The 247419-nt window shown below is 37.4% G+C and overlaps 2 protein-coding genes across 8 annotated transcripts; both read left to right on the forward strand.

Moving 5' to 3' along the window:
• Positions 1-19893: 19893 nt before the first annotated feature.
• Positions 19894-41595, forward strand: LOC145979327 (uncharacterized). Its single transcript, XM_083112176.1, has 4 exons — positions 19894-20032; positions 28160-28297; positions 32315-32788; positions 40006-41595. The coding sequence occupies exons 2-4, from the start codon at positions 28182-28184 to the stop codon at positions 41189-41191; spliced, it is 1776 nt and encodes a 591-aa protein (XP_082968302.1). The 5' UTR covers positions 19894-20032; positions 28160-28181; the 3' UTR covers positions 41192-41595.
• Positions 41596-77767: 36172 nt separating this feature from the next.
• msn (serine/threonine-protein kinase msn) lies at positions 77768-234060 on the forward strand. 7 transcript variants are annotated; one of them, XM_083112407.1, is made up of 24 exons: positions 77768-78093; positions 89804-89869; positions 94120-94176; positions 102617-102661; positions 103284-103364; positions 105937-105985; positions 108519-108671; positions 115971-116411; positions 123034-123161; positions 124412-124529; positions 136783-136925; positions 139884-140074; positions 145598-145668; positions 160021-160115; positions 164885-165571; positions 177838-177930; positions 185311-185367; positions 195996-196218; positions 199826-200046; positions 206802-206969; positions 215457-215606; positions 216729-216839; positions 218629-218817; positions 232382-234060. In XM_083112407.1, the coding sequence occupies exons 1-24, from the start codon at positions 78028-78030 to the stop codon at positions 232463-232465; spliced, it is 3687 nt and encodes a 1228-aa protein (XP_082968533.1). In that variant the 5' UTR covers positions 77768-78027; the 3' UTR covers positions 232466-234060. The 7 variants fall into 7 exon arrangements, with proteins under 7 accessions (XP_082968533.1, XP_082968534.1, XP_082968536.1 ...); XM_083112408.1 differs by having other exon boundaries at positions 216735-216839; XM_083112410.1 differs by having other exon boundaries at positions 199826-200037.
• Positions 234061-247419: the final 13359 nt, after the last annotated feature.

The raw sequence follows: 247419 nt of genomic DNA on the forward strand, positions 1-247419 counted from the left end.
AAAATATCTTAAGTGTTACTGTTAAAGGACCATTTTATTGTAAGTATGTATATATTTAATACCTACATAATAATTCAATTCAATTCAAATTTTCTTTATTAAAATAACAGCAATATTTAATATTTTAGCTTAAATTCCTATATGATTTTGCAAAATACTTATTATGTTATACATTAGTAACTTCAAACAACTTTTGTATAATTAGGGGGGACGCCCCTTTTTGACGACCCCGACTTTCCCGAGTCGCCAGACCTTTAATCCGCCCCTGTGAAGCTTCTTGCGTCTGTCGTCTGTCAAATTATTTGTAGAATACACTGGTTAAAATTCGGAAAATAGGTTTTAGGGGGTACTGTACTCCTTCCCAAAAATTATACGGGGATATAATGTACTCCTGTACCCCTTCCCCGTTCATGCGACACTGTATGACAAAACATTATGTGTAATATCTAGGTCCGTTTTGGGGCATATTGAGACAGTGCGTATTATCAGCTAAAAATCTGTATTTTCACCAAAAAATTGTTAATGCAATGGTAATGCAATTTTCTTTCAGAAAGAAGTTAAAGGATAATACTTTCGGTTTTAATTGGCATGAAAAGTTGAAATAAAAATAAGTGAAGATATTTTTTTTAAAAAAAATTATAGCGTGTAGTGCCGGTCTTCCAGTTGAACACTAGTCGTTACAAAGTTAGTCAGCTGCTCCCTGTGTCGGGAACATGAGAATCTTTGCAGGGCTTGATTGGTAGAAAGAAACACAATATGGTTTTCAAAGTTAACCGCAGTTTTATAATCCCTTGTATTTCATAATCACATAGATTATCTATCGTACGTGGACTTATAAACAATGTACAGATTTACTTACGTTTCTTTGCTTTTCTGAAGAGACGCAAAGAACTATTCTATAGCATATCATTTGATGCCTGAAGATGCGAAAATAAACAATTCTTACAGCATTTCAAATCACAATCACTAACACACGTTTGACAAAACAAACCAAAATACACGAGGGTTTCTGCACGTAATCATTATTTCAGCGTATCGCCTAAAGAAACACAATTAATGAAAACCAATAACACTATCTGGTATTCCATTTTTCCGTTACCACATGCTTATTGATTCCTCCCCCTTCACCTTTTTACCCAACTCAACTCAACTAAGATTTATTGAACTTACAGCTTTACAGGTGGCTGTTTATGCCCAGCATACATTATAAGTACATAAGATACATTTTAATGTAAATTTTACACACAAAGTTCATAAACGCTCTGAAATACAATTTTATATAACTACATTAAATCATTCAGTAACAAAAATATATTATATATATTATATTATATATTAATTTAATATAAGCTTTTCTCAAAAACGCAAGTATAACACATCCAATTCTAACATTTGGAGCATACAACATTGAAGTCATATTAATGGGAAAAGGAACATTAATTTTTGACAAAGTTTTGTATAAGGTCTTCCTTTTCTCTGAGTAAATTGGACATTCCAAAATAATATGATGATTGATGAGCATCACCCCTTAAATCACCACAGTCACAATTCGGAGATTTTAAAATGTGTATTTTAAATAAATGATGATATGTTCTCGCGTGACCACTTCTTAGTCTATTTATTAAAACAATTCCATTTCTTGAACCTTTACAATTATAAAATCAAGGTTTTCTCCTAGTGTAATCAACATAAGGACGATAACTTTCACCAACACTTTGTAATGAATTATTACACCATAAGTTCCATTCTTCAAAAATTTTCTTCTTAACCCTCGGAAAAAGATCTGTGTAATGCAATGGTAACTGGATTCTTTCACTCAATTGAGCAGCTTGTTTGGATATCTGTCTGCTTGTTCATTTCCGTAAATATTAATGTATGATTTTACCCACACATAATGAACTACTTTTCCATTGCTTATTAAGCTATTAGTTGCACGAATACAATTGATGACATATGGTGATATTTTTTATAACTAGATTGTATTGCTTGTAAAAGACTTTGCGAATCAACTAGTATTAGAAATTTCTGTTCAGGAACTGTACCAATATAAATCAAAGCTTGATATACCGCATATATTTCTGCTGTAAATATGGATGCCTCCACTTGTAACCTAAACATTTTTGATATATTTCTTTCAGTATCATAAAGATCTACTCCTACTCCACTTTCAGTTTTAGACCCATCTGTATATATGTGATAAAAGTCTTCCCAAGATTCTCTAAACTCAGTTGTATGATTATATTTCGGGAAATATATTTTTTGAATTGGTTGTGTGAGAAATGCTAACGAGTATACTGGCAATGTTCTTGCTATGAGTACTTGACTACATTCATGATGATATTTACTAAATAGTTGTACCCAAAGCGTAGCTGATTTATCATTGGTTATTCCTGAATCATGCAGCCCTAAAAGATTTAATAAAACATCAACTCAACTCAACTAAGATTTATTGGACTTACAGCTTTACAGGTGGCTGTTTATGCCCAGCATACATTATAAGTACATAAGATACATTTTTAATATAAATTTTACACACAAAGTTCATAAACGCTCTTAAATACAATTTTATATCACTACATTAACTCATTCAGTAACAAAAATATATTATAATTTTATATCAGCTTTTCTCAAAAAAGCAAGTATAACATATCCAATTCTAACATCTGGCGCATACAACATTGAAGTCATATTAATGGGAAAAGGAACATTAATTTTTGACAAAGTTTTATATCAGGTCTTTCTTTTCTCTGAGTGAATTGGACATTCGAAAATAATATGATGAGCATCACCCCTTAAATCACCACAGTCACAATTCGGAGATTTTAAAATGTGTATTTTAAATAAATGATGATATGTTCTCGCGTGACCACTTCTTAGTCTATTTATTAAAACAATTGCATTTCTTGAACCTTTACAATTATAAAACCAAGGTTTTCTCCTAGTGTAATCAACATAAGGACGATAACTTTCACCAACACTTTGTAATGAATTATTACACCATAAGTTCCATTCTTCAAAAATTTTCTTCTTAACCCTCGGAAAAAGATCTGTGTAATGCAATGGTAACTGGATTGTTTCATTCAATTGAGCAGCTTGTTTTGCATATCTGTTTGCTTGTTCATTTCCGTAAATATTAATGTGAGATTTTACCCACACATAATGAATTGTTTCTCCATTGCTTATTAAGCTATTAGTTGCACGAATACAATTGATGACATATGGTGATATTTTAAATAAGTTTTTATAACTAGATTGTATTGCTTGTAAAACACTTTGGGAATCAACTAGTATTAGAAATTTCTGTTCAGGAACTGTACCAATATAAATCAAAGCTTGATATACCGCATATATTTCTGCTGTAAATATGGATGCCTCCACTGGTAACCTAAACATTTTTGATATATTTCTTTCAGTATCATAAAGAGCTGCTCCTACTCCACTTTCAGTTTTAGACCCATCTGTATATATGTGATAAAAGTCTTCCCAAGATTCTCTAAACTCAGCTGTATGATTATATTTCGGGAAATATATTTTTTGAATTGGTTGTGTGGGAAATTCTAACGAGTACACTGGCAATGTTCTTGCTATGAGTACTTGACTACATTCATGATGATATTTACTAAATAGTTGTACCCAAAGCGTAGCTGATTTATCATTGGTTATTCCTGAATCATGCAGCTCTAAAAGATTTAATAAAACATCATTGAAAGGATGCCATGGTGAATGTTGAATTTTAAATAACATTTTTATAGCCATTAACTTTATCCTCACAGAAACCGAACATTCTACTGACTCCATATATACCACTACATTAGGAGTACTGTTCATTAATCCCAAACATCTTTTTAGAATTTTTCGTTGCTGGACTTCTAGTGGAGAAACTTTTGTTACTGGAAGATTACACAAGACCATTAATCCATAATCTAATACTGCTCGATAATAATTCTTATAAAACATAAGCATGCTGGTAGGATGTGCTCCCCATTTGGTATTCGCCATTGCTTTAAATAAATGAAATATTTTATCGGATCTATTTTTCATCATATTTATTTGATACTGCCATGATAATGAAGCATCAAAGTATACACCTAGATATTTTACTTGTGAAACAATTGGAATTTGTAATCTCCTAGGAATAATGTTGAAAATATTTTGAAGACCCTTATGCTTAAATACTACTATTTTGGACTTTTCTAAAGATATTGATAATTTTTTCTGCTTTAACCATTCGTTAAATTCTATTAATTTATATTCAAACATTGAAAAATCTTTTAAGTGATTGTTTGAGTCTAAATATATACATACATCATCAGCATATTGTAGAAACTGAAATGGGGAATCTATTATTGTTTTAATATCTGATAAATAAACATTAAATAATAATGGGCTAAGAGGACTTCTCTGTGGTAGTCCTTGTCCAATATATATTGGACCTACCATTTCTGAACCAAAATGAAAATAAAGTTGTCTTTTAGATAACAATTTCCATGTCATTATGAGTATACAATGTGGCACTTTTAGTAATTGTAGTTGTCTCAATAGAACAGTGATATCTACGTTGTCATATGCACTTTGAATATCAATAAAGGCTGAAAGTACTGATTGGTTTCTTTTAATAACGCTATAAATATGAGAAGATAATGTTACTAATGCATCCTGGGTTCCATAACCTTTACGAAATCCCATTTGTCTGGGAGAAAATACCTTTTGACCTTCCATAAACCACTCTAATCTTTTTAATAAAAGCTTCTCGAAAATTTTTGCCAGTACGGAACTTAGAGCTATTGGGCGATATGACTGACCCAACGAAGGGTTTTTCCCTGGTTTTAGAATTGGTATAATAATTTGAGAGGTCCATGCTACGGGAATTTTACCCGATAGGAATATTTGATTGAAAATTTTACATAACATGCTTAGTGCATTCTGTGGAAGATTTCGTACCATTTCCCTCAATGCCAGGAGCAGAATCTTTAGACCCTTGAAGAATTCCATGAATTTCATTTACAGTGATAGAGGATGTGAACCCCTTTGAGTATTTTGATGTAGATGAGAACGTGTAGAATATATTAGGAGGTTCACAGGCTGATGTAAAGGGTGTAGGAATGACTTTATTAATAAAATCGGTTTTCCATTCAGTGGACAAAGGTAAAGTCCGACTTACATGTGATTTTCTAAGTGATCTGAACTTGCGCCATATGACGTCTAATTTTGTGTTAGGGTTTATTTCTTCGCAATATTTTTGCCATGAAAATCTCTTATCCTTTATATATACTTTTTCTAGATTTTGCAGTAGTTCGTTTCAAATTTATCAAAGTTGCAGGTGAAGGAGCACTTACAAATTGTTTCAATGCTTGTATTCGCTTCCTTTTTGCTTGAAAACATTCTTCATTCCACCAATCTATTTTAGGAAAATTTCGATCATATTGCGGTTTTAGTCGGGGACAGGCATAATCCATTACTTGAGTTATTATATCCACAAATTTTTCATATTGTACAGTATATTGGTTTTGATATTCTTTAGCTGAAAATTTTAAGTCTAAAACTGAATTATATTTCATACAATCTGCCCTCTTTACGCTCCACTTACGAATTGTTTTTTGTTTTATTAATTTTGGAAATTTTTGAGATAATGTTAGCGTGATGAAACATGGAAAATGATCACTAGTTCGTAAATCAAAGTCTATTTCAAACACAAAATCAAAACACTGATTATCAGATATTAAAGTTAGATCAATAGAGGACATATTATTTCCATTTTGTGGAACATGTGTTGGAGATCCATCATTTATAACTGTCAAGTTATTATAATCCATCCAATCTTCAACTGTCTTTCCCAAAGTATCAATTCTATGATCACCCCACAATGTATTATGACAATTAAAATCTCCTGTTATGATAAAGGGATGTTGAAAGCCAGACATAAGAGAATTTAGATGAGAGCTCTGTATTTGTTGCGAAGTATAATGAGATGGAATATACAAGCTAATAATATTATAAAGTAAGTTGTTTAACTGAATTTTTATACCGACCACTTCTACATTATATTTGGAAAATAAATCATGTGTTGAATTAAACTGAATTTGTTGAAATGGTACACTTCCATGAACAAAAATTCCCACACCCTTATTTCGCACATTATAATCATTTAATATACTATGATAGTGAGCAATATGAATATTTTCTGATTTTAAACCCCATACCTCACTAACGCAAATAATTAACGGGTGACACTCATCTATTAATTTAATTAATTTAAGTTTCCTTGCAGAGAAGGATCTTAAATTCCATTGTATTATTAATGGCGAGTATTTTCTTTGCTGGCAACACATTGTTGTTTTATATTAAGGGGTGTCCCCGAAATCTTGTAAGTCTTGAATTAGTTTTAAAATTTGTACAGAAATTTCATTACATTTTAAGATTATTTTCCTAATATATAATAAATCATCACTCACTGAAATTGTTGTGGTAAGTTCAGCTATTAGATGTAGCAGATTTACTAGCGATTCTTTCTGAGAAGGACTCTCTGCTGTTGTCCGGCGTCCAATCGAATCTGATTTTCTATCCTGTTCCTTAGAGGAACACGTTGTGCTCACAGGTTCACTTGTATTAGCCACTGCTGATGATGTTGACGCAATTTGTGGATCCTTGTGTTTATTTTTGTCCTATATCAAAACAGGTTTAATTGTTTTCTTCAATTGTGAAGCAGAATGCAGTCTAAAATTTTCCCCGTGTTGTTTTTTAAAACTTGCATAAGACCGGTCAGATTCTGGTGGCACTTTCTTCCAACAGAGGTTACTCAGATATGTGTCATTTCTTCTATTTTCCCAACCTGTAACAGAATTTAATCTGATCGTAGTAGGACTTTCTGATGTGCAAGGGCTTTCCTTGTTTATTGATTCCTTTCTTATCTCTAGCAATTTAGGAAAGTCTTTAGAAGAGGTCGCATATGTTCGCTGTTCATTTCGTGGATCAATTCCAAAAAGTACTTGTTTCCTTGCATCTTGATAGGAGATGTTGTTATAAGCAATCAGCCTTTGTATTTCTCTCTCTTGCTCCCATCTTACACATGACTTATCGGTAGATAAGTGGTTTCCTTTGCAATTAATAAATTTAGGACTGGCATTGCAGATTCCATGTTCCGCTTGACCGCATCTATAACACACGGGAGAGGATTTACACTGTGTTTGTGTGTGTGAGAAACGGAAACATTTCTTGCATAAAATCACAGATCTTACTTTTGGCTTCACTTCAAATATTTGTCTCCACAACTTCACTTCTTTTGGTAACTGTTGAGATTGAAATGTTACACTAATCAGTTTAGTAGGTTCTTGCCTTACTTCCCCCTCTTCATTGAAAAAAGTTTTCTTCATCCTTATTACATCTATTATTGGAACTTCAGCTCTAATGTCTTCGATTATCTCGTCTACTGGGATGTCGGTAGGTACACCATATATTAATCCTTCTCTCACTAAAAGACCTTTAGGAATTCTGGCTTCTAAATGGTATTTTTCCTTGATGAATTCATTCTTAGCAAATTTATTTGCATCATATGCTGTGCGAAATGTCAATTTTGCCTGCTTCAAACCACTTTGTTTAACGAATTCAACATCAACCTTCTCCTTACTCAAATTATAACCTAATTTTACCGTATTCAAGCTCTGTGATCCAGGTAATGTACTGTCCACCAACACGATATATGGGCCTTGATGTCCCTCATAATATAAAGACATATCATATGCCTTATTTCTATATTTAGCAACACCAACCTTTGTACTTGCACTTACTTTCGGATTTTTTGGGTTTTTCTCCACTTCAGGTTCCGTGCATTCTTCATTAGATCGACCTCTTTTGAAAGAAGTCTTATCACTAACTTCCATTTCCGCTAACTGTTCAGGTACAATCACATTCATATCACTCTGGATTGCTTGCATTAAATTTTCCTCATTAATCTTCACATCCTGAGCCATCTTGGGAAATCACAAGCGTTTTTATTTCGCCTTTCTCTTTCACATATCAAATGTAAAATGTATAGAGAGATTTAATCTTATAACTCTAGAACTATTATTCTCAAATCAAACTTCAATTAATTAGATCTCAAACTAGAAAAACAAACAATTCAACACGCTATTCACACAGAATCAAAACGATACCACCATGAAAATCCACTTCCCCACATTTTAATAAAACATCATTGAAAGGATGCCATGGTGAATCAGTCTGTCGTCAGGTGAAAAACATTCAGGTGGGTTCACTTCAGCGGCGTATACTCTGGATCACCTAGGTAATCGGAGATGACCCGGCTATATTTTTTTAAAAAGTTGTTTTTTTATTTCTTAACAATATTCTTCCGAACCAATCTTTGTCACATATTTCTTTGCTTCCAGCGCGCAAATGTTTTCAACCGTTTGCCGCGGAATGTCCGTGAGGCTTTTTCTCCAGCTGGTGGAATCTGGTGACGTCAGGATGAGATTCCACCGGCTCCCTTTAAATCCCTTGACGGGAGGAGAAGGAAACACTGCTTCTCAGGCGCGGTTATTCCGTGGCAAGGGTAAGCTCCTTCTGGAGAGAGTCCATCGGTCGCACTCTCCACCCCAGAGCCTTTGCCATTCCCTCGGCTGGCAGTGGCACCCTCTTCTGCCATTCTTCCCCGATGGCCTTTGTATCGTAGGAGCTGTGTTGTTTACGACAGGGAAATTTTTCGGGAAAAAACAGAATTCTGGGTTCACAAATTGCGTACTGAAAAAGAAAGTAGAGAAAATACATCTGAAAATGCGCGAGAAACAGGGAAATCTGAACAACATTTGCGAACCAATTTTATGTTAATTCTCATTTTACATTTGCTTCTGTCTTACTGATCTCTGCTATTTCAACAGATATTGTAATAGGAAAAAAAACTTTAATATTGAAAATGAAGGTAATTAAATAAATTAAAATTTGAACTAGAAATTCAAGAAATTACACCGACCTCCGTTGCGGAGTGTTAGCACAGCTCCCTACGACGCCAGAGCTACAGGGTTCGAATACCGGCCTGGGAGTTCTTGGTAAATGTCCCTTCATCAATGTCATATCATCACTCATAGTGATTAGCCAAAAGTGGCAGAAAAGCGACGTCAAATAACAATTTAATCAATCGATTAATGAAATAATTAAACTATATGCTTACTTTTTTTCATTTTTGTATTTTAAGATGCGTGATTACTTTCTTTGTAGCCTTCAAAACCAGTACTTCTTTCACAGAAATGAATAATTTTTAAAAGGGAAAGCTATCATAAATAAATTATATATATATACGTACAGATAAATTAGTTAATTTAAGTTGTTTTTCCCCCGCTTTAGATTAATAATGATCATAAAGATAAAAGATGTATGAATAAAATATATAAACAAAAAAAGCAATGATTCCAACTTATAAAACCTTGCGCATCGCAGGGAATTTAAAGCTGGGAAAGGGAATTTTTCAGCATCCATAGGGAATTTAATTCTGAGTCAAGGAGTAAGGAACGACAATAGAAGATTGGCGCAGGGAATTGAATGCGTGTTGTAGGTGGCTTTGTGCTGTTCTTCCTATTAGCGATTCGAAAATGTAATATTTGTTTAGCTGTTAGTGGTTTAGTATTCGTGCTAGTGCTGTGTTTACTGAAGTTAAAGGCAATGGATATAATACAATATTTGCGTGTGAAAATATTTGGAACGGGATCTTTTCCGGAGAAATTGGAAATAGTTAATGTAGGTAGGCCAGTAACATCTCTTGTACACAGGTCTTGAACTTAAACTTCCATGTATAGAAACAAAAATCGGGAATGCACGAGTAACTGGACACTGGGGTAACTTGAATTTTAGACTTCAATTAATATTGAGGGTTTTTATTTCACTACCGCATTCCTTTCATATTCTTTGTTACAGGTTTTTTCTTATAGATTTATTATATTTTCTTGTTTTATTATTTGAAATTCTAAACGTAGATTAACTGCAAGTGCAATCACAACAATTATTCGACAGTGGTCGCAACAAAAAGGTAACATTTTTATCACATATATTCATAAATCCTGTATGGATGTTGAGGTAAATTTGAAGGGAGACTTCAGGAGTGGGTGGATGAATCAAGTGTCGGAGATTACCCACTAGTTAAAACCAGGATACGCCACTGGTTCACTTCCTCTGCTGAGATCAGAAAGTGACGTCAACACAAACAGATTATGACGTATTTTTAAACATATATACAAGTTCCAATCATAGGCGTAGCTAGAACGTTATATTTGGGTGTGCACAAAGAAAAAAAATGAGGTCTTGTACCTTTTTAATCGCATATTTTGCAAGACAATCACTTGGCTCTTTAACTGCACTGATGTTTGTAAAGGAATATAAATTCACTAAATGACAGTCTTGAAAATTTGTGAATATATGTAGTAGAAAAAAAAATCAAATTGCATAGAAATTACACACACACAAAATGTTCATAAATGTTACAAACAAATACATCAAAATACACGTCATCTATAACAAGAGACGTCTGTCAAAAGGTCCAGTGTTCTTAAACTCATCAATAACTTCATTTACATCTTTAGACGAAGCTTTTTCCTGTTCCACAAATAGCAAGAGCAGGGCTTCCAATCTATTCTGCTTCTGAGTTGCTCTTAATTTAGTTTTAACTTGGGTAAGCTTGGAGAAAGCTCTCTCACACGTGCAGCTTGTGACAGGTATAGAAAAAAGGCGCTGCAGTACAGAGTAGAATGCAGTAAATATCATCTTTCTCCAATGACATCAAAATATCGAAAAATTATAGACACTCGTTTCATCAGCGATAATGCACACATTTGTACCAAGTAATGAGATTTTCAACTTCTTACAAACTGCCGCTTATTTTCTCTCTCTTATTGAAATATCTGTATTTAATTCTCTTTGATAAAGCAGCCCATTAGGGTGTGCCTAGGTACACCCGGCACACCCCGTAGCTACGCCTATGGTTCCAATCACAACTGTATCAATCTAACTATAGTTGTCTGTGACCGCTTGCACATTATTTGAAGTAACAAACATTTCAAAAAGCTTAACTTCTTACAAATATAAAACGTTAAACACTCAGGTTCGTTACAACTCACAAAGAACACCCACACTAGACCCCGGACTCCTGGCGTCATAGAGCGCTGTAGTATCCACTTCGCCATGGGGACGTGTACCTTTGGCGCCCCCGAGGGCGATGGCATCCCTGGCTGTCGCCCGGTGACTTAAGCCACCCCTGATGCTCATGTTAAAAAGTAAATATTCTTTCTGTTTTGAGTAGGATATTTAGGTTATTCCTGAGTAAACAAAAAATAATCGTTCAGGAAATTCGATTATAGATGGCGGGGAAAGAACTTCCGGTTTGGGCTATTTTCTAATGTAAACAAGTGGAATACAGATCGTCACCGAGCTTATTTTCTTATAAAAGATCGGATACAAAATGGATCACTTGAATTTAGTGATATAGAGAAACGATGGTACCTAGAAAAGATTGGCAATTTCCCGGATCCTTTGGATGAAGATTTACGGAAAATTAGTAGTCTTTTCCAAGACAATGTTGATCTTCTAACAACAGTTTCGTGTTAAGACTTCTGCAGGTTGATATAAAGCTTACATAAATTATAAACAATGGAATACTTCAATTTTTCAACAATAAAGGAAATGTACAATTTTTCACATTGTGTAGTCACCACTACTCAAACACAGCCCCATTAATTTTATCATATGGCTTAGAGAGAGCGTCGTCAGAAATTTTTGTAAGGTGTAAAGGCCAGTAATAAAAGTAGAATAGTATAAATAATAATAATAATAATTGCAACTGTTATAAATATTATACAATAAATAATTACTAAACTAATGAAATAAACAAATTTTATTCTAAATTTATAATTATTTATTTATTAATGCTATTCGAGTGCATATCCAGCACAACACTTACAATACTGAAATGCACAGTTATTGTATTTTATTATTAACTTTTGCAAGTGTCGTTCAAGAAAAGACTTTAGAAGTTGGTAAAAAAAAATTGTAATAAAGTTTACATTGATTACATTAAATTATAAGATTATAATTTTTGGAATTCAGAGTGATTATAAACAGTTTGTTCAATTCTTAAATTCAGTCAACACATGTGCTTTAGACAATTATGATTTTCGAAACACGTAAAATATTTTCATTTGAATTACTCCGGTGATATACTGTCGACTATAGAGCCTATTCCCTCTTGTTTGTGTTCAGTCTTTTCGCTTTACTGCCTGATTTTTCCGTATCGGATCTGTCTGAAAACTAGGCATAGATAACCGAGAAAAAATATTTGTTCCCAACCTCGTGTTGTAACCAAAAGCCACACAATGTTTGTCGCCTTCTCTTAAGACACTGCCTTTACACCTTTGAACTTCATGTTATTCTTTTGAAAACTGGAAGTAAAGTTCCCGCCCGCGACAAGGAAGCACAGAAATGTAAACAGAAGTGAATAGCCTCCATACTATTTCTTACCATTTATTCAATTATTCACTCCCCAAGTTTCTTTAGGAAGCTTAGAGAACGTATCTTTTGCCCTTTCCCCACCTGCAAGTTAGCCATTATCCAGCTCGTTCTGTTTAGATCTTCCAATGAAAAACGTACGATATCATGTGTGCAAGTAAACTAGCAAAAATGGAATTCCGATTTCGGAAAGGAATACATAACTGGTTTTGCTCACTCACATAATATTATTTGCCTATTTTATTATGGTATTCGTCATTGTGTAATTATTTAGCATGTCTAGTTTCAAGGTTAGAGCTCTAGCTTAGACAAATTGTTAGTACTCCCACCTGTTGTGCGAGATATTCCTGATTCGATCCCCTCTGGAAGCAAAATTTCACTCATAGGGTGCTACTTGAAAGTAATACTATTAAGCCCCTATCACACGGAATTGGATTTCTAGTAGGAATGCCCTAATTGGAGCTGAACTAACTTTCTAGGTAGCAATTATGGCCGCCTGGCTGGCTGCTTGACTGGTTTGGAGGAATAGGACATATCAGAGCAAAGTTTTGCCATGTGAAGATAATCTGTGAATGTGCAAAGGAGCGCATTTGTCTGTGGTTTCCGAGTGTTACTCCAGCAATGTATAACGTATACAGCATGAAAGACGCGTTGAGCTACACCATCTATGCTGAGTGCACGGTGTTTATATTTGAAACAACTAAAATATTCTTCCATACGTGTACAGTAAAAGTTGTAAAGTATGTATTTAAGCAGCGCCATTGTTTTGTACCTAATAATGTTTTTTACGAAACGTTATTCCTCTCGCTTGAATAGTTATCGGCTTTTAAAAATGTGAAGTGATACATTGTTTACATCTCACGCGGCCGCCATTACGACTTTCTCGTATGGGAACAAAAGTATATCGACAAGTACGCTGACAAGTATCGTGTGAGGTGAAAACTAGCCAATGGGTAGTCAGTCCAGCGCCAACTAGGGCATACCTACTGGAAATCCAGTTCCTTGTGATGCAGGCTTTGAATACTACTTGACATCGGTCTTCAAAGCAAGAACACGGGAGCGATGGGACTCGATGCAGTGGGCAAGCGCCAGTTAGACCTTGGCAGGAACAACAAATCGAAGCAAACGGAATGTTATAGTGTCATATTCTGCATATTCTGTTTCGTGATGTGATAGATACATACGCAGTTCTTTCTTATTTCTTTTACTTAACCTAGATAGCCTTTAGTTGTTTATTTTTAGACTAATTTCGATTGATTGATTGATTGATTTAGTTTATTTTACTTCGCGTTTTGTGCCTCTTGGCTAATTTGCGAAGATGGGGATGAGTGATGAAATTGAGGAATGGACATTCACAAATAACAAGCCATTCGAACCCGGAACCCTTGGCGTCGCAGCGCGATGTGCTAACCACTCGGCCACAGGGTCGGACAGACTAATTTCGAACATGCGTACAAAGGCTGATTAGAATAAAATGATGAAGAGACGCACACAGAGAAAAACCGTGTCCTAGAGCCAGGACTCGAACCCAAAACTTCAGTGGCGAGATCGTGTGTCGATCATTAAACGCGCTCGGTCACTGAGGTAGCAAATGAAACGCCTTAAAACGCTTTTATTATCTCACATTAGAAACAACAATTTTAAAGACACTTCGAACGTTCACCAGTTCTAGACAAGCACTTGTTTCAATTGTGAAAAGTATTTCATATATTGTTGATTGATTGATTTAGTTTATTTTACTTTGCTTTTCTGCCACTTTAAGCGAATCGCGAAGATGAAGATGATGAGTGATGATAAGATAGAATTGATGAGTTGATTGATTGACTTGGTGTTTTAAGCCAACTTTATGCACAGTAATGCTAATCGTGACTGGACCTAGAGTTTAAAGTGGGATCCGAACCACTATGTGCCGGGAATCAAATCTGGGATCCCTTTATTACAAGGCGACGGCGCTACCACTGCGCCATCGGGGATCAAGGTGGAATGCGCCATCGGGGATCAAGGTGGAATTTTTGAAGAGACACTCAAAATAACACCTGTTGCCCACGCCGGGATTCGAACCCAGAATCCCTTACGTTATGGCGCGCTGTGTTAACCACTCCGCTACGGATGCCGACCCCATGACTTGTTAATAACCATTTGACATCCGCAAGAAAAAAAAATACCCATGCTACGGGTTTATATTAGAATGTGTAATTGCTCATAAATGTAGTCTTGGGCCTGGTGAATGGCTAGTGCGAAACCTTCTATACCCTAACCGCGCTTTCCAGATTTCACCAGCGTCCATCAGACTGGTGCACCAAAAATGACGTCAAATTCGGTGAAATTAGGAAAGCTTCATACTGAAACAAATGAAAGTTAGATTCGGAATGCGCACGCATATCCGCGTTTATCAGAAAAAAATCACCATCAGTAACTAAATCACAGAAGATATTTCATGAATATTATATATTTACACTTAGCGACATCTTATTTTGCATGTGCAGTAGGAATTCAAGTGGTATTCTTTTGTAAAGATATGTAATTTTGCAAATTGATGCTTTCCTGCATATTACAGCAGAAGATGGACGCATGTTTTGATGCATCGGCATACTTAGGGTGAGCAGACATACTCTTTTTAAGAGTATTATATTCTTTTAGAGGTTCATATACTCTATAATCTTTTCAATTTGCAAAAATCCCCACATATACTCTTTTCCTTGCTATTTAATTTCATTCATTATTTTTACGCGTAAATATGCATTAAAATCCACGGAACGGAAAGATGTCAACAAACTGAGGTATTTACTCCTTGACTCAAGAATTTCGTATGAATAATTTCAAGAGTCATTTTCATATTCCATCAAGATTCAAAACATATTTCAAATTCATTGGAATTTAATGATAATGATATTTTTGACACTTACTGTGCAATTTCAAAAGCCATTGAAGATTGGGGGGGAAAGAAAAGAAACAATGGTGGGTAAGTGGAGGTTAGTACAGGCTGGGTCAAATTTAAAAGTGATTGTGCCTCTTATAAAATTCTTCTTTACTCTGCCTGGTACAAATTTTGATTGTGAAAGACTCTTCAGTATCATTAAAACTTATTGGGTGAGAGGAAAAAAGTATGCTCCTCGTGTCAACACTCGAACAAGTAATGAAAGTGAAATTCAATGTGGACATTATCTGTGAAGAGTTTGGACTGGCAATGAAGGATGAATTAAACATACTCAAGAAAGCAAAATCATCCCAGAAGTATGAATGATGGTGCCCATTGATGAGTAAGTATTTGTAATTAGCTAATTACATTAGACCCAAAAGTAATTTGAATCTGTAGAGAGTAGGCTTTATATGGGCTATAATAGAAGCAATAACAAATAACCACCCGTATTTTCGTTTTCTTTTTATGTTTTGTGCATGCGCACCTTCAACCTATAAACTATACTATTTTTGGTCAACAAATATCTGGTCACTTGTCGACAGTTTATGCTTGCATCCAGTTTATTCTCCCTCCGTGCAACAAAATCAGCGTGTCATTCCGTACTATTGCCTACAGGACGCATATCACAAATCAAAACAAGCTTCAGTGCAGACGACGCCATTTTGATTCACCAGCCGCACAAGCTCTTGAGGCTGGTGTAAATTGATGACGTCATGGTTTAACCTGGTGAAAGCTTTGGTGCGCCCCGGTGAAATACGGAAAGCCGAAGCGTGCATCAGCGGTGCACCAGCCCTTCCACCGGTGAAATCTGGAAAGCGTGGCATGTTAGCAGTGGCGTCTCGTGTCCTCAAATTTGGCCGGGGCTTATTTTTTAAAGAATTTAAAATATAATGACAATTCACATGAATTACAAAAAATCGGTATTTTTCTTCTTCTAGACTACAAAACTGGACTTTTCTTTTAAAAAAAAGTAAGGTAGGTGTGCGCAATTTCGCCACGTTAAGCTTTGAACGACCGTTACAAATTCCTGATAAGTATGATGATAACGTCTGTACTGGAAATTGATAGTATATATGTTACGGTATGTGTGGAAAAAAAATCACGTTCATGCGCTATTAATCAGGTACTTCAAAAGACAAAAGATAAAAACCTTGCAACTGGCGAAATTGCATGCACCCTGTACACAATTTTGCCACCCACTGTAAACTGAGGGGACAGGACAAACCGCGCTACAAAACAAACATATTTTCACCCCATGAATATAATGAAAAAAGTATAGATAGTAATGACATACATAATATACAGGGTGGACCAAAAGTCCCTTACCACCCCTTGTAAAAATCGTTTTAGTGGAAATTGATGAATAACAACCATGTGTGACCACATTAGGCCTAGGGGGAAGTCATAAGGGGGGGGTGCCCTTGACGGCGGCCATCATGAAAGCCGCCATCTTGGATACAAGTCCAGTTTTGTAAATAGGAAGGTAGGCATGCGATACATGGCGAAATTGCAAGCACTTCCAATGACTACACAAATGGGGTGAAAATATGACTCTCAATGTATACGACACAACACTACACATATCATTGTAGGCAGAAAGCGTTCGTCTTCACAATGCAATACTTGCTACATAGCTTCGAACCCTCCTTCCTGGACAAAAGGACCGCACTTTGTTGCTCTCGATCTTATAACAACGCTACGTCTCGCACACACAATGGCTGCCTGTCTTTTCCGTCTAGCTCCTCCCCATCAAAATGAGACAAAACACGATCAGCGTGCGCTACATACCTATACACTAGCACCATCTGCCGACTTAGGCCGACGTGTTGGGAAATACAGGTATCTGGCAGAATTGAAAACATGGCGAAATTGCGCACACCCATCTTATTTAAAAGGTAATAACAATTCATATGAATTACAAAAAACAAGCCTTTATCTTCATCTAAACTACGTACAAAATTGGACATATATTTTTAAAGAATTTAAAATATAATGACCATTCACATGAATTACAAAAGAAACAGGTATTGCTGTGAAACGTACCTTTCTACGAACCTTGGTTCTCATTTAAACAAGAACTGTGCTCTCCTGTTCTTCTGCTCAGCAAATTTTGTAATTATATTTTCATTGAAGCCCTCTATGTTTGTAATGTATTCTTTCTTTATTGTAAGCACTGCCAAGGCATTGAGTCTGTCTTGTCCCATTGCATTTCTTAAGCAGTTTTTAATAGGCTTCAATGTGCTGAAACATCGTTCAGATTCAGCTGTTGCCACTGGAGTTGTTAAAACTATGTTTGTCATTTTTACTTTTTCTGAAAAGGTATCCTCTAAATCATTTTTAATGAAAAACGAATGCAATATACTGATAGAGTTTATGTTTTTAAACTCTTCACTACAATAAAGAACACGAAGTTCACTCTTTAGTTTTCCCTCTTCTATGAAGGGATAATATTTGGCACAATTCTTACACAAATCATCGAGAAAATCAGACTTCCTCCAGTCATTGAATTTTGCAGGGTCAACTAAATTGAAACACTCCAAATGTTCAGTTGCCCCAAATCTCTCTTCGGCTTGATGAATAATTATATCGCAGCACTCAATAGCGTATGCTGTTTTGTTAACACAACTCATTTTGTATCACGGCTGATGTGTATTTATTTACTTTGGATTCCTCTAAATGTTCATGCAAACTGTTATCTAGCTTAGCAATCTCATTTACTTAATCTAGGAAGATGCCTCTGTTTAAAGATTGTTCTCTTTCGTGATGTCCTCGTAGAGCAAGTTCATGTCGACCACAGAATTTTAAGCAATCGATAATTCTATTTAATATATGCCTATTTGTGTTTTTATATTAATGTAACACTCGGATGGTCAGGACCTAATTGTTTAACAACAAGTTTTTCTTGGTCACTCAATGTCTGAAATGGTGTTGCCAACAAGAAATCCACTTTGTTCATAGCGAATAAAAGCCACCACAACGCTACACTACAACACGCAGGATCGAACGAACGCGACGCCACGGAAGTAGCCCCGAATCAGCATCCAAATCCATTGCACTCCTCCCTTCGCTCTTTCTGCTAGCACGCGACCTTCACTGTAGCGTGTAGCGTACACCACGCCTTCCTCTTCATCCCAATGGAAGTTTTACAATGATATCAACAAGAAAATGTAAGCGGGTCATGTTTTCGGTTTGTATCATCACTCGATTGTTCTCAAGTTACTTTCCTCTGATCGTGCAATTAAACAATGTTGCAATATGCTCTTGCAGTCGTTTAAGGCAAATTTCAAGAAAACAAAATACATGGTATTTCAAACAGTAAATAACAATGACACACGATTTATGGAAAGAAAGAAAAATGGAAGAAATATTTATCAATGTTCACCTCGTTGTACATGCTTCTTCTTTATTATTATGGAAACAGGATTTTATGAATTGATTCTCCCGTTTTGCTGCATACGTTCACTTCCAACACATTTTACAAGCAAATATTTGTTAATACAGCCATGTTACAACAGCTGGACTACGGTCAATGTCTGCTCATCGGAGAAAAATCGCGGATCAACCTTGATCGCAGATCGCAGGGACTTAATCTCAGTTCAATTTTTATACAACACAAAATCAGATTTCAGAGTGACTGCAGATCAAGTTTACTGGCTAATCGAGGATCAACTGTTTTATACAATCGAGCCTGAAATATGTTGTTTTATGTCAAGTAAATTAGCAAATACTTATCCTCCGTGGCCTTTCGGTCTAAGGCGTTGTGCTTTAGGCTCCGACCAGGGCCGCATTTACGCCCAGGCTATGGCTATCTAGGCTGCAGCCATAGGCGTGCGCACACCCTCTGATTAGGAAGAGCAAAAGCCTTGATGAAAGTTCAAGCTGGAAAGAAAAACCTCATTTTATCTCACTGTTTTAGTTTCATTGCATTCGTGTGTGTGTATAATGCAACAACATAGAGGCACCATAACGAATAAATAAATTGTCTCTGAAATGTGCCGCGCTTATTTTCCTCCAAACAATCGTGTTCATGCATTTAAGACAAACTGTTTAGCAGCAAGAGTCTGTAAGAACTTAATGGTTATAACTTCTCTCTCTGGTAATCTACAATGCATCTTTACATTGATGTACGATACATCACAATTTTGTTTCATAACTCCTGTCGCAATAATTAACCATTGATTTGAATAGGAAGAAAACACGTTCTCTCGTTGTGAAGACTCAGTTCAACTCGTCTTCTGCTTGTGACGTCCATCGAAAAGACAACGAACGAATGCTGCGCCACCAAACGTTATATCCCTGAAGCTAGTTTACTGGCTTCCTATTCGTCGAAACTCTAAGATTTAGATATGGCATAGTTGTTTGTAAAAAAAAATATCGCGTCCCTCACACCCCTACTAAAATTAAAAGCCTTTTCAGAACAAAAGTCTGCTTACGTGTTGTGCAATAAGCGTTACCACTTTGGAATATGTTTCCCTTATCGCACAACGGGAGGACACCCTTGCGGTCTGACGTCAGATGAGCAATGGATCGAATACCTCGAAATATAGAAAAATAGTCGATTATAAGATTTCTCTGTCACTAATATATACACCGTTGTCCGGTTTGCAAAATCGGAAAGTCTCATTACAGGTAACTTCTATTTAAAAAGTATTTAATAATAAAAAATACTTAGTATCATTGGTCTCCGTATCAAAATTTTATATTAACAGTTTCATGCATCGGAGACACATTTAAATCCGATATTTTATCTTTCTCGTGGTTTGTACTTACCAATTATGTATTGCGGAACATAGTGGAAGGTGCCAATATGCTTTTTGCACGAAAACAAACACTTTTTCTGCTAAAATAAACCATTTTCCTTAATGCTACGGAAAGCACGTCACGGTGCGATATCGCTTGCTTTGCGAATTGTAACGCTTCTTTTGTTTTCGAATATCAATGTTTCCAACTCTATTGTGCATGAAAGTTGTAAAAAAGCCCCAAAAACCATCCACGGGTAGCCCCACAAACCATTGACGTTAGCCCCAAAAACCATGCACGGGTAGCCCCACAAACCATTGACGTTAGCCCCAAAAACCATCCACGGGTAGCCCCACAAACCATTGACGTTAGCCCCAAAAACCATCCACGGGTAGCCCCACAAACCATTGACGTTAGCCCCAAAAACCATCCACGGGTAGCCCCACGAACCATTCACACGAGGTTAGGTTAGGCCTGTTAGTTTAGGTTCCATTAGCACCCATTTCACCCCTAAATTCATCGAAAAACCATTTTCCTTTCTCGACAAAAAACCGCGCGTTTCTCGAAGAAAAAAAAACTCGCGTTTCTCGAAAAAAATCGCGCGTTTGGAAACCCTGATTCCACTAGCGAGATCGCGTGACTTCCGACGCTAGAGCCATCTGCAGGTACATCTTGGAAACAACGGCATAATGTTGTCGATTTTCACAAAATGCGCAATATTATTACATGAAAAGTGATTATTTATTGTTCTGCTGCATTGTAGGATGAAGTTTTAGGAAGAATATATATCGACGGAGGTTATAAACCTTGGAGAAACTCATTTCCGTAAGTAGTTTCTTGTGTAAAATTGAAGAAATGTGTCTCCGATGCATGAAACTGTTACCAATTTTATTTCAGTTGTACTGTTCTTTTAAAAGAAATAATGTTTATACTATGAAATATTCTCACAAAACATACTGAACCCACAACACGAATAATTTTTGTCATTATAATTTGAGTGTCCACTACATATGACCACAGAGTAAATAATTTACTCTGTGATATGACTTTCCCCTCGAGATTCTGTTTCTTTTCCTTTATGTAAAGATTAACTCTCTTAAGGTGTTGGCGTTTTTGCAGTACATTCATGTACATATGGGCATTCCATTGACGGATTTGGTCCAAGTTCCGATTGTTTAATTCCGAATTAATCATGGTTCACGGGCAATTTTTACATGGTCCGATTTATGTTTGTCTCTCTTAACACATACTTCAGAGTCTTAGTGATTACTTAATATGTTGGTACTACTTTACTATACCGGAGACACCTATCAATGATTTATTTCACATTTTTTTACATTGCTAACGTACTATTCTGCATTGCGGAACATTTCTTTAGGTGAAATAATGAATTTCTAACGAAAATAATGTATATTTCTTACATTAACGTACTTACTGTTGTTCCTTATTTCCCACAAACCATCCACGGGTAGCTCCAAAAACCATTGATATTAGCCCAAAAATTCACGATAGCCTCACGAACCATCACGGGGACGAGGTATGCCTACTAGGTTAGGTTAGGTTCCATTAGCACTCCTTTCGTTCAATTTAGCATATATGGACAACATCGGGGTAAGACTGCAGATTATGGGCTGCTTAGGAGGAACGCGGTTCATAATTTTTTGGTAACGTTTTTTGGTTAGTAATCGGGAAAAGTAAGTTTTAAGGTGCGGAATTTTTTTTCTTAATAAAAAACAGAAAAATGTGTTTAGGTTGGGTGGTATTGAAATCGTAGCAACGAAGGAAAAGGCATATTCCTGCACAAATCTAGTGAAAGCAAAAAATGCCTATCTTGTTAGGTAGCTAGGTTTAGTTCTCTTAGCCTAAATAATAATTAGTCATTGTATTTATGCTAATGAAACCTAACCTAACCTTGTAGGCATTCCTCGAAGAAATAATGAAAGAAACTGTGCGTAAACAATATGGACACGAACGAATGGAGAAATTCATTGCTTTTAGTAGCAAGAAAAACATTTTTCATTGTATTATGCTATTGGAACCCAACCTAACAGGCCTAACCTAACCTTGTAAGCATTCCTCGTCTGAAATAATGAAAGAAACTGTGCGTCTGTGGATGGAATCCAGAGAGTTGAATGGCGCGAAATGAAGGGTCTCACTTATCACACAACACTTGAGCGCGTAAACAATATGGACGCGAACAAATGGAGAAATGCATTGCTTTTAGTAACAGGAAAAACATTTTTACGTGCAATAATAGGTATAATAGTAATCGTAAAAGGAACACTGGAAAATGGAAGTAGAAGGTACGTACTTTAAGGGGATATAAATTTTGTTCGTCTATTTAGCGGAAAAAAGCAACCCATGTTCTGCAGTGAGACCAACATGGGCTTGTAGCACCAGCAATATCGCGTATTGTGCTCTCGTGCAGAAAGCAAATGGCAGCAGCAGCAATAGCACGTCGGAAATAGATTTTCGTAGAAAACCACATGCATTCGCATTAAAATGGATCAAAACTACATTCCCGAACATCAACAACGCTACAGAAAATTATTTGCGTAAGTACTTTCTCCTGTAAATTTGAAGAAATCCGTCTCCGGTATAGTAAAGTGTTACCAATGTATCTTGCAGAACGATTCGCTCAGTCGGAAACGCGTCTGACTACCATGCTAAAGGTCCCGGGCTCGATCCCTGTCCGGTTCAAATCCGGGAACTTTTCTAACGTTGAAAGCGGCCTCGGCACCCACCCAGCGTCGAATGACATGGGTACCTTGGGGGTAAAGGCGGTCAGGGGCGTGATGCTGATCACCCCCACTCACATCCCGATCAAGAAAGTGTTGGCCGTTACCCCACACCCCCTATATGCCTTCATGGCATGGTGCTAAGCACAAGGGACCACTTTACCTTTTTTTTGACAATTTTTTTCTTCCATTCTATCCTATATGAATCTTCCTTTGCGAGCATCATTTGTTTACTGTCGTCTTGGATACATCCATGTCTGAGAGAATTGGAGAGTAGGGATGGCTACTCACTGCAAAGCACCATTGCTTGTGTAAACTACTTTTTAATACATAATTATAAATTATAACTTAGTTTCTCCACCTCGGAACCACTACCATGGATTGTGGGCAGAGAGGGGTACATATTCCCCAAAAATGTATGACTAATGAGGAACAACAAATGAAAAGCAGGCCGATAGCGTCAATAGTACGATAATAATATTAACACAAATCAGTACGAGGGTTACTATTTATATTTTGAGCCTTGGCAACACTGATTGAAGTTAGGCACGATTTGACGTTTGCACGAAATCATCTGGCATTATTGACCATAACGTACTTCAAATGTTTTGTCAATAGCTTGATTTGTGTTGTTTATGTTGCCTTCGAGATTGCGCGACAACAATAAAATGGAATTATCTCATGAACATTTTCGTGTGATGATTTTTTACGATTTTCGACGTGGATTATCAAGACAAGAGTGCATCGATCAACTTACTTCCACATTTGGCGATGAAGCCCCATCCTTTGCCACTGTGAAACGCTGGTATAACGAATTTAATCGTGGCCGCCATTCGCTCACCGACGAGATTCGCGAAGGTCGTCCAAAATCAGTTGTTGTTCAAGAAAACATTGATGCTGTGCAAAACCTAATACTGCAAGATCGTCATGTGACATACTGTGAGATTGAGGCAACCATAGGCATTAGTTCCACCAGCATATATAAAATATTACATGATCATTTAGCTGTGAGAAAGGTATGTTCTCGTTGGATCCCACACAATTTGACAAAAACTCAAAAAGACACTCGCGTCAATTGGTGCAAACAAATGCTCAATAAATACAATTGTGGTGCTTCAAAAGACGTATATAAGATTGTAACAGGTGACGAATCATGGATATATGCATATGAGCCGGAACGTAAACAGCAGTCGACTGTATGGGTGTTTCAAGATGAACCCAATCCAACAAAGTTGTTCGCGCTCGAAGCACATTGAAACAAATGGTTGCCTGTTTTTTTCGGCAAAACTGGTCATGTGGCAACTGTGTCTTTAGAGGAACGTAGAAGGGTCAACTCTGAATGGTACACAACAATTTGTTTGCCAGAGGTCTTCGGTCAAATACGGAAAACAAACAAACGCCGTCGGATCATTCTTCATCAAGACAATGCCAGCTGTCACACATCTCGTCTAACAACCGACTTTATGAACAGTCAAAAAATCGAATTGATGGGTCATCCGCCGTACAGTCCTGATTTGGCACCCAGTGACTTCTTCTTGTTCCCGAATGTCAAGAATAAATTGCGTGGACAACGATTTTCGTCGGCGGAAGACACCGTTGATGCGTTCAAAAACCATATTATGGAGGTGTCTCAAGAAGATTGGAAAACTGCTTTGACAAATGGTTCGAACAAATGCAAAAGTGTATTGACCATAAAGGAGAATACTTCGAAAAAGAATAAAGCAGTTTTCAATGCCAAATTCCTGTTTTTTCATTGTTAGGCTCAAAATATAAATAGTGACCCTCGTATGCAGTGTCGGCGATACAGGTTTTTTCCTGAAGGTGAAAATACATATTGATCCATATTTTGTGGGTATTTTTTATTCTTGCTGAGAAATTTACACATTATGTCGAACCAAGCAATATAGAAAGTGACTACCTTCAGTAGGTTGTGAACCTGGCTTTGTGCTATTTTCACCTGGTGTCGTAATTCATCACTGCCTAGAGATTTTCCTGTAAAATATATGCATTCTCTTATAAGATATTTGTTTCTTTTTATGATGCTTGTTAGCTTCGGGAGTTAGGTTTTAGTTACGTTAACTGCTCTCAGTAATAATATGCATCTTTAGTTTATGTTTTAGGATAAAATAAATTTATGCCTTGGTCAGCATATTGAGTTTTAGGAAAAATAAGTACAGAATTCTGGAGGGGGTGCCGCCATTTAGTAGTTGGTTAGAGCACCAAACTTGTAGTAAAATCACAGGTCTGTCATAGGCTTGATTGATTGAATTGGTGTTTTAAGTCCACTTTATGCACAGTAAGGCTAATCGGGACTAGACCTACAGTTTAAAGTGTGATCTGAACGACTATATGCCACCACCACCGGCAGAAGAAATTTCACCTGAAGATGAGAGAAGAGGTTCTCTCTTGAAATGAAGAGTTAGAATAAGTATAGTTTAAAGCACTAAACAATGGAAAAAGTTCAATTAACATTGTATGCTCTTACCTTTGCCAGAAATAATGTGTCAGGTGTTATTACACAATGAATTGAGGGGGAAGTTGCTTGCTGAATATCATCCATTGCATTTCTTTAAGTACCCACTTGCCTCATTCAGTTGCATTGTTGGTTACTCTCATAATGTCTTTGTTAGGAATTTCAATAAAATAACCAATTCTATCATTTTTATTTTCATTTTATTATTATTAACATCTTACAAAACATTCAAATTAGTGTGAGTTACATTACATCCGAGTCATTCCATGCGAAATCAACACAGCCCCCAACCTGACCATCACAGATTTTCATGAAATTTGGGGTGTTGAAACTATGCATGGAACTTAGTAACTATGGAAATTTTGAGTCTCCTTTGTCTTGTAATTGTTAAATTATTCAAGGACAAAATTTGCATAAATTGCTCTTTTTGAGCCCGCTTAGCTGTACTAAATGTGCTGTAACTCCGACCCTGTTTCGCCTAGGAAGATCAAATAAAGCTTATTGTACAGGGAATTGAACAAGCTTTCCAGTGATATATAACAAGCCTACCTTTGGATAAAAATATAATTTTGTCACGTGACGAGCTTTGACCTTGAATATCTCAAAACATGTCATCACCAAAAATCATGAAAAAAATATATTTGGTCCCTCATGCCATACTCTAAAACATATCAAAATATGACTCTGGGACTGCAAGGGGATCAGAAGATACAAAATAATATGTTTAAGCATGTGACTGATAAAAGCCTCATTACATGAACCATGACGAGTCAAATTTCCCTTAACAACCCCCTACAAAATGTAATGGAGTTATCCGGGTATAATTGGTCATGAAATAAATAGGTTAGGCACAGGGAGATCCCTAGTCACGTGTTTCAAGCGCAGGGCCGGCATATAGTTGACTGCCATATTGAATTCATCGAAAAATTTCAAAGGAAAGGGGGTGATGTGATATATCAGATCAGGCTAGAATTTCATGAGAAATGAAGTGACGAAGATTTTTCCAACATATATTTAACCAGCAAAAAGTTATTACTGCACGCTTGTAACCATTTTCTCCTTTTCGAGGTGTTTAAAACAAAGCATTAAAATGCTCCTAACGTGTTAGGAACTCATCGAGATCACGCTGACATCTCGAGAGAGAAAGAATACCTAGGTACGCACCATTGCATATGATTTTAATCAGCGACATTCTCAAATAGCTGAATAGTGAAGAATATTGGGAAAAGTATCTCAAACAAACACTTCCTATGGAATGAAAAAATCTTCAGTGGTGAGGCTAATTTTTATGTTCACTGTGAAGTTAATAAAAGTAATATGCAATACCTGTGATTTGATAATCTGCAGCGGACAGATTCCAGCCGAATGGTTGTTGCTGGTAAGCTAATGATGTGGTATAATGTATGGAGAACGGGAATGGTTGGTCCTTATTCAACAACGGAACCTTAAATGATGAGGGCTTCTTGGATTTGTTAAGTGAACAGGTTTTTCATCCTTGCTTGCGGGATATGGCACTTTTCCAGAATTTTGAAACAGGACAGAGTGTGGCCACACTATGTGGACATTTTGGCAATTTCTTCATGGTAAATTTCTAGGTAGATTGATGGGCACACGGGGATCTATTAAAAGGCCTGCACATTCCCCAGATCTAACATCTTTGGAGGACTTTTAACTTCGGAAACATTTGAAGAGAATGGTGCATGCACTAGAAGTCTGTGATATTGACCATCTGAGAGAAGGCATAGTTGCTGCTTGCGATGATGTTGCACCTGCTATATTGCCAAATGTTCTATGTGAGTGTGAGAGTCATCAACGAGTGTACTCACAGGAACATTGACAACATTATAATGTGCATATATCACAGTCAAAGATATGCGTATAACTTTTTGCTGGCTAAAGATTCATTGGAAAAACCTTCGTCGCTTCATTTCTCGTGAAATTCTAGCCTGATTTGATATATCACATCACCCCCTTTCCTTTGAATTCAATATGGCGGTCAACAATATGCCGGACTTGCACATGACACACACTGCTAGGGATCTCCCTGTGCCTAACCTATTTATTTCATGACCAATTATACCCAGGATAACTCCATTACATTTTGTAGGGGGTTGTTAAGGGAAATTTGACTCGTCTTGGTTCATGTAATGAGGCTCTTATCAGTCACATGCTTACACATATTATTTTGTATCTTCTAATCCCATTTGCAGTCCCAGAATCATATTTTGATATGTTTTAGAGAATGGCATGAGGGACCAAATATATTTTTTTCATGATTTTTGGTGATGACATGTTTTGAGATATTCAAGGTCAAAGCTCGTCACGTGACAAAATTATATTTTTATCCAAAGGTAGGCTTGTTATATATCACTGGAAAGCTTGTTCAATTCCCTGTACAATAAGCTTTATTTGATCTTCCTAGGCGAAACAGGGTCGGAGTTACAGCACATTTAGTACACCTAAGCAGGCTCAAAAAGAGCAATTTATGCAAATTTTGACCTTGAATAATTTAAGAATTAAAAGACAAACGAGACTCAAAATTTCCATAGTTACTAAGTTCCATGCATAGTTTCAACTCCCCAAATTTCATGAAAATTGGAGATGGTCAGGTTGGAAATTGCACATATCTGTGTTGATTTGGCATGGAATGACTCATCCTTGTCTACTTTTTTTGAATATGCCTCAAGAAAAAAATTTCTACTACACATATGATTCACTTCTAGGAATATCAGGTATAATGCTATTTCTGAATTGAAGAAGTTAATGTTTTACACAGATAACTGTTTCTTATATTTGCATTTACAGTTTCAAGCTCCAATGCAAGAGAATGGATGATATTGAACAAATGTTTGATGAGCTAAATTGTTTGACAAAGGGATTCATCACGGAACTTCCCAATTCCTCCAATGAAAATGAAATGTCTGCTCCTAACATGAATGCAAGGTGAGTGAGTTAGCTCGGTCCAAGGTATTAAAATTTTACCATGGTTATTTTTTCAAATATGCTTAATGAGTACTGACTGTGTTTTCTACATATTAAGTTTCTTCAGTGAAGACAAAGTGCTTTGTTTAAAATGTTTTTGTTTGAATATTTTTCAAGCAATTAACAAATACAGGTTCATCAAAATTGCAAATGTGGTAGGAATTGTCCTTCACAAAATTTTATTGTTATTAACTTAGTTGGATATGATGAAATATTCATATACAATTAATATACTGCATGTTCTAAATAATCATGAAGTGGTATAAATTTGGGTATCAATTACATCTCCGAACAACACCTTTCACTCGTTGATTTCGTCATTTTTTACATTCGTACTTACCGATTGTGCATTGTGGAACATTGTGTAGTGTGTCATTTTGCTTTTCTCATGAAAATAATGTCCATAAGAGTAATTATTGTTCATCCTTTTCTCACTTCTGCAACACACAATATGGCGGGCACAGCATCGTGGATCAGTGGTTGTACAGTGTTTCCAACCTTCTTAACCAAAAAATGCCCCACACACCATTGACAGATAGCCCCAAATACCATTCACGCATAGCCCCACAAACCATTCCTGGTAAGGTTAGGCAAACATAGTAAAAATTTTGGGTCATAGTAATATCAGGAATGTATATTTCGTTTTTTCATCTTCTTGCAAAACAACGGCGTGGTTGGAAACACTGACAGGAGGTTACGTCATCAAACATGCGCATCATCCGGCTCTCGTAGAGGAAGGAAAGAACAGCGTGCGTCGGAGGCATATTTTTCGTGAAAAACACATGAATTCCCGGTCAAACAGATTGAACGATGAAAGAAAATACCTCCACGAACTTTCAAAATGCTAGAGAAACTCATTTCAGTAAGTACGTTCTTGTGTAAATATGAAGAAATCCGTTGTTCGGAGATGTATTTGTCCCAAATTTGTTAACCCTAGAAAGCTAAGGTTTTGTCAAATTGACGACATGTAAATACAAAAAGCTTTCCCCCCACCCCTTCTTACCATGTGATGTGCTTGGAACCCTCAGTACCTTCAATTGACCTTTAGCTGTTGTTGGGGAAGTTTTACAGCCTGTATTGAATTGCTGTCCAGTTGATAAATTATTTGGTATTTTATCTAAGTAATCTTTTTGATGAAGCATTAGTGTTAACATAAGCAAATTTGGCACATTTATGTTTTGTTTCGACATTGAAAAATTCACTTGTGTCATACAAAATGAAACTAAACAATGTGGTTTTACTGCTTTTGACAACTCATGGCACAGCATCTATCAAACTTTCAAAAAACCTTTAATAATTGAGTTTTACAACTCAACTAAGGGCCCAGTGGATGCACTGAATCTTAATGTGTAATATATTGACTAGCAGCAGAAATGACTGCTGTGTGTCTGTTATGGCATGGTAAATATTGCTCTAGTGAACAGTTTTGTGATTTTACACACACAGCAAGGTCATCAATAATGATGAGCCTCTAAATCGGCAGCAGTTTAGAAACAAACTCTACACTGAACTTACGAAGCCATGAATGACGAACCATTTTGCAATGCGCATCATACTGTACCTTCCAAGTTTGTCAATGGTGAAAATATTATATGTGTATGTGCCTACAGATGAAATAGAGGCTAAGGAAAGAAGGAAACACATGACCTACACCTTCTGTCCATGCAAGAAATGTCAAAAATGTTTTGCAGCCATTGTTCCAAAGCAATATCTGGGGAATACCAAACAAATTGCTGTTTTAAATGTAACTATGGATGTTAAATCATATTAAAATGTTTTTATTTGTTACTAATACTACAAGAAATGAAATTATAAGGGCTGAGCCTCAGTATCGGAAAGTATCAGTTGAAATTTATTTACCGATACCAGCCGATACTTTTCCGGAATTTTGGTTTTTCACAGGGTCAGTAAAATTCCACGCAACACTTTCGAGGATTCTAATTATCCTTGAAATTATGGAAAATTCAAACTTTCTTCTTATTTTGCACCAATTTTGCTCAAAAAACTATATTTTGTGATTACATAATATCTATTTTAATATTCTGATGCAAGTCTTGAATATTCTAAGGCAAATTTATTGCTCAATTGATACATACATTTGGAGAAGAATACGTATTTGCACACCAATATTGATCAATATTTTGAACAAATTTTAATTATTGCAATTTTCAAGTATCGGTATCTATTAAAAGTGGTATCGTTTCAGCCCTAAAAATTACGTTATTAGTCAATTTTAATTGCCAATAAAATTCTTCCTGTAAAGCAAAAGAGTTAGGTCATCAAATAACTATGCCTTAGCTTTAGCGTTTCTGATTTTCCACATTAGCTCTCTCGGGTTAATTTTCTGTGCCTCAATTTGAAAACTTTTTAAGTAATACAAATTTAATGTATTTTAAAAGATATGTGTTTCAGTGAAAAATTGAAGGATCTTTTAAAACTGAAATTATTTGTAAATAAAGTATGTGTTGTACACTTATAGGAAAAATACAAGGTGCATTCAATAAATAACCGGAAAAGTAGTATAAAAAAACTAAAATACAACCGTGATTGTTATATGTGTGTTATTTTGTGAAGGCATCTGTAAGCTATTCATAGCTGGCTGGCACGCTTGCCTCACGCATGGGACGATACGATTACACAAGATGGCGGCACCCTAACAGTAGTGCTCCAAGCTGGAGCAGCGTAGTATCGTGAGATTTTTGTTGAGTGAAGGCATGAAACCGATATAAATTCATTGCCTCATGACAGTTCAGTACGGTGACAACTATGCGAGTCGATCACAAGTGTACAAGTGGGCTGAGAAGTTCAAACAGGACATAGCCAGTGTTCAAGATTCTCTGCGTCCAGGTTGCTCCGTCACTGCAGTCATGGAAAGCATCAATCCTCAAGTGGAGGACTTGATATGGGAGAACCGGCGTATTACTGTCAGTGAAATTGCTTCCCAGATTGAAGCATAATGTAAACAGTACCACCTACTCCAATCTCTTGTGCGAAAAACTAGAACCAACCATTCTGCAGAGACGACATGGTCTAGTCTCCACTAGTGTGCTCTTGCTCCATGGCAATGCGAGACACCACACTACCAGTGTCACATTGTCTACCATCGATCACCTAAAGTTTGCATGCTTACTCCACCCTCCATATTTGCCTGATCTCGCACCTTCCAATTTCCACACCTTTGGCCCAGTGAAAGATGGACTAAGTAGATCGAGGTTCCAGAATGATGACAAAGTCCAGTCAGCGATGCATGATTGATTACGCATGCGTCCAAAGATATTTTTCCTGTGGAATCAGTGCCCTTATCAAGCGCTGCCATTGGTGCATTGAACTGGGGGGGACTATGTTGAAACATAGTACTGTAGTTCTTTTTGTGCTTGTAATAAATATTTGCTACAACATATTTCTGGTTATATATTGAATGAGCCTTGTAGCTATATATCCATCACTTGTTCACTGTTCAGCTTTTGAATTTTCTATAGCATCATATTTTCTTAGAATTCACTAACCAAGGCATTAGAAATTGTATTAATATAAATGACAGCATGTTTTCTTGACAAATTCTTACTTAATGCTTCAGAATAAGGCAGATTTCAGACTTAAGCAACAAGTGACATATGACAAGTAACAGCTGGAGTTCACACTGAAGAGACAAGCAACAAGCAGCGTGGGTCCCTTCAGTGTAAAAGCAAGCTTTCACCATACATGCATAAACAACAGATGCAGGCAACACGATACATGTAATTGAGAAAACAGCCTAGTCCGAGCAATATGCAAGTGACATGGGACACGTGCAGCTTGTTGTGCTGCTTCGGTTCGAAAGGTTGGATTTGTTACTGAACATTCGCTTCCAAGCAAAATGTATTACTTGTTGCTTCGGTCTGAACACACTCTACTATTTAGTTTTTAAGAACATTATTGTATTTCATTGAACCAAAAGCATCATTTTAATTAAATGCATTCTTTTTTGTTTTTCATCAGTGAAGAAATTCCCTTTCGTAGCACAGTATCAACATGTGAGATCCAGGTTGATTGGATGTCTAATTTCTCAAAATATTATTCATCCCTACCAGAGGAGATCATAAACTGGGATACATTTTTTTTGTTCAAAAATCAAGTGAAGGAGATTAATGGAAACAAATTTGAAAGCTTTTCTCCTGAGATATCAGATTCAAATGAAGATTTACTTGCTGGAATAAATATGGAGAAGCATCCATTTGATGGCCAACATCAGTCTGTTCAGAGTGAAATCCCTTTTGTAAAAGAGGAAATGGAATTGGATATCAAAGTTGAAAATGAAACTACTGTTGTTCCAATAGTAAATGAAATGGAGGAAGAGCGCATGATGCACTTGGATGAAAATGTTTCAGGTACAAAAGTTGAGGAAAATAACTTTCTAAATGTACCAGATTTTAATTTGGAAACTAAAGCAAATACTGAAGATCAAATTAAGAGGTAAGAGTAATATTATATTTTATTTTCTGGTTTGTTTTGAAAAATGTTCCCTCAATGTTCAAATGTTGCCTCAAATTATAAGCATTGAGTTGAATTGTAGGAGCAAATGTCAGTTTCAATATTGTATGCTATTATAACAAATATTTTTACTTAATAAGAATATACAAGGTGAGGCAAAAGTCGGGCTATGTAGGTGAATGGTTACCATCCCTGCATTTTTTCTTGTGGGTACAGAGACAACATTATTCCCACCACACTTGCAACCGGGAGAATCAAATTGAATTGTGTATTCAAGCAGATGTTATGCATATTAAGTGGATACCTTAACTGTAACCATTACATATCAATCATGTACATGTGTGTGTGCACATATTTGTTTTACTATGTAATCAAACTTTTGCCTCACCCTGTATAATGGGAAGTATTGTATTCAAGAGATTATCAGGTAGCTTTATTAGGAAAAAGGTCCAGTTCGGAATTATTCTGAGACACTAAATATTTTTAAATTTCCCCCAAAAAGACACATGATAATGCTTTTCTGCCAACTGTACGAGATATAGATTTATTATTTGTATGTTCCTAAGTACTATGTGCCTAATCTTTGCTTTGAGCATTCAAAACAGCTTGAAAATTGAAATTCTATACAATTTTTGTATTCCTAAATAATCAGCAGTTATTTATGAATAACATTTTTTTTTTTGTAATGTTATTAATGAGAGAACATTTTTGCCAAGTGGTTCCGGCAAGTTGTGTAACATTCTTGAAAAAAAAAGTCTTAAATTTCTTTAGCTGCTTAACACATTTTCTCATAATTTTACAAGAATACAGCCACACTATTCACAGGATTGCCAGTCAATTAGTTGAAAGCTAGAGAAAAGCTGAACATATATTTCGGAATTTGACTTTCACTCTATGGTCACAAAGCGCTTCTGCTCTTCTCCAAAATTCCTCTCACAATATACTCATTGACACATTGACACATGAAATAATAACCCATGGCACAACAGCCCATGAAAGCACATTCCCTTCAATGTGAAAATTATCGTAGAAACATAAAATATCAGTCTAGGTAGTTTCACCCCATAATCATCTATTTCATTTTCACATATCTTGGTAAGATACACGAAACTGCATTTTAACATGAAGATGATGACTATGTTCACTTATTTTTCAATTTCACTTCGTCTTTTACTTCACGATCCATATTTGAGAGCCCACTACTATAGACAAGTGACGGAAATACGTGTACTAATAGAGTTTGAGTGTATTTCACTCGTTCGGTCGTTTTTCGCTCAAGCGAAAGTACTATCAATTCTGTGTGCCATCTAGCATTGCCGGGGCGAACTATTTGCCGCTCGAGCGAAAAACGCTCATTGCAGTACTCTACTACCTACTATATATTTATATGTGAAATATTTTCATTTTAATCTAATTCTTCAAATTATATTTGAATGGCTTATTGCAGAAAGGGACCTGAGTCACTTTTGCACAATTCTGAGAAAAACAAGAAAAATCGTATAATATTGTTAGTGTAAGAAAGAAATGTGCCGTTGTTGGCTCAAATATTCAGCATAATGGATAGTTAATTTTGCAACCCTCAATGCGCCCCCCTGCAGTAGGCTGCTAGAGACAGTGGAGATAAAAAAGTTGTGATTCCAGTACCTTTCTGCAATAAAAGTGGAAACTGTGAGAAATAAGAAGAGAAATGTCCTACAAACGCCTGTTTGTCGTTGCCATATTCTCCAGGTTAGGTTAGGTTATGTTAGGTTATGTTATATATGCCACAGAAAATTATAGATTCATCCATAAATGACAGTGTACTGCATTTTCTGGACTTTATTGTCAGTGTTTGAAGTACAATAATGTACGAGCTCATACATGCATGTGTTACTCTACATGTGAGTCTGTTTCATTGGTGCGTGGAGTGGCCCACTGAAGAATATATTCATAAAATCCTTTGACGTCATCTGGTACATACGAGAAGGCAGTTCGTATGTCCTTCAATTTAGTAAGCTTGATCGGCATACGTGCAACTGGGAACGTATGTGGCATAGAAATTACAATTCTTGCACCTTTGGACAGATAGAAGGTGTGAGACGTCAAACTTTTGATGAATTTGGAAACTTTGACAGTACTCTTACGTTCAACACAGTATTCAAAGTGATGATACGTGGAAATCTGAAAATACTGCCTATTCTTGTAGGAACATATGGTAGTTTCCACAGATGCCACATTTTTGTGTAGACATGAGGGCACCACGTTGCGAAATCAATAATGTTACTGGTGTCAATAAGTTTGACAGTATTTTTACCGCCCCGAGCTGCATTACAGATTAGCGTACACAGTTCATGCAACGTATAAATACGGCTACAACGTCTGGTGGGACATCGAACCACACTAAACTTCTGGTCACATGTAAGATATGAGTGACCTCTGATAGGAAAATGATGCACAATTTTGTGAAATCTGCCAGTGTCCGTTAATGCTAGTAGAACGCGACACAATGTGTGATTTTCATTTTGTGCAGGACAATTGTCCGAGAAAAGATTCAATTCTGTAACACTAAGAGGCACATAGTCTGCAATATAATCTAACAGGAAAGACGCCATGGCATTTGGTCCTTTGCCTGTTTGTCCTTCATGATACAAGTAAAACTAAGAACGTCCTGTTTTCATGTTAAATACACAAAATGTATTTACAGTCAGCTGACGCAAATAGAACATGTCTTGTACAGGAACTTTTGGTAGGTCCAGATTTTGCATGAAATCGAAACACAGCCCCACTGTATCTTCCCTAGAAGGAGACAAAGTTGCAGATTCCTTCAGTGCTGTGTAGAACTTGTTTGATCATCTTTTATGAACTATTAATTCGGCAGCAGCAACTCCTTTTGCATTGTCATTTAAGAATATACTCTTCATTTTGTTAGTCTGTTCTTCACAAACACCACACGTGTCTACCTGTGGCCTTCCAAAACGAAACTCAAAATTTTCCTTAAAATACTTGTAGTAGAAACTGTATTTTATTCTGGATGTAGGATATTTTTCGTTAAACAGTTCATACATCTTTTGAATTGACAGGTTTTCATGTAGGTATTTGATGTCTGCATAATGTCCACTTTTAGTTGGAAAGATGTGATATGTCCATCCACTGCCTGTATATCCTTAGCCTTAATCATATTCCCACTTCTACTCTGTCCGTGCATATCATGAGGTATTTTGCCCTCTAACAGTAACTTCCGCAAACGCCTTATTCTTTTCTCTGACACATCATAAAGTCTGCAAAATGCCTCACGACAAACTTGTATTTTGCTACTTGTCAGTAGGACGTGGTACTCAAACAACTTTTCGTGTAACGCATCATGCGTGGTCGATGTGTCTTAACATTTTCAACATGGATCATTCTCTGCAAATGTATATTCTGTTCATCTTTACTTTGCATTCCATACAATATGTCAAACACTGCACGTTGTTCGTCTTTGTTGAATTGTTCATAACATTTTTTGGGGCACTTACACAGCGACCGCACTCTTTTCGCAGGTGTTGTAACACCCCTGTAGTTCACATATTCCTGTCCATCCACCCTTGCACTTCTAATCACATTTCTGGTATATGTTTCCAGATGTCGAATTCCTTTCCGACGTTTTCTTGGACTGTCAACGCTCACGTCACTAACACTATTATCGTCCTGCATATCTGTAATACAAGCAACAAAACCTCTCACAACACAACACAAACCACCACTCTGCACTAACATATATCACCCTCTACAAACGAACTTTTTTTTAGGAAATCGCTCGTCACTTGTTTCAGAGTTGCCAAGTTTATTTTGCACATGGTTATTTCTCTTTCTCTGTGAAAAGGGACCAGTGTCCGTTGCTACAGAGTAGGTAGGTTTATTGCAGAAAATAACCCGAGTCAGTTACTCAGGTACCTTTCTGCATTAAAGTACACTTTTCACTGTGCATTTTCTTGGCTATAGTCTCGTGTGACTGACGTCCTTTCTGCACTAAAAGATGTGTTTGTAACTAGGAAAATCAAAAATACCATTAACTCTGATACCTCAAAAATGTGACTCAGGCCCCTTTCTGCAATAAGCCATTCATTTGTAGTTAGTGCTACTTGATTTTCAAAACACCCCTTCTCACAGGCTAATTGTCAGAAATTTGTCCCTTAAATGAGGAGGTGAATGCTAGTCATCTAATCAACAAAAGTAACATTTTGCAGTTAGTACTACTGCTGGATAGGTTTAGCAGATATCCTCTTTTGCCTGGACATGTACTTCGGTGATGTTAGCACCAAATTAAAATCTGAACTGAGCGACACAAACTCAGCGATCGAACCCATTAAGTATGGAAATGTATGGTTTCCAGAAGTTGCAAAGAAAGGCGAGTCAGCTAAGAAAACTTGAAATAATATGTGGATAACAATGATTTTGCAGATGTTATCTGCAAAATCTACATTTTCTAGTCTTATCTTTTCCTACAACCCATCTTGTTCTTCATAACTGCATCAGTACTAGTGGAAATGTTGTCGAAGATAGGATGTAGCCCTCTATCACTCCATGTGTAGTATCAATGTAGTCTGTCAGCTGTCCTTCATGTCTTATTTTACACCTAAAACCTTCATACTTATCTTTTGTTAGGTTTAATATCTTTGTTGGAGTACCATTGTCTGCTAGTCTCTTGGCACATGACTCTTCTATTTCATGAGTCAAAAACCTTTTCAAAATCGATGAATGTAAGATATAAAGTGACTTGCCATCACTATTTTGTTCCAGAAGTATTCTTATAGTATTTATTAAATCGAGGCAACTACGTTGTCTGCGGAAACGAGCTTGTTTCTTCATCAGTCTTGATTCTACCACATCCTTCACTCTATTTAAGATTATTCTCAATAATATCTTGCTTGGTATACTTAGCAAAGTTATTCCCCTCCAGTTTTTACAGTTAGTTGTATCTCCCTTTTTTGACAGTTTTACTATTAAAACTTCTCTCCATTCTAATGGAACTTTTTCTTTATTCCATATTTTCTCTAACAGCGGTTGTAATAGATCAATTGGAAGTTTCCACATTAGCTTTGATTAGTTCCGGATTAATGTTATCCATTCCAGGAGCCGTGCCATTCTTAATTTGCTTTATTGCTAGTCTCACTTCTGCTCTAGTTGGTGGGTGTAGTTTAATTTTGGTATTCTTCTGGTCTCTTCCACTGTTATGTTGTTACAAACTTCTTCTCTTTTCCCATCCTATTCAATATGTCTGAAAAATATTCTCTCCATCTTTACATTTGTTGTTCTTGGGTTAGCAATAGATTACCATTTCTATCTCTCACCGGTTTACTCTTCCAAAATGCTTTTCTGGATAATTTCTTAGTTATGTCATGTAACTGTTTTAAGTCAGCTCTCTTTTCTGCATTTTGTGCTGATACTCTACCCATTTCCTCTTTATCTTTCCTCACATTTCTTCACCTTTTTAGCTATTTCTGAGTACTCTGTTTGCGCTGCTGCTTTCTGTAATCTTGTTTTGCTTTGGTTTATTTTTTGTTTTGCTTGATTCCCAATTTTATAATTTCCCAAGTGTCTTGAAACATCCAATCCTTTTGTAGCTGATTTCTAGTACCAAGTACCTTATCTCCAGTTTCCAAGTAGATGCTGTTTACATTTTCCAAATTTGTTTCAATATCTGATTCATTCAAGCTTTCCGAGAGAGCTTGGAATCTATTATTTATTACTAATTTAAGTTATTTTTGTTTTTCTTTCTCTGTCAATCTTTGAATGTTAATTTTCTTTTTTCTTCCTTCAAACTTCTTGGATGATGACATTATTTTGAGCTTAAAATTGGCTACTATAAATGGTGGTCACTGGCTGCATCCGCTCCTCTTTTATTTCTTACATTCATTAGCAATCTTCTAAACTTCCTGCTTATTGTTATGTGGTCTATTTGGTTTTCTGTCATGCTATCTGGTGAAACCCAAGTTATTTTGTGGCATTTTTTATGAGGGAAGATTGTTCCTCCAATGACCAGTCATGATATGCACATAGGTTTACCAATCTTTCTCCATTGTTGTTTATGTCTCCCATACCAAGGTGTATTGACGTTTGCCGCTTGCCTCAGAAGGTCTGGTCATAAGGCCCCTTTTAGGCAAGTAGAGGTGGTTGTAAAACTGTGATATCAATCAGTTAGTTTTAGCAAGGGAAACATGTTTCTGTGTTATTTCCTTGCTCTTGTATTCATGTATTTCCATTATTTTTTTTATGCGATTCATATTATAGTGTCTGAAAGATGATAATGTCTCACTGTGCTGTAAGCAAATGTCCAAATTATCTCAAGGAAACAAAAAAAAATACTAAAAACTTTTACCATATATTTCCATCTGATAAATTTGCAGAGCAAAGGCTATCAAAAAACAACATTTTAGGTTCCTAATATTTTTACCGGAATGTTAGGAACATGATTTACATCCGAATTACTAGAACGTGCACCAAAGAAGAGGCTGAGAAAGGCACCATTCTTACATTGATAATTGTCATAATTCCAGTTACAAGTGAGGAGGTCAGTAATTGTGTGAAGTTCAGATAGCCAAAACTGATTTTTTTATTACTGAGAATATGATCGTGAAATGAGGGAGACAAAACTTAAAATACAGCACATTAACAGCTAGGTTAATAAATTTTACTTGAAAAATGGAACTACTAGAATGAGATGAAATAATAATGCTAAGATTGACCTGATTGCAATGGATAAGGACATTAAGAGTGAATTTATTTGATCCTCAATAGCGATATATGGAAAAATTATGCTGCTTTCCCAATATACCTTCATGTTCAGTATTGTTTTCTATTTCAAAACGTAATCATGCATTCATATCCACATATTGAATAAAAACTGCTTTCAGTCATGTACAGAAATATTAAGTGTTTAGTACTGAAATTGACAAAACAAATGGAGTATTCCATTTATAACTTCAAGGTCTTTGGTTGAGACACCACATAAATTAGTGATAATAAAATTGGGCTGAAATTTTATATATTTTTATTTTCATGGTAAATGAAACCATTAAAGGGAATCTTTAATATTTCAAAGTGAGAAAATAATAGCTTGCTTGTGTGTGTGTGTGTGTTTATGCTTAATTAACAGTAATATTATGAATGTTCCTTTGTGCATAATGTGTATTATTTATATGTATAATGCCATAATACTTAACACAAATTATATTTTACAGAGAAGAAATTAAAGAAACGATTTTGTCAGATTTAACTGGAAATTGTACAGAAACACACCTTGATGAAGAAGTTATGCTTCAACGCACAAGGTCTAATTATAGAATACGTCGTTTCATTTGCGACGACTGCAAGAAATCCTATCATCAGAAAAAAGATCTTAGGAAGCATCTGAAAATCCATAATGACATTCATTTTTTCACCTGCCTTGAATGCAATAAAACATTCCAGAAAAAGATTTCATTTAATCGACACCAGAGAATCCACAAGGCTATCTGTTCCTTTGAGTGCATTGAGTGCAAGAAGTCATTTAAAACAAGAAGAGACTTGGAAAGACATTCCATGGTTCACGAGAGAATTCACATTCGCAATTTCCATTGTAATCAATGTATGAAAGCATTTTTTCGAAAAGGAGAGTTGGATCAACATTTGCAAACTCACAGGAAAATTCACCCTTTTCAATGCCCAGAATGCATGAAAAAGTGTACTACGCGAGGAAACTTAAATATGCATGTCAAAATTCACAAGGACAATCCTCCTGTAGAATGCCCTGAATGCAAGAAATGTTTTAATGTACCCACAAACTTGAAACGACATATGAAAGTTCACGATAGCACTAGAATTCGACATTTTGAATGCAATGAATGTTTGAAAACGTTTTTTACTAAAGGAGAATTGAAACTACATATGGGAATTCACTATGCTATTACTGACTTTGAATGCCTGGAATGTAATAAGTCATTTAATAGAAAAAGAACCTTGGAAAGGCATTTATTGATTCACGAGAAACTTCCAGTACGCCCATTCAAATGCAACCAGTGTGAGAAAGCATTTTTTACAAAGGAAGAAATGATGAGGCATTTGAAAGTACATGATGAAACTTGTTCTTTCCAGTGCACCGAATGTATGAAACCATTCAAGTACAGATCAAATTTTTATAGACATTTGAAAATTCACTGGAGGGTTCGTCCGTTCGAATGCCCTCTGTGTAAAAAATCATTTCTTGAAGCTAGAGATTTGAAAGTGCATTTGGATATTCACGACGATTTTCGTATTCGTCCATTTGAATGCAACGAATGTAAAAAAACATTTTTTACAAAGAAATCATTAACAAAACATTTGAAAATTCATGAGGGAATTCGCCATTCAAAACAACTTTGTTTTCCAGTTCTAATGCAGTCATTCTAAGAAGATCTTCACTTCAGTTTAATATTTTTGTAATAATTGAGTATCCTGAATTGACAGTTGGAGAAGTTCCAGGTTGATTTTTTTATTTGCTAATAGATCAAACAGTCCTAGAAGTTAATCCATGTGGTTTGCAATTCATAAAATTTAAAACTTTGGACATTTGATCCCATGAGAGATATGTAAATATAATAATATAAATTAATATATTTATTACGGAAAAGTATTTTACTTAAAATTTAGAATCCAAGTCCCTTCTATACAACTAAGCCTAGCAATCTCATTCTGGGTTGAAATCAAACCAGACGAGAATAGTTTGTTAAGTAGCTGCAATGATAATTTCAAGTGTTCTTGTTATAATTACAATTTACAATTAAAAGTGTATTTGTTCCATTTCAACAGCATTTTTCTGTATACATTTATGTTTGGTTGTTTAAACATTGCTTTACAAGTGACCCTACCATCCACAGTGAGTTTACTTGTAAACAGAGCTCTTGAAGCCAGCCCTGAAAGTAATTAAAAGAGAGAAAAGAAAGAGTAAGTATAGGGTGTTTTAATGAAAAGGCAACTGAATCTGTCCATAACAAACCAAAATCATTATCTGCCCATCCTTACATAGCTTACATTCTCCACATGGCATCCATCATGTTCACTACATACTCCATGCTGTCAATGATCCATGCAACCATTGCAGTACACTGATAACTGACACATTTCAAATTTGAACACTGCACCAACATGATAGCATTTTATAGGTTTGTCGCGTGTTACTCACAAATCCAGAATATGAAAAAGGAAAGTCAAAAATTGTTGTACTTACGTATGTGAGTATAGTGCTCTTATTGTAGAACGACGTTTCAGAGATTGACTATCTCTTTCCTCAGGTTCGTATAAAAACTAAGTACTTGGCATAGTACTGCGTCAAAAATGTAATATGAGGATTGTGGTTAAGGGTTGGTTAGGGTACATTTAAAATATTAAGTTTTTGCTATTAGAAGTACGTAAAAACCAAGCCGTTCCCTAATAAAACTTGTACAGTAGACCTATTCACAGGTAAAAAAGTTAAAAAAGTTAAAAATCTAAAAAAACCTGCATAAATCACAATGCAACCTGCAGGTTTGGCCTTTCCTACCCAACTGTGCTTATCCATCCACATGAAGGTCAATTCACAACGAATATTTCCCCTCCCCTTAATTTTCTCGTTTCCCCTTATTACATCACAAATCCAACGTGAATTCACGTTCCTCTCTTGCAGCTTGCATAACTTCCGGAGTGACGTGGAAACCGATATTGGGTTCAATCTTCCAGGCTTTATCCCATTTTTTGAGGAAATTGATCCACCCTTCTTCCAAATTTCCTTCGTCCCTATTAAGATTATTTCCCCCCCCCCTACAAATACTCGCTGTTTCATACACGTTTCTTCCTAATTTCCTCCCCTCTTTTCTGATTATCTCTTTTTTTGCGATTCTATGCCCACTTTCCAAAATGTGTTCTGAGAGACCCGTTTTGGGAACTTTTTCCCTTATGTCCTTTTCATGCTCGCTCCATCTTTTACCCATATTTCGGCCCGTCTGTCCTATGTACTCCTTCCCGCATTGGCATTCTATTCGATAAACCCCCTTCTGTTTTCCGGTATTTCCCTAGTTGTCTTTCCTTTCTTATAATCGGTGAAGTATTTTTCTACATTCTTTGGTGCTTTCATCCCGCAAACGATTCCAAAATCTCTCGTTATTTTTCCGATACGGATTGATGGTAAGGGATGCCAACGTACTTTACCCTCCTATTTTCGATTTTTTCCCCTTCTTTTTGATCCCCTTCTTTCCTAATAATTTTCCGTGCTCTCTCCGCTATCTTATCCATTTCTCTATTTGTGTATCCGTTTTTTAATCCTGTTTTTCTTATCCACCGAATTTCGTTGTCTTTTTCTTTTTCATTATTGCATAGTCTACCGGCCCTAATAAAAAAGTTAAGGAATACATTTTTCTTTGTTATTTCGGGGTGTGCCGATTCCTTGTTAATATATAAGTTCCCCGATAGGGGTTTATGATGTACTCCTGTTCTAATCCTATTCCCTTCTTTCAAGATACTAAGATCCAGGAAATTGATTTTTCCATCGCTTAAGTTTTCCCTAGTGAAGTTTATTCTTTCATCTTGTTTTTCTAATTCTTCAAAAACCTTGTTCAGTGCTACCCCCTTTCCTATAATCAAGATATCATCAACGTATCTCCCATAATATTTAATACCCATTCCTGTTTTTTCCAAAGCTGCCTTCTCAATGAAGTGCATAAAAATGCTCGCTACTATACCCGAAATGGGGTTTCCCATCGCCAAGCCTTCTTTTTGTCTATAAATACTGTCATTGACATAGAAAAAATTATATTCCGTTACAAGGTTATACCATCGTACATATTCCCAAGCAGTTAGGATGTCTATTCCTTTTTCTAACAGCCACCTTAGTAAACAATCTCCCGCCCGCCCCCTCGGTACACTTGGGTATAAGTTAACAACATCAAAACTACTTATTGTATCCTCGTCATCAATTTCCAGATTTTCTATACATTCTTTAACTTCTACGGCATTCCTAACGCTATATTGGGTGTTCTCATTTACCTTCCTTATTCTTTTTACCAGCATTTTTGCTAGCCCATATCCCGGATGTTCGTATGTTGGTATAATAGGCCTAAGTGGTATGCCTTGTTTGTGTGTCTTAGGTATTCCAAAAGCAATTGGTATGTTGCCAACTTTAATTTCCTTAATAAGGATTTTCTTTTCGCTTGTGCCCAATGTAATGCTTGTCTCTACCCCTTTTTTGATCTCTCTTCTAATCTTATTAATAGGGTCTTTCTCTATTTTCTCAAAATCGTTACCTTTAAAGCTATCTTCTAATTTTTGGTGATATTCCTCTCTGTCCATGATAACCATCTTGTTTTCTTTATCAGACCTAATTAGAAATACGTTATTCGCCTTCACCCATTTTCTTACATTTTTTAAATCGCGTCTTAGGTTTTCGTTTACTTTCTCTTTCCGTGTTCTATCTCCCCCTTTCGTGTTCGTTTCTTTTTTAATTTCTTTTTGCAAGTGTTGTTCTACAATATTACGTATCCTTTGTCTAACCTCAGTTTTATCCTCCCTTTAGTCAATAGTTGTTACGATCGTTTCTGCTGCTATTATGAATTCCTCTTTTTCAAGTTTCTCTACCCCTATTGCAAATTTCTGCCCCTTGTTCATAATCCTAATCAACTCTTTAGGTGGTTCGTGGGTGGTTAAATTTAAAATGTTCTCATTATTTCCCCACTCCTCTGTTTTTTGTTTCTTATTCTCTAGATTATCCTTCCTATTCAATTTTAATTTCATCAATTTCCTCTCTATAGTATTACTATCCCTAAATTTGGCTTTTTCCACAGCTCTAAAGTGTCTCTCTTCAATGCGGTTCCACGTCACTTCGTCTAGTTCCCCACTAACTTCCAAATGTAATCTATAGCATTCCTTATTAAGACGTTCGACTTGTCCATGTGCTTCCCTAATACATTTCCCTAGTATTTTAAACTGTATTTCTTGTTTTTGTTCAATCATGCCTACACTCAATGGTTTATACCCCCATTTTAAAAAGTTTGGTAAAACCCCCATTTTCCTGCATTGTTTTAAAAATCTAATCCTGATTAAACCCTTATTCAACTTAATCCTCTTATTTTCTAGTGCACGCACTTTTCTCCCCGTATCGGAGATCAATAGCATTTTATAGGTTTGTCGCGTGTTACTCACAAATCCAGAATATGAAAAAGGAAAGTCAAAAATTTTTGTACTTACGTATGTGAGTATAGTGCTCTTATTGTAGAACGACGTTTCAGAGATTGACTATCTCTTTCCTCAGGTTCGTATAAAAACTAAGTACTTGGCATAGTACTGCATCAAAAATGTAATATGAGGATTGTGGTTAAGGGTTGGTTAGGGTACATTTAAAATATTAAGTTTTTGCTATTAGAAGTACGTAAAAACCAAGCCGTTCCCTAATAAAACTTGTACAGTAGACCTATTCACAGGTAAAAAATTTAAAAAAGTTAAAAATCTAAAAAACTTGCATAAATCACAATGCAACCTGCAGGTTTGGCCTTTCCTACCCAACTGTGCTTATCCATCCACATGAAGGTCAATTCACAACGAATATTTCCCCTCCCCTTAATTTTCTCGTTTCCCCTTATTACATCACAAATCCAACGTGAATTCACGTTCCTCTCTTGCAGCTTGCATAACTTCCGGAGTGACGTGGAAACCGATATTGGGTTCAATCTTCCAGGCTTTATCCCATTTTTTGAGGAAATTGATCCACCCTTCTTCCAAATTTCCTTCGTCCCTATTAAGATTATTCTTCCCCCCCCTACAAATACTCGCTGTTTCATACACCTTTCTTCCTAATTTCCTCCCCTCTTTTCTGATTATCTCTTTTTTTGCGATTCTATGCCCACTTTCCAAAATGTGTTCTGAGAGACCCGTTTTGGGAACTTTTTCCCTTATGCCCTTATGTCCCTTATGTCCTTTTCATGCTCGCTCCATACGTTGGCATCCCTTACCATCAATCCGTATCGGAAAAAATCAGAAAAATGACGAGAGATTTTGGAATCGTTTGCGGGATGAAAGCACCAAAGAATGTAGAAAAATACTTCACCGATTATAAGAAAGGAAAGACAACTAGGGAAATACCGGAAAAACAGAAGGGGGTTTATCGAATAGAATGCCAATGCGGGAAGGAGTACATTGGACAGACGGTCCGAAATATGGGTAAAAGATGGAGCGAGCATGAAAAGGACATAAGGGAAAAAGTTCCCAAAACGGGTCTCTCAGAACACATTTTGGAAAGTGGGCATAGAATCGCAAAAAAAGAGATAATCAGAAAAGAGGGGAGGAAATTAGGAAGAAACGTGTATGAAACAGCGAGTATTTGTAGGGGGGGGGAAAATAATCTTAATAGGGACGAAGGAAATTTGGAAGAAGGGTGGATCAATTTCCTCAAAAAATGGGATAAAGCCTGGAAGATTGAACCCAATATCGGTTTCCACGTCACTCCGGAAGTTATGCAAGCTGCAAGAGAGGAACGTGAATTCACGTTGGATTTGTGATGTAATAAGGGGAAACGAGAAAATTAAGGGGAGGGGAAATATTCGTTGTGAATTGACCTTCATGTGGATGGATAAGCACAGTTGGGTAGGAAAGGCCAAACCTGCAGGTTGCATTGTGATTTATGCAGGTTTTTTAGATTTTTAACTTTTTTAACTTTTTTACCTGTGAATAGGTCTACTGTACAAGTTTTATTAGGGAACGGCTTGGTTTTTACGTACTTCTAATAGCAAAAACTTAATATTTTAAATGTACCCTAACCAACCCTTAACCACAATCCTCATATTACATTTTTGACGCAGTACTATGCCAAGTACTTAGTTTTTATACGAACCTGAGGAAAGAGATAGTCAATCTCTGAAACGTCGTTCTACAATAAGAGCACTATACTCACATACGTAAGTACAAATTTTTGACTTTCCTTTTTTACCAACACGATAGCTTGTCATGGTTAGCAGGAAGGTGAACTGTGGAGAAGAGGATGCCATTTCATATAGTCATTTGCAATGGAGCTTTGCAACAATGTGTTTCCTGTGTTTGTAATTATTACGAAAATAAATCTGTGACAGGAGTGCAGCATGTCTTTAGATGACAGTGTTGTCGATATGGACATGTACCGACTTGGAATACCATATTGGCTTGCATGAAGAAATTTAAAGAAACTATCATGACTATTAAAAACTAAACAAGCCATTGTTGATGGAGTTGAGGTTATTGTTGAGGACCTATGGAAGCACTTGTACAGCAACTTACAGACACACTTGCAACAGCATAATGTAAACTGAGACCATTTGCCTGATGTAGTTAAAAAAAAAAATGCTTGTAATCTGCAAGTAATAAATAGCATACTTTGATGTATTTATAAGCAGTGTGCTTATTTTTGTGTTTCCATATATTATCTATGACCATTTAAAATGTGTCAGTCGGCTCCGTGCGACCCTTTAGTAGTTATCACGGACTCAGTCTTTGCACACACAGGTCTTGAAGTGTATGTGATACTGGGTGAAACACTTGTTCCTTGACCATACTTTACAGAAAAGCATCACACACAGTAAGGTTCAAACTTCTGGTGGAAGAGGGAAAGGATTTCCTCAAGGAATGTCCACTGCTGATGTGTGGATTGGCCCTGTTCTGCTGCAGACTTGTTTATCGAAATCCAAACCATTGATTTCACAAGAGGTCTGTAAATCATCACGGAAGCAGATGACCTGCTCCTGGTACACAGTAGCATTGACAATGATGGTCCCACCATTATCATCTTAAATATGCCATGACTGGACACCACTGCCACATGGTGACCTTTTCATAATGTAGGGGGTTCTGATGGTATTCATCAGGCTTCTCCTACCCAAGGAACCTGATGCATTGCACTCATCTGAGCACCACCAATTGTCAATGATGTGTGGATTCACAGAGTGACAGGTCAGTAAACAGGCACACACAGTACTGCATGTGGTCACACACATCCAGAAATGTTAACTCATGCAGCACATGTGTCTGGTAGGAGAGGGTACCAATTTCCTTAACTATATGCCACACACAGGTGGTTTCCAGATGAAATTCCTTGGACATTTGCCGGAAGCTCTTCTTTGGTGATTCAAGCTCCTTGTCCATCACTGACTGATCTGGCAGCAAGTTTGGTCATGAAGCCTTGTGGATCCTGGTTGTGGCTGTAACGCTTGGTTTAGGTTTATTATTGAACCCACGGATGAATTATACTGGAAGATATGTTGTCGGGGCTTAAAAGTCAATAATATAAAGAAACCCAACCAAACGTACAAATCAAGTTTATTACAATACCCTCCTAATGGATTACACAAATAGCATCCATTGAAAAGTTAAGGTTGACAAAGGTTCACCCTATGTTTCCCCTTTTTATCCACTGTTAATCATGTATGACTAGTTAAGTTTCAGTATCCCACAAACATGTCCAAAAATCACCATGGCATTGCTTAAAGAAACAATCAAAAAACAGTAACGTCTATACTTCAAAAATTATGAACTAAGTTAGTAAACAGCATGCATTTTCTTATATTCAGCAAATCTTTACGTTACAGATTAGTTTTCTTTATCGCTGTTATCCAGCTAGAAAGGCTTTACTATCACAACTTTCTGTTACGGGAAGGGGTTTGTCTTGATGTCAAATGCATAAGTTCAACAAACAACATGACCTTTTTATTCATTTTTCCATTGCGAACACCAATATTCATCTTCATTCTTAAATACTAACAAGGCAAAAGTGCTCAAGGCCAATTAACAAAATTCACAAAAACAATAATTAACTCTCCCAGCCAGAATAAATAAATATGTACTTAGATTTGTACCTGAATTTTACAGCTTTTATTTCACGCACATGAGTACCACCTAACATGACTAGATTGAGCTTTACGTCGAATACCTGATATTACAATAAACGTGTGGTTTAATTATATTTGGTATATATACGTAGTATTGTTCGTATGTTTATTTCAGCGATGAATATCACAATTGCATTTTTACATTACAATTAAATTGATGCTACTGTAATAGGTACTTTAAGTTATGAACCAAAAAGGTTTAGTTAAAGAACGCGAGGGAAAACGTTCACACAACCTTCACGGTTTCCATTTTTGGTGTCAAACGTAGCACGCAAACCCAAGGGTCACACGAAATGCTGAGTTATATTCATTCTCGTAATTATGCATTTGTATTTTTACACAACTTATACGCTTGCCAATTTTTAGTTCAATTTATCGAAGCATAATTCTAAGTTTCTATTTCAATCTGTTGCAAGATAAGTGCAAAGATTCAAATTTTCATAAACACAGTTCATTTCGCACTTGTTGGTAAGGTTTCTGAATTTTAAGAATCAAGTCACAAGATTATCTCGGAACGTTCATCTGAACACGTAGCACAGATATTAGGAATATGTAAAGATATCAATATATATATATATATTGTTCTTATCCCACAGGTGAGATCTACGTACCTTGTACAACACTAATGGGATTACAGACATAATAAGCGGTATGTGCCATGTTCCATAAATCCAAAGTTCTCAAACACATGGTCATTTATGCAGGCAGTAATGGTGCCCTATTGCTTGCATAGCGTGCCCGGTAGATCATCTGAGTTGTACGCGACCTCGCCCTGAGTTTTAACCAAAACTATGTTCTACGTTCCAAACCTGAGTGCGAAGTGATGGGTGATTATGACGAGTGCATCTGTATGTGGTAAAAAAAAAAAAAAAAGTAAAGTGCTCCCCTGTGCATAGCACCATGCCATGAAGGTGTATAGGGGGTGTGGGGGTAACGCCCCACACTTTCTTGATCCGGTCGTGAGGGAGGGTGATGTGATCAGCATCACGCCCCTGACCGCCTTTACCCCCCAGGGTTTCCCCCAGGTACCCATGTCATTCGAAGCTGGGTGGGCGCCAGGGCCGCTTCCAACATTAGAAAAGTTCCCGGATTTGAACCAGCCGGTGATCGAACCTGGGACCTTTAGCATGGTAGTCAGATGCGTTACCGAATGAGCCACCACGGCCATATGTATGTGGATGTAATACAATTTAACGCTACCAGATGGCAGCAGCACTTAAAGGTTGTCAGATGGTACCACCATCTGACGGCGGAAATGAGAACTTGGTTTATCAGCTGAAATGCAAGTTCCTATGAATAATGTGGTGTTGCGAATATTACGAAAATATCGCAACGTCACGTGGCATTGCAGGAAATCGCAAATCACATCCTCACGCTATTGTCTCTGTGCTGCATTCAGAACTTTGGCAACCCATCTGGCAAACACCTTTCTCAGTTTAAGGTGTTTGTGCATGATGCGATGCAGAGTGACTGGTGAGTCCCATGGCTGCCTCCATTTCAGAAAACGTTACACACCTGCTCTCCTGAATAAGTCGCTCCACTCGAGAGATGGTGACTGACATCCTCACTGTAATTTTCCTTCCGGAACTGGTTCCCTTGTCCGTCATTGTACAGCCCTGTTTTCAGCCATACACCCAGTTGCACATGGTTTTTCGTGACGGTGCATGCCCTCCACACACCAATCCCTGTGATTCTCTGCTGTGGTTACCCCCCTTCTTTCACAGAAACCATGTCATCTAGCACTGACCCTGCTGATCGCTCTTCATGCTGTCCACACACTTACTGACAGCTGTTGGTCAAATGCACTGTGGTTCCCAGGTATTACACCTCTCTTTCCTGTGCTGACACCTGGCAGCAGACCTAGGTACTACCTATCAGCAACCGTTATGACAAGCCACGTGGCGGACCGTAGATACTGGAAATTTCAAATGTGCAAGTCAATATAGAACGCTCCTTCTTGGAAAATGAAGAAATAACATGCATGTTCCACAGGAAGATAAATATGTAGTAAAAATGTGAACACTCGAAGGTTACTGTTAAGGAATCCATACAAGAAATAAAAACTTTGTTGTTGATGTGCATCAAGGAAGGGCACAGGAAGTTCTGATGGTGAAACAGCTCTTTCTCCTGCAATGTATGCTTTATTGCTGGACAAGACCAAGCACAGGTATGAACACCTCTTCAAATTGTTAAAAGAATAGGCACCTCCACTTAAGTGGGATTCTGAAGTGATCCAGGTAGAGTTGAAAGTGGGTGCAACCAATGCTTCAAGAGAGAACTTTCATTGACCATATTGGGATTCAATCTCTATTTCCATTTGAAATTTGTGTAAGAACATGAATTGGTAAAGGTCTACCTGAAAAACGATGAAGTTAGAATGATCATTTGCCTCAAGAAGAGGGGTGCCTCCACATCCCAAGTAACCAAAAGTGGTTGGTCCAAAGTTGGCTCAAGCATACTGAAAATAGTTGGCCAAACATAAGAACATACCGGGCAACAGTAATTTTGGCTGTGGTTCCAACGTTGGGTCAACATACTGGAAAGTAAAGTATAGACAGATTTATTGTGAGCCAAATATAAACTATACTACAAATTATTTGAGTAAAAAAAAAAACAGCACTTTCTCATATGGTATCATTATTTTCAAGGTACCTTCAAGTGATTGCACAAAAACTTTCTAGAGTTTACTTAGTTTTCCACCTTTAATGTAATTTAGTCTGCATGTAACATTGTTTAGCCACATTCACATGAATATCTGAAAGAATGTTCTTGTTCTGCTACAGCTAAACAGACAAACAAAGTTCCAAACACACCTTTCATTCATGGTGGTTAACAAAGAACTGGTGAGTGATTACAAGTTAAGAATAAGCTTCTACTTTCATTAAAAATATATTTCAAGTATGTGCTGTGACTGAAATATTCGCAAAGAAACACTGTTACATGTCATTATTTTACACTCTAGAATTTACAGTTTACTCTTGAAAGTTGTCTTAACACGAGAAAGTAGTTTTTAAAACTGATTTTCACTCACTTTTCCATGGTTGGGCAAATGTTGGCCAAACGTAAGACCAACTTGAATTTGCCAACCAACCTTTCCCACATAAAAACTGCAGTTGGCCCAAAGCAATGGTTCTGGTTACTTGGGATAACGATGGCATCCTCTGTAAATCCACAGCTGATTTTGTTATTACTACATCGATCAGTGGATTGATATGTACCGTTTACAATGTGGGCAACGTCTATCCAACAAATAACACTGTTGAAGGCTGGAACAACAAGTTGAATTTCTAACTCTTATTTTAGCTAGCATTTGCTATGTACGCTAATTCCACGACACCTGTCACAGTTGTTACCCCCCTCTCCTCCTCTCTTGCCCTTTTCCTGTACTCAATGTCCATGAAATTTGCTTCAACGCATGTTGCATATTGCATGTACTCAATGTCCCCAACACAGCCTCAGTTATTGTTCACCAACTTTATGTAAGTTTTGTATCATACATGTGATATATACAAGGTGTCCAAAAAGTTACACAACCAATATTTTGTAAATATGCAATATGATTAAAAGACAGCTATGGAGTAGCTTGTAATAAATGTTGCTTTTGGTGTACCGATGGTATCAGTGGGTCTTTATCAAATTGATGAAAGAATGGTAATTTTTTAAGCATTTTGTTCATTACAAAAGACTACATCTTTTATCTTTTTGTATGATACATTTCAAATCTTTTATTTAATCTGGACATTGATTGATTAACATAGTCAGATGTCTTGCACACCTGATAATGCACTCTGACATGACATGTTGCTAGTACACCTCATAATTTAAAAAAAAGACACATTTATGGATATGAAGTAAGACTTGAAGCTTTCCTGGCGATGAATGATGAACAGATTCTCTCGGGCTATCGACCAGGTGAGTTGTGGAAATGATTCCAAGCTTTCGAGAGATAACATCACTCTCATCTTCAGGGTAGAAGTGCAGTTCTGAGCGTCAACCCGGTGTATATACATTTGTGGAGGGGGGATCCCGGTGAAGATGGCGGACCAATCGAGTGGGCATGTCTGCTACGCACACCAGGGAATCCAGACACATTGGGGGATCCAGACACACCAGGGGACACGGACAAAGCTGACCAGAAGATAGCCATCCTTCCTTACACCGGAAATCTCTCCCGAGTTATCAGCCGAATTCTAAAGAAACAACATAAAAACCATTCACAAACCACATCCGAAGATCAGAAGCAACCCCAAGGATGAGTTAGGACTTTGTTACAAACAGTATTTGTTTTTTTGTTTCTTTTTTGTGTTTGTGTATGATTCTGTATGCTTGTTTCTTCCATGGTTCTGTGTAGTTTAAAAGAGCCAATAAGATTTGAACTTTCAGCCCTCCCCCTTGCTACAAGGGAGGAAGTATAAATATGGCCTCTGACATAGGACAGGACAGAGAGCGTTTATGAATGGGATAGCAGAAGGGAGAGTGATCTTCGGTCTCCAGTGGCCTCCCATGAGAAAGGGCATCCCGAGGCAGTTCCGCCAATGCTTAGCTTCCACTTGGCAGTTCTGCCATGGGGCTCAAGTTAGAGGAATGTAAATAATGTAAATTAGATAATTATTGGAAGAATCCAAGCCTTGTTTTGTTGAATTGTAAATAAATGTATAAAGTCCATTTCTACGAGTTTTCGGCAATCACCCTGCGACATTAATTCAGTAAGTTCTTGCCTGTGATTGATTCTTTGGTTCCGAGCGCTCTGGTGAGGAACGGGATGGAATCCAGGACTAACGAGCCTATTTAGTTGTTTATTTGGAGTTTTCCTGCCAGAAGCGGCCCGGTAAGGGTGGAATTTTGCGGAACAACTCAAAACACTGGAAGTCTATCGTATTACCTGCAAATGCGGGAAAGCATACATTGGGCAAACAGGTAGGACAATAGAACTGTGAAGAACATCAAAGCTCCATCAAGTACTTCCACCCTGAAATGTCGGGACTAGCAGAACATTCAATCAACGAGGGACATAGACCATATTTCAGCAACACAGAAATCATAGCCAAAACTTCAAACTACTGGGACCGTATTATCAAGGAAGCAATAGCCATTTATGAAGAAAAATACAATCTTAATCGCGACACGGAGCTCAAACTGGACCCAGCCTGGTTAGCGTTACTTAACCAGAAACGTGCACGTAGCAGACACACCACTCAATTGGTCCCCCATCTTTAACCGGGATTCCCCCTCCACGAACGTATATACAGCGGGTTGACGCTCAGAACTGCATTTCTACCCTGAAGATGAGAGTGATGTTAGCTCTTGAAATCTTGGAATCATTTCCACAACTCGCCTGGTCGATAGCCCCAGAGAATCTGTTCATTTATGGATATGTCATAATTAACTTCTTAAATCGTCCTGTAATGAACAAAATGCGTAAAAAGGTTGTTGTTCTTTCATCAATTTGATAAATACCCATGAAGACCATCGATACACATCGAAAATTATTCGAAACTACTCTATATAGCTGCATTTTATTCATCTTAAAAAAAACTTTTTTACACCTTAGTAACTTTCCACCATACTGAACGTTCATATAGAGAATAATTTTCTTGTTTGATGTTTAAAGAAAATACACATAGACAAAGTAAATACCCAGTGCAAGGTTCATGTACATTTTTGTACACTTTTGTACAAAAGTTGCATTTTACCCCTTTAAAACCTAATGGACATTTCCAATAACTACACCATAGAAAAATGACTGCTCCAAGATCTCACGTTTCTCTGCCTTCAATTTAAGGCAGAAACATAACTTCCAAAGTTGTGAGGCTAGTAGCTATACGCTCAAAACATGATCCATCATATACAGTACGTAACGTTCTTATTCATACACACGGATTTTCAAAGAGAAATGCTTTAATATCTGAAAGGAAATACTCTCTTTTGAAATTGTTTCTTTACAGTTCAATAACTAATTTCATTAGGAACATAAAATCTTACCCAAATTCTGTATAACCAATGACAATAATAAATTAATTGAAACTGGAAGAGAAACATGCCATTTTTGTACAACTTTTCTATTTGTAAACTTAATAATATAAAAGGAAAAAGTATATTCAGAACAAAGTGACTGAGAGTTCTAATACTTTGATGCCTATCCTTTGGCTTTAATTACTGCTTGACACCTGTTCTGACATATTTCAGAGCTTATTTTATTCCACTTGGCTTGCACAACAGTTTTCAACTCTTGTTTGGACTTTACGCCTGCTTTATGGATTCGCCTCTTCAAAATTGCCCATAAATGCTCAATGGGATTTAAGTCTGGACTTTGAGATGGTGTTTGTTTGGGCACATTCCATATTAACCAATTCATGTTAACTCGCGCCTTATGCTTACTGTCATTGTCTTGTTGGAATCTGTAGATAGGCGGCATGTCCATTTTTTGGGCACTTTGCTTTACATTGTTCAGATATGTCCAAATAGACATATGCATCCATGATACCATCAATAAACTGGATGGTACCAACACCTTTGGACGACATACAGCCCCAAAATATTAATGACCCACCACCGTGTTTAACTGTTGGAACTGTGTTAATGTGATCATTGTCTTTATTTGATTTTCTCCAAACCCTATTTATCCCATCTGACCCGTATATATTAATCTTGGACTCATTTCACCATATGACACTATCCCAAAATTCCTGGTCCATGTGGATGTGCTCTTTCGCGAATGAAAGTCTATTCCTGCTATTCACCTTATTTGCATACATTCTGCCATAATATCCATGCTTCCACAAGGCTCGTCGGACAGTTTGATCGGACATCATCTTGCCAGCAACATTTTCTACTAACGGTCGTAACTGAGGAACACTTAGTTGGGGGTTTTCTCGCACTCTTTTTAAAATAAAGCATTCATCACGTTTATTCAACCCCCTCTCTTTTGGTTTTCTCGGCACATTCTATGTTGAACCTTCCTCTCTAAATTTATTTACTATGTATTAAACTGTGGAGTGTGATTTATTGACTGTTTGTCCAATTTTTCTTAACGAATAACCTCTAAGGGCCAAATTTATAATAACATCCTTCAGATCGGAACTAAGTTCCTTCACCTTGCCCATTTTGTACACGCTGATAGATAGACAATAGGCCTACAACAATACCTACGCCAGCATTCCGCTTGACGGGGAGCGCACCTGCATGTTCAAACTTGTTACGAAGTTGCAAACTGCACGAAATTTCCCGAATAGCGGTGGCGGTGTATGCGAGGAAGATTGAAACTCTTGCCTGTACGAATAACAATGTTGCATGAAACAGCATGTTTTTTCTCTTTTCACACAAATTATATTATGCTCTGTTTATACACTTTGAACATACATTTTTATTGACATTTGTTGGTGAAACCTTCATTAACATTAATTTCCAGGTACATATGAAAATGATTATATTTACTAGTAGATATGACATTTTTTCTCGGAAATTCTATTTGTACGAATTCGCAGCTTACTTGTGGTCTGCTCATTGAGCGTTCATTCTACTGTGTAGCGTACGGAGGGACAACCTCTGCTGCAGTTTAACGATCTGTACAGATTAAAATAATAGAGAGGAAAGCTATGTTTTGTAATTTCCATTCTTCTGTTAAATAATCCTGCTGTCCACGTGCAAGATAAATGAAAGACGTCTGTCGCATGCATGCAGAAAATATTGCTTCTGAAATTTGTTACTAACCAAATTTTGAAAAAGTAATTATAATCTATATTTATCGAAATTTACCATAACCTGTAGCGCAAAATAAGAATGAGATAAAAGTATGGTATTCAATTTTTCACATTCTTTGCTTTATATATAAAGCCATTTTTACTTTCTTTTCCATAAGGCAATTTCAGTTTGTATTTTCTCTCCGTGATTATACATTATGATCAAATATTTTTGTGCAGATTGATTGATTGAATGAATTAGGTAAGCTATTTTACGTCGCTTTTCTTCTATGTTTTGCTAATCGCAAAGGTGAGGATGAGTGACAATATGATGAAATTGATGAAGGTAGGCCGTACCCAGGATTTTTTTGAGGGGGGGCAAGCCCATAATTGTGAAGATATATATATATATATATATATATATATATATATATATATATATATATATATATATATATATATATATATATAGCCATGAAATATATGTCAATTATTAAATAATTAATTAATATCATTAAACATGTATAAATAAATTAATTTGGTACATTTATAAACTAACAAATTATGTCCTTCAACAACTGTTTCAAAATGTCAAGAAATTACACAATAGGTGGAACGTTTCTAATAAGTGTTAGATTTTATTTAATTATTGCTTTCTATTAATATAATGATCAATAAAATTTCATACTTTTATTGTATTATGTTTCTATAATGGGGTAAATATGTTAATGGTCTCTCGAAAGGAAATATTCCCTCATCAGATCTGGAATAGATTTACGCAGCCCCTGCACTGAATTTGCACCCTCGTGCCTAGATGTAGCTTGCATACTTAGACATTGAAGAAATTTTATGTACCTACTTTTTTCCACTGAATCCGACGAAAATAAAACTTAGCATTCAAGAAATGAGGCTAATAGAAGGACAGTCGGTTGTGCCTCCCACCTCATCTTCATTTAAGCAGTGTGTGGTATTGTTTATATCTGCAAATTCAATTGCAAATTAAAGATCTGATGTACATAACTAGGTGGAGAGGTAAAAAATAAGAGATTCCAAGAACACATTAGCTTCCAATTAAATTAACATATAAGTGCTAAGGTGAGAAATGGAGGAGAAATAGCAGGTCGGTCTAATTTCTGTGTTCCATGGGCCTAGGGTGACTATAATGACAACCCCTTTTGCAGGTACGGCTCCTTTCCTCCCTAGTCCATTCTGATATAATTATAAAATCTTATCAATGACTGTAGAAGTATGTTTTAACAGCATGCTGTTACCAGCTCTAAAGAAAGAGAGAGCAAGAGATGTAGGCAACATTCACACACAGACAGACATTATTTTTTGTTCTTTCTTCTTTGTATGCGTTTCTGATATTATTCTTAGTAAGGTATATGTATGAAGTCAAAACTAATTGCTTATTTTTATTGCTATAACACAAACTCTTCCCCTCGGAAAATTTTAATGGGGAAAAAATTTTAATAGAACAAGATTGTTGGTGGGCAGGTGGGAGATTCCCCTTCCGCCATGGGAATTAGTACCATGAATGTGACCACCAACGCTATGGAATGATCATTATAATGAAGAACATGTCTGAATGTGAATTAACCGCAAAAAGAGGACATTTTCTCATCAAGACTGTAGTTCGAAAAAAGTCAAAACCGGGAGTAAATATGGTGAACTGTCCCGACCAAATTGGAACATTTAGTAGCTTCTCATAAATGGTTATAAAACTAAAATTACTAAATATAGTAGACTGCAGACTTCTGGAGTCTGCCTCTCTCCAGAAACAACACATTCATTTATACAAGAAGAAAATCTAAATTCTTTCAAAATCTTAAAAATTATCCATGTTGTTTTTGTAGGTTTGCATCAAAATATTTCATGGCTCGAGGGAGGAGCCATGGCCTCCTTGGCCCACCCCTGGGTACAGGCCTGCATACGCACAATGGCTTAGGGCCCCCTAAAGTATTACTTGTGTGCAGCACCCCCAAATCATATCATTCGCATCCTCAAACCATATCGTCGTCAAACATGCGTGTCTACCGAAAGTAACTTTTTCGTTATCTTTACTGTACGCTATACTTGATCTGACCCTCCTCCTTAAACAGGGAGCCCATTACTCAAGACCACTCCTAAAATGGTTGATCATAATCGAGAATATCGCTTGTCTTGTAATACAGGCATAGTATAAAAACTTAACATTCACCTCATTAAAGTGCCAGATACACATCCTAGCAACATCACATTGCGAGCAAACGAGCAAGAACATTTTTACATCCATTTCTTTGCAAGCTTTCAAAAATATTAATTTAATAGGATGTCAATACTTTCTTAGTCTTTTCCAGTTTCTCCTGTGACACATTCGGGGTTGAAAATGTAAGGATCCCATATCGCTAAATACAGTGTAAAAAAATTAATGTTCGGACTCTCTCTCCACTACAGAAATCCCTCGACAATCTAAGATTTAACACTTTATCAAGAGTTTTCTATTTCCCTCTTTAAATTTAAGAATCAATCAATTTTAGATTTACTGTTGATATTGAAGAGTGAATATTACCTCCTCTAAAAAAATTAATACTCAGTCTCCACACCAGAATTTTTACAACAGTGTAAGACAATAGCAATACACAAGAATTGCATACTCCCTCAATTTAATGCTCAATCCCCCTCTAACTAAAATACCCGCCATAATCTAAGACCTAGAGTTGGATACTTTCCCGCCAAAAATTTAATTTAGAATCCCCCAGAACCCACATGTCAATTAAGGACTAATATGTAAAAGTTGGATATCTCCCCCCCCCCCCCACCTTCGATAATACCCTTAAACACTTTCTTTTCTTCATCTAATGGATTAAATATGGTACATTTAAGGTGTAAAATCTTTACATATATTTTGGAAATATATATGAATGTTGAATTTTATATTATTTGAGGGGAAAAATCCCCCCCAAAATCTCGATGGTGCAACCTGCGCCATAATCCCCCCCTGTGGGCACCCCTGATCGAGTGGTCTTTCGAGTTTAAGCGCGAGTGAAAAAAATCGATGGGGGAGGCAGCAACTCGGTCGAGTCGCTGTCCTCCAGCTACTCGACTGTCCTGACTACTGGAGCGAGTACTGGCTCCAGTACTCTCCCCAGTTGTTTACACGAGGAGAGTAGCTCGCTTTACCGTACTCGCTCTAGCTACTCTCCCCATCTACTCGACCAATGTAAACCAGACTTAAGAAAAGCAGACGTTGCGAGCTAAGCGAGCAAGAAATTTTACGAAATGTATTTTTATATGTATACCAGGCGCGTATATTCTAGGGCAGACATGTCAAACTCAAAATCTGAACTGGGCCAAATAGTCAGTAGTGTTAGATAGGGCGGGCCGCAAGGAAAAAAATAAATTATCTTTAATACTTTATTTTAAAGAATGACTAACATAACATTTAATAAAGTATATTGAACATTCACTGAAACTTGACCATTGCTTCTTGCCTGACAGCTGGCATCTTTTTTCTGCCACCAACTTATCAATATCAGGAGACATCTTATTTAAAGCAGCTACTTTCAGAACACAGCTAAGATGAACGTCTGATAATCTGGATCTCGTTGGTGACTTGTTTCCTTTCACGAGTGAGAAACGTTTTTCACACTGGTAAGTGCTACCGAACTGGAAATTATTCCACACGCAAATTTGCGGCTTTCTGGAAAACGTGCAGGTAAGTACTTGTAAAAGTCAGGGATACCCACTTCGCTGTACTTTTGTTTCAAAGTTGAGTCTCACTGAATTTCAATTAATTCTATCTGCAAATGTGCTGCCACTTTTTCTACGTCAGTCGTAAACAGGGCTGAAAACAAGGAGATCTTGCAGTTTCAAATTTAAATCTGACAAGTGTTTCGTTATATCAACAAGAAAGGAAAGATCTTGTAACAACGTTGGTTGCGAAAAAAGGCTGGTGTCTTGTTCTTTCATTTCCAAAAATTGGCATATTTCATCTTTCAAGTTCCAGAATCTTTCAAGAACCATAGAACACGATAGCCAGCGCACTTCTGTGTAGTAGCGCACTCCAGAATATTTGCTTTCTAAACTGCTAAGAAAGCAGAAATTGTCGATGGTTTAAGCCACGGGATCTTATGAAGTTGATAGCTTTTTTCACAGGCTTCATCACACTTTCCATGTTGATTACTTTTGAACACAAGACCTCTTGGTGAATGATGCAATGCACATGATAAAACATGTGTTTATCGCAGGTTTCACGAAATTCGTTTCGCAGTTTTGTCACAAAACCATTGTTTTTTCCCGTCATTGAACGGGCACCATCCGTAGCTACACAGGATAACTTTGACAGAGGTAAATCATACTTCCGCAAAAGTTCACGAACAGCAATAAATATATCCTCACCGGAAGTAGTGTCATGCAACGGTACAATGTCCAATAGCTCTTCGAAAATGTTGAACTCCTCATCACAAGCACGAAGAAACACAGCTAAGTGAGCTACACCACCGATGTCTGTACTCTCATCACAAGCGATGGAATAAGCAACCGTGTTGCGGGATAGTGAAATGCCTTGAAAAGCTTTTACACTTGCGGGATTAAATATATCAGCAGCTTTTACCAATCACCGTTTGATAAACTCGCCTTCGGCAAAAGGTTTTGAGTGTTTAGCTATCAACTCCGACTACACTACATTCGTCAACCACCCCAATAAGGGGTGTAAGGGGTGCTCCTTCCACGTAGTGCACCCAATAGTCAACCTCACTTTCACGTAGTACACCGTGGACTGCAGATTAACGAGGCTCTGTCGACTGGCTTCATGGCCAGTATAATTTTGTTTGTGTTGTCCTGTGTTTTGTCCTTATTTGTGCTGAGTGCTCCTTTACAGCCTCAGCTTTTAACGAAAGTCGGAAGATTTTTTAATATTTTATGATTTTAGTTATGCAACGTTAGAGTTGTTATGTGTAACGTATAATGTGACGGGTGCAAAATAACAGTGCTGACGCACACAAAGTATTTAAATTCCAATTCCAATTCCACCCCAATAATGCAACACGACCACCTTTTTTCACCTACCGACGGGTATATCCTGTCCAAGAGGAAAACGTGTAAAATTTCACATCGTGTTATATAATAACACAGATATTTTAGCAACTACTACATCTGAAAGCTCTACTACTTAAAAACAGGTAATAGCAAAGGGGCCGCACAAAAATATATGGAGGGCCGCATGCGGCCCGCGGGCCGCGTGTTTGACATGCCTGTTCTAGGGTATTTCAGAAGCCCAGATTAAATACAGGAAATAATCGACTAGAAAATGTGACTGATGCTTCACTCTCAAATAACGACCGCAGGGGAAAACTACAGTCGAGTAGCTGACTACCAGTCGACCGGCAAGTCGCGAGAGGTAGCCAGCGGTGCTCTGCGATATTATACGGATTTTATTATGCATAGTGACGAAACATTTTATTATTACCCCTCTGTATTTTCAACTGTTTTATCAGGAAAAGAGCTTTGTTGTAACAGTTAATTTCTTTCTTTGTTGAATCACATAAGAATTAACCATAAAAAATGTAAATATTCTTTGCCTTCTCCGTTCGGAGTAACCAACAATTTGTTATTGAACGACTGCACAATGGGCAATCGAAAGCTTTCTTCTTCCACAGTCCACACTACATTGTTGTTAGCAACAAGGCCGGTTTCATTACATTGTTAGACGCAACATTGTTTGCACAAAATACTGGGCTGGTAGGCAGTTATTCGCAACCCTGTGACACGGAGGCTGTGACGTTTGTCGAAAGTTCGCGATCGTAGTTCTAAGACTGTAAACTCGCTGTGAGGCTGCTGTCGGCAGTTTATTAGTCGTGCTACAGTCACGAACACTTCTGGGTTATAACAATTCCATTAACTTTCAATGGAATCGTTAAAACCCAGAAGTGTCCATGACTGTACAAGCCGCCAAGTCATGAGTGAACCAGGTAAGAAGAAACAAAATATTTACCATACATACATACACAATATTTATCATAGTGAATGTGAGCAACAGTTCTATTTATTATGGTGAAAGATAAGTGTGTGTGTCTTCTTTGTAAAAGATGCTAATGATGAACTGGGGAGATAGGCCTAAAAACAGGTGCCAGGCCCACAGTACTGAAGCCAAAACTTATTTAATAAATAAATAAATTCATAAAATAAAATAATCTATGTCAATTTTATGGCATTGGCCCCTTGCTTCCTTTCTTAGGCTCTCGTTGTTAGGTCTAATAAGATAAGTAGACCGCCAGTGATTCTTGAAATGTAAATTAGCCCTCAAACCAAAAAAGGTTGACCACCCTTGCTTTAGACTATCACCACGCTCCGTGCCACCACCAAGCTTCAGAAGATTTTTTTCCAAGCCTGAGGCGGCTTGGCTTACGTTCGCTGAAGTTCATTGACGTCCGCAGGATTTTTTTCCAGGGAAGTGCAAGGAAGGATTTGTTTTCCAGATGGGGGCAAAAGAGGCATATTTTTTCTCCATAATAGTGATGGCCCCTCAAAAAACACTATTTCAGTTTGAAATGATCATGTTTCTTCAATAAATTTATAATATTTAACGTAAATTATCTACTGTAACTGGAATGAAATTGTGTGTGAGATATATAATTTTTAAATGGACATTCATTTTCTAGGGGGAGGCCGTGCCCCCCCCCCCCTCCCTGACATCCATGCTGAAGACTCGTGTCTTCAGTCTTCCCAGCGGTAGAGCTTCACAGCGTACAACACTCGCTAACCAGCATGGGATTTTTCCCAGGAAAGGGAAATTTTGAAACGAAACTACTATTACAAGAATGGAAAAAAGAGTGGCTGGCATGTGATAGCGAATTTGTCCTCTATAAAAAGAGTGTCTCAACCTTAAAAGTCAGTATGGGTTAAATGGAGCGCGGCGTTGCCAGATCAACAAACGGAGGCGCATCGAGTCGCTGATTGCGACTAATTTACTTCCTTAATATGATATAGGAAGTATTCAAAATCTATGTATTTGATGCATTTAGGGAAAAAACTATAGTTTTCGCCTTTATTTTTGCCGGTGTTCTGAGAGGACCTTCGGTTTCTTCCTTTCGTATTCTTATATAAGACGTTCAGAACACTCGGTAACATCAGCCGTTGTCTATTGACTTTAAAAAGTGATTTAACACGCGCATAACTATTATGTGTTCTTTACCTGGAAGTTTACCAATACTGCGTCTTTCTTCCAGCTTCTCTATCCATTATTAAACGAAATATGTAACATGCAATCCACAATTATCACACAACAGACAGCACACTGTACTTCCTACGAACCGGGGTACCATCTTTGGCGCGCAATGAATTTGATACGCGAGACACCCCGCGTAAACAAATAGGATTTCGCAATAAAGAGTGGTGCTGTAGGGGTAACAATGCATTCTAAAAAGAACTTCAAACAATGGGCAACACGTTTGTCGCTTGGTCTGCAGGTGTATCGCGACAAACCGAAAAGTTTCTCGCTAACCAGCTTTTTCATGTTACGGTCTGATGATTTATACAAAATATCCAAGGTATATACAGGGTGTCATTTTAATGGCGCCCACGGACCACAGATTCGTATAGAGGACATCAAAACAAACAAGTTTTCTCAGTAACATTTTTCTCTTTGGTTCGTCGATTCGACGGTACAGCCGTTCAAAAACGACCGTTTTGCCGCCTGAATGCTGGCAACCACACACAACATCGTATCTGTGACGTCATTTCCTGCGGCGAAACAGCGCACGGCAGGGTTGCCAGGAAGACACAAATTTTGTGAAAAATGACAAACTACCAACCACATAATTAGCTGTAAAACGAAGCGAGAAAGGCGCCCAGTAGACCGAACATCGTAGCCTACCAGCCAGAAGATCAGCAGTCATCTCAGTAGAAGAGGGAGGTGAACCAACCACAGAACCAACCATATGAGAAATGGTAAAAAACGTATTCAAAATGAAGCGTCAATATCGGATTTTGTCTCAGCCTACATGTCAAATATCAACAACAATAAATTTTATTGGACTTGCAGCTTACATGTGGCTGTTTACGCCCAGCTACATGTCAATTATATTTGCAAATCTCGTTGCAAGGTTGATATCTACAGGTTTGTGTCCAGATGCCTTGTGGTACTTTTGTGCTGATAACGGAAGTATTCGAAGTTCATGTTGTTACATTACGGCTAAAACACGTACAACCACAGTAACAATCTAATGATGAATCAGTAGCGAACAGGGACGGCGACAGGGGTGGGCACGGGTGGGCAAGCACCCACCCAAAAAATCCTGTGCCCACCCGATTGCCCACCCAATAAAATTCACTAAGTACATACACTTGGGGATATGTGAATGTTTCAATAAATAAGTATATTCTCGTATTCATTACTTGTATATTTTACTCATGAAGATTATGTATACTAGAAATGTTCACCCATAAAAAGCTGTCTTAACTTTGTCATTAGAATGCAAAAAGAGAATTACTAGAGAACTTGAAACAAAATAAACTGTCATCAATTGAATACTTCTATAATTAGAAGCAGCTAGTAGACTTAGGAGGTGCAAAATTATGCAGGGTATGGTCAAGATGAGATCAGGATTTAGGGTGATCTTGAGGGCTGCAGCTCTGGGCCTTCACTGGGGAAAACTGCTTTGAAAAGTACAGCATAAATAAAAAAAATGAGGTACTTCGGATGTGATGAAAAAATGTAGAAATACGTATAACTAACCACGTCATGTAGCTTAGCGAAAATTTATAACTGAAACTGTGGAGGGGATTAGAGAGGAGTCTTCGTGTTGTAAGCTCCGGGCCTTCACATATATAAATCCTGGCCTGCGCATGATTAAAATAATCTCTAACAAATAAAAAACCCATCTTAGCGTTGCTTCCTCTAGCAACACAATAAATTATTTCGACTTTTTAATTAGGTCTACATTGAAATTCCAGAAGTGTCTCTTTCTTTATTTCATTACAATTTATACATACATGTCATCTTCAAATGTCTACGTGATATACAAACAACAACTTTGTATTCGTTCTGCTAATAAATACTAATAAGAAGTAATCACAATAATCACTACAATACCGAGGTGTATAAATTGTGATGTAACAGTTATGTGGGTTTGGAAAAAGCTACAGAATTATTGAATTGATAATAGCCTATCAGTTACGTAATGATGCCATTTATCTTGTGATTAACTTACATAGAATTAAAAGAAGAAAAGGGTTGGTAGGAAAGCTTTGTTTTGAGGGCATCAGAGAACTAATCAATCACTATGAGAATGGTTTAAACTTTAGAAGCATCAGAGGTTCAGCCAAAAAGGTCGACAGAATCTGTAGATGCAGATGAAGTAAAGAAGAAAGGTGTCACGAAGTATCAATTCGGAAATTTTGTTTGTTTGTATTTAAATCCACTTTTATGCTCAGGTAGGCTAATCGGGAAGTGGCAGTAGAAGCCAGAACCTCTTCATTATAAGGAGGCAACGTTATGCCATTGGGGAAAAAAATATTCAGAAAGAACTTACAGGAAACGTGTCATTTTATCACCACATTTAAGAGGGTGTATTGCCAGAGACAAATATTTGAGACTTTCGGAAAACAACGTTATTGTTCACTGAGTTAGCTGCCTTGATCCAAGAATGAAACAATATGAAATTGAAACTACCACCTCAACTTTCGAAGGATATGAACTAATGAAACTCCACTTTTGAAAGAGTAAGTTGTTGCTGATTCGACTGATTTGTTCTATGTGAAGTCACTTTTCTGCTAATTTGGCTAATGGCGACGATGAGGTTCAATGGTGATTAGGTAAAAGTGACGAAGGACGAAAACAAATCACACAGACACTGAAAATACAACCCACAACAAATCATTATTTTGACTGTGGTTCCAGGCGCCAGAGATTCGTTCACCTGCAAGATTTCCAGGGTATGCTTGGCAGGATAGAGGTTGACATTTGAGCCCTTTCGAAAAGGTCGCGCAATACAACCCAAATTATCTGTGAAAAAGAGATGAATTACCGGTTATAGTGATCAATTTCGATGAATTCCTTGTGTCCAAAATCACATTCTACAAAATGTAAACTATTTGTTACCTCAGTGCATGTGTTTGTCTAACCACACGTGCATCACTTCTCCAGCATGAGTAACGAAGACTAACTTCGGAAAACGAATAGCAACTTAGCAAGGAAATAATCTCTTCAATTCTTAACAGATTTTTCATTGTTACTTGATTATTACTTTTGGGCGATGTCTTATCAAAATAGCCTTTCATAAGCCTTGGGATACTTTATGCAGAATGAAGAAAGATATTTTTTTTCGAGTGTGTGTGCACATTCCCAATATGACATTAATTATAATCCAAATATCAAGTGGCGGCAATTAAGAGGAACAAGGCGGGAAAGCCCCCCCCCCCCGCCACATTATGCCACTCGTTGCATCCACACTATGGCTTCTTAATGCTAAGACTTTTCTACCAAAAAAAGTAAACTGTCCTTGCCCCCAAGTTTTGGCACACGATCGCCGTTACTGCAAACATACATTCAGACATTTGTCAGTTGCAATAACTTTGTAAGCCAAGAAAAGTTATCATTAACCATCAAGTTTCAGTCAAAAACTAATATGATGAAAATTAAATGATCAGGAACATGCATTTAAATTACGAGAAAGTAATTTAATTCTTCACCATTCTCTACAATCACACTTTCCATCACTGTGGCCGGATAACTATATAAAATTGAGTATGTGCCATGTATTTTTTACACTTGAAGGACAAAATATAATGCAACCGATTCACATTTATTTCACTACATTGACGTGAATGAAAGAATGTGATTAGAACGTATGGCTGCGCACACACAAACACTTCCATGAAATAATTGTATCCATCGGAGATAAAGAAGTGGTACAAGATGCGAGAATATATTAGAAAAGAAAGATGAAAGACACCAAACACACATACGCCTGTGTGTGTGCCAGTTAAGAGAAACATTTGAAGAATGGAGAAACAGAGAAAGAGTTAACAAGCTGAGAAAGATATAACAAGGCATTAAAGAGTAAGAAAGAAAAGGGAAATCGGGAGTGTAAGAGGGGAGGGGATACATATACATGTATGTCATACATATACGTATATGACCTTACATTTATACCTGCCCACCCTAATCTATAAATATACAGCTTCTGCCCACCCGGTGAAAAATTCCTGGCGCCGCCCCTGGTAGCGAATATACTGCCCTGCTCACAGTTTCAAACTGTTACATGTGTATCTGATGCATAGATAAACATAGTCGTCGGAGAGTTTGTTTTACTACTACTACTTATATCCCAGTTTTCTTGTTGTTTTTTTTTTCCACTTGCCTCATAATGCCCTGAATATACTAATTATGTGTTGCTTACCTTTGGAATTTTGAGTACTTTCATTTCTATTTTGTCATCTGTTCAGTGTGTCACCGACAACTGGTATCAGAAAGACGAAGTTGATAGACTCTATGGCAACTTGGTAACTAGATTTGCAAGCTGAGACAAAATTCGATATGACCACTTCCACTTGAATTCTATTTTCTTTCTACCATTTTTCGTATCGTTTGTTTACTTCCTGTTAGGTTACAGAACGTGTTTTCTTGATTTGTTTTACAGTACATAATGTGGCTGATTGTAGCTATTCATTTTTCACAGAATATGTGTGTTCCTGGCAACCCTGGAACGCATAGCTTCACCACGGGATATGACGTCACAAATGCAATCAAATGTTGTGTGTGGTTGCCAGCATTCAGGCGGCAAAACGGGCTTTTTTGAACGACTTTAGCGCCGAAACGAAGCACCAACGAGAAAAATGTTACTGAGAAAAGTTGTTTGTTTTTTATGTCCTCTATACCTTTCCGTGGTCCGTGGGCGCCATTAAAATGACACCCTGTATATATAACTCTTACCGTAAGCAAATTAATTCACTCACGGGAAGAATATTATATCTACAAATACCATAGATCCCACAGAAAAAAACTGGCGAAGTTGTTAAAGCGATTTGATATTTATGGCTTTTGAAGTATTTACTACAAAAATATTAAGCGTTTTGCAAAATTGCATAATTATGGAAATTTCAGATCACATGAATTTATGGCAGGTTACATAGGCGCCGACTCCATGGGGCTTGGGGGGCTCGAGCCATCTCCAATATTAACGATGTGGGGGCAGAACCCCCAAAATACTTTTGCTTAAGAGGATCTAATGTATTACTTTGCTTCTCTTGTAAAGTTTACTCTCAATTGTGTCACATGAACTTAACTTTAAATACACATTTGAAATGTTCTAGACCATCAACGTTGGGGGGCTATGACCAGAGACAGCAAAACACATGACTTATTACTATATACTAAGTATGTAATTATGAGTATTGTTAAGTTTTTTTACTAAAAAGAGTTACAAAAGACGATGTGCATGAACTAGGGTAGTGGTGGTTTTTTAAAGCATTTCTCATCAGACGATATAAGTCCCGACCAAGTCGGGAAATTTTCGAGACGGGAAATATTTGAAATTTTCCGAAGCTCTGAAAATCTCGAATTCTACACGTAATTTTCAGTTTAAGTGATTTCTGGATTAAAAACTAACAATTTACTATAAGTTCCAGATATTGACAATGTAGAAAACGTCCAGAAATAACGACATTTTAAAATGAGCATTCAGTATTTCCCGACTGCTCGAGATCCCGTAAATTTGGGAAATCATTTCCCGAAGTCTGGATCAGGACGGGAATTTTTTTCCCGATCCCGGTCCCGACTTTTCGGGATCCCGCACACCCCTAGCTTTTATGAGATTCCGAACACTGAGGCCAAAACTTAAAAAAGGGAGAGAGTGAGTCATTCATTAATTTATTACGGTGATCAGAGGCCCCCCCAATAATTTTGACAAGTCGGCGCCCCTGGCAGGTTATATAATGCCGTCAGTAAATAGAGCATAAAAAACTCTACAGGATAATTATTTCACTGTTTAGAAATTTATGACTTTTACATTTTGTAAATTTTGGAACATCTGGCAACGCAGCGGTGGTAGAGGACAGAGCTATTGGGAAAACGTATGTATTAGAGTGAGAGGAAAGTACTCCATTTACTTCCATACTGACTTTTAAGCTTGAGACGCTCTATAGGCCAAAACAACACCGTCCCATTGAACACATGCTAAAACCGAGAAGGCGCTGACCTTCAACCTTAGAGCCTTCACTTCAACCGTGCCGTTAAAGTTCTCGTTTGTACCGTTGCCTTTTTACAGTAATTTGTGTTCAAAGATGGCGGACACCAAATCACGGAATCTAATTTAATCTATGATTTCCCTGTTTCTGTAATGGTACAAACAGTTTAATCCCTTCTCTTCGTAGCACATGGTTTGTACCTGTTTGTACCGTAAACCTTTTCCACTAAATTGTGTTCAAAGATGGCGGACATCAAATCATGGAATCTAACTTAATTCATGATTTCTCCGTTTCCGTAATGGTACAAACTGTTTAATCCCTTCTCTTCGTAGCACATCGTTTGTACCTGTTTGTACCGTAAACATTTACCACTAATTTGTGTTCAAAGATGTCGGACATCAAATCACGTATTCTTACTTTATCTATGATTTCTCCGTTTCCGTAATGGTACAAACAGCATAATCCCTTCGCATCATAATACATCGTGTGTACCTGTTTGTACCGCTTGAAATTTGATTTGTTACCGTTTTCCAGTAATTGCTGTTGAAATAGTGGCGTGGTACAAATAGGTACAAACGATCTGCTACGAAGAGAAGGAGTTACACGGTTTGTACCATTGCGGAAACGGAGAAATCATAGATTAAGTTAGATTCCTTGATCTGATGTCCGCCATCTTTGAACACAAATTACTGGAATACGGCAACGGTACAAACGAAAATTTTAACGGCACAAACGAAATTCTGCACAGCGAATTGCTTGAATTTTCGTTCTGTCATGGTGGGGGGAGGGGGAACAACTTGACAGGAAGCTTTTAGTAGCTTCAAACCCTTCATTTTTTAATATTAATTACTGGAAAACCGAAATGGCACAAACGAAAATTTGAACGGCACAAACGAAATACAATCTATTTCATATGTTTTTTGTCATCCAGCTTTAAGAGGGAGGTGGAGTTTGTCGAAGGTCGCCGTGGAAAGTGCTTAAATTTAACATGGGCTTTTTTGCATTTTGTTGAATATAACGTTTTAGGACAAAAATTTGCCGGAAAACACGCAGTAGATGTGAACTTACTTTATGAAACTTTGAGTACATGACACATTTATGCAATTTCAGTTCGATAAATGTGCACAAATTCCATTATTTTTTTTCAATTTCCCATAAGGAAATACGTAAATAAGCACAGAATGGTTACAGGATTTGTGGGTAGCACCAATGAAAATGGCCATTATGATGCATACTAACGTAATGCTCAATCCTTTTATGACTAAGCTAGGGAGGGCTTTTCTTTGAAAAGTCACTTGCACAGCCCAAAATGATTGTTTAAAAATGTCATGTATTATTGACGGCGAAAGATACGGCCGCTTCAGCCGAATTTCAGCCATCATAGTTCGCCACTTGGCCACTAGATGTCTCTGTTCGAATTGCCTCAGGCTGACGGGGAGGGCTAGTTCGCGCGGGTGTTTGAATCCTCTGCACAGCTGGGTTCCGTCCCCTCGTCAGAAGGTCCCGTAGCTGTCACAGCTTGATTTATTGCCTCTTTCCCAGGCAAGAAACCAAGAAAGCAGGAAGGCCATGAGTTTGTGTATGTTTGAGTGTAGAGAAGCAGAGCATATTTACCGTGAATTGGAACCAGTGACACAGTAACTTTATCTCGATCCCTACCGCGAAGAACGTATTCAGGGGGGTCGAGGAGTCCCAACCTAACCCCGAAAGACTCACCAAGTACAAAAATTAAATAATGAGATCATAAAATAACTTCAATTAAGTAATGAAAATAAGGTTGTTGTTTAATCGCAAATTGTTTATTTCCGCAAAAATATTGGAAAGCAATACGACTTTGAATGACAGTACCAAAGAAGATTTATGCAAGAATTATTACTACTTATAATAACATGCAAAATATTACCAGGAATTTTACTTTCGTCAACTGGATCTAACATCATTTTTTCATACTCAATAAATATTATATTCTTTATCTATTTGACATTAATTTCCTTGCCAGGGCAGTTTCTATTTTTTACAAATTTTGCCGACCTTAAGTACACGTAAGCTAGATAATGAATACGTGATGTTATACTGTATCACTGTTGTTATACCGCCTTCTTACCTATTCATGTAATAAAAATATATTAATTAATTTAATATAATTATACTTATTTTAATTTAACATTATTAATATTATTATTTTGAGACATTGCGTTAGGACGCCCCTCCGAAATATATATATCTAGATACGTGCCTCGTGTTCGATTTGAATAAAATGTAGAAAAGGCGGGGAGGGTGGTAGCGCTTCCTCTTTTTACATTTCGATAGTTTCATCTCACATGTAGTACTTTGTGAGTCAACGGTGCAGATAGGAAATACGTGTACACACACACACATAATTGATGATTCGCAAAGAAACTTAGTTAAATTCCCATGCTTGTTCCGCTCACAAATCACATCCTCTCCAAATTACAATAGCCTACTATTGTTGTTGCTTACATACATATGTGTGTGTGTGTGTGTGTGTGGTTCCTAGAACTTCACTACTTCCAATCATAAACTTGATGTGACTCTTACAAAACATTTGTTTTTGGAGTGGAAACATCATGAAAAGGTCTACTGTTTCTTTGCAAATCTTCAATTAATGTAAAATTTAGTATGAAAACATAATTTTGGCTGACTTGCTAACTTGAGATTTAAAGATATTATTAATTTGAATTCTTCATTAACAATAACAAAAGCGACATAAAATGTAGAAGGACAAGATTCTTGGCTTGGTTGAGAATTACATTAGAGATGTACAGGTTAGGAAAGGTGAGGTAGAATTCCCTGTCTTCTTCCTCTTCAGCGCGAACCCTGCCTCCTACATTCTACATGTCCATTCAAAATGTCTTCTTAGTTTCGGATATATTTTGCCTCCCCTATAGCGTAATGGTAAAGATGACCCTCATAATGTCAAAAGGTCCCGAGTTTGGTACCTGGTGGACGCCCAATAGTTCAATCCCACTATAAATGTAGGTCCAGTCCCGATTAGCGTATCTATACATAAAGTAGACTTACAGAAAAATAAACTCAAGATAATCAAACGACCGGCATAGGGTTGACGGCGCTTGGTGCTGTGAGAGGGCCCCCTTTGCCAAATCAAAATTAGGAAACAAAACTCAACTTCAGGTGTTCCCCACTTTTTCGCCATTAGATGCTGTTCTGCATCGTGACCGTACGGTCTAAGGCTTCATGCTTTGGGCTCCAGCTACGGGACGCGCGCAGGTTCGAGTCTCGTGGATGAAGCGTAACAAATTTTCTCCTGATATTTCGGCCAGTCAAAGTCGCGGCCCGCGGGCCGCATGTGGGCCCCAGCATCCGTTAATGCGGCCCGCCTTGGCCCCACTTAACACTTCATGCTTGAAATTATCTATACATTTGTAGTTATCCCGTTTTCTCTTTTCTCTTGATACAAGACCAGACTCATCCAAACTTCAACACATTGACCAATTTTCCCTACACAGGTATACATTCCATTATAGACTAGGTGTTGTGTCAACTAAGCAAGCTGATTGACAGGTTACTTCTGAAGTACGAAAATATCTTGCCAGCTGGGGGAGGGCAGCGTTCATACTTTCTGTCACCTATGAGTCTGTTTCTTGATTTTCAAGGATTTACCTGGAAGAAAAGCCAGCTTCTGTAAAAGTTTCAGAGAACCCTATCGCTGTTATAGCGGTGAAAAAGCGGTATATAAAATTACATTTTGGTTTTAAAAATGTGAATATAATCCCAAATTTGATTTAAAAACTGCACTATTACACAAAATAAACATATCCCTTCTAATAACACATTAAATCATTACCAGAATATTAAGTTTATTCCTGTATAGAGGAGTCCATTTTTGCTTTTCAAATATTTACAGCAAAATTAATCAATTTTCCGTTAATTGCATAACACACAGGATACTTCAGACTTCAGAAAGTGTCGCGTCGGTATATAAACGGTAAATTTCGTGTTTAAGAGTCTATTTCGCATTTTGCAGTTCATTTCGCATCATTTCGTGACAAAACAGGGTAGGAAAATGCACCTCACACCTTTCAGAAACCTTAAAAATTAACATTGCAATGTGTTATTTCAAATTTCGTTTTCTTTTTGTCAAAAACGAAATATGCATGCCTCTACCGATGATGCTACAGCCCCTACCAAAATTTTGAGAAAATCAGAATTTTCAAATAAAAATCCGTTAAGAACTTTAAAAAATCAAAATGTGTAAATACGAAACCTCTTTTAAAGCGAGTCCCGATTACCATTTTTGTCTTTGAATACAATTTTAATAGACTGAAAAGCTCCAAAAATGCGAAATATTTTATTATGCATCCTGCCCTCCAAAACGAAGCCATGTGTTATCCACATTTACTATTCCGGCCCCTCCCCCCAAAAAAAACTGCGTACGCCAGAGTATTGAACATTGTTGCAACTGAAATACAAAACATTTTATTTCTCTTTTAAATCATAGTTACCCTCATATTTCACTTTCAAGAACTTGTGCTTATTTTCAAGGCATCACTCTGAAAGACGCTTGTGCTTGGAATGCTGTGCTTTTCTCCATGCTACATGGAAATAATAATTCAAATTATTATTATTATTAGTGGTAGTAGTAGTAGTAGTAGATGTAGTAATAGTAATAGTATTGTCCCAGATCTTTGACTGTGGTAAATTGGCCATTTTTTTTCCACAGCATTTTTCATAATATTTCACAAGCTCAAGGGGGGGGGGGTTAAACCCCGTAAACCCCCCCTTGCGTACGCCACTGCGCTCCATGCAAGAGTCGGCCAGCAAGCAGTGAAATGCGAATTGCTTTGCCAGTGGAGAAATTTAGCCTCCGAAACCAGAATGAAAAGAAACAGGTGGGTGTCCTTTTCCTGGAAACCTCACTGCGGGAGTCACGCGGAGGGGAGGGGGTGGTGAAGGGAGGAAGGTTCTCTTTCTACTCATCTGATATGTCGCTAGGTGTCTCTGTATCGCATCGGGCCAGGAAACTACTTTCATGCCAACCTCCAGGCCACTCTTAAGTGGCGGCCAGCCCCCAAAATTTGAATTTGATTTTCTCGAAAACCATTACGGTAAAAACGAAAAAAATGTGGCACAAAACTGCACAAACGTGAAATATTCCAGTGTCATTATGTTTGTGACGGTACAAAACTGGGGGGGGGGGGGGCTGCCGCAAGTTGGCCCCCAAATTCAATTTGCGATTACTCGAGAACCGTAATAGTACAAACGAAAGTAAAAGCGGCACAATCCGACACAAACGAAGAAGAATCCTATGACATATTTCAATCGTTTGTACCATGTGGTGGTGGGGGGGGGAGGCAACTTGTCAGGGCTCTGGGACTGACAATAAGTTTTTCCGTCGCATTATATGTTGATGCCTGCTCGAATTTGTATTCAGTTTCTCAAAAAGATCCAGGTTGTTTGCTGCTTAGTGCTTTATGTGTTAAGGTTAGTAACTGATATTTAGCGAAATTCTTGTTGATAATCCAATTTCAAATTATGTAAGTATTTTGAAATATGGTCCCTTTTTTTGAGCTTGTATATGGATCTCATGCATGCATTCTGTAGTTTATGTAGCTTATGAGATGTGGAGCTGCTTGCATAGAAAGCAACTATGACTCCATAGATTAACCGTGATAATGTATTAGGCTTTCGCACAATTTTTACTTAACCTCAGTGCCTGCAATATTCTGTGGTACAAAGCTCAAAGAGATTTGTTGGCTTTCTTTATCTGCGTTGAGAAATGATGTGACCATTCTATGTGGGAATCCATGACAAAGCCTAGGTTATTAACGGTCTTTTCTAAAGTTAATGTGTAGTTATCCAATTTAGGGAGTATCGTGTGATCTGTGCTTTCGCTTAGCATTTTCAAAATAAATTTGGATCCTATTATGAGAGTATGCTTATTGGGCGCAAATCATTCACGTTTTTAACAGGCTCTCATTTTGCGAGTGGTAAAACGATTGCCTTTTTTCATGCTTCTAAGAAGACACCCTGTGCTAAGAAATTATTTATTATGTTCGTTATGGTGTTTAGGCAGAAAGGAAGTAACAATTTTAACATGGTTAGGTTTGTTTATACCATCGTCTCCACTTGCTTTAGTCCGCATCCTGTTGAATGTCTTCTTTGTATCTTGAGGGGAGACTCTAGTAAATGGAAATGAGTTTAGGGGTTTGATGGCCAAAAAAGTTTTGCAATTTTTTTCCAGCACGTTGTGGTGAGCATCAGTCTACGAAGATTGTATAAAGTAGTCGTTCATGATATTTGGATTTAATATGTCTTGAGGAATATCTTGAGTGGCAGTTTTGCTTCTTACAAGACCATGTTTACGTAGGGTCGCCCACATGCTTTCCGCATGTTTTATATTCTTAGGCTATCAATTGCAGAGTTAAACTAATAGTGAAACTTGCTGTTTTGCACTATTTTTTTAGCTCTGTTTTTGAAGTATTTATAACTAAGGAGGCTGTCGTTATCGCCAGTATTTATATATCTCAAATGATAGTAGTCACTAAGTTTCCAAAATTCGAGGACAATGTTGTTAATGCATGGTGCAGGAGGCTTTGTCAGTCTCCGCATTTTAACGGGGATGTGTTTATTCGCCAGCATGACTATTGCATTATTTATCATTTCGACTTGGTATGTACCTATGTTTTGAATGATCTGTGCTGCGTCGTGTTGTGATCGAAAATGTATGCAGGCCTCTTGCATCCCAAACAACAGAAGAATGGGTTTCATTTTTTATTTAGCGTTGCTTTTCTGCCACTTTAGCTAATTGCGACGATGAGGATGAGTGGCGATACGATGAAATTGATGAAGGGACATTCACAAAGAATACCCATGTCCATGCCTTGCTTTGAACCCGGGACCCCTGGCGTCATAGTACGCTGTGCTAATAACCATTTTATCACAGAGGTCGGCAAGAGAAGATAGGAGTTCCTGTTCAAATTAAATATTCAAGGTAAGAAGTTTATTGATGAATAGATTCTCTCGGGCTATCGACCAGGTGAGTTGTGGAAAATATTCCAAGCTTTCGAGAGCTAACATCACTGAAGATGAGAGTGACGTTAGCTCTCGAAAGCTTGGAATATTTTCCACAACTCACCTGGTCGATAGCCCGAGAGAATCTATTCATTATTCGTCGCCAGGAAAGCTTCAAGTCTTACTTCAAGAAGTTTATTTTATATTTCATTCTTGCACGTAGGCCTACATAAATATTTCACAATATGGGCCTCTATATTTTATAAATAGCCATGAAATATTTGAAATACTTTGACATTTTTATAATTATTTGTAAATTGTAATGTATGTATTTTTAATCACAATGTCACATCACTTCAAAATGTAAGAAATTGAACGAAAAACAGCCTCCCATTTGAGCAATATGATATGAAGAGATAGTCCAGGTTTTGAAACCAGCATACGCCAGTGATGTATATAATTTGAAATCGGGGAGGTCAATAGACCCTTTGTGTCCCCCCCCCCCCCCCGGGCAGGATTACTTGGCCGTCTGGAAGAAAAATGCAAGAAGTATTTGAAAACTAATTCCATCTTGAGTATCCGTCTGTCCTGCTACTCTTAGATTCCACTAGTCTGGTTTATTTTTACTTCAATGTTTGCCCCACCCCGTCTTGAATTGACTTTCGTCCAAGGTTGGGGGCCATGTCCCCCCGTGGTTGCGCCACTGATAGTAGCGCATTAGATCTCGAGGACATTAATGAGGGGATATATGTGATAGATTATTTAGCCCTGATCGCATTTTACATCCTACTACCACGCACCCTTTGCTTTCGTTTCTTCCCTACATAACACATATATTTCTTGTCTTGTGGTGGGCCTACGAACCGGAAGTTGTTGTCCTAAAAGTATGGCGTCTGCCCGAACACACTTCTTTTTCGGTGGACGGCCCGGCACGCCACTGCTTTCCACGACTTTTTTCTTTTTTTGCAAGCATTTTCTGTATTATATCTCACTTAAAGTAGTTTCCAGAAGAATTAATTCTACTTTTGTAGTTGTAGGATACATGTACCGCTTATTCAATAAAATTTCAAGCGGAAGAAATTCTTCGCTAGTTTGCGTCCAAGAATCTTCCATTTTCTGGAGTAGCATTTAATTGAATATAAACAAGGGTGTGACTTATATATTCTATATTTCCAATAAGAAGGTTCAAAAGTTAAGAAACATCTGGTTTGCGTTTGCAGCTGACAATGTGACTAACTTGACGTCTGACGTCACAGGTCGCTGCTCGGTTGTTTACGTTGAGATCAGTCATAAAAAGGTGTGGAGCTGAATTCCCAGTAAAAGCGTAAATGTCCTCTAATCTGTGTGTTAGGAGGTGTTCGGGTTTGTACCCTCAAAGAAAAGAATGGTGTGTAATATGACAAGATAGCGGAAGAGTATTCCTCTCTCCGCTAAAATACTTTCTATGTTCAAAGATTTTTAAATGCGTGTGATCACATTGAACCTAGTGCATTGAATTGTGTTTGTACACAAGAACCCAAGAACTATCAAGATGGCGCAGCATTTGGCCCCTAGTGTGAATTGTTCTTTAGATGACATTGATTTAAATGCCTTAAAGGTAAGGAAATTATTTTTTCCCATTGAATTCATCAAAACACTTGAATGAGTTAAACATCCTGATTAAGTTTAAGTTAATAAAGAAGAAAATACGTGTCAACCCTTTGTGATTGAGGAGAATATCTTTGTAAGAACACCAATTTTGTACGATTTAATATACCCGATGTATAGGTCTATGCTGTATTTTAAATGTATACATCAAACGTGATTGATCTAGCCCACAGAGAACAGAGAACTAACTGGTTCGAATACTTTCTTCAGGGAGATCTAAGTCGAGTAGGAAAGACTACGAACTTTCGTATTATATCAGGACGTTTGTTCATTCCGATTGGGATCGGGTGCAATTTTCACTGTATGAGGAAAGTTGTCGTACAGAATATATTTTTAAGGACATTGTAAAGTTATCTGTAAAATTATTTGATGCTATGTCTGCCCATGCTCTTGCAGTACAAAAACAGAGGCCCCATTTAATCTCCTTCAACCACAAATATTATAATTTGTATCCTTTTCCAAGATTTCTTATTGTATGAAAATGGGAATTAGCGCAAGTGTTATTCAATGTACTCATGTGCACAAGAAACCTATAATAATAGAAATCTGGATACATAAACATATACACATGTAAAAGTCAGAATATTTTCAGTGCTTGCGTAGCTTACTAGCCTATGGTTTGAATTTTGATTCACAGATAGACCAATGTGGACTGGACCTACCGTTTAAAGTGCAATCAAAACCATTGTGTGCCCCCACCACGTATCAAACTTTTGCTCCATCATTACAAGATGACAAGAGTTACTACTATGCCATTGGGGAGGCCAGAGCTTACCATGGTGTACATAAAATAAGTACATACAACACACAACAAATATAAAATAAAGAAGTTTGTTTGCTTTAAGTACAATTTATACATGGATAGGCTAATTGGTACTGGACCTACAGCTTAAAGTGGGATGCGAAGCACTATGTCATCAAGGAGGTTTTGAAATGAAAGATGATAATATCACAAGTTTTCGTTAGTTTAATAATTACACATGCATAGGCCTACATATGTACTACATATTTCCACATACATTGCTATGTACTCTTGGACTGATGAAAAACAGTGTTTAAAAACCTTTTTTTGGCATGAGTTTACAATACCGGACCACTCTCCAATTTCTATAAAATTTCGCCTACTTACTAATTTCGGAACGAGTTTACAATACCGGACCACTCTCCAATTTCTATGAAATTTCGCCTACTCACTAATTGTGAACTCCTAATCACGAATCTGCATGTAGTAATTGGCGGTCAAGTATGGAAATCGAGAAAAAAATGAAATAAACTATGTTTTCTTAACGTAACGTAACCCTACCATAAGAACAATAGCTCCACGGAAGATGCCATTTTCCCAACATGAAGAAATCAACAGGCAAGATAAGGTATAGTTCTCTTAGCTAAAATATTAATTTTTCTTTGTATTTATGCTAATGGAACCTAACCTAACAGGCCTAACCTAACCTCGTAGGCATTCATCGTCTGTCGTCAACAAGATTGTTGTGCGTAAAGGAAGACCATTAGGTAATTAATTGCGAAAGAAAGATGGTTCCGAATTGCTGTGTATGGACAATCACCGTGGTAAATCGCAAGGTTATTTTACAAGTTGTACACGTAAATGTACAGTTTTAACAAGTGACCGCCAAATATGAACTACAGATACGTCATCAGGACATCGAAATTAGTAAGTAGGCGAAATTTTATAGAAATTGGAGAGTGGTCCGGTATTGTAAACTCATGCCCTAATTTCGGTGTCCTGATGACGTATCTGTAGTTCTTATTTGGCGGTCAGTTGTTAAAATTGTACATTTACATGTAGAACTTGTAAAATAACCTTGCGATTAACCACGGTGATTGTCCATACACAGCAATTCGGAACCATCTTTCTTTTGCAATTCATTAATGGTCTCCCTTTACACACAACAATCTTGATGACGTCAGACGAGGAATGCCTACGAGGTTAGGTTAGGTTAGGCCTGTTAGGTTAGGTTCCATTAGCATAAATACAAAGAAAAATTAATGTTTTAGCTAAGAAAACTATACCTTGTCTTGCCTGTTGATTTCTTCATGTTGGGTAAATTGCATCTTCCGTGGAGCTATTGTTCTTATGGTAGGGTTACGTTACATTAAGAAAACATAGAGAAGAGAGGAGGGAAAGAGATGAGCGGAGAGGAGGAGACTAGGAATGGGCTGTGGGTATATGACTAATTATGACGAGTTGTGGATATGTGGTGAAATTCAGGTAAGTTTTCCGTATCCTGGAAACTGATTTCTTCAAATTTAAAAGTTTGGGGCTCATTTGAGGGCAGGTGACTCCAGCCAATTTCTAACATGCCTTTAACAGGACTCTATAGAGAAAGCCGGCTAGTCCGAGCAGAGGCGGGATAGTGGTAGGGGGATGGTAGGTCAATTACCCTAGGGGCGGAGCCCGGAATCGGTGAGAAATTGGACTCAAAAATTTCAAACGAAAATAATTTTTTACTTTAAATTTCCCACCGATTCCGGGACTGATAGCTCCAAAAACATTTCATGGATAGCGCCACGAAAGATTACAATTTTCTTTGTAAAACAATGCGAAAAAGTTATTAAAAGAAAACTGGATCAGATGAGCTTTGCTCACGGGTATTTCTTGGGTTCCGAAGGTTGAAACACTGCATAACGAATGAAAATCGACAAAACAAGCACGACGCGCGATTATGTAGGAAGGTGTACGTGTCATATTGTCTCTCAGGCAAGCGAAAAGACTACGAGAAAGAAGTACTCATAATGTGAAAAATTGTATTTACTTTGACGAAAAAAACGTCAATACACCTTAAGGAATGTTCCATGAAGCAGATAGGTAAGTACAAATGTCAAAAATTGATGAAACAAAGAAGTTATAGGTGTCCGAAGGATAATACATTTTTACCAAGTGCTTTATTGTAGCGAGTTTGTCAGTTTTTTAAAAAAATAGTACATAATAATCCTATACAATTGCACTTCGTGTTTTGTAGTATATACACTTATTGAGACAAATAGTTATTGAATAAACATATTATCTTCTGACTTAGGGCGTTTTTACAGGAATTAAATTTTTTGAAAGTGATATAAAAAATATAGAGAATTAAAGGGAGCGAATGCAGAATATAGAGAATATCTCCAATTTCGTTAATATTTGGTATACTAAGTAAATTTGGCCTTCTAATCACTAATCTATTGTTAAAATTGGGGAGTCACATCTGGAAATCGCGAAAAAAGCTGATGTAAGTTGAGAATTTTTTTTAAAGCTGAATTAAATTGTTTTACGAACAAAATTTTAACTAAGCTTGCCTAACCTAACCTTACCGGAAATGGTTCGTGGGGTGATCCGTCAATGGTTCGTGTAGCTACCAGTTCATAATGTACCGATCAGAAGGCCAAAATTAGTTTATCTACCAAATATTAACGAAAATCAATCAAAACAATTTTGCAAGTAGTCCACCAAAAAATTCCCAAGGTATAACAACGTAGCCAGGTGTGTCTTGCGTTTTCTGTACTTTTGTTATTTGAGTAGCTTTGGTCTATCCCTAAGTTAATCACGGGAATAGTGAGGAATGTTTTTTAGACGAAGATGATAAATAGACACACAGGAATAATCCACCCTCGCAATAAACCCAGAACTCAAACCTGGAACCTTCGATGCGAGGTGTGTTTCTTGTTCTAACTTTATCTGTGTGTTTTCGTTAGATTCATGGTATTTTGTGAGTAGATATGAAGAAAGTAAATAAATAAGTGGGTGGAAGGGACTGGAGAATCGTAGCTACAGAACTATTGAGAAAATATCCTTCGCCAAGATAGAGAATCTCTATATCCCTTGTGATAGAGAACCTATTAGAAGAATGAAAGGACAGATTAAAATATTAAATTTGATGTGTATCCTTTCATTAAAATGCTTAGAAAGCAATATAATAAACTTGTTCACTGCAAGAAAATAATAAAAGAAGTTTGCCCATGGTGGGGATCGAACCCAGGCCTCGCTGATGAATGCTCTGCCCGCTAACCAACACACTATCAATAGAACTACGTTTTCTTTTTCCCAATCAGTCTGTTTCCTTCCTCAGCACATGAAAAGCAAATGCATCTTAATTTCTGATGATTGTCTCATTCTCTAATAATAGAAACCACGTATGTCAAAAAATAGACGCATTCTTTCTGTGAAATATCACATGTTTCGCACATCATACTTTCCGTTTACTGTCATTTGGAGATTCACTTGGAAGTTAAAACTTAGCTTTGTGTATGCATTTTCACGTGCATGTGTGTGACAAGAGTGGTGTGAACGTGTGTTGGATGTTGTTCTAGGTATTATTTTCATTCAAAGCATCGAATGCCAAACGTCACTTGTTCATATCATCAAACATGGTTGTTATGTTTATGTATGGAGAATGATTGCGTAATGAAGAATGTAATTTTGCAACATATATAGACGTAAGTGTACAATTTTTACATGTGACTCCCAAATCTTAACTCCAGATAGGTTACCAGGACTGTTTATTTAGTGAGTATAAGAAGTAGGAAAGGAATTGTAGACATTCTCTGTATTGTGCATTCACAATTAAAGTGGAAAGGGAAAATGTCAGCTCAAGGTCCTTTTGTTTTATTGTGATTTCATCATACTACGGATGCAATTTTTACATGGTTCAATTTCGATTTACGTCTGTTAACACATACTGCGGAACTTTAGCAATTACTTAAGATTTTTTTCAATATATACTTTCGTTCTTAGGTTACGCAGGTCAGGTTTGGTTCTCTTAGCATTAAAATGAAGTCCCTAAATACGTTCTACTAAGGTTCCGATTTACGGTAAAAATCTGGTATTCCCCGGACACCTATAACTTCTTCATTTTGTCAATTTTTGACATTTGTAGTTTCCTATCTGCTTCGCGGAACATTTCTTAAGGTGTATTGACGTTTTTTTCGTCAAAGTAAATACAATTTTTCACATTACGAGTACTTCTTTCTCGTAGTCTTTTTGCTTGCCTGAGACACAATATGGCACGTTGTGCTTGTGTTTTGTCGATTTTCATTCGTTATGCAGTGTTTCAACCTTCGGAACCCAAGAAATACCAGTGAACAAAGCTCATCTAATCTAATTTTTTTTTAAAAAACTTTTTCTCATTGTTTTTCAAAGAAAATTGTATACTTTCGTGGCACTATCCGTGAATGGTTTTTGGGGCTATCCGTCCCAGAGTCGGTGGGAAATTTAGAGTAAAAAAATATTTTCGTTTGAAATTTTTGAGTCCAAATTTCCCACCGATTCCGGGCTCCGCCCCTGGGATAATTGACCTGGCTGGTTAGGGGGATCTAGAGGCTAGATAATATTCATTTTAGTGAAATCCCAGTTCATCTTTTAAAATGCTCATTCATCTAGTTCTTGAGACTTATTCTGGCTTCTTGGCTTCTGGATCTCTCTAGTCCGGACTGCTGCAATCGTACTGCACGCTTGTTGATGCCTCATGATATTGCGATCTCTCATAGTGGTCTCGTCGATTTTGTTGCAGGTGATGTGGTGTCAATTTACCATCTCCAGAGATTTTTATACTTCAGGATTTTTTCATTTCGTGGTGGACTTTGCACCTCCAACTATTCACCTGAGGTATCCCTTGGTGCTGGTGGAAAGTTACAGTGGAGGTACACTCACCGCTGGTGAGGGCCATTGCCTTGCTGACTGTGCAAAGCAGAGTGGTAAATTCTTGTCACTCGGCTCTGCATCCGGTAGAAGTTGAGTTGGGGTGAATGAGCGTTCAACCTGCGAGCTTCAGAGCGATGTTTTAATAAAATGGATATTTCGACTTGCATGCTCTTCATCAATATAGCTATAAAGAGTGTGCGAGTAGAATTGGCATGGAAAATACATGAAGGAAAAACATCTCTAAAAGTTCTAATTATAAATTTATTGAAAATTCCAGAAACAACAGCAAAGTAAGCATGCTTGCACGCACGCCGTTCTTTTGCAGGGGTAGTTTTCCCAGACAGCGCCAATACCGACAGCATGTTTTTTACACGCAGCGACACAATCGGGGTTCTCGCCATGGCCTTGGAAGGAAGATACGAAAGCCTGATGGATCCTGCCCTGTGTTGCCAACCTCCCGATAAGAAAAAGCTGTTTAATCTGTGAAATTATGCTAAAATCTGATGAATTGTGCTAGGATCTAAATAATAATAACAATGAATTATTATTATTGATAATTAGTAACAGTAATTTATTGTTATGATTATTTTTAGGATGAATGTAGTTTTAAGTTATGCATCTACTTTCAGAGATAAGTTCAACATTGAACTAGAGAAAGTTTGAGATTCATTCGTCGACTACAAAGTGGAACATTTGTTTTATTTGTGCCCCACAACTTTCTGCCAAATCTTGCTGTGAAATGTTCCTTGCGATGTGAGGTAAACGGGAGAATGAAAAAAAAAAGATGAAGAGGAGAGGGTGTTGTTGGAACGTACCTAGACCGGAAATAAGATGTATATGTCATTTTATTTTTAATTCTCAAAATATCGTTCTTTGAAGCTAATTTCTTCCTCCCAGAGGAGCAAGTTTTATTTATTTATTTAAGTTTGGCCATTTAGCTGCCCAATTATAGGTCTGCTAATTACATTTAAAAAGTTACAGCTACAAATATACATTTGTGGTTGATTGCATTATCAGAATTTGACATGCTCATCTAGAATATGCTCAGTAGAAGAAATCACATTATATAAAAGTAGAGCAGAGAATTATTGGTACATACAAAGAAAACAAAAGATATAGAAGTTTGCAAATTAGGTTAGATTTGCCCATTATGCAATCACAGACTGCTAGGTTTAGTATCATTATGCTAGGGTTGGCATCCCTGTTCTGCTTCAAAACAACTTCCAGCTAAATGTATGACTTGGGTCGGTGTCCCCTTTTCCATTGCCCGAGGCAAGGTGGGTGGGGGGGGGGGGGTCTGACTCTGCCCATGTGTCAAGGGGAGCTCCGGATGCAAACCCAGCATCGGAAGGTCCTTCCAGAAAATTTGTCGTGCAGGTCTACGTGTGCGCCTGTCCCATTTACCCCCGTTGTTTCTTGATGCACAGGATACCGAGGTGGGTGGTCACAGCCGATGTTATCGGTATGTGTGTGTGCAAACGCGCTAATGCTTTATAGGTCGAACTTATTCAATGAAGCCACCTGCAGCTTCAATCACTACCTCCAGACAACCTTGGAAGCGAGAATAGGTGAATTTTACAACCTCAGGAGACAACTCTTGAAATACCTGGGAGATTCTCTTCCTCAGCTGATTTTTATTGTAAAGGCAGTCTTATTAGTGATCCTTTCAACCGTGCCCCACACATAATAGTCAAGAGGATTGCAGTCAGGTGAGTTTGGAGGCCACATATTAGGGATAAAATGGTCAAAAAAGTTATCCTCGAGCTACTTCTGAGTTTCCCTGGCCATGTGTGCTGGTTCAGAATCTTGTTGGAACACGTATGGTCTTCCTGCGACAACTTTTCAATCCAAGGCATGACTACAGTCACCAGATCATCTCACAGTGCTCTCAGAATGGCCCAGACCTCGAGAAATCTCGGGGATTGAGATGGAGGGGTCGTTGTCAATGAGCTGCTGCACATTTGAAATGAGAATGTTACTTCTCACCCTCTACTGTCTTTCTGGCAGCCACGACCTCCACATCAAAGTCTGAATTCACCAACTGCTTCCTAATTCTGAATTGTCCTCATTGGCAACTTAACTTGTCTACAATGATGTTGTTGGTCATCCGGGAGCAGATAGAGTAGACTATCACCTTCCTTCTCCACTCCTTTGGCCACTCATAATGATCCAATCCGTTCGAGGTCCTCATTCTTTGAAGTCTTACTGATAACTGAGAATCTGGAATGATAAACATGGATCAAGAAAAATCTTGTATGATCTGTAATTTCCTGTTTAAACTTGCGCCAATTCTACTTGTGCATCTTTTACATATACAAGAGTCAAGTGAAACCTTAAAATACAGGACAGACTGTAAACAGCTCAAATTTGCATGAGGTATCGACTGTTATTTACAAAAGGACTTGAAGGCTGCAACACTGATCAAGTAAGCTTCAGAACACAATTTTTGTCATTTTAAAGATGGCGCCTCCTGGATACACATCCATCAGTGAACAGCAGTGGTTTCTTGCCCTCTGGAATCCTAAAACTTATAGAAATTCTACAGCAAATGAAACTTCAATGAGTATGCATGGTAAGCAGTAAGTTTACAAATCGAAGGAGGAAGTTCAAAAATGCCCTCGATACGCACGCAGATGGGTGGAAAGACCTTCGTGGTGGCTGATAAGTTACTACATAGATTCCAAATATGTTTCTTCTTGAGGTATACATGCACGAACTCAGACTTGAAAATATACATGGATCAGCAATGGGTCTATGCTAAAAGACAGCAAACTTGTGCAACTTTACATGCAGAAATCTACTAGATAAAAAACAAAAACTAATTTAGGTTTTCATTTGACTGTCTCTTATCCCTTGTATTATGCATATTCCTATTCCAAGGCTAAATGCCATGGTCTTATGTCAGTTTCAAATGTAATGCATTAATCCTTAGATGCCCAAGCTGTTTTTTCCTGATGTTTGCATGAATGCCCAAAGTGTTTTGAGCAGGAAATTTAAAATTCTGAAACGTTTTAAAAAAATTTAATATCTTGGAAACTATGATCAGTTGTTATAAATCAAACCTTGTTTTGTTCAGTACAGATTGTGCTATAAGTGTATGGTAAACAAATATTTATCAAGTAGAAAGCCAGGAAACGTATTATTACTAGCAAAATTTTGAATTCGGCCTGCTCCCATAGAGGCATCACCCCCTACCTCTGTGTTCCATTATCAGCCTTTTGCAAAAAGGAAAGGCAAATGACGAATCCCGAAGGTGGTGATTTTTTCTCCTCCTCACTATAGGGTATGACTAATTACAGTGGTCGTTCAGGGTTGACCATGACTTTTATTTCTAGACAGGAAATATACATACATAGAAGCAGCAAACTATGTCAGTTTTTCTAAGCATTACCCCTGAACATCCAGACACCGTTGCCATCCTTGTGGAAGTTCCTTGATGCCTTTGGCGTAGAAAGTAGGAGGTTGGTGTTGTAACCACAGCAAGACAGCTTTCTTGAGTTCCTCATCTGTCCGGAAGTGCATCCTGCCCAAATGCTCTTTGAGAGCCCCAACAATTGGAAATGACTGGGGGTTAAGTAAGGACTGTGTGGTAAAACCTCCCAGTGCAAGTTGGCCAGTGTTGTGTTGAGTCAAATGGGCTGCGTGCAGTCTGGCATTTTCATGGAGAAGAGTGACATGTTTCGTCAACATTCCAGGTCTTTTCTTCCGAACGGCCCCACATACGCACCGTGAAGCAGTGTTGAGTAATACTGGGCATTAATTGTGGCACCCTTCTCCAAAAAGATCCACATGTCCCAAAAGACGGTGCCCAAAATCTTACCGGCATTGAATCTTGAATTTTTGCGATGCGCGAAATCGCGAAATGTGAAAAAAAGATGCAATTTTGAACATTCTGCAAGTAACTACACCTCCAATGATGAAATATGCATGAGTGTTATTCGCGAAGTAATGGGAAATGTGTGCATTTCCACGAAATGAATGCTTTTTCGCGAAATAACCGTGAAATATCATCAAATTAAGTAGAAAATATGCAAAAACTGGCAATCGAGGTTTTGCGTGCAAACTGTCGATTTGTAACGAAACGTTTGCTTAAAGTTTCCTACCACTTGCAGCTGAAGAACGTTTTATCTTCGATCACATCAGGAAGATGCTGGAAATTGGGTTTTCCCATGCATATAATCTCAGTTCGAAAACTTCGCTCCCTGTCAAGCTGCATTCTTTTCTTCCCCCGAATGTCTACACAACTTCCAGTTTCATTGAACTTGCTGGCTATAGCAGCGATAAGATTAATTTGTTCCCGCACATCAAGGGAAACAATGGTGTCATTTGTGTTCAGTCATGAATGAATTTTGTTTATCACCATGTGATTTTCAACATGTGTTTGTGTATGTGCAGTAGTGATTATTTTATTTGTTGGACAGCAAGGATATCCTTTAAATACATACAATGAATAAATCACTTGAGATATGCAATGTAGAAATGAAGTGATTTTGTGTTGATGTTTTCATTTTGGTTGCACAGCTAAGTACTTGTGTATGTGTACAGTATATAAAAATGAAGTAGTTTATCAATTTATAGCTCTTTTGTATGTTGTTTTCTCTCATAATGAAAAAGTGTGTGCCAATTTTTTTTCCACCGCTGAACTAACATTTTATTTACCGCTCTCCTCAGTTTTTATTTACCATAAATTTGTCTCCCTACTCATAAGTCATGAGTATACAGTGCTTTTCAAGGTCAAGTTGCCCATGGAGTGGCGGCTAGCGAGTCTGGCAGTGAAAGCATGTCTGCCGGCAAAATGGGTGCAACATCCATTTTGGAACCACTAGCTATGTAATGAAATAAGCTCGTACAATTACATTGACAATTACAATTAAAATGAGCACATACCTTGTTAGAAGAGGTGCTGGAAATAATATCTTCCTGCATCCACACATTTACGGCATCTTTTTAGGATATTTTCACTAACCCGCATCAGTTCCTCTTCTAAAGTTGTTTCAATTTTTCTTGTGATGTTTAAAGGCTTGGCTGCAGATGTCATGGAAATGTCTGTTTCTTGTGCAAAGTGCCAGAGGGATTTTTGAGGAGTATGTTTCAGTCGTGCTCCAGTGTGGTCTACTTTCTCCTCAGTGAGCACACACATTAATTGTGGCACCCTTCTCCAAAAAGATCCACATGTCCCAAAAGACAGTGCCCAAAATCTTACCGGCAGCACTTTGCTATTTTTGGGTGGAGGGGAACGAACTCCTGCCCTTCACTGAACTGTTGACACCATTGTTACACTCTTGCCCGTGACAATGTTTGTTCACCATACTGTACTTGCAGTCTACGCCAAATTTCAGCAGGTTTCACCTTCTCCTTCACGAGAAATTTCATTATACACCGTTCTTCCACTGCAACAGATACACTACGTGCCGCCATCTTTGTTTACACTACTGCACATGTGCCAAATACATTGCAAAGGATCATGGCTACTCGCAAGGAATCATGGTGTGTCCTGCTGAAGTAATGCAGCACTACATTGATTCAATAATATTTTATGCACGAAAGTCTTGGTCAACCTTGAACGACCCTTGTACAAAGGACATACCTCAAAGGGCTCATGTAACAATCCAAACATTATCTCAGATGCAGTATGTATACAAAGTAGCATACTACATTAAGATGCTGCTCTCATTGGTAAACATACCTGCTTGGTACACATTTGTACAAGTTGGACGTTTAATGTTTAAAGAATTTAAAATTTTGAATTTGAAGGATTGTAATACAAGATTCATATATTTTCATAAATGCATGGACACTTATTTTGCTTGTCCCAACCCAACTCCAAACACACTCTGCTGCTGTATTTTTCATTCAGATAGAAAATACTTACAAAAGTATCCAGTAACGCTGCATTTTAGAGTGCACACAGAGTGCTCATTGTGGTAAGGTTAAAAGGAGAAAGTAAGATATGAAAGCTGTATTTTTATCTGTGATATATGTGACTGGGAGATAGTGATTTGAACCTTTTTTTTCTTTCTTGCAGGATCCAGCAGGAATATTTGAACTGATAGAAGTAGTCGGCAATGGTACATATGGTCAAGTTTATAAGGTAAGATGATTTATTTGCATAGCACAAAACAGAAATAAAGTTCCCATCTGAAAAACAAATTTCTTCACCTATTGATTTCAGTGACTCATTACCACCACTCACGAAAACAAAGGAGTAAACAGAAACAATATTTATTTATATGGGATTTAGAAATGAAATGATTTACGTTGTGAACTGGGTAAGATTATGGATATCTGATGATTGATTTTACTGCAAGCCAGGCTCATTATTAAAAAACTTACTTGTGTATGCTAAAAAAGGTAAAGGTAAAGTGTTCCCCTGTGCATAGCACCACGCCATGAAGGCGTATAGGGGGTGTGGGGGTAACGCCCCACACTTTCTTGATCCGGTCGTGAGTGGGGGTGATGTGATCAACATCACGCCCCTGACCGCCTTTACCCCCCAGGGTTTCCCCCAGGTACCCATGTTATTCGATGCTGGGTGGGCGCCGGGGCCGCTTCCACCGTTAGAAAAGTTCCCGGATTTGAACCGGCCCGGGATCGAACCCGGGATCTTGAGCATGGTAGTCAGACGCGTTACCGACTGAGCCACCGCAGCCACTCAGTCTAAACTACTTTGATTTTCTTATGACATGTTAAGTGTTATTTTGATACATATCCGCATGGAAAATAGGGTCCAATTCCCTTACAATTATGCCTCTTGTATTTGTTCCTTACCCAGCATCCACAGTCACAGAACCTAATTATGAATTAAACAGGACAAAGAAAATGAAGTCTACAAATTATAAATTCTTACAAGGGAGGTTATCTCCGATTTCCATGAAACTACAATTGTGTGAAGTTGGTAGAAAATCATTAATAACTTACAGAGAATAATAATAATAGATATGTGTGTAAGGAAATCAGTGTAGCCATATTACAGAATAGATTTGTTGGAAATTTGTTCCAGCGTCAGTCCAATGGAAGCTGGATGCATGAAATTTCAGGACAAACAACAAAAGAACAACAGTCTTCGATGCCGTAGAATTTCCATTCCAATATTTTGGGGGAAAAAAATAAAAAAGAGGGTATTTTTTAGAAAGTCATAATTTCCAGTACATTTCAAAATTAGGCATTTCCCACTAATCCCCTAATTTCTATGTTACTTCCCTGTGCTTTGCTTCACCACACCAAGAAGGTGTATAGGAGATGTGGAATATAAAAAAGACATTAAAAACTACTTACGTATGGAGTATGTTGTTCCTATTTTTCTTTTCGTAGAACGACGTTTCGGAGATTAACTATCCCCTTCTTGAGGATCGTATGAAAAAAACTAGGTACTTAACATAGTACCACGTCGAAATGTAATATAAGGATTGTGGACAAGGGTTGGTGTGGATACATTTAAAATATTATATCCTCGCCCTAGAGATATATAAACAGCTCGTCGTTCACTAAAAAAACTTGCACAATAAACCTATTCTCGTGTTAAAAATGTTAAAAAACTAAAAAACCTGCATGTATCACTGTACAACTTGCAGGTTCGGCCATTCCTGCCCAACTGTGCTTCCTAATGTGGAGTTGGGGCCCCACACTTTCTTGATCATGGCCGAAGGTGGGGGTGATGTGATCAGCACCATGCCCCTGGCTGCCTTTACCCCCTCGCCAGAGTTTTTTCCAGGTACCCACTTTATACGACACTGGGTGGGCACCGGAGCTGCTTGAACAGCAGGGTCGATGCTACAGGGGGCTGCCCCCCCCAAACCAGGCCTCAGCCCCCCCCCCCCCGGTAGCCCCCTAGATTTTTGTAGTACGGTAGACGCATTTCAATCAAAAACTTAAAAAGTAAAATTTCCATTTTCCATTGGGGCAAGTATAATGTTAAAGTACATTTTCTAGTTCGGCTAGATCGCAATTACTTTATTACGATGTGTTCTGAAATCAATTCAATACTAAGTAATTTGCCAATCAGGAGTCTCCAAACTTGCTATTGAATCATCTGCCTGCCTGAAAGATGGACGTATTCTGGACGTATTCAGTGGCTGTGAGATTGTTCTTTGATTGTTGTTGGCAGCCTCTGTAAATCGTATCACTATATTTCGGAATAGGTCTAACAGGTGTGACAAATGAATTTTTATATGTAAGATGAGGTTTAAAATCTAAAAAAGCATTATGTTTCCTTTCTGTTTGTTATTTCCTCATTGTAGTACTGGCAATTGCATGAGAATTAGAGATGTTCTCTCATTGGTTTCATCGTTATTTCTATTCTCCAGCATTCTTAAACCTGAAGGTTTATGGCTGCAGCAACACAAGCCATCCTATCCTTATCACTGCAAATATTCGAGAGTGAGAAGTACGAAGTTAAAGAATGAAAAAGTACACAAACTATTTAATTCCTAAATGCTAAAACATTGGAAATATTAAAATTGACCTCCCAGCCCCATAGTGTAGTGATAGAATTGCTGCCTTGATTATCAAGGGGTCTCACGTTCGATCCCAGTGGAGGTAACATTTCATTAAGTCATTCAGATTTCACTAATAGAAGGACTTCCCCTATGGCGTAATGCCAACGTCGTCGACTTGTAATCAAGGGGCCCCGAGTTCGATACCCGGTGGAGGCACATTGCACAGTGGTTTGGATCCCACTTTAAACTGTAGGTCCAGTCCCGATTAATCTATCTGTGCATAAAGTGGACTTCCAAAAAACAATTCAAGTCAGTTCCACTAGAAGCTACATCCTCCCCATCCTCCCCTAAGTTCTGAATTTCAGTCGTTGAACAAGAGAAAGTAAGATATTTCATCATGGCAGAGAAAATGGCATCATTAACATACTTTCTATTCAAGGGTGGTTTGTTTATTGAATGCCTACTTTATTAAGTTAGTGCCGCTTTTCTGATCCTCGAAAAGCTACAATCTTTCGCCGCTCTCTACTGTTGTAATTTGAACAGTTTAGAGTTATGGCACACTGAGTCAGAAAGGAACTCAAAATAAAGACCCTTCAGCAGCTGCTTGCAATGGTTGAAATATTTAAAATTGCCTTTTACGAACTTTATAAGCTTTGTGTTATTGAAATGTACACACACCCATCAACAGCTGCTTACGGATAAGCTTTGTGTTATTGAAATGTACACACACACCCATCAACAGCTGCTTACGGCAAATCAAGTGTTGCCTTCGTAATCGAAATGGTAATGAGAGGTTGATATATCTATTCTGATAGAGGTTGCTATATCTATTCTGTCCTTTGAGAACGAGCTTGCAAAATCTTTGGATTTAAACAAGGTTGTAGCTGCTCATAAAAACAGACATACCTTATTGTAGTTTCTTCCTGTGGTTATTTTCTTATTTGAAGAAAATAGTACTTGCTTTTTTACTTATAGTTACGTGTAGTATTTATTCATATCCAGCGAATTGATAATGAGTCTATTTTTTATGGTGTATTTTGTTTACTGTTCATATGAATAGTAAGTATGTGATACTATTCCTCTCGATAATGGCTTAGGGAAAACAATACAATTATTGCATTTTAATTGAAATAAAAGATTCTTGCCTGTGGAACAAAATGCAACATAACATCTGTGATTTATCTTTGGATTTGACTGTAATATATGTCACTGGTAAAATTATACCGTAATAAAGTATTACGTAATTACCTTTTAGTCAATATTTGTTAGCCCCCCGAGAATTTGACTCCGAAATCTGTAGCCCTCCCCCCCCCCACTTATTTTAGGCTGGCACCGTCACTGTTGAACAGGTGGAAAAAAATCATGGTTCTTCCCTGCCGGGGATCGAACCCGGGTCTCTTGCATGGTAGTCACACCATAACGACTGAGCTACCGCGACCTTCATAGTATTTAAATGTACCAATTTTATTCCAATTATAAGTAAAACATATCGGCATAAATCTGTGGTTTAAAATGGAAAAACTGAACCATATGCCACATTTTGAGTAATTTTGCACTTTTTTCCATCTTTTATGAAAATGTGTTTATTAAAAATAGAAATAAAAACCTTTGTTTTGTCATTTGAGTATATCAAGCCCTCACATCTATACAAATGAAAAAAGAGACAGAATTGAAATATGTATAGTTTTGGAGAAATGTTAATTTTTGCCACGCATTGGTGGTCGGTATATCCAACTGCCCATCCATAAGAGGTTACAAATTTATACATTACATTAAATCCATTTTGCTAAATAAAAGTGAATCACTGGTTTTGATCTTGAGAATCCCTGTTAAGTTTTGCTTAATGATGAATTCAAACAATGGAGAAGACAGAAGTATCTAATTTTTGCTAATTTTTCACTTTCAGGGACGCCATACCAAAACTGGTCAACTGGCTGCCATAAAAGTGATGGATGTTACAGAGGTAAGTTAATTTGCAGTTTCAAAAATTCATGCTAAATACTTAGAGTTAAATCTCATTGTATATGATGCATTGTTAAGACAATTTTGATTTTGAGTTTGGCCCTTTGAAAAAAGCTAATGGCCTTTCAATGGTTAACAATTGTTAACAGTCTGTTCTTTCCAGCAATTAGTGGATGCAAAATGGTGCAATTGCTACCTTGTTTGCCTGAATGTAACCTCTGAAAAGTCATTAGCTTCTGAAATGTTGTAGTGAAGGTACAGTATTTATAAACATAATGTTCTGAAACTAAAATCATTCAAATTGAGGTATTATGTGTCTCATATTAAACTTGAAAGTCCTGATGAGAAGATATTTCATGAGAAACTTTCATAAGACAATTTCAGTTTCTAATTAACTGATTAATACTGTAATGTTGAAGGTACCTCAATATGTATAGTTGATTGAATCCTACTTGTACCAAAAATAAAGGAAAAGTAATTAGTTTTAAGGAAATTCACACCGAAGCGTTTCTTGAGAGTTTCACCAATCGAACACAGTCTATGATGACACTACTGTGTGAAACATTGCTTTTGATTGGCTGTTGCTTGTTCTTGTTGTTTCAGTGTGAAATCTCCCTTAAATAAAGTATGTGGAATTAATTAGTAGCAACTTTATATTAGAGATTATACTAATACAAGGTGTCTACCAGTCAAGAATGTCAAGAAAAAGTGGAGAAACCAACAGATAGGTCAAGAAACTCAAGAAATTGTGCTTGTGGGCAAGAATTTTTTTATATTTGTTTACAGTATAGTGAATTTACATTGTTATATACCTGTACTGGGATTTGATAAAATTTAGTATTTGGGAATCTAAAATTGTATTGACTTGTGGTTAAGATTTGTTCACTTTGTTTCTTAAGTATGCGTGAAGTTTTGTAAAAATATTAAATAAAGTAATGTGACCATTCTCCATCCAGAATGAAGTCTGAAGCATTAATTTTGATATGCATTAAGAATTAACTCTTATTAAAATACAGATTCAGTTTCCGTCTTAACCAGCCTTGTGGTAGGGTTTTCTCATGGAAAGAAATATATATTTTCTTAAAATTCCAACTATACCTAAGTAGGTGGTCGATTAAATAAGTGTTAAGAAAATGGGGAAAGAAGGTCAAGAAAAAGTCAAAGAGTTTTCGGTTTGTTATTTTGGTAGACACCCTGTAATAGAATAAATTGCTCATAAGTAGGGACATTGAATTTTTGCGATGCGCGAAATCGCCAAATGTGAAAAAAAGATGCAATTTTGAACATTCGGCAAGTAACTACACCCCCAATGATGAAATATGCATGGGTGTTATTTGCGAAATAACCGTGAAATATCATCAAATTAAGTAGAAAACACACAAAAACCGGCGATTGAGGTTTTGTGCGCAAACTGTCGATTTGTAAACGAAACATTTGCTTAAAGTTTCCTACCACTTGCAGCTGAAGAACGTTTTATCTTTGATCACATCAGGAAGATGCTGGAAATTGGGTTTTCCCATGCACATAATCTCAGTTCGAAAACTTCACTCCCTGTCAAGCTGCATTCTTTTCTTCCCCCGAATGTCTACAAAACTTGCAGTTTCATTGAACTTGCTAGCTGTAGCAGCGATAAGATTAATTTGTTCCCGCACATCAAGGGAAACAATGGTGTCATTTGTGTTCAGTCATGAATGAATTTTGTTTATCACCATGTGATTTTCAATATGTGTTTGTGTATGTGCAGTAGTGATTATTTTATTTGTTGGACAGCAAGGATATCCTTTAAATACATACAATGAATAAATCACTTGAGATATGCAATGTAGAAATGAAGTGATTTTGTGTTGATGTTTTCGTTTTGGTTGCACAGCTAAGTACTTGTGTATGTGTACAGTATATAAAAATGAAGTAGTTTATCAATTTATAGCTCTTTTGTATGTTGTTTTCTCTCATAATGAAAAAGTGTGTGCCAATTTTTTTTCCACCGCTGGTATATACCGCTGATCTAACATTTTATTTACCGCTCTCCTCAGTTTTTATTTACCATAAATTTGTCTCCCTACTCATAAGTCATGAGTATACAGTGCTTTTCAAGGTCAAGTTGCCCATGGAGTGGCGGCTAGCGAGTCTGGCAGTGAGAGCATGTCTGCCGGCAAAATGGGTGCAACATCCATTTTGGAACCACTAGCTATGTAATGAAATAAGCTCGTACAATTACATTGACAGTTACAATTAAAATGAGCACATACCTTGTTAGAAGAGGTGCTGGAAATAATATCTTCCTGCATCCACACATTTACGGCATCCTTTTAGGATATTTTCACTGACGCGCATCGGTTCCTCTTCTAAAGTTGCTTCAATTTCTCTTCTGATGTTTAAAAGCTTGGCTGCAGACGTCATGGAAATGTCTGTTTCTTGTGCAAAGTGCCAGAGGGATTTTTGAGGAGTATGTTTCAGTCGTGCTCCAATGTGGTCTACTTTCTCCTCAGTGAGCACACACCGTTTCACCCTTCTCCTCTTATCGAGAACAGACCCTGTTTCCCTAAATTTATTCACTGTCTCTGCGTGGAACAGGAAGATCTGGGGATTCTGCTGCAAAACACCATCTACTTCCCTACAATAATTCGTAATGATGTAAGAGTCGTACATAAAAATTCATTGCTTAAATTACGTATAGTGTAGATGTGTTTTCACACTAGCCACCACTCCACAGGCGACTTGACCATGAAAAGCACTGTATAAATGTATACCATATTAAAAAATCATCTAAATTGTTTTTTTTTTTTTTTAAGTTAAAGGTTTTTTTGGCTAGTCCGTTGTGAAGTTATGCATGAAGCATTTCCAAATTACAGTTTGTGAGTTATTACTATAAAATGATGGTGCATGTTGAAAAAATATTTTTGCCGCACAAAGAAAAAGTATCAAAGAAAGGTCCATAATATTAATAATTTCATACATTGATATTCTTACATTTGAATTATTAGAGAGACATGTGGTATAATAAATTATTACATGCATATTACATATTCCTGATAATTTGAAGATTGCGCTCCCTCCACCCTTCTGCTACCAATGCCAATGAAGAAGGACCTATTCATTTCCCAAGTACATCCTCTTATTTCTTATAAATAAAAATGGTAGATGACTACTCGCTCACACATGCAGAATCTAATTCCTCAATGGTGAAAATGTGCTCAACTTGGTGCAGGTCTTGATAATTTGTTACGGTGGATGAATTTTTGGGTGTTCAGTGTGAGCAAGTTAAGAAAGTAGTCCTTAAAACATATATAGGTGTGTGTGTTAAACCAATACTAAACTCCATGGCCTAACATTCCCTTTGAGGGCCAAGACCTGCCGAAGGGCCTTTCAGCGGCCAGCACAAGTCTCATAATTGCTTTCATGCCAGGAGTCAAGTAGCTCCCCAGTTGTCCTCACGATCTGAGTCAATATCGAAATTGTATAGCTCCCACTGGGAATGGAACCTGGACTCTCACACTGAATATGAGAGCACTAACCAAATTGCCACGTGGAAGCTCGTGTGTGTGTTATTTTTCACCAAATGTTTTCTCAATTTTTGGTTTTCTGTTAACTTTGGTGCTGCTTCCCCTTCTGTCCCACCCCTCATTATGTGCTGGTATAACAGTATATGAATGCACTTTTATATGTATGTACAGTAAAACCTCTTTAATCCGGACTAATGGGGGGGGATAAATTGACCGGTTGATCGAAAGTCCATATTAACTGAAATAACCTTAAAAGAACAGAAGAAAGTGCATTAAAATTCTGTTTATAGAAACAAACGCATTTATTATGGTGTATTTAAAGGGCATAGGCCTAAATACACTATACAGTACAGTAAAATGTAATGCAATATGGCAATGCCATGCGATTGTTGACTTCTAGTCACATTTAAAACCATGCATTCTGCTTTTTTTTTTTTTTCCTTTTGCCTGTCCAGATTAAGCTAAGTCCGGCTTATCGGGATCCAGATTAACGAGGTTTTACTACTATATTTTGATTAGGGCTGAGCCGATATCCATACCAATACTAATACTCTTACTGATTCCCACTCATATCGATACCAATGTTTGAAGATTATCAGAATCACAAGTTGTTCAAAATATTGAAAAATATCAATATATTCAAAAATTACATCAGAATGTAGAAATGCCTGTTTCATAATCACAAAATACAGTCTTTTCACATAATATTGGTGCAAAATCAATGGAAACTTCGAATTTTGCATAACTTCCAGGATAATTAGACTCCAAGAAGGTGTTGCGTGGCATTTTTGCAGTTCTCACAAACAACCAAAATGCCGGTGAAGTATCAGCTGGTATCAGTAAGTAAATTGCAACCGATACTTTCCAATAGGTCGATACTGATGTATTGGCTTCAGTATCAGCTCAGCCCTAAAGTTCATATATTTAGTGAGGGTCGCTAGATTGGTTTCCAAGTGATGGAGAAAGAACATAATCACACACATTCTTTTGGAGCACCTACTACACCATTCCTAATTATGTGCTTTCTTAACAGGATCTACCTCTTTTAGCATCCCTACCATCTTTTCAAAGGTAGATTGCTTCCCTCCTGTCAATTGACGAAATTCTTCTTCCAAACAATCATATCTCATGATTAAAACCTGTTAAATTTTTAATCATTTTATGGGTCCTGTATTGGTTATACATTCATATTGATTTGTAGCATAGTCTTGCTCACTATCTCTTTTAGTCACCAGCATTGCAATCTGTACTAGATGGTGTAACTGTCCAGTTACAATGTAAACCGTGACATTCGCTTTTACATTTCGGCCAATTATACCTACAGTGGTCGCTTTCAGTCCCAGGCCTTACAGATTATAAAGGTGCGGTAAAGTCCCCATTTCTTTTTTTTACATTTTTGTTTGGTGGTTGTTTGGTGGTGCAACCTTCATCATATTAATAACAGGGAATTAAATGTGTATTACAACAATTGAAATGAATAACTATGAAAATATAACTGAGGTGCATCAGCTGGACAGTTGAGCAGTTCTTACTAAATTTAATGCTAGGTTTTAAGTACACATGCATTTGATTTGCACATATACACTGGTCAAAACAATTAGGGGAGCAAGCAAGAAATCCTAAAACCAAAGTTGGAAAGTCAAAAGTAGCAATGTATGTTGATGAAGTGTGTGTGTCCTCAACCAGTACAATTCATCTGTGATGAATCATCAGCATGAAGAGCTCTCTAGTGACACCATAAGGCACGTGGCAGAATTTGTGATATGAGGAGCAATCACGAGGTCACTTGGGAACACCAGTTGTGTGGTGCTGGCAGACCATAAGTGCAGGTGGGATTCAGTTGAGTAGTGTTGAATAGGAATGATGGCAGAACAACACGATTTAGGGGAATCTAGCGCATGGAGAGCCATTGGGAGGATGGAAGCAGGGCAAACACAACGTGAGGTGGCTGCAGCCCTTGGTGTGTCACGCAGTGTCATTTCCAGGTTGTGGACATGATTTCAACAGACAGGTACAGTACGAAGGAGGCCTGGGCAAGGTCGCCCACGGTCAACAACAGTTAGGGAAGACTGGTACTTAGCATTGTCGGCTCGCAGGAATAGGCAGCAAACTGCAACTGACTTGCAACGCGGCCTTGTTTTGGCAACAGGACGAAGAGTCTCGGGCCAAACTGTACGAAATCGCCTGCGGGAAAGGGGTCTTTATTCAAGAAGACCAATGATGTGTGTCCCTCTGAATGCCCAACACCGTAGGGCCCGCAGACAGTGGGCTGTGGAACATCGTGAGTGGGGACATGGAGAGTGGAGTTCAGTTCTCTTCTCGGATGAGTAGCGTTTCAGTCTCCAGTCAGATAATCGACGCATTCTCATCTGGAGGGAACGTGGGACTCGCAATTATCCCACACATGTGTGCGAAGTGTCTCAGTATGGTGGCAGTGGCTTAATGGTATGGGCAGGGATCAGTGTTGGTCGACGTCCCCCCCTGCACATTATCCGGAACGGTAAATTGACAGCCTTACGGTACCAGGATGAGATCCTCAGGCCTCATGTTGTCCCAATGGCTGCAGATATCGGTGATCATTTCATTTTTGTGGACGATAATGCCCGACCTCACCGAGCACGTCTGGTTGACGCCATGCTATGGGATGAGGGTATCGAACGAATGGTATGGCCAGTGTCCTCCCCAGACTTGAATCTCATTGAACATGTGTGGGACACACTCGGAAGATGCATTGCTGCTCGGCCAGCGCCGCCTACAACTCTGCAACAGTTGGAAATGGCCCTTCTGGAGGAATGGGTGAATATCCCGCAGGCTGTCGTTGATAACCTTATTGGTTCCATGCAAAACAGATGTGCAGCTGTCATAGCAGTTCATGGCGACCACACGCCTTATAAGAGGTATGGATCTGTTGTGTATCTGTCCATTTCTGTTGTCTTATCACCGTGCTGTTCTCCTGATTTTGTGCAGTACCTTGCAGAAATCACCCCTAGAACTCTGTTGTGCTAATGACTCAATAGACATGTATTGTACTGGTTGAGGACACACTCACCTAATCAAAATACATTGCTACTTTTGACTTACCAACTTTGGTTTTGGGATTTCTTGCTTGCTCCCCTAATTTTTTTGACCAGTGTATATAAGGCAGACTATATAAATTATTAATTTCATCATCTCCTTTTGCATTAATATCAGAGACAAGTGGAAAGGTAACTTTTTTGTGTAACATTGCTCACAAGATTTCTTGAAGCTAGAATATGGATAATTTTTGTAAAAGTTATCTCAGAATCTCCATATGTTAACCAACATAGGCATATGTTTTAAGTAAGTAAAAGTGTGCATTCTTCCCTCCTTTCTGTACAACAATCTTAATGTATGAGGTTTGGCTAGAAAAAAACCGGATTGATGTTGCTATTGGCAAACAACGAATGCGCGAAGGTTGAGCAATGCATGATTCTATACTACCATACCCTGCCTACAGAATGACTAATTGCCCTGGGTGCAGGCCTCTCAGTTTCGCTGTGGCACTTGGACGAAGCGGAACGTGCGTCTGTGCTCCGTCGGAAAAATGCTGAGTATTAAAATGGAACAGCGTGTCAATATGAAGTTCCTTTACAAACTGGGGAGATCCGCAACAGAAGCGTACGACATGTTAAAATCTGTGTACGGGGATGAGTGTTTATCACGCACACAAGTGCTTGAGTGGTTTAAAAGGTTTAAAGAGGGACAGGAAATGATCCAAGACAACCCACGTTCAGGACAACCATGCACGTCGAAAACGGAAACAAACATTCAAAAAGTAAGTGATGTGATTCGAAAAGATCGTCGATTGACCATTAGAGCAGTTGCTGAAATCACAGGAATAGACAAAGAAAGTGTTCGACAAATTTTACACGAGAATTTGAACATGAGTAAAGTGTGTTCAAAACTCGTGCCAAGGAACCTGACATTGGAACAGAAGGAAGCTCGAGTAAACATTTGTACGGACACTTTGAAGAACATTGAAACAGACCCTACATTCTTAGAGAGAGTGATAACCTGTGATGAATCGTGGTTTTTCACGTACGACCCTGCCACAAAGCGCCAATCAATGCATTGGAAGACCCCGAGTTCGCCACGTCACAAGAAAGCTCGCATGAGCAAGTCCAAATTCTAAGCCATGATGATTGTCTTTTTCGACATTCGAGGCATTGTGTACATTCATTGGGTACCCGAGGGTCAAACTGTAAACCAACATCATTACATTAATGTGCTGAAAACCCTTCGTGAGCGAGTAAGAAGACGACGACCTGATTTGTGGCAACGGAAGTCATGAATTCTGCACCAAGACAATGCTCCTGTCCATATGACCCTGTCAGTGAAGACATTTTTGGCTAAATATGGCATCCCAGTGTTAGAACATCTGCCGTATTCGCCGGACCTTGCTCCCTGTGACTTCTTTTTATTCCCCAGAGTGAAGTCCACCCTAAAAGGAACCAGATTTGAGAGCAGAAGCTGTGCAAAGAAAAGCGACGGATGTAATGAAAATGATCTCCAAAAATGACTGGCAACACTGCTTCCAGCAATGGAAAATTCGTATGGAGCGGTGTACAGATCGTGCAGGGGAGTACTTTGAAGGAGATAAAGTTCCTGTTGTACAAAATGCCGAATAAAAGATTTCATAGCATCAGTCCGTTTTTTTTCTAGCCAAACCTCGTATGTAATCATAAAGTAGAAGGGGAGGGGGGAAGGGAGGAAAGAGGCTGGCATGGAAGTATGGTTAGTAAATCAATGGCACAAAATGCTAGGGACTTAGTCATGAGTCATTTTGAGCCTAATTTTTTTTTCTATGATCCTACAATACGTGTTAATAATTATATGTACATCATTATAATAAATTCTTATGTGTAATTTATGCTTCTACAATTACAATTCAAATTACATGTACCTTCATTTTTCTAGGATGAAGAGGAAGAGATCAAACTAGAGATCAATGTTCTAAAGAAGGTAATGTTCTTTTTCTCTCTCTAATTACAGTATGTTCATTCATATCAAGGTAAAATTTATTCTATATGTGCATTCAATTTCTTAATTTACTCAGTGGTGTATCTTATCTGTGATACCCACTTGCTTTGCTTCAGCCATTTAAGCATAAATGGTTAACAAAGAAATATATTTCGGAAAGAATACATTGCACTTTTTGTGACACAGATTAATATAAGATCTTATAAAGTAACATAAAAGCTATAATTTTCAATGAATATACTGTAAATGTTTTATTATTTGAAGCATTGAGTTGTGTGGGTTTTTTTGCCATGATTTTATTTCTCTTATTAGTTTTTAATATTTAAGGATGGGATATTTGAAGCAAGTCACTGTTCTAATTAGACAAGAAATTTTATATTTGCTCAAGATTTGCAGTCGCGTAACATATTTTAAAGACCAGAAATTTCCAATTAAAGTTGCATGTGAAGCACATGATAATAAGCACAAGCAAATATTTTAACTACTGATAGTACAGTGTGTTAATTATTATTTATATTTGCATTTTGTGTGGTTTGCAGTGCTTTCTATCATCAGATATATTTCACGTTTGTGATTAACCTTGTTGGTGTTTCCCTTCTTACAGTATTCCAACCATAGAAATATTGCAACTTACTATGGTGCTTTCATAAAGAAAAGTCCACCAGGAAAGGATGATCAGTTATGGGTAAGTGGAATGAAAATGAATATAAGGTTAAAAAAAACATAAAGAGATGAGTCTACAAAAATAGGGATGGGCTAATATATATTTTTTTGCTCATATAAAGCAAATATTGATATAAAACTTTACTCATAACTAGACCTTGGATTTTAGGTTTTTAACCTATTTTTTCCCTTTACAAACAAGTTACCTCAGCATTTAATCAAAAAAAGCAACAACTGATGAAGTTTTATAGTGCCTAAAAACTATTTTGCTTGTTAAAATTATTTAGGTTTATGCACCTAAATCAAGCCTTTTTTTTAGGTTTATATATATTTCTAAAGGTTTTACAGAATTTTTATACCACATAGAGGCATTTGCTTTGTTTGGTGATGAAAAAATTCAATGACGAACGTGTTTGAAACAAACTCTCTGTTGATTTCCCTTCCTCCAAGTCCATAGTGTTTTATAAACGCTATAAACAAAGCAAAATGTCTGGTGCCATGTTACCTGTACAGTCCAAAGTGTAGTCTTCTGATCCACGTGGTCTTGCTCACTTTCGCGTCACTTCGGTGCTTTGTGGCATTAAGACCTTGCAAAGGAACATTTCAGCATTCAAATTTGCACCACTGACTATGTTTCTGTTGAAAGATAATTTTCAGAATTTAATATGAATTTTTTTTGTTTTTTGAACCTAGTTCAGGATTTTCAAGCCTAAATTAAGACTTTTAGGATCTATAGAACCTATTTTAGGATTTTTAGAGCCTATTTTAGGAACCTTAAAGCACACTTTTTAGAACCTAAAAATCCGAGGTCTACTTGTAACCAATATTCTACTGATCCAGTATAAGCTGCAAATGTTCATTGAAGAATGTAAAAGGTTCATTAACCACCTTAATGTATTGAACCAGGTGACAGGAATGGTTTTGTTTTGAAAGAGAATGTGTTTATTAGGCATTTGTTTCACAAAATGGGGCACATGAATTGCATGTTTAAAATCATAAGAATTACAAGATGACAACATTTTGTACTAAAGTACTAGATTCATCGATAACTTTAAAAATACACCAATATGTCTGTAACAGTTGGTACCAATTAACTTTTATGTTCTTCAATTAACTTTTAGCTGAAGAGAGCCTCCCCTGCATCTTAGCCTTTTCCGGATGAGCACTTTCCAGGTGCACATTTTCCAAACTTACCATGAGGTACAAAAAACTGTAGCTCAGGAATTAATTGTCATGGAGATATGACATTTTTTTTCTCTCTCTGAATGACAGGACTTTTAGTGCAGCTAAAATTTATACATTATACCTCCCTATAATGAATGTTAATGGAAGAAGAAAATTAAGTTAAAAAAATGATATTCTTAACTTCCCTGTTCCCACCACGATTTCCCAAAGTGAATGAAAAATGTATAACAATTGTAAATTCCTGCCACCGTGCAAAGTTTGGTTGAAAATAGGCTGATACTTCTTGGAGAAAAAATAATAATAGCAATATTTAAGAGCAGCAAGTGTTGCCATCTTAACGAAGCAGTTTCTGGAATTTTGCTTCTAGCGTTGGCTGTATGGACCAAATTTGGAGGGAAGCACGACAAGACTGCTCTTTGAGAATATGTAATGCTCGTCCCCCCAGTTTAAAAACTGAAATTATGCAACCTTTTCAGAAATTAATTTTCAGGATATTTTTAAAATTAGGTGGCCTTTACTTCTGGACCCCTAAGTGTTGCATGTTAGTGTTCATCTGTTCTCATTGTTACATGTAAAAGTGAAATATATGAAAAAAAAGTGGTGGTTGAAGAGCTATAGCCAATTTTATAACTTTTATTCCATAGTACTCAGAAGGAAGAAAAGGAGTTTTTCAAACTGCACTTGTTAATAATGGTATATTGTTTTGCAATTAGAGTATACAAAACCTTCATGTGTGTACTAATGAACAGAAAGACAGAACTGAAATATCACATGTAGTTTTCAAGAAATGGCACGTTAATTGCTAACCATGTGCCAGTGGGAGAACCTTTTCCATTCGTCAGGAAGAAGGAATTGATGAAACCACCCTGGCGGAGAACGTGTTAACCTTCCTAAATACATTTTCCGTGAAAACAACTTCCTGTGTCTCTCCAGGTTGTCTACGAGACTAGAAATCCTGCAAAGAGTCAGGAAATTTAAATTTTCTGAAAAAGTTATGAAAATATGAAAATTCACTTTTCTAGAAAAATCAACATTGTAGTAGTGCAGTAAAAGTAGATGTTTGAACAATAAAAAGGTCAAGCAAGAAATCTTTAAGTTTGTTGTGGACAAACTATGCTTCAATCTGATAAACTGAATAATACTGGTAGTTATAGTAGAAATTGTGTATTAAATTCTCTCTAGGAAGGGAAGCCATGTTTTGAACTCCTTGCAGATGTGACTGTTGGTATTTACAGCTTTCTTGTTGCAAAGGGGGATTACTGTGTTTATATAATATTCTTTTATGTAGAATATTTCCACTAAAATTTGGTTATTATTAGGTGAAGTTAATGTTCTACCATATGAAGAATCATTTGGGTTTATGTGAATATGTATTCTGATCTTTGTGTTTTTTTAAATTTTTTTTTTAGCTGGTAATGGAATACTGTGGTGCTGGTTCAGTTACAGACTTGGTAAAATGTAAGTATTCAGTTGTTTTCTCTTTTTTTTTTAGTTCTCATTTCAAATCGTGACAGTTATTTAAGGTAACACCAATGTTCATATGAGGGCAGCAGAACTCTTGATTGGATAGAAATCATATGACGTTATTGAAACTGCTCTGTAGATGGTGGTGGTGGTCTAGAAATTCTTGTACAGTCACGGATACTTCTGGGTTGTTATTATTGTCATTCAGTTGAATCGTTACAACCCAAAAGTTCCCATAACTGTGTACGTATAACATCTCTAATATCAGAATACCCAGTCGTGACATTAGCTTCATCAATGTTCCTGCAACACCATGCCACTGCTCTGTAGTGTTATTCCATATTGGATTCGTGACATTGAAAATTATTGAGAAATGATGAACATTCCTCTCAGTGGATCCTATTCTTCAATCTAAACAACAGCTGTACTATGCGAGAACATTTTCAACAAAGGAAAGAGCAATGATATATGAGCATTGTGCAAGAGAAAAGAGCACAATTGAGTGGATTTTTTGCAGTGTTTTTCACATCCATATACGTAACACTGATTCATGGCATGTTCTTTTATCATTTATCAAGCATGAATGACTGCAAATGTGTCACTCAGTGGAGAGAATGCCATTAGCATGCAACCTAATATTACCATCATTATTGATATTAACCTTTGACTGCCATGGTTGAATATGGTCACAAATGTCAGTTTTTTCTTCGTAGTCTGGAGTTTATCAGTTTTTCTAAAAATTGGCCACTAAAACCTGATTGCAATTTGATATTTTTTGTTACTACTATCTTGCATTTTGAGGTGGGGGATACATGGCAACTTCCCAGCGAGATGACAGATTTCTTCAGTTCATTTAAATGTAATACACTTTTATTATATAATTTCTCCAAACCCAGTAACAATTATAATATCTTTTCAAAGTTGTCCTGTTATCAAATTGCTTTTTTGAGCATTTGCTCTCCTTAATTGCTGAAAAAATGTATATTTATTATTGGCCAGGTTTTCTTCTTGGTGTACTACTGTTATTCACCATGGAATATTATAAAGTTACCTTTCTTTACAGGAAGGGTCATTATCTTAATTTTTTTTAGGACAAAATGAATACAGTTTGTTTAGTGGTTTGAATAAAATGGTGTGCCATGACTGTCTGTAAAGATTTAGTTGCCAGATATATTATTTGAAGGACATTCCAGTTTTACTTTTAAAAATCGATCGACTCCAATTACATTAGTCAGTATTTGCTCTGTTTTTTGTCAGTTAAGTCAGAAATTTTGACCCTTTCTTCCCTCCTTAATTCACATTTAGACCATGGTAGGTTCACATCTAACCCCCTGTTTTATTTTTATTTGAATAACCTTTAATAAATGTATTTTCTTCTAACAACTTTATTTCAGAACTGTTGCAACCTGGGAAAGATTGGACCCCACCATGGCAGTTACGTTTTTTTTTTTTTTTTGTCTGAAACTTATCAAACTATAGGTAGGGACGTGAAGTTTTTGTTTCAACGATAACACCGAAAAGTTGAGGAAAGCAAAATAAAGTGTTTAAAATGTATTTGGGTAGCAAAAGGAGGCAAGTTCTCGGTGTTTCGGAATTGCGAAATAACGCAAATTATGCCATTTTTCAGAATAACACCAAATTTTGCACTTTAATGTGAAAAACGCCACGAAATATGCACTATAAACTGGACATAACTGTTCAAATAGAACTATTGAAGCACTATGAGATCTATCATTTCTAGTCTAGCTGGTGAAAGTTTGATTCAAAAGAGATTGTCACGATTCATATTGAAGTCTGGCGCAGAAGTGACTGACAGTGTTTAACCTCGTTCTGAAATAGAATTTGCTCTGTGGGATCTTCCCAGAAGGGAAATTTCGTATGAATGGGGAACATTTTCAGGGAGAAGCACCTGTTGTGTTCTGAAAAGGGGGGGGGGGCAGGTATGTGTGTGTACACAAAACAGTATTTTGAGGTTGCAGAGGGATTTTTTGGCATTGATAAGGAAATGTGATGTATATAATTGTGTTCAAAGATTTGGGTGTAATCATTCAATAAACATTTCATATTTATTGGCTGATGAGATGAAATAGTTTTCCAAATGGAAGAAATTTTGTAATTTCTCACATGGGTAAGCCATTTTTTCCCTTTTTGTCTTTCCCAATTTTTCAGAACTAAATTAATGTGAAAATCTTAAGCATAGAAAGAACAGTAAAAATACATGTAAAAATAACACAGACTTTAAATTAATAACATCGAATTTTGCCCTAAACAGCAAAAAATAACACCGAATTGCAGTAAAAAAATAACATCGAAATTTAGGGGAAAATAAAACTAAAACTTCACGTCCCTATCCCTAACTAAAGGTGACTTCATGGGAGTTTATGTTTCATAGTCTGCTGAGTAAATTTCTTTAGATTATCAAAGAATAATATATTTTTAGCTGGTATTAATAAAAATTTTCAGGATAATTTATCCTGTGGGGAGCTTGATTGGGCTCTGAAATAATTTCTGTTCCTTTCTGTTACAGCAACCAAAGGCCAAAGTTTGAAGGAGGAATGGATAGCTTACATCTGCCGTGAAATTCTTCGTGGTCTCAGTTACTTACATGCCAATAAGGTCATCCATAGAGATATCAAAGGCCAGAATGTTCTTCTTACAGACAATGCAGAGGTGAAACTTGGTAGGTTAAATATGTTGATTTTTTTTTTTGTGCACGGATGTTAATTCTTGTTGATGTGGCTTGTTTATTTAGTCTTGTGCTCTTATTTCAAATTTTATCCATTTGATCAGACTGTTGTCAATTTTATGATTACACAGGGTGTCCAGATTAACCCATCATCGGTTCCACTTGGAAAAGTATTTGTGAGATACAAGTACTGTATGGTTTTACTAGCATATTCAAAATTACTTTTGAATTTTCACTTTTATTTTTATTTTAATGTAGTCCTACACATAATGATTCTTCAGGGTGTCTACCAGTCTTGAAAACCTGAAAATTCTGGAAAAGTAAGGGAATTTACTGTTTCTTGAAAAGCCAGGGAATTTACTGTGTTTCTGGAAAGAACAACACTTTTGTAGTAGTGCACTAAAAGTAGTTTTCTCAGCAAAGAAAAAAGGACAAGCAAGAAATTTTGAATTTGCTGTGGACAAACATACTTCAATTTTATGTACTAATTATTACCAGTAGTTACAGTAGATATTTCATAGTAAATAATCTAGGACAGCGGTTTGTTAACTGTGGTCCGCTGTACCCTCTCAGGGGGTTCGCGAAACCCTCCCAGTGTTCCACAAAGGTTCGAAAAAGTACTAAGACAAGAGCATTTACTCTTTAATGATGCAAATTCCAGGCTTTAAACTTTGAGTTAATTCTTGGGGGTCCGTGAGGGCGAGTGATCCGCGGTCTAGGAAAGTTCAAGAACTGCTGATCTAGGAAAAGGGGTTATGTTCTGAACTATTTCAATGTCAGTATTGCTACGCATTTGGAAAACCTGGGAAACGGCGAAATGTCAGAAATTTGGCTTGTCAGAGAATTTTGCACATCGTCTGCAAGTTAACTGCATTTTGGAGTTTCCAAGAGGAAAAGCTTGCAAAATGAACAAGCAGTTCACTTCCACTTCTGGATTCTGTTCTTGTGATTCCATTCCCAAAAAAGATTCAGTTTAGAAACTCGTTTCTTTCATTCTTATGATTCTCAGTCTTGTGCAAAATTATGGTTCCTTCGAATTTCTGTAATAAATTTTCACTTTTATAATAATAGATATTAGAAAGAATATCAAAGTAAAACTTCCAGATATCTTATTATTGATAACTAAAGTACATTGGTCCTCCTCCGTAGTCGAGCGGGTTAAGGCGTTCACTCGTCTTGAGATCGTTCGCTGCGGGACGGCGTAGGTTCGAATCCAGCTCTGGTCGGAATTTATTCGACCTACGTATAGGGCCGGTGGCAACCCACCATCGTGAGGAAATTGGGAAGCTCCGAGTGAGTGAGCGTAACCCGGTCGAGAAGACCTACAACGACGGCTGGGGGTTCGCCGGGCTGATCACCCGTCACCCCAATACTGGTCTAAGACCTCCACGCTATAACAGGTGACGGAGGAACAGTGTGAGAGGGAGACCAGCAGTCGGTAGGTAAGCCAAGGCCCTCCAAGGTGCTGTAGCGCTGTGGGTTATGTTAAGTACATTGACAATATGATCATAATTTTCGGAAAGGTCTGTGAAAATTATGTTATCGTCTATTATTTTATACTTCTTACTTAGTCTTGTTGACATTTCCTATAGAATTCCTATGTGCAAAAATTTCTCCAGATGCTGTGTACTTATAAATGTAAGCAAAAAAAAACATTTTCGATGACACTATAAATCTGCCAGAAAATGAAAGTTTGTGTATGGGTTATGAACTTTTTCTGTTGTTTTTATATTGTGGTGATCTGTTATGGTGAAATATTGTACTCTGTTACCTTAGCCTGAAGGCACTTAATTAATTAATTAATTAATACATTTGATGCCGATCGCAATTTTACATTTGACTCTTCAAATTTTCATGTGTTCATTTATGTGTAGAATGAAATTTGCTAAAAAGAAAAGTTGTGAAAGTGAATATTCATAATAATTAACAGAATATATATTTAACAGGGTGGCGACATACCTGGAAAACCTGGAAAACCGGGAAAAGTCAGGGAATTTGAGGTGTCAAAAATATTCAGGGAAATGTCAGGGAATCTCGTCTTCATTGACTTTTTTTTTAATTTAATTTAAAGATATCGTTATGGAACTCTGCACGGGAACAGAAAATTGTTATAACTCGGGCACTATGGGAGCAATCTACTTCGGATAAGTTTTGTTTTGCAGCTAAAACATCAGCGCATGCAACCGTGTAAAATTCAGAACGCCGGACCGAGGAAGGGGGTTTGGGAGGCGCGACTCCCGAATTTTAATAGAAAAAACAAAAATCTGAAGTTTGCCTCCTCTTCTCCCACTATTTTGGGGAGAAGGCGCGAAATTTAGTATTCTTTTCAAAGAATGAACATTTCTTAAGAGAATGAAACATGTTTCATGTTCTTGGGTGCCATACAAGTTGAATAATAAGCCAAAACGTGATTATTTTTTTTACGAAAAATATGTAATTTGTATTTTTGGAGGAAAGTTATTATAACTCGTGCACTATGGGAGCAATGTACTTCCGATAAGTTTTGTATTGCAGCCAAATCATCATAGTATGCAACCGTGTACAATTCAGAACGCCGGACTGAGGAAAGGGGTTTGGGGGGATCGAAACCCCGAATTTCAATAGAAAAAAAACAACAAAAATCTTAAGTTTGCCCCCTCTTCTCCCACTATTTTGGGAAGAAGGCGCGAACTTTAGTATTATTTTCAAAGAATGAACATTTCTTAAGAGAATGAAACATGTTTCATGTTCTTGGGTGCCATACAAGTAGAATAATAAGTCAAAATGTGATTTTTTATTTTTACGAAAAATATGTAACTTGCATTTTTGGAGGAAAATTGTTATAACTCGGGCACTATGGGAGTAATCTACTTCAGATAAGTTTTGTTTTTCAGATAAAACATCATAACATGCAACCGTGTACAATTCAGAATGCCGGACCGAGGAAGGCGGTCTGGGGGCACGACCCCCGAATTTCAATGGAAAAAACAAAAAAATTGGAGTTTGCCCCTACTTCCCCTGCTATTTTCGGGAGATGGCGCGAAATTTAGTATTATTTTCAAAGAAAGGACATTTCTCGAGAGCACGTAACATGTTTCATGTTCTTGGGTGCCATACAAGTTGAATAATAAGCCAAAATGTGATATTTTTTTTACGAAAAATATGTAATTTGAATTTTTAGAGGTAAATTGTTATAACTCGGGCACTATGGGAGCAATCTACTTCAGATAAGTTTTGTTTTTCAGATAGAACATCACAGCATACAGCCGTGTACAATTCAGAACGCCTGACCGAGGAAGGGTTTTTGGGGGAGCCCGACTCCTGAATTTCAATGAAAAAAAACAACATAAAAATCTGAAGTTTGCCCCCTCTTCTCCTGCTATTTTGGGGATAAGGCGCAAACCTTAGTATTCTCTTCAAAGAATGGACGTTTCCAAAGAGAATGAAACATGTTTCATGTTCTTGGGTGCTTTAAGCCAAAGTGTGAAACACTGTTTTTTACTAAAAATAGGTAATTTGCATATTGCTCAGAAAATTGTTATAACTCGGGCACTATGCAAGCAATCTACTTCGGATAAGTTTTAATTTGCAGCTAAAACATCAGAGCATGCAACTGTGTACAATTTAGAACGCTGAACCGAGGAAAGGGGGTTTGGGAGCACAGCCCCCGAATTTCAATGAAGAAACCATAAGAATCTGGAGTTTGCCCCCTCTTCCCCGCTATTTGGGAAGAAGGCGCGAACTTTAGTGTTCAAAGAATGGACATTTCTGAAGAGAACGTAACATGTTTCATGTTCTTGGGTGCCATACAAGTTGAATAATAAGCCAAAATGTGATTTTTTTTTTTTACAAAAAATAGGTAATTTGCATTTTTGGAGGAAAATTGTTAACTCGGGCACTATAGGAGCAATCTACTTCGGATAAGTTTTGTTTTGCAGCTAAATCATCATAGCATGCAACCGTGTATAATTCAGAATGCCAAACCGAGGAAGGGGAGTTTGGGGGCGCGACCACCAAATTTCCATGAAAAAATAACAAAAATCTCAAGTGTGCCCCCTCTTCTGCCGCTAGTTTGGGGAGAATGCGCAAACCTTAGTATTCTCTTCAAAGAATTGACGTTTCCAAAGAGACTGAAACATATTTCATGTTCCTGGGTGCCATACAAGTTGAATAATGAGCCAAAATGTGAAACTCTGTTCGGAAATGTGGCATGGATATGTTGCCGGGAGGGGGAGGTTGGTCATCAATATGAATTTCCCAGGCTTGCTCCAGACCTGTGTCAGAGTTCCACCCAAACATAAGTGTATGAAGGTCCAAAAAGCACATTCATTTCGTAATCAGCACCTTGATACCATATGGTATCATCGGGCGAGTACGACCTTACACTGATGATACCATATGGTATCATCGGGGGAGTAAATGTTAAGCCTCTAAATATTACGTGGAAAATGCATTGAATTATCATTTTTTTTTTGTCCGTATGGGAGTAGTAAGGGGACTTGTCAACAGATGGAGGGGATAAGAGCGTAGTAAGGCATTTTGTTGGGCAAACTGAAGGAACATGGAAACAAATAGGTTCCATTGATACATACGATTTTTGTCGAATATCGCCACCCGACAAAGTATCTCACTAAAACATGCGACAGAAATTGCATGGACTGCAACATCCAACAAAAATCGAATGCATAAACAAGAAGAGCTTTAGACTGCGAATATGCTGCTAGAATTTTATTACTCTTCTGGCTCACTTCACCTTCTTTAATGTAGCAGTGCTTACGAAGGTTTTCTTTCATCATCCTCACGTATTACTGGTTTTGCACAAGTTAACATACGTTTACAATGACATTGCACTATTCTTATATATCAAGAAGAATCCAACCAAATGAATATATATTGAATACTATCACAAAAAAGTGAAACATAAATCTGCATTGATGAACGTTATAAAAATTGGCAAGTGCATGCTCTTAACCTCAAATTTACTGCAACACTAGTATTGCAATGAAATTAACAAACCTCTCTGTCCTCTCTGTTTAAACTCATGAGAGATGGTCATTAATCTCTCACTGAGTAAGGTTAATGTCCAATATTATGAAACAAAATACTAATAATAAATACGTAAATATTTGAATATCATATTTACTCGAATCATTCAATCATAAAAGCAAATCACTTTCTTCAAGAATTGACTTTTCTCTGCCAGCCCTGCAAAATTTTCACTTTCCAACTACTGATTTATACGAGGGGTGGCCAGAAAGTAATTTCCAATTAGTAGGGACATTGATTTTTCGCAAACGCAAAAACTGTGAAAAATGGTAATTGCTGCGAAGTTATGTTTAGGAATGTGCAGTGATGATGTCTGGACACATTTTTCGCCCGTTCGAAATAATGTGAATTTGGCATAAAATGCGAATTGTTGGCGTTTTTAGCGATTTTTTTTAAAGAAATGTCCTAAAACAACGAAAAAATTCCATGAAATCCAACATTCTTGTCTTTAGGTTTCCAACATTTTACTCAAGAGTAACAACTTAACAAGTGGAAAAAAGATAATGCCAATTTTTGGTGTCATAATATATCGATATCTGTCACGTGAGATTGATTTTAATTTTTTGGGTGCGTCGCCACTTATGGTCATTATGCACCCTTCAGAATATACGGGGAAAATTCCATTATCTAGAATCCTTACCTTAAAATTAAAAAAAGGCGTATGGAAAATAACTTTCCCGAAATAACTTTCAAGATATCAAACTCTCACGAAGAGGCGTAAGCCATTTGACTTACTTTGAAACAGTAGTTTAAAAACACCATGAGGGTATAATTTCAGATAGTCGTAACTTTAAAAATAATCAAGTATTTTATTTTAAACTTACTGCATATGAAAAATTCCGTAATCGTTCCCTAGCTTGTGGATTGTAATAATTTTCCAAATTCACTAGTTTGCAGTTTGAATTCAAATCATAGAGAATAGAGAAATTAAGTCAATTTCATAGAAGATAATATTGGTACTTAACGAAACCGTATGTGGATCTATGTGAGTTTATTATTTCTATTTAGTTTAGTTTGTAATTGTCAGGGAAAAATGTAAATTTTGTCCTGGAAAACCTGGAAAAGTCAGGGAATTTCATTTCTGCTTGTTTGTAGCCACCCTGATTTAATTGAAAAACACAAAGTTCAAAAGCAAAAATTATGATGATAAACATAATAAAAGTGAAAAATTGTGAGAAATTGCCTTTAAGCTTTTATACGTAGTTTTGCTCATTCCTTCTTTACTTTTTCTAAAAAAAAAACTTCAAAAGATATACTTTTCCCGTGATTAACATAACATTTATATGAGGCATATTCAGAACCCTCAATCCAGTAGTTAGCAGCACAAGATTTCTTACATTAAGGCATTTGCACACTCTAAATATATGTATGTATAATATTATTTGGCCAATATATTAAATAATATTTAATTAGTTTCTTTTTGCTGATCTTTTCTTTCATCCAAAGTACCTCAAAAATCACAATGTTGGTTCATTGTGATGAGCTTATTTCATCCGCGTTGCACATTAGTGTTGCCATCTTGAATGGAATACCGTAGCCATATTCAGAAACTGCTGAATTTAAGCTTTGCCACAATATACAACATGATAGGGTTCCATAAACATGAAAAATCAATGTAAGTGTTACAAAATCATGGAATGACCCTGTACGGTTTCATGTTGCCTGTCCAAATTATTCCATGTAATTGCAAATATTTTAGAAATTAAATAATAAAAAGGGCAACATATATTCACTAAAGTCTGACAAGCTGCTCTTGTGATAACTTCAGATTTTTATAAGATATAAAAATGATTCAATAGTTGTTACAGTGGAACCTCAATTTTATGTTTTTCAGGGGACCAAGCTGAAAAACCTTAAAAAGTATGGGAAAATGTAAAATCGAGGAACATTTTATAATATAATGTTTGAGAATATAAAATCGTGAATGTATGATGTTGGAAAATATTTATATAGATATTGAATCATTATTGACAAGATCCATTGTATAACTGTTTCTTTCTTGTTAGATATCTCCTGTAACTTATACATTGATCAAATTACAAATAAATGATGAAGGGATCATGTGTTCTCCCAGAACGTTACAGCAAGAAATGTGTTTACTTGCTTTTAACTAGCATAAATTAGAAGAAATAATCAATTTATTCATTACATAAAAACACTTTTTAATCCAACTGTTTTATCTGCATTTTAGTATTTAAATAACACACTATAACAGTGCAATTTATAAAACTATTTGCTGTGTATTTTATAGTCGTGTTTTCTTTGCAGTTGATTTCGGAGTCAGTGCTCAATTAGACCGTACCATTGGTCGGCGCAATACTTTCATCGGAACTCCATATTGGATGGCTCCAGAAGTCATAGCTTGTGATGAAAACCCTGATGCCACGTACGACAACAGAAGTGATCTGTGGAGTTTGGGGATAACTGCATTGGAAATGGCAGAGTCTCAGCCTCCCTTGTGTGACTTACATCCGATGCGAGCCCTTTTCCTTATTCCTCGAAATCCTCCACCTCGCCTAAAATCAAAAAAGTGGTCAAAGAAATTCCATACATTCATTGAAACAGTGTTAGTGAAAGACTATCACCAAAGGCCATACACTGAACAGTTGCTAAAACATCCCTTCATTCGTGATCAGCCAACAGAAAGACAAGTTCGGATACAGCTCAAGGACCACATAGATCGCTGCAAGAAGAGGAAACAGGAAAAAGGTAGGTTTTTTGGTTCTTTATTTGGTTTACTTAGTCAGGGTGGCTACTCACCAGGAATTCCAGGAATTATGCATGAATTCTGCTTGAATTTTTCCCAGTAGAGGTGAAAAATTGCAACTTTTATTAATCCAAATGTCATTATTGAATTTATTACATATTTGTTAATGCCCTGAAGCAAGTTTTTCATAGTTAAGCTTTTATTTTTATCAAGAAAGGAAAAGAGAAAGCTGCCTGGAAAGTAAAATAGAATTCTCTCAATCCGTTTGCTTTGTTAGTGTCCTTTGCAGAACAATGTATCTGGCAGACGGAAGATTATTACAAGATATCTTGAAGTTGATAGGCAAATTTTGAAGTTCTTGCACAATTATTAACTTTTTCGTAGATTACTACATCCTGTAACTCTTGTGACTTGTGTCTGTAGATGTATTTCTAGTCTGAGTATGCGAAATGGCAAATGTAAACTCTGCACCTTAAATTAAATATATATAACCTTAAATTAAATATATATACCGTTCAATTGAATTGAATTAGAATTTTTGGATACATTGGAATCACACACCCTTTATATTGTTAATATATTTGTGTGTGGGTGGTGAGAACCGGTGAGAAATAGAGAAAACATCTGCTTGGACCCTTTAATTTTTTGAAAGTTCACCTTGAAAACCGGGAATTATACTTGAATTTTATCATGGTTGTAGAGTAGCCATCCTGTTAGTACAAAATAAGCATAGCTGACCAAGGCAGAAGGTTGAAACGTTACGTTCAGTTTATGTTTTATAATAAAATAAATTTCTGCCTTGGTCAGCATATTTAATTTTTATATCATGGAAACAAGGCTTAATGGTGTTATACGCATAGCTCCACACTTCACAATTAGTTGTATTTCGGTTTAACATATCTCTTCTTAAGGGCTTCATTGTAGTCGGATCGACATTTCTCATCCTCATCTTGTTAGCTGTAAAGTAGTGTCATGTACAGGGTGGCCCAAAAGTAGGTAGGTATACAGTACCAGTGCCTTTATTCATCAACAATTAACGAACAATTTTTAGTCACCCAAGTATTCGAAATGTCCTTCATCAACATTGCAACATTCCTCAAACCTTCCCTGAAGGCTGCAACACACAGTAAGACACAAACATTTGTCAGAATCAATATCTGTGAATGCATCAGAGATGAATCCTTTTAAATCGTCCAGTGTTTGAGGTTTTTGTCTGACCAATAAACACAGTTATGTCTGTTTACATGGCCTGATAGCTTGGAACATGCCTAATCAGACCAGATAATCTTATCAAGAATGTGACGATCATGGGTAATTTGATTACGCATCATCTCACAAAATTGCAAGTGACGATCAGGATCGTCCTCTAGAAGGCCATGTAACAGTTGTGGACGATACGGTTTCATTTTCAATTTACGCATTAAGCGTTGTAACGACGTTCTTGGTATGGAAAGCTCCAGGGACGCTCGCTGCGTTCACTTTTTGGGGCTGTTGACAAATGTCAGTGCAACTTTCATTTCATTTTCCTCAGTCATTGTTGTCTGTGGGCGTCCAGATTTTGGTGCATTAACCACTCAACCTGTTTTCTCAAATTTATCCCTGATGCGATAAATGGTTAAACATGTTGGTGCAGGAGTGTTAAACTCTTCTTGCCATAAGGTCCGTACATGCTCAGGATTTTCAGTTTTCCAATTGGTTTTAAGAATCCAATTCCTTTGCTCAAAATTCAAGTTTCCAGCCATAATTCAAAATCTGAAAAGAAAAAGAGAAATGAACTTACAAACAACAACAACAACAAGTTATGGTATAAACTAACTCTCTAGCCTTCTTAAACCCGAAGGTTCATGGCTGCAGCAACACAGGCCTTCCATGTTTCCCTATCTTGAGCAAGATCTATATACTCTTTTCCATCCCTACCGATTTCCCTTAGGTCCATCTCAACGTTGTCCCTCCATCTTCGTCTTGGCCTTCCTACAGGTCTCTTACCATCAGGTTTCCCAACAAGAATCCTGTAAACTCCTCTTTCCTCTCCCATTCGTGCCACATGGCCTGCCCACCTAAGTCTTCTTGATTTAATTATTCTAATAATATCTGGACATGAATACAAATTATGTAGTTCTAAATTATGTAACCTTCTCCACTCACCTGTCTCCTCATCCCTTTTAGGTCCAAATATTTTCCTAAGGATCTTATTTTCAAATACTCTCAATTTATGTTCCTCTTTCAATGTAAGGGACCAAGTTTCACATCCATATAATACTACAGGCAAAATTACTGTTTTGTATATTTTAACTTTTAGTTTCTTAGATATTAAACGAGAAGACAAAAGTTTATGAAGAAAGAAGTAACATGCATTTCCTGAATTAAGCCTACTTTTTATTTCCTCTTTAATATAATTTTCATTTGTTAATATTACTCCTAAGTATTTGAATTTGGAAACTGGTTCAAACGAGTTGTTATCAATAATTAGATTTTGATTATTACCTAACACTTGGTTTCGGCCTGTAAGCATATATTTAGTTTTCTCTTTGTTAACTTCCAAACCTATCTCTTTAGCAGTTTTGAAAAATATTTTAGCATTATTCTTAATTGTATTCACATCATCCCCCAGTAAGTCTACATCATCTGCATATGCTAACAACTGAGTCACACCATTTAATTTTAGTCCTTCTTTAGTTTCTTTTACCTTCCTAACAGCATATTCTAAGGCAAAATTAAAGAGCAATGGAGATAATGCATCTCCTTGTTTTAACCCATCATGAATTGTAAATTTGTCAGACATATTAATACCCACACGAATTTTACTTTATGTTTCACTGGTGCATACTTTATCATACTAACAAGCTTCTTAGGTATTCCAAACTCTACTAATATATTATATAGTTTATCTCTTTTGACCGAATCATATGCTTACAAGTTATGGTATGGTACTTACCAGCCATCATTCATAGTATCAAGATATCTGAAAAGGATAATGAACTTACAAACAACAATACCAGGCTGACAGTGGTATATATTGTATACCTAGTTTTGGGCCACTCTGTAGATCCTGTTCACTGATGTTTTAGGGTCACACATATTCCTAATAATTCCTTTTTTTTGCTCCTGTAAATTTGATAAATAGGAGTTATGACCATCTGGTTCTCACACGACAAATTGTTTGTACTAGTTCTTCACCAGAGTTAAAAATAACATAACTGTGTGTTAATGTGTGTGTGTGAATATTTCACAATGTTTACTGTTTGTCAAAAATTGAATTGAGATAAAGGAGTTATCCTCTAAAAATAAAAAATAAAACAAATTGAATTAACCGGGTGATGGTGAGGCAGAAAAAAACATTATGTTGCTACATATAAGACCTGTCAATTCAAGAATTATTGAGAGTTTGGCCATTTTTAAGCCTTAAATAGTTGATGAAGATGTAGAAAACGAATGTGCAAGTTCGGTTGAAGTATTAATGATTTAATGAAAAGATTCCCTCAGGATGGATATCAACTGGTGAGTTCCAAATATTCTTCTTAGCTCTCGAGAGGTGTGGGGTGCATTTTCCCACCCTGTTTTGTCACGAAATAATGCAAAATGAACTGCAAAATGCGAAATAGATTATTAAACAAAAAATTTCAAGTTTATTTACCGATGTGACACTTTCTGAAGTCAGAATTATCCTGTGAGTTATGCAATTCTGCTGTAAATATTTGAGAAAAAAATGGACAACTTTATACAGGAATAAACTTAATACTCTGGTTACTTCATAAATATGCTATTACAAGAGATATGTTTATTATGTTTAGTAAGTGCAGTTTTTTAATCAAATTTGGGATTATACGTATTCACATTTTTAAAACCAAAATGTCATTTTATATACTGTTTTTTCACCGCTATAACGGCAAAATTTAATTTTATTTACCGCTTTTGAAGCCAAAATTGACTCTGTTTTTGTACCGAAATTTTGCTTTTTTTTATTTACCATAAATATGTGCCTCTACCTATATCAAGTTCAGAGTGACATTAGCTCTTGAAAACTCAAAAGCATATCAGGAACTCATTTTGGGTGATATCCTAAGATAATCTCTTCATCATTCGCTGCCATGAAAGCTTCAAAACTTGTTAATGATTTGGTATGTAATGACTGCCTATCGGTAGAACTAGGAGTCACATCATCATCAAGGCAACACTGCAGTTGGGATACAATATAAGTAGGTTTCTTTGTTATTTACATGGCTAGCTCTATTCCTATTGATTTCACCAATTGGCTCAACAAAAATGTTTTGGGAAGTTGAGGTTCAAACACTGGTGATTTAGTTTATTATAGCCTTTATTCACAAGTCACTACTGTATACATAGAATTAGAATTATATGAAGAAAAAGACATAACAAAGTATGTACAAGATTACACATGCTGTCACAAGCAAAATTAATTACAGAATAAAATGTAAGTACATAATATGCCAAAACTCTATATATGTGCATGCAGTACGCATGCAACAAATTACTTTGCGCCAGGGCTTGAAAAATCCAGGTCGTCATGGCGACTATGTTCTTTTGCTGTAATATTGCCTTTTATGTTCGAAATTTTGAAAATTCTAAGTTCAAATTGCAGTACAGCGTATTAGCAAATGCTTTTTTTTTTATCAATGTTCTGAACATTCCATAGTGTCAGTAACAATTTCTTACTCTTTGTTCCTCAACCCCCCATTTCCTGCTTTCTCACATGATTTAGCGATGTATTGAATATGGTGATGCTCAGCTTCTTATAGCATGCACAATTGCTAGTAGGTGGTTACGCGGCACCTTATTTTAAGAGCTGGCACCTAGCTCTGAAGAATATTTTTCGAGCACTGCTTTGCGCAAAACTTTAGTTTGGTGCACCATCTGATGACAAGGAAAACGAAAAAGACACACGTGCACACTGTCTTGTCTTCTTTCTGATAAAGTTCTTGTAAAGGGTGGGACCAGTTTGGGTGTGATGATGGGATGGTCCTCTGTCAACTGCCATGCAGCATCTGGAACCTCTCTTTGCCTCTTTGGTCCTCTGCAGGGCAGTCTCTGTTCCTTGTGTTCCTGTGTGTTTGGTGAGCCAGGAGCTTGCTCTTTTTCCTTCTTTCCTGCACAATGGATGAGGGTGTATGACCTAAGTTGAGTAAGTTATTTTCACCCTTTAATTGAAGGAGACAGAGACATGCCCAGGGTCGTAATTTGTGTGTGCTAAATATTCACTTTGTTGCCTAATTGGTGAAGAAGCTCGCATGTAAGGGTTGCTTTTGGATACTGGCTTGTAAATAAAGGGTTGCTTTTGGAGACTGGCTTGTAAATAAAGGTTTGCTTCTGAGACTGGCTTGTAAATAAAGGGTTGCTTTTGGAGACTGGTTGTAAATAAAGGATTGCTTTTGGAGACTGGCTTGTAAATAAAGGGTTGCTTTTGGAGACTGGCTTGTAAATAAAGAGTTGCTTTTGGAGATTGGCTTGTAAATATTTCAGTGACAATGTATGGTTGCATCAAGGGACATAGAAATTGGTTGACATGTGGATTTGTAAACACATGGTGTGACTCAAATTTGAAGAGACCTTCCTAGGATGGTGTATGTGGAGATGGAAGAAAATAACTAAACTTGGAATGCCGAGCCAGAAAAATGCCAATGTAATACCTTTACCTACTTGTGCTGGTGAAATTTTGATATGGCTGGCAACACTGACATCCAAATGCTAATTTAGCTGTTCTATTGTTACATTTCCAAACATCCTAGCCTACTGCCCTCGGCAGTGAAGGTCACATGATGATAATTCACGTGCTTTTGATGATACCATGCTGGGCAAATAGGGTGGTCACAATAGGGCTGGTTTCCCTGAGTTTCTCCAGGAGCCACACTAACAGTCAAAGAAGAAAAAAGAAAAGGAGAAAAGAAACACTTGGGGTGGATGCTGGGAAAGTCCATCACAGTTGCATGTAGCAGTTTTCCAAAACTTCTCAAGACATTGCTCACTGCCTGCTCTATCCAGCTATTCTTACATGTACAAATGTATGCCTAATAATAATTATTATTATAAAAAAATCATGAGTAAGTGGTATCATCAACACTACCACCACCACCACCACCACCACCTAAGACTAGAAGGACTGATTATCCATCTACAGTAGAACCCCAATTTTATGTTCCCTGGTTCCTACATTATAATTTCAATCCTCTTGGTTCCTATAGAGCAAAGTGTTAGAAAAGTTTCACAGATTTTACACTTACCTGTGTGTACATTTTTTCACCTCAGTCCCCTGACAAATTTAAAATTGACGTTCCACTGTATTATACCCATCCATTGGAACCCCACCAGAAAATAATAAGGAAATGCTTTCATTTTTCATGTTCACAAACAGATCCATTGGAACTACTCAGTTACTCATGCATGCACATGCTTGTAAGCACAATCAACTTTAACAGTAATGTTTTATGCACATATTTAGCCATGAACATTTTTATCACTTGTGTTATTTATCTGGTGTACAGTAAATTAGTGACTGTTATGTTATCATATGCAAGAAGGAGTAAGATTTTTCTGTGTATTCTAATATGACTGAATCTGTTACATTTTTCTTTGTATTAATAAACATATTTTGATATTATTTTTAAATAGAAAGAGAAGACTACAGATACAGTGGGTCAGAAAATGAGGAGGAGGAACCAGCGGTTGCAGGGGAACCATCCTCGATTGTCCAAGCACCGGGAGATAACACACTCAGGAGGAACTTCCAACAAATACAAGTAAGGATACTATGTAAAAGAAACAACAATATTTGCTATTTTAATTGTGCATAATAGCATAAACTGTGCCAAGGTAATTATGCAAGTGAGATCCATGTTAGAAACCTATGTCATAAGTGACCAATTCCGCCAACCTCAACACCATCCCCAAGCCCTCAATGAAACCTGTCTTCCTGCCATCAGAAAAATGCATGTGCACCCAACCCACTCCCCTTCACCACAGCCTCAAGAAACCAAGCATGAACCTTAAGCACCTGTAAAAAACCCTGCCTGCGCATACGAGTGAAAACTAATACCTTCCCATTGATCCAAACGATGAGACTTGCAACAAACAGCCCCAAAATCCTTAGGCATGGTAAAAGAAGGAAGTACTGCGCCAAAACAGCAGAAAGTGAAATGCGTACATCAAATAGCACCTCTACGATTCCAAGCGGGAGACAAATGAACCACACGACGAATTGTGGATTTGTGTAGGCAATTAATGCAAAATGTTTACTAATGCAATATGTTTACTAATGTAATGTTTACTAATGCAAAATGTTTACTAAGGCTAGAAGGACTGATTATCCATCTACAGTAAAACCCCAATTTTATGTTCCCTGGTTCCTACATTATAATTTCAATCCTCTTGGTTCCTATAGAGCAAAGTGTTATAAAAGTTTCACAGATTTTACACTTACCAGACAGGTGGCGAAATCAATCGCGAACAAAAACTGCATGGAAAAATGAAACGTGAACTTTTTAGAGTAAAGTAAGTTGTATGTTATAGAGATATCAGACTGGTGAAATTTTCAGTCATTTTACTGATAATATACTCATATTCCTAATATAAGCTGATATTAATAATTTGTCCCATGCCTAGCTTGTACCTACAGTGTATGAGTCTCCTTTATCAAAATCATGTATACTAATTTTTCAATTATTCTCACATTCCCATCCCCTTACAATTTTCTCTCCCAATCCCCCCCACCCTCTCCAGTGCTGACATAAATACACGGCTGTAGTTGTTTGTCTTATTACAAAATATGTGATGAAAATCATGTAACACTTGCAGGCAAAAGAACCTGAATCTATACACATACTGGAACAAGCCATCCTGTGTAGTCTTAACAAGAATTATAAAGAAACATGTAATTACTTTAGTCCAGATAAAATTTGTTGTTATTACTCCATTTTTACTTTAATGTGGAAAAGGTTTTTTTTTTCTCTGATATTTGGTACTGATTTCATTATATTTTTGTTTTTAATAGGAAGGTAGAACGTTAATGCAGAATGATGCAAAAGAAAATAAGAACAAAAAGGGAGATCGTGAAGAAATTCCAGAGCCTGGCCCTCCTGCACGGCCACCTATTCCGCAAAGACTTATTGGTAAGTTTTTCAAAGTTCAGTGTTATCGGATTGGAATCATAACAGAGCGTACTTCTGTCTTGTCATTTCAGTCATGCAATTGTTCATGCATGAGCCACTCCAGACATGGTTTGTATATTTTATTTTAAATGGAATGTGTTTGGTTTAAACCAGTTACGATATTGAAATTGAAGGCTTAAGATATTGTTTTCCTTTCCTCAAGGTTTTTGTTTCGTAATGATGTTAATATTTGTAGAAATCGATCAGACATGGTTTCTTGGATGTTATACATAATTTGGGAACATGTCTGTGCAGTATTCGTCTAAAGTTAAAAATTTACTGGCTTCCTTGGTCTAGTGATCAGCGTAGTATAGTATGAAACCTGAAAAGTGCACATTGAAAAGTTCCCATCTGGACACGCTGTACACGTACGACAGGCTCACATACACTAAAGGTTAAACACACCAAAGAATGGTGTGGAAACCTATTTTAATATTGCTTTCAAAATCTGGAACAGGCAGGGATTTTCCCTCCCAAAATAATGGGTAAACCATGCTAATGTATTATCTCTAGGGCTGAGTTGATGTTCATTGCATTGGTGGTATCGGTATCGGAAAGTATCGCTCAGTATTTATTTTTCTAATACTTTTCCTGGATTTTGGTCTTTTCATGGGGTCTGAAAATATGTGGCATGCAAATTTGAAGTTTTCATTTATTTTGCACCAGCATAATGGAAAACATGGATTTTGTGTTTGCAAACTATAGACAGGAATAGGGTTCAAATCTAGTTTACACCAGGCATTGATGTTTGTTTACATAAAACAAAAAAATCTGAAAATAAACATACCCCAACATAGGGGATGCAATTTTTCGCAGACAACGGTCTAGTGCTCGGCCAGCAATTGAGGGCAGTTACATCCCACAGTTATCGGTCTTTAGACCCAAGCCAGCTGTAATTAGATTGTTGCAAATAAAAGACATCAGGACACTGTGTAATGGTAGAAGAAAAATTTTATATATCACCACATACAATGGTTCGCCTTTCATCACATACACCCATAACAAAATAAAAGAGTAGCGCATCGCGCTGTTTTACACAGTCACCACCGGACGGAAACACTTGAAGATCACAGGCCACAAGTAGCCAGCGTCGTACCAAAAAACTATTTTATCGTGGAGTACCACATGTTAACTTCGAAGCACATAATCAATAAACTGTTAAGTACAATGAAGGGAGACTGTTTCTATTTGCATCAGTCGGAGCACTCAAAATGGACTGACTGTTTTCTCGTGTGAGAAAACAAACTTTTCTTACTAGCCGATTGAACCACTGCCCGGGAACTGTCGGAGCAAAACTTCTTCTCTACCGGAGGCTTGGAGCGTTGTACCAGACAGGTTCTTGCATCTGGCTGCCCCAGGGGGATTTGTCCTTTCTGCCTATTGGTCAGTGCACTTTAGCTCCGCCCACACGTAACATCATGTTTACACTGAAAGGGATGATTGCGCAGCGTGAAAACACAACAATCCATTGTTCGTGGGGTGATTTGGAGAGTGAAAAGTATATGGTTCGAATTAATATAAGCTCCTCATAACTTCACTGTGAGCACCTCTCTTCTGACAACTCGTTAAGTTTATGCGTTTCCTGGCTGTCTTAACTTCACTGGTTCAAAGATATATTCTCGAGCGAGGTTGGAGTTAACATCCAGCACTTTTCACTCTGTCACTAAACTGTCAGTATGGCAGACTGGCGGGTGCTCTTGCGAAAGTTATGACCTCGGTCCAGGTCGTGATATGTGCTGATATGTCAGTCTGTTTATGTCTGAACAGTTGGCTCCCATCACTGGAACAGAGGGAGTCATTGTCTTTAACAGTCTACGCTGAGAGCGAGCAATGTTTCCCACTGGATTTGTCTGGTATTTAAAAATTAAAGCCCTGGAACATAGTAATAAGGGCACATTTCTGGTGGCCATCTGCCTTTTCCAATTTCAACCAAATGCAGCTTATGAGCTTTATCGTGACTGGCCCAAATGGATATTGGAGGAAGATCGGAGTTTATTGCGGGAACACACTGGCTTCCTTATTTCAACGTAGTTTTGTTGATTAGGCTCTCGCTTGGCTCCATGGGAAAGAATGCACAGAGACAGCTGTGTCACTTTTCAGAGAGCAAGAAAAAAATCTTGGGGAAGTTTGAAGCAAGACTGTACTTGTAAATCGGTCATAAAACCAAGTGGTTTAATACTTCGATGTAATTCTTGATTATTTTTTATGTCTTCTCATTCCCCGATGTTTAGACTTAATGTATGATAAAAAAAAGTAATTAGCCACATCACTGAACATAACAACATCGATTTAATAGTGTAAACTTACGCAACTCATCACAATAATATTAACATATTATAACCAGTCCATTCAGATGCACTGTTATATGTGCATCAAAATTTGCTAAGATTGGATATTTAAATCTTCATTTTTCAGAATATAGAAAAGGAAAGTTAAAAATTGTACTTACGTATGTGAGTATAGTGCTCTTATTGTAGAACGACGTTTCAGAGATTGACTATCTCTTTCCTCAGGTTCGTATAAAAACTAAGTACTTGGCATAGTACTGCGTCAAAAATGTAATATGAGGATTGTGGTTAAGGGTTGGTTAGGGTACATTTAAAATATTAAGTTTTTGCTATTAGAAGTACGTAAAAACCAAGCCGTTCCCTAATAAAACTTGTACAGTAGACCTATTCACAGGTAAAAAAGTTAAAAAAGTTAAAATTCTAAAAAAACTGCATAAATCACAATGCAACCTGCAGGTTTGGCCTTTCCTACCCAACTGTGCTTATCTATCCACATGAAGGTCAATTCTCAACGAATATTTCCCCTCCCCTTAATTTTCTCGTTTCCCCTTATTACGTCACAAATCCAACGTGAATTCACGTTCCTCTCTTGCAGCTTGCATAACTTCCGGAGTGACGTGGAAACCGATATTGGGTTCAATCTTCCAGGCTTTATCCCATTTTTGAGGAAATTGATCCACCCTTCTTCCAAATTTCCTTCGTCCCTATTAAGATTACTCTTCCCCCCCCTACAAATACTCGCTGTTTCATACACGTTTCTTCCTAATTTCCTCCCCTCTTTTCTGATTACCTCTTTTTTTGCGATTCTATGCCCACTTTCCAAAATGTGTTCTGAGAGACCCGTTTTGGGAACTTTTTCCCTTATGTCTTTTTCATGCTCGCTCCATCTTTTACCCATATTTCGGCCCGTCTGTCCTATGTACTCCTTCCCGCATTGGCATTCTATTCGATAAACCCCCTTCTGTTTTTCCGGTATTTCCCTAGTTGTCTTTCCTTTCTTATAATCGGTGAAATATTTTTCTACATTCTTTGGTGCTTTCATCCCGCAAACGATTCCAAAATCTCTCGTTATTTTTCCGATTTTTTCCGATACGGATTGATGGTAAGGGATGCCAACGTACTTTACCCTCCTATTTTCGATTTTTTCCCCTTCTTTTTGATCCCCTTCTTTCCTAATAATTTTCCGTGCTCTCTCCGCTATCTTATCCATTTCTCTATTTGTGTATCCATTTTTTAATCCTGTTTTTCTTATCCACCGAATTTCGTTGTCTTTTTCTTTTTCATTATTGCATAGTCTACCGGCCCTAATAAAAAAGTTAAGGAATACGTTTTTCTTTGTTATTTCGGGGTGCGCCGATTCCTTGTTAATATATAAGTTCCCCGATAGGGGTTTATGATGTACTCCTGTTCTAATCCTATTCCCTTCTTTCAAGATACTAAGATCCAGGAAATTGATTTTTCCATCGCTCAAGTTTTCCCTAGTGAAGCTTGGCCATGGGAAACCCCATTTCGGGTATAGTAGCGAGCATTTTTATGCACTTCATTGAGAAGGCAGCTTTGGAAAAAACAGGAATGGGTATTAAATATTATGGGAGATACGTTGATGATATCTTGATTATAGGAAAGGGGGTAGCACTGAACAAGGTTTTTGAAGAATTAGAAAAGCAAGACGAAAGAATAAACTTCACTAGGGAAAACTTGAGCGATGGAAAAATCAATTTCCTGGATCTTAGTATCTTGAAAGAAGGGAATAGGATTAGAACAGGAGTACATCATAAACCCCTATCGGGGAACTTATATATTAACAAGGAATCGGCGCACCCCGGAATAACAAAGAAAAACGTATTCCTTAACTTTTTTATTAGGGCCGGTAGACTATGCAATAATGAAAAAGAAAAAGACAACGAAATTCGGTGGATAAGAAAAACAGGATTAAAAAATGGATACACAAATAGAGAAATGGATAAGATAGCGGAGAGAGCACGGAAAATTATTAGGAAAGAAGGGGATCAAAAAGAAGGGGAAAAAATCGAAAATAGGAGGGTAAAGTACGTTGGCATCCCTTACCATCAATCCGTATCGGAAAAAATCGGAAAAATAACGAGAGATTTTGGAATCGTTTGCGGGATGAAAGCACCAAAGAATGTAGAAAAATATTTCACCGATTATAAGAAAGGAAAGACAACTAGGGAAATACCGGAAAAACAGAAGGGGGTTTATCGAATAGAATGCCAATGCGGGAAGGAGTACATAGGACAGACGGGCCGAAATATGGGTAAAAGATGGAGCGAGCATGAAAAAGACATAAGGGAAAAAGTTCCCAAAACGGGTCTCTCAGAACACATTTTGGAAAGTGGGCATAGAATCGCAAAAAAAGAGGTAATCAGAAAAGAGGGGAGGAAATTAGGAAGAAACGTGTATGAAACAGCGAGTATTTGTAGGGGGGGGAAGAGTAATCTTAATAGGGACGAAGGAAATTTGGAAGAAGGGTGGATCAATTTCCTCAAAAAATGGGATAAAGCCTGGAAGATTGAACCCAATATCGGTTTCCACGTCACTCCGGAAGTTATGCAAGCTGCAAGAGAGGAACGTGAATTCACGTTGGATTTGTGACGTAATAAGGGGAAACGAGAAAATTAAGGGGAGGGGAAATATTCGTTGAGAATTGACCTTCATGTGGATAGATAAGCACAGTTGGGTAGGAAAGGCCAAACCTGCAGGTTGCATTGTGATTTATGCAGTTTTTTTAGAATTTTAACTTTTTTAACTTTTTTACCTGTGAATAGGTCTACTGTACAAGTTTTATTAGGGAACGGCTTGGTTTTTACGTACTTCTAATAGCAAAAACTTAATATTTTAAATGTACCCTAACCAACCCTTAACCACAATCCTCATATTACATTTTTGACGCAGTACTATGCCAAGTACTTAGTTTTTATATGAACCTGAGGAAAGAGATAGTCAATCTCTGAAACGTCGTTCTACAATAAGAGCACTATACTCACATACGTAAGTACAATTTTTAACTTTCCTTTTCTATATTCTGGATTTGTGAGTAACACGCGACAAACCTTTAAAATGCTATTGATCTCCGATACGGGGAGAAAAGTGCGTGCACTAGAAAATAAGAGGATTAAGTTGAATAAGGGTTTAATCAGGATTAGATTTTTAAAACAATGCAGGAAAATGGGGGTTTTACCAAACTTTTTAAAATGGGGGTATAAACCGTTGACTGTAGGCATGATTGAACAAAAACAAGAAATACAGTTTAAAATACTAGGGAAATGTATTAGGGAGGCACATGGACAAGTCGAACGTCTTAATAAGGAATGCTATAGATTACATTTGGAAGTTAGTGGGGAACTAGACGAAGTGACGTGGAACCGCATTGAAGAGAGACACTTTAGAGCTGTGGATAAAGCCAAATTTAGGGATAGTAATACTATAGAGAGGAAATTGATGAAATTAAAATTGAATAGGAAGGATAATCTAGAGAATAAGAAACAAAAAACAGAGGAGTGGGGAAATAATGAGAACATTTTAAATTTAACCACCCACGAACCACCTAAAGAGTTGATTAGGATTATGAACAAGGGGCAGAAATTTGCAATAGGGGTAGAGAAACTTGAAAAAGAGGAATTCATAATAGCAGCAGAAACGATCGTAACAACTATTGACGAAAGGGAGGATAAAACTGAGGTTAGACAAAGGATACGTAATATTGTAGAACAACACTTGCAAAAAGAAATTAAAAAGGAAACGAACATGAAAGGGGGAGATAGAACACGGAAAGAGAAAGTAAACGAAAACCTAAGACGCGATTTAAAAAATGTAAGAAAATGGGTGAAGGCGAATAACGTATTTCTAATTAGGTCTGATAAAGAAAACAAGATGGTTATCATGGACAGAGAGGAATATCACCAAAAATTAGAAGATAGCTTTAAAGGTAACGATTTTGAGAAAATAGAGAAAGACCCTATTAATAAGATTAGAAGAGAGATCAAAAAAGGGGTAGAGACAAGCATTACATTGGGCACAAGCGAAAAGAAAATCCTTATTAAGGAAATTAAAGTTGGCAACATACCAATTGCTTTTGGAATACCTAAGACACACAAACAAGGCATACCACTTAGACCTATTATACCAACATACGAACATCCTGGATATGGGCTAGCAAAATTGCTGGTAAAAAGAATAAGGAAGGTAAATGAGAACACCCAATATAGCGTTAGGAATGCCGTAGAAGTTAAAGAATGTATAGAAAATCTGGAAATTGATAACGAGGATACAATAAGTAGTTTTGATGTTGTTAACTTATACCCAAGTGTACCGAGGGGGCGGGTGGGAGATTGTTTACTAAGGTGGCTGTTAGAAAAAGGAATAGACATCCTAACTGCTTGGGAATATGTACGATGGTATAACCTTGTAACGGAATATAACTTTTTCTATGTCAATGACAGTATTTATAGACAAAAAGAAGGCTTGGCCATGGGAAACCCCATTTCGGGTATAGTAGCGAGCATTTTTATGCACTTCGTTGAGAAGGCAGCTTTGGAAAAAACAGGAATGGGTATTAAATATTATGGGAGATACGTTGATGATATCTTGATTATAGGAAAGGGGGTAGCACTGAACAAGGTTTTTGAAGAATTAGAAAAGCAAGACGAAAGAATAAACTTCACTAGGGAAAACTTGAGCGATGGAAAAATCAATTTCCTGGATCTTAGTATCTTGAAAGAAGGGAATAGGATTAGAACAGGAGTACATCATAAACCCCTATCGGGGAACTTATATATTAACAAGGAATCGGCGCACCCCGGAATAACAAAGAAAAACGTATTCCTTAACTTTTTTATTAGGGCCGGTAGACTATGCAATAATGAAAAAGAAAAAGACAACGAAATTCGGTGGATAAGAAAAACAGGATTAAAAAATGGATACACAAATAGAGAAATGGATAAGATAGCGGAGAGAGCACGGAAAATTATTAGGAAAGAAGGGGATCAAAAAGAAGGGGAAAAAATCGAAAATAGGAGGGTAAAGTACGTTGGCATCCCTTACCATCAATCCGTATCGGAAAAAATCGGAAAAATAACGAGAGATTTTGGAATCGTTTGCGGGATGAAAGCACCAAAGAATGTAGAAAAATATTTCACCGATTATAAGAAAGGAAAGACAACTAGGGAAATACCGGAAAAACAGAAGGGGGTTTATCGAATAGAATGCCAATGCGGGAAGGAGTACATAGGACAGACGGGCCGAAATATGGGTAAAAGATGGAGCGAGCATGAAAAAGACATAAGGGAAAAAGTTCCCAAAACGGGTCTCTCAGAACACATTTTGGAAAGTGGGCATAGAATCGCAAAAAAAGAGGTAATCAGAAAAGAGGGGAGGAAATTAGGAAGAAACGTGTATGAAACAGCGAGTATTTGTAGGGGGGGGAAGAGTAATCTTAATAGGGACGAAGGAAATTTGGAAGAAGGGTGGATCAATTTCCTCAAAAAATGGGATAAAGCCTGGAAGATTGAACCCAATATCGGTTTCCACGTCACTCCGGAAGTTATGCAAGCTGCAAGAGAGGAACGTGAATTCACGTTGGATTTGTGACGTAATAAGGGGAAACGAGAAAATTAAGGGGAGGGGAAATATTCGTTGAGAATTGACCTTCATGTGGATAGATAAGCACAGTTGGGTAGGAAAGGCCAAACCTGCAGGTTGCATTGTGATTTATGCAGTTTTTTTAGAATTTTAACTTTTTTAACTTTTTTACCTGTGAATAGGTCTACTGTACAAGTTTTATTAGGGAACGGCTTGGTTTTTACGTACTTCTAATAGCAAAAACTTAATATTTTAAATGTACCCTAACCAACCCTTAACCACAATCCTCATATTACATTTTTGACGCAGTACTATGCCAAGTACTTAGTTTTTATACGAACCTGAGGAAAGAGATAGTCAATCTCTGAAACGTCGTTCTACAATAAGAGCACTATACTCACATACGTAAGTACAATTTTTAACTTTCCTTTTCTATATTCTGGATTTGTGAGTAACACGCGACAAACCTTTAAAATGCCCTTCATTTTTCAGTGGGGGCTTTTATTTTATTGCATTCCCCATAAGTAATAAGCACTGATTCTGAAATTTTATCATTATCAGAGTTATATTAAAAAGTTATTGAAAATTAAAATATTGGCTCGTATTTTATTTATTTTCATGCTCCATTACAAGCCTTGCAAAGAACGGGAAATTTTGTAGCAGTAATTCTTGTATTTTGCATCTTTCTTTGCTAATTAGTACTCACAGTTGTTTCACAAGGTTTTCCATACATTTGCAATGAAAAAAAGGCACAATTTGAAGTTAATTTAATATTTTGATGAAATTCGTTCAAGAAAATGCATAATTAGGTTGATCTTAGTTCATGGCTATTTTGCAGTGTTGCCAAATCACCTTGTACAAAGATCGGAAATATCGCAATAATATAAGGACAATAAGCATACAAAATATATTCTTTTGGGTTAGTAAATAATAGAAAAATGTCTTAAAATTGTATGAAACATAACTTTATTACATATTTGAACTTGTAAAATAAGTTTACAGCAGTTTATATTAAAAGGTACATTTGTGATGTAGAAAAAAGTAATGATTCGATAGTCTGTGTGTCCATATCACAACTTGAAAGTGAAGGATACCTGGTTCGTAACAAAAAATGATTTCCAAAATGATGCCAAGATAAGCATCGGTGCCACAAATTGGTAAATTTGGCCAACGTAAGTCCAAATCAGCTTGAACAATGGAGCAAAATAGAAATAGTGGTTCTTAAGCAAAAGTTATATCATTGTATACCCTGGAATCTACTAGACAAGTGGTGGTGTATGAGTGATCTTGATATTTTGAAAACTGACAGTTAAGTATTTTATAGCCAGCTCCAGGTAAGGGAGGCTTAAATCATCTGGTGACCTATTGAAAACTTCAAACAGCAACTACAATGAAAGGAACAAGTTTAACATAAGAATACAGATCCTTTGGATAATACAAATTATGGCCATTTAAGTGTACCATCAATATTTATGAAACTTCAAATATTGATACGTTTGTGACATACTCATAACATAGTACAAAAGCACTTGTATTCACAAATTATGTGAAACAAAATGCTGTGATATTATTGTAAAATTACACGTAGGCGTGTCCATGCAATAACAATAATCCTTATAATTTGTGACGAATATAATTTTCTTTAAAAGATAAAATACTGTTTTATTTGTGAATATATTTAAGGATGCATTGTTTTGTGTAGCTACATTGTTAATCTGTTAAATTATTTTGAGAAATTTTAAATTTGGAACATTCGTATATATGATTGTAGCATTAAGTATGTGGTGGCAACTCACTTGGCAATAGAGTCGCAGCGTGCTAGCTATTGTGGAAAATTTTATCTATAACTGAGGCGAGGCATACATTTTGGTAAGGATTTAATACTCAATTAATTGTATATCCAACCAACCTCATACATCACAGGGTTTCCCCCTGCGTTTGTTGTAATCATGTTCATGTATACTTTATGTTCATGTTCGTACATCCATATAGCAAAATCGTCTCGTCATGGTAACCAACACAGAATACATATTCGGTTACCTTTTCTTTATAAACTGAACCTATCAATTTTAAGGCAAGTTGATGCATATATTTGGATTGGAATACTTGCACAATAATTTCAATAACAGCAATTATTAGTTAATATTTTGAACAATTTTCAATTTTCAAGTATTGGTATCAGTATCTGTGGTAATCAATAAGAGTATTTGCATCATTATGGGTATTTGTTCAAAGCCCTAATTATCTTTACTACTGAATGAGTATTGACTGGGCAGGAGGAATTACTTTCTCGTATCTGCAAGAGATCTGTGAAGAGAATTTGAGTTTTTGTTTGAGAAAACCCTCTTGTTAGTTCAGCCATATCTCTGTTAAGTTCCTAGTTGCTGCTCGCCTACAGGTACGTGATTCCCGTTAGTATGAACCCTTTTTTACATGCCTTGTCGGTTTGCAACTACATTCCTTTCAGTGCCAAAAAAAAAAGTGAAAGCTCCTTTCTTTCCCTAATCAGTCTTTATATAGCTGTTCGTCCTGTTTGGCAAAATAACAAACTTCAAAATCCTATTTTTGTCTTTTCTGTCGAAAGCCAGGGTCATATGAACCACTGAACCAATTGGCTTTGTCCAGTTGCCGTGATGGCAAAATTATCCTGGCATTCTGCATTGCCAATTTTTTTGTTTCAAGTTGTTTTCGAAACAGGTGGCATCCCCACCAAGGCCAAGCACAGCAAAATCTAATTGGTTGCTGCTTCTCCTTGAAATGCAAGCAAAAGGTACATGTTGACAGCAATAGGTGTTGTGTACGAGTGGGCAAAAATCAGGCATTTAGCAACACTGCTTTTCCTCCCCTTGAAACTCCCACAACTGGAGGCATAAACTGTGGGTTTCCTGAAATTTATTCTTTGGCCAGTCGGGCTTTAGTCCAAAATGACTTCTAATCTCTCTGAGGAAAAACAGGGTGGCTACTCACAGGGAATTCCTTGAATTCCTGAAATTGTGCATGAATTATACGTGAATTTTTCTCTGTATATGTGAAACATTGCAACTTTTATTAATTAAATGGCCTCCCCCATGGCGCAGTGGTATTGTCATTGCCGTGTAATGAAGGGGTTCCGGGTACAATACCCGGTGGAGGCACAAGTGTTTCAGATCCCACTTTAAACTGTAGGTCCAGTCCCGATTAGCCTTACTGTGCATAAAGTGGACTTAAAACAGCAACTCAAACTAATTTTATTAATTAAAATTAATTCATACTTTACAAATGCTACGAGGCAAGTTTTTCACAGTTTAGCATTTATTTTTATCGAGAAAGGAAAATAAAAGAATGCTGCGTAGAAAATAAAACAGAATATTCTCAGTCCTCTTAGTTTGTTTTTTGGCCTTTGTAGATCAATCTATCTGATAGGCAGAGGATTATTGCAATACAAGTTATGAAGTTGGTTAGGTAATTTTGAGTTTGAAATCTCTTAAATAATTAACAATTTTTCGTGGATTGCTATATTCCGTAACATTTGTGACTTGTGTTTGTAGATGTATTTCGAATCTGAGTATGTGAAATATCAAATTTAAACTCCACACCTTGAATATTTTAGATAGTATATATACGGTTTAATTTAATTGAATTTGAATTTTTTGATATATTGAAATATTTGTGTCTATGGGTGGTGAGAGGCGGTAATACGTACGGTTGAAATTGAGAATAGATCTGCTTGTAGCCTTGAATTTTTGGAAAGTTTCGCCTTAAAGCCAGGAATTCTACTTGAATTTTATCATGGTCCTAGAGTGGCCATTCTGAAAAACCGTTTGGAGTTCAAGAAAATGCATGTAGAATCCAGCCAGCAATTAAGTACAAATGAATATATAAATATGGCACCTTAAAATTACTCACACATGCACACACAACCTAAAAACTCAAGAATGGAGCCTTCCCAGTAACCCTATAATAACCATGTTCAATCCTCAGTGGAGGCACATTGCACAATGGTTCAAATCCTACTTTAAACTGTAGGTCCAGTCCTGATTATCCTACTTGAGCATAAGCTGAACTTAAAACAAACTTTGACAAACATCTAAATGCATATAACTAATTAATACCTCAATTTAATCAAGAAAAGTGATGCGTACAACAGGGATTGTAAGGAAGATTTTTTTCCAACGAAACTTAAAACATTTTGTATTTTTGTTGTGTTGTATGCTCATGTGAAACTTAAATTATTTTTGAAAGTGAAGATTATGATGGGAAAAGAGTTTTTCATCCAGTTTCTCTGTTATTTGTATTGGAATTTATCCATTTTGTGTATTTTGATCACTTGTTAAACTGTGTATTGACAGTGGTTCCAGACCCTCAGCCTCCTTCAAGGCCGCTACCTCCACCACCAAGGGAAGAGAGATCGACTCCTCCAAACAGCTCTCAACAGCCGCAGCAACAGCAAAGGAATTCACAGATCTTTAAACATGTGGCTCATAAACCAGAAGTAAGTACGTTTGAAATTCAGTTTTAGAGTTTTAATTTTGCAGCCAGCAAGAACTTTTATCAACTGATACCAATCCCAATGCATTAGTAGATACAAGTGGTGGTAGCAGTATCGGAAAGTATATGTTGGAATTTATTACTGATACTGGCAGTTACTTTTCCAGCATTTTGGTCTTTCATGGGCTCTGCAAAATCCCATTTTGAACCTAATTATCCTGGAAATTATGCAAAATTCGAAGTTTCTTTTTATTATGCACCAGTTTGGTATGAAAAAACAGAATATTGTGATGACATGTTTCTTTAATTCTTTAAAGCAAAAATTTTCGTAAATTTTTTTGATATAATTAGAGTGGAATACTTACTAATGTCAATCATTATTTTGAACAACTTTCAATTAGTACAATTTTCATGCATCAGCATTTTTTTCAAAATGATATTGACTCAGCTCTATAGTGTGTTATGACCAGAGCCCGGAAGTTGTGGACCAAAAAAATAGTGTTAAAATTGGAGAAAAGGACTGAAAAAATAAGAAAAGAGACCTACAATATATGTTGTTTTTCTGATCATGTATTAATACAATTTACAATATTTTTTCACATGTTTTTTCACTCCACTGCTTGCTCCGCGCCTAGTATTGCCAACAAGTGGTAGTTAATTGTTGCCACAGAAAGACGTTGGCTATTGTTTCAGTAACGTGCTTTTGCTGGCAGTTGAGCAATTGTTAATTTTATAAAAATGGCTGTTCACGTCAGCACCAATTGCCACATAAACTTCCAACCACGAGCGGCAACTGTCGATGCACAAAAGGACACTGAAATCGTGCCACAACTTGCGTAACAAAGAATTATGTACTTTCCTTGCTGTAATTGGTTTGTATTCTGTGTGTTAAAAAAGAAAGAGGCAGGGGAAAAAAGGGTCTAATTCAATATCCTCGACGCGACGACCCACGCCGAGCACGGAAAACCGATAATGAAAACTCAAATCAATTCTTCTTTCTCTTCTCAAGCCACATTGTCCCTGTGAAAATTTGGAAGCCACATTGTTCCCTGTGAAAACGGGAATTGAAGATCCTAACAAGCCAATCCTAACTGCGTAATTAACTGACAAAGTAGGCTGGAAGTGCGCATGCATGGAGTTTTTTTTTTGTATGAAAATATTACAAAAACTTGAAAGAAAGCTTAAAAATGACCAAAGAGATGCAAAATATTAAAGGAAAAGCCGACAAAAGGCAAAAACTGGGAAAAAGCACAAAAAAGGCAAAATATAAGATACGGATTCTGACTCCCTTTCGTGAGAAATGGATAAATACCTTCCTTTGATACGTCTATTACATCACAAAGAAAAGAAGACATTTCCTCAACTTCCGGGCCCTTGTTATGACACAGTTAACATCAACTTCCCCATGTGCTTTGCACCATGCCATGATGTCACTCAAGGGGGGTTAGGCCCCCACACATTCTTAATCTTGGTCATGTTTGGAGGTGATGTAAGCATCACCATGCTCCAGCTGCCCCCAGGTACCCAACATGTTCCTGAAATATGCATCTTTAAATTTTTCAGTTTTAACAAAATACGAATATTTCCCATACTGTACATGTACGTACATGATAAATGGTTTAACCATACTCATAAAAAAAATAATAAATAAATAAAAAAACATCAAATTTCCACTTGTAAACTGCGTATGATGTTTGAATGTTTCATGCTTCTTGTCGTTACTTGTCATGATCAGAATAATTAGATGAAAAGTATGAAGGGACACTGCTTACACATCACTTACACCTACCAATTTTAGTGGTGACTTCATGAGTCACCTCTCAATTTACCCAGTAACTGAGGTAGCTAATGGTATGTAAATGCAGTGTCCGTTTCAAGCTTCTGACTAAGCTATTTGTTCATCATGATAAGATGTATTTTACTGCCATTAGTTTGCCTAAGGTGGTTGTGCACAAAAAATAAATAATGAAGAAAAAAGTTTGTTTTTGTTTTGGTTTTTTTGGCAAGTGTTGGATAAAATGTCATTATTTTATCATTTCAATTGCATATTAGTTTATTTTCTTTATTCTTTTCATTTTCGTAACAATAGTTTGTTGTAAGAGCAGTCCCATCAGATGAGAAAGTGCCTGACCTTCTTTTCTATTAATATCAGTATCTAAAATTATAAAAAAGCATATTGGTTCTCACTGACCTGGAAATGGTTGAAAATCAGGAGAAGTCATGGAAATCAGCTTAGCAGTGAAAATGCGATATGACTTGGAAAACACAGTGAAATTGGATAGTTTCTGTTCTTGCCAGAATTCAAAACTGAAAAGATACATTTCACATTTTTATCTGAGAAGATTTTGCATGAAAAGGAAATTATATTTTTCGTTATTTATTTTCAAAATGTTGAATTTACTTAATACATTTGAATAGTTTGAAAATTTGGAGTTGTAACATTTGTAATTGTAGCATGTTGAAGCTTTATAAAATGCTCCACAAAGTTATTTGAATACTTGGAAAAGTCAGGAAATTTGGTTTGTTAAATTACATGGGAACCTTGAATTTGCAAATTTGAACTTTTTTGACGATGCCACTTTTGATATGTAGCCATTTTACTAATAAAAAGTTGTCCTAATTTGTTAATTTTGCTCGCATGGAAACTTTATGGCATTTCAGAGTTTTGCTCTATTATATTTGCAGACACTTATTTAAATTATCATAACAAAGTTTTAAATATTTCATTTTTTTAAAAAAGACATTTAATTTTAGTACATGAATTTGCCACATGATTAAAGTGCCTGAATTTGGTATACTTCAGAACACTTAGTCTGTGCTATGGTGCTTCAATTTGAATTGATTCTGTGGTACCCATTTCAGTATCAGCTTGCTTGATTTCTGTTTTTCAGTAGAACTGTCTGAATTTCAATTTCAATTTAATATGCATTGTGAGTTAATAAAATGATACATATATTTCCAGGATCTTGATGTGATAGCAGCCCAGCTGAATGAGCTAGGTGTAAGCAATGTTGCTCATGACCGAGGCAGGCAGAATGGAAAATCCTCAGAAGTGCCATCCGTGGTAGACGCAGACAGTGACAGCGATGAAGATGACGACGGAAGGGTCAGAAACGACGGCACATTGCTTGCTAGTGATCCTCCGAAACCATTGTAAGTCTTAATTAATTAACTAATATTCTGCCATAGATAGAAATTAATGTGAGATCTGATGAGTAGTCTAGTGTAGTTTTAAGCATGCAGTTGTGGCAATATAGAATATTGATTTACATCAGATTATTTTAGATGTGCTTCATTGAACTCATCTTTAAAATTAACATCTGATTCTTGTGATGTTTGTGGAGAAGGTGCAGCTGAATTAACATTGTTAATTGAAAGTTCAAAGGTGAATAATGCTAACTTTGAAAATTAACAATAGAAATTTTGTTAAACTTTTGATTTAATTTGTCTTTATTTCAGCATGTTTATTGAATGAACTTTGGATGAAATATAATGCTTATGAATGTTTTCATTGCATGCAATGTAACATTTTCAGTGTGACTAACAGAAATAACCATTAACTCCAGAGAAATATTAAATGAGAAATGTATTCTAAGGCTATGTGGGAGAATAATTATGCAACACTCGCAAGTTGTGCAGGAAACTATGTTTATCTCCACAAATCAACATGACAGAATTTTTAATATATTTCAATTGTGATCAAGAAAAAATAATTTTTGATATGCAATTATTGTGTAACTGAATGTCATAGTTGTCAAATGGCATTTCACTAAGACCAAACTCTTCGTAAACAGAACATATTATTGTTATGTATAAAACAGATGTAGATGTTTCTTTGCTTTATGTTCTGCGTGAAGTACTTGGGAGACGTTAAAACATTGTTGTTTTAAAATTAAGATGAACTGACAATGCTATTTGTGTCTATACAGATAAAGTACCAATGTGAAATTTAGCAGTACTGTTTGAAATTCTACTCATCAAGTGACTGAAGTAGGTGTTGTTCCAGGGGAAAAACTGCATATTTCAACATTTATTCTACATTATACCTTTATAGTTGTAAAATAGTAACAAAATGGTACCACTTTGCACTAAGTTGCAGGCAGTACATAAATATCTGATCAGTAAAATTATCTGTAATTTTACTGATACACTGATATGCTTATATCAATCAGCCAATGCCAGCAGAGTAGATAATTTGTCCCATCCCTGTTTTTAAATAACAGATTCATGTAGATATTTCATATGACAATAGAAAGCACATTAAATTAATATTTATGAGCAACGAAGTTATCACTAAATGCATGTAAATAAATTAAGTGGTTCATGTAAAGAAAAGGAAAGCAGAAACATACTTACAAAAAAATAAAAATATTTGCCTCCTATGCCAAAGTGGTTATTGGATTTCATTTTGCCAATTCGAAAATTTCTCTTTTTTCCATGCAAAAAATTGTACAGTCAAACATTTTTGATGTGCACTCGACTCCCATGCCTTGTCAGTCTATTGCACGACACTGATAATTACCGATAAGAGTACAATCCCTAATATTTACCAATCCTGATAACCAATTGCAATTCATCCTCTCAATTAATTTTGTCACCATGTGAAGTAATAGATAGAGGCAAATTAATTATAGTGAATAAAATTTCGACATCAAAAGCAGTATATAAAATGGAATTTTGGTGTTATAATGGTGAATAAAATCCCAAATTTGATTTGAAAACTGTACTTACTACACAAAATAAACAATTTCTTTCCGATAGCACATTTATGTAGTTATCAAAATGTTGAGTTTATTCCTAGATAAAGGAATTCATTTTTGTTTCTCAAATGTTCTCAGCAGAAATAATCAATTTCCATGATTTTGCATAATTTGCAGGATAATTTACTTCGGAAAGTGTCGTGTCATTAAATAAACTTTAAATTTCATGTTCTTAACAAATGTTCTTAAAATCTTTCAAAACCATGAAAAATAAACGTTATAACATTTTATTTCACACTTCAGGTTTTCGTCAAAAACAAAATATGTATGTCTCTAGCAATAGGTAGGTTTTGACATAGATAAAGAAACTGCATTTTTCTACATTCAGTTTACAAAATACGGATACTTCACTTTTATATGCCACGGTAGCTCAGTCATTAGGGCATCTGATTATCATGCACGAGACGCTGGTTCGATTTTTTTCCACCTGTTCAAGCAGCTCCTGAAAGGTAAAAGTGGCCAGGCACGTGGTGTTGATCACATCACCCCAATTTTGGCCGTGATCAAGAAAGTGTTGGGCCTTAACTAAACACCCTTTATATGCCTTCACGGCATGGTGCAAGGCACAGAGGAGCACTTTACTTTTTTACTTTTATATGCATCAAAATAACTACTTGGAACAATTTTGCAACAAGTGACAGGATGTTTATGAAAATTTGTGTTTGAGTTATTGTTCATTTAAGCAATAATTTGTTAAACTGATATAGCTATATTGGCCAATGCCAATAGAGTACCGATTAAACTGACCCATAGAGAAGGTAAAGTGCTCCCCTGTGCATAGCACCACGCCATGAAGGCGTATAGGGGGTGTGGGGGTAACGCCCCACACTTTCTTGATTCGGTCGTGAGTGGAGGTGATGTGATCAGCATCATGCCCCTGACCGCCTTTACCCTCCAGGGTTTCCCCCAGGTACTGTGACCTGCTGGTTGCGTGCGTGAAGAAAAAGAACAAATTAACCTCGTGGGAAGCGTGAAAAGGTCCGGGATCAATTCAATGCACGCGCTTAAAGTAAAGCTACAACCAACAGCTACAAATTCGAATTGTTGAAGGTTACGGCCAGCCTTTAGGGCTACCCCCTCAGTCTCAAAAGAGAACCAATGCCTATTATCGTGCGAACTCAAATATAACGCAAGGGTTAATTGTTCCCCATTCACCAATCAAGAGAGGAATTGTAGGCAAACATAAATGATCACAAAATATCGTGGAAAATTACACTGCTGCAATTCAGAAAAATTATCACACTAACACAAAATAACTACATGTAACAAACTACATCCTTTACTATATGCTTCGACACTAGTTCTTTTTTGTTATCAATAATAGATTCGTTATTTCAGCGTTTTACTTTACGTAAAGATTATAAACAAAAGGAGAGGCACAGAATTGTATGAAAGTTTCGAAGAATACTTTTGAGTAACAAATTTATTTATATCCAATCATGAACAAGAAACAGTAAATTTCTCCAATAACAACAATATAAAAAGGATAGTTTTATGACGTACAATTCTAATTTTACGTATCCTTTTAGAACTTCCCTCAAACTACAACATTAACAATTCTTACTGTGGTTCTTTCTTTTGTCACTAGTCATGGCAGTAATATATACATGCATTTTACGCAAATTACAAAAAATTCTAACGAATGCTAGTACATGCACGAGTTCCAATTGAACTCCTTTAATTGATGCTTCTAAAAAAACTGAGCATATCAAGAAATTCGAACATTACAATTTATCGATATATTAACCACTTTTACCACATATCATTTCCATTTGCTTTTGACAATAAGCAATCTTATAATTCCTATAACTATTTGATGCTCCCAGTATTTACTTGTTTATTAGTGCCAATCTCGACATGAATCTTATTTTTACAACATTTTTTAGGAAATCGCAATTATAAATAGCAAGTAGCCCGCGTACGCCTTGGTTTACGCTAACAATTCAGGCAAAAATGCCCCAAGTTCATTCGCGTTATTATTAACAGGCAATCAAAAAAGGTAGTTTGACGCTATGGGTGAGATAAAGTACTGTAATAACGATTTTGAAACAACTAGTGTTTTCGTCGATTCGTCGTTTAATCCAATTACACTCTTCCTTTAGATTTTCGATTCGGTTAAATTAAACATATTCCAATCTATCACTGTCCATGAACTTGCATTTTTTGCAATCACAAAGGAGGAAGAAAACAACACTACATACCTCCATTAGATTTCACATAGAGTATCAGACGGCAATCCCTCACTACCAGGGACGGTAAGTCACTAGAAATCGTGGCTTCCTTCACGTCTCGTCTTCAGGATATTGGCGTCACTCATAGTAACATCTCTGAATTCGTATCCAGTCACCAACATGAATACCGATTCGTGTTATGGGCGAAAACACCCAAATCAAACTGGGCAGCGATCAGCTTCGTACATTCGTCAAACGCAGCCTTCCATATAGCGTATAAAACATCAGAGAAAGGAATGAATACTGCTTCGCGATATAATGTCCAATATTCGTAGAGAGAGAAAACCAATTTATGGTGCGCGCAAAAAGCAAGAAATCAAAAGGAGGTTAAGTCTCGCCAGCGAGGCAACTTGCACACTTAACCATGCGGCGCACGGAAAATTCTCTCTCACACTCGTGACGCAAAGTCACGTCGTTCTTATCGCGAAGGTTACAGGATCGGAACAGCTGTTGCTTTTTTGCTCGGGAAGTGAGCACGGAGCGAGGGGTCGGTGGAGACCTCTAGCGTGATAAATTATAATCCAAGGAAAACAAACAAGACGCAAGGCGTACGAATAAAATGAGAAATTGTGACGTTTTTCCACACGAAAATACAATGCGTAGAAAAAAACGTCACAGTACCCATGTTATTCGACGCTGGGTGGGCGCTGGGGCCACTTCCAACGTTAGAAAAATTCCCAGATTTGAACAGGACGGGGATCGAACCCGGGACCTTTAGCATGGTAGTCAGATGCATTACCGACAGCCACTACGACCACAAACTGACCCATTCCTATTAAATATAAAGGTTCACTTTTGTGAGGCAAAACCTACTGCAGTTGCCTGTTTAGATATACTACCTGGAGATAAAATAAATCATTCAGGCTCTTTATGGAACATTTTTAGTTTTATATTGTATTAATAAAATATCAGTTATTGGTTAACTTTTACAATGGCTCTTTATCAGCATCTAGAAAAAATTCATGTCAGTCCATCTGTAGTCTCTTGATTACATGACGAATACAGTTCATACATTGAACATAGTTTTTTTTAAATTTATTTTATTATTATTATTATTATACTTAATTTACCTGTCTCTTCACGTATCTTCTATGGTGGGGATAGTGCAAATTGGTCAGTTGATAGTACATATTGATCAAATTGTTAATATTTTTACCAATCTGGTATCTTATATAATAGCCTCTACAAAAGTTCACCATTGTATTAATTTTTTCTTATCTCATCAAAAGGAATATTTATGGACAAAATGCACAAATTAACTGTCTTAGTAGTCTTAGCAGCTTTTAAGCGAATCTCACATTCATCTGTATTTTCTGGTTGCTGGTTTCTTAATAAAAAGTATTATTTATTCATATGGCATGAGAATTAACGTCTTAACATAATTATTTGTTTTCTGCATTTGGTGTACTAATGAAATATTAACAGATTATCTTAATGTGTATAAGTGGATTTTATGTTTGCTATGTTAATTAAATGTTATTTTTTAAATTTGATTTTCAAATTTTGTAATTTGAGCATGCATATGCAGAAAGATAGTTAATGAGATAGAGTCAGATTTTGTTTTAATGTCCTCATTGTAGTTTTGTGTAGATTTTGATGTCGTCATTGTCAGCTGTGATTTGCTGTTTCAAAGATACTGAGGACACAATGAGGCTTCAACAACCTTTATCTTTGTTCTTCTCTAGGAATGAACTTTCTCCTTACAGACCAGCAGAAACCACCCACAACCAAGGTCAGACGATGGTAATTCATGAAGGTTAGTACAACTTGTTTTATATTGATTAACCTAAGTATTGGAGAATATAGTAACGTACACCCTATCCTGGAAAATATCCTTTTGTGACACAACAGCAGTAGTTTTCTTGCAACTGTTTACCCCATCCCCCTGTGTACACCCCCTTGATTTTGTGGCAGCTTCATTCATCGAGTGGCCTAGAACTTATGACTTGTAGGCTCTTCATGCAAAATTTAATTTATATCTTTTAACCCTTTCTGGAGTTGTGATGGATGGGCTTCGATAAGATGGACGTTGGGCATAGTGCATTGTTCTCTACATACTTGTATCACCATGTGCCCTGTGCATGTGAGTTGTTGCCACCGCTTTCAAATTCCAACTGCTAGATATCGGATTGTGTTCATTGCTGAGTTTTACTTGTACAACCTTGGTGACAATGAAGTTCGACCAGAAAGGAATACGTGATTAAATGCACAGAGGCATAGGTGGTGGAATGGGTGACCCGCAGAAGTGACGCATGTGTGTAAGAGGAGGCGTGTGAGCAGGCAAGAATCGTGATCCCAGCATGTTGCACCCAAGGTCACGTAAAGAACAAAAACGGGGAACTACTATACGCGTGACATTGAACTTCGACCAGGCACCAGACCCATACGGAAAATTCCAGATAGTGGCGCATTCGACGGAAGCATGACGTCACGGACACGATAAGGGAGTTCGCCGTATATAAGCTCGTGCTGTGCACAGAGGAACTGCAGTGCATCATCACCATGGCCAGGAGCAAACCTATTGACAACACCGTGAGGAGAAGAGTGGTGGAGATGCAACGGGATGGACTCAGGGAACGGGAAATAGGGTGCCAACTGAACTTACCCAAGTCAACCGTCCACTGCATCATCAAACACCACCAAAATACGGGTACTACAGAGCCAGGTAAGGCCCCCGGTCGAAAACGCCTGCTGAGCGTGCGTGACCTACGGATATTTAGGCCCTATATCCAGGCTTCAGTGTCACGTGTAGATGGACGAAAATGTTTTATTTTGTGTGGACACCATACATTGCTGCGTTGCAGCGGAAATTTATGTTTTCCTTTGTTCCATGTAGCCTGCTGAATAAAATATGTTCAGCATATGCATGTGTTCTCCTTCTTTCACAACGCACTCCTATATTTGTGACTGGTCGAACTTCATTGTCACTAAGGTTGTACTTGTGTCGAATTAATTTACTCTTATGCTTGTACTCTTGAGAATAGCATTGCATGGCAATCCATTTGGCTTTATCACTGCTGGCTGGATTGAGTAGGTTTAGGTTGTCATACTTGCATTTCCGCGTTGCTGCACCATGTAGAGAGTTGATGTACTGTGTATCCATTTTGAAATCCTATGTCCCACTATGGTAACTTCTTTCTTCAAATCTTCTTCACTTGAACAGTGCGACAAAGCCCTTCTGTAGAAGTTAAGCCATACATTGGCTTTATGCTGGGGTGGGTGGTTGGAAAGGGAGTGGATATGATATACTGATTCCCTGCCAATATAACACAAAACTCGCACACAAACCAATGAACAAACTAGCCAGTGCCCGAAGCAAACACAAGAGATCATTCCTTTCCCCACTAGACAACCCAGGTGTATATGATGCCCAGTGTGAGTGCAACTCACACTACATTGACAGATCCATCAGATCTGTCAACAAACGTATACAACAGCACTTAGCGGACACAAAAAAATCCCAACCCACTAATGGACTAGCAAGGCACCTCAAGTTCAACAAACACGGATCCAAAAAGTTTCAGTTAGGCATACATCACACACCCTAATCTGCACCAAAATCGAAGAGACGCATGCGATCATTCACTTTCCACACAAGCTGAATATCGACAGCGGTCAGGCTCATCATGTTTGGCTCCCGCTATTACAACAGCTCAAACCCATTGCACGCAGCAGACGAAATGGCTACACCAGCACCCGTAGCGGTAGTCGAGGAAACAACAACAGTTACCGGAAGTCAATCTAACAGCAAAGCATCGAGTTCCCAAGTGGATGGTGGCAGAGGCCACTGAAATTAATAGAACATTTACAAGTAAGTTTCACGGATACATCTTTAGTAACTCGCTTACGTGTTATATTATCAACCGCGTTGTTTATTCCCCTCAACATGAATAACACATTGTAGCAACATATTTTATATGATTTTCTGAAAACCATCAGAAAACCCCACTCTCATGGAAAAAACGTGTTATTTACAGGCCAGTCGGCTAAACTTAATTCCAAAAATTACTTTCCATCAATGGTTCCAATTTTCCACGTACAATGGAAACCAAATTTTATGTTCCCAGATTTTACCTCTATTTTAAGTTTTTTCAACTTTGTTCCCTAAAAATCTATCAAGGTTGCTCTGTAATTTTATTTTGAAAACTTTTTCTTCTACCCGGCCTGCAGCATTGTAAGTTCTGAAAAAAAAATCAAACATATTGTTACTAGTTATTCTTTGCATTTTTCTATTCGTATATTGGCTACTTGAGTTTAATCAACATTTTTCCTAACCATTAATACACACACTGCTGACACAGACATGGCACGAAAGAACAGGCAACTTTCACAATAAGGCACTTGCTCAAAAAGCTACATGCTACCACCAAAGTCGAGCCTACCATTTTTCTGTTAGTTAGGAGACAAATGATTGAAATGAAATATATGGGGACATTAACAGTGATTATTCACACCCGTCATCACATATTTGATGAAGTTCCTTTAACTTTTAGTAGACAGGAGCCTTTCCAGATAATAACTTTTCATGTACATGCTTTTCAAACTTATAAGTGTCATGCTACCTAAAAAATAATGGCCTTGTATGAATTCCTCCAATGCCTTTAGCATGGAAAATTTTGGTTTTGCTCCGGAAAATCTGAAAAAATTCGTGAATTTTGTTTTTACAAAATTGTACACATCCTGTTACGTTGAAATTTTCAGCGAAAAATGCAGGCTCGACCAGGACTCGAACCCTTGTCTCTGGCATACCGTGCCATTGCTCTAACCACTGACCTACCGAGCCGGCCATCACCGGTTGCCAACAAAATCTTTGATCGATTGTATACTATGAGAACTTTTTTTTTTCTGGCGATGCTGTAATTAGAGGCCTTCAATTTTGGAAGTTTCCGTAAAATTACAATTTTTTTAAATTACGTGCAAAATTCATACTTTTTTTTTTCTGGGATAGGTATTACATGCTCTCGAAGAGTGGTCTCTTGTCGTGATTTGCTGTGAATTTGGTGCATCCAGCATCCATTGGTGACACTAGAAGTGAGTCTCTAAACACCTTTTCCGTAAGATTGATACACTGGTTGTAGGAATGTATCACTGCTAAAGATAACGTTTCTTTCATTCATTTTGGTCTATTGTGGTGGTCATAGGGGTGTGCCGAATATGAATTTTCTATTTTGTTAATTTTTTAAAAAATGGATTGTTCGGTAGTATTTTTTTTTTAAATTGCTTGTTCGGAAGTAAATTGTATAAATTTGAAATCCATATAGAGACCTGTGATTCCGGGAAAAGAAAGAAAAATGGAAGATTTCGTCTATGCGACAATTAGTTCTGTTACTTCATCCCCCCTGGCAAGTTCGAAAAGTGTGTGCATGGAAACTTTCCTTCCAGAGGCACTTTCACGTGGAAGAGGCTCAATCCACTAAAAGTTAATGAAACCTCACAAAACATTGTCGGATGTGGTTAAGTCAGAGCTCCTTGGGGGGAGGGGGAGGGATGATGCACTAATGTTTAATCTACTTGTTTGGAAACAAGTCATGAAGGCATTCTTGAACGCACATAAATGTGTTTGTGCGGGGAGGGGTCCTTTTTGTTTCAGGATTGTGGTATTTGCTATTTCAGTTGCTATGAGCTGGGAATAGACCTATTGTCGGAGCATATCTTCGTATGCCTGCCCATTAACAGGACAATAATATAATAATAAGGTTAATTAATGTGGTTCATGGTCATGCCAACCCAAATCATACTGTGTGATGGATTCATCTCCAGTTCCTTGCAGCCAGCCTCCATGGTTAGCACAGCACACTACAATGCCAGACGTCTTGGGTTCGAATCCCAATCTGGACATGGGTGTGTTTGTTAGTATTCCTTCATCAATTTCATCATATGATCACTCATTCTCATCTTCGTGATTAGCCAAAAGTGGCAGAAAAGTGAAGTAAAATAAACCAAATCAACCAATCAATCAATCAGTTCTTTCCAGAAATGGAGATTGTCCTGTAACATAACATTGCAATTACTGGTACTTCAGTATATTGCACACTCATCTTTCAGTATTGCGAGCATGTTCCAAATGGAATCTTCAAGGAGTACAGTGCTTACAAGCAAGGGGTCCCGGGTTTGATACCCGGTGGAGGTACATGACACAATAGTTCGGATCCCACTTTAAACCATAGGTTCATTTCTGATTAGCATTTCTGTGCGTAAAGTGGACTTCAAACAACAAATCATTGAAGAAGAACAGTGTATCCAAATCAGCATCACTCAATTCAAAAACCCACAAGCGGCAGAAGAAGGAACCACGTCGTCCGCAGCAAGACTGTACATGCCTGACGAAACCAGCAGATGGGTGGCGAAATCGATCGCGAAGAAAAATTTGCGCAGAAAAATGGAATGTAAGCTTATCAGAGTAAATTATCTAAATTCCATGTTTAAGAGTCTATTTCGCATTTTGCAATTCATTTCATGACAAAACAGGATAGGAAAATGCACCAAACACGAAAAATTAACATTACAGTGTGTTTTCGTCAAAACTAAATATGAATGCCTCTATTAATAGTATGTATACACAGTTAATACAGGTTCCTTATTTATATTGTGTATACACAGTTAATGCAGGTGCCTGATTATTAGTGTGTATACACAGTTAATGCAGGTGCCTGATTATTAGTGTGTATACGCAGTTAATGAAGGTGCATGATTATTAGTGTCTATACGCAGTTAATGCAGGTGCCTGATTAATAGTGTGTGTACACAGTTAATGCAGGTGCCCGATTAACATATTTATTATCAATTTTAAAGTGAAAAAACGTTTCTCACTTATAGCAACACTGACCCAGGTTGAATACTATGCTGCTGAAAATCCAAAGTGAAGGTTGTAAGAATTTTTTTTCCAAAGGAGCACCTGCTGTGCAATGAAGGACCTTATTTTCTTTAAAATTTACTGGGTTGATTGAAATCTCACGGTCTTCTTCCTTTTGTGTTACAGCCCTTGTAGTATGGCCTTACATTTCTCAACAATTCCAGTCCATTCCTGTCTGTCTTGTGCCTTTTATCTCTTATCTTATTATCTCTCCTCACATCATCTATCCATCGCTTCCTGGGTTGCCCTCTTAGTCTGCCTTTAGGTTTAATGGATACAGTAATACTTACATGACTACTCTACGTCATTCATTCTAATGAATTGTCCTGTCCAGCTCAATCTCCTTGCCATCACCATCATGTTTTGGTCCATATATTTTTCATAGTATTTTGCGTTCCCAAGTCATCAGTGTCAATGATGTTCTCTCTGTGAGTGGCCAGGTTTCACTTCTGTGCATTATTGTATTCCGGATCATGGCCTTATATACTCTTAAGTTTTAAAGCCCAAGATAGTTGTGTATTGTAAAATATATCCACAAATATATCATTTGTTGCCTGCTAAATTTTTTCCTTGATATCAAGTTCTACATTACTTTGTTTACTCATTAATAGAGGCACATATTTTTGGTAAATAAAAAAGCAAAATTTTGGTACAAAAACAGAGTCAATTTCGGGTTCAAAAGCAGTAAATAAAATGAAATTTCGCTGTTATAGCGGTGAAAAGTGGCATATAAAATGACATTTTGGTTTTAAAAATGTGAATATAATTCCAAATTTGATTTTAAAACTGCACTATTACACAAAATAAACATATCCCTTCTAATAGCATGTTAAATCATTACCAGAATATTAAGTTTATTCCTGTATAAAGCGGTCCAGTTTTGCATCTCAAATGTTCGCAAGAGAAGTTTCTGTGAATTGCATAACTCACAGGATACTTTGGACTTCAGAAAGTGTTGCGTAGGTATATAAACGGTAAATTTTGTGTTTGAGTCTTATTTTGCATTATTTGCATTATTTCGTGACAAAACAGGGTAGGAAAATACACGTCACACCTTTCGGAAACATGAAAAATTAACATTACAATGTGTTATTTCAAATTTCGTGTTTTCGTCAAAAACGAAATATGCATGCCTCTACTCATTAATGATCCCAAATATTTGAAGTTTCAACCTCTCCATAACTTTGGTCAGCAGAACCTTTAGTCCCAGAACCTAACTTGACTGAAGTTAAAGATGCTATTAAAAGGCTAAAGAATAACAAAGCACCTGGCATTGATTTAATACCAGCTGAGTTAATTAAATATGGTGGAAATTCATTAATTTGTCAAATTCATAAATTAATTTGTTTAATATGGAATAAAGAAGAAATCCCTCAACAGTGGAAAGAATCCATAATTGTTCCTGTGTTTAAAAAAGGTGATAAAATGAACTGCAATAATTACCGTGGAATTTCTCTACTCTCAACAACATATAAAATATTATCTAACATTCTTTTAACAAGACTAACCCCATATGCTAATGAAATTATAGGTGATTATCAATGTGGATTTAAACGCAACAGATCAACTACAGATCAAATTTTTCACATCAGACAGACACTTGAAAAAAAGTGGGAATATAATCAAAATGTCCATCAGCTATTCATTGATTTCAAAAAAGCATATGATTCGGTCAAAAGATATAAATTATATAATATATTAGTAGAGTTTGGAATACCTAAGAAGCTTGTTAGTATGATAAAAATATGCACCAGTGAAACAGAAAGTAAAATTCGTGTGGGTATTAATATGTCTGACAAATTTACAATTCATGATGGGTTAAAACAAGGAGATGCATTATCTCCATTGCTCTTTAATTTTGCCTTAGAATATGCTGTTAGGAAGGTAAACGAAACTAAAGAAGGACTAAAATTAAATGGTGTGACTCAGTTGTTAGCATATGCAGATGATGTAGACTTACTGGGGGATGATGTGAATACAATTAAGAATAATGCTAAAATATTTTTCAAAACTGCTAAAGAGATAGGTTTGGAAGTTAACAAAGAGAAAACTAAATATATGCTTACAAGCCGAAACCAAGTGTTAGGTAATAATCAAAATCTAATTATTGATAACAACTCGTTTGAACCAGTTTCCAAATTCAAATACTTAGGAGTAATATTAACAAATGAAAATTATATTAAAGAGGAAATAAAAAGTAGGCTTAATTCAGGAAATGCATGTTACTTCTCTCTTCATAAACTTTTGTCTTCTCGTTTAATATCTAAGAATCTAAAAGTTAAAATATACAAAACAGTAATTTTGCCTGTAGTATTATATGGGTGTGAAACTTGGTCCCTTACATTGAAAGAGGAACATAAATTGAGAGTATTTGAAAATAGGATCCTTAGGAAAATCTTTGGACCTAAAAGGGATGAGGAGACAGGTGAGTGGAGAAGGTTACATAATTTAGAACTACATAATTTGTATTCATGTCCAGACATTATTAGAATAATTAAATCAAGAAGACTTAGGTGGGCAGGCCATGTGGCACGAATGGGAGAGGAAAGAGGAGTTTTCAGGATTCTTGTTGGGAAACCTGATGGTAAGAGACCAGTAGGAAGGCCAAGACGAAGATGGAGGGACAACGTTGAGATGGACCTAAGGGAAATCGGTAGGGATGGAAAAGAGTATATAGATCTTGCTCAAGATAGGGACAGATGGAAGGCCTGTGTTGCTGCAGCCATGAACCTTCGGGTTTAAGAAGGCTAGAGAGTTAGTTAGTTAGTTAGACCCAAGTAGGGTTACTTGGCAGTCTCATGTATTTTGTTTCGTTACATTCACTTCTAATCTGATTTAGTTGGCTGTTTCTTCAATTGTTAGCATAACCTCCTCTAGAGAACTTTGACTTCTTCCCCAGAACAGCTATGTCACCTGCATAAGCAAGGCACTGGTTGATTCTATTGAAAAGTGTTCGTGTTGGTCAGATTTTTACATTTCATATGACCTTTTGTAGACATCATATGAAGAGTGCTGTGGAAAGGGCATCTCCTTGTCTAACTCCAGTTACTATTTCAAACGTGTCTGAGAGCTTATTTTGAATTTTAACTTTATAAAATTCATTTTAGATAGATTTACTGATTTGTCCGGTATTCCAAATTCTTCCATAATGTCATATATTTGGGATCTATTTATACTATCAAAGGCTTGTTTAAAGTCTATGTACAATTGGTGCACTTATATTATATTCAAATGCTTTCTCCAAAATTTGTCTAAGGGTAAAGATTTGATCTGTGGTGGAGGGTCCTTGCCAAAACCCACATTGATATTCTCCATAACCTCGTCAATGTATTGATAAAAAAATTGTATATTACTGATAATAATGTTATTGCCCTGTAGTTTTCAGTTTCGTATACTTCCCTTTTTATGAATGGGTCATATTGATCATATGCACCAATCTTCAGACATTCTTCTTTTTTTCAAATCATGCTTACAAGTTTATAGATGGACTTCCACAATTCCATGCCTTTTTTCTTATTCACCTCTGCAGTAATACTGTCCTCACCAGGGGCTGTAATATTCTTTAGATTTCTAATAACTTGGTTAATTTCTCCTACTGTGGGTTCAGTAATAAACTGTTGAGGACCAAAATACTCTATATCATTTTTACTTGATGATCTATTCAAAAGTTCTTTGAGATACTCTCCCCAGTTTTCTATTCCTTCTCCACACACAAAGTTCGTGGTTATACCTTGACATGCTACCATTCTAGCTTTATAACCCCTTTTTATTCTCCTCATTCCCTCATAAAATTTCCTAGCATCATTTCTGAGGTACATTCTTTGCAGCTCTTCCAATACATGCTCCTCATAATCTTTTTCTTCATTATTAAAATTTTACAAGCATTTCTCCGAACTTCAGAGTAATTATTTTTACTTGTTCTAGCTTTTCTGTAGAGTATTTGCTTTGTTGCTTCATTGAGTTCCTTATAATCCTCACCAAACCATTCCTTTCTCTTGTTGCATTGTCTTACCAACATGTCAATTGCTTTGCTTGATATTTAGCCTTGTCCTCATCAATCTGCCTCATTTCTAATTGTTGTTCTATGCTTCTTCTATATTCTCGGGCAATGCCAATATTTTTCAGTTTTTAGTAATCGTACATTCTTTTCTCCTATTTTCTTTGAAGTTGTTGATATCCTTGGTTGATATTTGATTCCATAAAATGGTCAGAGTCCATATCTGCACCCCTACAATTCCTGATATCTGTTCTGTCAGATGCATGTCTCATATCATGATAGCATTGTCAGTGATTTTTTGTCTCACCCATGTTTCCTTGTGTATGTTCTTGTGTGGTGGGAAAGTTATGCTGCTTGTTTTTAAGTTATTTGTAATGGCAAAGTCAATTAGCCTTAAGCCATTATCATTTGATTCATCACGTAGACTTTCAACATTTGTACACTCCATATTCTTCCCTACTTTAGCATTTTAGATCTCTCATAATCATCTTGATGTCATGTTTAGGTGCTCTTTGATATATGGCTTCCATCCTGACAGAAAATGCATCCTTAACATTTTCTTGCTTCTCTTCCGTTGGTGCATGCACACAAATAAAAGTGGTCTTAAAGAATTTTCCCTTCATCCTAAGGCAACACATATGTTTATCTGCTGCTTCAAAGTTGATGTCAAGTGCTTTAGTCAACGCCTCAATACCTCATCCACCTCCCAACAGAAATACAACCTCCGCCTACACCAAGCCTTGGTCAACCGTGGATATCCTTCCACCCTGGTCACCAAACAAATATCCTGAGCTTGTCACCCCACCACAACAAAATTGGACATACTCTACGTTCCCTCTTTCCCATCCTCCACAGTGATCCTGACACCAGAAACATTTTCCCCGACAAGTCCAGAGTTGTTTTCAAACACCCCCACCCCAACTTCCAAAACATCCTGGTCCACCATACCCCCCTCCGAACTCACAATTAACTCCCCTGCCCACAAATGCAATCGACTTAGTTGCAAAACCTGCACCATTTTTGTCTTTTCTTGCACCCTCCAGAGCCACACTGCCACTGGCAAATTCACTCTGTAGCCCAAAGGAACGTGCCACACATCTAACCTAATTTAGATTGTCCTCTGCAACATCTGTGGTGGCTTCTATCTGGATGAAAGATCCTCAGCGCTCAACCTCCACATCAACAATCACCGCTCCTCCACCCAAAACTTGGACTTCACTGTTGCCGTGCATACCAACTACCACAATATCCCCTTCTATGACTGCTTCTAGGTAGCAATCATCCACCCTTTGGCCCAATCCACCAACCTTCAGTAAATAAAAGATGAGAGAAGTCTTACATATCAGTCATGAGTGCAACCACATTCCCTGGCCTGATCAAGGGTACCCAGGAATGCTCCAAACATTGCACCCACTACCACACACCCGCTACTCAGTTTTCAACAAGCCTGGCGAAGGAACCATTTTTTTGGCACCATCTACAACTTCTTTCTGAACCTGCTAACACTGCAGGTCACACTATCACATTGTCTTTGTCACTAAGTTCACGCTTTGTTTCTACACCTGAAGATGACTCACGGCCTCGAAAATTTGAATTTTAACTGTGTCTGGTGAGGGTTTCCTCTTTCCTCTTTTACTTGTTATTTAACCCTAGTGGCCCTCTTTCCTTTTATGCACATTATATATGTGCATACACGCACAGGCATGCATTTTTTTTAGTAAGGCCCCTTTGCCAATTACTTGTTACTTGTTATATCCCGTGCAGGTGTAATACTGCACATGTGTACAGACTCCCGGCATTCCTTGTACAAAAGCACACATCATTTGGAGCCAGATTGTCAGCGTATGAACTTCATACTGTGTGATTGCAATGTTTAAGTCAATCGAGCAGCCCACTGATTGTGAAATATGGTCAGTGATCCAGTTCTTAGCAGCAAGAAGCATGGCAGCAGCATAAATATCCCCTGGTGTATCACAGCACAGTGTGGAAGCAATTACGAGGGCAAATCGAAAAAATCTTTGCCCCAGTTTTTTTTCAGCCTAAATAATAAACATGCAGGGAAATCGAAATATAGGAATTGTTCTATGTACCTTGCACTATTTTTCAATATAGTCACCACAGTGGTTGAGGCATTTGTCCCATCTCACCACTAGCTTGGAGATGATGCTGTTGTAGAATTTGGCCGGTTGATCATGGAACCACCAGTAGACACAGCTTCACTTCGTCGTCGCCAATTAATCTCTGTCCTGCCAGGAACTTCTTCAGTGGACCGAACATGTGGAAATCACTGGGGGCAAGGTCTGGACTATAAGGTGCATGCTCCAGAATCTTCCATTCGAATGACAAGTCTGTCGATGGTCCTGTTTGCCACATGAGGCCTGGCGTTATCGTTGCGGATAACCACATTGTCCACGTCGAGAATCCCTTGGCACTTTTACCTGATGACAGCTTGCAGACATAAGAGTGTGCCGCAATAGTTGATGGTGTCACCTCGTGGTATGAAATCCTACAGGAGTGTTCCTCGGTGATCCCTGAATACCGTGAGCTATGTTTTCCATTGTGAGCGAGGATGCCCCGACTGCTCATTGTCATTAAGGTCTTTTCGGCCATTTTTGAACTCTCAACACCACCACAGCACACTTCTCAAAGCGAGACGCTTGTCCCCATACATCTGCTGCATTTCCCTATGGATCTCGGTGGGCATTGCTTTGCTCTGAGTATTAAGAGAAATACCGTATAAAATGGGCTATAAGTCCTCAACAACCGCTTATTTCTAAAATATTTCACTTTTACTTGTAATAATGAGAACAAAAGAACACTTTAACAGTGTGCACAACAATTCGGGGTCATGGGGCAAAGGTCCAATTTTCAAAATTTCCTGAAAATTATGACTCTCGAAAATGTTCAGTAATGTCAGTTTTTTTGTCCAAATTGGGGGACAGGCATTACATATCCTCAAAGAGTGGTCTTTGCCATGCTTCCCTCAAAATTTGGTCCATTCAGTATCCTTAGATCCATTGCTAGAAGTGATATTTCAGAAATTGTTTCCATAAGCTGGCAACACTGTCCCTCTTTATTCATTGTTATTACACTCACTGACAAAAAATGTTAAGCACCCAGAAGGAAAGGTGTCCAATTTGAACATCATTTTGTACCTTCAATATGTATGTAAATGATTTAGAGTTTGCAATGATTTGCAATGTCTGGAACATCCACCAGAGTGCATTAGTTGTGCCACCGTGTGATAGTGTTATCAGGCCTGATAGCGTTCATAAGCCATGTGTGGAGAGTCAGACAACACTGCGAGAGAAGGTGATCAACACAGTGAATGCCTCTTAGACTCATCAGACAGCATTACCAGCACTTCAAAACGGGCCGTATTTGGAGTCTGCTTGAGGCCGATTGGTCTAATCGTGCAATTGCCAGGCATCTTGAGCATTCAGATATCATAGTGGCCAGATGTTGGCACCAATGGATACATGAGGGCACCTACAGACGTAGTGAAGGTTGCAGTCGACCAACACTGGTCACACCAAGGGAGGATCGCAGTATTCTGCGCCAAGCATTTTGCAACCCCATTACATCTGCGTCTGCTATCCGGACACACGTGCAGGAGACTCTACAACACCCTGTGTGATCCTGCACCATTGGTTGTAGACTGGCAGCAGCCGGACTACGAGTTCACCGTCCCATGAGGAGGCTGTAGTGAATGTAAACAGGCATCTGTAGTATAATTCTACGTGATAGGTAGTTTCTGTTCTACGAGAGTATGCTAAAAGGTAATGTCACATCTACTCTGTCTGTTGTGAACTGTATCATTCTACTTTGTAGGTTGAATGATGTGGATACCTTTCATGATATTTGTATCTAGTAGACTACCTCCAATGGATAATAAGTACAAAATAATCTACCTGTATACCTGAAACAGTGCATATCATCATAGGAGCTGTATGTTCTGTACCATGAAAATGTTGATTTCTATAGTGTAGAGTGTACCATAGGAGGCTTCAGTTAAACACCTGAATGCTTGACTATTGTGCGAGCAGAGCTCCACCTTGAGTCGCACGATAGGAACACAGCACCAGTGGCGCTAGTGATGCTCCTCACAAACTACGTGAGCTCTGCATTCCACTGTCTCCATCTATTAGACTCCTGCCTGATTGCATAGTGGTAACGTCACCTTATGAACATGTAGTTTATATAGTCAAATGGTAAGATGTGGCACCCAAAATTATATGATTTAAACGTATGAATATGGTATTACGCTTTAACCACCATTTTTTGATGATATGTTTTAGTTTTACATGTAATATTGAAAAAAAATGTTCACAATGTGCTACAGTTAGGTGTCTGCTGGAGATGTATAATATTCAAAAGTACCAAAAAAAATATTTTTTTCTAAAATTAGTTACATATTTGCCCTCCCCTCCCCCTTCCTCTTTGAGAATGGGGATTATATGCTTTGTTTGTCTGTATATTTGGTCTATCCAGCAATCCAGCATCCATAGGGCTAATGCAAGCAGCAATTTTCCCAAAATCTGTTCTGCAAGATGGCAATGATGCTTCTCTTATACATTTCTATTTTTTCTCTCCAAGAAGTATCTGCCTATTTTCAACATGACTTGCATGGTTGTAGAAATATACCACTGCTACATACTACATTTTTTCATTTACTTTGGTATATCGTGTTGGCCACTGAGGCATACTGGGGCAAATTTTTGTGTCAAATTTTGATTTTCTTTTTCTTTCTTTGACTTTTATTATTGTGATGTAAAGAAGATTCACCTCTGCTATAAGTCCTGTCATTCTGAAAAATGCCAAACAGATTTCATATCTCAACAACAATTACTTCTCTTGCTAAGACTGTTTTGTACATTGCGGTAAGTTTGAAAAATATGCACATGAAAATTTCCCATCAAGAGATATTAACATGCAAGAGAGGAACCACTTAAGGTTAAAGAAAAACTCTGCTATACTTATGATGAAATATAATAAAATATTCTAAACCACTTAAATTGTTTTAATAATTTTTTGCATTGGTATTGGTGTCAGGCTAAAGTGGAGTTGGTTTCATTACAATAAATATTCTTTATATGGTTTTCCATAACCTTACTTGTTCTTTATATTGTAGGAACACAAATTTTATCATAAAAAGATTGACATGATTAACTGCTTCCAGCATTCCATGTAACAGAATTGAAATTGTTTTTGGATGAGCTAAATTGAATATACAGTAGAGAAATTTGTCTTTTTTCCAGGTCCTTCTGCTAGCGGTGCTCCTAATAGACCTTTACCTCCAACACCTGATGATGAAGAAATGGGAGATAGAGATCGAACTCTTGTCATGAAAAGGGTAAGTTGTTCTATAGTTTGTGAATTTTATTTTTGAGTGCTTTTATGAAGTTATTACTCAAGTGATAAAATAGAAAATGTGATATATATATGTTTGAGTTGTATACAGTACTCCAGCTCCTGTTAATGTCACTCTTGTATTTTTGCAACATGGAATATGGATTGCATATAATTTTTGTGAATGTGAACATTGTGAAACATGTTTTCTGGAAAGTGCACATTAGAACATTTGTCATTATTTTGCAATGTGTAATTCCTCTATTTTACCGAGTTCTATAGTTTAATTTGCAGTTAAGTTGTCCCAGGTTTCATCCTCAAAGAAGGGACTTCATGCAGTAGTTTGGACCCCTGACTGAAATCAAACGTTGTCTTAGATACATACATTCATGCATGTACCTGTACCTGCTTGGTGGCAATGCTGGAGTTTGCAATCAAGGGATCCTGACTTCATCTGTGGTGGTGGTACATTAAACAGTGATTGGGATCTCACTTTAAGCTCTAGGTTCACTCCCCATTAACTTATCTAACACAAAGTGGACTTAACAAGAAAAATTGTTCTCATAATAAAATTGTCAACTTTTTTTTTTTTGAAGTTTGCCTTTGCACCAGGCACATTTCATGTATTTTTTGCTCAATTTGTACACCCTGAGGAAGAAAACAAGAATAAATCATTCTAGTTGGTAGAACTAACTGTTCTTGAAAGTAATACAACTATGTGTATATCATGGAAATATACAGGGTGATTCAAAAGTCCCGATCCATTTTCAAGAAAAACAGATTTATTGATGGGAAAACAACACAAATCAATCCAATGCCTCCCTAGGATTTGGAATCAATGTAATTCAACATGACTTCCCCCCATGTCTAGGCACGATCCCCACCGCTTCACAGTTGATCAGAACACTCCTTGCAAAAATTCCAGGATGTAGCCCCAGGCAAAGAAATCAAGAGGGGTCAGATCAGGCGAACCTCGTCCAATCCCCTGTGAGGAAAGACTGCATTCAAGTGGTCACAGACAATGTTGGCAAAGTGTAATGGTGCCCCATCCTTTTGGAAAACAACTGTGTCATAAACCTGATCTTGAATCAGCTGTGGCTCTAAGAACTGTTCAAGCATATCCAGGTACGTTGAACCAGTGATTGTGGGTTCAGCGAACGTGTAAGGCCCATACACTTTTGTCTTAGTGAGACCCAACCACACGTTAACTTTAGGTGTGTTTCTTTCCCACTGAAAAGTTTCATGAGGCTGTTCATCACCCCATATCCTGGTGTTGTGGCAGTTCACCAATCCACACACATGGAAGGTTGCCTCATCACTAAACGTGATGTTGTTCATCAAGTTCCTGGCCCAAGATGGAGCAGTTTTGTGAAATTTTCGTCAAAACATCGCCTGCACCTCAGCATAGGTTAACTCTTTCATCCGTCCACACACTATGGCTGTTCTCTCTTCTTTAGTGAGCATGGTTTATATTACCTGTAAAAAAAAATTGAACTTCAGTAGGATCGAGACTTTTGAATCACCCTGTATATATCAACACTACATTGTTGCCAGCTTCCATGGCAGAGTGATTTGCACAGAGTTCTGTAACACCTTTGGTCCTGGTTTTGAATCCCAGACTGGACATGGTTTTCTTTGTGAGTGTCCCTTCATCAATTTCATCATATCATCACTCGTCCTCATCTTCGTGAGTAGTCAAGAGTGACAGAAATGTGAGATAAAGTAAATCATCATTCATTTATTCAACACTATATTGTTTGATATTTCCCTTGTAGCTTCGGTTCATGTAAAGTGGCTGCTTGATAGTGTACATTAAAGAGTGTTCCACTTTGTGTGAACAGTAATGCACCAGAGTTGAGGCACATCATGATGCATAGTCCAGCAATGATCTACCAACATGTTGGGATGCTACTGCCCTTAATACCTTTATTCCATAGCAGAAATTTCTTCATGGATGTCCTTAATGTGTTTGATGCAAATATATATCACCACAGTTCTCAACAAGCATTTGGACATTCCCATGAAGAAAGTAAAGCTTTAGGAACACATTGCAACCCATCTTTTTGTACCTCACCGGTCGATTTTGTAAGTTTCCTATAAACCATTTTTTGAAACTTCATAATTCCTCTCTTTGGTGTTGCTGTCCCCATTCACGTAGCAAGCAATCAGACTTTGTGGAACTCGGTTGCATCTGTAAAAAAAGTTCACCACTTTTAAATCTCCACGTATGCTTCATCTGTACTGTGAATAATTGATGCATTTGGAAAGGATTTCATATTTGATAGGATTTCCTCATATGCATATCGTAAACAATGGAAATAGGTGGTAATATGCTAATAGTGTGGAAGGGAAAAGGTTTCAGACTTTTTTTTAAAAAAAAACAAATAGATAAAAATTCGAAATTTGTCTTGGTTATGTTGTAACTTAAGATAGCAATGGGCATTAGGCAACTAATGTTAGGTGAACCATGAGTTTTTGGATTCATGAGTGTTAAGGAGGCTTTATACCAAGGCAACTTGGAGAAACTAGTCGTATGTGGCTGGAAACTTTTTATCATGTTTTCTTGCAAGTAACTGGTTAACAATTTCATTATCTGCAATGAGCCATTTACACTATCATCCAAGAATTGTCTGGCAAGGAGCATTGTTGCTGTGCAATTCTATAGAACCACCACAGCATGGAAGACACGTGGTTGCCCAGAATGTCATGGACATTGCACCAATCAGACTCCACTTTTGTGTACAAGACACTGCTAACTGGTATTCTCCCAGCTGTCTTCACACCCATGTTGCACCATCAGGCTTGGAAAACCTGAATCTTGAATAGAGAAAGTGTTTTGTGTTTTTGGGGAAAATTGCTTTTTGGAGGGGGATTTTTTTTAACTTTTCCCTGTTTCAAATCAACATTGGTTGGCAGCATTTTTATTGTTCAACAGCTTTCATATCAAATGTAATAAGATGCTAATTGTTAAATTGAAAATACAACTTTGCAGCATGTTCTATAATTCATAGCTAGATGGTAAGCATCAGAGTTTCAAAAAAGCCAGCTCTTTTGAATTATTCATTGTATTTTGCTCATGGAAGATTCTCAAGTTCGTGTTTCGAAGTTGTTTCTCTTAACATGAAATGCTAGTAGAAACCATGCCACATATCCCTGGAAGGTATGTTAGACCAATTGTTTGATGTCTACTAGCACCCAAGAGTTGGTGAAGTTGTTTTAGGACACCCTGTATATACACATCTGAAACTCATGATTATGCATCTATAATAAAATTAATAATAATAATGGTTACCAATGGAACACTTTCGTCAACTATGTGATACACAAAAATTCAACTCCATTCTACTTTTTTTTTTTGACCATTCCTTTCCTGTCCTGTCAATTAGATAGTCAAAGTGTATACATGTGAGTATATCAGACAGTTGGTACCTCATTTAAGTCCCAGGTGAAATCACAAAATATGCATAAAACTGTAGTTGAACTGGTAAATTTTGAATCTGGACTAGTTCCCATAGTGATACTTGCCAATACTTAATTTTCTCAGCCAGGGGTAGACAAAACCAAAAATAATTAAGGTGCCCGGCCCTTTGCAAATACAGGCTAAGAACGCCAGGAATCCAACTGAGATGTATGAAATGTGATCTTAAAACATTTATTAATTGATGCAAGATTGAATTAAGAGTAATCGATTCTTGCACTCGAGTGGTCTTCCTTAAAATGGCTCAACTGGTAACAGCATGAATAATCATATAATTATGCAATGCATTCTAATATATGGCTGTCTCGATCATATCGCTGTAGATGTTAAAAGTTAAAAGTTGGCTAACAGCAGTGCAAAAATTTATAATGGCATGTTTATTATTCTGATTTCATGATACACATGAAACAGAAAACACACAAACATTAAGAAACACGTACTTGTTATTAAAAAAAAACTTAAAGGAAATATCCATAAAAAGTGAATTTGAAACTTCAGTCATGAGGTGAAAATTTTCAGGCACCCTGTAATTTTCTACCCCTGGTGTCAGCTATTCTAAAATTAATCTGAAGAATAGTATCAGAATGTAAATATTTCTTATAGTGTGTTTTGAGTGTGTATTTCAATATAAAAAGTCAATTTTCTAATGCATTTTTTCTCAGCAATTTTGCTCTTGATATTAATTGCAATATTTTGCAACCTCCTCATGGATATCAGTACTCCAGAAATGTGTGATTAAATTTGTAGGTGTGTCTGATAAAGGGCACATTTATTGGCATCTTATCCCTACACAACACACAAAAACACTTTTAATGTTTGTTGACATACATGACATGATCATGAGTGTTACCAGTTTTTTAGTGTTTTGTGTGCTGTTCATTCCTTTCTGGGAAAATCAGTATTAGATAAAGGCTTTTATTTAATTTCATACACTCATCCTGATGAGTTTTTTTTCATGCTATTGATTACTCATAGTTATAATTTTATTTCATAAGTCAAATAGTTCTCTGTCTAATTTTAGAAGACTGAAAATTGTTAGATAAGAGAGTAGAATTTCTGGATATTAATCCCTAAGTATGTCCTTTGTTTGGCAAAATAATGAAGATAGTGATGGTAGAAGAGAAATTCCACAAGTACAGTGATAAAGCTCAGGAAAGGTTCAAAATTTTGTGTGGTTTAAAAGATTCCAAGAGCAATTTTGAACCTTTTTTTCAAAAGCTCGTGACTGCAATTTTTAATCCTATTTTTCACATGATGCTCCCAGAATTGGTAACATTTTGTTTGTTTATCAACAGAAAGAAGCAAATAAGCAACGATATTCAGAATTGGATGAACATCTTTTGAAAGACTGGGATTTTACGAAATTTTTTCAAGGGCTTAATGAAAAAAATGGATGTTCAAATAACACCAAAGCTACAGTTAGTAATGATGTTAATTGTGCTGTGAAAGATAATGTTGCTGTGCCAAATAGGAAAGCAGTATTGAGTAAACCAGTTGACCAGCAGATCTACAGGAGAAGTGACTCGGCCTCCAAAAATTTTGGCCTCAAGAAAGATAAAGTTGCTAGCAGTGCCAGGAGCTCTGTTATAAACTCAGATTCAGACTCGGTGGTTGGCAAGACTGGAATATTATTTGCATCAAACGACTTTGGAAGATCAAATCTATCTGATTTTGAACTTGGGAGAGCGAAAAAGAAAGGTGAACCTGTGCTCACAGATTTTAACGTCATCAAGCCCCTAGAAGCTGATGCACGGTTCAGTGTCAGATCGTCGGCCAACGTCCCACCTTCTCATTTGGAATGGTGCAGACGGCGGGAAAAGACCGATGGTGACATCCACCGCCAGCAAATTCGTTGCGAGTTGCAGCTTAGACAGGCTGAAGTTGAAGCTCAGTTTGCAAGGGAAGCCGAAAGAATGAGGAGGCGGAATAGTCAGGGACCGTCGGTTGTTGATGTTACGAATGAATGTAGAGAAGACTATCAGGTTAGTCGCAGCTTGATCAGATTGTTTGCCAGAGTAACAGTGAGCATGCTGTGGCCAAATACGCATTCCCACCACTCTTGGTAGGGAGTGACAGACTAATAGCTTGTCGGCATGATTTTTTATTACTTGTGTTTGTGTATGTCATACTAATCCAGCTCACCAGCTGCATTTCAAGTTATTTTCCATCTTGAACATTTTCCAACTGTAGTGGTGCAACCTTCCAAAGATTATTCATCGAAGTTTGAAGATTTTCATCAGCAAAATACCTCAACATCTCTGCATGGAAAAGTAGTAGCATTTTGTGAAACATTCTGATGCATGTTGTTATTCAGTCCTGCTGGAAAGTAACTAATCAAGTGAAAGAGTGCAGTGAAATTAGCAGACTTCTTATTTGTAACTATAATAGTGAAAGTAGTTTCTTATACTCTTCGAGTTGTGCACATTAGTGGAGTTAATATCCAATAGGACACTTATTTTTATGCAGGATTTTTTATTGAGATATAATCAGCAATTGCCATTTTAAACTCAAGTTTACCATTAGATACCTGCTTCTAATTAATTTGCTTAATAATAAATAGTCCTCAAGCAAAATAAATTTAAGCATACATACAAACACAGATTTATCTTGTATAATTTTTTAATGCTACATAAAAATTTGTGCTTTTTTGTTGGAATTTTGGCCACCTGCAAATTCTAGTTTATGTCTGTGCAGTTTCTCTGCATAGTCCCCCATTTATGTAAATGCAATGTCAGTCGGACCTCGATTATGTGTTCCCAGATTTCACATTTTCCCATTCCCAATGAAATGTTATTCTTTTTTACAGCTATTAATGTATGCAAATTTGCTACTTTTGTACAAACAATTACATAATCAAATCATATGCCTATTCAAAAGAAGCCCTTAGCAGATGTATGAAGGTTGATCAGCATGCTCTGCCCCTGACCTAGAAGCCCATAGGGCCATTTACCTACTCTTATTTTTCAACAATGTCCCATGCAACTTCAATGCACTTCTCCAATTAGTGCTGTAGGGCTTCGATTCCGGCACAGAAAAAAATCTGAAACCATTCACTTACAGCATCCATCACTTCAGAATCACTGCTGAAACTCTTCCCATTCTGGTGTTTTTTTATATAAGAAAACGGGTTTTAGTTTATGAGGGGCTAAGTCCAGAGAATATGGTGGGTGGTCAACCAATTGAAATTGTGCTTTGTGCATAGCGGCCACTGCAATTTGGGATGTGTGAACTCGTGCATTATCATTCTGATAGAGGATACCCCACCCAAGCTTTCTGCACCTCCTCGTTTTGATAGCATTTCATACTTTTTCCATTAGTAACTTCCTGTGACTGTGGTGTCGTGTTCAAGGTATTCCACCGGCAGTATCCTCTTTGTATCTCAAAATATGGAAGCTGAATTTTTTTTCATGTGCAAATGGACTGTCAATATAGCCTGTACACTACCATATCAAATCTTAAGATCTCTGCTATTCATTGAATAGTCAAGCGACTCTCACCCATAACAATATCATGGACTTGACTGATAATTTCTTCAGTCACAACTGCCATTGGGGGTCCAGTAGCATGTTTATGTTGACACGATGTCCTTCCACAATTGAATTCCTGACTCCACCTTTTAACCATGTCATATGAGAGGGCAGACTCCCCTTCTGTGTTACTTATCTTCTTCTTCTAATATTTAAAAATGGATGTGTGTATGTATGTTTGTTCCGGCATAACTCCGGAACGCCTGAAGCAATTTCAACCAAACTTGGTACGCATATCACTTGCAACCTGGAAAGAAATACTGTGGGGGTAAGACACCCCTGGCACCCCCAGGGGTGGGGATTGTAAGGGGGGTGACATGCAAAAATAATCGAAAACAACCAATATTAGTGTGGAATCCATAGTTTTCGGGGTCGCTAAGATGAATGGTGACACTCCCAATGTCGTTCAACTCCAAGACACCCCTGGCACCCCTAGGGGTGGGGGTGGAGAGGGGGTGACAAAAATAATCGAAAATGACTGATATTAGTTTGGAACCCATAGTTTCCGGGGTTGCTAAGATGAATAGTGATACTCCCAATGCAGTTCAATCACAAGGCACCCCTGGCACCCCCAGGGGTGGTGGTTGAAAGGGTGTGACATGCAAAAATAATCTAAAATGACCGATATTAGTGTGGAATCCTTAATTTTTGCGGGAATTAAAATGAATAGTGATACTCCCAATGCCGTTCAACTCCAACACACCCCTGGCACCCCTAGGGGTGGTGGTTGAAAGGGGGTGACATGCAAAAATAATCTAAAATGACTGATATTAGTGTGGAATCCATAATTTTTGGGGTCGCTAAGATGAATAGTGACACTCCCAATGCCATTCAACTCCAAGACATCCCTGGCACCCCTAGGGGTGAGGGTGGAAAGGGAGTGACGTAAAAATAAAATTAAACGACCAATATTAGTGTGGAATCCATAGTTTTCGGTGTCGCTAAGATGAAAAGTGACACTCCCAATGCTGTTCAACTCCAATACACCCCTGGCACCCCTAGGGGTGAGGGTGGGAAGGGGGTGACATGTAAAACGACCGATATTAATGTGGAATCTATAGTTTTCGGGTTCGCTAAGATGAATAGTGACACTCCCAATGCTGTTCAACTCCAAAATACCCCTGGCACCCCTAGGGGTTGACATGTAAAACGACCAATATTAGTGTTCAATCCATAGTTTTTGGGGGTCGCAAGGATAGATAATGAAACTCCCAATACCGTTGAACTCTCAAGACACTCGTGCTATCTTCAGGGTAGGTGGTGGAAAAGGGGTGACATAGAATGACCGATATTAGTGTGGAATTAATAGTTTTCGGGGTCGCTAAGATGACACTCCCAATGACATTCAACTCCAAGACATCTCTGGCACCCTGAGGGGTTGGGGTGGGAAGGAGGTGACAAGTGAAACTACCGATATTAGTATGGGAACCATAGTTTTCGGTGCCGCTAAGATGAATAGTGACACACACAATGCCGTTCAACTCTTAAGTTCATTTTACACTATAGTTAGAATTCATTATATTCCTGTCTAATAGAAGATTGGGATAAATAAATCCCCGGGCAACTCCGGGCAATCAGTATTCGAAAACTACCAATATTAGTGTGGAAGCCATAGTTTTCAGGGTCACTAAGGTGAATAGTGACATTCCCAATTCCCAATCCCCTTCGACTCCAAGTTCATCACCTATTGGCATGGGAGGTGAAAAATAGTTTTCGGAGTCGCTAAGCTAATTGGTGACATTCACAATAAAATATCATTACTTACATATAATTAGAATTCATAATTTTCCTGTCTAATAGAAGAGTGGGATAAATAAATACCCAGTCAACCCCGGGTAATCAGCTAGTGTCATTATAAATATCTGTTGGTGACGGATTTTTTTTTCCAGCAAATATTTGACTGCACCAATCTCAGTTTTCTCCATCTTCTTTGGAATGCTTACACCTCTCACACTTCAGTCACATGTAAAACAAAAACAAAAACCATGACTAAGATAGGCCATGCAGCACACAAAATATTTTCCCCTCCAGGAACTGGAAGTGTGTCAGGGGCAGAGCATGTTGATCAACCTTCGTACTTAACTAAATAACAACTTCCGTTATTTATTATTGTGATACCATTAATTCAATCTATTTTGATAGTGTTAATATCTCTGACTTGTGTTTGCTAGTTTTTGAGAGTGATAAGGTGCCAATATACAGGGTATATCATAAGTAATTGCGCAAACTGACACAGTTGAAAGTACATATGCTGTGTGGCTTTTACGCACATAGCTGCAAAAAGGGAAATATTTATGTAAAAGTGTATTTCGGTGTACATGCTCTGCCTAGGTTGCTTTTTGCTCGGTAGTCGGGGAAGGCAACGTTTGTGTTCCCTCAACAGCTTCCCTGTTTGAATGGTAACAATAGGATCTTGCCCTGGGGGTTTGGGGGCGAGTCGTTTGTTGGAGGTATAAATACCGGTTCGTATTTGTTACGGTCTCTCATATCTCAGAATCCCAGACTCACAGATACTTCGATACAAGGCCGGATGGAGTGGGGCAGTTTTTATGGATGTATAGAAATACACACAGGGACCTCTGCGTGATAAACTGCAGGACGGGTTAGCACTATAGTAAATAGTGAGCTCGTAGAGTGAAGTCCTGATAAGTGCAATTCTCTGTGTTATGGGGCAAAAGTCAACCGGGAGCAGTTGACAATGGATTTGTTATGGAGAGATGTATATACGGCGAAGGGTATAAGTGTAAATAAAAGTTGTACATAAACAGAGAACTACGTGAGACGTTATTCTATACAACAGATAATAGAAGCAAAAATGTCTCTGTAAACATGGGTCTGCAAACGAGTCGTTTTCGAGATAAATGCATATGTGGTTACAAGCCGCCACTGACTTCATTATTTGTAAACGTCATCCTAGTTGGTAAAATCTACTCTTCGTTGCTGTAAGGTTCCATTTTCACTACACAGTACAGCACAACTGACTTGACTCCCACAGTAACATTAGACTGTGTACTGATTGTATCCATCATGTTTGATTACAACGCCACCTCTCGGAAATGTGCTGTTTTGCAAACAAAGAGCAAACCTCAGAACGTGCAAGGAGTAAAGCACTGTGTTTACAAAATGCAATCAGTGATGGCTTCTAACCACACATTTGCACACATTATTAGCATTTTACCAACTAGGATGACGTTTACAAACAATGAAGCCAGTGGTGGCTTGTAACCACACATTCGCAATTATCTCAAAAACAGCTCGTTTGCAGACTCATGTTTAGTGAGACTTTTTTGCTTCTATTATCATGTACTCTCTCAACTGTGTCAGTTTGTGCTATTACTTATGATACTCCCTGTATAAGTGACCTACAATTTTGATACTATCCAAATTAATGTTTGGAACCATTGCAATAGTAAAATTATTTGTTTTAATTACAATTAAGAAATTGTCTTTAGAAATAGTTCTTTATTTTTTAAAATAACCGAATATAAATGCAGTGCAGTATTTTGAACAAAAAGTATCAGTGGCAACTGTGATCTACAACCAAATGAAAACAAGCTAAGGATAAAGCTATTTATAGTTTTTGCTAAGGGGCCAAGTAACCATATCACACTACAGAGTTACATGGCAACATTCTTTTCTGCTGATGCAAAATAAAGGTTTGCTACAAATTTTTCTTTGTAACTGATCAATGGTGATTCATTCATGTTGAGTTTTTTGGACGTTTAGCTACTGTTTTAAATTATTATATACCTATGTTTTGAAGACTGATTCTTTCTCCATCCTCAGGGTAGTGTTGTTGAGTTGGTGTTTTAAGTCCACTTTATGCACAGTATGGCTAATCAGGACTTGACCTACAGTTTAAAGTGGGATCCGAACCACTTGTGCCTCCACCGGATATTGAACCCGGGACCCCTTGATTACAAGGCAACAACGCTACCACTCCGCCATGGGGGAGGCCTCTCAGGGTAGTGTGTGCTATTCTCTAACTAATAATTTGTTCAGTCCCCGGACGCGTGAGATGTTTGCGACAGGCATCGATATGATACCATAATGCGTAGGATTATTTTTCGGTAGCAGAGTCCACCACATCTGGTGGTCAAGTCAAGAGAGGGTGGCTATTCACCAGGAATTCCGGGAATTATGCATGAAAATTTCTCCATAGATGTGAAAAATCTCAACTTTTAATAATCCAAATCCCATTCATACATGTTTATAAAATACCCTAAGGCAAGTTTCTCTCAGTTTAGCTAAGCTGTTTTCATCGAGAAAGGACAAGCAAGTTGCGTGAGAAATAACACAGAATTCTCAACGTGTTTGCTTTTTTAGTAACCTTTGCAGAGCAATATTGCAATACAAGATATCTTGAAGTTGAGTTTGAAATTCTCATATAATTAATATGTTTTCATAGATTAGTATATCTCGGATCATCTGTGAGTTCGAGATGTGTTTCGAGTCTGAGTGTGTGAAATAGTAAATGTAAACTCCGCACCTTAAATTAAATATATTAAAGATATATAAACACTTTAATTGAATTACATTTTTTGGATACATTGGAATGTGACAGACCCTTTATATTTTTGATATATTTGTGTGTGGGTGGTGAGAGGTGGCAATATGTAAGGTTAAAATAGAGAAAACAACTGCTTATACCGTTAAATTTTTGAACATTTCACCTTGAAAACCGGGAATTATACTTAGTGGTCCTAGAGTGGCCACCCTGCAAGACCTGTTAGTAACTAAAATACCAGGGAGGATTATATTTACGGTGTCCCAGACTCCACCTTGTTGGAAAGGTTAGGAGTTGATACTGATAGTAATCAACTTGAATATTTATATTCAATCTCCTTCAGTGCTATGTGCAATTAACAGTCCCTCCCACTACCATCCTCATCAGTGCAAATAACCTAAAAGATAGAAATGCAGTGATCAATAATAAATAATAGACACAAGTGATAGCGTATAATTGGCAACTTTTGTGCTAACTTCAGGGTTATCAATGCATGCCCTTAAAATTCATGGAATGGTGGGGACTTTTGATTTTAAAAGATTGAAAAGTGAATGAATAGTAAATGGTTATGAATTTTTTCATACTAGTAAAAATTATTTCCTCGAGTAATGTGTAATTGTATAATAAAGAGACTCTCGAAAGATGAGTTTGTGGTTTCATAGTTTCACTCAAAGGAGAATGCTCTGAGCCCAGCCTGAAGGCTACTTTAACTTCTTGTCGGTCACAAATGGTTGGTAATAAATTAATGTTGTGGACTAAAAAATTGAGCAGATTATTTTTGATCTGTATGTGCACGGGTGGAAACATGCTCCGATTAGCAGTATTTTGCAATTGTGTTTTATATTTTCACGCCCCATGACTTTTGTTAATTTATTTTTCAGTAATGTGTAAAAAAGAGTGGCCGCGGTGGCTCAGTCGGTAACGCGTCTGACTACCATGCTCAAGGTCCCGGGTTCGATCCCCGGCCGGTTCAAATCCGGGAACTTTTCTAACGGTGGAAGCGGCCCCGGCGCCTACCCAGCGTCGAATAACATGGGTACCTGGGGGAAACCCTGGGGGGTAAAGGCGGTCAGGGGCGTGATGCTGATCACATCACCCCCACTCACGACCGGATCAAGAAAGTGTGGGGCGTTACCCCCACACCCCCTATACGCCTTCATGGCGTGGTGCTATGCACAGGGGAACACTTTACCTTTACCTTTATGTGTAAAAGACTAAAGTAATGAATTTAGTGTAATAACAAGGATTGATGATGTATTTTGTGGTAAGTTTAAACATTAGGATGGCCCAAAAGTGTGTTTAAAATGTGCAGAAATCTAGAATTCTTAAAAAATTTGATTTGGCAAGGAGAGTTAGAACCCTGACAGAAACCCCATCTATTTCCTTTGTTTATCCCCAAGAAATATACATTTTATGTGCTTAACATAAGATTATGTATATTAAGATTTTTATGTGAAATAAGACCACAGATTACATTGCAGCCATATAGTCGGCACTTACGAAGCAACAAATGAAATATATTTTTATCTAAAAATTCACCAATGGGTAGTGCTCCAGAATGCAAACTATCCTGTTTGGATATACAATCATTGATATAAAAAAATTAAGCACCCAGAAGGAAAGGTCCAATTTGAACGACATTTCGTACACATGTGTACCTTTGATGTGTATGTAAATGATTAGTCTTGCCTAGAGTTGCAATGATTTGAACTGTCTAGAATGGCCACCAAGAGTGCATTAGTTGTGCCACCACGTGATAGCGTTCATAAGGCGTGTGTAAACTACGAGTTTACCATCCCATGCGGAGGCTACCGTTAACACCAGAACACAAACGGCTGTGTTTGGAGTGTTAACATAACCGGGAGGCATTGACTGCTGACAACAGTGACGCGTGGCATTGCATCATGTTCAGTGATGAATCTCAGTTCTGAATTACGACGGATGATCACCGTGTGCGAGTATGGCGGCACCGATGGAAGAGGACACATCCTGCCAATGTTGTGGAGAGACATACTGGCATTAATCCTGCCATCATGGTGTGGGGAGCCATTCGGTATGACTTCAAGTTATATCTGGTTGTGGTTCTGGGGATTCTGACAGCAGTGCTACGTCACTGACATCCTGCATCCTCATGTGTTACCCCTCTTGAAACAGCATCCTGGTACAGTCTTTCAACATGACAACGCTCATCCGCACACGGTACATGTGTCTATGGACTGCCTGCATCATGTTCAGCTACTCCCGTGGCCAGCAAGATCCCCTGATCAGTCACCGATAGAACGTGTGGGGGATCAGCTCAGACGTCAACTACGACCCAGTGCCAATTTGCAGGATATCGAGGGCCAGTTACAACAGCTGTGGGCCAACTTGCCTCGGTAGACTCCATTCCAAATCGAAATGGTGCATGTATCAAGACCCGAGGGGTGCTACATCCTACTGACATGGGTTAAGCAGTATGCCCGTAGTGCACACACTGTTGTCCATTTGATCTGATTTTGTAATCACATAATCTGTCAACAGGTACAGTTTCATTTCATTTCTAGGTGTTTCATTTTTTTTGTCAATGAGTGTATTTTAGTCTAGATTTTCTAGATCTCTTTTCCTTTCATTGCCATATTACCACTTTCAGTGACGGCTTGCAACCCATTCCTCCACTCCACCAACACCTTTGTAAAAAAACTAAAAAAGAGTGCATATCAGCTATGTGTGCAAACCACTATCTATCTGAGTAAGGCCACACAGAAAGGTGTACATCCAACATATATAAAGCTCCAATTCCACTGACTGACTTGACTCGCTCACTGACAAATTCTCAGCATTGATTAAGCCTTGCAGCCAGAAAATGCTTCCTCCTACGAAAGTATCTCAAAAGACATATGCATGATTTATGAATGAAATATTTCATTGGGAGCGTGTGCTTTGTTTGGTTTAGAAGATGCTAGATAATTATTCTTGGGCATTTTTTAAGCATGAATATGTTAGTCTAGGGGTAAAAGTCAGCCTGCTAATCTGAAAGTTGTAAATTTCAATCCTGAGTACAGTAGATTTTTTTTTAAAAAAATTTCAAGTTAATTCTCATTATCTATAAATAACCAGGATTTATTTGCATGTACATTTTTCACTATTTCTTAGTTGATCATAATAGAAATAAACCAAATGTCAAAATTCATAAAATTCAAATTTCACCCTCTTCTGTTCATTTTTCTTTTCTTTGGGTTTAACACAAGCCAGTCATTTCATTCATTTTGGGCCTAAACGTTATTGTCTAATGAAATATTAGATAGAAATACACTCATTTGAAAACACTTCTAACATATCGCCCAAAGTTAAGTTGTTCCTTCACTTCAGAGAGTAAGTAACATGTTTAAATTAGCAGACATAAATTTTGATAAATATTTTAAGCTTACTCTAATGGGAACAATTCGCACCAGCCCCTGTGACACTATTTTTGTAACAACTCATGATTTAGAAGGATACATTTCTCCTATTTTACTTCGTGTGGAGGTGCATAGTGGTTCGGATCCCACTTTAAGCTGTAGGTCCAGTCCTGATTAGCCTTACTGTGCAGAAAGTGGACTTAAAACCAAATCAATCATATTTTACTTTATATTTAATATTTAACAGCCCCTCTTTTTTTCCCCCATAAAAAAAAATTACCACGGATGAAAGTTTATTCACGGATTTTTTCAATGTTTACAAATGTTAAACTCATTCATACTTTATTTCCAAAAAGTTACATATTGTATCCCCCCCCACCCTTCTCTCTCTCTCCAATCCATCCCCCTCTGAGATAAAGAGAGAGAGAGAGAGAGAGCAGTGGTGCAACTACAGGGGGGGATTGCCCCCCAAATTTGGATGGCAACCAATTCTAGGGGGCGTACATTGAAGTAAAGAAATGCAAGGCTAGCAGAATCTAAGAGTAGCAAGACAAAATGATGCTCAAGATGAATTTTCATATATTTCTTGCATTTTTCTTACAGACGGCAAAGAGCACATGCGGGGGTCACAGATTGACAATTGCCGCCCTCGATTTCAAATTTTACGCATATAAAAATAAGTTTCGTGAAATTTTCTTGTTCACTTCGCTCGCAATATCTGTTTTTCTTACAGTCTCGTCAAATTCATAGCTGTAGTTAGGGGCCGGCAGGAGTCAGAACTGAGCATCGAACGATCTAAATGAAAAAAGTTGTAAAAGAGAGAATGTCATGGCTTCGTGGGCGTATATTTAGTTCATATAATGGGGGGAGGGGGTTCAACTTTTGGTATGATTAGGGTTGCTATATATTATAAGAAGATCTGGGACAGTACTGACCAGAAGCTTGTTGGATAGTGGTGGGGTGGGGGGGGGGGGGGTGCTGGACCTGAGAAGAGTTGTGTGTATGTACATATCCATTATCATATTCTTTACACTTCTTAAAAAAAAACAGAAATCTTCTTCGAAGTATATAATTAATCTTACAATTCATTTTCGGTGCCATAATGAACTAAGCTGCTATCTCACAATGTCGAAACTTTATTTGAGAACTGCGGACTGAACAGTGTGGACACCCAAGCACTGACTGTTTACAGTAAAGAGCTTACTATACAATGGAAGAGAATTGCAATTGAAATTCAGTGCTGCAGCAGACGGCAGCGCTATCATGAAGTCAAATATCTTTGCAGCATCTTCTGCTAACTCGATAACTCTTGTATTATCGAGAGGGAGCGGTTCAATGTACAGTTAGATTGTTTAGTAAAATAAGCATTTTAATATTACACATTTAAATATAAATAAAGTTCAGGAAAGTATAGTCTTAATTATTTCTTCTTTCCCACCCGATTCCAGGACATTTGTGCATCCTGAAGAAACTATTCGGGACACCAGAACAAATTATATCATTCTGTGATTGTCCTGTAAAATCCGGGACGTATAGTAGGCCTAGGTTTGATCAGACTATCAAAAGCCAGTCTATCAACCAGGCCATTCAACGTGTTGATACACTGTTCCAATGAATGAGGGATAGCCATTTCACATTTTTGGAAAAATTGCTGCAATTTTGCAATGTGTTGTCTGTGTTCAGAGAAATGTAAAGTTTCTACAATTAGTGAATACAAATCCACAAGTCGCGCTACTTAGTATTGATACTTTTCTGTCCATCTTGTGTCAAACAACTTGAGAATGTTACAGTGTTTCCCTGGTTTTCTTGCACTGCGTTTTTAAATACCAAATTCCTTTAAGAAGACTCGAGGGGTAAAAATTATAGCTGATTGACAGGTCAAATGCAGTTTCTTATTGCAGAAATTCCGAAACTATCAGAAAATTGCAGACATTTGGACTGCAGTCCCATCTGGTGTGTGAAATTACATAATTTTCTTCCCATCCGTATCCCATCCTATACGTCTCTAAATTAGGAGAATACAATAAGTCCGAAGAAATTTTTATGAACAAGTGGATAGAACAGGTAATATGGTAATTTTAATGAACCGAAAGGGGGGGGGGGGGTTTGGACCCGTTGAACCCCCTCCCCCTTAAATATGCCCATGCATACATCTGCCATACAGTCCAGGCCTTGCACCTAGCGACTACCACCTCTTCCGCCATCTGAAGACCTTCATGAGTGGCAAGCATTTAGAAACTGCCTATCATCAGGGGTGGCAGAGTTCTATGAGGATGGTGTCCAAAAACTCATAGTTCGTTACGATAAATATTGAAACCAGCAAGGAAATTATGTAGAAAAATAGACCAGTGTATGTAAATTCAGAAAATAAATTGTTTTTTGAAAAACATTTACTTACTTCATTTTTATTGCAAAACGGACTTTACTTAAAAAATAACCCTCGTATCTTTAAGGATGTTTTGTTCGCTTCTTTATCCTACACCTGGTAAGATACATACAACATACAATAAATTGTCCCCTTCCTTTTGTATATTTCTGATTGTCATCCCAGTTGCTGCACAGTCTCCAGTTGCTGTACAATAGTGAATGAAGTACCTTCAGTATCCACTGATAGCCAGAACATCTGTCTGGGTAACCCATAAGCCACAATACAATGGACTAAATTTCACTTGCTTTTTTCTCAGTTTCATACTTTTGTGGGTTAAGTTTTACTCCCGATCTGCCTGGGATTATTGTGATTATTTGGTAAGTTTTTCATGTACATGCTGACATTTATGCATTGATAGTTGAAATAGAAGGCCTCTCTCTAACTTGGTGTTTGTCTCTTCCTGTTACAGAATCGTGATTATGGCAGAATGGACTCATCACCTGGTCAAGTAGGCACTCCTGGTTCTCGTACTAGTTCAGTACTACCTGACTTGCTCACTCAGGTAAGTAGAATGGAATTGAGAAGTTTAAATACGTGTAGAGTTATTGTAAAGGATGGTACAGATTTTACAGAGATTTCTTTTTTTTAACATTCTTATCTTTCATTCTTTTAATTATTTTATGAAATTATTAGTGCAATAGAAGTTACTTAACCTTCTTAGAAAATTGTTTCTTTAAAATGTCCTTCCTTTTCAATTTAATTAAGTCTTGCTTTTCCCATCATCATTGGTCACATTTTCAACTTTTCAAACCCAGTTGAAAGTCCATGCACTCCCCCCTCCCCCCTTGGTTCATTTTGTGTGTTAAATTCACAAATATTGGGTCTTGAATGCATTTTCCTACACATTTTCACTACAGACAGTTCCCTTGAACCCTGATTAATTACACTGGTCGACATTGTGAGAGAAAAGTTCAGATGTTTTCAAATCAATAGGTGTTTCCGGAAGTATTTTGAATGCTGATTCCAAGAATGAAATCCATTTCTCTCCATCAGGTCAGAATTTTTCACAATTTCACAATCAAATTATGATATTTGCCATTACAGTACATATTTAAGGCCTAGTCAAAAAATAACGAGGCAGAGGATATTTCACAGTACTTACGTAACAGACCTCAGAAGTATTGTCTGCAACTGTTCAGGCATTTATTCCATTGTGACACCAGTCGCAAAATGGTATTCTCGTAGAACTCCTTTGGCTGTTCTTGGAACCAATTGCGCACACACTCCTTGACGTCATCGTCTGATTGAAACCATAGTCCCCGCAGTGCTCACCGATGATGTGGAAGTCACACGGGGACAGATCTGGACTGGGGGGGGGGGGGGGCGGTTCTCAGGACTTCCCACTTGAATTTTTCAGACATTCCTTTGTTGCGTTGACTGTGTGCGGGACCATATATCCTTTCCATTCGTCGATGGATTTCACGACCCCCCTACACCTTCCGCTGTCAAGAAGCCCACAACACCCTGCTGCTCCTCTTTGGATGCCTCCATTACGCGTCAGTCAAAAACAGAATGACTGGACACGGCTGCTGCTTGGTTAGCAGCCTTTGCGCATACCTTGCCAGACACATAACGCCATCTAGCGGGAAAACACGTGTTAATCAGTTTCGTCACACCTGCAGCTCCATTTTGGGCCTGTGGACCCTAATATTACATAACACAACAAAAGGGAAATTTCGCTTGTTTCCAAATCAATCAGTGATTTTGGATGTATTTTCAATGGTGATCATGGAAATGACATCCTTTTTTCCTATCACGTCAAGATTTTTCACAATTTCACAATCAAAATTTCCATTTTCGCCACTATATCACATTTATTACACAGCGCAACAATATGAATTTATTGTTTACAAACCAATATGTGATTCGGGAAGTATTTTTAATGATTATCATGGAAATTACAACAATTTCTACCCATCACATCACGATTTTTCTCCACGTCACTAAGTTCAATCAACATACCATATTATAATATTGAGTATTGGAAGGAGGGGGAGGGCGAGAAAATTTTCATGAATTGTTTGTGAATGACCATTGATTAATTTCATCATATCATCACTCATCCCCATGTTCGCAAATTAGCCAAGAGGCCCAAAATGCAAAATAAAATAAACTAAATCAAATCAAAACAGAGCCATCTATTGAGGAAATAATAAAACTACACATCCGATTGTGAAATTCTGAAAAATCCTGACATGATGGGAAAAAAATGGATGCTATTTGCATGATCAGTTTTTAAAATACTTCCATAATCAGATATTGGTTTGTAAACAACGGAAATTTCCCTTGTGTAAATTTATTTTGTTTCGTTGTGTAATAGGTGCAATGGAGTGGTGAATATGTGAATTTTGGTTATGAAAAATTCTGACATTATGGGAAAAAATGGATGTCATTTGCATGATCAGTATTCAAAATACAGAGTGGTCACAATGTGGGTGTACCTCCCCTTTTTTCCCGATACTACAGTGGTGGTGGTTGTTATAGTGATGTGATCACGTACCTGATAGTTCACTTGTCCAGGACATCGGTATGGAGACCATCATGATCTTCGCACAGCTGAATTCTACGCCATGTCCTGGCAGATGTTTTTCGGAGATATTCCAGCCTCACGTCCTATTAGCATCAGAGAGTTCATTATCGTGACAAGGACAGTACGGCTTGCACTTTAAAATAAAGTTTCATGTGTTTCATCATGGTCGAACGATTGCAAATCCACAACATCATGGAGTACCCTGTACTTCCAGAATCACATATTGGTTTGGAAACCACTGCAATTTTCTTCAAAAAATTTATTTTGTTGTGCTTGTGCTGTGTAATAAATGTGATATTATGGGGAAAATGAGAATTTTGATTGTGAAATTGTGAAAAACCCTCACGTGATAGGAAAAAATGGATGTAATTTCCATGATCAGCATTGAAAATACTTCCAGAATCACTTATTGATTTTTAAACATCCGAAATTTCTCTTTTGTTTCATTATGTAATAAATGTACTTTAATGGCGAATATCATAATTTGATTGCGAAATCGTGAAAAATTCTGACATGATGGGAAAAATGTATTTAATTTTTGGAATCAGCATGCTGAAATTATTTGGAAACAACAGTCAACTGTGAGACATCGAAACCCATGTCGACCAGTGTTATCTATCCCTGGTAGGTACTTTCTACAATACATTTCATAATTTATCTATCTATCTCCTATATATATAAAAATGTATGTATGTGTGTATGTTCAGCAATAACTCTCGAACGTCTGGAGCGATTTCAACCAAACTTGGTACACGTATCACTTGCAATCTGAAAATAAATACTGTGGGGCTAAGACACCCCTAGGGGTTGGGGTGGGAAGGGGACATAAAATAGCATTGTGTTGCGAGGCATTTTCATGTCATATCCTGCAAGTTATGCTTCCTGCAACACAGAATGGTGAAGTTGGTTGCTTACACAGAAGGTGCTATATTGCTATCCTCGAGCAATTTCAACACACATTACTTATAATCTAGAAAGAAATACTGTGGGGGTAAGACACCCCTGGCACCCAGGGGTGGGAGTGGGAAGGAGGATGACATGTAAAAATAATTGAAAATGACCAATATTAGTGTGGAATCAATAGTTTTCGGGTTCACTAAGATGAATAGTGACACTCCCAATGTCCTTCAACTCCAAGTTAATTTTACACTATAGTTACAATTCATTATTTTCCTGTCTAATAGAAGATTGGAATAAATAAATACCTGGCCAACGCCGGGCAAATCAGTTAGTATTTAATAAAGCTGAGACTGCACTCATTGTATATGGACATCAAATTTTGCATTTATCGAGGAAAATGTCTATTCTCACAATACATGATATTTCAAAGTGATGTATGATGTTTGTACATCTCTAAGCATTCAGAAAAATACAAAAGAACTTCACGGCGTAAAAACAATCAGTCCATTTTTGTAAATCTTTTTTACAGGAATGCTATTTGAAGTTTGAAAATCTACAGATTGATGCAGAAAAACATATTTCCAATGCCGATTTACGTGCCCTCCAATAGCACGGTATCAGAATCTCATTTTTCACCCAAAAGTTAACTGGTTGCTTTTACCCTGTACTAGGGATGGGACCGATTAATTGGTACTCTTATCAGTATTTGCTGATATAGGCGTATCGGTAAAATTACCGATCCGATATATCGATAAAGATATAATTTAGTGCAAAATTATGCCATTTTGTTGTAATTTTTAGGGATAATTTCCATGCTCTTCTTTCTAAAAAGTAAATGTCTAAATATTTAGCTTCTCTTGCACTGCAGTCACCTCAAAACACACATTTATTAAGGAGATCAATGAACATTTTAGGTTCTTCAAGGACCATTTCTAAATTTATATCGGATCGGTAGAATATCGGTATCGGTAAATTTTATATCGGTACTTTATCGGTATTGGCCAAAATTTCATATCGGCCCATTTCTACCCTGTACCCTTCATTTATTTCAGTGCCAACATTCTAATTTATTTTTCCTTTGTGTAATACCGAACATTTCTTTGCTTGATTCTTCTACTCAGAAGCTGGCATGGGAATGGGAAATTGTGTCCAGTTTTAGCTTCAACTTTAAGGGTGTTGTGTAAGCAGAACACCTTTTTCTAGTGTTGCTGAGGTAAACAAACTCCTCTAAAAAGCTTCAAAACACATCCAGGGAGAAACAAAAGATAATGTGGAGCAGTGCCCATCTGTGGCCAATGTAAGAATAGATTCAAAAATACTAACCTCAACATGCTTGCATCTTGGACACCTCAGATGCTGAGAGGGCCAAACTGAACGATGCGACATTAAAGGAGTCAAATAGTTTTAAGTAGCTAAGGTCATTGTGCTTTACCTTGACAGGGCTTCGAATCCTACTTTAAACCTTATTTATTTAAGCATAAAGTGGACTTTAAAAAACTATTGTACAAAAATTTTGATATTTTATTTACCAGTGTGTAGGGTCGTGAAGTTCTTGTTTATTTTCCCCTAAATTTCGATGTTATATTTTACTGCAATTTGGTGTTATTTTTTGTGGTTTAGGGCAAAATTAGATATTCTTTTTACATGCATTTTTTACTGTTCCTTCTATGCTTAAGATTTTCACATTGCTTTAGTTCTGAAAAACTGAGACAAAATTTTAGCTTTAATGACAAAGAAAATTAAGACACCTTTGTGAGAAATTCCCAGATTTCTCCCATTTGGAAAACTATTTCATCTCATCAGCAAGTAAATATGAAATGTTTATTGAATGATATCACCCAAATCTTTGAACACAATCATGTACATCACATTTCCCTAACGATGCAAAAAAGGAAGACCCTTTGCGACCTCAAAATACCGTTTTGTGTACACACACATACATGCCCCTAACCCCTTCCCCTGCAACACAACAAATGCTTCTCCCTGAAAATTTTCCCGTTCCTACGAAATTTCCCTTCTGGAAAGATCCCCCAACGAATTCTATTTCAGTATGAGGTTAAACACTGCCAGTCATGTCTGGGCAAAACTGCAATAAATGAAGCATGACAATGACTTGAACTGAACTAACACCAGCTAGACTACAATTGAGGCAGTCAATGGAAATTGGGCATATAAGTACTATATGCCCTTTTTCCGGAGAACAGTTTATTTGATGTCCAGAAGTGTGAAGAAGAAATGCTGAAAATTTGAACACGATACGTCAAACACAGAAGTTGGAGAAGCTTGTGACTTGAGTTCCTGCCATTTGTTGGAGCACCTAGACGTTAACAACATCATGGAGTGTGCAAGCGGTGGTGAAAATAGTGAATTTGCTGGTAAGAGAACATATATTCTGAGGAATACGTAAATTCAAGTGGTAACACCTTCAGCAGGAAGAAATTCAGTTACTGTACCAGTTTTTGCTCCACACAGTGTTGGAAACAGTTTTCTGTTGATGATCAAAAGGAATTGTTCTGCATTTTCTACAGGGGGTGTAATAAGGACTTGCAAGACTCGTTTCTGGCAAACTGTATGCAAAGACGTAATGCAACAGCTGCAAAGGAGACAGTGAACCCAAAAAAGAATTGTCTGCACACATGGAACTATATGCTAGACATGAACAAAATTTACATTAGCCATCCGCAAACCTAAAACTGACAAGTGTGATTTCTGCACAGAATGTGAACTCAAAGCAAAATGCTTCTGATGTGTGTAAAACCGCATACTATATGCATAAAAGAAAATCAGAGAAACGAAAGAAATCAGAAATGATTACATTCATCAGGCAAAAACTGATACTCAGTAATTAGTTATTGAATTTGATTATGCACAAAATTTTCCAGTTCCCCTGCCTATACATGAATACTCAGTTTTATAAGCAACTTCTGTGGCTGTACTGTTTCAATGTGCATGTTTTCAATGACTATCGTCCTACTGTTACTGTTTCATGGAAACTGATGGTAAGAAAAATGCTAATTCAGTGGCTTCTTTTCTATATGATTGTTTAGTGAAGAAACTCGAATCTCTGCCTTTAGGAATATTGTTTTCCTGTCGGATGCAGCTGGAGGTCAAATTCGTAACCTTACGATTTTAAAATTCTGCAGCTCGTTAGCTAAGTCCCATGGTGTTGATATTCTACATGTGTTTCCAGTGCGTGGACATTCCTTTTCTCAGTATGATCGTAATTTTGTTCTTATTAGGAAACACATAAGCAAAAAAGAAGTTATAGGAACAGCGAAACCGTACCTTACTGCTATGGTGTGCTGCAGACAAAATCAGAGTCCATTTAACGTTAGTATGGACACGGATTTATTAAAAGATTGGCAGAAAGGTCTAGCACGTTTGTTCCTGCCCAAACCTGTATCTCCAGTCCATCAGTTTACGATCATGAAGTATGTCTTAATCAAAATCAAAGCAGATGGAGCTTTGCTATGTTCTGATACATATCACCCTATTTACAAACCATTTCCATTTTGGCGCCAAAGATCGCAGCAGATAACCCTTCGGCTTGAGAGTGCAGTGTTCCCAGAAATCAATCGTGCTAAAGTAGACGATGTGCGATCGCTCTACAAATTTTTGGTGGATGAAGACAAGCAGTGGATTGAACATTTATTTGATCGCTGATATATCAGTGTCTGGTTTGTGTTTCTCAATGTCATGCTGCTACATATAATTTAATTTCATGTCATTTATTTTCTGGGAGAATTTTTTTCAAATCAAGGAAGAAAAAAAAATACAAGACAATAAGCAGTATAACGTACATTCAAATACATATCGTCACTTCTATAGTTTTTTGGATTACTCTAACCCAGGTTTTTTACGTTTCATAATGTGTCTAGGGAAAAAGGGCACATAACATGTTTCTTCTAGCACGTAATTATAAACTCTATTTGTAATGTACCTAGCAAATATACATATATATTCCTTTAGAAGAGACCAAATTTATTTGTCAATTAATTGTTTCCTTCTTCTATGCTTCTGTCTCTTTCAGTTCAACAATGAAAACTTTCTCTGCGATTTTCTGAAAATTCAATTTTCTCGTATATGCCCTTTTCCCATAGTCTGCCTCAATTAACAGATCTAATAGCACTTCAGAAGAACAAAAGAAGTGTTATCTCCAATTTATATTTCATATTTCGGGGCGTTTTTCACGTTAAAGTGTAAAATTCTCTGTTATTCTGAAAGAAGGCATATTTCGCGATTCTGATATACTGTAAACTTGCCTCCTTAACATGCCCAAATACATTTTAAACACTTTCTTGTGCTTTCCTCAACTTTTCGGTGTTATTGTTAAAACAAAAACTTCACGTCCGTACCAATGTGTGTGTAGACCAACAAAATACCACGTAACCTGTCCCATCGTAATTATATGCATGTATACTTATACGTTGTATATATTTTTTTTTCTTCCAGGCATCTTCCAGTCCAGGAACGCCCAATCCTAGACAGGATAAATCAACAAGTGAGGAGGTGGGTGCTTGCATTTCACTTACAGTGTATTTCAGTTTAAAAATTGTTATCAACTAGATTGAAATATAGAGTTTCATTTTAGATATGCTAATGTTTAATGATCAATCTAATTTGAACTACTTTCTGATTTGGAATATACATATAGCAGCTATTTTGTTTAATAATCAATAGATTTCAACTGCATGTCTACACATTGTAGAAAAAATGAAATTTTTGTAGCATCATATTGAATTATATCTTTCTTAGTGAAAACTTAGTCCAGTTTTAAGCTAAAACTTAGTCCAGTTTTAAGCTTGTTTATTAATATGTGTTGTTTGTGCAATATATAAGTGGGACACTGTATAACACATGACATATTATGTTTTTTTCCTAATTTGATACACAACTTCGTCATTTATAAAAACACATTTTTTGGAATGAGCACCAAGTACTACCGAGAACCCTTATTGTGTACAGGTTGGAAATCTTTTTCCTCCTTTCTACATCATCTTCAACTTATACATAAAAAAGTTTGTTTCTTTATGCATGTTTAACTGTATAGCATTGTGATATTTTCCCTGAAGATTGCTGCTCTAGTTTCTACACTAATTCAAATTTTTAAAAGAACAAATAAGAGTTGTTAATCTTTGACAATGATGCAAACAATGTTCATTAGATACATATATAATCTTAAATGTCTTGTCAAGGGAAATGGGTAGGCCATGTTTGCAAGTAACTTCAGTAAAAGCATTACATTTTCTCATCTATGCGTTTCAGTTTCGTCTATGTTGTGTTCTCCCTAAATCATGTTACAAACAAGTACATTTCCCCGCATTATACATTCATCTTTGATGGTCTCAACATAGTAAAATGTAAGAAATTTTCCTTGATTTTACATTTTCCAGTATTTTAAGTTTTTTCAGCTTTGTACCCTAAAAAACGTAAAATCGAGGTTTCACTGTAATAATAGCCAAAACAGCTTACTTCATCCAACTAAAAGAATTTATACAAGAAAAAATTGCGTGCCAATATTAGGTCTGGCAGGACTGTTTCCATTGTGTGTACTTGAGAAAATTTATCTTATTATTCAGCAATAATTTTCTTGTATTGAAATTCTATTTTTTTTTGGTAATGTGGTTACTTTCATCATCACAAATAAATCAATAGATGATCTGGTAAAATGATAACAGATGTTAACATTTCAATTCACCAAATTTGTGGAGGTAGCTCATGTTAACCTTTGGTGATGTTTGACCGCATTTTCTGATTGTCATGGTCAGTGACAGGTTCTGTTTCTTATAACTAAGTCATTTATCATTCACATATTTTCTGTGAGGTTACAATTATTACAATTCTTTAATTTGTGACAAACATTATTTTCTTGTATATACAAAGTGGAATCCTGATTTTACATTTTCCCGCATTATACAGTGTGATTTAAAAGTCCCGGAACTCTGATTTCAATTTTTCTTTTCATGAAAATAGTGAAGGATAATTAAATTTAAATACTTTTATACTGTGACCCATAATTTTATATTGAAATTCATGCTTACATATAACCATAAAATATTTACAGAAGATGCTGGATATGTCCTCAGTTTTCTCGAATAAACAAATTCACGTGACGACACATGCTAAACTCTACATTTTTCAATATGTTGCTTGGGATGTCCCTCAAGGCTCTAATTATGTTGTTCTGCAGATAATGCAGCCTCATGGGGTTGTTGTGGTACACTGTCCTTTTTAGATCTGCCATAAATAAAAATCCAGAGGACTCAAATCTGGTGTGGGGTGGGCACCATTTTTATTAGATCAGTCGATCTCTGAAGAACTTGCGGAGCATCTCCATTGTCTCGTTCGAAGTGTGCCAGGTTGCACCTTCTTGTTGGAATTAACAACAATCTTCTTCACTTTGTGCCTAACTATTTATTGCCAGATTACAACCATAAAAGAAAAACAAGATATACACAATCTTCTACGTACTTTTTGCTATTTTTGCACATAATCACCACACCTGTTGAGGCTCTTGTCTCACCATACCACAAGTTTCGCAATGCCCGTTGCATAGAAGCTGGCTGGCTGATCACGGAACCAACGACAAACAACGTTCTGCACTTCTGTGTCGTTGGTGAACCTCTGTCCTGCCAGGAACTTCTTTAATGGGCCAAAGAAAATGGTAATCACTGGGGCCTAGGTCTGGGCTTATGGGGAATGCTCCATAATCTCCCACCCCCATGACTGAAGTTTGGCGATTGTTTTTTTCGCCACGTGTGGTTTCGCGTTCTCATGGAGGAAGACCACATTGCTCACTTCACGAATATGCTGATGCTTTTTCTTAATGGCTGCTCGCAGATGGGAGAGTGTTCGACAGTAGCTTGTCCCCATACACTGGCTCCATTTCCCTTTTGATATCTGTGGCTGTTTGTCCTTTGCACCATAAAAAACGAATAACACTTCGCTGCTCATATGGCGTGGACTTCCTGAGCACTCTGGCCGTCTTTGCCAACTGATAACAGCGCTGTGCCATGGAAGAAATCTGAAGTTACAATAGGGCTGTTCCAAGAAAAGCCTACTGCATCGCTCGAATATCTCGCTTTTGTAATAACACTAATAACAAGCTAGAAAAAATTAGGTGCACAGACTTTTCGATTTGCCCTCGTATTTATCATGAAAAGCATGGTAACATGGATGATAATATTCAGTATAAAAATTTGTCAGTAATTATTTGAGTCCAAAATATGATCTTACTGTAAGAGAAAATAATACTTCAAAGTGGGAGTTAAAAGAGAGAAGAATATATATAAAGGGTGACTGGTAATTAGATGTATTTTCTGAAAGGGATTAAAGTAGAGACAATTTGCAATAAATTTGACCATATGGTACCCCGTCCGAAAATTAGTAGTTTTCGAGATAATCGAATTTCAATTGTTTTTTTAAAAATGACAATTTTCCACATAAAAAGATGAATTGAGAAAAAACTGCTCATTGTATGGAACTTATTTCAGCGTTTTCTGATAGCTAACAAATAAGTGGTTCGTTGAAAAAAAAAATTCCCAGATGACAATCACATGTAAGTAATGGGTGGGTCTAAACTTACAAGTGATGATAAAAAATGCACTCTTAGTTTACTTGGCAACGTATTAATAAAAAAAAATGGTATGACACGAAGCGTACAAATTACTTAAATTACTTCCTTGTGACATCTGCTATCCAACAAGGTACAAATGTTGCTAACATCCACATTTGTGTACAAGAAATAATACTTTATTCATCTTCATGTGAATGGAATCAATGAACAATACAATTAAAGAACATTACACGTCTTGCTCAAAGTGGTCACCTCCGTTACGAATGCAGGCATACAGGTTTTTACGGACATTTGATCTCGTAACTCGTGATGTGATGGTGTCCTTAATGTGTTGACCAGCTGTTAAGATCCTCTCCCTGAGCTCTTCTTGCAAGTTTACCGGTGTCTTGTCATGTGGCTCCAAATGTAAAAGTCCCAAGGCTTCAAATCGGAGGATCGAGCCAGCCAGGGAATCGGGTCACCTCGGCCAATCCATTTCTTTATGTAATTTTCATCCAGCCACTGTCGCACTCCCAGGCAGAAGTATGTATGGGCATCATCAACAATCATTTGATCGAGACATTTTTCCTGCCCCAAATCTTAAATGGCATCACTTATGAACATTTTTTGAGGAACGGGATGGCAATGTTGTTGGAGGATGTGCCTCTAGCTACAAGACGTGACATGATTTATCAGCATGATGACTGGCCAGCTCGATCACCCGATCGATTTGACGCCTTGCAACTTTTACATTTGGATCCACATGACAAGACACAGGTAAACTCACAAGAAGAGCTCAGGGAGAGGATCTTAACAGCTGGTCAACACATCAAGGACACCATCAGATCAAATGTCCGTAAACACCTGCATGCCTGCATTCGTAACGGATGTGCCCAGTTTGAGCAAGATGTGTAATGTTCTTTAATTGTATTGTTCATTGATTCCATTGACATGAAGATGAATGAAGTATTATTTCTTGTACATAAATGTGAATGTTAGCAATATTTGTACTTTGTTGGATAGCAGATGTCACAAGGAAGTAATTTAAGTAATTTGTACGCTTTGTGTCATACCATTTTTGTTATTAATACGTTGCCAAGTAAACTAAGAGTGCATTTTTTTATCATCACTTGTAAGTTTAGACCCACCCGTTACTTACATGTGATTGTTATTTGGGAAAAACTTTTTTTTTTAAACGAACCACTTATTTGTTAGCTATCAGAAAATGCTGAAACAAGTTCCATACAATGAGCAGTTTTTTCTCAATTCATCTTTTTATGTGGAAAATTGTCATTTTTTAAAAAACAAAACAATTGAAATTCGATTATCTCAAACTACTAACTACGGTGTATCATATAGTCAAATTTATTGCAAATTGTCTCTACTTTAACCCCTTTCAGGGAATACTTCTAATTTCCAGTCACCCTGTATACTGGGTGATTTTTTTAACCTGAATCATTTGAATATCTTGAAAAAAAATCATCCTACAAAAAAATGTTCCAAATAAAAAGTTGATAGTTTGGGGGGGGAAGTTTAGTGGTGCAACAAAAGAACACCCCCTCCCCCTCTTGTAGGTGGGGCAGGGGGCAACTTTGAAATTTCAAATAGAAACCCCTATTTTTTATTACAGATTCGGATTTTACGGAAAAAAATACATAAGTTTTGTCTGAAACATTTTTTTCGATTTGTGATAGATGGCGCTATAATCGACGAATTTTCATTTTGATTTTTTTAACCTGAATCATTTGAATATCTTGAAGAAAAATCATCCTACAAAAAGAATGTTCCAAATAAAAAGTTGATAGTTTGGAGGGGGAAGTTTAGTGGTGCAACAAAAGAACACCCCCTCCCCCTCAAATAGATACCCCTATTTTTTATTACAGATTCGGATTTTATGGGAAAAAATACATATGCATATTGCGTGCCCTGGACATAATTTCACTTTTTTTTTTTAGGGCTGACCTGATACGGATGCTGATGTATCGGTTGGATTTTATTTAGTAAAAGTAGTGTTGGGCAATATATCACCTAGACAATGTATCGCGATATTGGAAAAATATTGTCCAGGCGATCAACTAGATGATATATCATCACTATATTTTGGCGATATATATTGTGTAGGGATGGGCTGATATGAAATTTTGCCTCAAACCGATAGAGTACCAATGTACAATTTACTGATCCCGATATTCTACCGATCTGATATAAAATTAGAAATGGTCCTTCAAGAACCTGAAAGGTTCATTAACCTCCTTAATAAATGTGTGTTTCAAGTTGACTGCAGTGCAAAAGAAATTCTGTATTTAGTAATTTACTTTTTTAGAAAGTGGGGCATGGAGATTATCCATAAAAATTACAACAAAATGGTAGAATTTTGCACTAAATTATCAGATATTTATCGATATATCGGATCTGTAAAATATTCGGTAATTTTACCGATACACCGATATTGGCCGATACTGATAGAGTACTGACTAATCAGTCCCATCACTAATATTGTGTCGGCGATATATCATCACGATATTTGGAAATATATATATCATCACAATATTTGGCAATATATATATATCATGTCAGCGATATATTGCCGATATCAAGATACCAAAAAAATATTGTATCATGTCTGTGACTATATTTTCGTGAGGATATATCACAATATCAAATTTCCGATATTGTCCATCTCTGGTGTTAACAGCCATTACCTTTCCTGGATTTTGATATTTCGCTGGGTCTGCAAAAATGCCACCTTGAACTTTCACAGTGTCTAATTTTTATGGAAATTATGCAAAATTTTAAGTTTCCATATATTTTACACTAGTGTTGTGTGGGAAACTGTATTTTGTGATTCCATAACAATTATTTTAATGACCTGATCTTGAATATTTTAAAGCAAATAGTCCGGTAAATTGATGCTTATGTTTTGAACAACTACAATTAATACAATTTTCAAACATTGTTGGGAATCCGTAAGAGCATTGGCACCGTATGGGGGATTCGTTCAAAGTCGTATCAGCTTGGCCATTTTTTTTTATAGCTGTTTAGTTTGTCATTTCACCTCTTGTTCCACTTTATAATCAGTATTCAATGTGCTTCCCACAGAAACAGTAACCCAGGAAACGGCATTATATGAAAATTTCAGTTCACTTTCAGAATAGCATTGTTCGTCTGTCATAGAGCTGTATGTAGTTAATTTATCAAGATTTATTTATCTGTTTTCATAATGCTATTCCTTGTTTGGCAATAATGATGATGCTAATTGATTCCATATTATGTTTTTAAATTTCTTACTCAATTTTATTTTGGTCAGGAGCATTTTTCTAACACTACATTTTGTGTTACGTGTTGCTTTGCTTTTTACGACATTCATCTCAAAGGAATGTTATTCATATTTATTTTGTTACTAATTGTGAATGTCATTCATTCCACTCTTTACCAAGGTGCCTCCTCGATGGCGCAATGGTAACGTCGTCACCTTGTAGTCAAAGGGTCCCAGGTTCGAGGCACATAGTGGTTCGGATCCCACTTTAAACTGTAGGTCCAGTCCCAATTAGCCTTACTGTGCATAAAGTGGACTTAAAACACCTACCCAATAAATCAATCACTCTATGCCAGGCATCATCAATTTGCCAGAGTTTTCTGTTAGGCTGTCTCATTACTCCCCTTTTCATTTATGTGACAGAGTGGTTAGCACAGCTTGATACGATGTCAGGGATCCTGGGTTCAAATCTCAACCTGTGCATGGGTGGTTTCTTTAGTGTCCCTTTATCAATTTCCATTATATCATCACTCAATCTCATTGTCACGATTATTCAAAAGTGGCAGAAAAGCGACACTAAATAACAAAAGTTAAATCAAATCATCTGAATATTCTTCCTTTTTTCCATGGATTTATTTGTTTTGCATGTTTCCACCATTGTCGTTTCGTTTAAACACTGAACTCAGGACAGGAACGCTTGGCACAATAAGGGTTCAATCTACTGAAGTTTTAAAACACATTTAACATTTGAATCCAGTTATTGAACTTTCTGCTCGATTCGACGTATTGGCTAGCATGATACCATTTGTGCATTTGGCATGTATACTAATGTTAAATTAAACAGAAAAACGTTCAACAACTGTTGAAGATTAATGAATGTTATCATTCTTACACTAACATAGTGTATGGTTAGCTCTAACTTTTGTCAAAAAGGTAAAAACTACTAATGATTTATCTTTCTTGGTGCAACTTCCTTTCACAAACCACTAATGGGGGCAAGGAACAAGAACATACTAATACTATGTAAGTACAACCAGTTTATCTGCTTTTGGTTTCTGTTAGCATACGTAGATGTAGCTCATGGCTTGAAAATTTGAAGAACTGGCATGTGAAATATTGAATTTGCTTTGGATAGTAGCTTTTCAGTGGCCTTATGACTAGGAATTCAAATCTTGTTACTTCTTGTAATTCGTAGAATTTATAATGTAATTGTGCATGCAGTCTGTTGATGCTGAAATTAACGTTACTGAAGCTATTTATTTGGCTTTTATTCTGTGCAAAATTGTGTTTAAATCTATCATAAAATTGTGTGTACACAAGGATGAAGCATAGTTTTGAATTAACTTTTAAATACAAAGAAAGTAGTCCTTATGTTAAACAATATAAAACTTGGTCAAATAATAATAGAAAATGGCATACTGTTAATGATTGATTGCATAGCATGTATATAAGCTTAAGGAATAGGCGTCCCAGGTACGATCCCGACTGGGACACGTTGGTTTTGGTTGATGTGAACAGCACGATACTCCATCCACCTTTACTAACTTAACCATGTTTACATCGACATTGCTCTATATTGCATTTAGTCATTGCATAATACTGAAAAACAATATAATAAATAACAAAGGGAAAAATTACATGCAAGAATAAAAGTCGAACCTACCTGCACACAACAATGAAATGCACACACGCTCATTCCTGATAATTTGAAATTTTGGAATATTGTGTTGATTAATGGATTTCAGTGTGCATCTCCAATTAAACGAACTGAATTTATCCATAATAAGAAAAATTTTACTTGTGTCTTAGAAACATACACTAAAGATACATTCCAGAGGTGCAATGAGTTCCAAAGACAGACCGTGGAACCGGTGACTGATTTTGAAGAGAAATTTGAGTTATGAAGTTGGGTGGGCAGTTGAGATCTTTTGTGCAATGTAGTTCAGGCTGAGGTTTAAAATATCTAAAATCTATAATACAGTATTGAAAATTTGTCTTTCAAAACTACAGTGGAACCCTGATTTTACGTTTCCGGGACTTTACATTTTCCTGCATTATACATTTTCCCACGTTGTAATTTTTTTTTCCTGTTTGGTCCCCGAAAAACGTAAAATTGAGGTTCCCCTGTATATATGTAACAAAGAATTTCAGAACATTCTTGCAAGCTGTAAACCTAAAAAGAAGGTGAAGGAAAATTTCACTCCTTAAACAAGTCCATGTAGGTTGATGCCCTACAATTACTCCTAGTCAGATATATTTTCATTTGTTTATTTTTTCAGTATTTTCCATCAGTGATGAGGTAAAAGGGAATCCATTATTGGAAGGGATTTGAAATTTTTGGTAAAAAAAATTAAAAATTTAGTACACCTATGATTCCAATTATGAAGAATATATAAAAAAAATACAGGGTGTTTCATAAATACTTGCAGGGTTATAAATATTTATTGTAAGTAAAGTATTGAACTTGCGTTAATGAAACTAGTCCAGAATGAACAAGGAACTCGGTTTTTTATCACCTACAAATGTTCAATGTTTGCACCGCGGGTGACACGGCAAGCATCAACATGCTAGTCTAGTACTTGCAACACTCGCATCAACATGGCCGTCTTATCGCTGCGATGATGCTCTCCATTATGGCTGCGATATCATGCATCATCAGTGAGACAAATGCCCTGTTTTTGATGAAACCCCACAACAGGAAGTCATACGGTGTAAGGTCTGGAGACCTAAACATTGCACAAAACACTGTGAGTGATTTGATCGTTGCCTAGCAGCAGGGATATGAACTTGCAGCTTAACAAAACATGCATGCATAAATTGGTTGTGTTCCTCCATCGTTATCAACTGGTTTCATTAACGAAAATTCAATAGTTTACTTGCAATAAATTTTTGTAACCCCTCAATTATTTCTGAAAACCCTGATATAAAGCTGTACAGAAAACCATATTACACCAAGCTATTACTCTACAATATTTTACATATCTTATTAATCTTCGTATCTGCAATATCACACATTAATAACATGCAGGTGGACACTTAGTAAATAACAGACAAACTGTAACTTATAATGTTAAAAATAGTTATAACATTCCATGATTATATTATCCAATTTAATGTGATTGAATGTAATGTGAATGCGGAGAAACTAGTACTCACTTTTATCCGCGAAGCTGTTTTTCTTCTTTTTCGATTAATTTCAGTGGCCACTGCCACCATCCTCGTTGGAACTTCCTGCGCTGTTGCTTGGCGTGCGTCTTTTGTTCGTAGTTCTCTGGCTGCCGTTAGGTGCGCTGTGCATCTTGGTGCATCGTCTGCTATTTCCGGGCGATAACTGCTGCAGTAGTGGAATCCAAGTGTGGTGCGCTTGCCTGCTATCGATGTTTAGTTCGTGCGGGAAGTGCATTATGGCGTGCGTTTTCTTGATTTTGGTGTCTATGAGCGTGTGGGCAGTGTGTTTGACTCGAACCTTTTGAATTTTATGGGTATTGTATTTAATATGTTTAGCAAGACCAGTAGTGGGTTGGGCTTTTTTCGCATCTGCTAGGTGTTGTTGGATTCTTTCATTGACAAATCTGATGGACCTGCCGATGTAATGAGCCTTGCATTCACACTCTGCATCGTATACACCTGGGTTGTTAAGGGGGAGAGGAAGTACCGTTTGTGCTTGTTCAGTTTATCAGTTATTTTGGAGTTGGGTTTGTGCGCTACTTTGATGCCAAATGGGAGAAGGGCTTTGGTTATGCGGTTGGAAGTGGTGGGATGGTAGGGGAAGGCAAACCATTTATATTGGTCGCTGGGGGTTGATTGTGGCTGGGCTGCTTGTGGATGGGTTGATTGTGGTAGGTTAGGGTGTCAGTGGCCACTGAAATTAATCGAAAAAGAAGAAAAAACAGCTTCGCGGATAAAAGTGAGTACTAGTTTCTCCGTATTTATATACTACCGCGTCTCTCTTTTCCCAATTATGAATTAATGTTATTGTTGTAAATAGTGTGTATTTGGATACATATTTCTGCTATTTTCTTAGGTTTGTAAAATATAAATGCATAATTGTGTACTATGTTTTTTTTTTTAAAAGTAAAAATCTGAAAACGAAGACTATATCGGTCAGGTTCATTTCTCTTATTTTTTTTTAACTTAAGTTTTGCATTTCTTATTAATTGAAAATATTATGTAGAATATCAAGGTGTTACCACTTGACTGATTTTTGTCTTATGTACAAAAAAGGTAAGTATGGAAAAAGTGCATTCTTCTGACGATTTAAGTTTTATTTTTTAAAATTTAAAATGAACACGTGCAAAAGCTGTTATTATGCTTCTGCATTTGCAGTACCGACAGGCTGTGAGTAAGACTCCTCCCCATCTGCAGCAGAAGCAGCGGTCCTTCCTCACTTTTGGGTTTAATGCTGGAGGCGGCTCAGGGCCAGTCAGAAGGGAGAGCCACGTGAACGTCAACGTCACACCCACATCACATGACATTGGATCCGATACTCCAGAGATTAGGAAATACAAGAAACGATTTAATTCAGAAATATTGTGTGCCGCTTTGTGGGGTGAGTATTTGTATATATATATATATTTTTTAATTAATAAATTAAAACTGTAAGGAACACACATGCATCACTCCCTTCCCTTATCTCTTCCTCAGAAATGTTTTCCCCATCTTATTGTCTCCTTTTGTTGTACAATGTAGCTTCTTGTTGCAAGTTTGGATTACGATAATAAATAATACTCATGGTAATCCATTATAATCTACTTAAAATTTATTTTCCGTGCAAATTTTTTATTGCGATCAATTTCGCCAGTTGTCTGGTACCTTTATCAGCCACATGCAGGCTTTTTTTTCAAGTAGCATGGTAGTGCAAGCTGACAACTGTATTTTCCTTCCTCTTCCTTTAGTGTGGGTATGGTGGTTCCTTCTTCAGCCACACGTTGAGTTTCTGGCATTCTGTGGGAAAGTTCATTGTCTATTCATGTATGTGGGGAGGCTTTTTTTTTTTTTTTTTACAGGTGTTTAAACTTTTTTTTTTTTTTTTTTTTAAGTGACTGGGAGGGGCATGTATATTCCTAATATCAGGGTGCCTTATTAAGTGCCCCATGGTTGGTGTTGAGATTGGCAGGGGTAGTCACTACTGCATAGGTCTCTTTGATAGTCTCTCCAGCTTGCATGACTATTTTTGGGTTGTTTATTTTGTGGCCTTCATCGATGAGGTGGCAAGCAAGGCCCATTCTTTTCCTTCCAAGTTGGTGGTGTGCATCATTCTCCTTTAGCCTGTCTTGCAGCCTGTGCTTGGTCATATTCACACACCTGCTTCCACAGGTGCAGGAGATCACTTAAACACCACTTCTTGCATTTGCTTTTTAGTGTGCTCGTGCAAAACATTTTCGTGAATTGAGTTATCACTGCGATGCTTTTTAAAAATGTTAATTCAGTTATTTTTAGTTCTCAGCACCAATGATTTTATTATGTTCCTTTATAGTTCCTTTATTATGTTCCACCCTTTCCCCCCTTTGACCACTTTCTTCGAGTGTAGAACACAATGCATCTCATTGGCCTGGCTTGAACAAGCTTTGCTAGTTTCATTTGACAAAACATGCGTTTCTTGTGGTCAAATTGGAAAAAAATGAAGCAGGTCACTAGTAGTCTTTAGTTTCAGTTGGCAAACCTATGAAAAGTTGCTTTTGTTGTGACAACAGCATGCATGTTTTGTGTTGTATTTCCATGATCAGATCCCCTAAATTTTATTCTGCAGCTTTAGATCGATCCTGGTACTGTCACTGTTACACTTTTCAAATACTTGAAACTTTGTTGCTGTCCAGTATGTTTCTAGGCTTATCCTAGAAAATGGGTTTACACTTCCTTTAATATACCTATCATACGAGGGCCGTACCGAAAGTAATGCAAAAGTGGTCATAACCTCTGTATTAACTGATGTAGTTGGAGTGACTCTTCCTCTATACAAACCAGCTACTCAACATAGTCTCCATTTAAAGTGATGCATTTGCACCATCGTTGAACCCAACTCAAGAATCCTCTTTGAAAAAAGTCCAGTGTGCACTGTCCGACATTCAGAGAAGGCTACAGAATGTGTACGGAGATGACACCATTGAGGAGCAATGTGCACAGGTGTATGAAGAAGTTTACAGAAGGCAAAACCAGCATTGAAGACAAACCGCACAATGGGAGACCATCAACTGCGACCACTGGCACGAATCGTCAGCGAGTGGATGAGTTGATTGTGCGTCATTCTCCTTGATTTCCTGGAATGTGGCCGTACCATCAACAGCGAGCGGTACATTGAGACATTCCATAAGCTTAGAGAATCCCATTAGGAGGAAGAGACCACACAAGAACCTGAAAACGTTCCACATTCACCATAACAATGCGCGACCACACACCTCTTTGGCAACAAATCAGGTGATCGGCAAAATGGGCTGGTCCGTGGTCCCCCATCCACCGTACAGCCAGATCTGGCACCCTCAGACTTCTACTTTTTTGGTCCCATGAAAGACGGTCTTCAGGGACAACGATTTGATGACACAGACGAGGTGAAAGTGGCTGTGAAAAAGTGGATGTCGGACAGTGCACATCGGACTTTTTTCAAAGATGATTCTAGAGTTGGGTTCAACGATGGCACAAATGCATTGCTTTAAATGGAGACTGTGTTGAGTAGCTGGTTTGTATAGAGCAAGAGTCACTCCAACTACATGTGCAATTTGAACGGTCTACATCAGTTAATACAGAGGTTATGACCACTTTTGCATTACTTTCGGTAGGACCCTCGTATTATCCTTGATATTTTCATCGTTCTTAGGTCAGGGCATCCACATGGCATAGTGGTAATGTTTTCTCTGTGTAATGAAGAGGTCCTGAGTTTGATACCCGGTTGAAGCACATAGTGGTTCGGATCCCACTTAAACTGTAGGTCCAGTCCAATTAGCCTAGATGTATATAAAGCAGACTTAAAACAAAATTGTATCATCTTAAGAGTGGGCTTTGAACTTTTGGTACAGAACCTGTGCTTGCCATGACCGCAAAATTCAAAGAAAATGGAGCATCAGTTCCTTAACACGTTGACTGCCAAGGCAAGATTGTCTGAATGACATCGTGGGGCCAAGTAAAAGCAATTTGTGAAAATGGATCAAGTTGGTGTCATTAGATCTGTGAAGCACAAGAAATTTCAAAACAATCCAAGAAACGTTGAAAATTCAATTTAAATTTGAGACCCAGTTTTGTGTATTGTGGCCTGGAGAAGGGAATTTTGATCAGAGTGCAATGAGACCCATTTCTGTGTCTCACTTTTTTTTGTAAATGACTTTGTTCCTTCAAATAACGAACTTCAATCACTTGAACTATCAAGCTCGTCCAGTGTTGGAACCTTATTCTCTGTTTCTTGTTCATACATCGTCAACAGAACATACAACAGAAGTGCTTCTTCCATAAAATATTGCACGAAATGCAATCAACATGTTCAGTCACACTGAATATAGTCTTATTTCTTCTTCTTCCTTTATTTTTCTCCTTCTTTGTTTAATTCTTGCCTGAAATACAACAAATGTCAAACAAGGATGAATTAAAAATGCATCGATTGTTGTATTGAAAATCAACAAAACAAAGTCATCATAAATAATCACAGAGCACTAGGTTTATTACTACATGTTACGGCCATTTGTACACCATTGTTGTAATCACCTGTTGCTATCTAGGGCCAGGCTACAAGTATAGTGTAACATTCTGAAGCCAAAACAATATCTTTGATCATGTTAGCAAATGACAAGTGAAACCCATATAGGGGTATCACGGCCTGAAGCAATTGCTGAGGTGAGACACACAAGTGGGTATCATGGCTTCATGAATGACGATACTTGAGATACACTTTTGGGTCTCATGGCAGTTAACGTGTTAAACCACTTCTCTCTAATCAACTTGAAATGTGACACAATGTAAAAACCAGGCAACTATTTTAGTATGTTTCGTTATTTGGACAAGAAAGGCAAAGTATATAAAGTTCGAATGTGTAAAATCAGGTATGTTAAATAATAAGAAGTGTATACACCATTGTGGAAATATTTTTAGCAGTAATGATTTTCTTTTAATAAGGAATTCTTTTGTGTATTATTGAAAGGAAATGTGATAGTGATGTGATGAATTCTTTTCAGGTGTCAATCTGTTAATTGGAACAGAAAATGGATTGATGCTTTTGGACAGAAGCGGGCAGGGCAAAGTTTACCAGTTGATATCACGCAGGAGATTCCAACAAATGGAAGTTCTAGAAGGACAAAACATATTAGTGACAATTTCTGGGAAGAAGAACCGTGTACGAGTATATTATCTCTCCTGGCTCAAGTCCAAAATACTCCGCACGGATGGGGTGAGTGATGTAGGTGATCAAATAGTTATTTTTTCATTCTTAAAAGGTAGAATTTTACATATTAAAGTAATGCATGCAAATGTGAATTTTGAAACTAATTCTAGTTAAATTAATAACCACAGGTGGTTAGGTTTGCCAAGCTTAGTGCATCTTGAATGTTTGTGCAGTTGTTACTTGGGATTTTACTATTTAAAATAAACATATATTTTTTTCTGCCTGCATGTCATGATACGCTATACACTATACCTGTACTATGTAAGAATAAACACAGAATTCAGTTAACAAAGTAAGTCTATATAAATACAGTAGAACCCCGATTTTAAGTTCCCAGATTTTTCATTTTTTTTGTCAACCTCCGACGGACTGTAAAAAAGAAGACAAGTGCAAGTAAAAAAATGAATTTATTATCAAAAGTTATGTACATACCTGGTTACTTTTCGAAATAATCACCGTGAAGATTCAGAAATTTGTCATATCATGGGATGAGCTTTCCGATCCCCTCTGCGAAGAACGTTGCCGCCAGTGATGTGAGATGGGCCTGAACGTTGTTTTGAAGATCCTCATTGGTCTGGAAGCTTTGGCCTCCTCACCCGTTATGAGGCTGAAGGTGAAGGTTTCTTGAAAACAATTGTTACTGGAGATGAGACCTCGATTCAGTACGTCACCCCAGAAACAAACAACAGTCAAAACAATGGATGCACTCAAAACTCACCAAACAAATCGACGAAGTTCAAACAAACCTTCAACTACAGGAAGGTTATGGCTACCATTTTTTGGGACCACAAAGGTGTGTTTTGTTTATGAAACCAGGGACTACGATCAATGCAGCTGTTTATTGTCAGAGGAGCTTCAAAACGTTCAGGCCCATCTCACATCACTGGCGGCAACGTTCTTCGCAGAGGGGATCAGAAAGCTCGTTCCACAATATGACAAATGCGGTGATTATTTCGAAAAGTAACCAGGTATGTACATAAGTTTTGGTAATAAATTCATTGTGTTACTTACACTTGTCTTTTTTTTTTACGGTCCATTGGAGGTTAAAAATAAATGGTCCTCGTACATTCAGTCTTTATAGTCCCAAATATAAAATTTTCCTCGATTTTACATTTTCCCATATTTTTTTTTAGCATGGTTCCTTGAAAAATGTAAAATTTCCACTGTAGATAGTGCAGATCATGTATAAATTCAGTAGCTCGGGAGTAAAACTTGTTAACCACACTCTGTTCAAAATTGAGTTAACATTGTATGCAGTTGTTGCACAGTGTCCAGTTGCTGTACAATAGTGAATGCAGTTCCTTAAGTACCTGGTGATGGTCACAAACACATGGGAACATCTGGGTAACCCATAAGCAACACTGCAATGGACAAACTTTCACTGTGTTTTTCTATGTTTCATACTTTTGTGTGTTACAAGTTTTACCCCTGAGCTGCTCATTTTACCTACAATATTGTTTGTTTCACTACAGCACACTCACCACAAGAAACACTGTGTTATTTATTAGGGCTAAGTCAATACTGATGCCAATGTATTGGACATATGCATAGGCTGATACTGGTGAGATTGGTATCGGAAAGTATCGATTGGAATTTATTTACTGATACCTTCCAATACATTGGTCATTTGCAGAGCCTGCAAAAAAAATGCCACTGACATTTTCACACATTCTAATTATCCTGATAATTACGTAAAATTTGAAGTTTTCATTTATTTTGAATTAGCATAGTGGGAAAATGGATTTTGTTTTTTGCATACCAGATACAGTGGAACCCTGAGTTTACGTTCCCAGATTTTACTTTTTTCCCACAATATACATTCAATCTTTATGTTTCCAACATGGTAAAATGTTTCAAAATTTTCCTTGATATTACATTTTCCCACATTTTAAGTTCTTTCATCTTGGTTCCCTGAAAAACGTAAAATCGAGGATCCACTGAATGTTAATATTTTGATGAAATTCTTGAATATTTTTAAATTAGTTTAAAGAAAGAGTTAAAAGGAAGTAAAGTGCTCTCGTTTGCTTTGCATCATGTCAGTGTTCAGTTAGGGCCCCACAGTGTCTTGATCATGGTCAAAGGTGGGGGTGATGTAATCAGCACCACCCCCTGGCTGCCATTACCTCCCAGAGTTTCCTCCAGGTACCCACTTTATGCTGGGTGGGAGCCAGAGCTGCTTGAACAAGTGGAAAAAAAACTGGTTCCCCTCGGCCAAAGATCGAACCCGGGTCTCTCACATGGTAGTCAGATGCCCTAACGGCTGAGCTACCACGGCTCATTCAAATTAAATGAGATGATTGGAGTGGAAAAGTAACAATAATATTAATCAATGATGAGTAAATTCTCTTGGGAGGATGAGACTGACATTAGCTCTCAAAACTTGGAAACTTACAGGATTGACCTGGTTGATAGCTCGAGAGAATTTAATCATCATTCAACGGCAGGAAAGCTTCAAGACTTGCTTCAGTATTAATCAATATTTTGAAGAATTTGTAATTGTTGCATGGGAATTGGTAAGAGTATCAGAATTCTGTTGGCTCAGCCCTAATGTATGGACACACGCACATGGTATGAAATGACGATGTTGTTGTAGGAAGGACATGTATCTTCTGCAACTTATGAAAGTTCTTTACAATAACTTATTCCACAGTGCACAAATTAATATTTTACAAATAATCCTAACATTTTGTGTTTGAGTTCATTTGGTATTTTGAATATGTAGCCTCATTAGCTACTGTGACTCAGTTGTTAGCATATGCAGATGATGTAGACTTACTGGGGGATGATGTGAATACAATTAAGAATAATGCTAAAATATTTTTCAAAACTGCTAAAGAGATAGGTTTGGAAGTTAACAAAGAGAAAACTAAATATATGCTTACAGGCCGAAACCAAGTGTTAGGTAATAATCAAAATCTAATTATTGATAACAACTCCTTTGAACCAGTTTCCAAATTTAAATACTTAGGAGTAATATTAACAAATTAAAATTATATTAAAGAGGAAATAAAAAGTAGGCTTAATTCAGGAAATGCATGTTACTTCTCTCTTCATAAACTTTTGTCTTCTCGTTTAATATCAAAGAAACTAAAAGTTAAAATATACAAAACTAATTTTGCCTGTAGTATTATATGGGTGTGAAACTTGGTCCCTTACATTGAAAGAGGAACACAAATTGAGAGTATTTGAAAATAAGATCCTTAGGACGTAAAAGGGATGAGGAGACAGGTGAGTGGAGAAGGTTACATAATTTGTACTCATGTCCAGATATTATTAGAATAATTAAATCAAGAAGACTTAGATGGGCAGGCCATGTGGCATGAATGGGAGAGGAAAGAGGAGTTTACAGATTCTTGTTGGGAAACCAGATGGTAAGAGACCTGCAGGAAGACCAAGACGAAGATGGAGGGACAACGTTGAGATGGACCTTAAGGAAATCGGTAGGGATGGGAAAGAGTATATAGATCTTGCTCAAGATAGGGACAGATGGAAGGCCTGTGTTGCTGCAGCCATGAACCTTCGGGTTTAAGAAGGCTAGAGAGTTAGTTAGTTAGTTAGCCTCATTAGCCAAAAATGATATTTTTAGCTGCTTCTATGTAGATACTGTAATACTGAAAAGTTTATTCTTTTGTTAAGAAGCTTGTCATACAATCAGGCAAAATTAATATAAGTTCCGCAGGTATTGAAAATTATTATTATTATTGAAATTTAATTAAAGAAAAAGATGGCCATGCAATGTAGCCATGAGAGAAACAATAGGCATTGGACAAAGATGTGCTGTCACCAGTTTTTGACTGGGGATGGAAAAAATCTGAAATGCCTTATTTACTCATGTACACTGGTCAAAAAAATTAGGGGAGCAAGCAAGAAATCCCAAAACCAAAGTTGGTAAGTCAAAAGTAGCAATGTATTTTGATTAGGTGAGTGTGTCCTCAACCAGTACAATTCATGTCTATTGAGTCATTAGCACAACAGAGTTCTAGGGGTGATTTCTGCAAGGTACTGCACAAAATCAGGAGAACAGCACGGTGATAAGAGAACAGAAATGGACAGATATGCAACAGATCCATACCTCTAATAAGGCATGTGGTCGCCATGAACTGCTATGACAGCTGCACATCTGTTTTGCATGGAACCAATAAGGTTATTAACGACAGCCTGCGGGATATTCACCCATTCCTCCAGAAGGGCCATTTCCAACTGTTGCAGAGTTGTAGGCGCCGCTGGCCGAGCAGCAATGCGTCTTCCAAGTGTATCCCACACATGTTCAATGGGATTCAAGTCTGGGGAGGACACTGGCCATACCATTCGTTCGATACCCTCATCCCGTAGCATGGCGTCAACCAGACGTGCTCGGTGATGTCGGGCATTATCGCCCACAAAAATGAAACCATCACCGATATCTGCAGCCATTGGGACAACATGAGGCCTGAGGATCTAATCCCGGTACCGTAAGGCTGTCAAGGTACCGTTCCGGATAATGTGCAGGGGGTACGGCGACCAACACTGATCCCTGCCCATACCATTAAGCCACCGCCACAATACTGAGACACTTCGCGCACATGTGCGGGATAATTGCAAGTCCCACGTTCCCTCCAGATGAGAATGCGTCGATTATCTGACTGGAGACTGAAACGCGACTCATCCGAGAAGAGAACTGAACTCCACTCTCCATGTCCCCACTCACGATGTTCCACAGCCCACTGTCTGCAGGCCCTACGGTGTTGGGCATTCAGAGGGACACACACCATTGGTCTTCTTGCATAAAGACCCCTTTCCCGCAGCAGGCGATTTCGTACAGTTTGGCCCGATACTCTTCGTCCTGTTGCCAAAACAAGGCCGCGTTGCAAGTCAGTTGCAGTTTGCTGCCTATTCCTGCGAGCCGACAATGCTAAGTACCGGTCTTCCCTAACTGTTGTTGACCGTGGGCGACCTTGCCCAGGGCTCCTTCGTACTGTACCTGTCTGTTGAAATCGTGTCCACAACCTGGAAATGACACTGCGTGACACACCAAGGGCTGCAGCCACCTCACGTTGTGTTTGCCCTGCTTCCATCCTCCCAATGGCTCTCCATGCGCTAGATTCCCCTAAATCGTGTTGTTCTGCCTTCGTTACTATTCAACACTACTCAACTGAATCCCATTTGCATTACGGTCTGCCAGCACCACACAACCGGTGTTCCCAAGTGACCTCGTGATTGCTCCTCATATCACAAATTCTGCCACGTGCCTTATGGTGTCACTAGAGAGCTCTTCATGCTGATGATTCATCACAGATGAATTGTACTGGTTGAGGACACACTCACTTCATCAACATACATTGCTACTTTTGACTTTCCAACTTTGGTTTTGGGATTTCTTGCTTGCTCCCCTAATTGTTTTGACCAGTGTAGTATGTGTACTTTTTTCCAAAATTTTTGCCCCCAAAAACTGTGGTGTGTATTATGAACGGAATCATTCAGACAGCCAACATGAAAGCGTACAGGGTCATTCCGTGATTTTGTGACACTTACATTGATTTTTCATGTTTACAGAACCCTATCATGTTATATATCATTGATAAAACTTGAATTCTGTAGTTTCTGAACATGGCAATGGTATTCCATTCAAGATGGCCACACTAATGTGCAATGCTGTTGAAATAAGCTGATAACAAAAATGAAGGAATCAAACCTGGATCTTCTGTGTGGCCATCAGATGCTATACCGACTGGACCACCGTGGCTCCACAGTGTTACAATAGCTGTCATTTAATAACAAAATCCAGTTTTTCACACATTACTGGTGCAAAATGAATGTGACTTGTGAGTCTTGATTGATTTCCTACGTATTTAAACTGCACACAAGTGTGCTATAGCCTTTTATAGACTCTGCAAGACACCTGCACTCTAGAAAAGTATCGGCTGAAATCTGTGAATTCAAACTGATGCATTCCCTTGAATATATAACAACATTTAAAATTCTGCACTTCTTCTGTCAAATATTGACTTTAGTAATGGTTAATGTGTTTTATCAATTGTCCTTCCTTCATCAATATTATATTATTGTAAGATATATTTTTTTATATATTTCTAATTCCTTCTTGAAGGCACTTCCTTTGTAATTTATTAGCATTGGCAGTGTGACGTGAATCTACATGTTAAGTTTACATGTCCTCCAGAATCTGAAGATTTTTCTTCTAAATGTTTGGAATTTTTTTCTCTTACAGGATGTTTTGTTTGACTACCATATTTACATTTGCAGCTGTTTTCCAGTCCATGTGTTCTTGCATTTACGAATTCATGTAATATTTTTTTTTTTCATTGGGAGATAATATATTTGCTTATTTCCTTCCAGATTCTACTATTTCATGTTTTTTTCCGTAATGTACTGAATTTTCACCCCTCTTTCTTTTTCATATTCAATTCCTTCATATTTTTTTTTGTCTCAACTTTTTTTAGTTCATAGTTTTCATCCTTCACCATTTCCAGTTGGGCCAGCAAACCTATTCCTTATCTCCCACCACTCCTTTTATTCCACTGTGTTCCACTCCTATTCTTATACTCTCCACTACCCACTGTATCCCACTCGTGGTCTCACCTCCAAATGTCCAACATTCTCACAACCTCCGTCAATTCTCGTCATTCCAGGGTGACTGCATTGGCACATAAAAAATTATATTTTTGTTTCTAGTTCCTGCATTTTTTTTCCTTTCTTTGAGTTTTTCCATGCCCACACATGCTATTACTTATCAATCATACATCTGATTTTTCCTTTCATCATTTTGTTTTCAGCAAGTTGAGCGCCGCAATGGATGGATTAATGTAGGAGATCTTCAAGGAGCAGTGCATTTTAGAATTGTTAAATATGAGAGAATCAAATTTTTAGTGATTGCATTGAAGGAAAGCATAGAAATCTATGCTTGGGCTCCAAAACCATACCATAAATTTATGGCCTTTAAGGTAAGCTCCATTCGTCACATTTTTTTCTTTGTGTGTGTGTGTGTGTGTGTGTGTGTGTGTGTGTGTGTTTGAAAACTAAGGTTTTATAAACAGAAAATTTCTATCTTTCTATGGCATAGTATGTATATTTGATGTACTCTTGCATAATGCATGCACTTCTTCCTTCTTCCTTAATCTCCATCTTTTTTTTTTTTTTTTTCTCCCTGTTCAAACGTTTCTAGAGGCCTTTCTCCATTATAACATTAAAATGAACACAGCAATGTTTCTTCGTGGAGTTTTGGAATACTTGGTATTGAATAACCTTAAAACAGAAATTGTAAATGTGATCTATCATGGAACAAGAAAGTTGTGTTTACTGTGCAAACCACGATAAGCTCCATGGATATCAATTAGAACATCATATATATATTCATATTTTGAAGTAGACTGTAATATTAATATCCTAAAATGGCATACTCACCTATACCTACAAAATTATTTTTTATGATCTAATAATTTTGGTGTCCACTGCCATCATTCTCTTGGAAACTATTGAATTGTTGCATGGCAAGCTTCTGTTGTCTTTAGTTTAAATTTGGTCCATAGGGCCAATGCTAGAAGCAAAATTCTGGCCATTATCCCAAAGCTGTCAACATTGCCACTTTGCATATAGTATAATGTTGTTATTTTTTACTCAATAGGTAACAGTCTGATTTCAACGAAACTTTGTATGATTGTAGGAATGTACCACCGCTACATACTACATTTTCCCATTCACTTCAGTCTATGGCATAAACACGGGCTTGCATATGCTATTTTTTTTTAAAGAAATCAATTTTCTTCCTTCCTTTAACACTAATTATTGAGAGGCACAATGTATAAATGTTATCTATGCAAAAAGCTCTGTCTTTAAGAAAGAAAACAAAACAGATTTCATCTCTCTGCGACAAGTTGTTCTCGAGCTATGACTTTGTGTGTGTGTGTGTGATTCGTGGCAAGTTTGAAAGCTCACACTTGAAAAGGTCCAATCCTCAGGCTATCCGTCTGCTAGAAGGTTAAAGAGAATGTTCACAGTGATATTTCTGACTTTACATCACGGAATGTTAATCTTCAAATGCACGACTTCAGCAAACATTCCCTTCCAGTCATCCTACGTGAAATTCTCATGCAACACCATCAATGTAATACTAATACTACAAGTTCCCTGTATTTTTTCTTGCTCTTGCATATTCAGTGAACATCATAAACATCAGAAGAGAAGGATAGGTGAAACTGGTGTCGTTGTCAATGCCATCCTCTGGTAATTGACATTTTCATTTCAAACTAGGAAAATAAGGAAATAAGACTTCTTTTTTTTCCAAAAACCAAAATAGTTAATTTTTATTCCATTGGAAAAATTGAGGACAAAATGCAGCAACCAGGTTAGAAATTGACGTTTTCATCTACCACCAAGGAAAGTCCAGAAATGAGAATTTCCCTCGAATTTTGCTCAATGCTATGTGTAAGGGTTAATGTAAAGTAAAAGTAAAAAAGTAAAGTGTTCCCCTGTGCTTAGCACCATGCCATGAAGGCGTATAGGGGGTGTAGGGGTAATGCCCCACACTTTCTTGATCCGGTCGTGAGTGGGGGTGATGTGATCAGCACCACGCCCCTAACCACCTTTACCCCCCAGGGTTTCCCCCGGGTACCCATGTTATTCGACGCTGGGTGGACGCCGGTGCCACTTCCAACGTTAGAAAAGTTCCCGGATTTGAACTGGCCGGGGATCGAACCCGGGACCTTTAGCATGGTAGTCAGACGCGTTACTGACAGAGCCACCGCTAATGGCAAAATAGAATAGCAAATCATTTAAAAGTTGTGGTTCTGTTGATCTCCACGGAGGATATGAATAAAGCATGTGAGTCATGACTAGGAAGTTAGTTTGGGGTAATCTCGCCATAATGTTTTGTATTAATAATTCCTCTATTATACCAACTTTAATGAATCAAAAAATATGAGTCACGAGATGGGGATATAATACCTTATTCCTTCGACACACCACCATATGCACGCATGTTCTAATGTTCGAATGATTTTTCACAAATTGTAAGTATTATCAAGTCATGTTAATGTTACTATTCAAACTATCATGAAAACAGATAATAATTTACTAAAGATGAGACAGATTAATCAGTACAGCCACATACTTATGGTAAATAAAAGATTGATTTTGGTACAAAAACTGGACACATTTCAGGATGAAAAGTGGTATATACAATAACATTTTGGTGTTAAAATGTTGAATATTACCCTAAATTTGATTTCAAACCTATACTTATTGCCCAAAATAAACTTTCCCTTCTAATAGCACATTTATGTAGTTGTCAGAGTATTTAGCTTATTCCTGTTTAAAGTAGTCCATTTTTGCTTCTCAAATATTTACAAGATTTAATAATTTTTTCCATGATTTGCATAACTCTGAGGATAATTCAGACTTCAGAAAGTGTTGCGAAAGTGGAACTCTGTTCATCATGTACTTGAAAAAGATATGTTGTTGAATTGTTACAGGACTCATATTTCAGTGGAGCACAATAGTCCAATTTTTTGAGTTTCATTTTTTAATAGCCCATATGGTTATATGCTTAATGTCAACGAAGTTCCCTGACCACTTAGCAACTTTGAAGAATGACATAAAAATAATAATAATCTATGGAGCACAGTAGTGATCCATGTAACCAATGAGTATTTTTTCTGCGTGACTACTGCAGTGTTAATCACTCCAATTTGTGTAAAATTTTGGTACTATGGCAGTGGTTATTAAGAACCATTGCAAACATTACGTACAAAAGCATAACAAGGAATATGTAAAGTGGTGGATAAGATAAATTATGGCACCAATGTTTCCCCCACCAACTGAAATTTTGGCATATGAATTTTCCATGTAAAATTCTGAAGTTGAATTCAATGTATTGGCTGCTAAGGCATCAGAGGAATATTGTAACAAATGTTACAAATGCAATGCTTTGATGTTCTTCTTTCTGTGCTTTTTAAAGATCCTTGTGTGGTTATTGACTTTGGATTCACCCTGTAAATGTACTCCATTTAATTTCTGTAAACTTTTGCATAGAATTTGAAAATTTGTGTACTACATGAGCCTGGTATAGTAAAGCATGTCAACACTAATAGGCTAAGGTAGGTTTCCCAAATAGAACATATGGACAGAATCAGGACTTCAAAAATGAATGCAGCAAAATCTATAGGAGCTAGAAATGCTGGGAGAACCAAATCAGGATAGGAAGGTAGCGTAATGTAGGATCGGAAGACTGTTCAAAGTCCATAAATGGGGGATGTTAGTGATAGATATGGAGAAGTGTCGGGAGTATCTGAGATGAAGGTAGTAGTGATCATTAGTTTCCACTGACTAAGTATATGTACTCTGTGCTTAATATATTTATGTATAATTTTATGGAGATGATTGAGTAGAAGGAAAGGCTCTGCTCTGGCTTAAGTCCGCCATTTAAAATAAGACAATAATAAATAAATAAATATCCAACAAACCACACAACCAAATTCTGGTACCTGGGGTTTCAAGGGAGAGAATGTATCACAGAATTGCGTGGCCTCTTTTGATACTACATAGGTTGATATTCGTATCTCCAAAAATAATTGCATGAGAATGTTTCGGTAGAAATTTGCAAGGTAAACGTGAGATGGTTGATAGACTACAGTTAGGAGGAATTTATGTTGGCAGACTCTAGTTTCCAGCCAGTAGGGATGTACCGAAGCTGATTACAGATGTATGAAAATTGGCAGAAATTGACATATCGGCCGGCATCGACAAAAATCCGATATTTAACCTTTTGGTTCCCAAGCGTCTCGGTCGAGATGCTGTGTCAAGCTCGTAGTTTTTACGTTATAACTTTTCTATTTTTGGCTAGAATTTCGATTTTTTTATATATATATTGTTCCTAACACATGTATTTAACAGAAATATTTCTTGCACCTTTTTTTTCTTCATGAAAATGGAGGAGAAAATGTGGGAAAAGGGACTTCTCTTTTGCGTCTCTTTTCAAGGGAAAATTTTTGCTGACAAAGGAAGAATGTGATTCATTCTGCTGACAAAGGAAGACTGGCTTTGTTGTTCTAAAGCAATGCTTTTCACTCCCGCCTGGTAACTGCATTCGAAGGAAGCTTGTTTATCGGTATCTGATGTCAAAATGAAAGTTTTCCGTGAGGGTGCAAGCAGGGGGTGGGGGAGGGGAAGACTGGTTGTTGAATCTGCATTGTGAGAATGGAATTTCGAAGTGCGCTGAAGGAAACCTTTGTTTTTTAGCACAAGTGTCCACAAGTTGCAACACAGGTTACCCTGCATTGTCTAAAAATAGAATTTCCAGCAGATGCAAGAATCGGCACTCATTTTTCACTGCATTCTAGCTTTTCGTCCGTGAATGTTGTGCGTAGGTGTCGTTTTGTGCCCAAGTGCGAAGACATTTTTTGGGCGAAGTGACATTTTTTAAAATCATTTTTGGGGGGTTTCCTCCCTTCCCCCTCCATATATACGCCAAATTTGCATAAATTTTGCATTTTGACATTCTTTTTTTCAGGGGGGACACCATTTTTTAAAGAAAAGTATTTTTGATTGGATTTCCCCCCTTTCCCCCTCCATATGTACATCGAATGTGCATAAATTATATATCGTCTGAATCTGTGATTCATTCTGCGTACAACGGTATATCTTTCATATCACTAGGGCAATTAGTTTCTGAGCTATAGTAATTTCAATGTAACACTGCAGTTTGCTCAATTCCGAAGCTTGAGACAGTGGCGTACAAGCCTTTCGTTTCAGGGGTACAACTCTCGTAATATTGGTCATACGACAAAAATGAAAATATTTTTCTGTTTCTTACATGCCAGCGATAATTTCTATGTGCATTTTGAACTTTTCATATCCTTTTTTTCGGGGGGGGAGACCCCTTATTTTCTTTAAAAATATATATTTTTCAGGGGATTTCCCCCCTTTCCCACTCCATATGTACGCCGAATGTGCATAAATTATATATCGTCTGAATCTGTGATTCATTCTGCGTACAACGGTATATCATTCATATCTCCAGGGCAAATAGTCTCTGAGCTAAAGTCATTTCAAGGTACCACTGCATTTTGAAGCTTGAATCAGTGGCATGCCAGACCATTCCTTTTGGGGGTACAACTCACATTACATTGGTCATATGATAATAATGCAGATATTTATGTGTTTCTTACATGTCCGCGATCATTTCCATGTGCATGTCGACACTGTCATGTATTTTTTCCTTGGGGGGGGGGGGGGGGGTGCGGGCCCCATTTTCCCCCCGAAATTTTGGAATTTTGAGAGTTAGCCCCTCCCCCAACCACATATACGCCGAATTTCCTTAAATTTCATATAATCTGAATCTCTGGTTCATTCCGCGTACAACAGTATATCACTCATCTCTCTAGGGCAATTAGCCTCCGATCTACACTCATTTAATTAAAAATCTGCATTTTGCTGAAAATCGGCTTGGGACCAAGGGGTTACATGTGAAAATGGCCTTGGGACTCGAAAGGTTAAACCAGTACAGATAATACTAGATCTTACCTTCTAATAAGTTTTATATTTTAATTTTGAAACATTTATTGAAAATTAGGTTATGATTTTTCATCATTTGTAGAGTTTTTGTAATAAAATTATTGCAAACTCTCATTCAGAGGATCATCCTACCTCAAAATCAGAAATAAAACAGTACATTGCTGAACCAACTATTCCACATGACCAGGATCCGCTGTTGTATTGGAAATTCAAGAGTGAGTATCCAAACCTGAAGCAAGTGGGAAAATACTTGGGCATACCTGTTTCTGAAGTTCAATCTGCCAGCATTAAATTTACAACATTAAGAACAAAAATTCATTTTGCATTTCAAAGAACTGCCTGTGCTCAAATGTTAAATCTCTTGAGAATCTATGTTCTTCTTAAAGGTTCACATAACCACTTTTTTTTTTAGATGCAAATGTATCCAATAGAAGTATATATAGCAAATTTATCATGCTGAAATTTTTTGTCATGCTGAAAATAACATCTCATTTCTGTTGAAGAATCTTATGGCTCGGAATTGGTTAAATATCGGCATCGATATCGGTTCCAAAAATCGGTAAATTTTCAGCTTCGTCACATCCCTAGTTTGCAGAATAATAATTTGGATGTTAGGTCATAGATGCTAGGTGATTCTGAGACGATTTTGGTAGGAATAAATAGAAAAACTGCCACTCCCCCAAACCCTGTTTCTGATTCTGTCTCTCCTGAGCAGATGCAAACCTGGAAGTGTGCTTGAAAATCTCACCTTCAACCGTATTTCCAATATAAGCAAAGCATTCATGTGTTTATTTATTTGAACAATGTTTTTGACTCCTATGTGTGATCAAATTTTGGCTACTATGGAGAATGAAGATATGGAGGAGGAGGAGGAACAACTCATTTATGTTACAACACCAGTGGATGGCAAGGATACAGACGAAGACAGTGATAAATCTCATGATGAGCATGCGGCCAAACTAAACAATTTTTGGCGAAATACGCTAATGAGTGTTTGTGAGGTGCAAACTAAGATATGAAGTTGTGTTGATTGTGAAGGTTCATCCAGTAATGTAGCGTCTACATCTACCACTACACATAACACTGGTGGTTCAAAAAAAAAAAAAAAAAAAAAAAAAGTCTTCAGACAAAATCAAGACCCCTGTGGAAGAAAAGTCTACCTTCAATCTAATTACAAACTGAGTGCTGCCCTATTGAACCATCTGAAGAAGCACGAAACTGTGAATCACAATTAGACTTTTATAATTTATTTTGTGATGAGGACATGCTAAATCTTATAACAAATCAATCCAAATTGTATGCTTTGCAAAAAAATATTGATGTTGATTTGACGAAAGAAGAACTTCTTGTTGTTCTTGGTGGTCTCTTGTTGTCAGGTTATGCAAAATATTCAAACAGACGTATGTTTGGTCAAAATAAAAATATACTCCTTCGATACTTTCTGAAATCATTCCTTGTGATCGGTTTGAGACTATTCTGCATAATATTAATTTGAATGACAATTCACAAATATGTGAGTCTGATCGTCTGTACAAGATACGGCCATATTTCGAGAAACTTTTCTTCCTCATCTTTCGAACAGCATGGCGGTGTGGACGAAATACTTTCCATCGACGAGAGTATAATTCCTTACTATGGGAGGCACTACGCAAAACAGTTCATTAGAGGAAAGTTGATCCATTTTGGGTTCAAGAACTGGGCAAAAAAGCTCTAGTAGTGGTTACATGATAGATTTCCAGTTGTGCACAGATACAATCTGATATCGGACCACTGTGTTCTATACTGTAATAATAATAATTTTGTGTATATTTGTTGATTTCTATTGCAAATGTTTCCATTTGTATTGTTTCTTTGAAATATGTGTATGTATTTATGCAAACATACACATGACCAGTAGCGACGATTAGGGGGGGCAGTTGCACCCCCATTTTTCGTCACTTTTTCACCTGCACTATTATAAACCTAATCTGCAAAGGGAAATATACTGTCTTTGTCCCCCTACATTTGGAACCTTGCCCCCCCTGCTCTCCGGTTTTGGAACCCAACATCCGCCACTACATATGACTGATCTTAAGTGTTTTATTTTCTTTTGGTTACATATTTTGCACAGCAATACTTTTTCCTTGGGACAGCTATTTATAGACAAAACATGAAAGTGATCATTGTGCACAGTGTCCGATTTATTGGACACATGGAAGTGATCATAGTGCACAGTGTCTTACATACAGTGTAAAAATAAAAATGTATCGTATATTGTGTCATTTGAATTGTACTGATACCAAAACCATGAAAAAAATTTCATGAAAGGGGTTTGTAAACTTTATGCATTAATGGGTTAAATATACTTGATACATGATAGGTGGTATTCTGACAGCTTTATGAATTTGCATTTCATTCCTATTATCCTATATGTGTTATCAAATATTTCAGTATTGTCATTAATTTTTTATATAATTTATCATGTTGCACCATTTCCTCAACCCTGTCATGGTGTTAAACCACGTGTGTTCTGAACCTCTCAAATATTGAGCTGATGTGTTGAGCCATAGTGAATGATGTTGGCAAGGTGGTTAATATTAATACATGAGTATTCCATCACCATTACACACATCAGTTTACCTGAATGTTCAGTCAATTACATCTGAGTATTAAGAAAATTAAGGCAAAATGAAATTTTCACACAGTACTGGTGCAAATAAATGAAAATTGTAAACTTTTGCACAATTTCTAGAATAATTAGACTTCGCAGATATACCACCCAGCATTTTTGGGGACCCCTCGAAATACCCAAATCCAGGAAAGAATCAGCCGTTGCCAGTAACCCATACTCTCTGATACTGGTATCACTAGTATCGGCCGATAACAATATATTGATATCAGCTCAGCCTTAATGCTATTTATATCTTTGTTTTCATTTCCAGTCATTTGGTGATCTGATTCATCGGCCACTGCTTGTTGACTTGACTGTAGAAGAAGGAACAAGATTGAAAGTTATTTACGGCTCAGCAGATGGATTCCATGCTGTCGATTTGGATTCAGCTTCTGTGTATGACATTTATTTGCCAAAGCATGTAAGTTACTCAATTGACATAATTAATAATGAGAAACTAAAAAATAACCCTTGTTTTGAAGGCAGTCATCAGTGAATTTCAAAGGCAAAAGCAGTAAATATCAAATGTGTTCTGTTTTTGTCCTTACAAAGTTGTCAAGGGCAGGTATAGTTAATTAACAGGCATTCTTAAACTCGAAGGCTTGTTGCTGCAGATACACAAGCCAGCCATGGCAATTTCTTCTCGTCCATCTCAGTGTTGGATTAAAACTTCCACCTAGTGTGCTTTTCAAGTTTCTTGTCATCAGGTGTCTCAACAATGATTCCGTAAACTTCAGAGGTAAACATCAGCTGCCTGTTGAAGTCGAATGATATTTTAGTAGTTCAATGTTGTACACAGTGCTCGAAGTGGAAATTCTTAGGTGGGGGTATGTTTGTTTGAGACCTGGGGAATGCTACAATGGTTCAGCACAGTGACAAGAGGACATAAATTCTGCTAACTGGAGGATCCCATACCCCCCACCCACCCTCATTTCGAGCACTGATTATACATTCAATGTCAAATACCTATTCAGACTTTTTATCACTTTACAGGTTATCTATGGAACCACAAGCATTTTAAATTCCAGTATATTGTGTAACTGTTTAATTCTTTGCTCATGAAAGACACAGGTATGTTTTGAAATATCAAGTATATTTGGAAGTTATAACTACAAAAAGTATAATTTCTATATTATATCCAATACGTAACTTCTCTCTTTGCTTTCAGGCTGTGTTACTGTGCATGTGTGTTTATTCTGCTTTTAATTCTAATTTTGTTCTGGACAGTAATCCAAATCTATTAATTACTGAAAAACTACTGGTTTTCATGTATAACTTTTTCTATTGAATTTATGAATTTATTTAACTTATTACAAGGTTACAATGTAAACATTTAATTATCTTCAAAGGTTGTAATCAAACCTTGCTTTCCTTCATGCTCCAGCATTTCGCTGAAATGAATTATAATGAATTAATGTCTTCCACAGTTGAAGTAGTTGTGTGGGTACAGTCCAATAGTCTATTTCAGTGTCACTTGTTCTTGAAATAACATTAATTTCTGTTTCCTAAATGCATATTGTTGGCTTTGCCATCTTTTTTTCAGACACAGGGACCCATCTCACCTCACTGCATTGTAACCCTGCCTAATTCCAATGGTATGCAGTTGCTGCTATGCTACGACAATGAAGGAGTGTACGTGAACACTTATGGAAAGGTATGAAAAGTTTTCGTATGCAAAATTTAAATAAAAAATGTACATATTTTGGTCCTGTAAACTAGACATTTCCAGTTGCTAAGTAATATTCTTTAGTATAAGAAACTGTAAGTATGTGTAGTTACAGGTAGGGAAAACTGAGATAAAATGAGGACTATATGGCACAGTATGTATTATTCTGATTACAACAGTTCGTGTATCCTGTAAAGTGAGCAGAATTCTGAAGCATTTATTAATTTTATCACATAGGGTGCATTTCGAAAGTCTTAATGAAACAAACTAATTCAACTAAGATAACTGGGCTCGTGAACCTGGTGGAACCAGTTATTTTACAGACTTGTGGGTCTATGGGTGCCACAGCACAGGAGCACTTCAAATAGGGATTTGTTTTGTAAAATTAAATGTTCTTCTTCTAAACCTGTTTTTTGGGAAGGGGATACCATAATTTTCCTTCCCTCAAGATCACGTTATTTTGAGAGGGGAAAACAAACCATAAGTATCCACAGTAAATAGTTTTCTTTCTACAAATTATTTTGTGCAATACTCCACATTACAAAGCATGCACTACCAAACCTCCAGTCCACATGAGTGTTAAATCGGTATGTCTGTTTCTATCTTTCTTTGTTCATTTGTATGCATATGAGGATATGACACCCCGACCCTGTGACCGAGTGGTTAGCACATCGCGCTGCGATGCCAAGGGTCCCGGGTTCGAATCCCGGTCGGGCTTGGTTGTTTGTGAATGTCCATTCATCAATTTCATCACTCATCCCCATCTTCGCAAATTAGCCAAGAGGCACAAAACACGAAGTAAAATAAACTAAATCAAATCAAATCAAATGAGGATATGACATACTCAATCACAAAACATAACAGTTATTATTTCTATTTTTGATAAATGCATTTTGAATGCAGTGGTACTGAAAATGTGGCATATCCTTGGGTTTTTATTTTTCAACCATTGTTTAAACTTTTTTGGAGGGAAGGATGTGGTCCAGCTGAGCCATCCAGTTTTCTAATTTTCTGAAAATTAAATTTTTTTTAAAAAAAAATTACGTGCATAATTATGCTTTTTTCCACAAAATTTGCTAACAGGAATTACATGCTCTCAAAGAATTGTGTTCTGTTGTGCTTTCGTGCAAATTTAGTGCATCCAGCATCCATAGGGTTGATGCTGGAAGCAATTTTCTGTAAATCCTTTCTGTAAGTTGGCAACATTGCTTCCCTTATATGTTGTTATTATTTCTTTTCCAAAGGAATATCTATCTGCCTATTTTCAGTGCAACTTTGCATGGTTGTAGGACTATACGTACCACTGCTACTTTTTTTATGTTGTTCAATTTGGTGTGTTGTGGCCACAGGGGCAGGCCAAATACAATTTCTTGTGCAAGATTTCTTCTTCCTTTACTAAATTGTGTAAATTTCATTTCCACTAAGAGGCACAATTAGTTCTCTTGCTATGATTATTTGGTACATTGCTGCAAGTTTGAAAGACACATGCATGGAAAGTTCCCATCCAGAGAAACTTATATGTGGGAGAGCCTTCTGTCTACTAAAGGTTAATCTCTCCCATTCCTATTTATTAATACCTTTAAACTTTGGTATATTAAATATTATCTCTAGATAAGGTGGTTCTGAGAGCAAACTCTAGTTGCTGTCATTGTTAGCACTCTCATCTTCATATCAATGTGTCTTTTTCTCTTCTTCTTCATAGATGCATGGATTTGATGAGATCCCACAAGTCCTAGTGACTGAATCATTTCAGTGATGTGTGTAATTCTCTTTACAGGTAGCCAAAAATATAGTTCTCCAGTGGGGTGAAATGCCAACATCTGTAGCTTACATAGGAACTGGTCAAATCATGGGTTGGGGAAACAAGGCCATTGAGATTCGGAGTGTTGAGTCTGGGCATCTGGATGGAGTGTTTATGCACAAAAAGGCACAAAAATTGAAGTTCCTTTGTGAGAGGAATGACAAGGTTAGTAAACAATCGTTTAAGGTGATACTGTAATAATTTTATATTAGTTCAATTATTGCCAGACATATTCATAAGTAGTGAACGGATTTGAAGGTGCGAAAAAGGTGCTGATGAAATGCCTTCATTCAGGTCTAAACTAGTTACATAAACATTCTTGATTCAACATTGTAGCAAATAACATAATTAGTAATTCATGTTGAGGAGAATAAACAACCTGGTTGATAATATAAGAGGTAAGCAAGTTACTAAACATATATCCGGGAAACTTACTTGTAAATGTTCTATTAATTTTGGTCCACTTGGGAACTCGATGCTTTACTGTTAGGTTGACTTGCAGTTCCTGTTGTTGTTTTCTCGACTACCGCTAGGGGTACTGGGGTAGCCATTTCGTCTGCGGCACACAATGGGTTTGAGCTGCTGTAATAGTGGGAGCCAAACATGATGAGCCTGACCGCTGTCGATATTCAGCTCGTGTGGAAAGTGCATAATTAAATCAAAGAGACACATGCACTTTCCGCACGAGCTGAATATCGACAGTGGTCAGGCTCATCATGTTTGGCTCCCACTATTACAGCAGCTCAAACCCATCATGTGCAGCAGATGAAATGGCTATACCAGCACCCTAGCGGTAGTCGAGGAAACAACAACAGGAACAGGAAGTCAATCTAACAGTAAAGCATCGAGTTCCCAAGTGGATGGTGGCAGAGGCCACTGAAATTAATAGAACATTTACAAGTAACTTTCGTGGATATATATTTAGTAACTCGCTTACGTCTTATATAATTAGTAATTTGTTACGGATGCTCTGTTTTTCTGTGCCTTCTGTATATAATGCGTCGCGGACTGAATAGAGAGCTGTTTCTGCCGAATAGGTTTTGTTGAGGTTTGTGTTTTCTCACGCGGGTTTTGCTACATTATCTTGGGAACTTTTGGAGCTGCAATGATTATATTATACAGTTTTATAGCTCTCGTTCTGCTCTACAAAATGATACTATAGGATGTTATGTAGCTGCTCAAGAAGAGTGAAAATTGTTAATTTTTCTGTCCAATTTTTAAACAAGACATGAAAGAAATGGAAAGAAAGAAAAATGTGCTGTAGCATGAGAGAGAGAGTAAATGTGCTAATCTTACGAAAAGGTGCAACAAAATGTGTTCATTTTACTTGATTTCATGTCATAAAATACAAATCTCAAATGATCGGTATAATAACAGTAATATTTTTGGAAAGGTAAAAGGTAAAGTGCTCCCCTGTGCTTAGCACCATGCCATGAAGGCATATAGGGGATGTGGGGGTAACGCCCCACACTTTCTTGATCCGGTCGTGAGTGGGGGTGATGTGATCAGCATCATGCCCCTGACTGCCTTTACCCCCCAGGTACCCATGTCATTCGATGCTGGGTGGGCGCCGGGGCCGCTTCCAACATTAGAAAAGTTCCCGGATTTGAACCGGCCGAGGATCGAACCCGGGGCTGCACCTTAAAATCCGTTCTCTATTCATAAGTGCATGTTGGTTCTTACTGTCTGTATGCATACCATCAGGTTCCATGTACAAAGGAATGCATGTCCTTGACTTATGCAATGTGGACTAGCATTTCTGGTGTGACTCTTGATAGAGTTCCAACATTGGCAACACCTTCCTTCTGATGACACCCAATGTGTTCTTAGGGATATAAAGGGCTCATTTGGCAGGGAACCATTTGGAGAAATATTTTCAAAGAAGTGCTACATCTGAGAATTTTAAATTAATTTTGTTTTGGTGCGGGAGCCACATTGGCTTTGCAGAAGTATGTTTTTTGTGTGTGTATAAAACTTCCTTTTTTTCTTCGTCTTACTGCTTAACTAAATAGTTTTCATCTTTTGAATTTTTAACATATCTACGTATGTGGGTTAAGTCATAAGTCATGGCAACTATTTCTTTTTCTCGTGAACAGGGGACAACACTGAAAATCTTAAGATATATCTTCGAATGTGTATGGAATGTACTTCCGAAAGAAGCTATCAGATGCTGTATGTGAACAAAGGTGGGGTAATAAGCATGCACTCAGGTTCAGTCTGTGAGTGACAGCGTTTTAAAATGGAGGTCATGAAGCAGGGCCAACGTTCGTATGTTAAAAATAGCGGTTCTCCGTGGCAGAAATGCATACAGGAAGCACTGGGTGTGCATGCCATGCCCTATCGAACAGTGAATAACCTGGGTGTATACGAGGGTCACTATTTATATTTTGAGCCTAACAATGAAAAAACAGAAATTTGGCATTGAAAACTGCTTTATTGTTTTTCGAAGTATTCTCCTTTATGGTCAATACACTTTTGCATTCGTTCGAACCATTTGTCAAAGCAGTTTTTCCAATCTTCTTGAGACACCTCCATAATATGGTTTTTGAACGCATCAACGGCATCTTCTGCCGACGAAAATCGTTGTCCACGCAAATTAAAATTTTAAAACATTCGGGAACAAGAAGAAGTCATTGGGTGCCAAATCAGGACTGTACGGCGGATGACCCATCAATTCGATTTTTTGACTGTTCATAAAGTCGGTTGTTAGACCAGATTGATGAAGAATGATCGGACGGTGTTTGTTTGTTTTCCGTATTTGACCGAAGACCTCTAGCAAACAAATTGTTGTGTACCATTCAGAGTTGACCGTTCTACGTTCCTCTAAAGGCACAGTTGCCACATGACCAGTTTTCCCGAAAAAACAGGCGACCATTTGTTTCGATGTGCTTCGAGCGCGAACAACTTTTGTTGGATTGGGTTCATCTTGAAACACCCATACAGTCGACTGCTGTTTACGTTCCGGCTCATATGCATATATCCATGATTCGTCACCTGTTACAATCTTATATACGTCTTTTGAAGCACCACGATTGTATTTATTGAGCATTTGTTTGCACCAATTGACGAGAGCGTCTTTTTGAGTTTTTGTCAAATTGTGTGGGATCCAACGAGAACATACCTTTCTCACAGCTAAATGATCATGTAATATTTTATATATGCTGGTGGAATTAATGCTTATGGTTGCCTCAATCTCACAGTATGTCACATGACGACCTTGCAGTATTAGGTTTTGCCCAGCATCAATGTTTTCTTGAACAACAACTGATTTTGGACAACCTTCGCGAATCTCGTCGGTGAGCGAATGGCGGCCACGATTAAATTCGTTATACCAGCGTTTCACAGTGGCAAAGGATGGGGCTTCATCGCCAAATGTGGAAGTAAGTTGATCGATGCACTCTTGTCTTGATAATCCACGTCGAAAATCGTAAAAAAATCATCGCACGAAAATGTTCACGAGTTAATTCCATTTTATTGTTGTCGTGCAATCTACAAGGCAACATAAACAACACAAATGAAGCTATTGACAAAACATTTGAAGTACGTTATGGTCAATAATGCCAGACGATTCCGTGCAAACGTCAAATCGCGCCTAACTTCAATCAGTGTTGCCAAGGCTCAAAATATAAATAGTGACCCTCGTAATTTGAAGGTTGCTAATCAGTGTAGTCTTGTGTACTTGTTGTTCATGGCATCATAAAACACTGTTGTCCAATGTCCTGTGTTCTGCTTCATTCCTACGAGGGTCTCCTGCATCCACACTTCATCTGCTGGCTTCATTCGAAGGTTCATTCCATACACTTTCAAATGTATATCGTAGATTTTTCGTATTGTCCTATGTTCTCGAGAAAAAAAATAGTTGCCATGACTTATGACTTAACTTTCGTATTTAAAAAGCTCATGGGGTGCAAGGGGTGACGTTTTCTCAAGAGACACAAATGTCAACCTCACTTCCATGTAGTACACCATGGGCTGAAGTCTAACCTGACGGAAACGCTAAGTAAAATAAACTTTTTCACAAGCATTATTCATACTTCATTGTAATTCAAGTTTGTCATTCATTGCTACCTATATAAATGAAAGAAGAAGACAGGAATGAAATAGCAATAGTTGCTTCAAATAAATTATATTAATGCACTAGTATCTGCTAAATTATTGTATATCATAGCTATTATCTGTGTGAGGTTACAGGAAGAACCCAATGTCTGAAGGCAACTTGGTTTACCAATGGAGAAAATCATGGAAATTAAAATGTTTATTATCATATGCTAAGCCACTTTGGTATGATGCACTATTTCATCAGTTGTGTAATAATTAGAGGCACGAAAAAAACGAAATGTCAAAAAACACGTTGTAGTGTTATTTTTTCATGTTTTTGAAAGGTGTGAGATTCATTTTGCTACCATGTTTTGTCACGAAATAATGCAAAATGAACTTCAGAATGCGAACTTAACCCTTAAACATGAAATTAAGTGTTTATTTACCGATGCAACAGCTGCTGAAGTCTGAATTATCCTGAGAGTTATGCAATTCACAGAAAATTGATTAATTCTGTTGTTAATATTGGAGAAGCAAAAATGGACTCCTTTACACAGAAATAAACTTAATAGTTTGATAACTAAAATGCCTTATTAGAAGTGAAATGTTAATTTTGTGTAATAAGTGTAGTTTTTAAATCAATTTTAGAATTATATTCATAATTTTAAAATCAAAATGTCTTTTGATATACCACTTTTCATCCAATGTTTCACCACTATAACACCGAAATTTTATTTTTTTTACCGCTTTTGAACCCGAAATAGACTCAGTTTTTGTACCGAAATGTTGCTTTTTTATTACCAAAAATATGTGCCTAAGAGGGGAGTGGGTTTTTATGGGGGTTGCTTTGTTTATATTATGTTGCTTTAAAGTTGGTTTTACAAAAGGTTAACTTTAAATATATAATATATCAAAGACAGCAAAAACAAAAGAGAACCACGCTTTACGCGGCCACATGCAGACCCTATTCCACGTGTGGTGTTCCGTATAGTAACAGATATCCCCTGAGATATCTGTTAAGCAACAGACGAACTTTAGCCTAACTTTAATAATCGGTAACTAGAGGAGGGCTTAATAGGCTTATGATTCACTAAAATGATAGAAGGTCAGACACCTTTAAACGACATATTTATTCATTGAAAAGAACACCGCTTGTGGCATAGCTGCCACCAAACATGAGCATTTCACTGTACATGACACAAAAAAGATATACAAAAGATTTTGTACTTACATATCAGCAGTTTTCACACTATATCAATCATACCTGGGGCCGTATACACACTATTTCACTCTTTATCGCCACATCCCGACACATGGATAATTTTGGGGTACACCACACTAAAAATTTAATATTATGTGCTTCCTTGGTGTAATAAAGGCTTTGGGGGAGTGATAAATGAGTTTTCCTGGCTTTTCTTGGATGGATGGCTAAGAACAACTTGGATATTCTCTGATATCCTATGGATGCTTCTATGGCGTCAGTTCTGCCGACCATGTGGTCTGGATTTCCACATGGGATGAGGGACACAAAACTCGCTATTTTGCTGAATTTTCACTGGGATCCTTAAATGCACTTGTGGACACAATATCCCACTTGGTCACACACACTTAGGCCTGTGTTTACTGTAACAGGACCTTAGATCCCTTTTCCCTTTATGTATCCTTTGTTGCTGGCACAGGTGGCCATTCACACACTGGATTTTACCAGCAACTTCCAGGAGACCTGCTCTCAGGTGGGTCTGTAATACAAGTGAGCTTGAATAGCAAGCTCAGAACACAATAGGCCATCTGAAAGTCTCCTCTGTGACGTCACAGCCTTGACGGCTTCTCATTGGCCAGCTGGAGTCCTTTGAGATCTTTCCTTGTCTTTGGGAGAATTGCCACTTTCTCCCACCAGATGGCAGAGTTATCAATTGCTTAAAAAGTATAAACAAAAGTGTTTTTTCAGCTTTTCTGGCTTAGTTATGCCAGATAATTGCAAATGAGTTTACTTTTAATAAATTAGGCATTATTTTACCTATGGGTGAGTGTTATCTCTGATTTTCAGTAAAGAATAAAAGATTTAGTAAACATGTGATTTGGAGCACATGGTTTTTGTTCTCCAAAATGGCTACTGTTAGCCTAACAATGGTTGGTTCTTTATAAATAAAGCATTTCTACCCCTCCCATGAGTGACAACTGGTTGGTAAACATGACCCATGATTCTAATTGGGGGTGGGGGGTATAAGTTTCTGGAAAATAGCTCTCACAAGCTTTCCCTGATGCCAACCTAATGGCCCTTGTACTTAGGTTGGCCTGTGGTTATTTGTGTGTGGGCATGTATGCCCAATGCTGATTGGTCATACATATCCCGGCCCCTCGGGAAAAAGAAAAAGGATTCGAGAAGCGATTCGTTTTTCTTTACCCTCACTAACCTTACACACTATTATGCAAACACACACAAAAATAAGTATTCATGGCTATATAAAATTAAATTACACATATGCTGTTAAAAGAAACACTTGAAATGGTCTTGCATATTGACATTAATATAATCCTGTAATAGACATGTTGAAAATTACCATACTTGAAATATACATCTACATTGATGCACTCTTGGAATATACATATTAAAAATATTTGTAATACATTGAGGACAGAGTTTCTGCCTCCTATTCCATTCCTATCCCTATGAAAGTTCTTGGGTGTCTTGAGTCATGACTACCCATTATGATAAAGAATATATATAGATGTACATATATATATATATATATAAGATACTTTGGTCACCGTATGTAATTTGTAAGACTGTTTGTTCTCTTCGCCTTGAAGGGAATGGATTACTCTACCCTTTCAGCACTTAGTCCACAGAGACACATTTATAAAAAGAAGCCCTTGAACACTGTACTTGTGTACCTAAGTCTGCATACACACATTGGACTTTCTTTATACGTAGGTTCGGATATCACTTGTCTATGCGCCCTTACACAATACGCACTATGGGTATGTCCTGGTTTTCATGGTTGTTAATTTCCGCTCAGTAATCTTGTGGGGTGACAACCACTATTCGGACACTCCCCATGCTTCCTGTCCCTCAGGGGGCATGGTGGATAGTTCCCAACATCTTGCTTGCGATGTATCGCTCTTCACCCCTAAGCCTGTGTGTTTTGGGATGGTGGCACACTTGTGATGGGTCACTGCACACTATCACTTGCCCCATTACTTACACAATTTGGCTGTGTTGGTGGTGAATTCCCATGTTTGGCTTTGGCTGTACCTTGGTTGTGTCGACATTTACCTTTGGCCTACTCAAACATGGTGGTAGTGGAGATCTTTACATATTTTGTTTTGGCATTTTTTAGCTCTGATATATATTTCTTACCATACCCTCAAATAGGACAACATAAATGTGAGATACTCTAAATATAGGATATATTAGAACATTGAAAGTATATAAAATGCACAAAAATGAAATATAGGTCCCATATACTATTTACAACGGTTGTTCTGTATTCAGACAGAGCTGAACCCCATCCACAACTTTGCTTAGCATTTTTGAGGCACTTTGGATGCTAAATCAGGATGTAATAGTTTGAGCTTGTCGATGTACAGGTTGTATACTTTGGGACTACATCTCCATAGCTTCATGTTATTTACATGTTGATTACTTATATTTTTACCATTGACACAATGTATAACATTAAAAATATTACATGTTACTTGACTAATAGAAATTATTAATGGGTACTACACTGTTACAATTATCCCTAACCAGTTCCTTTTCTATAGACACACTGTCGTCCCTGTTACAGAATGGAACATTTATTAATCTATGGGGATTTACTTTACCCTCGCCACCATTACTTCCTACGAGAGCAGCGTTGGCTAGTTTCCCGTCGGTGGGGTGTATGGCATTATGGCATCTACATCCTCCCATTGTTGGGGTGACTGACGTTTGTTGGTCTCTGGCTGTTGCTGGGTAAACCACCGTACCTCATCTAACGCCTTGAGAATCACGTCCATGCCCCTGGGACTGAGGTGAACCAGGTCAAACCTTTTGTAACTGCCATACCCCATGGTTTCCTCAAATAAGGACATATTTAATTCTCGACCCTGGTGAGTAAACTTGGAAGAAACATCAAGCACTCTTATACGAGGGTGGTTTGAAAAGTTCTCGGAATGGAATAGAAAGAAACGACTTACAACAGTGATTTTTTTTATTTTTCAATGTAGTCTCCCTGTACACTAATGCACTTGGTCCAGCGATGTTCCAATGCCTTGATCCCATCTCGAAAATTAGATTCCTCCAGGCCTGTGAAATACGTGTCAACTTCGGCTATTAGTTCTTCCTTTGAAGAGAATCTCCGTCCACCGAGGAAAATTTTGAGTTTGGGGAAAAGATGGAAGTCTGAGGGAGCCAAATCAGGCAAATAAGGTGGATGTGGCAACAATTCTTAACCAAGTTCATGAATTTTTGCCATGGCAACGACACTTGTGTGAGAGCGCGCATTGTCCTGATGCAAGATGATTTTCTTTCTTGCCAAACCTGGCCTCTTTTCCCGTATCTTATGCTTTAGTTGGTCGAGGAGATTAGCATAGTATTGTCCCGTAATTGTTTGACCAGTGGGAAGATAATCGATCAACAGAATCCCTTTCGCATCCCAAAACACTGACGCCATTACCTTTCCGGCCGACCGTACTGCATTTGCTTTCTTTGGTGGTGGTGAATCAACATGTTTCCACTGCTTTGACTGTTGTTTTGTCTCTGGGGTATAGTAGTGGACCCACGTTTCATCTGTCGTCACAAACCGGCGCAAAAAGTCTGTTTGGTTTCTCTTAAAACGAGTCAAACATTGTTCGGAAATGTCCACTCTGATGCGCTTATGGTCCTGTGTTAAAAGTCACGGCACCCATCTTGCAGATAATTTTCTCATATCCAATTCAACTGTTAAAATGTGATACGCCCGTTCGGATGACATTCCTATAGCTTCAGCAATTTCACGCACTTTCAGTCGGCGATCCTCCATGACCAATTTATGCACTTTTTCAATAATTTCTGGGGTAGTAGCACATTTTGGGCGACCACTACGTGGATCATCTTCTAAGCTGTCCCGACCAAATTTAAACACGTTTGTCCACTTTGCAACAGTTGAATATGAAGGAGCAGAGTCCACCAGTGTGTTCAGAAAATCGGCATGAATTTCCTTTCCTTTCATACCTTTCTTTACGAAATACTTAATCACCGCTCGAATCTCGATTTTTTTCCATCTTCACAAAGCACTGCACAGGAACAATTACGAAGTGACGTCCGCACCACAGATCTCTACCCAGAACACTGACGCGCCACGTGTTTATTAATAAAGGATGGCCTATTACTATGCGGGAACCTCGTTGTCCTAGCACTGACATCTGGTGGTGATTCCGAGAACTTTTCAAACCACCCTCGTATTACCTTTGTTCTCCAGTGAGGTAATTTTACCTATGAGAGAATCATACCCTGCCTAGAACTTAGCTCTATTTTCCTTAGCTAGTCTGGGAATTGGTGGAGGTGTCAGAATGACTATCTTCTTGGCACCTTTCCTCTTAAGAACCCCTACTATGCACTCGAGGTTCCGCAGCACTTGGTCGCTGTCTTCCCCTCGGAGCATGTCATTTGTTGCAATCATCAACACTACTTTATCGTGCACACTTTTAGTACGACGGAGTTCACTGAGCAGCTGGCTAGAGGATTGTCCCGACTTACATAGCCCTACATGGTATCTACCGTCATAGTCCCTTTGGACTGGGTACCCAAACTTGTTTTGAGCTAGTCTAGACAACATTGAATCTCCAATGGCTTGATGGGCCTTAATGATTGGATGATGATTACACTGGGTTGAACATGGTGGGCTTAATCTAGGTTCGGCATCGCCCCTCCCCACTTCAGAACGTTGCCTATCTAGTTTCCCTGACTGTGGCTTTCGGAATGCACCTCAGCTATATGCTCTGTGGACCCGAGAGGTCTTAACGAACTCCTACCCTGGGGTTCTATACCCTTTCTTGGTCCTTTACCTTTTGTCCCGCTGATGGGTTCCTTAAACCTATTCTTATCCCTACGCCTGTACTGGTTACTGTATGCTTTATCGGGATCTGATGGACCACTTGTGTCATCCTTCCCCCGACTCACGTACGTCTGGTTGATGTGAGGGGTGGTTCTCCCATATGGAAGTCGTGCATGCCTTGTGCTATCCCTCTCAGGGTTTTGTGGCGCCTGTACACTTTCATACCTGAGTATGGAATTGGCCACTGCCTGTAAAGAGGTAAAGGGGGCTAGAACCAGCTGATCCCTTAAGCTATGTGGCAGCTGTTGGATGACATGTGTAAAAATCTGGTGATCTGCAATTTCTGGTAAGGCCAGTCTAAACATCTTCACCTGTTTCCAAAAATATTTATGCATTGATCTATGTAGGTTAGGGTTATATTTGCCATTAAGGGCTTTTGATAATGAGGAAGCTCTCCACCCATCACCTTGAAAATACTTCAGGAACTGTTTCCTAAAGTTCACATACGATCGGAACTTGTGTTCGTTCCTTTCGAACCACTGGCGTGCCTCGTCCCGCAGACTATACGACACTATTTTAAGGGCATCTTCTAGATCTATTTCTAGAAGATCAAGATCCCTCTCAAATTCTTGTAGGAAATCAGAGGCCAGATTATTTCCCTGACCGCTAAACGTGGGCAGTTGTTTTAGGTCTGAGAACCTAACCCTGGGTGCACTTTTACCCCTTCTTCGGTTTTTCCTTTTCCGTTGGCTTCAGAATTCTGTGTCCGAACCTCCGGATGAGGATTCCGAGAAGTTATGTGAAACATGGTACCTTTGGGGGGAGGAATACCCACTACTATGATCTGACATTGGACCTCTGCTAGTGACTTCGGGAACCTTGTGCAAGTGGTTGGTGGCTCCGACGACAGACTCTTTACTTGGGTGAGGACTTGGCTTGGTGCATGGGTTTACCGGAGCAGGTGATTTAGTAATGTACCTCTCCAACCCCTCTAGGCACGCCAAAATTTTCGTGAGGGCTACACTATCTTTAGCCTGTTTGGTTGCCCGATCCTCCTCATTATTGTCTGATAGCGGAAGGGTGGGCTGCGGAACACTGACCCTCGGAGATGCTATTGTGCAAACTAGGTTCTCCAACCATACAGTTCTGCATCTCCCTCCTCAATCGCTCAAGAATTCTATCTTTTATGGCACTATCACTGCGGGCAATTTCCCTGCAAGTGTTCTCCAGGGCATCTAACCTGCCTAGGAGTTGTGCTACGGTGGTCTGGTTGTCTGTGCCATTTACCCCTTGCACTATTTCCCTCAATTCACTAACTTGTTCAGATAGCTGGACATAGTCCCTATTGATCTGTTTTTCCAGCTCGTTACATCTGATTTCTACGTTATTGATCCTGTCGGTATTTGAAGATACCGACCTAACCAATGCTTCGGAAGTTTTTGTCGTTACGTTGTGGATGGAGTCCAGTCTAGCCTGGAACTCCATACGAACAGCCTCCAGTTTCCTATGCATCTCTGCTGATGCCTGAATGATCTCCCTCCCCTGACTGTCAAGCTTTTGTCCCTGACTATCAATTTTTTGCCCTTGATCTTTGAGCATGGCTATAATTAAGGCTAGTTGGGAGTCTCCACTACCACTGGGGGATGACATATGGCCGGATGGCCGTTCTAGTGACTTTGACCTTGTATCCATTCTAGTGAATCTGCTACCCCTAAGTCTCATAATCTCGTAAGAGGGGAGCGGTTTTTTATGGGGGTTGCTTTGTTTATATTATGTTGCTTTAAAGTTGGTTTTACAAAAGGTTAACTTTAAATATATAATATATCAAAGACAGCAAAAACAAAAGAGAACCATGCTTTACGCGGCCACACGCAGACCCTATTCCACGTGTGGTGTTCCGTATAGTAACAGATATCCCCTGAGATATCTGTTAAGCAACAGACGAACTTTAGCCTAACTTTAATAATCGGTAACTAGAGGAGGGCTTAATAGGCTTATGATTCACTAAAATGATAGAAGGTCAGACACCTTTAAACGACATATTTATTCATTGAAAAGAACACCGCTTGTGGCATAGCTGCCACCAAACATGAGCATTTCACTGTACATGACACAAAAAAGATATACAAAAGATTTTGTACTTACATATCAGCAGTTTTCACACTATATCAATCATACCTGGGGCCGTATACACACTATTTCACTCTTTATCGCCACATCCCGACACATGGATAATTTTGGGGTACACCACACTAAAAATTTAATATTATGTGCTTCCTTGGTGTAATAAAGGCTTTGGGGGAGTGATAAATGAGTTTTCCTGGCTTTTCTTGGATGGATGGCTAAGAACAACTTGGATATTCTCTGATATCCTATGGATGCTTCTATGGCGTCAGTTCTGCCGACCATGTGGTCTGGATTTCCACATGGGATGAGGGACACAAAACTCGCTATTTTGCTGAATTTTCACTGGGATCCTTAAATGCACTTGTGGACACAATATCCCACTTGGTCACACACACTTAGGCCTGTGTTTACTGTAACAGGACCTTAGATCCCTTTTCCCTTTATGTATCCTTTGTTGCTGGCACAGGTGGCCATTCACACACTGGATTTTACCAGCAACTTCCAGGAGACCTGCTCTCAGGTGGGTCTGTAATACAAGTGAGCTTGAATAGCAAGCTCAGAACACAATAGGCCATCTGAAAGTCTCCTCTGTGACGTCACAGCCTTGACGGCTTCTCATTGGCCAGCTGGAGTCCTTTGAGATCTTTCCTTGTCTTTGGGAGAATTGCCACTTTCTCCCACCAGATGGCAGAGTTATCAATTGCTTAAAAAGTATAAACAAAAGTGTTTTTTCAGCTTTTCTGGCTTAGTTATGCCAGATAATTGCAAATGAGTTTACTTTTAATAAATTAGGCATTATTTTACCTATGGGTGAGTGTTATCTCTGATTTTCAGTAAAGAATAAAAGATTTAGTAAACATGTGATTTGGAGCACATGGTTTTTGTTCTCCAAAATGGCTACTGTTAGCCTAACAATGGTTGGTTCTTTATAAATAAAGCATTTCTACCCCTCCCATGAGTGACAACTGGTTGGTAAACATGACCCATGATTCTAATTGGGGGTGGGGGGTATAAGTTTCTGGGAAAATAGCTCTCACAAGCTTTCCCTGATGCCAACCTAATGGCCCTTGTACTTAGGTTGGCCTGTGGTTATTTGTGTGTGGGCATGTATGCCCAATTCTGATTGGTCATATGCCTCTACTAATAATCATTCAGCGTCCTCTTTGTGATTATCCAAAAGTGGCAGAAAAAACACAAAACACCTGATATATTCAGCAGTGCCTGCCATCACTACTTTCAGTGATTCAAAAGTCACCATACATAGCACACTGGCATGCTTAAAGCATGTTCTAAGACATCTGCCAAGACACTGCACACAGTGCAAGCTGAGTGGTCAAACGCATTGACATGTGCATTCACAACAGGGGTCATGTTGAACATGTTGTGGCTATATGCTTTGTATGGTGACTTTTGAATCACCCTGTATTATCACATTTAGTGCATCGTAAATACTGTGGGTCTAGTCAAAATACATAGTTTACATGTTTCAGTATACTTTAGCAAGTACCGCTCGCCTACATTACGATTGGTTCTTTTTCTTGCAGGTGTTTTTCTCTTCTGCCAAGGGTGGCTCTTCATGCCAGATATATTTCATGACACTCAACAAACCTGGAATGGCCAACTGGTAAATATGAATATGCAGTGTTTTCCTACAACTGTATCTAAATCCATACACGAGAAGTTCTGACTGAATTCCAACTGCAAAAAATGACATTTTCGTCTCCTTTCAAGATACATCTTTCACAGTGCCCAGGTGAAAAATTCAAAAGACATTACCGTTTCTATTTCCGTATAGAAAGAAATAACTCTGCCTTCCATTAACAGGTGTGTGCATGGCTTTTTGTGTTATACATTTGCACAGCAGTTAAGCAAGGATGAGTTGAAAGCACTGTGTGTCGTAAGGAGGCTTGCATATAAGAAAGACTGCATTCAATACATATACTCTGCTGGTCCATCTTTGTTCTCTATCTCTCTCCTGTTTATTCTTTCGTGAAGACAAAATAGTGTTGTATTTCATAACTGAATTAATTCATGATTCAGTGTAATTTGTAATTTCACACATATATGTCTTTATTTGGTGTGCATGCGTGTGTGTGTGTGAGAAGAGTGGAGAATTCTGTACAAAGGTTGTGTGATGTTTGTAATGGTTAAAGCCTGTATGATTGTTTTCATAAAGTTCGTTATTGTATATGTACCAAAATTTTGTATGAAATTCATCTCTTTTGCATGGACAGTAACATATTTATCTCATATCTAGAACTCGTCAATAGATCTTATTAATATGTGCCTGATTGTAGAGAAAAAAAGGTTGAAAATATGGATATGCTCATTCTGTTTGTATTACAATAGACCATCATTAGAAAATACTTCATTTTCAGAAATCTTAAGGATGATCTGTGTCTGAAACTATGCAAAAGAGTGGTTAACTGATGTATAAAGTAGTCAAATGCTTATAAAATGTATTTTATTTTATAAAAATGTTTATTTGTTTAATTATAAAGTTATATTAGATCTTATGAAGTGATTTCACAAATGGTTTAATGTTGTTTCTTAACGTATTATTTCATTTTCGTGGGAGTCTTTTTATAAGCAATATTGTAATCAATACAAAACCTAAGGTTGTTCATGTATTGTTTTCGAAGTCTTTCCCTTTATACATTGGATAAAATACTTAATGGAATGTTTCTTTGCTATGGCCATCTGAAAAATGAATACAGTATCACACAGCCAAAATGTAGGAACTAGCAGTATAAGTTACTGAAACCTGTTATATCAAATTTTTCGTGTTACAATCACAATTCCTTTCCTTCAGTATGTGTGGCCATAGAGCTTGTTACTTTAAGTTACATTATTATGTATAAGATATGAAAGACTGTGGTGCTCCTGTTTTTTTTTATTAGTATCCTATCTTTGAAGTTGTACTGAAGTGGCTTTATTATTCATTAAACTACTACTTCAGAACGAGTTAAATAGTATGCCTCGAAGCATTTTATTAATTATGATTGGTGCTTATAATTTTCCAGATTTTTTTATTTGCTTTGTGCTGAAGGTATGGTTTCGTCGATATTTCTCCATTTGTAATATGTGATTGTGTTCTTTGTTTATTTCAGAGAAAGAGGTGAGGTATTAAATCATAACATGTAAAACAGTGTACTTGACAAGTATTGTCAGGTCACTTTTTATACCAGAAAATAAAGAAATAAATCACTTTTTTGCCGTTAAATTGTATTTTAATTATGAAATGTTTATGTACAATCTGCCCTATTTGCCTCTCGAAATTCAAGATTTAATACAGGGTGGCCCAAATAAAACTATACCCAAAGCAAAGGGGGTAATGAGCCAGTCTTTTATCAGAATGTTTTTGTCATCATTGTCGGAGACTTCGTGAGTGGCATGTTTTGCTTTGTTCTTCAAATTTGACAAGAGTTTGAAAATCTCAGCTGCAGTTGCAAAATTACACACCAGTAGCTTCAAGCCACATTCCAAAACATTTACAAAAACCAACATGTGCCACCTGTATGCGGACAAGGCAACTTCTCACATCTAGTCTGGGCAGTAGAGAATGTGGCACTCTTGTGACTGCATTTGCCCAAGTTTTAACGTGTAAGTTACAGATGTGCTTAATCAAAAATACTAACACTCTTTGCTTCGTTACAGGATAGTTTTTTTTGGCCACCTGTATCTTCCATGCATCAACATGTCAAGTAAAGGGTGTTCTGTATGAGTCATTCCATGCGAAATCAACACAGCCTTTGACCTGACCATCTCCGATTTTCATGAAATTTGGGGAGTTGAAACTATGCATGGAACTTAGTAAGTATAATAATTTTTAGTTTCTTGCGTCTTGTAATTGTTAAATTATTCAAGGTCAAAGTTAGCATAAATTGCCCTTTTTGAGCCGGCTTAGCTATACTAAATCTGCTGTAACTCCGCCCCTATTTTGCCTAGGAAGCTCAAATAAAGCTTATTGCACAGGGAATTGAATAATCTTTCCAGTGATATATAACAAGCCTACCTTTTGATAAAAATATAATTTTGTCACGTGACCTTGGCTTTTTGACCTTGAATATCTCAAAACATGTCATCACCAAAAATCGTGAAAAAAATATATTTGGTCCCTCATGCCATACTCTAAAACATACCAAAAAATCATTCTGGGACTGCAATGGGATCAGAAGATACAAAATAATATGTGTAACTATGTGACTGATAAAAGCCCCATTACATGAACTATGAAGAGTCAAATGTCCCTTAACACCCCCTACAAAATGTGAAGGAGTTATGCTGGGTATAATTGGTTATGAAAGAAATAGGTTAGGCACAGGGAGATCCCTAGCCGTGTGTGTCAAGCGCAGGTCCGGCACATTGTTGACCGCCATATTGAATTCAATGCAAAAATTTCAAAGGAAAGGGTGATATATCAAATGAGGCTAGAATTTCACGAGAAATGAAGTGACGAAGGATTTTCCAACGTATCTTACGCCAGCAAAAAGTTATACACATATCTTTCACTTACGATATATGCACATTATAATGTTGTCAATGTTCCTGTGAGCACACTCGTTGACGTCTCTCACACTCGCATAGAACATTTGGTAATGTAGCATGTGCAACAACATCGCAAGCAGCAACTATGCCTTCTTTGAGATGGTCAATATCAGGGACTTTTAGTGCATGCACCATTCTCTTCAAATGTTTCTGAAGGTAAAAGTCATCCTAAGATGTTAGATCTGGGGAATGTGCAGGCCTTTTAATAGATCCCCGTGTGCCCATCAATCTACCTATAACTTTACCATGAAGAAATTGCGAAAATGTCCACATAGTGTGGTCACACACTGTCCTGTTTCAAAGCTCTCGAAAAGTGCCATATCCCGTAAGCAAGGGTGAAAAAACCTGTTCACTTAACAAATCCAAGTAGCCCTCACCATTTAAGGTTCCGTTGTTGAATATGGACCAACCATTTCCGTTTGCCATACATTATACCACATAATTAGCTTACCAGCAACAACCATTCGACTGAGCAAATCACAGGTATTGCATATTATTTTTATTAACTTCACCGTGAACATAAAAATTTGCCTCGTCACTGAAGAATTTTTCATTCCGAAGGAAGTGTCACGTAATTGTTTGAGATACTTTTCCCAATATTCTTCACTATTCAACTATTTGGTGAATGTAGCTGATTAAAATCATATGCAATGGTGTGTATACTTCTTTCTCTCCCAAGATGTCAGCGTGATCTTCGATGAGTTCCTAACACATTAGGAGCATTCCAATGCTTTGTTTTTAACACCTCGAAAAGGAGAAAATGGTTACAAGCATGCAGTAATAAATTTTTGCTAGTTAAATATATGTTGGATAAACCTTCGTCACTTCATTTCTCGTGAAATTCTAGCCTGATTTGATATATCACATCACCCCCCTTTCCTTTGAAATTTTGCGTTGAATTCAATATGGCGGTCAACAATATGCCGGATCTGCACTTGACACACACGGCTAGGGATCTCCCTGTGCCTAACCTATTTCTTTCATAAACAATTATACCCAGCATAACTCCTTCACATTTTGTAGGGGGTGTTAAGGGACATTTGACTCTTCATAGTTCATGTAATGGGGCTTTTATCAGTCACATAGTTACACATATTATTTTGTATCTTCTGATCCCATTGCAGTCCCATAATGATTTTTTGGTATGTTTTAGAGTATGGTATGAGGGACCAAATATATTTTTTTCACGATTTTTGGTGATGACATGTTTTGAGATATTCAAGGTCAAAAGCCAAGGTCACGTGACAAAATTATATTTTTATCCAAAGGTAGGCTTGTTATATATCACTGGAAAGATTATTCAATTCCCTGTGCAATAAGCTTTATTTGAGCTTCCTAGGCAAAATAGGGGCGGAGTTACAGCAGATTTAGTATAGATAAGCCGGCTCAAAAAAGGCAATTTCTGCAAACTTTGACCTTGAATAATTTAACAATTACAAGACGCACGAGACTAAAAAATTTCATAGTTACTAAGTTCTATGCATAGTTTCAACTCTCCAAATTTCATGAAAATCGGAGATGGTCGGGTTAAAAATTGCACATATCTGTGTTGATTTGGTATGGAATGACTCGTATAGGATGCCAAATTTGAATCTAGTGCTATTTTTTTTTGTTTCGAGGTTGGCAGACCTGTTCTTACCTTACAAATGTTGGCATCTGTTGTCATGCCGATTAATGTAACCTCGATTGTTTTACTTATCTGTTGTGGTTTCCTTCCGAAAATCCTCGAATAATCCAGGAGCGTGAAATCCATCCATCCGCTGAGAACGACTGTGTGATGTGGGTTTTGGCAGGTGGAGTGTGATCTTACACTGATAGGTTTGAGTGAAGAACATGGTAATGTAGATTAATATACGTCGCACAAGATAAAAAAAAACAAGACGGTGAACAATGAACATATTTAATAGAAACGGGACTTATGTCCGGAACATTGAAGTATATTGAATCATGATGCAGCAAGATTACACACAGAATATATCTGTTTATGATTTCTCTTCTTCTGATCGTGAAGACCAAGCCTTGTAGCCATATGCTTAATACCTGGACCGTATCATCCCTCGAGGTGTCCCATAAAAATAATTAAAAAAAAAAATCAGATATGTTGATGACCGTATCGATCTGGTGGGTGGCGAATCCTGGTAGACCTTCTCGAAGACGAGTGTGACGTGCTAGTACCAGGTCCTAGGTATCCGGCTCTGCCTGGGATAGGTTTTGGTACTGTTCCACTGGAGTTGGCTGAACTTCTATTTGGTATTGTAACGTTGTACTTATTGTAATAAGTATGGCTTTATTATGTGTAAGTTTTTGTTTAATTTGTGCTTTATGTTAATATAAATCATTAGATTTCTTAGTTATTATTGTTTTACGTTCTTGGTTTACTTTAATTGTGCATATTGATGTAATTTGATGTTAGTCAACCAACAGAATGAAATGGTCAACATTTTGCTCTGTTGGGATTTACAGAGCTGTCTTGTCATGGCTCTATGAGTGTCCAACAATCGGCAGAAGTGTGGTATGGTTGGTGGACTACAATCAATGTGATCCTCCCAGCTAGATCCGAGGGATCTGCTGACCAACGACAGGTGCGGTCCTCCATTCATATTGGGGGTTAGGCGTAGAGCTGACAACTCTGCACTGTAAAAAGACATGTCAAGAAACAGCAATATGAGGCCATGGATGTTCCCAAGGTAAAATATTCCGGAGGTAAAATAGTCCCCCATTCGGATCTCTGGGTGGGGACTACTTTGGGAGGTCCCTGGACTAAGGATAAGATCTACATTAGGAATAAGGTCATTAAATTAGGCACCTGGTATGTTCTGAGCCTTTACCGGCCTGGGGCATTTCAGTGTACAGTTAATGAGATAGTTAGGTATAAATTAGATGTAGTAGCTGTCCAGGAAGTTAGGTGGCCAGGAGAAGGGAATTGTAAAACTAAAAATTATACTTTTTTCTATGGTGGTACTGAAAATCATAATTTTGGAACAGGCTTTTTCATAAATAATAGAATTTATTAATGATAGGATATCATATGCAGTTCTAGAGGGTAGGTGGTGTAAAATTATTTTAATAAACATACATGCACCAACGGAAGATAAAGATGATAATACTAAAGATGATTTTTATGCAGAGTTAGAACAGGTCTTTGATAAATTTTCTCAGTATGATACGAAAATTCTGTTAGGTGCACAGATTGGCAAAGAAGAGACATTTAAACCCACGATTGGTAAAGAAAGTCTTCATGAATTAAGTAATGATAATTGTATAAGACTGATTACTTTTGTAACCTCAAAGAATTTAATTGTGAAAAGTACCACTTTTAAACATAAAGATATCCATAAATAGACCTGGTCTTCTCCAGATGGTAAAACTCATAATCAGATAGATCATATTCTCCAGTGGCGGAGCGTGACCTTTCCAACAGTGTAAGCCTAACATGATGAAGGTTATTTCCCGTTGTGCTTATTTTTGGGCTGACATGGTTTGTGATTTATCCACACACATCAATCCCCCCCCCCTCATTTTTTCAGAACACTTCCCTGGATTTTTTCACCAAATTAAAAATTCTGGATAAATCCCAAGGATTGGTGTTTTCTTTGCTAGGCTGTATCTCCTACATTTCAACTGATATTAAGTCAGTCTTATTCCTATCACAATGACTAACGTAACGATAAAAAACATGCAAAGTTAGATAAAATGAATAATAATAATAATAAACAAAAACAGAAGGAAACAGAAAAGAGCTGAATACTTTTTACAACCGTATAACCAAGTATCAGCTTCGTACCCTGAATCACAAAATTTGCTCACTTTATTTTTCGTTTCTGTTACTATGCCTGCTAGAGAAGGAAGGGATGGGCCTACCTACATCCACAAGTTTCTTCTTGGCAGCAAAATCCTTGCTGGATAACCACGTCTTCAACAAGTTCTCCACCCCACCGCACAATCACACTCGTTTTATTCCATAATGCACTTCACTATCACACCACAGCACAGGGCCGACAGTCCGCTTTCAATAGATGAAATTCGCAAGAGCATTACCTCGACAACAAGAGCGGGGAAACAAAAAGAAACCAGATCGAAAATTAGTCACTGCTCAAAGCAGTGATCTTTCGGACTGTGAGGGAAATATCCCTTTCAGATATAAATAAATTCCCTCTCTTGCCTTAAAATTCCTTATATTTATTAAAAAAAAATACAATATTGATTATAAAAGAAATGCTCACTAATTGTAGGGACATATCCAGAAATTTCTATCAAGGGACATGTAAGTGCTTTCTTAGGACACTGTAAAAGGAAATCTAGCACCTAAAAGATCATAAACAGGCTTTTTGAATGCTGTTCAAAGAATGTTTGAATCACGGACTACGTAATTAATAATATTTGGTTCACATTTGACATGAGATACGTATGTAAAATTGGTTCAATCTCCAGCTTTCATTAACCTTTTGGCGCCCAAGGCCATTTTCACATGTAAGCGCCTCGGTACCGAGCCGATTTTGAGCAAAATGCAGAGTTTCAATTAAATGAGTGTAGATTGGAGATTAATTGCCCTAGAGAGATGAGTGATATACCGTTGTACGTGGAATGAACCAGAGATTCAGACTATATGAAATTTATGCAAATTTGGCGTATATGTGGCATGGGGAGGGGGCTAACTCAAAATTCCAAAAATTTCGGAAAAAAAAATTTGGTTCCCCCACCCTCCCCCCAAGAAAAAAGTACATGACAGTGTCGACATGCACAAGGAAATGATCGCTGACATGTAAGGAACACAAAAATATTTGCATTATTATCATATGACCAATGTAACTTGAGTTGTACCCCCAAAAGGAATGGTCAGCACGCCACTGATTCAAGCTTCAAAATGCAGTGGTACCTTGAAATGACTTTAGCTCAGAGACTATTTGCCCTGGAGATATGAATGATATACCGTTGTACGCAGAATGAATCACAGATTCAGACGATATATAATTTATGCACATTCGGCGTACATATGGAGGGGGAAAGGGGGAAATCCCTTCAAAAATACTTTTAAAAAATTGGTATTCCCCCCCCCCGAAAAAAATGTCAAAATGCACAAAATGCAAAATTTATGCAAATTTGGCGTATATATGGAGGGGGAAGGGAGAAAACCCCCAAAAATTATTTTAAAAAATTGTCACTTCACCCAAAAAATGTCCTCGAACTTGGGCACAAAACGACACCTACGCACAATATTCACGGACGAAAAGCTAGAACGCAGTGAAAAATGAGTGCCGATTCTTGCAGCTGCTTGAAATTCTATTTTTAGACAATGCAGGGTAACCCCTGTCGCAACTTGTGGACACTTGTGCTAAAAAAAAAAAAAAAAAAAAAAAAGGTTTCCTTCAGCGTGCTTCGAAATTCCATTCTCACAACGCAGATTCAACAAGCAGTCTTCCCCCTCCCCCCACCCTGCACCCCCTCATGCACCCTCACGGAAAACTTTCATTTTGACATCGGATACTGATAAACAAGTTTCCTTCGAATGCAGTTAACAGACGGGAGTGAAAAGCATTGCTTTAGAACAACAAAGCCCATCTTTCTTTATCGGCAAAAATTTGACGTTGAAAAGAGCCGCACCTTTTCTCCTCCATTTTCATGGACAAAAAAAAAATACAACAAACCATTTCTGTTAAATACATGTGTTAGGAACAATATAAAAAAATAAAATCGAAATTCTAGCCAAAAATAGAAAAGTTATAACGTAAAAACTACGACCTTGACACAGTGTCTCGATCGAGATGCTTGGGAAAGTGAGGGTTACATTTGGGTATCTCCTTTGAGACGCTTGGGCAGCAAAAGGTGAACATTTATTTATTTTTGCACTTTTTAGCTCAATTATTATCAGCTGAGTTTATACATAAATGGAAAACAGAGATCTTAATATTTCTGATGTTTATGCTCTCCTACAAGCGAAAAACAGAAACAGGAATTTAGCACATCAATGTGTAGTTTTCCCGTATCCCTCTCATTTTTAGGTTTCTCCTTTTTCCACTTCCTGTTAGTTTCTTGCTTTAGAATTCCGTTCCTAGAAAAAAAACAACTCCTTGAAGCACCACTGGCTCAAATTTCCTTTGCAGTCAACCATTCATACACAACAACGCTGGAGCCCCTCCTCTTGCAGGACCTGTCTCTCGCTGGCGCGTATTCAGTGAAGCTAACCCAAGCATAATGGTACTAAATCTTGCACAAGTTTTAAAAGTTGTTTGTAAGTTGGGGATATAAATAAAACAAAGAGGGACACTTTTCGTTGTAGTTGAATTTTCTCAAACTTTTCACGTATAACGTTGAACCCATGCCATTGGTTGAACCATTCGAATTTATATTTATGTTTTTGTTATAAATTAATATTAATAATATGAAAATCACAGAATAATTTAGTAGTATGTAGCATAATTTCGGAGTTTAAACGACACCATGGATGTCCAGAAGGAGCAAGGCAAGGAGACACTTCCTGAAAAATGAATGTCAACCGTTTTCACCCATACAATTTCATTTCAGTCACATCAAATTGTTAATTATTGTAAGGGCGTTGCAGATATTTTGAGAAGGGAAATATACCTAGTTTACCACAACACCTGGAAAAAAAATACTTTGCTTAATCCTCCCTGGTAGAAAGAAATACTGCGGACGTCCATGAACAACACTTTTTTTAAACATGAGGTTTGCAATGCTGCTGTAAGCCTGTGGCCGTAGGTTTACAAACCTAGGGTTTGGCCTGCTCTTCTCCCTATATTCCTTGCTCTTCTCCATCCAGATACGAAAGGCACTGCTCCTTCACGGTCAGAAATTTGTAATGGCAACATTCAGACGGCTTACAACTTTCAGCAAGCAGAAGGTGGGAGTTCCCATGTGCCCCCTGGTGCTGAAGTGTTGCAATCTAACAAACAGGATCTCGAAGACTGGTATCGGGCCGAGTTGAACTTTGAAGTTTTTACGAATATTGCCATATAATTACATACATTTTACTAGATCTAATAAAGTGTAAGCCCGGCTTACATGGACGCTCCGTGCCTGATATTCTCATTGATAAAAGAAGGCATACTAGTATAATTGACGTTCGTACACATAGAGGTGCTGACTGTGCCAGTGACCATTATTTAGTAATTGCTAAATTAAGAGAAAGACTCTCAGTGATAAATCATAAGCAACAAAATCTAAAAGTTCTAAAATTTGATACAGGAAAGTTTACTGATGAAAGAATTAAGAAAGATTACCAAATTAAACTGTCAAATAGATTTGATGTTTTGCAGGATTTAAATGATGATGAAAATATAAATGAAACAGACATAAATAAGAACTGGGAGCACATACGTAATGCAATAGAATCAGCAGCTAAAGAAAGTATAGGATACCATAAACCGAGAAAATGTAAGCCATGGTTTGATAATGAATGTCATAATCTAATAGAAATAAGAAATCAGGCTAGACTTAGGTGGTTAAATAACTCTGATGATACAAATCTAAACAATTATAATAGAGTAAAGCAAGAAGTTAACCGCATGTTTAGAAGTAGAAAAAGAGATTACTTAAAAAGCAAAATTAACGAAATTGAAACAAACAGCAAAAATAAAAATATCAGAGATTTATATAAAGGTGTAAATGAATTTAGAAAGGGGTGGCAACCTAAAGTAAACTTGATAAAAGATAAAGACGGTGATTTTCTAGCTGACCCAAAAGATATTCTAAATAGATGGAAGAACTACTTTAATGACCTTTTAAATGTCCATGTAGGAGATAAATCAGAAGTAAATGAAGTCCACACAGCAGAACCTTTAGTTCCAGAACCTAACTTGACTGAAGTTAAAGATGCTATTAAAAGGCTAAAGAATAACAAAGCACCTGGCATTGATTTAATACCATCTGAGTTAATTAATTATGGTGGAAATTCATTAATATGTCAAATTCATAAATTAAATTGTTTAATATGGAATAAAGAAGAAATCCCTCAACAGTGGAAAGAATCCATAATTGTTCCTGTGTTTAAAAAAGGTGATAAAATGAACTGCAATAATTACCGTGGAATTTCTCTACTCTCAACAACATATAAAATATTATCTAACATTCTTTTAACAAGACTAACCCCATATGCTAATGAAATTATAGGTGATTATCAATGTGGATTTAAACGTAACAGATCAACTACAGATCAAATTTTTCACATCAGACAGACACTTGAAAAAAAGTGGGAATATAATCAAAATGTCCATCAGCTATTCATTGATTTCAAAAAAGCATATGATTCGGTCAAAAGATATAAATTATATAATATATTAGTAGAGTTTGGAATACCTAAGAAGCTTGTTAGTATGATAAAAGTATGCACCAGTGAAACAGAAAGTAAAATTCGTGTGGGTATTAATGTGTCTGACAAATTTATAATTCATGATGGGTTAAAACAAGGAGATGCATTATCTCCATTGCTCTTTAATTTTGCCTTAGAATATGCTGTTAGGAAGGTAAAAGAAACTAAAGAAGGACTAAAATTAAATGGTATGACTCAGTTGTTAGGATATGCAGATGATGTAGACTTATTAGGGGATAATATAAATACAATTAAGAATAATGCTAAAATATTTTTCAAAACTGCTAAAGAGATAGGTTTGGAAGTTAACAAAGAGAAAACTAAATATATGCTTACAGGCCGAAACCAAGTGTTAGGTAATAATCAAAATCTAATTATTGATAACAACTTGTTTGAACCAGTTTCCAAATTCAAATACTTAGGAGTAATATTAACATGTGAAAATTATATTAAAGAGGAAATAAAAAGTAGGCTTAATTCAGGAAATGCATGTTACTTCTCTCTTCATAAACTTTTGTCTTCTCGTTTAATATCTAAGAAACTAAAAGTTAAAATATATAAAACAGTAATTTTGCCTGTAGTAATATGGATGTGAAACTTGGTGCCTTACATTGAAAGAGGAACATAAATTGAGAGTATTTGAAAATAAGATCCTTAGGAAAATATTTGGACCTAAAAGGGATGAGGAGACAGGTGAGTGGAGAAGGTTACATAATTCAGAACTACATAATTTGTACTCGTATTCATGTCCAGATATTATTAGAATGATTAAATCAAGAAGACTTAGGTGGGCAGGCCATGTGGCACGAATGGTAGAGGAAAGAGGAGTTTACAGGATTCTTGTTGGGAAACCTGATGGTAAGAGACCTGTAGGAAGGCCAAGACTAAGATGGAGGGACAACGTTGAGATGGATTTAAAGGAAATCGGTAGGAATGGAATAGAGTATATAGATCTTGCTCAAGATAGGGACAGATAGAAGGCCTATGTTGCTGCAGCCATGAACCTTCGGGGTTAAGAAGGCTAGAGAGTTAGTTAGTAACGAAGTCGTCGCCATCTGGAGTGTCACATGAAACACATCTCTTCAACCACCTAGGGTGTACCACTTATGTGATTCCATTTTCTAACATGATTTCATAGAGGATGCTATCCCCAATTCAACGAATAACAACTCCTGGGATGTAATTTGGAGTACCGTATTTAGGTGATTGAACCCAAACTGCTCAGTTGATGGCAAAGGTACATAACGACTGAAGAGTCATTCCGAAACTTTGCTGACTTCGTCGTCTTGAACGGAGATTCACTCGACAGTCACATTATTTGGTTCCCACCAAAATCTGGGCCGGTGTTTCAAGACCGAAAGTGCTGGTAGGCTTCCTTTTCCACCCAGTCGCATGTTCCGAAGGATGAAAAGAAGGTTGGTGATTCCCATATGAAGTTCAAGCGTGCTCAGATTGGGTTTGTCAGTTATAAGCTTGACAAGAACGGTTTTCACAGTAGGAACATATCGTTCGGCTAAGCCGTTGCTAGGGCTGTGATAAGGCGGCGAAGTAACATGTTTCATGCCATTCTTAAGGCAAAAGTTACGAAATTCGAGAGAAGTAAACGTTGGTCTGTTGTCCGATACGATAGTATTTGGTATCCCTAGCATGGCGCAAGTTTGCATAAGCCAGCGGATTGTTTACTTTGTGTCCAAAGTATGTACAGGCCATACTTCTATACACTTGCTGAAGGCGTCGATTATTAGTAGGAACTTACGCCCTGCAAAGAAGAAGTGGTCTATATGCCATCTCTCGTTCACGTACGAAGCAAGAGGCCATGAAGAATCGGGTCCGTTGCGGACCTTAGGAGCGTTTGCTAGGCATGTATCACATCTCGTTACAAAATCTCTAATCTCCGCTGATATACCTGGCCACCAAAATCTGGATACACACAACTCTTTCATGCAAGTTGACCCTGTGTGTACATCATGTGAGGCTCTGAGAACTTCTTTCCGTTTAAATGTGGGTACGATAAGTCTACCCGAGCACATGAGCGTTCCCTGCTCATACGTAAGGTGAGCTCTTCTTTTGAAGAAAGGTGCAAGCTTCTTCCGTTCGGTAGATATGTCGAGTTGATCTGGCCAACCGTCTACTACACAGGAGACAACTAATGAGAGCAGTGGGTCTTCTGAAGCGGCGTTCTGTATTGAGTCTCTTGAAAGAGGAGCTACAGCATCTTCAATGGACCCGAAATATGTCTGAAGTTGTTCTTCTCCAGCTGGTATTGTATCACATGTTTGCATAGGCAACCTGCTTAATATGTCAGCTACTTCTACCTTGCTGGAATGAATTACATTATATCGGTATGAAGATAAAAGTAGAGCCCATCTTATCAACCTATTGGATGAATGTTTAGAAATGGCTCAATCCGGAGAAAAGATAAACTTTACAGCACATGCGTCTGTAACAATCTCGAACTTGGATGCGAGTAAACATTTGTGAAATCACTTGATTCTGTGAACTATGGCTAGAGCTTCTCTCTCTACCTGGGAGTATCTCCGCTCCGTCTCACTGAAGGTGGTAGAAGAGCAGGTGATAGTCTGTAGACTGCTATCGACCCAATGACACATCCGAAAGGAGACCCATCAGTGATAAGTACAACGGGCTTTGTTGGATCAAAAGGTACAATAGGATTGACCTGTCGGAAGTTCCGTCATGATGCTGTCGAACTCGTGTTGACAGTTATCGTCCCAGTTCCAAGAGACGTTTTTCTTCAGTAAAGAAAGCAAGAAGTGAAGTTTCGAAGCTAAGTTGGATACGAACTTTCGATGAAAGTTGATCATCCCGATGAAGGAATGTAACTGTGATTTGTCTTGAGGTGGTGGAGAATTGAGGATGGACTCCAAGTTCTTATCTGACGGCCGTATACCTGTGGCATCAATCTTGTATCCTAGGTACTCGATAGATGTGGTTAGGAATTAACTTTTGCTGGCGCTTGCTTTCACATTGTGTTTGGCCAGACGACTCAGGACATGACACAACACGTGTATGTGAAGCATTCTTGCAATTCTGATGATGACGTCATCAAAGTAGAAGGAAACTCCAGGAATGTCACCTACTTATGTTTGTGCCGAAAGGTAGTCTGTGAGGTTTATATAATCCCCAAGGTGTGTCGACGACAGTGATGCGTTTGGCAGCTTCAGAAAGCTCCAACTGTCCGTAAGCCATTTGAAGGTATATAACCGTAAAGTATTTACACCTGGCCAACTTGGAGAAAATATCCTCGACTGTAGCAATGGGAAACTTGACGTTTTCAGTCATCTTATTCAGCGTTCCTGAAAAGTCGGTGTAGAGGCAAAGTGAGCCATCTTTCTTGGTAACAACGACAATTGGTGAGGCTCAATCAGAATATTCGACCGGTTCCCATAACCCTACTTTCACTAGATTTCGGATGGAGTCCTGAACACGGTCACGAATACCGTAAGTAACTTCGTAATGTCTACGAAATAACGGTGCAGAGTTGGATCTCGGTGGTATATCGACCAAATAAGGTGCAATGGGCTTGGTCAAATCACCATCAAAGATTTTCTCGTATCCAGAAGAAATTTCTCACCTTAGGTTGTTGACACCAGTGTCAGTAATAGTACCTGGTAAAGTGCTAGCTGAAAGAACACTAGCAGTAACCAATAATCTTCTCCAAGATGGTTGAATAATGTCCAACCATGTACG

The sequence above is a fragment of the Lepisma saccharinum genome, chromosome 26 (genome assembly GCF_977018435.1).
Source record: "Lepisma saccharinum chromosome 26, izLepSacc3.1, whole genome shotgun sequence".
Taxonomy (NCBI): domain Eukaryota; kingdom Metazoa; phylum Arthropoda; class Insecta; order Zygentoma; family Lepismatidae; genus Lepisma; species Lepisma saccharinum.

Excerpts from the sequence above, each read along its gene's own strand:
- LOC145979327 (XM_083112176.1), top strand. The coding sequence starts at position 28,182 with ATGGATGATATTGAACAAATGTTTGATGAGCTAAATTGTTTGACAAAG. Across the intron at positions 28,298-32,314 it reads GCTCCTAACATGAATGCAAG|TGAAGAAATTCCCTTTCGTA; the intron begins GTGAGTGAGTTA and ends GTTTTTCATCAG. Across the intron at positions 32,789-40,005 it reads ACTGAAGATCAAATTAAGAG|AGAAGAAATTAAAGAAACGA; the intron begins GTAAGAGTAATA and ends TATATTTTACAG.
- msn (XM_083112407.1), top strand. The coding sequence starts at position 78,028 with ATGGCGCAGCATTTGGCCCCTAGTGTGAATTGTTCTTTAGATGACATT. Across the intron at positions 94,177-102,616 it reads AAGTGATGGATGTTACAGAG|GATGAAGAGGAAGAGATCAA; the intron begins GTAAGTTAATTT and ends TCATTTTTCTAG. Across the intron at positions 215,607-216,728 it reads ACATTTATTTGCCAAAGCAT|ACACAGGGACCCATCTCACC; the intron begins GTAAGTTACTCA and ends TCTTTTTTTCAG.